Raw genomic sequence first — 276,145 nt, forward strand, 5'->3', positions numbered from 1 at the left:
AAGACAGTGGGCCAGATCCACAGCTGGAATTAATTAGAGAGGCATTTGTCAGTAATTTGGCCAGATCTGTCTCAGATGAACTCTCCAGCTGAGAATGTTCCTCCACCTATAGCAATCTACCTATGATTCACCAAAATTATCTAGTAAAATAATCACTGTCTCCTAAGTTTCTTTCAGCTTTTGCAAATTGTAAGTGTCTCTTTTACCTTACATCTTTTTAATGGTATATTTAGGCTTAGATGTAGACCCTTGTGCAAACACAAATACTTTTTATGTTCCAACAGAAAACTCATTATGTTAAGTCCTCTGCGAAGGGGAGGTGCTGCAGTTACTACTGGAAAATTAAAATATTGGTCTGGTTGGGTTTTACTTGGTTTCCTGCCTGTGGAGTTCCTTAAATATTTCGTGTATAAAGCTCCTCTGAAAGTCATGTAGGGCTGTTGTCATGTCTAATGCAAATTTTATCTTTAGTGACAACACAGAAGAGCCTTACAAGTTATATAAGGGATATTTTAATAGCCATTTATATTTCCAGTGTGTTTATGTAAGTTTAAATGACAATAAGGCAGTGTTCCTTCATAAACAAACTGCTTTAACATGTTCTCCATAGTGAACTGCACACTTGCACAATATTAAAATATTACAAGACATAATATAAGCTTAAGCATTTGTCAGATAGCAACTAGTCCCTAATCAGGCCCCTCACTTCACCTTGGATCTCTTTTATTATTCTCTTAATTTTGTTCCCTTAATTGTAGAGAACAAAATAAGTAACACCAGAGTTGAAATCTGGTAGTTTAGATAAAAGCTAAATTATGTTAGAATAATATAAAACATGTACTAATGATGTGCCACTCCCCCAAATGAATATACTCTAATATTATGAACTAAGGCTCATAGCATGCTGTAGAGTTGTAAATTTCTAGCTTTCTAAAGCACCACATCATAGAGGACTATCACGATTGCTTAGGTAAATGACTTTCTGATTTCAAAAACATTTTAAAGGCCTTTATTCAAGGCTATGAATATGTACCATTGGAACTCAGCAACTTGTTTCCACATCCTATTATATTAAATTCAGGTGTTCTTATTGAACATTTCTATATTTATAAAACAATGCAAAATGCTTTACAGAAATTTTTAAAAGCTGTGTTCCTTTCACAGAACTTTAATGGTGTCAAGTGGATGGAATGTCATAAGAAATAAAAGAAGGGTAGGAAAATATGTTCTGAGAATTAATTAGTGTGTCTACATGAACTTCTGCTTGAATGTTATTTATTCACATGTTTATCTGTTGTGTATTTTTTTTTAATGAATGAGGAGTTGCTAGCACAGCAGCAAAGGACAACTATGACATATGGTGACACTTCATTAGATTTTCCTGAAATTTAAGGCTACTTGGGAATACATGAGGGGATATCTTTTAACATTCTTATTTTCCATTAAAAATGTCATTAATACTCCTCTCAGATGGAAAGAAACGGGTCAGAACTGTGGCCTTTGGAAAACAAGGATTATACTTTCCCTTGAGATATGCTTAAACTAAACTCTCTAACTGTATTTGAACTTGAGTAGGTGTACTCCACAGCCCTGATTCCCCATTTGGTAGGAGCCTAAGTGTGGTGTAGACTGAGATGTGCACTTTTGGTTTTCATCCTGACATGCAGTCAAGTTACAATTAAGCTGTCAATACAGACTCAAGACTGGCAAATTGTCCTTAGTCCCTTGCTGAAATGTAGCATAAATCTCTAGGGGCGATTCCAGTACTTCCCAATCACCACTGGAGCACTTAAGCACCAGAACCAAAGGTAAAGGTGTACACTGTGCTCTTCTGAAATTTATGTCAAATGTAGTATTTATAGTTCACTTAGGTGATTATGCCTCCTGTTCCTTTTCCTGAAATTCTTGTCTAAGTCCAAGTTTAACTGTATTCCAGACAGATCTATGGAGCAGATTTTCTCACATAATGAATGTTACCTTATTTGGGACATGTGGATTGGATGATGTTACTTACACTTCCAGTATTTATCATAAATGGCTAATCCTAACTCCAGCTTCTGTGTCCATGATCAAAATGAAAGTTTTTTAATTCCAAATATGACACTTATTCTTTCTGCAGACAAACAACTGTAATGAGTATTAGTGTACAGGAGTGTTGGTTTGGCATATCTCCATATGCCATGAATATCCATAACTTTTATCCTAACAGCCATGTTCTGTGTTTTAACATCTTTCAGGTGCTAGGCTATGTTTCCAAGAATAACATCCATATTAAGTGTAAGAAATTTATTGTGAACACTTAAATTGGATGCTAAAAATTAAAGATTTTTTCCCCAGCTTGATAGGATCAAAAGATGTTTGAAATGGTTTATAGTTCTGAATTGTACATTGTACAATTGTGTTCAAAATATATATTTTTTAACTTTTAGATGGTATATTTAAGTTAATAATAGACATGCATGATTTATGCTGTGTCTATATAGACACATTCTAATCTTTAGAATTCCATCAGACATCCTTGTTTCCTCTTCAAATGAAATTAATATAAACAGTTTCTGGGGAAAACACAGAAAATGCTCATGTAATAGATAGCACCTAGTGTTCGCATATGTATTGGAAATGTGTGTATATGTTTTTTTTAAGTATGTATATGTATGCATTATCTAACCCAGCTACTTACAGAGAAGGGAAGCTTTTGAAGACAGTTAAGTTTCATGCCCTCTTGAATAAACTGCAAAACTGACTTCTGTTTAAATAAGTATTTCATAGGCTGTTCATGATTTATACACACAGATTGTGATAATGAATGGGTGGAATTAAACTTGCAGCATCTTTTTTCTTTCCAAAGGAGGTCACTTTATGTGTATAGTCGCTTTGTTTATAAGATAATGAAACTATATGAATATTTTCTGTGGTTTTATTATATAGTATTAAAACAAAAAGTCTGTCCTTTGGTTTTAAAGGGTTCCACTTCTAAGTGCACATTAAAGGACTCTGCTTTGTCAATTGCCATATACCATATATTTGTGTGAATAAGACATAAAATATGCCACATATGGAGAAATCCCACCAGATTTAAGAATAGCAAGCATTAAAAAATTTCTCCAGACCCTGCAGAGCCTCTCCAAGTTTTCTGCACAGTTGAAACTGTTTTTAATTGTTTAATAGAACTTTAAAACAACTAGGAGTAAGTTCTCTCTAAGATAAATTGTATCATATTTAATCCTTCTTGACTGATTGTCGTTTGCCTTAATGCTATGAATTTTTGCAGTACTGTTTTTAGTATTCTGATTCAGTCCAAAACTTCAATTTACTCTTGAAAAGCCTTTTGAAACTTCTCCAAACCAGGAATCCTGTGATTTAGATAGCTCTAGTTGGAGATCTGTCCTTAATATCAGACTTTAATCATCTCCTTTGTTGCAAATTTTGTAAATTATTGCTCACACTGTCCTTGGTGAACATAGACAACAGTTGATCATTTTCCTCTATAGAAAGGGCATTATACGTATTTGAAGACTGTGATCATGTTCCAGTTCAGTCTTTACTCTTCTAGACTAAACAAGCTCCATTATTTCAACCTTTCCACATAGGTCATTTTCTGCACATCTTATCATTTTTATTACACTTCTCTGGACTCTATCCAGTTTGTTTACATCTTTCTTAATGACTCAAGCCTGGTCTGTGTCCGCTAACAGAACCACATTCTTCTTAATGTAGTTAAGACCTGGTTTTAAAACAAACAATTAAGACTAAAGGGTTTGATCACAAAGTGACTCAGGTGTAAAACATGTTTGTGTGAGAGTGATCTCTTCCTTACTAAGCCTAAAACAATGCTTGTGCAATTTTGATAGCCAAGACAAAAAAAAAAAAAAAAAAAAAAAAAAAAAAAAAAAAAAGCATGGTTTGTAACATATGGGAGTAATTAAACTAATTTGGGAAAGATTGTGAGGTTTATTCTGTCATTTCTGACTACTTCTGTTAAACACGAGATGTCTACACAATTTTACTTTTTTTTTTGTGAAAAATGATTGATATGGTACTCCCGACCTACTGCAATGCTTAGGATCTGCTGCTTAAATGCAGACAGAAACAGTCATTGTCCAAATGTTAGAGCAATCACTTTCTCTATAGTTCTAGAAAGTTATGCTTTGCCTTTAAAAAAAAAAAAAACAAAAAACAAAACCAAACCTAAACATTTTATTATAAGCATTTAAAAACAATTATTGGTCAGGAATTTAGAGCAAAATCATAGACTTCACAGTCATGCGAAGCTAAATGTTGCCTTTGACCTGATATAAATGATAAGCAAACGAAGTACAACTTGATCTGGCATTTGATATCTCTTCAGAAGAGTGAAATAATGAATTAAGGCAACTTGTGTCTAGAGCACAAGTCTTATGAGAAGCAGCTGAGGGAACTGGGGTTGTTTAGCCTGGAGAAAAGGAGGCTGAGGGGAGACTGTATCGCTCTCTACAACTACGTGAAAGGACGTTGTAGCGAGGTGGGGGTCAGTCTCTTTTCCCAAGTAGCAAGTGATAGGATGAGAGGAAATGACCTCAAGTTGCAGCAGGGGAGGTTTAGATTGGATATTAGGAAAAAATTCTTCACTGAAAGGGTTATCAAGCATTGAAACAGGCTGCCCAGGGAAGTGATTGAGTCCCATCCCTGAAGGTATTTAAAAGACGTGTAGATGTGGTGCTTAGGGACATGGTTTAGTGGTGGACTTGGCAGTGCTACGTTAACGGTTGGACTTGATGATCTTAAAGATCTTTTCCAACCTAAATGATTCTATGATTCTATGAATATTATACTGTTGGTGCTCAAGAATATACAAGATTTTTTTTCTCTGAAATTGGGTGGTGTCCTTCAACTTTAAGTGTTGTGTTGTTTACATTAATTTTGTTTCCCTTGGATGAAATTCAGTTCTAGATGGAGGGATGTTTTTCCCCTTGGTGTTATCCATCTAGTTTACAGTTTCATACAGAAACCATACAATACTTTAGAATTTTATTGGATCATACTTGCTTAATGGTTGGAATTTAAAGCATGTCTATATTAAGCATGTCTCTACTAGTAAACTAATTGTGCAGAATTCCAAACAATTCCCAGACTTTGGTTTACCAGAAGTGAGCATACCCTGTGCAAGTATGCAGTAGATAGCACCTGGGTACTGCAAAGTATAACTGCCTGTGAACAAGAAGCTATTTTGGTTTTGATGTGCTGCTGTAACCTTGTGCGCAGTTTCATCATGGTGCTTGGAGCAGCTAACTGTTAGAAATGCATTCGCCTGCTTTTCTTTTTTGGTGACTGCTTAGTAAGAGCTGCTTGTAACAGCTGATAACAGATAGTGAATTTTTATCCAGAACACACACTTTAGATTGAGAAATAGTCATCAGTCATCTCTCTTTCCCTCCCCACATTCCCTACATCCTAACTCCTCCTCTTCTCTGTATCCATATCCCCCTGGTACTTTCCTAAACAGCTCAGCTGCAGACTGGATACTGCTCAACTACCAATATCCTCTCTCCTAAACACTTGCTATCTCTCAGGCCTTTTCAAGCCTCTTTCTTCCTCAGAAGACTTTTGTGCACACATAGATTCAGAGTACACCTCTCTACCCACAATCCTGAACACTGATCTGATGGTTTGTGTTCAGCAGGTTGCTCAGAATTACAGCCTGGCTCTCTCCTAGGCACTGAGTCAGTCTGTTCTGGCTAGTGGGCAGCTGAGGGGCTACACACCCCTGACTTACCTGCCTCAGGGAGGTGGGGCACCCCTTTCAAATTTATTGGGAAATCTATTTCTGAAATGGCAACACAGGTTCAGATCCTCATAGGGCACAGAAGACGTAGCAGACCACTAGGAGTAGCAACAAAATGATTTAATGTTCTTTAGACATTACAGCTAGCAGACTGGTCTGATCATGTCCAATGGTCAGTGCAAACTGCAGCCAGGAGTTGGGGAGAGGGACAGAAGGGATGAATGGTCAACAGAACCAATAAAAGTCATAGAAAAGGAAGGAAGGGAAGAAAAGAAATCTGGAGGTTGAACCGTATTGTGTTATTTTGTGTTATTTTTTTAATAATTACTGATCACTTAATGTTTAATATTTCTAGTCTTTATGATTTTACTGATTCCTAGTCATTATCATTGCTTTTTATATAGTTGCATGTATTTAACTTTCAGCTGCCTGCTAGTAATAAATATGTATAAGTTATGGAACGTGATTTTTTTTTTTTTTTTGCTTCTTTTCCTTAAGCAAACACTTGAGAACTAGAAAGCACAGATAAGGCAGAGACACAAAGGGATTTTATAACATTCTAGTTTTGCAAATATTTGAAAAAAGCTAGTTTTCCCTCTCGTCTCCAAAGCTCAGCTTTTGACCCTGTGAGGCTAGTAGATTCCACTGAATGCTATATTTAGTGTTTTACGTCATCATTCCTAGCTCTCCTTATGTTCATACTTGTTTGTGCCAGGCTTAATGTGCAATGTGGGTCAAATTCAACTGAGTACAATTACGTTGGTAGCATGTCCTTGAAAAGAAAGCTCTTTCTTTTCTTTCCTTACCCACCCACCCCCAACCCCTTTCAATAATCATACCTAAGTCTGATACTGGACTTTATTAATCTGGTGATTTTTTGGTCATCTTTAATCTATGTGTCTGCAAAACTGGTACGGCACTGACAGTTACTTAAGTTACACATCTTTTTCTCTGTGTCCAGTATAGCATGGGATTCAGCTTGAGACTGATAGCTGAATTTAGCTTTCTAAAGCATGACAGCTGTCTGGGCTTCCAGTACTGTGGAGATGTAGTCACTATCAAGAAGGTCTTAATCTTGGGCTGAATCCTACCCCTAATCTTATCCTAGTTTTGAAGCATTTGCTCTGTACTTGCTGAGACTTTAACTTGAAAGCCATTCCTAAGTTGATGAATCTTTTCTCTAGGAAAAAAAATATTAAACTGATGGAGAAGAGAAAGGTTTGGAATTTCCCTTCGTTTAGACTAGGGATCCAGAGGTTATATACCCAGCCAAAACTTCCACCTCTCTCAAACCCATAAAATTAGACTAGGAAACTCCTGCCAAGTTCTCAGAGCATTTTGGCATTCCCCTGCTTAGTCAAAAATGTAAAGGTAAGTTCAACTGTGGAGGAAAAGTCTAAAGACAGTATCTCAGTCATCCACCCTCATGAATGGTAGTATGTTTCATAATTTCAGTGGTATGTATTTGTTCATGATACCTATTTTTTACAGTATCATCTAACTAATGATAGGGATTGCTTTTGTTGTTCTTTTGTAAAGCACAGCCTCCTTTCTCTTTCCTTGTCCGCATTCACACTTCACAATATCTTGCTGTTTGGAACAGTGTATGGCATATTCTTACATCTCAAGAGCTAATGGGTGGCCTGAAACAGAGGGAATAGATCTGGAGACCTTGTGTGCAAAATGGAAAAGCAACAAAGGGATCTGAGAGCAGAGAAACATTTTGTCTAAAACTATTGGCCTCAGTTCCTGTGGAAAAAAAACTATGCAGATTTCATACTGTTCAACTTTTCTGCTGGCTCATAAGTCAGTGCTGTCTTGTTATTAAAAATAAAGCACTAGGTTTTCCTTGAATGTGTCAGTTAGGAAAGATTCAAATGAACTGTATATGGGGATGTATTCAAATGTAGTCAGACAGCTTAATGATCAGACAGAGTTTTTTCCATTACTGTTAATCAGGAGGTAGTGATGAGGGCCAGTGATACAACCAGGCAAGCTCACGTGTCTTGTAAGCAAGCTTTTTAGTCATGCTCTAAACCTTAAAATAATCCTGAATACTCTCCATTTTTAGCAATGAGGGGGAAAAAAAAACCCCAAACAAACCTCAAGCTCTTAAATATTGCCTGTCCTTTCACATTCTTCATTCCTCGGAGGTTTGGAAAGAGAGACCTACCACCTGCCTGCCAGGCAACATGTCAAGGGACCCTTATCTTTTTTCCCAACTGCTTGCCAGAAACTGGGTTAAGAAAAAAAGTAGGCTGAAGATGGGAATGAGCCAGTCTTGGAAGCCTGCGACTTGCCAGTAAGGTACTGAGCGACCAAAGGCACTTTCTCGTATCCTGAGTCCTGCACATTGCCATCACAGGGCTTAGTGCCTGTACATTAAATAGGCTTTGCCTATATATCTCCTTTCTCACAAGCTTATCCTCTGCAATGCTTTTTATCCATAAATAGATGACAACTGTGTATATGACCCAGTCAGCTTTAAATGAAACAGGCACTCCATGTACTAGTTTACTCAATGTGAGTAATATTTAGGTTAAGAACAGTGAGTCCTTTCGTAGTACTACCAGCAGTCCACAAGATGTCATGCTATGACAAAAATGGCAATTTCTGTGTACCTGGAAAGTACTGCAGTACTAACCTTCCAGAAACAGCAAAGTCTGTTCAGGCAGCTTCAGCTTAAGGTGTTCAGACAAGCAGAAGACCACCCTTGAGCAAGAATGTTCTGAGATCTATTGTAATCTCTTGCTGAGCACTGAGTTGCCAACTTGATTTCATCTCTGAAGTATTAAAAGAACATGTGAACAAATGCACCCTTAAGCTCTGACTCATAGCTCTACACAGGTTGCAGACTCAGTGGAAGGGACAGGAATTGCAGCAGGTTGCCCAAATAGAAACTCCGTTCTGTTGTCTGTTTTTAATATACTCTATGGTTATCAAGAGTGGATCATAAATGTACGAAAACCAAGGAAGTTTATTGCAACGCTCAACCCTCTCACTTTATGCAATGAGTACTTCTTTGAATACTTCTAGAAGTTGCTCTTCTTTTAAATAAAGAATACTTACTTTGCTGTGGCAAAGGTTACTCCTCAGAGTAAAATTAGCTTACTTCATCTTTACAAAGGTCATAACATTTTTCCTTTATTTTCGTTTCTGCTCTGTGAATTTTTGTGCTCTTCATACATTTATAGACTTTAAACTAATCTCTAAGAGTTTTATTTCTTGATTGCAAAAAAACATCTTTACACCCAGAATATAAATACTGGGTGGAATCATTCTTTCGCTAGTGTTTGTGAAGAGGGAAAAAATTTCAAAGTGGAGTTGCCAGACACTCAGGTCATAGTAGTGCAAAATGATGCATTTTGTGCTACTTAAATAGCAGGTCTAAATGGACTTGTGAAAAGCATCAAAAACTCCTGTGACAGTCAGCAGAATGGCTATGAGCATCTGCCCATGCAAACATTCAAAGTCTGACTGCATTTCAGAAAAGCCAATGTTCCAACCAGCAAGAACTACCATGCACTAACACCAGAGGCTTTAGGTGAGATTTATGCCAGTTGCACATAGTAGGTTGCGAGTGAGATGGTAAAGACAGGAAGGGAAATGAATGCAGAACCAGTGGCATGAGATTAGGACAAGATGACTGCCAGTATCTTGGGTTCTATATGTACCCACTTTGGTGAAAATTTGAGTAAATGGTAAGTATAAGTTAGTGTCAAATGAAGGAAAAATAACTACTGATGGACATTTAGATGCTTGGCTACACAAGAAATGACCATTCTAGCAAACTTTACAAGTTTTGCTATGCTCTATTGTTTCTTGGGGTTTCATTCAGTAATTTCTTAAGGTTTAGAGTATAGAACATGGTAATTAAATGTGAAAGGAGAGAAGCTGAGCAAAATCTGGGTTGTGTGTTGGGATAAGATACTTAAAAGGCTTATTAAGAAAAATATATATTTTTTTCTTTACAAAGAAATATTAAATGTAGTTGAGTTTGAATAAAACCAGATACCAAAGAAGAAAAGTAAATATGAATTAACATAACTACCTCCTTCCTATTTCTATTGGGAAAAACTTTCACTGAAACATTCCTTCTTTAGCTGAAACTATCAACTACATCACCATTGTCAAGAGTGCGAGAACTGCCAATCAGCTTGGCAATAGGCTGGAGCAGAGCTGTGAAAACATGCAGCTGAGTTCTTGCATTCTGTAGAAAAAAATCAGGCATAGCTGAACTGCTGTTAGGGTAATTTTAGATCCATTGCAGTAACCATTGTGACGTTTGTTTAAAAAGCCCACAATATTTGCAACATCAATATATATTATTAAAATGATATTTATTTTCCACCAACTCCAGACTGAAGGATTCCTTACCTCCTCACCATCCTTCAGTATTTGTTATGAAGTTATGGATGATTTTCAAGGCATTATCACCTTTTTTTCCAAATTGTGAGCTGGGGCACTTCTATTAGAGGATGTTAGTACTCAGTGTGGCAAGGGTTTTAACCAGTCTTTGTTCAGAAAACTTAGCCATGAACTCTAATGGGTTTACCATGGATCCCAGCTTCATTGAAAATTTTAGCTATAGGTTTTTTGTGGCCATTGATGGTGTGAGAAAAAGGTAGTTGGGTTCTATTTTGTGTCATGTTGTATAAAGCTACCCAACCGGACAGTTTGTGGCATCTCTAAAGAAAGCCATTGAAATTTGATTGGCAAAGCTTACGTATTCCCTGTTTATTCTGAGTTTCTACAGACTGAATACTAATGTAACAACTGACTACTAATGTACTGACTGCTAATGCTTGTTGACAAGTACTTTTGAAAAATAAAATAAATGTAGAAACATTAGAATGCATAATTCTTGACTTTTTTTTTAAATATCCTTCCTTTTTACTATCATGGAATATGATAGGGAGCAGTACGGCTTGGAATGGGCTGTTTGCCATTTAAAATGCTGGAAGTACAAATAAGAAGGACCACATGGTAACTAATATTCAGATTTATTTTTGCTGATGTTTAAGAAATACTATCTTTATTGTACTACCTAACAATTCATTTTAGAGGTAGTGATGTACTTATTAACTTCACATCTCTTTCATGTATTTTGAGATGTAGAAATATCTCTGTCAGGACTTATTTTCAAGTGTTAAAATGTGTTAAATGTTACAAAACATTAGAATTAGAAATGTGCTCCTGAAATCTGAGTACCAGATAGTGAAGGAAAACAGGAAAACAAACATGGTTAAGTCCTGTTTAGAACAACACTGTTTCAGTATGCGTGTGACTATAAGTGAAAATAACATGTTTTCTCCTACAGACTGTCTCTCCTTAAAAACAAAAAAAATGCCAACCCATACAGTACTAATTTGCTTCTTCCTTCAGTCCTTAACCTACCCAGTAGTCAAAGGAACGTAGCAATTAATTATGAAGGAACAAAACGGTTTACCCAGTGTAAACCAAGGTAAGTCTTTCTGTCTGTCCTGACCTCTCTTTCTTTCCCCCCTCATTCTTTGACCAAAAGTAGCCTATCTTTAAAAGACTTATGCTATTCAAATGCTGTTGATAACTTTATTTCACAATAGAGAAAATGGGAGGAGATAGCAATTTGCTAATTATGTAGTGGTCTGTGCAGTACAGGGCAGATTGAACCTGGTTGGAAGGGGATAATGAATAAACAAACTCTGTTGAAATATTTACATTACAGCTTTTGTATATGTCTAACTAAATACTCATTAAAAGGAATTAAGCAGAGAAGTAACTGATACTTTGAAGGATAGTTCCATCTTTCTAATGAAAAGAATTAAGTTGAAAATTGAGGACCAAATTATTTGGTTTATCTTTACCTTTGTATGTCAAGGAGGGCATTTATTGTTTATTAAATAAATGTTGACAATTTTACATACACCAAATGATAGTAATGGAAGGAGGCAGTAGATCTGCCAGTCTGAGTTGCAGTAAGGGAGGTACAATTTGCAGGGAGAAGTGGACCATATGTAATGTTCTACTGGACAAACTGTTGCATTTAATGTATTTTGAGACACACAAAGGCTGTCCTTGACCAATGAGAAAAGAGGTTTGTTTGGTCTCTTCCTGAGTGTTGCAATGCTTGTGTGTTTCCCTTTATGCCCATGCTCAGTTCAGTAGACTGAGTAAGAAATATTAAGCCTCCCTAAAACCTTGTCTCATTACTTTTTTAAGCTGTTATGGCCAAAACTTCAGTCTGTTATGAGGAATGATGAGTTAGGACAGAGAATATTAGATTCTTGAGAGTAACATGGTTTAGGAGCCAGCTAATGAGAAGGGGAAAGCTGGCAGTACTGAAGGATGAGCATTGATTGCAAGAAAAGGGATTATTAAACAGAATCCTCAGGGAGCTTAACTCTGCTATTTTCATATGCTGAGTGTGCCAGTGAAATTTGCTGAGGATGGAGGGCTAGGAGGTATGATCAATATAAAGGACATCTGAGATCTCAAAGATAACTAATATCTAGATGATCTTGAAGCCTCAGGGAGCAGAATTGGAATAAAAGTGATTAGTATAAAATGTAATGTTTAAACTGAAAAGTTACTAAGAACAGATGTAAAGTAGGCGCTTTTTGGCTTTCAACAGCTGGAGAGAAGGACATGAACCAGTGATTCAGTTATCTTGTGAGCATGAGTCATGTCATAGTGCCATGAGAATAGTAAATTCAATTTCTATTTACCTCAGCAGAGGTAGGCACATGTAGCATCATTGTAGAAAGGACAGATATGAGTTCCTCTGAAATACCGTGCACGATTATGGCCACTGATACTCAAGAAAGATGAACTCAGCTTGGAGTAAATGTGGGGAAGGGCTATTAGGATGAAGCAGGGAAGAGATCTGAATGTTCTTGTTTGACCAGATCCTTATCAAGTTTCATTTTTCTAAACACTGTCTAGAAATACATCAGTGGAAGGAGAGGTATATCAGATAAGGTGCAACAGGCACACCAAGAAGTGTGTGCAAACTCAGAATCATAGAATGTCCTGAGTTGGAAGGGACCCACAAGGATCATCTAGTCCAGCTCCCGTCCCTGCATAGGACAACCCCAAAATTCACCATATGTCTGAGGGCGTTGTCCAAATGCTTCTTAAATGTTGTCAGGCTTGGTGCTGTCACTACCTCCCTGGGGAGCCTGTTCCACTGCTACACTACCCTTTGGGTGAAGAACCTTTTCCTAATGTCTAACCTAAACCTCCCCTGGCATATCTTCCTGCCGTTCCCTTGCATTCTGTCATTGGTTGCCAGGGAGAAGAGATCAGTGCCTGCCCCTCCTCTTCCCCTTGTGAGGAAGCTGTAGACCGTGATGAGGTCTCCCCTCAGTCTCCTCTTCTCCAGGCGGAACAGACCAAGTGTCTTCAGCCGTTCCTCATACGGCTTCCCCTCTAAACCCTTCACCATCTTCATGGCTCTTCTCTGGACGCTCTCTAGTAGCTTCATATCCTTTTTGTACTGTGGCGCCCAAAACTGCACACAGTACTCAAGATGAGGCCGCACCAGTGCAGAGTAGAGTGGTACAATCACCTTCCTTGACCAGCTAGCAATACCGTGCTTAATTATTAGAAATTACTTTAGCCTGAAAACTAAACAACACTATACAGTCATCACAGCAGTGAGGTTCCAAAACGATCTTCTAATAAGAATAATAAGGACAGAGATATACTGTTTTGTAAGAATAGGACTTAGTGAGCAATATGGTTATTGGCAGTAACCAGGAAGTCAGTTTGATAATCTCGAAGGGACCTTGCTCATCCAGCCCAGTGGTTTTAACAAAGGTAGAAGTATTGTTCAACATTCTTTTGGGTTATGCAGACATGCTCAAGCTTCTCCAAATTAATGTTCTTAAGAACTTAGTTTACATTTTTCAGTATTTCAAACTCCTTGAGAAGTGCCCTGTGCATAACACTGAACAAAACATTAATTGCAACATGCTTTCTTTCTATCCAGATAGCCAAAGCAGATATTGGGAAGGGACTGACTTAAAGGGACAAATAGCATTCTTCCAAGTCACAAGGAAATAGAGTATGTGACTCATAATTTGTAGTTTACTATACAACGACCAGGATTATGAGAACAATTAGTACAGTACATTTCACTGGCATATGTAAATTCCTAAGGTTTTATTTTTCTGCCTTTCAGACTTCCAGGTTCCATATATATCCAAGTACTTGTCAGCCAACAAGAAGGAAATTCTTTGACATCCTGTGCACTTAGTCAGACAAAACACCTCTAAAATAGTAGAGATGTTAATTGGGTGACCTGGTCACTTTAAAAATATTTTAAAATTTACTGGCAAAGGTCTGAAACTCAAGTTTTCTACCTGCTTGGCTGAAAGTAACTTTAGCTTGCTTGATTTTTTTTCTTATGACTAGTAACATCCTTGTGTGGGGGTAGAAGGTCGTGATTCAGATCCCTGGCCCAAATGATGAAAGGGCTTAGTTTAAACTTGGGTTTCTTATCTCTACGGTGAGAATCCAAAATTTGAAGATCATTAAATCTGAAGATCATTTAAGATCCACCATTAATTCCTTTGGTTAGGGCTATTCCACAGTGTACTACATCTCAGGAGTTTTATACAGAGGTTTTGGTAAAAATTTAGTCAATGAAACATGGAACAAAGTCAGTAGCAGCATCTGAAAGCACTCAGCTGTTCTGTCTGATGAACAGGGCTTTCCCCTGGATTGGTTTGCCATCATCTAACAGAAGCTGAACTCTGAGCTCCTGTGTTCTGTGGGAATCTTTACCAGAAAGCTACAGGCTGAGGTGGAAAGGCAGTCATACTCCCTAGCCTAAACCATGAACATTTTGTCCTTTGTTTTTTGTCAAGAAAATGCCAACATTTTGGACTGGAGGAAAAAAAAAAACAAAACAAAACACAAAGATAAGAACTTTCTAGGGCTTTAAATTAAGATGAATGTGTTTATTACATTAATTATTTTGACTCTGAAAATCTTGTCATAGTTTCTATCCCAAATATGCTTAGAATCTATTAAAGAGGCTTCTGAGCAAGCAGTGAATTTGTTTTAACTGAAATGGCTTCCTCGGCCCTGTGCATACTCCAAATACAACTAGATAATTTAACAGGTTTTTTCCGCATTTGTATTCAGCACTGTTTTATCACTCCCATATAAGTGAAATTTCAAAGAGCGTTGATGTAATTAATTCAATATTTAAACACATAAAAGAAAGAGATTCTATTTCTTTTGTCCTGTGTCAAATCACATTATGAATCGTTGTTTTGTAACCATGTCTTATTTAGTGTTAAACAACCAAACAAACAACTTTTTTACTTCAAGTACTGTACAGAAAAATGATTTGATGGTCTTTGACACTGAATCAATAAGACAATGTATTTTCCATTAGTTACCTTATTTTTTGCAAATATATTGCATATTAAGTCTACCTTTTACACTCTTTAACAATGCAGAAACTTTTAAAACTGTAATTTATATGCCACACTTCCTATCATTTTTGTGATGGAAAATGTCAAGGCCAGGTTTCTTTTACATCATGAAAATAGGAACGAATCTTTAAATATTGTTTATTTTGCTAAATTTCACGTTTGTGCTTTAAACTCTTGCTTAGAACAATTGAGAACCAAATAATAAATGATTCTTCATTAGTGAAAGCAGTGTTGTTAGCAAGCAAAGTATTATTTTATGGTTTTAGAAACTTCATGACTTGACAGCTGTGGTGCCCTGGCTGGTGGCAAGACTGCCTTGAGAGCTTGTCCCCTGATCTAGTCAATAGCTATTTATTTCATTGCCAAAGTACAATGTAATTACTATTTTCAATGGGTCAGGAGACAGATAGAAACAATTACTTAAGCCTGACCACAGGTGAAAAAAGCTCTGAAATATTTCATTCCAGTCTGTCATTCCTTCTGTATAATCATTTTTATTGTTTACTACCTGCCAGTCTCTGAATGATGGTGAATTGGAAGAATTAGCCTCTCCTAATTTTTTTTTTTAAAGAAAGCAAATGAGTCTGAATGCCAGTATTGCTAGGAAAGTCCTAATGCACAGGGCTGTTGGAAGAAAGATTTCTGAGGAAAACTTTCCATCTTTAGAAATGTGATGCTGAATGTAAGAAAACCACAGAGAGTTTAAAGGAGCCTCCCATTTTAAAAAGAGAAGAGATTTCATATTTCTCATGATTCTTATAAAGAACTGGCAATAATAGGGAGATGGGCTGAAAAGCTGCTGAATTTCTTATGAGGACCAGAAATCTGAATAAAATTCAGATTAAAGTTTTGGAGTAGAGAATCTTCTTCCAAACTGCTGGGGAAGGTCTCGTTAAATAAATGTTATGTAAGTGGGTGTAATGGTGTATTTTGTGTTATAAAAAGTGTTCTCTTTATAAGAATTCCCAGAATAAATTCCTGTTTTCTATAATATTTACTCTTTTATATTACTGGATATTGCATCATGGAGACATTGACTGAGAAGATCAGTCTAGTTTGTATGTTTAAATAAAGGTTGCAGTGACTTTCTTTGGGTCTAAAATTAGACCATATGGTACTAAAAACAGTAGGTGAACTTGACAACATCTGTAAGTGATTCTTTCTTGCAAGTATTCAAATCACAACGGGATGAAATGTTAGAAACATCAACACACATTACTTTCACTGTGAGGAACCTCTTTTAACAAGTGTAGCTATCAGCCACTCACTTGCATTTGGGTACCTGCATGAAACTTTCACCTCTCTAGTGTGCTCACTGGTGTGAAGCTCTGCTGTAATGAATAACTGAAAACTTCTTGCTGGAACATGAGTGGGTCAGAAAAGTGTGTGCGGAAGTTGCTTTTGTCAGTAACTCTTGCCAGGCATGCATCAGGTTTTTCTCTAATGCAATAACTCTTACATCACGTATACCAGATAATGTTGACCACCTGCCGAACAATTTCAAAGAGCCAGTTAGTTCCCTTTCCATGTCTTTCCCCCGCTCCTCAATACTACTCCATAGACCCTTTGACTTTTGTAATAATCTTCTAAACTGTTTAAAATGTTCTGCTGCTGTTTAGTCCATCTGTTCCTTGCTGACAGTTGTCTGACCCCCTCTGTTCACCGTATTGGCAATGGTTAAACTAATGCCCAAAATGGCAAAAACATGTTACCTTGTTCTCCTGCATAGCTGTTTATCTTCCCCTTGCTTATCATTCTTTAAATTAGAAAGCGAAATCCTTGCTCCAGATGCAGCCAAATCCATCACTGATCCTACTAATAATGGAAAAAAAGTAATAAGGGTGATATTTCAGTAAACATGGATTGTGGTAGTGCTTTCCAAACCTATTTTGGAGTCTGTTCAGCAAAAGGGTTTAATTTTCCCAAGGGCTGATATCACAGTAGCCCAGAAGTATAATACACAAATAACATAAATAAAACATGAAATTTCAAAGGCATATAAATGCTACTAGCTTTTGCTTTTGTGGAATAAGATTACAGAAGGCACCATCTAAATTCCCTGAAACAATAGTAACATGAACAAAGAATTGTTCTGACTAGTTTTAGGTTTTAATAGGAAGGAGATACAAATACAGCATTTTACTTTGGATCAGCTTTAGGTTAACATTTCTGTCAGTTTAAGGCTAAATCAGACAAGATCCTGGTTTGGCTTTGGCTGAGCCAAAAATCTCCTGAGCTCTTTTCAGGAGATTTTGGCTGTCTTGAATAGCCAAAATGAAAAAGAGATTATTATTTACCTTCCAAAATTCTTAAATGTCTGCATTCTTGGGGAATCAGATTTAAAAGAAAAAGCATTTTTGTGATTTTAAGATGGACTTCAACCTATATAAAGAGAGGAGTTCCACAATAATGATTTTTGTAAATGTAAAAATAAAAGAAAGAAAATACTGTTAAATAATAAATCATTCTTCTGCCAGGAAAGCTTTTCAGAATATTATGCTAAAATATGATGCTTGATGTTAAAAGTGGCTTACAAAGAATGAATGATGAGCTGACATACTCTTTTATTCTTAATGTAGTTTTTAAAAAGAGCAAAGTTAAAAGCATGAAAAATGTGCAAATGAGGAAGACGGTTTATGTGTTTTTTCTCAAAAGAGGTTCTAGACAGCTCTCGGGTTTCTGCCATTTAGAGCAGCAGAAATAAATGTTGGCTTTTTGGGCTTCAGTGGGACTTTGACACTGGCATGACTTTTTTGTTTGGTTTGGGTTTTTTGCATGTGACTTTACCAAGAATGACTGAATACAATTTTAAGTATGCAGGGTGAGATTGCTAGTTAGGAAACGAGTATGATTTTAATTCTAAATATCAAAGAATCCACAACTTCTCATCACTCTTTCTTGATTTGTTGGACAGCTTCCTGGAAATCTTGGTGCCGTTAACTTCTTAGTGACCTTAAGGAGAGTGAGTGGCTGTTTAATCATTCTTTCTTCATTAGGAATTGTAATTTTTTTTTTCCCTCTCCTGGTGAATTTCCACCAGTATCATTAAGAGTTTTTCCTTCACTCAATTGTTCCAATCCCAAATGCTTTCTTCCCATGACACTCAAGTTTCAACTGTTCCCTAATATCAACAATCAGATGCTGATTGCTATAGTTTTCACTGTCAGGGAGGGACTACTCCCCTTTTAACACCAGCTTTTGACCTACAAAATAATAGCAATAGGTATTTCTCAGGCATATAACAGAAGGAAAGGGATGAGAGATTTACCTGTCAAGGATCTTTTGCTCTAATCAGGCAGCCAACACATTGTCAGAAGCAGAGGTAAAAACACTAGTGGGTGTAAGAAAATAATAAATTAAATAATAATTACTTGATCTAATAATCACTTGACCTGATGAGATTCACTGCAGTTTCAAAAAGCAATGCTGGAAATACGAAGAATGCTCAACTTAATTCCTGTAAAAAACACGTTGGATAAAATTATTGTCAGGCACCTAGGAAATAAAACTATGGGCTTGTCAGGAACTAGCTAGGTTAAACTAATCTAGCTTTCCTCCAGAGCAAACTAATAGGCCTTTTGTACAGAGGAGAAACAATACAGTATTTTGACTGTGAGAAGCATTTTGACACAGTTGCTGAATACGCTGTTATAAGCAATAGATATTTGATAAAAATAAAACCTGGCATCTCTTATGCCAGTGTATAAATTGAGGGAGGGGCACTCACTTTTAAAATTACCCATTGACTTTGACTCTGAAAGGGTCTCTTCTGCCTCTAACATCAGTCAGTAATTTCCACTTTTGAATTGGAGTTGGAATTGGAAGTAATTATCAAATATGCAGTTATCATTGCATTAGGAATTCAAACTCCCTTTAAGACTAAAGTAACATTCAGATGACCTTTCCTGTAGTGAACAGTATTTTTTTTTTTGTCCAGCTGCAAGTCTAATTAGTCAAATTATTGAATCACCTTGGTAACAATAATCAGTGATGTGTATAAAGGTTGCTGGCTGCATTTGGAGACATGCGGTTTAAGAAAGGTGTTGATCACTAAGAGAATGTTGAGTTGAGGAGCAATGAGAACAATCAGGGGTCTGGAAGTGGCCATGCATGAGGACCATTTGCAGGAATTAGGATGGTTTACACTGGAGAAGACTGAGGGGGGATCTGATGATGACCTTAAAAACTTTAAAAGTTGCTAAAGAGAGAGAGAGAAATATCAAATCTTCTCCACAGACTCTGTGGAAAGGATGAAGAGGGGTCTTGAGCTTAAATGACTCCGAGGAATGATTAGGTTAGCAGGAAGGAAACACCTTTCCAGTGTAGAGGAATATTAAACAGTGAAATAGGCTCCTGTGATCTCCAAAACCGTATTCTATCCAGAAACTCCAGTCGTTGTCACTGGGCTTCTTAGGAACAGCTCAACAGATACTTCCCGGGAGTGCAATAAATGAATCTGGTCTTGCTAGCAGAGGGTGGAAGAGCTCTTCAAAGTCCCTCCACTTTTGTCTCTATCATTCTCCCAAATGTTTGACATAATCTAGCCTACACATATGTTTGTAGCATTTTTATTTTTCATTGGGGTCATCTTTGTCTGGAGTTGAAGGGGTTTGGTTTTTTGCCCCCACATCCCTCATCCGGCCAGTCGTACCACTGAGTAGCACATAGCTTGATAGTGTTAATAAATATGGTCGGCTCTCCCTCTAGTGGCATCACTCGGTTGGGATTTATTTAGTGGAAAGAGGTTTTCTCCTTTGGCCGGTGAAGCCTGATACCCACAGGCACGGGAAATCCAGGGACATGTGAGGTTTAGCATTTCCCATCAAAATTCTTGTCATCCCTTATACTGCTGCTGTGATCACACTTAGAGACTCATCTGCAACTCCTGGTTGAAGCAGGCAGTGTAAAGGGGGCTGCTTTATGGTGAAGGTTTTCTAAGTTCAAGTTCACCTTAGCCCTGATAGCAACAGATAGTATCTCACATTTTTCTGCCCTAGTCTTTTTAATTTTAAATAAGCAATGTATCTAAATCTTCAACAGATTTCTAAGGAGTAGGCACAGTTTTTAAAGGGGAGGCAGATTTTTTTTTTAAAAGTCAAGCCACAAAAAAGGCAATGTTGGTCAGAAACAGCGGAAATTGCAGATGGTCTCCAGACTCTGAAAATTAGTTTGCAGGTTGATATTAGGGACTAAAATGGTTTGACAAGCTACTCAAGTCAGCTTTCCAGGCACACTTGCAGTGGCAAGCCCAGGTGCTTTGCCAGCTGCTTGTTCCTCCTGGCACCCGCCTTCGGTGGGAGGCAGTGGACCTTGATACTCAGGGCAAGGGGACTGATGCCACGTGTGCTGATGGAGTTAGGCTGATGGTACACACATACACACCTTTCTACTTCTCAGTTTGCTCTTGTTGGGAGAGAGGAGATATCTAATTATCTCTTGGGCAGTTTTTATATACTGTTTTTCATCTTTTGCACTACTCTGTTCCCTGGGTTGTAAGGGCAGGAAGTTTCAAGGCTCTTTATTTTCTCAGTAAAAGTGTGGCATGGTACTTTTAAACTTGAACAGTATTGTACACTAAAGGAATTGTACCCGTACAGGGGCTTTGATCTGGATGAATATGTTAGACAAGGCACTTGTCTATGTTTGACTGGTGGTACTGATTCAACATTTGTCTTGCTGTGGTTTACTTTGTACTTTTATTCAGACAATTTCATACAGATTTGGAAGGGGGAAAAAACCAAACAACAAAAAAAAAAAGGTTCAAGAACCTAATCATGTTTATGCATTCTTTTTTTTTTTATAACACTTTGTGGTGAAATTAATCTATGGAAACATTGCACCCTCATGGAGAAATGTGCAGTTTAGAAACTGTTCTGCTACCAAGTTAATGTTTTATGTGGAAACGTAGATTGTTCCTGAAAATGTATTTGTTGTATTGCTCCACAATTGTCTTTTCTGTCTGACCAGCAAAACCTGCTCTATTTTCAAACAAATTTTTGTTTGCTTCTTTCTCTCTTTGTTTGGCAACAGAAAATAAACTTAACCTTGGAGTGAAAAGAAGCTCTAGATGAAAAAGGTAGGTTTTATAAATTGGATGATTGTATAGCTCAGACACTACCAAATTTTTACTGAGCTTCTTAAGAAAGTTGAGGATTTGATATTTTTAACTTTTCTACTGTGCAAAGTTTTCAAGAAGAATATGTTATTCTTCTTTAGTAAGGTTTTGTGCTTTTACTGTTCGTTATTATACATATAATTTATAAGGGAAAAAGATTATAGTTTCATGCATAGAGTCAAAGCCTTGAAATATGTATATATCTGAGTCATGTTAAAAGCAAGGAACTCGTAGCATAATACAAGCCTTTTAGACAGGGAACTGCAATAAAACTTAATGTAAATGTTTGAAGTATTTGTATTCTATTACTGAAGTTCAGCCTTTTGATTGAATTATTTTCTTCAATTTCACCCTGAGGAATTTCTAATAGTGAGTCATTCTAGGAGCTAAAATTGACCATCCCTACACCATAAACCAGAGTTCTCAGGCCAGTTACTGGCTCCTAAATCCTTATGAACTTAGAAACTGAACTCTGTTAAGGCCATGACAATAACAACAGTAGTGTTTTCTCACTGCTGAACCGAGTAGTATCTGTTCTGCATTTGTACAAGTACAAATTTTTCTTTCAGAGTTCATCTCTTGGGCTGGGCTTCAACAGAATTGGAGTAATATGTATTACAATTTGTTCACATTATATTTCCAAAGTGACATGAAATGAAACTGTTATGGCCCACATGTTGTTTGATAGCCCATTTATATCATAAATAATGATTAAAAATCCTAACTTAGTAAATAATGATCAGAAGATGATACAAAAAGATGTGTTTTGTACACTCAGAGATTTTCTTTTCTATAGGAAGGTTATTTCTGATTAAATTAGTTGATAATTATACATAATATTGGAAATGAATGCTGAATGAGAGAAGATATAAAGTGTTACTTTCTTGTGACCGATTATATTAGTCATGCAGACTACAAATTACTGACGATTAATGTGCGCCTGTTCTGAATGAAATGGAACAGCATTTTATCAACATTGGCTATAATCTTTTATTAGAAATGTGAAAACATCCTTCTTCATTCTCCAAATGTACTTTTAGCACACTTTAAATATTTCAATTTTAAAGCATTCCTAACTGCTCCATGATGATACATCTTTCAGTAATTACAGTGAAATATGCATAATAAATGAGGATGAAATAACACTGTCTGTATTGTGTCAACACAATAAATCTTTATCTCAGCAAGTGGCGGTTTTGTATGTGTTCCCATGTATTTTGTTTGCATTATAAATTGATCAGGGTGTTGCACATGCAAGGCAAACCAGACTTATTGCAAAAGGGTGAAATGTCAGGAATGTATGTAGGCTTTCAATTAGTGACTTTAGCAATGGAAAATGCCTTAATTCATAAGTGGGGGAAAAAGATGTGGTAGAATGTTCTGTCTATGTTTTGTTGTTTATAATGTTTATAATCTATGATTTAATGCCTTCCAATTTTGCATCTGTTGTTTAAAAATGCATTTTCAGCAATAGCAGGAAGGTCTCAGATATCAATTTCTAGACTTCATGATTGCAGAATTAAGCCTTAAAACATGATCTAAAGGTTCAAAAGATGAACAACAGAAACACTGAAACTTTTTTTCCTTAGTTCCTTAACTATGGCTTTTAGGAGATGGGAATTCTGCTAACCTCATTTGTCTGAAAGTTGTGTGTCTAGGCTATATACCATGTACTTATGGTCTGCAGTAGTAGGGAAAGCGTTTATCTCCAGAGAATTACAATTTATATTACGATTGAATAAATCAAGCATAAATCTAATTCAAATTTATATTGCTAGCGAATTCCAGTAGCTGAATTTAAGTACACCAGGACACAGCTTAGAGTCCCTGGGACACTCTTCTTGTGACCCTCAGGTCATTCTGATGAATGTGAGGGAGCTTTCCATGCCACTAAGAGCCACTGGAAGACACTGTAGCCTGCTTTGACCCTTGTGGTGCCCACCCATCACCTGGCCTTTGCCTGGCTCTTGCAGGCAGCACTGTTAGATGCAGTGGAGACCACACCAGTTAGAGCACTTGCGCCACAGGCCTGGCTGATAGATTCACTGCAGCCTTGGATGAAGGACACACTTTGTTTTCTAACTTTAAAAATGGTACTTTGTCCAAGTCAGGTTAAAGTCTAAATACATATACAAGCACTTATTTGCAACAACTAAAAGAGACAACAGAGTTACAAATGTCTGTAACTTTGCAAGGTGATGCAGGTAGATGATAAATAATAGAAAATCTGTCTTTAATTTGCTTGTACCAAGTAGTCTCTTTTTTTTTGCCTTCATCCATCTCTTTCCCTCTTGGTCCAGTAATGCTCAGGGTCTCAGCCTCTGTACTCCTCCTTTCTGTTGGAGGATATCTTAGCGTTTATATCCAGTGTCCCCTTTCAAGCCTTCTAGGCAGTGTTGCTGCTTCTTCCTGCTGCTTACATAGGAGGTATACGGTTTTTGGTATAGTAAGAATCATCTTATGATGTAACCATGTTTTTGCTTCTTTTTCATTAGGTGACTATTTGATATTCCTCACTGAAGAAAGCATCTTTCACTGGATCTTATACAATAAATCAGTGTGTACTGTAAAAATATACATGGCAAAACAAGCCAGCTTATAGCTTGATGTTCCCTGCCCTGGTTAGATATACCATAACATAAAACTAGGAAGAAATTGTTATTTGCAGTTTGATCAAATCATATTCTTTATCAGTGTGTTTTATGGTGGTTTACAACCTTGCTTTTCTTTTTTTTTTTCATTTTTAACATGTAAAATAGTAATAGCTAACAAAAGAGCTTTCACTAAAGACTTTCCATGTGTTTTTCATGTACACTTTGTCATGTATAAACATATAAGGAAGTTGTAGGAAAATATAATATCTGCCTACTCTATCCATCAAGAGAATGACTCTCAAGAAAAATGGACTGACATGAGAATAAAACAAAATTAATGTTTTCCATTAATAAGAATAGAGATCTCATGTTTAATATTAGTACTTCATCCTCATTAAGTTTACAGATACTATGAAAAAAGTCCATGGTAGACAGTTGCAAGATTTTTGATGACTATTGTTTGTGGCTCTTAAATGGCAGCTGGATAAGCAAGACCAGTGAAACAGTGAGCTCTCAGGTTTTGCATATAAGCAAAAGTCAAAATATTTTCATGAAAAGGAACTCTGTGTGCTCAGAGTGAAATGACCTGTGGAAGTAAGAAAAAGGGGCTTATAAACTAGACATTAAATCTTCCTATTACACTTTCTACAAGGTATGAATTCAACTGTAAAACACTGTTAATCCTTGATTTATGACTCTTAGGGCTAAGAGTGTAACTGTTAAAGAGTGCATCTGAGACAGCTTTCAGATAAACCGAATTTAGAAGAAAATTATAACTATGTGCTATTGCAAGGCAAACCAACAAATTGGACAAGTGCAAAAGGAGTTCCCTGAAAAAAAAAAAATCTTAAGCTGATGTGAAAACTATGATATGAGTCCTTCCTGTGTGTCTCCTCATGAGAATCCTGATGGGGAACTTTGTCGCTGAGGTGTATTTTGAGCGATCCTAAGAAGCAAATCATCTATATAATGGAAACATTGTTTTCTTTTATACATTCACAGCAGAAGAAAACCATAAGATGAATTTTTAGCATCAGCTCTAGCATTGTACTAAACTCTAGTACTTCCTTCATAGTACAACTTACCAGTCCACACCAGGTGTAATGTTGAAAATCAAAGATAAAAACACTAACAAAGGAACATTTTATAATTATTTTATGGTTTTGTTTCATTTTCATTTAAAAAAATAAGGAAGTGAAAAGTTGCTTTCTCATACATCCCATTGCTTTAATATTAGTTATAAATAGTGCTTAAGTACAAAAAAAATTCCAAAGAATTCATAACAAAAATTACATAATTACTATAATCCAATTTAAAAAACTTCATCTGTGTGTTTGAAACTACAAATGAATATTGGATTTTCTCCTTAGAAATAATTAAAACAATTCAGTTCTTGTGACTTCCTTCCACCCAAACCATTTCTGACATCAGTGAAAATACTTCTACATTGATTTGAAAGGGATGAGCCCAAAAAGCAGTCTGCTTAGAACAATTTTGATCTAGCAAGGTTATATGTACTCTCCTCACTTAGATACTTTGTATGAAGATATTTCATGTGTTGCGATGCATAGTCTCCAACAATATTACATTGCACTAGTTTCCTAGCCAGGGAAATATTAATTAGTAGAGTCTGTAGAAGGCCTGCTGGCGGTTAATGGAAATGTTGATGACTGTTTTATTCAGACAAGGCTGCTTATGTTTAACGTCTTAGGTTCTCCTTTCTTATTATTACTAATAGTCTCTGTATGAAGAATGTTTTCATTGTGCTTTCTGTGGTGCTTGTATTCCCTGCAATATTTTGATTTATTACTCTGAAAGCAGTTAGGTCACACAAATACAATTATGATTTCAAAAAGGAATAATTGGCCTCACTAAGAAAATTAAAATCCAACCATCCAACTAACCAACCAACGAACAACAAAAAACATTTCCAGATGGAATGTCTAATATTTGGGCTAAACTGAAATACTGAAATGAATTAAATCACTTCAGGCTACAGTGGCTAATATTTTGGTATATGTCCTGGTTTAACCCCAGCCAGCAGTTAAGCACCACACAGCTTCTCACTGATTCCCCCCACCCCAGTAGGATGGGGGAGAGAATTGGAAGGGTGAAAGTCAGAAAACTCATGAATTGAAATAAGAACAGTTTAATAATTGAAGGAAAATGAAATAGAGTAGTAGTAGTAGTAGTAGTAATAATAATAATAATAATATAATAACACAATAACAATATACAAAGCAAGTGATACACTATACAATTGCTCACCACCTGCTGACCGATGCCCAGCCCGTCCCCAAGCAGCGATCGCTGCCCCCTGGCCAACTCCCCCCAGTTTATATACTGAGCATGATGGCATATGGTATGGCATAGCCCTTTGGCCAGTCTGGGTCAGCTGTCCTGGCTGTGCTCCCTCCCAGCTTCTTGTGCACCTGGCAGAGCATGGGAAGCTGAAAAGTCCTTGACTGGTGTAAGCAAGCACTACTTAGCAACATCAGCGCGTTATCAACATTATTCTCATCCTAAATCCAAAGCACAGCACTATACCAGCTACTAGGAAGAAAAATCAACTCTATCCCAGCTGAAACCAGGACAGTTTACCTCAAAAGTAAGAAATTATCAAAATTAAAGAGGTTGCAAAACATACCTTTTTTAATTGTCATTTTAAATCCTGTGCTGACTGATTTAACTTTTGACCCAGAGTTATTTCTCACCATGTTCAATTTCATACATTTATTCTCTGGTTCCAGAGCTTTTGACAGGTAAGTGCTGTAGAAACACACTGATGCTTAAAAGAGGAAACCAAGACAACCAAGACAGAATTAATGGACTGTTTATAAATTATTCAATATTCAACAGCTTTTGGTGTTTGAGTTCATTACCTTTACTGTTTAAAGGATTGGACCACAAGTCAGGAGATTAAAAAGTAGTGTATTTTGATCTGTCTTCCGTATGTCCTTTGCTTACTGTAAATAAATACATATGTGCAATTGGAAGAACTTCCAACATCTGCAGATCTTTCTGAACTGAGATTTGGTCTTACTGTGGTGTTCTCTCCTTAGAGAACCCATTGTACAAAGCCATAAGGAGGGAGTACCTATCTTGAAAGGCCAAGGAAGTGACAAATATGGTGACAGGTCTGTATTGTGTCTGCTGGAAGTGAGAGGGACAGTAATGTTACGGAAGGCCCAGCAGACATCCATAAAACAGACTGCTTGGAAGAGATTTTGTCACCAACTGAAACACTTGAAAACTGTTATACTTTTTAGTATTGTCCTAAAACTCAGGTCGTTCATCCTCCCTCCTCCCATGTGTGCTGACATGACAGCTTTGAAAATGAAAGAGGGGTTTATTAAAACAAAGCCAAAATTTCATGGAACTCCTGTGCCTGGGTTGAAATGAAGAGTCAATCTGTATATTCTGATGATATTCTTACAGGGACAATGCATGCTAATGATGTATATACAGCAAAAAGGCAATAGCTGGCTAAAAGCAGATCTGTATTTATTTTTCTATATCATGTTTTGCAAAATAAATCTAGCTATTATGCACATATAAGATTTTTTCATCCTGACATTTTGTTACAGTATTAGGACCACATTCTTCAGATACTGCAGATAGCTTCTTTCTTCTCTGGTGTATAAGTAAATGCTGGGAAAAAGCAGGCAGTTATCCTCTGAATGAGCTACCCCATTAAAGTGTATAATGTAGGCATTATCAGGCAATTATAGAGTACTGAAACAGACATGAAACACTGGGAATGAAAAACCTGCAGAGCTGTTACATTTAGTTATAATCCACTCTTATTTTTGATCACCTGAAAGGACAGATACTCTTCCATAGGCATCTATGCTGTGACCAGGAGAATTCCTGTGTTACAAAATATTCTAGGATGCTGTGCTGTCAATTCATGTGCTGAGGCTACTCATTTTAAGATGATTTAACAAGATTAATGTCACTTACCCTGAGAAGTATTTAATTGTTAAGAATGAGCATGATTCTTTAGTTTCATGGCTCGGATGTTCCCATGGAGGAGACACGTAGGGTTCAGACCTTTTGCATATGTGTTATTATCTTGTCATTGAAACAGAGTCCAGTCATCAATGTATCCACTTCGAAGATGGTGTTGCAAATCTTCTCAGCGTGAACAGGCAATTGAACCTTGGTCTTACCAAGAGCTAAACGTGCTGTTAAACCCTTTTTAAGTCGTTCAGGATAAAAGCAGAGTAGGAAAGTGCTACTGCTTTATGTAGTTGTTTTACAGATCAGGATTACATTTTGATATTCCATGGTCCTTCCATTGCTGCAAGAGAAACCATCACCTTCCCACCTGTATGCTTACTTCAAGTACTTACTTTAAGTACTTCACCTTTTCATGAGGCCCATGAGAAAGAATGATAGCATTTTGGGAGATGTTAGAGTGAAAAAATAACCTCCACTCAGAAACTATTACTTTAATTCTCTTCTACTTCTCATCTGAGATGTTTTCTGTAGTCATTCCAGTTTTTTCCTTTGTACACTTATCTTTATACTGCCTGTGAGGTCTGGTCTGTTCATATAGTCAAACATAAATAACTTCCTTATATTTAAGCCGTGGATTTAATTTCTCTTACTGTGGAAGCCATTAAGGAGTATCTTGCGTTCAGTAAGCCTAAGTGATTAATAATAATAATGTTTTATGGAGATTAACTTGTATAAGAACCGTGAGTAACCTTCACTCTTGTATAACTCCAAAGTGATTTTCATTCCAGTAAAAATAGCTTTAATTTCCTTTGAAAAAACCTCTCTGTTTTGTCCAAAACAAATATCTAAAGAAAATTTGGGTAGGGGAAGTTCTCTCTTTAAAAGAGGGTTTGTTTTTTGTTTTTTTTTTTAATTTGAGAATTTGTCTTAAGAGAATCCTAACCACAATGTGGAAGGTTGTTCAGTCTCTTCTTTCTGCACCACCAGCTTGGAAACTTAGCAGCATCTGTGTACGGAAGAGGTTGTTGGAGCTACTAATGGTAGTTCTGCAATTAACCTGCAATTGCAAACAATTGCCAGGCATCTGCAGAATGCAAATATCTAATGAATAGCCTGATATGCTGAAATAACTTGTATCCTGTGTATTACTGATAGTGGCACAAGAACGTAGTTAGGTGAGAAGAATAATATTTTTAATGAAGCTTTTTTGTTCAAGCTGTATACACCAGATCTTGAACACATATGATCCAAAACATTATTCCAGACCACAGTTCCCTTTGCAACCTCAACCTACATGCCAACACTACCAGTGTTTGACTCGAACTAGAAAGACTGATGCTGGGAGCGAACTGCCTTGCTGTTTCTCGTAGCTGCCCCAAAGAGCTTACGCTGACCCACTAGCGCTGCAGAATTTTGTCAGAGGCCCTTTAGCAATAACATTCTGAGAAAATGAACTTACAACACCCTATATAATGGCATTCTCTGGTGACTATCTAGTGACTCCAGTGTCTAAATATACTAAATATATTAAATATAACTAAATATACTCTGAACATTCAAAAAGGAATGACCAAACATAAGTGAAAGTATCCCCGCCTTGCTAGAGAGGTCAAGAGTTTGACTCAATTTCAGAAGTGCTAACTTGGTAGGTTATAACAACAGGTTATAAATATTCATTCATGTAATTAATTAATTTATCAATCTTGTTGCATATTTTCACACTAGGCATTGGTCCTCATTAAAAATAAATGTCGAATTTCTTCAGTATGACTTAGTTCCATTAAGTTTCAGTCTTAAGCATTCTACTGTTTAAATGTATGCACCCTTGTCGTGGTTTAACCCCAGCCAGCAACTAAGCACCACGCAGCCACTCGCTCACTCCCCACCAGTGGGATGGGGGAGAGAATCAGAAGGGCAAAAGGGAGAAAACTCATGGGTTGAGATAAGAACAGTTTAATAATTGAAGTAAAATAAATTAGAACAGTTAAATAGGCAAAGCAAAAACCGTGCACGCAAACAAAACAAAACAAGGAATTCATTCACTACTTCCCATCGTCAGGCAGGTGTTCAGCCATCCCCAGGAAAGCAGGGCTCCATCAAGAGTAATGGTTACTTGGGAAGACAAACGCCATCATGCCCAATGTGTCGTGTCGTGTGTGTCCGTCCGTCCCCCCCCCCTTCTTCTTCCCCCGGCTTATATACTGAGCATGACGTCACATGGTATGGAATAGCCCTTGGGCCAGTCTGGGTCAGCCCCCCTGGCTGTGCCCCCTCCCAGCTTCTTGTGCACCCGGCAGGGCAGGGGAAGCTGAAAAGTCCTTGGCCGGTGTAAGCGCCACTTAGCAACTACTTAGCAAGAACAAAACGTCAGTGTATCCTCGACATTGTTCTCATCCTAAACCCAAAACACAGCCCCATACCAGCTACCAAGAAGAAAATTAACTCTATCCCAGCTGAAACCAGGGCAACCCTGCATCGTTGTGGTAACACCTGTATAATCTAATGTCACTCTTTATTGTGTGTATCTGAGTACTAGAGTGGCAGAAACAAATAGGAAGAAATATTACTGTTGTGGTTTTGGCTGGGATAGTTACTTTTCTTCATAGTAGCTAATATGGTCTTACGAGGAGACTTAATCAAGCCTTACAAGAAGCGGCTGAGGGAGCTGGGGTTGTTTAGTCTGGAGAAGAGGAGGCTGAGGGGAGACCTTATCACTCTCTACAACTACCTGAAAGGAGGTTGTAGCGAGGTGGGGGTCAGTCTCTTTTCCCAAGTAACAAGCAATAAGATGAGAGGAAACAGCCTCAAGCTGCACCAGGGGAAGTTTAGGTTGGATATTAGGAAAAACTTCTTCACCAAAAGGGCAGTCAGGCACTGGACCAGGCTGCCCAGGGAAGTGGTTGAGTCCCCATCCCTGGAGGTATTTAAAAGACGGGTAGACAAGGTGCTTGAGGACATGGTTTAGTGGTGGACTTGGCAGTGCTAGGTTAATGGTTGGACTCGATGATCTTAAGGGTCTTTTCCAACCTTAATGATTCTTTGATTCCATGGGGATATGTTTTGGATTTGTGTTGAAAACAGTGTTGATAATACAGAGATGTTTTCGTTACTGCTGAGCACTGCTTACACAGAGTCAGGATCTTCTCTGCTTCTCACACCGCCCCACCAGCAAGTAGGCTGGGGGTGCACAAGAAGCTGGAAGGGGTCACAGCTGGGACAGCTGACCTCAATTGACCAAAGGGATATTCCATACCATATGATATCATGCTCAGCATATAAAGCTGGGGGAAGAAGAAGGAAGGGGGAGGATGTTCAGAGTTACGATGTTTGTCTTCTCAAGAAGAGGAGGCTGAGGGGAGACCTTATTGCTCTCTACAACTACCTGAAAGGAGGCTGTAACGAGGTGGGGATTCGTCTCTTCTCCCAGGTAGCAAACAACAGGATGAGAGGAAATGGCCTCAAGTTGTGCCAGGGGAGGTTTAGATTGGATATTAGGAAAAATTTCTTCATGGAGAGAGTGGTTAGGCATTGGAACAGACTGCCTGCGGAAGTGGTGCAATCACAGTCCCTGGAAGTGTTCAAAAAATGTGTGGATGTAGTGCTTAGGGACATGGTTTAGAGGTGGACCTGGAATTTAGGTTAACGGTTGGACTCAGTGATCTCAGAGGTCCTTTCCAACCTTAATGATTCTATGATAAGTAACCCATGATGGAGCCCTGCTTTCCTGGAGATGGCTGAATACCTGCCTGCTGATGGGAAGTAGTGAATGAATTCCTTGTTTTGCTTTGCTTGTGCACACAGCTTTTGCTTTACCTGTTAAACTGTCTTTATCTCAACCCATGAGTTTTCTCACTTTTACTCTTCCAATTCTCTTCCCCATCCCACCAGGGTGAGTAAATAGCTGTGTGGTGCTTAGTTGCTGGCTGGGGTTAAACCATGACAATTACAGAAAATGAATTTTCAATGGAGGAAGAAATGAGCTGGAACTGTGCCAGGCGCACTTTGTCAGCAATAGCAGTTATCTTGAAAAATTCAGAAACCCCAAATCCCACCCTACAAAGCAGAAAATGAGTGAAATGGATTTAATACTATTTATAATGTAAAGATTTTGGGGAACAAAAGGCAGATCTTCAGTAACACTATTGAGGAAAGCAAATAGATGCCCCACAGAGCAGTCCATTTGAGAACTAGAAGAAGTTTAAACATACAACAGAAATGTTGGCAAATGACATGATTAGACCCATATAAACTGTTGCTACAAGATTTTGTTTGCTATTAAGAGAGGTTTGTGGTGTCCTTAAGAGGGATATAAAAAGTCAGTATTCAGTATTTAAAGGTTTATGATCCTGATTTCTTTGCTGACAGTAGGAAATGTACAATTCTTTGATTCCAAACGTAAACACCTATTAGAGTACTATGAGTTGTTATGCGTATTTGTCAAGGAGACCTTAGCTTCATTCTGCTTTAAAATCAAGAACATACAAGACCATTTCTCTTTAGTGGCATCTAATGTTTCCAGTGTTTCCAAATTACATCTTTTCCTGATTAATTTTCTAACTAATAATTTTATATTTTCTGTGTTTCTTTTGGATTACTGATGAATATCCAGGATTTAGTTTCTATCTGACTTTAGTAAAAAAAGGAACTCTATTCACTTAGAGTCTATTCTCTTTTACTACTTAGGTTTTTTTTTCATTTTCTAACCATACTGTACATTAAGCATCTTAAGAAATCTTTCAGGAAAACTTTTTGATCTTGTTATAATATATAATGGCACATCAGATTAACCTTAAGCTGTATGCAATCTTGATATATGTGTGCAGTAATTTTAAGAGCAGATAGAATTCATGCTAGCTCTATATTTGACTCTTCTGTTTTACTCCAAGCTTCTTCTAATCATGGTGATTCTTGAACTGAAATGAATAATTGCATATAGGTGTAGAAGAAATTAAAATTTCATTCTCAAAACCACAGTATGAGAGACTTGCCCAAGTTTGTCTCTATCTCAACCCCAAATCAGGAACCTCAGAGCACTTGGTTATTAAATTAAACTAAGGAATTCTGTGTGATATTTCACTAATGGAAACAATTCAGAATTACTGGCCAGAGAAGAATTTATGTCTTAGAGAGGAAAATCTGCATCACTACAGTGCCTTCCATAAGCAACTCCGATAAATGTGCTGTAAATTAGCAAAAGAACAGCCCAGTGGGCTAAGAGTTCCACTGACTCACCAGGCAAGCAAAAAATTGTTCAGCACAAAAGTGGCATAAAAGTGTGTGTTCTTTACTGTATTAAATCTGTTTTGTATTGAAAAGTTACCTTCTTTCATGGTGCAAAGGGGCAAAGTGATAGGAGGGGTATCTGTTCTTTTGTTGTTTGATAATACTTGAAACTGTAGCTCTAACTAAAAGTAAGCTTGTGTAGCAGTGAGGGGGAAGGGATGGCCAACCATATATTTAATGTCCTCATTTTTCTGTCTACTTCATGGTCTCTCAGGGGCACAGTCAGAGATATTGGCGTTTTGTACCCCTCTTTGGCTGCAGAGCTGAGATAATAGCCTCTCTATTTTAAGCTTGTGATGGAACCACCAGCCTTTGAGGAGGGAGAGTGAGGTCATATTTGAGAGGATTAACTCAAAGTGCATACTTAGAAAAGAAGGAGGTGTACAGATACTTCTCCCATCTACAAGTTTGAGTAAGTAAGTTTGGCAACAGAAGTTTGCTGCAGTGCTCTTGCCAGATATGTAAGCAAAAGGATGAATCCCTCCTTCATCCTTCAAGCACGAATTAGAGAGAGAGAAGGGGGTTGAGTGTTAATTTTAGCCACAAGAAATAGAATATTTTATCTCCTCTAGTAAATTTTATTTTAATTTAATAGTTTTTAATAGACTAAATTGAATTTTTAATGTCTAATTAATTTATCTAATTAGTATTTTGGAGGGCTAGGTAAATGAAATTGAAGATTCAGAAAATCTTGTCATTTATTTGACCTTTCGCTTACTCCATTGCCATGGAGTATTGCCAGTTCCCCCAAAAAGGTAATAATGTGCCTGTAAGAAAGGGAAGAACTTCTATGTGGTTAATGCTACAAAGATGTTCTGTGGTGCTTCAGTTAGAAAATATAATAACACATATTTTATTCCTGCTGTAATTCTGGTTGTGTAATTCTGGGCTGCCATTTTGAAATCGATGAAGATAAAACCATGACTCTGTGTTCAAGTCCATTCAATTATCAGCAGTTCTATTTTCTGCGGTGTATGGGGTAATTTCCCTGCAGCAAGAAAGGGGATTTATACCAATGTATTTCTACTACTTTCTTCTCTCTTCAAGGTAATGACCTGACAGTTCCTGGTTCTGATCTCTGACATCTTGATTCCTGGGCAAATTCTGAAAGACTTTCAACAGCAATGGAGGATTTTGTACTTCTTGTTCTATGATCCTAGGGTGCCTTTTGTAAGTTGGTGTAGCTTGCTACAACTTTTTTTTTTTTAGAGACTGGAAAGAATGATCATATTTCATTCCTCACTTATGAAAAATTACTCCTTTTGGGATTTTTTGGAAGCAGTTCTGTAGTAGCTGTAACAAGCTGGAGAATCTGTTCCACAGTTTTGAGGTTTTGTTTTGCACAGCTTAGCACAGGTAGCGAGGATAAGAATACAGTCTGCTGCTAACAAAGAGCCACTTCCTCCCAGAACAGCATTTCACTTCCTTCTCTCTCCAACTCCCACAAAAGCTTAGATATTTCAGAAGCTGTCAGCTGCTTTCACAGAGATGATCTAGTCCACCACAAAAAAAAAATGACAGGGAAACATTGGAAGAAATAAAGCAGGCAGGCCTGTTTGTTTATCTCATAGTTTTAAAATAAAAACAAATTTATAAAAACAAATTTAGGAGTGATTTTAATGAAATTTGTATATATGTGTTTTATGTTGATCAGTGAATCCACTTTTGAATTCAAAGCTTAATCTTTGCAGCTTGTATTCATCTTCATATGTGCATGCACCTGAGTTGTGCAGTATTATTAGTAATCATTTATTGTACCTTACCTTAAAAAAAACATCAGTATGAGTACAGGCTGCCTACTTTACAAAAGAAGTTCTGTTTAGTTCCATTTCAAGATGTGTGTACTGTTTATAAACAAACACCTGGGGTTTAAATGTTAATCATCTCCATTGTACTGGTAGTTCTTGCTTTCCCCCATGTCCTTTTTAAAAGCAAAATCCACAATTGATTTGCATTTATTCTTGTTTCCTCATTTTTATCTTTCACTACTGCATGAGCATGTTTTTACTTGGCTACAATACTTGCTCCTCCTCTTGTTTTTCATTCTTCCATTTTTTTCACTTATGATTGCTCGGAGTTTTCTGTTCATCTTTTTCTGCAGCTGCTATCACTGTTATCTTTAAGTGTCCTTGAGGAACTTCTATTTAATACAGATTTTCATTTAAAGTCCCACCCTCTCTTTTTCAGTGACTTCTAACACTTTAATTGTGTGGTTATTACTATATTGTGCTCGTTATGCAGTGAGGCCTGTTACTCTTGTTCCTATTTATGAGCTAAGGACAGTCACTATTGCACGTGACATACGGCAATCACATGCAATATATGATATATGCCAACACGAATAACCACAGTATAAATGTGCAGAGAGCTGGGAATTTTGGTTGGTGAAAGTTAGAAGAGATATTATCAGACTAGTTCCCTTCTGCCAATAATGTGTTTATGTCTTATTTTGTCAGTCATTCCCAGTAGTGTTACTCAGAAGGCTGAGTTTTCCCCCCCACAATTATTTCCATTGAATGTCATGTCAGTGGTCATTTGGTCATAGCCAGCACTACACCAGGACTTTAATCATGCTGCACAACATGATTTTTGAACAAGCATTGTGGAAGCAAACACTGAGTACATAATCACTATCAATGCAAAACTCGTCATGCAAATGTTCTAGAAAGCAGATGGATGCTTTGGCTGTTACATGAAGGAGTATTTCCTAATTCCTGATTGCCATTGATTTTAGTGTATTTCAAGTCTATTTTCCAAACTTCCCAAGTGCATGGCTCTCAGTAAATTCGTTATATGCTGGCCTGCTCTGGTCCTGGTGTCCAGACTTCCAAAATGTTCCTCTCATTACCTTATAGGTTCATCTTCCATTTAAAGAGCCTCAGGGCTGAAGACTGGGAAGTTTGTTTGACCAGTTTTCTCCTCCCAGTTGCCTTTGAGAGTGTGCATTTGACAGAACAGATATGTGCGGCACAACTGTTCCTCAGACTAGTTTGACCCCCACATTTTTAACTAGCCCCCTGTTACTGTAGACATTAAATCCCTTTTCATACTTTACTGTCTGAGAGGAAATTAGAAGACTATAGATGAAAAGCCTTTTTTAGCTTTTGATATTTCTCAGTAGCTGAAACATTTGTTACATTTTTCTGTTAATTAATAGAGTGATTGTGATACGATGGCACACATTTCTGCTAAGTTGTGCTTGTGGAATAGTCTGGTTTTCTCGAGAACACTGTGAAGCCCCTAACCTGACCCTTAATTTGTGACATCTTTATTTGTGTTTTAGAGAAGCAAACACATAGATGTTTGCCTGAGATAAGCACCAGACTCCAAGTTGCTGGCAGCCTAGGGCTTTTACCAAAACAGGGGGAGCTATGATAATTTTTTTTCATGTGTATGGTTTACTTCACATTTCATTAAAAAATATGCTCAAAAGACCTGATGGAGGGGGTATGTTTGGTCCCGTAGGTTCATCTAAATATTTCATTTTAGACATTAAAGATTACTTCCCATATTTCATCTCTAAGGAAAGACTATAAATGAATGCCTTAGAGGGTGGGGGACAAGCAAGGGTGCAAAACCTTTTAAATTTACTATCTTTGTTTGAGATTCATTCCAACATTCCCCTCATTAAAAAACAAGTAACTATGTTAGTTAGTGTTGCTTTCTTTATTTGTAAAATATATTCAGAGTCTGTGTCCAATATGACTAATAAGACACTAAATATAATCAGAGTGCTGGAGCGAGGAGGAAGTAATACAGAATTTCAGATATTACTCTTCAAATTCTGGTTCTTCATGTATGTCACTTTCAAGAAAACAAATGTTATCATTTTAGTTTTCCTATGACAATTTGCATTATTTGTATATCAGAGTGCCTAAGATACATGAAGTCAAAGTGCTGAAACTTGTCCCTGTGTACTTTTCAACATAGAAGTGGAGTTTTCTGGAAAGAGAAATTCTTCACATGGAGACCATTCCAGCATTGTCAACAGAGAAATTCCTACTTATGTAGATTTTATATCAAACTATAACAGATAAGTCACTTCTAAATCATTCTGAGCATTTGTAGATATTGTAGAAATTTTTTTGGACTGAATTGTTAAATGTAATGCTGTGTTAGACTATGACTAGTTTTAGCCATGTCTTAACAAGAAAATCTGATGGAGGCAATTCTAGTTAGTCATATATGAATAAGGATGTATGAATGTATATATTTTTCCCCTCTAGTTATGTTACTGCATACTCATACGATGTGCTGTGCTGATGTTTAAGTTCTGGTGTAGACCAGTTTGGACAGAAGAAGAGTTCCCCAAACCAGAATACATTGTTACAATGTATGTGTAAGGTAGGAATTTTGTGCTAATTGCTATAGAAAGACATGGACACTGAAACCAGCCAGGTGAAGTCAAACCACAGTTCTATGATTTAAAAAAATGCACTCAACATATGCATAATAGCATTTGAAATTCACAGTTCATTAACCTCTTTCAGCCCCATATTTGTCTGAAGAGTATAAAATAATCAAGATGGGCTTGACAAGAAAAAGATAGCAGGAGGAAGTTCTGGAGAACATAAAAACAAGAGGATTTTTTGAGGGAAAATTTGTATCTCGCATAAATCAACTATAAAATCAAATATTAACTGAACTATTAAAATGATAATTTCTAAAACATATTTAATATTGAATCTAAGATAAAATCACTGAGACATTTACATTTGACTTTCATATTTCAAAGTCCACTTTTAAGGCAGTTTACAAGGATATTATCCCTAAAAGATGTCATGGATTTTATCTTCTGTTTTGCCTGGAATACTTTAATAAAATCATAGAATCATTTAGGTTGGAAAAGACCTTTAAGATCATCAAGTCCAATGAAAAATCAATTTTTAATTAAGTAATAAAAGTTTAGTGGTGTTGCTTCTACTTTCCTAAGATGTAATCCCCAAAAGGCTACAGTTATTTGGGAGAAAATTCTTACCTAAGTAGTGTACTGCATTCGTGTATATAAGTATTTGCAGGGCTGGAGGACTAGAAGTAAATAATGAAGATCACAAAGAGGAAGTAAATGCAAAGTAACCTGCATGCAGTAAGTAAATCTGTGTACATTGGAGTGGAAGTTTTGAATATGAGTACATGAGAAAAGGAGAAGCTGCTGCTGAGGATAAAGTTGGTCACATGAGTTCAAAGTTTGTGGAAACTTTTGTGTGTGTGTCTGTGTCTGTGTAAGGGTCAGGTTTTAAGATCAGAGTTCTTCAAAAGTTTGTCACTATAAACTTCCCTTCCGCATAATATCACCGTGCCCTTGGAGCTGTTTTTCTAACTTCTAACAAGTAAGACTTTTTTTTCTTTTTAAAGGAAAAGACATTTAGTGTGAAATGGTGTTATTATGGGTGTTTAAAAGAAGAAGGTGGGAGCCAGGGGAAAATGCTAAAGAAAGAAGGGGAAAAGTTAATGTGAAACATAGCAACCTGGTGATTAATTACATGACAGAAACTTTAACACTGTCTCTGATTTTTGTAGGCAATTGTAACTAAAAGGTGTTACATAGATTCAGATAGGAAATTTTGTATATTCAGTATGAATGGGATCTGTTTTTTCTCAGGTAATAAAACATGAACATATGACCTATGGTGCTGGAGTGGTAACTTCCCCCTTGGATATCCGTGTAGGAAAGCTGTACTTATTTTAATTTTGAAGTTTGATGGGTGACAGCAGAATTCTCTTGGAATTAAGGCAGTGGTTCAGAAGGTGTGTGCAGCCTGTTGTTACAGAATTGAAATACAAAAGTAGGATTTTCAAAAGTAAAATGAATTGTCCTCCTTTTGTGAAGTTGCTTTTGTCATTATGCTGCAGTCCCACATAAAAAGCTGTCAATTTGTGAGCAGAGTGAGTTGTCCTCCAGTCTGTTTGAGAAATTAAAAAGACTTTTTCTCACACCTGAGGTGCAAGTTTTATTTGTGGATATCTTAAGAAAAATGTCCAGAACATCTCTCAGAGAAAACTATCCCATTGTCAAATCCTTCATGATAAAGAGTATTTGCAGATTGTGCTCCCCTAGAACTTTAATCAGCTTTCAGCGGAATTATCAGCAATTTTTTTTTTTTTTTTTAATATATGATAAAAGATGAATGATTGGAGTTGTTGAGGAGGTTCATTCATCCTATCATATGTACACACCAGGAAGATGGTGAATTTTCTTAGGAATAACTAGACAGTTGTCTTAAAAATAATTCTTTTACATTTTTCTTGTACAACAATGTATACAAAATGTAATTTCATGACTGGTTGGAGATGCCACTCCTGGAAATTCTTGGATCAAGTGACTATGAGGATGATGAAGAAGCAGGCATGGTTTATATTCAGTTTTTTCCAATTTTGTGCAGAGGACAGTTTAGTTGTGCAGGAGACTCCACAACTTTAAGTCCAAATAAAATGAGATCAGAGATATCTGGTTGGGGTTTTGCATGGCAGCAACATTTTGCAAAACAAAATAGCCCACTTTTTTTTTTTTTTTTTTTTTTTTTTTTTTTTAATCAGTTCTGAGTTATTGACTCTCCTATCTGCACTATAACCAGAGATGACACAATGTTCACTACTTTGGCAAGGGCAGCTTTATGGAAAAAAATCCCAGCTGCAGCATTATTAAATATGTGTTCAGTATGTTTCCTTCTCTGTTGTTCAAGCTGCTTTTACAGAAATAGACTAAGTGCAAGTCTTTCAATCTATGTTAGAAATGCCCAGAGAGGTAGTACTGGGGCTGAATAAAATAAGGGACTAAGGAGAAACTACCAATCCTATGAAGACGGAAACATTACTGTGCTCTGTCACCTGCACCTTTTAATTTTTGCGTTGGAAAATCTTCCTCATCATACTGTGCAGAATCTCAAAAATGTTAATTTTATTTGCAGATTAATAATTCTTTAGGACCCTTGAAGTGGAGCATGGATACTGCTTTATGATTTGTAAAATAATGATAATAATGATTCTAATGTGAAGCATGTCTTTCTCTCCCCTCCAGCTAGATCCATGACATACTCTTTTTATCACTTTACCTTTGGTAGAGAATAAAATGGGAAAGTGGCTGAAAGAAAAGCACCTTCCCTATCTGATCTGATTGTGTTTGAGAAGTGGGGGAGTTGCAATCTTTGTAATTATACCCTTAGACAAAATTTTCAGTTCTGTTATGATCTCTCTCATGACATGATCCCACTCACACCCCAATCATTTATGCAAAATCTTCTCTCTGCTTCACATTTTATTATTGCTTGTGCTCTCTTAATGACCATACCAAAAAAAATGTTAATGGGCAGAATTTATGCTAAATACTAGCAGACTTACTAATATCAGAGTTCAAAATCAACACCCTTAGGAAGTTTAGCTTTTCTAAATAATCCCATGACATCAAAATTAGCAGAAATAGTACATGTACAATTTCATTCTATTTGCAGAGCTATTAATAAGGACTTTCTTGTAGATGGTCTCTTTCTGAACTCCCACTCTGCTCAGAGTACTGTCCTCTCCTGCCTGTTAAGGTGGAGATGAGTCAGCCGGAATCAGTGTCTTCCTACAAGATTTCACCACCGTGTTCTGGGATATAGGGTTTTGAGACAGCAGCCTGACATGTTATGAGTGAATCCACCTCTTCCATCTAAGGCTGATTCCCAAAAGAGCTTAATTAAACTCACTCATCTTTTGTTAGGGAGCAATCAGTATCTGTCCTGCATCTATGTGAAATTGCAGGTTTCAACAGCTTCCATCTGTTGGTGTGGGCAGCTAAGTGGTGATGTTAAGTGCCATTTTTCTTAGTGGGTGTTTGAAGGGAGCAGTCAGGAAATTCCGTTTCCTCTGACATCAAACAGCAGCAGGATGAAGTATTAAAATTTGCCAGCCAGGTCAGAAATGTGAATGATTCAATTTTGTATTCCAGGAAAGTAGCAGCTGCCTCAGCTCAAGGTCACCACAATGAATAATACTTCAGCACCACCTGCCTTCTAAGCCTGGGCTTTGTTTTTCTACTCACACGTGTATTTGTATCCATAATGTCCACTGTTGCAGTATTTAATTACTGAGATTGTCTCTTTCCTTTCTGATTTGCCACCTCTCTTCACTGTAAGAACAAGCATTTCAAACACCTCCCAGTCCTAACATCAGCTTTTCTTAATTAAATTCTCCCCCCAGAGTTTAGTTCGTCTAAATTACCCTATTCCTGTAAAATTCAATTTTTTTTTAGATATCTTACTGTGACTGTTGCAACTCTTTTGGCTTCTGCATATTTTTTTATATTGCCTGACTTTTACCTTGTGCTACTGTCTTTTAGGCCTGGTTGCTAAGTATTCAAAAGAAAACACATAACTGCTTTTTAACCTCACTTCACAGGGTTTGTTATATGGTATTTTATCTCTTCATGCATTGGCAGTTGTTGTGGTAGGCCTCGGTCCTGCCTAAAAAACAAAACAAAAAATCTCTGTGCCTTTGACAACTTTCCTTCTTGAGAACCCAAATGAAGTTGATTGATTGAGATTCCAGGTAGAAGCAAGCTCCTTCAGTGTATCATTATTGTGCCTCTTATATCAAAACTCCTGTCGGTCTGCTCAGAATTGACCTTTCAGAGGTAATCTTGATTGTGTTGAGGAGTTCCTTTGCACAAGGAGTCACGTGCTGAGATGGGGAAATAAATGTCAATGTTCATACTTTGCACAGACTTTAATGCACGCTACAGTATCAAATATGTATTTATTTATTTCTAAATGTGTTGAACTGTATTCAAAATAATTCATTGCTACTACCTCCATCAGTTTATTAGGTCAGTAAACCCTGACACAGCAAAGAATCGCTGTTTTACTTCGGTATTTGTATAGTAAATGTCCCTTGGTACCTTTGTCAGGTCCTAACTATTGGCACCCCTTGTACAATACCTACTCATATGCATGGCTTTGGTGGCATGAACTGCACCACTGTGTGGGTTTCCATTCTTATATCCCAGGTGTTATGTAGAAGAAAAGGCGATGAACAAAAAGTTCTGCAGAGGTCAGAGGACATAAAAGTTGAGTTCTGCCTCAGTGTTCAATATTTTATTGTTCTTTATCCCTCAAAGGCAACAAGATAACAAGATTAATGACAGGATGGGTAATGGACCAATTTTGTTTTGACAAATGATTCGTGTACTTCCTGTAAAGTAACTTTCATGGTTAATTTTCCATCTTGCCATTGCTTATAGCTCTGCAACTTCCTCTTCACAGACAGATGATAGTCAGTACTTTATTTAGGATCAATATGTTGCAAATAATTACTTTTATCTCATTCCTGGGAGAAACATTCGCCTTTATATGGCATCTGAATAAAGCTGAGGAACAGTTAATCTATTTAACTGCTGAGATAATAAAGGTGATATAACTGACAAGGCAAACACAACAGATTATTTTTCATGGTGTGTAGAGGAATTCTGAATAGATCCTGTCATCTAACAAAGAGGCTCTGAAGCCATGGGAGAGCAAGACAACCACAGCTCACTGTTATAGAGAGAAGCAGGAACAGTGTTGGGCCACCTCTATTGCTGGTTTTATTCTGTGCCTTTGACATGCACGATGTCTGCACAAAAGGCAAAAGTAATCAAGGTCCATCCTTGCTGTCTTATTGAGCCAAGAGACCCTATGCATTGCTCTAGAGAGCGGTCGTGAATATATTGGTTCATCTTCTCTAGGGACAAAAGCTTCTGTAGCTTCTGTTGGTGATGAATGATGTTATTTTTATTATTTTTATTTCACTGTTTTTTACTCCTAGGTATCCTGTTTAATCTGGGTTTTGATCTGTGTGCATTTAAAGAGCTGGATAGATTTTTGGCATAAACTCATTGGGGAACTAGCAGAGTCCATTTGTAAACACTTCTGCCCTAAAAGCAGACTGCTCAGAAGCGTGATGGCTGTAAATCCTGACTCTGGCAGGTATCTAACATGGTTTGACAAGGTGAGAGAGACACTGTGAAGCCACTAGCTGCCTCAGTGGCTTCTCCCTAGACTGTTGGATGCCGAAGTTGGAGACATGGCATCATGTGTTTGCCTGCTGCAAGTAGAGACATCCCTCCCTGTTTACAGCTAGGTTTTGTTGCATTTGGAAAATGTGAATACAGGATTGCTTATGTCCTCTGTCCAGGGCAGATTTCAGAGGTGCTATCTTGGTAAGTTATTGTTCGGTCTTCTGGGCCATCTTTCTGGTCAATGTAGTGGGCACTCCTTGCTGTCTGGTCCCGTGGGAAGGGCATACCTCATCTGTTCCCTCTTGCAGCATCACAGCTGAAGAGAAAAACTAGACATTTGTAATCTGTGTCTTTGCTGAATCTCTTCATGCCTTGTTTGAGTGACTGCGGTGTTTTTGTCAGAGTGTGTTTCAGTTGCTCTAGCAGATGCTTGGAAGGGGAAGGGACCATTTCTTCATGAGAGGCAAACAGACAGGAGATGCAGACTCCACTTAGCTACAGGTGTGCTAATGGAGGTAAGCATGGCAGACACTCCACATCTCTCACCACTGAGATAACCTGGCTATAAATACCTTAGAGCTGTCTGTCCGAGCCAGGTTTTCCTCTGTTCCAATGTACCTTTCAGTAAGCAGGTTGGGCCACTCTTATCCTCTCTCTTAAAAGACTTTTTATTTATTGTCTCAGTTAAGGTAGGCTGGAATGAAAAAACTTTTGGTTAACATCTCGTAGGGAAAATCACTTTCTCATAAATACTTTCTTCTGTGGAAAAAAAAAAAAAATTGTCCTCTATAGCTAAATTTTTCTGGAGACTCCCAGTGTGAAAGAAGTTACAGGGATCATTTGTTTTGGAGAAGTACTTTTAAGGTTTCTTCTTTTTGCAAGATGGCACAATAGTGGAGATTCTGTTTTTCATATCAGACAGACATGTACTTTGCTATTCACAGACATTGATGTCACCACTACCCCCTGATTTGGAGCCATGTTTCCAGTTATTGCTTTCACTATACAGTTTCTTGGAGATCACTTGTATAAGACTGTGGCTGAGAATTTGGCTAAGACCTCTGAAATTCATGTGTTTAGTTCTGGCTTTGTAAATTATTTTAAAAGTACTGATCTTTGAGAAATTATGGCAAATATAACTTGTCAAGACCAAATTCTTCTTGCTTAATGGATACCTTTTGTTCACAGCATAACTTTAATTAATGCTTAACTTTAAATCATATCATGAATTGTAATATGTGTAGTGCTCCATAAATCTTCAGTGGTACAAAATGAATACTACTGAAGTTGTAGTGTAGTAAGGTGCAAATCTGATACATAAGCCTTTAAGCAACAGAAGTGTCATAAACCAGAGATATTCCTGCCCCCTTGTATTTTGAGTTAGTTTTATTTCCTTGAAATACACTTCAGACAGTGCAGGGAAAAAACCCCCACACATCAACGTATATTTGTTGATAGGAATTATTCTATGCAAAGTCATATTATTACCATATACCTCGAACCATTAGATTACTCAGATATCATTTAGGTAAATGCTCTATCATATTTGTTAAAGCAGTACTTGATCTTGTACAGAAAGAACACATTTTTTCTAATTGCTACTGTGAACTGTGGTTGTGAAATATAATTAATAAAATTTATACTCTTCAGGGATTATCTTTTTTATTAATATTTGGTATCAGTAATTTTTTTAATGGTGGAAAATAGCTGGATGCCACAAAACTTTTTTAAAAAAAATCTTTTGACTTTTTAAAGTGAATGGTGGTGTATTTGCATTTTACAGCATGGTGGTTTTCTGGTTTTCTCAGTACTGGATCTTAGAGCATTACAGTGACAAAAGCCAAGGTAGCCTTTTCATGAAGACAGCTGAATTTTATGTTGCATCCACAACAACTGAGGGCAAAAAGCACACTGAATGTCTGGTTTTTATTCTTTATCTTCTTCTGGGATATGATACTGCTAAACAGAGTCTGGAAATTTTTTATTTTATACTGGGAAATTTTATTTTCACAAACAACCCTCCAAACTTGGTCATGAATATTTTATATGAGTATTGTTTTTAAAAAAAGATGAAGTTCTGTACGAATAGAGAGATTACATTGAAAAATGTTTTGCAGTGAATTTTCTTCCAGATTTCTTAGGAATCTTGCAGGAAGCAATAGTATGAAAACCAACATAATGAAGAAAATCCATCTCTTTAGTTAGAAACAAATGGCATAAGCTGATCACATTGGCTATCTCTATTGTAAAATCAGGGATGAAACGAAAACACTTCTCAAATTATAATGCATTCCAAAGTGCCAGATATGACATTCCCAGGGAATATAATATTGTTAGATGCTGGAAAGCAAATGTAGTGAGGTATTTGTAATCTCCTAGCTGTTAAGATACAATCCTAAACAAATGTCCTTGCAAAACTCAGGGATGTCTAAAATGTGAACAAGTAAACTAGGGTGTCTGGGTTAAAATGGTTGTTCTGCATTAACTAGGTTGGGTGCTCTCTGCAGCCTCTGGAAGGGAGCATTCAACTGTGCTCTTAAAAGAGAATAGTTTGCCACTTTCCTTGCTGTTCTCTTCCTGATCCTTCTAAATGATCCATTTTCCTCTGCCGGTTCTCTGAGTAGCATTAGCAAAGGCAAAGAAATAGTAAAGGGTTTTCTGAAATTAAGAAGAAAAAAACACCCAATAAAAAAAGATTTTGTATTTCCATTCCAAGACAACTGTGCTTGTTCTTCTTCCTTCATGACAACTAAGAGAGATGATCATAAGGACAGGAAGGAGTAAAGCAGAATCACATGAAATGTAAATCTCTGTAGCTTGTTTTGGCAAAGCATAAATATCTATACAGTCTTCCAAATATAACCAAATTTTTTGTACTCTGTATGCCATCAACTGAAATTTGGCAAAGTTCGTTTTTTTCTGGGTCCTTTCAGGATCTGCATTTTGTTCTCTAGAGACATTTGTTGTTCACTTAGTTGTAAATGTTGTCTGAGAACATGCAAGGTTTTAGTTTCTTTTCAGTGTTTTACTATGAGCAGCAGTTATTACAGTCTTAATGCATTTTCCAGCCAATATCTAGTATCACTACTCTTAGGCATGCAATTAGCCTTATCGTTACTTATTGCTCAGTAAATTTAGTGAGATTTAAACAAAAACATTTTTTAATATTTCCTTAATACTTGCTTTTAATGTATACCATGTATGTTTATATATAATACATCATTCTAACATGAACCATCTGTAATAATAATTTTGAGATAGCTAGCTAAAGAACAGTGAATTTCTGAAAGCTTGTGTATGTGAAGTGAGGTACATATACATATTCATATGTGCTTTTGGTACTAGACTGAACCAAAGCCTGTCATCACAAAAGTCAGTTGTTCAAGATGATTGTGACATGAACCATAAACTATGGCATAAAAATCAACATTCTTTGAGGACTGAGCATTATTTTTAAAGGAAATCTCCTACCTCATGCACTGATAATCCATGGTTTTGGATTATTGGCCATGGGCCAAAAATCATTTGTACACACACAGAAGGTCTAACATGTGACACAATGAAGTCAATACTGACAGGTCTGATGTACCTGCTGCCTTCAACAAACCTGCTTTGGTGTATAAGAGAGTATAAGATTTGCGATCTCAGCTGACAGAAAAAAAACCCACTCATATTTTGCTTTAAGCAATAGGACTTGACCTGAAAAATAGTGACTAAAATGTTGTCATATAGAAATGCATATAAGGTTTTGCCAAAGGCCCAGTCTCTTTACTCTTTAAGTAAGTGACAGGAGTAGTTCTGTTTGTGTGAGTAATATGTAATTTTCACAGAAAAATTAAAAAGTTCACAAATACAGGAAAAAATAAGAAAACTGTCCACTAGTACCTGAGGACTTAGTGTTGTGCGGTCACTTGTGTATGTATATGTCTCTGTGTATAAATATGCCAGAGAAAAAATCCTACTTATTTATGAAAGCACTGAACATGATTGTGTATTAAACCAACACACTCCAGTGTGTTTTCTATATTTCTTAATGTATTCTCACTGGCAGAAGTGCCTTTATTTCCTGCTCATATTAATGTAAAAGGTCTTTGTAGTGTCTCAACTTCAGAGTTCATCATAAGAAGAGAAATGAATACTACTGTCATGAAGCCCAGAAATCATTGCCAGCTCCTTTGAGGGTGAAATTTAAAGTGGCCACATTTGGTACCAGGTGTTGTATTAAAGGATGTCATTTGTCTTGAGTTGTAATTGGGGTCATGATTAAAAAGATGCTAATTCCCTGCCTCAGCTATTATTCTTAGGTTCATCCCTAAACCCTTTCATCAAAGTCTGACTCTATTACTCTCACTGCCAGTAGTTTGTTTACTGGGAGTTATTAGTAAGACTCTAGTCACTGTCACAGCCTGTTAGCTCAAAATGACACTGACTCAGAGCTTCTGCATTAGCACGGCTTGCAACAGATACATGTGGTGGATCCACCAGTCAATTTTGAAATTGTGAGAATAGATTTATTAATATCTATTAATAGATGGGCTCACTCTGCTCAGTAATAAAGGGATAAGACCTCTCTTCCAGCTCTGCCCCCAAAGGACACTCGTATCCTGCACTCCTATTTTACCACTGACAGGGTAAGCCTGAATTCTTTCACTTCTCTGCTGCAGAGGCGGGGAGGGGTATGAATTCAGCTGAGTCTTTGGAGTACTTCTTCAGACTTAAAAGTACTGCTAGTCATCACACGGGAGGGAGGAGTATCCACAGCGTTTATGGGAGTCTGCACCACCCTACAGCCTTCTTCTATCTTAAGTGGATTTTCTATATATGGAGTATGTGTTCATTTTAGATTTTAAATGTGTACACAAATGCATTGGCCCTAAATATCTGAGAGCTGATTTCTAAAGCATTTGTTGTATCTGATGGCTTTTATTAGTAGACAATTATTTCATCTAGAAATAACTTCTTTATTTCTTTCCTCCCCACGCTGTTGTTCTGTCACTGGGTTTTGCTTTTGCTCTTGATACCTGTTTTCTTTGTTCAAACCTTTTGGGGACTATGAGGGCAAAGTGTTGAGAATTTTGCTGGGTGTCCTGAAGATGGAAAACTTCTGCTGAGTGAGTGTTGAGAACTGACAGTCTTCTCTTAAGAAGTTAAAACAGAGAGAGGTATCTGCGGTCAGGGTCAGGTTTTATGTTTGATCTTTGCAAAGAATGCAACTGTTGCTATCTTTAGGTCACCAGACAAGACTCTGCCTCAGAGAACCAAGACAGAAGGTTGCCAAGGAGCCTGAAATTTCTAGGCAAGGCTGCTCAAGGTTTCTGTGTCCTGACCACAGAAATAGAGAAGAAATGCTGCAGCATTTACTTTTCTAGTCTTTTGACTCAGCCTGGCATCATCCATCCCACAGTGCCAAGTCCTTTAACATTGTTATCTTTTAACTAGATCAGTTTAGATATGCACATGGAGCAGTTGAATCACATGTGAATCATTTAATATACAGAGCTTGTCCAGCAATTCTGCTCAGGTTCTTCTCTTCATATGGGAAATTATCATAGGAAAATTATCAATTCATGTGGTTTAAATCGAATCAGGAATGAAACATTTTCTGATTAATTAATGACATATCGTTAACTGGAAATCAAGGAACTGATTCAGGATCAATGCCAGCAATACAGCAGCTATGCCTCACTCAATACTTACAAAATGTTAATGAATGCTTACAAGGTTCTAAATAGCCTTTTTAAAAGTAATGCCAAAAATCTTGCATACATGTTTCTTCCCCCCCCTATATACACACCTTATACAAATGATTACTCGTATGCCCACTCTCACTGGAAGTGTGGGTTTCCCTGTTTGCTTACCCTGCTGGAGATGGGTTTGCTCCTGCTTTGTGCAGCTCCCTACAATCTGCTAATCTGTGTGCTGGTGAGATGACACTCCATGGGTTCCTGCATGCACCCTGAGCTGTGGGCCCTTCTGCCACAGCACCCCATACTGTCAGCCTGCCAGCTGGAGCGCAGCCTGCTTTCTGCATGGGATAGGGAAGATGTTGTGTCAGGCCTAGACTAGGGTCACGGTGGCAACAAGGTGACTCCTGCTAGTGTCAGACACAGTTTGACTTCTGCTCTGAGTGCTTTTCTGCTCCCAGATCTCTCCCTGCAATCACAAATTTTCATGCCTCTTGTACCTCTTGTCAAGGTGACTCCTTTTCTTAAGAGCCCAGATGATCTCCTGGTTACTGTTTCATCCATCAAATAGTTGGCCTATGAAGCTTGATCATTGTTCATTGACTCCTTAAAGTTACCAGGGTTTGGGCAAACACCCTCTAAGGGAGCTCTCTTTGGATATTCCCTTTGGGTATTCCATTCGCACATGCCTCTCACACTCACATCCCTACGTATCACCTGGTGTTACACAGGCTATATTATCAAGGAAGAGCTGTGTGAATTCCCCCCAAAGGAAGAAATTGTGTTTCAGTATAATGCTGATTCACGTAATAAATGCTGGTTTTTTTACTTTTTTTTTATAAATATGATGGCTACGCTACAACATATGGGTAGGTAAGAGTGCCTAAGAAGCTATATGGGGTTTTGACATGTCAGTGAAGATGTGCATTCCTCCAGTTATTAGATTTATCAAACTTTTGAGTGAAGTTTTACTCAGAAAATTTGTTATCTTTAGATAGTTACTCACTTAATACTATCTTTCAAAATAACATTTCAGGAACTCTTTCTAAATAGATTTGGTCAAAAAGCTGTAAGGTCTGTCCTGCACAAAATTTCATTGTGGATGCCAGCACAGCCTGGGAATCTACTATTAGTTGCCATACTGTATTTTCTGGGGTACCACTGCATTGCTGTGCATTTATATATTGAGAGAAAAGAAGATATATTCATGGACACATGGAATCCTACTGCAGATGTGTTATGATTTTGACTGCTGCATTTTTCTTAAGCGTGAGAGTGATTGTTGTGGGTTGAACTTGACTGGCTGCTAGATGCCCACCCAGCTGCTTTCTGACTCCCCCCTCCTCAACAGGACTGGGGGTGAGGGGGAAATAAGATGAAAAAGCTTTTGGGTTGAGATAAAGACAGGGAGATCCCTTACCAATTACTGTCATGGGCAAAATGGGAATGACTTGGAAAAAAATAATTTAATTTATTTATTTCATCAGTCTAGGGTGAAAGTGAGTGTTATAAATGTTTTGTTCTGCTTTGTGTTCTGCTTTGTGTTTTCTCAGACCCAGATTTTGAAGAGACACTTTTTGAAGAGGTCCTGGGAAACTTTCTTCAAGCTCGATGGAAAAGAAAGGAAACAAATGGCAGCTACTGCAGAAGCCTGGAATCCTGGGTCCAAAATACAGGTACAGTTGGGCACCAGCTGGCTTTATAGAAGCTGTGATAAGCCTGTTAGCACAACTTTCAAACCTGAAGTAGTTAAAATCAAATATTTTCAGCATTCAATATGCTTCTATTTATCTAATCCATTTCTTGTGTTCAGCTAAGAACATATTGGGTAGCTTCTTGGCAATAACTTGATATTCAGTTCCACTTATGCTGATGGTGCAGTAAGGAAACCTTATGGGTCATCAGCTCTTAACTGTAGCTTGAAGGATACCTACCTTTGTGTCTCTCCAGATGGTGGGGAAAGGCCCAGAGATTTTGCTAGATGAGAAGTAAACCTGACACAGGTTGGAAGGAAGGTGGAAAGGAATATGAAATGGCTCTTTCTGGTGAAATGGACCACTGATCTACTTAAGGGTGATCCATGGGTCTGGAAAAAGATTATGGAAAACAAGACAAGCCCACTGTGGAAAATACAGTCAAAGGAAAGAAATTTGGCTTCTTCATAAGCAAATAAATGGTATTTCTAGGGTCAGTGGGGGATTGATGTTATACATAGGGGATGTTGTCTCTTTTATGAGACTTCTCTTTCCAGAAAAATGCTGCGTTTTTATCTATTCACAGTTCCTTACTGCTTTCTGTAACATCTTGGGGAGGCTGTGTCTAAGATTTGCAGTAAGTGTGAATGCTGCTTTGTAGTAAACTCGGAAAAAAATAAAATGAAGGGAGCAGTCACTAGGGATTACAGGTATAATTTGTCTGTAATATCTAGTTACAGGTCTTAAAACCACATCTAAATTAATGGCTTTTCTCAGATTATAATGTTCTAAAGTTTTAAAAAATGGCATTTTTTTGCTTTTCAGAGGCAGAGTACATTTATGAAACTCAAAGTCAAGTTTGGGTTGCAAAGACCTGGGGTTTTTGGTCATAATCCATCTATCATCTCTCTATTTTTTAGCATAATACTCATTTTGGATTCTTTATAATTGTCATTGAATTATATACCTTTGTAGTGTTTCTACTGTAGTATTTACACTACACTAAACGCTACTAGTAGTCTCTACTGTAGTGTTTAGAAAACAAAACTTTCATAAACATCATCTTATTGTTTGCATCACAGGGCACTACATTATTTGTCAGGTTCTCTGAATGCAACAACATCATAAGTGCGTGCTTGCAAAAGCAGTGTAGAGCTTGTCTGAAATAATTTTTCTCATCACATCAGTATTTCAAGTTCATAAAGAAAAAATCTTCATTACAAATTCAGATCTTGAAAACTTAAATTAAGCATAGCAGTTTTCTCTGTACTGTGCTACCATCACTGACTTCAATTTCAAAATGAAGTATTTCAAGTGGTTTCAAAACCAACCATTCCTGTTAAAAAAATTGGTCCTGATGGAGCTGCATTGCTTGTCTTCTTTCTCCTCTTCCCCTTAATGTGTTTCTGTCAAGACAAAACATATCTTTTCATTCAGCCCTCTAGGCAACTTAGTTTCAGCTTTCAATAGTTATTGGCCTCTTTGAAATGCATTGCAGTAATACAACAAATCCTGATGTGGAGATATCTCAAAAATCTGCAAGGATTTCTTTCAAGATGCTAATTTATTTCACTGTTGACAAATGCTTTTGCAAGGCAGAGCAACTCATTATGTTAAGGACCTTTAAGAACAAGTTGAATAACACCAGAGTTTATGTCCCTTTTAAAAGAAACATGGTTCTATTTCATTTGACCTATAAAATGAAGGGGAGTTTCTGTATTGAAATAATATACAAGACAAACTGCTCTTGTTATGTGTTCAAACACAAAATTGTTGAACATTGCCCAGTGTTAGCTCTGTACTGATTTTTATAGAGAGAATCATTCTCTTGAAGAACAGGGGAATATAAAATAATTTTAAGATTATTAAGCTCAAGGTGATGACTGTAGGGAAAGGGCTGCCTTAGTTTCTGAATAACTCACATTAGCAATGCTTGTTTTGCTTTCTACCTTTTCTGCTTTCTTTCTTGCATTCTTCTTTCTTTCCTGTCTTGTTCCTTAATCAGTTTAGATTGTTAGAAATTACACACATGAGTTTCAGCAGCTGCCAGAACAAGTATGTTCTGTAGTTCACTCTTGTCAAGTACCAGCGCTGAATTAATTGTTTAAATTCATGTGTTGCTGTCAACACAGCTGTCCAATACCCCAGTGTTTCCTTACCTCAGTTTATATCACTACCAATACTAGTTTGCAAATGCTTCAAGATATGTAGTGCATCTTTTAACCTGTTTTGTGAAGTATTTAACAAAACTGAGATATAATGCAGTGCTGGAGAACAAATAATGCTAAAATTCCCTTGACTGGCAGCTCAGAGCAGCCTAACTACAAAAGTGGTAGAGAAATGAATTGCAAGGCATTGCCTTGAGGCAAACCAGCTTTAGAGATATCCACATGCTGAATGGTTCTGTATTGTTGAAGACCGTGAGTTGTTCCATTAGCAGAAGTTTATGTACAAATGACTAATTATGAAATTTGACACTTACATTAACAACATCACACATCTAGCTGAGCTTTTTTTCTCTTACAGTTATAGAAGCATTCTTTCTTATCATGGCAGTTTTATATACTTTCCCTTATGGCTAAAATAAAATACTGGTCCCATAATTAGTCTAGTTTATACAATAGCAAGATCAGTTTAATGGGACCTAACTCATCTTTTCCACATCTAAATTCCTAGGACAAACTCTTCTTCTCAGAGAAAAGCTTAGAAGTTCAGCTTTTGTATTATTTCCCTGGAATGTTACTTAGAATTTTCTTGCATATTTCCTTCTTTGTACCTCAGTGAAAGTCTAATGTTCCTGAATTTTAATTCTGTTTCCTATAATTTGCTAGTGTGGAGTAGAAACTCCTCTATGACAGCCTCTTCAGTTCCAGAGCTGGTACTGTGCTCATGAGAGAGCAAATGGGCTAGACAGCTTTCCTGGTAAATGTCATTTTCAGGATGTTAGGGCTTTTGCTTCATTTTTAATGAAGAAATTATGTGCCTGTGTCTCCCTCTTGTGGCATGAAAATATTTTGACCATAAGTTGTTAATCGTAACAGTTGTTAATCATAACCACTGGAAAAGAGCACAGCCTTTCCTGGTTTCAAATTTGCCCATTGCTATTCATTTTTTAATGCCCAGTTTGTGTAATGTTTTAGTTGAACTATTAAGGATTCTCACACAGGTGCAGTGAAAGCTTCAAGTTAAAATTTTGGCCAGAATTAAACTCCCTGGGTTTGTACTATACTGTTCCTCAAAAACAAATTTGGTGTTAACAAGGATAACTTTGAACATTTTGTTTTCTTGTAATGTACTCAGTCCCAGCTTTTAAAGTTCAGTTAATATGAAGGTCTTCATTTTCTCACGGAAAGAAGAGTTTATGGCCTCTGTGTCATACTTGAGAAACCCTCCTGTCCTGTTTCTGGAACAAGGTGGTTTGTATACATCTTACTGAAATGTCCCTGCAACATTCCTCCCAGGACTTCTCTTTTCAAGATTGCTTGTCAAATACCGTCAGGTGTCTCTGTTCTACACCTGCAGCAGAGATGTGTTTAATCTTCAAAAAACAAGCCATCTCAGAAATCTAAGAAAAACCCTTCAAAAACTGTTTCTGTTTTCTTCTTAAACATTTTGTTTTGTTTTGCTTTAATTTTAGTTTCCAGTTTTGAAATCCTGGGAACTCAATGGTCTATTAACCCACCAAGACCCATCAGTTTTTGCTTGATTCTTTATCAGTTTTTACACACTGAGTAGTCCAAAATGCTTACCTATGTAAGTGGAGGAGTATAATTTTTCTCAGGAATGGCAGGCATCAATCTCAGAGCTTAAGGAGCCTTCAGGGAAACTGAGGACCCTATCTCAGGGTATAGTGGTATATAGTGGCAACTCTTAGTGAAGATCCAGGAGTGTAAAAAGCTATCTAAGGAAGTAATACGTAGTTGTTCCTGTTATTAAAGTCCATGTTATACCGAATGCTGAATGTCTTCACTCCTGTACACATTAATTGTCTTGCAAAAGTGACTGATAAGGGACACATCCTACCAGTAGTTTGGTAGACCACATTCTTGAACAGGGTTACCTAAATGGACTTGTTCCCCAGGCAAACAGGACTGAGAGTTACCAAGTGTGTATCACATCTCCTAAGAGGCTGGAGATGAACACAAAGCACAGCTAAGACAAAAAGCAATATAGATGTCTCTGTTCAAAGCGGGCTTCTTTAAGCATAACCTGCCTTTGAAAAAACAAACCAAGCCTTAAGAAATCACTGCTATGTAGCTGAATATAAAGAGTGCCCAAAGGTAATAAAATGTTTGCAAGTGCCAAGTCTATTACAGCTGTTGTGCAACCAGGAAGTATAGCTCAGAAGGAAGTGAAGGCACAGACCTGTCCTTCAAACATGAGGCTGATCAGCATGCAGAATTCAGCAGCAGCAAACTCTTAGACTTCTATATGACATCTATCCTTATAGGTCAGTGATTAGGACAGAATAACCACACATCCAAAGTGGCCAGTGCAGTCACAGAGTTTCAGTCTCCTGTTTCAAAATAGCAAAGAAAGTCTTTGAGGTGCTGTTTTGTTCCAGACTTTAGAAACAACACAGTAAACAAAGGAAAATGTCCTTTGACTTTGGGGCAAAGAGTTTTCTATCTCTGTTTCTCTAGCTGCAGTCCTAAGGACTCACGTGTTCTCTTATAGCCCGAGAAAAGATATGTCCTCATATTCTGTAACCTGACCCAGAAGAGATGCTCCTGGGAATCTTTTCTGGCTTTGTGGTGTTGTGGTTTTTTAACCACATGAGATAAGAGGCATCCCCTGAAAGAATGGGAGATGGGCTTCAAAACACTCTGTCTTATTACAACAGACTGTACAACAGTCTGAATTTTCTGTGTCCCAGGTGAATGCCTTAACCATACAGCTATAAAGCAGACAAATGCCACCTTGTCTGGTGAGTAATTATCATAAGTAGAATACCTTTTAACAGAAGAGGCTGCTAATGAACAAGTACAGGATTCCTAGTTTGGTAGTTAAGGGCATTACAGAAATCTAAGCATCACTTACTCCAAGTCAGATAAAGTGCAGATCTGAAAACAAGAGTAATGCCTACAAGGAAAATGACCTTATTTGCAGTCAGACATAAAGGATTTGCACACTTGTCAAACAAAGAGGTGGAAAATCCCAAGTTACCAGAAGCATTCTATAAAATCTCACATACCTGGTCTGAGAATTGGGATTTCCAGCATTGGGCACTGCAGGTAAGAGAGACAGGATAATATCTAAACTAGCATGAGACCATGAACAAGGTATGAGTTATGCTGTTAGCAGTTTAGGTGTTTTAGGATCAGAACTCTCCTTTTTTGAGGGTATTATAGTTATGTCAGTGCTTTTGTAAGCCTGAATACTCAGCAGCTGTTATAAGCATTCTTAAGATAACTTATTTCTCTTTTTTTCCATCTATAAAATATGTGAGAAAAAACATTTTGATTATGAGAAGACAAAATCTAAATTGAAGTAAGTAGTTTTATTATGTTTTGTGTGAAAAACTTTTCAATATTATCAGTTTGTCCCCATTCACAACTTTGAAAGAGACTAATTCCTTTTATTTTTTCCTGGTAAGTTCCACTTTCTGGTTCTTGTACACAAGAAGGGTGTTCAAAATACTATTTGAAATGCAGTAAAAGATGCATAAAAAGAAAACCAGTCAGGAAGTGGGCTTATGCTAGTTCTTGGAGCAGGGCAGTATGCCAGAAGGGAGTTACCAGAGAGAAAAATGGTGTTGCACCTATATAAGTCAGTCTAGATTTTGAACTGTGCCTAATTTTTGTTTAATTGTCAATACATGGGGGATTAACATTTCTTTCTCATCTGTCCTGGCAGTACTTCAACTCTGATCTAGATGTTTTATAGGAATGTCCTATCTGTATATTTCCATAAGGCAGTGCATTTTTTGCTAGTAAAATTACATTGCAAGTGATCCCACCTGTGTAAAAGCCATATATTTGGTCATAAATAGCAATAAGACTGCCAAATAAAATGTAGAAGAAAAGTTATATTATGGCTGAAACCATAATATAACAGGTATATTGACATTATTTGTTTAGGAAGTTTATTCAGCAATCAGTCTAATTTTGTGCTATAGAAACTATTACTGCAGATATGCAAGACAAAATTTCAGTCTGACTCTAAGATCCTAGGTTACCATTTAGAACAGCCATGTTTGAATAAATGGTGTGCAAGAACCAATAACACCATTAAGATGTTCCTTTTTCTCCTATTACTTGGAAAGCTAGAGAGCCTACTCTCCTACTGTGACTGTAAAGCTAAATCGGTACAAAATTGGTACCTGCCTCCACTGGGTGGCAGCCCAAGCTCTTCTCAAACCCAAAAGAGATTACTTTCTCTTTAGCTGAAAAAATCAGCATCACCCTTACATCTCAGCACTCTTTAAAACTCATGAGACTTCTCTGTACATCTAGTGAGTCAGGTGTTGGCTCCTTCACCCTCAGGGACTCTCTGATTACCCATAGCAAGATGGTCTCTCTTCTGCTAATGGCACTTGAAAATGCAGTTCCCACGTGTTTTAATTAGATTACGATTAGTTCAGGCAAACTGTGTTTCAAAATGAGGATTTCTGAAATGAACACCTTCATCATGAACACTCACTACCCACAGAATTCATTGGAGACATCTAATGAGTTTAAGTAGCCTACCTGGAAATTAAGGGGAAAATCATGTACTGTGTGTCTTACCCTTATACTTCAAAGCATGCTGACGCACCAATGAAGAAAGTGGATCTTTACAGTGGTGGGAGGTATCACTTTTGATCCTCTTTTCTAGGAGGCTGATGCCTGTGGCTGCAGTCATTACTGTTGTCTGTTCAGCTGTAGTCTTTCTAAGTCTCATAAGCAGGGTCAATGCTTGGATGGCAAGTATGCCCCATCCAAGCAGGAGAGGGACTGATGTGCCTAGACTGCTAGTATTCCTTCCTTCCAGCCAGTGAGAAACAAAGGTCACAACTGCTTCAGGTGTCAAGGATCCCATGGCCTTTTCAGGATGACAAAGAGAAATTGCAGTGTCCTGGCCATGCTGCATAAAAAGTAGATTTCATTTAGGTACCTGAAGTTTTTTAGTACTTTCTGCTAGACACAATTTTTCCTTCTTCTCTTTCTGGTAAGTACAATAGCTTTTCAAAGAGTTGCTTGGTCTTGCTGCACATATCACATTTTAGTCACTGTTTCACCACAGATTAATGGCATAATACAGGACAGAAAATTTTAAGGGACTGATGTACAAGCAATATTCCTTTCAATAGAAGTCTGTTAGTTTAAGATATATAACCTTGGGTTATTTCAGGCCTTTTCATAGATTCCTTTAGGAAAGATTACACTGCTTGGCTCCAGAGAATAAATAAGGTAACATCCTTTTTTCTATGGACAGGCCTAGTAAACTATGTATCACTGAAATAAGATGCTAGCTTTGAAGTTTGCCCTGGTTTGCTCTCAAAACTGTGAGTCAGTGTGCTAGCAGCTTCAGAGCTGTGTCATGCAGAAAGAGGCATTGCACACCACTTTTCAAAGTCTTTTCCATCTCATATACTCAAACTCAGCACCTGAAAGATTTACAAAATCAAACCCAGGCAACAATAACCTGCTCGGGAAAAGGATAATCTCCAAAGAACCTATCTGCACCTTAATCTAGAGCATTTATACTAAGATCAGTGACTCAGTTTGCACACCTAAGAGTCCTTGAAATGTTTTCAGTAGAGTTTATTTGGAGATTTCCACTGAAACAGATGTTTCATATCAAAAACATATAAATGAAAATGGAAGCTACCTTTAGTTTCACAGTATGAAATTTCAGTTCTGAAATAGAGGTGTTTCTTATACAGCTGTCCTCAGGAGTTTTTTGTTGTTGCAGCAAAGGTACAATGAAAACATCCTCTTGCACTAGTTTATTTGTTTCTCTTAACAGATGGGAAGTATCAAAGGCTTCTGCATCACTTTAGTGATGTAGACTGCCTCAGAGCCCAATGGCTCTGATAGGGCAAGCTGATGTAGCTGACTGTAGCCAACCAGGAAAGGTAGATCTCTTCACACTTCCTCCTTAATTGCACAGGAGATTTCTCATACTGAAAAGAGGGATACGTCATTCCTAATTTCTAGGAGTGGTGCCATGAGCTGTGAAAAACTCCAGCCAGAGCAAACTACAGACCATCTCTCTAGCAACAGAGGTCACCATGGACATACCACCAGTGGTGGCTGCACTGGCTCCCTACTGCGAATGCAGAACCTCATTTGGTGGCTTTTACTCAGCTTTGCATATGTTATCTGGGGGTTTGTGACCACATCTGTGATGATGATCGCTGACAGCATTTTGAGGGAACAGGCTCTCAAATAGGAAGACTGTCGAGGAGTTTTCCTAAGAGTGAGACCTAGACTGTAATATTTGTGTCTAAGAGAAAGGAGACTGAACATGCGCCTCAGCTTTATCTCCAGGTATTTCAACCGCACATGACATGTCTACCACCCAGACAAGTCACTCGATACCTGCAATGAAATAACGCAGCACACCAAGGGGAAGAATAACCTTTCTGTGCCTGTTGCTTTGTAACATGATGTGCTGTGAAAAAATTTTCTGGTCTTCCATGGAAAGAAGATGATGTACACCAGAGTACAGCCTGGTCTCTGCCTGTGTGAAAGTGGGTATCTGTCCCTCACCTGCCTTATGAAAGAGGGCTGTCAGAGTTAATTTTTGTGAAGTGCTTCACAATTACTACCTGACAGATGCCTAAATATGGAGCATGGTTAGTATAATAGAGTAAGTAAAAGGACCTTAACAGAACTGGTTTTGCTTTAAAAATTTCTCTCTCTCAGCACTCTCTGTTTTAATGTTCCCATCTTCTTTCCATTTAATGCTCGTCTCATACCTTTTGTTTCTTTTCATTGGCCCTTCTGGACAACTGTTTTTAGGAAAGCCTTTTTATGTATCTCTTTTTCCCTCGCGCTCTAATAGACACCATCATCTTTTAAACAGCAGCCACTCCCTCCCTCAGCTAAGTACTATCTTGGCAGGCAACTGGGGAGGAGGAGTCTTCTTTAAAAGGCTTTGAAATTGTGTTGTTAAAAAATATATAAATAAAGCAACAAACCTTTTAATAGGGCTTTGAACAATCATCCCTTTCATTCCCTTATGGCCTATTGCGCTTCTGGCTTTTTTAATATTTAGTGTGCATCGAAAAAAAATCCAAATGTTTTATGTTAAGTCATTAAGAGTTTATTTGGGTTAAAAATAAATAAATAAATGTGGTGCTAGCAGTTGGGACTATGAGCGCATGCACAGTTGCCTGGCAGAGGCAACCTATAGGAGGCATATCAGAAGGCCAGAATAAGCTTCAGTGAAAGACCAGAACAAAAGCATCAGCAGCATTTGTTTCTGGTTAAGTACTTTTGCATGAGCCTGACTACTGGAGTGATTTACCCAGCTTTTATCTGTTTCAAATTCACCTCAGTCCCCCCACCCCTCTCTGCAGCATCAGCCCCAACTGTAACTAATGGTAATTACATGGAAAAGGGGGAAGCATGGGATTTTTAAAATCTTCTTTTGTTTTATTTTTTTAAACCACCTGATGGGAGCATGTGATGGCTTGGTATCCAACATCATTGCTCCTGGAGTTATTAGACACCTAACTAAATGCTTTTTTTGCATGGCCTGCCTGGGTTTTTTTCTGTCTGGGATTTTTTGTGCATTTAGATTTGTTTTTAAGTGCTGGATATATTTTGTGAATAGCCAGAAAAAGCATTTTGTTTCTTTCTTTCTTTCTACCCTCTTCCACTTTTGTTTGCCAACTCTGCCTGTCATCCACAGAGAATTCTGCAGCAGGCTGGCGATTGCAGCTAGGGCTCCTCTGTGTGCATAATTAGTATCAATCTTGCTTGGTCTCATTTCCCTGGTGGTGCTGTTGGGGAGAGAGAGAAGTCTTTGCCATTAAACGCATTATTAGGTTCACATATTAGCTCCCACGTGGCCTACATTTGGTGAATCAACATAAAAACTTAAACTTTCTAACCCTCTTTCTCCATGACACTGAAGTATATGGTAGTTTTTGAAAAGCACACATACAGACTGCTGTTGGTATTGTTAAAGAATTAATAGATTGCAAGAGGTAGATAGGAGGAACTTCTGAGAATCTGAGTGTGACTTTGTTGTCTCAGTTTGGAGACTCATAAATAAAACAGTCTGATACTCCTTGTTAAGTTGAATGGAGCCACTGACAGTCCAGACCTCAGAAAATCAAGGGAGAGTTGTCCATCTCCAATCAGGCTCCAAAAGAAGGACAGTGCCTAATGGATGCCCTTCAATGAGTGCCATTTTATGTGTGGGACATGGAATGTCAGGTTGCAAATGACAAAAAGAGCTTCTAGCACACATAATCTCAGGCACATCAAAGCTACCGGAACAGAAATGCACCCACAGCACAAAAAAAGAGAACATGAAACTGTCTCCATAACACAGTGGCATTTTAACTTTTTGCTCTTTTTGCAATGGTATTGCTGATTTTAACCAAAAAAATAGGCTTGTCTCTTTCTCTTCTAATAATATGGAAAAGGAATATGATCTGAACACAAATCTAAAATGGTAGACTCCTTTAAGTCACATAGTTTGGTAGATTTCCCTATAAAAGCAAGGTGTACCTTTCAAAATCTAGTTACAGGATCAGTAATAGAGAAGAGAAAATCAGTCAGATATTTGGACTTAGGAGGCTTAATGTTCTGTGGGCCTTGCTCTTGAGTACAGCCTTCTGCATACTGGTTCTGATCTATTCAAAAGTAGGTGTTAGAGCTCAGAAAAGGCTTAAGAGGAAGACCTAACTGAGGTCTTGCCAGTCCGTAAAACAGGGGTTATAAACTTTCTGACCCCATGGTGATACTATGAAAATAACTAACCTACTGTATACTGCAGTATTTTAGTAGGCCGGGTATGTGTTCCTGAGATACAGATAACTAAGTGGAACAGCGAGGCTATCGGGAAAGAGGACGAATATACGTATACTGTTCTATAATATAGTACTAATTTTAATGAGATGAGAAGAGCTATAATTTAAACTTGGAATAAAAATAAAACAAATATACAAAGGTCAGTGGACAACTTCCTATTGGCTCCAGTGCTTTTTAAAGTCTACATTAAAAACAAGAGCAACTGTTGTAGTATCTTCAGCTATTATGGAGAAGTGAAGGTTCACTTGACCTCTGTAAGTGACTACTTTTGGAGAATGGTACTGCTTGACAAGGCACAACTGCAGACTCTGACCAAAGACGGGGTGTTTGTTGGGTACTGAGAAACAATCACATTTGTTTTAAAAATCCTGATGGATACTTAGACAATTCTACTTGCAAGTTCATTCACCATTCATATTTTAAAGGCATTACTTTCAAGTATTGATAAAAGAAATATGTCTAGGTAGTTTAAGGTTTTGTGTATTTCTAGAAAACTTTTACATTTTTAAAAGCTATATTTTTGTCATCCAATTATTGGTCATGAATCATTCAGTTGTTAAAGTATATCAGCAGTTGAATGTCCTTTATGTCATACCTGGAATGATCCTTATTCCTGGAATAAAGATTTAGAAGAACCTATGCCACAAACCTATAAAAGCTTATAAAGGTATTTTACTTGGGATGAGATCAGAGTATACATTTATGCTGCAGAACCAGACCTCACAAAAGGAAAAGCAGACTAGTGTTTATTTTACAACATAATGTCACGAGATCTCAGGTTGTCCTCTCACAAACATACACAACAGGTGTTTTATAACACCTGTCTTTTAGGCCTTTGAAAGCATAAGAAAAAACATTTACTAGGAAGTTGTAAAAAAAATGCGAGCATGGCAAGGGCTTCCAGGTAGATAAGAAGGATGATTCGGTTTGGGTGACAGAAGGAGGATTCCAATGCTGGTCTGACAGTTAAAGAATGAAATTACAAGGATATCAATGAAACAAATTTTTCATCTTTCCACATCTGGTAAGACTTGTTGTCTGTGATTTATTGTAAGTATAAAGAAAAGGACTGGAGTGGCTTGGTGTGAGCGAAAGCCACTGGTCAGTACTGGAAGTGCTGGATCTATATGGTACTTCTCTTCCTATAGAGAGTTGAAGAAATTTCTGCTTCTCTGCCAAAACGTGGCTTTGTGACTAATGGGGTAAGAGTTTTCAAAGAATAGATGGGTTTAAAATAACGAAAGTGGGTGGAGAGGGTTTAGGATTTTAGGAACACTTGAAATTACCAAACTGAAACGCAAAATCCAGAGTTCCTCTGATTTTTAGAGCAATCCCAAATTGCTTTAAGAATTCAGTTGTCTAATGAGGCAAAGACATAGAGTTGGGTCAGAATCCCCACTTTGAGTTTTGGGAATGCGGAACCCTTGAAACTTGGGTATGGCTTTTATAACTGAGGCCTATTTCTTTAACAAATCAAAGCAAAAGGCTTGCCACAGGTGTTTTGAATTTTGCTGGGTGGGAAATAGGGTAAGCCATTGAGTTTCTTTGTCTGTTTCTGTGATGGGTCTGGAAGACTCTGAATTATTTTCTGCTGCTTAACTTGGCTCCAGGGTTCCAAATCTAGATCTTGCACTAATTCCAAATGTTCCTTTCAGATTCCTTTCTGGAAGAAAACAAACGTTATAGTGAGGAAAATATCATGCAAGTACTAGAGCAAATGCACCCAGTAGACTAAGCAAGACTGAAGTTCTGAGATGATAAAGCAACTATAGCTTAATGTTAAGACAGAGAAAAAGTAACACCCGCCCTCTCCTCCTCCTCCTCTGCACACACACACAACTTGTTTACAAAAGTGCCTTGTAGTGACTGCTGGTGGTGTCACTCCGTCCCATGCCCCAGAGCTATCACCGGGCCTCATGGGAGATGTGACTACAGCATCGGACATGGGACTGTTTGTTCACTCACTTTCTGTGAAGAGAGTTTTGAACTGTGTTTTGAATAGACAGCATTTTCTTTGTGTGGTTGGTAAATAACACAGAGCAAAGTTAGTCAGCAAGTTGCATAGCTTCTGCATTCTGATTCTTTGGAGCCCTTTTGTACCAAGCTTGACAGGATGTTTTTAACAGAATGTGACCTCACTGGGATACCAGAGGTAAGGAAAAAAGTTATTGGGGCTGTTGTGGAATATTTTGCACAGAGCTGACCAAAAGTACTGCTTTAAAATGCCTCTTGGAAAGAAGATGGTTTCACGGTGATCCAGTCAACACCTTGTTCAGTGAAAATCAGTGTCTTTCACTCCTTCGTAAGCTATAGGAAGTCCTAATAAGATTTTCTATTTCCCACTTACGGAAAAAAGACGCTGATTTGCAAATCTCAGAACGATGATATACTTGCTCTAACGTGCTGAGCAAAGGTCCAGTTCTAGTGACAGAACATCAAAATATTTTCTTTCTAACACAGAACAGAATAAGCAGATCAGATCCAGTTGTTCATCCAAGTCCTAGAAGCAGCAGTGCGAGAATCGGAGCGGTGGCAAACCCAGCAAACCCAAGCAACAGCGACCTTCTGGACACCCGTACTCAGTCACTAGGTAAAGGTAAGAAGGAAAAAAAGGCCAAACCAGTATCAGTGCGTTTTCTGGGTAAGACCATGTGTGGGTTTTCATCACAGGCATTAAAACTGGGGCCGCCGCTTGTAGTTTTGCTTGGGTGTAGAGCAAAGGGGGCTGTGGTACCCTGGGGGATGCGGGGCTGTGCGGGCCCCCCCTCTCCTCCCTCTGCTGGCCAGCGCCGGGGAAACGCGGCCGCTGCGGCTGGGAGACCCGGCACCTTTCTGTCGCCGTGGGGGAAAGCCCTGCTTGCTAGCGGCTCTTCAGGGTTTCTTTAGTGTGTTGCTCGTGGTTCTAAGCACTGACAATGTCAGGATGTAGTGATGAGAGGTTCAGTGGCGGTGAAAGAAGAGAGAGAAATCTGAGTGTTCAAAAAGTCCAGGGGGAGATGATTTAAAAAAAAAAAAAAAAAAACACAAAAAAACCACAGGTGTAGTTCAGATATTTATTTATACAGTACAAAAATATTATAGATTCATGCTGAATGATGAGTCATTTGATTATATTCACAATCTACAGAGGTTTTTATGAAAAATGAAAGAGAAATGCATTATTGCACAAAATAGCTTCATGAATAATAGGCATCTTGCTGTTCTGAAATTGAATTAAAAAATATGTGATCTGCTTTACTATGTATACCAACAGAACAACAAAGCTTCATTGTTTTCGTGGTCAACAATTGTGTTATTTTCCAGACAGTACAGGTGACTTACCAAAAAAAAAAAAAAAAATTGTTTGGAGTCTGACAGAGCAGTGAGAGGAAATGAAGTTCTCACGATATGTAAAACTGTTATTCATACTTAAAGACTTGCACAACACAGAACTCTAAAAATAGGCCTTTAAAATTGGAAAGTTTTGAGTGCTGCTGACAATGAAAGTATTCTTTGGTAAATGAGGATGGAAAAGTTTGCTCATTTACTTATGACTAACTAGAGTTGCTCTTTACTGTAAGGCACATAAAGAACTAGAGATTTGTTTTTTCTTGTGACCAGTTAGAAAGTGGATGGGTTGAACTTCACTTAGTAGTAGAAAAGATGCGATGAGCGCATCACTGCTCCCAGTAAGACAGGGTAATGTCTTTAGTTTGGCAAAGCTTTTACAGTGATACTTTTATAATGTCAAACTTGCTACTGTACTTTGATCCACCGGCGTATGGTAGATAAGCTGCCAGCTCTGTCCTAATTAGAGCAAATATTTCTTCTGAAGAAGCTTCTAGAGACAAGCGTGTTCTCTGAAGCAGAAGTCTGTCAAACGGGGATTATTGAAGATGATGAATTTATATTCGCAACTTTGGTATTTGTGTTGCAGTAATACTTCTGGTCCTCATCATGGGTCAGGTGCTGGGTATCGTACAATACAAAACCAGATTTTATATACCAAACAGCTAATGATACAGACATGAGGCAGCAGTTGAATAAAACAAATGTCATAAATTATTCAGTCATAAAAAATACACCCAAAGTGTTAAAATGGAGTTTTCTGAATTTAATATCTTTCTACAGCTGTATATGTACTGTTAGGGGTTTTTTAACTGATGACTTTTCATAGTGTCTCACCCACTACAGGTAAAGTGCCACCAATAGTTGGAAACTTGATTGCTTTTTGACCTTCAGTCAGGAAGAAGTTGGCAGGGTGGAACACAGTTTACTTTATCCCTGAATTTGAACAAGAGAGGGCAAAAGTTCAATAAAAGTAAGCTGTTTAACATTTATGAAAGCTACAACGGATAAACCAGTAGAGGTCAGTACAGAGTGCTGAAATGGAAGTGGAGGGCTAAAGCTTTGTGTATTTATGCTCTACTTTCGATCTTTAACTTTTCCTTTAAAATGTGGTAATGTGGCTTACAGTGAATATTCCTGTCCTCTTCGAAAGATAGGTTAAAAATACTAGGGATAATATAATGACAAACTGCTTAGGCAGAGTAATTTAAGCAACAACCTGCATTGTGTAGCATGTTATAGCTTTCAGAGAGATGCTGGAAATCTTATTTTGTGGAATCATTAATGAAAGCAATGTGTAATACTTATTACATATATTGCAGTGACAAATGCATGTAGCTGATGGTTATGTTGCAAAATATTAGGAGAAAGAGGATAACTTTTAGGAACCAAGTTTTCACACACTTAAAGGTAAAGTAACAAAATAATTTTTCTCATTTTAGGTAACAAGTTTGGATAATTATCATTAAGTGTTGTTTTAAAGGTCTTTTCTTTGTGTATATACACATATAAACAGAGAGAGAGAGAGGGAGAGGTAGACAGACTGTGTATAAAGTTGAATTATCTTTTGTTTCACTTTTTAAAGCCATTGTTTGCTCGTGGTTTCCTTTTGTGATTTAAAGCAAGAAAAAGAATCACCGCGTATAGTCTGTGCATGAAAAGATCCTTCAACATATATTAGCTGCAAAAGCTCATCTCTGAAAAGCTTCTGTTCAAGCTGTTTTCTGTGGATCTAGAAAGAGCAACCTGCCTGTTCCCATTATGTTTCCTTGCACTTTAACTAGGTACTTTGAAAACTACCTTACTATTAAGTTGTAGTTGTCAAATATTAAAGAATTAGCAAAAAAATTTATCACCAGGTAAAGATGGTATGTTCTATTTTGATTTCAATACTGACTTACATCTGCTGCCTGTGAGCTTAAGGAGAAATTTCACAGTATATTCAGAGAGAACATAACTATACACATGCGGAAATTTTTTGAAAATCCTCTTCACTTGTTCTGCTTATCTTTCATGCTCATCTTTAAATTGATTATGGAGGCATTGGAAACTGTACTTTCTTTTTGTATGCTTTATCGTGCACTTACTTAAGTGACAAGTACTAGACAGAGACTCCAGAAGTCTTTCTCACAGGCACTTGTGTTATGTGCCATTAGAGTCACATGGCATAAGCGTGAATGCGGTTCAGAGGGCTGTAGGAGAGGATTACTACAGGGGAGGGATTCTCTGAGAGCTGTAACAGCTATCAACAGTATAAACTGAGGTAGGAAGGAGACAGAGATGTCATAAACTGCTATTGCATATCTGACTCATGATGTGTTTTTTCTACACTTTTGTCACTGTAACATCATCACAGATCTTGCAAAAGATTTCCATTTACAGATGTAGTGTAAAATCCTGGATCCTCTCATTTTCTGTTGGGTAAAAAGGGTGTGAGAAGTTGTATTTTTCTGAGCCACAGCAGAAATGCTCATTTACAGTAACTGATATTCTTCATTAGTTGTTGTTGGGAGGGAGCCCTCCTCCTCAAATGCTTTTCCTGAAAAGTAGTGCAAAGGCTGAAGTTAAGGTGGTTCTTATAATACTAAATGTTCTGGGTTTAGCCAGTCAATGTTGAAGTCCAAAAGTCCAAGTATTTCTATTGCTTCAATTAAGTTTGTTTACATGTTAAATTTAATGAACATCTGGTCTGCTTTTTTTCTGTAACATATGGGATATAACCCCCCAAAATTCAGGGACCAAAATAATGTTGCTGGAAATGTGTAGTTCAGTCAAGTATAATATTATGCTAGAAGTTTGCTATTCTTATCTGTATCCAGACCAAAGATAGAAGATTACAGCAGAGCTGTTCATGATTAAGGAACAGAAGGTCTATCTTATCACTGAAGTTCTCAGTGTCTTGGTAGATTAACATTTGATATTTCCTTGATTGTGGTATTACGTTCATACAATCTTAGAGGTATAGTAATATTATAGTCTCATTTTGTCCCTCTTTTCTGATGTCTTTGATTTATTTGTTTGCTGGTTTTTAAAAATTCTTCCCTGCAAAGTAGCTATGCACAGTTAAATTATCCTACTACTATATAACTAGGTTTTATTTTTGTTTAAGTCAGGGATAAATTTCTTCATTCTTAGTGTATGAGTGTACAGGGGTGACTTCCAATATTTTTGCATTACCTGATATGGAGGTATCTGTCATTTAAGTATAAAGCTGTGTGTTCTGTTTAAGCACATGTCAAAAAATTGTGGGCTTGTGTCCAGGTCAGTGGTGATCAGTAATCGAGATAGTGGCACTAGTGAAAATCTCGTCATATAAACAAGGAAACTGTGGCATTTGCACCAGCAATTGAATAAATTAAGGTTCCTTACTTGTAATTATGTTATCAATCTGCAGATTGCAAAACAACCTAAAATAAATAAGATCCAATAAATTAGGATGATAAATGCAGGCAAATAAATTGTAATTTCAAACACTGAACATCAAAAAGATCTTCTATAGTCTATGTTTGTGATTACTCAATATACTGCAACAGAATATTAAGAATAGGCTTCACAGAATAGAAAATATTTAACAAGTACATAGTCTTACTTTTTCCTTTTTCACTTTAAGGGCAAATCTCAATTTCAATTGTATGCACTAGGTTTTTCCAACACTGTAAAAATACAGGAATAGCAATGTTATTTGGCTACATTATTTGACTATTCTTTGGGGATTTTACATTGGTCCAGAAAAATAAATGTGCCTTTCTGAAAACTTTTTATCTATGTTTATATATATTGTATTTTTATCAATACACTCATATATATATATGTGCATAGGAATATATAAAGAACATTGTGACATTTCTGCAGGAAAATAGTACTTGGGAGCTCATTAATATTTTTTTTATGATCTCAACAAGTTCATATTGACATTAATTTTGTTCCAGGAATTAAGATGTTAAACTTAAGAAAATGTTTAATTAAAATTAGATGGAATATAGATAAAAGTCTTAAAAAATATTAACTGCAGCTTTAAACAGCACTAAGCAGAAACACATGTCATTTCCCATGAACCTGACTCACAGAAATATTTTATCTATTTTTCTCAGTAATAATTTTATTAGTAGTGCTCCTATAGAAGTGTTAATCATGTGATTGCATGTGTCAAAAATATTCCATTTTGCTAGCAGATTTATACTACTTCAGAGAAAATGTATGAGTAAAGATTTTGTGGTAGCTTAATGTTGGTGGTAAAGATGACCATAGAGAATGTGAATGCTTATACCTGGTATGCTTATAGTAAGTTCTTTTGCAAAAAAAGTGATTTGGAGTAGCACAGATTTTAATTCTTGACAAACCCAATTGCATTCTGTGATGAGATGACTGGATTGACTGGAATCATGGCTAAGGGGAGCAGGGAATGTCATCTGCTTTGACTTTAGCAAGGTTTTCAGCACAATCTCCCACAAGAACCTCATATTCAAGCAGGGTTGTTATGGAACAGATGGATGGACTACTAGATGAGTAGAAAACTGGATGGATCGTCGGACTCAAAGGGTAATGGCTAATGGTTCATAGTCTGCCTCGATGCCTGAGTTCCTCAGGGGACTGTCCAGAAACCCATCCTGTTTAATAACTTCATAAGTGTCTTGGTGGACAGTGGCTTAAGCATTGTATGCTGACAGTGATGAAGGCTAACAAAGCACTTGACTGTATCAACAGTAGAACAGCTAGTAGATCAAAGGAAGTTGTTATTTCCCTTTACTTGGTACTAATTAGGCCACATCTAGAACATTGCATCCAGTTCTGGGTACTCCCATACAAGATAGATGTTAGTCAACTGGAGCAAGTTCAGTGGAGAGCTACCAAGATGGTTGGAGGCAGGAGCATATGCCCTGTGAAGAGACTCCGAGAAAGCAGGGCTTGTTTAAGCTGGAGAAGAGATGCCTGCAGGAAAAAATTCATGTTTAGGCAGAGCAATCCTGAGAAAATAATAGTGTTACAACTTTTGAAATAGCATTTTCTTTGAATAGTGCCTCCTGTCTCCTAAGGAAGCTCACCCATTCCCATGCATCAGGTGAGCCTGGGTTGTTAAGGAGGTCTAATGAATCTCTAAATATTGCAAGAGATTCCCTTGTAGTTAGGCAGCAGATGTAATGCCACACTACTTTGTAAGGGCAGAGTATTATTTTCCCATGGGTAATAATAGAAAATATAAAAAATTGGCATTCCAGATGTAATCTGATGATTTTTCCAGGTCTCTGAACCGTCTGTGCCTGCTGGGAGGATTATTCCTGCAGAGCAGTCCTTGCCATCGCTCCTGGGATGTTGGAAATTTACTGAGTACAGGTGTTTGGCCAGGATGGTGAACACTGTTGGTAGGGAACTGACGGCCTATGGATTCTGAACTGTGCCTTGGTTTGATTTGATGGTGCTTATGCCCTGTTTTTTTCTTTTCCCCTGAAATTTGATGTGATTATTTTTGCTTAGGAAGAAAGAATTGCATCAAGGAAGTCATAAGAAATATGACACATTTTTGTTTGGAAGAGAAAATAGTAGAACAAAGGGAGTGATTAACAGATATTTGTAAGCCTATCTTTTCCTTATGTCAAATCAACATCATTAATAGTGATGACAGGGGGCTAAAAGGAAAAGTGTGAGCTCTCTTGGATCATTGGTAGAAAATACTCTACTTGGGAATGTGGAATGCATTGTAATCAATCTTGTACTGTATGGATTTATACTCCGGAAGATGTTAGGAAGTGGCTGGGAAGACACCAATGTGATCAGCCCTGGAATGAACACTAACAGAGTAGTACCAGAATGTTCAATCTGTCCCATCCAGATGTTCTCCTGTTAGGCCAGGGAAAGCACCTCTCCCCCACTTGCTTCCTCCTGATTGCAGAAGCAAGTTTGATATATGCATTGTATGTTTACAAGTCTGGTTTGTTGTCCTGACTCAGACTGTGCTGATCAAATGCAGGACTACCCAGCAGGCAGCACTGCTTACAGGACTTGCATAACTTTTAACCACTTTTTATATTTCTTACCTTTTCCCTTTTCGACTTTTTGATGTTCCTTTTCACCTCTCTGGTAAACTCTTTCCTGCTTCAGTCTCCTCCCAGAAAAGAGCCTGCCACAATTTCTTTCTCCCCAGCTTTGCTATACCTCTTTGCCAGTTCAGTATTTCTGATATCATTGGTGATGTACCCATGGTCTTGCATGGAATTTCTGCTACAGTTGCCTGGGCACTGTGGGTCTTGCATGACTGTACTCCCCAGAAGGGCCCCAGTGCTCCCCTTCAACTGTCTGTGAACTTTGGCCACTGATCACATAACTGTCTCTCAACTGCCTGTGAAATCCAGCCGTTCTTCACTACACTATCTATAAAGTTTATTAGCTTCACAATTTGTTTTTTCCCAATAGTTTCTCATTTTCTGTTCATGTTTGTATGGGTAGTGTTAGCATGTCCTGTTCAGTTAGCTTTAACTCCAGGCAGGGCCCAGGCAGCAGCCTCATTGTTTCCCTGAGCCCTAACACCAATAGCATCATCCTCAGTTGATGTTATTGGTGTACAGTAGCAGAAAAGGTAGGCAGAAAACTAATGAATTTAATACTAATTGGTGTAAGTATGTAGCATCTTCACTTTCAGAAATATAGTAACACATTTATATGACTTTTCTGTTTTAAACATTGAATTTAAAAACTATCAGTGCAGTGGGACAGCCATATTTCAGGACACCACATATGTGATTTCCGTGACTATGTGATCACCAGCCAGCATCACATCTAGGACAGGATGCAACCTGGAAGTGAATAGAAGTGAGTGCACATTCCCTCTAATGTGTTCAGTCATTCCCGACCCTCCCTGCTTCAGATCACAAGGCAGCAGTGACACCATGTTGCAGATCTGCAGAGGGAATGAGGACAAAATGCAACAGCTTTGGAGGAGCTCAGAGTAGTCAGGACCACATGTGTTGCCACTATCGTGGTGAAAGGAATAGGAAATAAGGGCATGGGTGATGGATGATGGATGGTTGAAACCTCTTTAGGTTCTTTCCATACATCCTTGCACAGGAACCTGTCTGTCAGGGCTACTCAGGAGTTACAGTGCGTGAATGCAAACAGGAGAAAGCTCTGCCTAAGTTCCAAGCTAATAGGAAATGAGTAATCTAACGTTGTGTGAGCAGGTGTCACCACAGTGACGGTGATAAGTAAGCCTTGCCGCAAGGCTGGGTATGGTGTCACATTTATTTATTCCTGTGGTGGTTGTATGAGAGTTGGGTGGCTTGATATATGGCAGAGAAAGGTCTCATTTGCTCACAGTTGCACAAGCAGACATAGTCAACGAGAGAGGAAGCTTTCTTCTTGTTGTTCCTGGTCACTGAGGACAGCGGGAAGCAGAGAAAGTAGGAACAGCTGAAGTCACAGCTCTTGATGCATCATCAGGGTGGGAATAAACACTTGGAAACTGGATGCTGGAAAAGTCCCTAGTTCTAATCCATGGCTAACCTAGATGACTTCAGGTAGTCATCTGTTAATCAAATGGGAATGTGCTCTGGTTATGAGAGACTAGACCCCACCACAGCTGGAAGGCAAAAATCACAACTGGAATCTTATAATCCTCTGGTATTAGGTAGAGATACAGATCTTTCTTTGAAATCACTGTTTACACTTGTTGATCTTAAAAAAAGCCCAAAAACACTTTCCTAAATGATTTTAATTTGAGACTTTAGGAAAATGAGATTGATGCTGCCCATTGTTATCTCTTGTAGAGATCATACTCAAACTCTTGCTTAGTGGGTATGTACCTCTTAAAAATTAAAAACTAGAATTTGGGGTTTTTGAATTATTCTTTCATATTTGGAAATAGCGTTCAGTGGCTTCATTTCTGTATTATTAAATCTTTACAGTACTTGGCTGCAAGTACAACAAAGAAATAGCGTGCATAATCATTTCTGTGATTATAGCGTCTGCTGCCCAGTTACAAAAAATCTGTCCAGAAGAAAGAGAAAAATACAGCACATCCTATTCACCTGTTTATATAATCTTATGGCTAGTGCTATCACAAAAGCATCAGGTTTATTCTGTGATTTCTGGAGGTCAGATTTCATGAGCTAAGTGAATGGGGAACAATGGACAATGCTGACTAAAGGTGAAAAGATAATACTTGTTCTTGTAGTGAAAAAAAGTTCTAGAGATTTTTGTACAAATAAGACTACTTCTGTTTCTGAAACAACACTAGGGTTTCCAAGAATTTCAATGGAATTATACAGTTGGAATATGATGATATTCTTGGATGGCTTTTATTTCTTTGTTAAACCAGGGATCTAACACTATCTAACACTCCATCAAAGATGTATTGCATTTGATTATAGTTTTAAAACTCTTTTGTAAGCGCTGCTAAAGAATTGGCATCCCTCATTTAATCAGCTGACAATCTGAAAAGTGTTTCTACAAGTTCTACACCTGCATCAAAGAATGGCTGAAAAAGGACAAACCTGAAATTCTGATTTCCACAGGTTTGAGATACAGTTGATGTGGTAACTAAAGATAAAATCTTGGAGTGCCAGTGTTTTATCTGGGGACTCATTTCATTTGGATGAACTATTCTTAGAGTCCTTTTTTGGTGGTCTGCTCCAATTTAGCCCTGGATATTTACTAGCCTGTGGTGATTGTGAAAGAAGAAAACTATGGCAGATTAAACCCTTCTATAAGGTGTTTTCTGTGGTGTGTAGCCATCATTATGTACATAATCTACAGAGATATAGTGAACGTATTAAATATACTTCAGTATAAGAAATCAGTGTCGTGTACAAGTGTTATGTAAAATGACTAAAGAGCAGAAATCTGCTTCTTTTTGGAACTTAACAGGATGCAACTTTCATTTCTGTTTACCTGAACTATGAGAGAGAGAAGCACACCCTCTTCCTTTATGAAGTGTTTTAGTATGGGAACATTCCTCAAACAAGATATAGAATCATAGAATGCTTTGGGATGGAAGGGACCTTTAAAGGTCATCTAGTCCATCCCCCCTGCAATTGGCAGGGACATCTACAACTAGATCAGGTTGCTCAGAGCCCCATCCAGCCTGTCCTTGAATGTTTCCAAGGACGGGGCGTCTACCACCTCTCTGGGCAACACATTCCAGTGTTTCACCACCCTCGTTGTAAAAAATTTCTTCCTTATATCTAGTCTGAACCTATCCTCTTTTAGTTTAAAACCATTACCCCTTGTCCTGTTACAGCAGGCCTTGCTAAAAAGTCTCTCCCCATTTTTCTTATAAGCCCCCTTTAAGTATTGAAAGGCCGCAATAAGGTGTCCCCACAGCCTTCTCTTCTCCAGGCTGAAATATATATATATATAAAATATATATTTATATATATATATATATATATATATTATATATATATATACCTGGAGTCTAACAGATTCCATCTCCAAAGGGAAAACACATCCTATTCTCAACACACTAGAATGAAGGACTGACTCTTACTTTAAATTATTTGCTTTTTTGCCCAAATATCAAGTAGATGTATTTAACTGAATAAAAAATGGTCCTGAATGCTGAAAATACTTTTGTGAAATAAAATGTATGTTACACATGTACAACGAGGGAGGGAAAGGAAGAGTCAGAGACTGCCAAGGACATTCTGACATTCTGAGAGCATTTATTGATTGGAAACAGATCACTGGATTTTTGTTTTGTTTTGTTTTGTTTTGCTGGTTTTTTTTTTTTTCTTCTCCATATTACATGAAGTGGTCTCTGTCTGGGTGTAATTTTTACTTTTTAGTGCCATCTGCACCTGTGGCCTTTGGACTTAATGTTTATGACAGATGGACTGGACTGTGTTTGCACTATTTAGTGTATAATCCTTCTGTATGTATCTATGCCATGCTAGGCAGTGGCACTGGCCCAATGGGCATATTTATTAGTGCAGACTTCCTGTCTGCTTCCATTGTTCTGTTGCAGTGTCCTTTGAGCCTAATGGACCTTGCTTTGTGCTGGGCCCACCTACAAAATATTGTTCTTGATTCATGCCAGATTATCTGTTGTAGACTCTAATCTTTTTTTTTTTTTTCTTTTTTCTCTAACACGTTTGCCAACTAGAACGTTTAAAATGGATCTATTCCATATTGTAAATGTTCTTCCTCTCCTCTCTGCCTGCGAGCTTCATTTTGGAACAAGCTTGCTAGCTTTGTTTGCTAGTATCAAGATGCTTGATAAAAAGGAGAACCATTTCCTCTGAAAAAATGTCCCATCTCATGCTACCTGAGCTCCTGTTCTACTGGAAGTGGAAGTTGTTCCCAGAAAACCGATGCCTCCTGTAAAACAGGGTGTAATAAACGCAGCCCCGGCTGCAGGAGCCTGCTGGCCCATGGCTGGCAGCCTGGAGCTGTGAGGCACATCCCATTCCTGCTAACTTCATTGGCACTGTGCGGCGGGTGTGGGAAAAAGGACGGGTTACTATTGCACAAGAAATGTTGCCTTCTGTACCAGTAGAACAGCAAAACAAATACCAAGAAAATGGAAAAGTATGCAACACTTAGGCACTTGCACTTTTAAGTTTTCTGAAGGTCTGTGAACCTAACAATCGACAGAGGTGATATCATGATAACAAAGAACAATTTAGTATTGTTCATTTATCTCATGAAATCATGAGGTTGCCTCTCTTAAATTTTTGTGCCTATTACAGAAATGCATGAAACGAACCTCGCAGTTTAGCTGTATTCACATCAAATTAGTGGCAAATTTCAAACAGACTTTTGAGAATCAAAAGCACTCTTTTCTAACTGTCAACATATATAATCCTAACATTTAGAAAGGATTTTGAAATATTTCTATAGAAAGTAATAATGCCCTTGTAAGCCACTATAGAAAGATAGATCACCTATATAACTTCTCACACTACCTAGCAAGACTATATATTCTGTGCTCATATTAATATGATCATGAGGAAAGGTAGCATATTCTGTATCATACAGCTGGATTCTAACAGGGATAGTTTCTGGGGTGGGTATACCTGCCAATCAGTTTTCTGCAGGATGAGAATGAAGATGCGGGAGGGAGAATTTATCATTTCTTAAATAAAAAAAAGCAATTATCAACAACATTTTCATCTCTAGAAAAGGCTTCTTTATAATATTGAAATAAAGCTGTATAGTAAAAAGAAAAGAGATTATGATGGCATATTCATGACTGGGAAGCAGAAAAGGCAAAAATTCTATTTTTCCTGTCAGCCATTTTAAATTTGTCATTTCTGGTTTGCAGTAAAAACTTCAACTATAAAATATCCATCCAGAATGTGTAACTGAGTGAGCTTGGGCTTGAGAAGAAAATATGTTGAAGTCCATACATAAATACTCATGTATGGCTTGAATATCTTCCTTTTTCATTCATCTTTAATGCTGTTGAATACTTAGCACTTTTGAAGATCAGGTAACTAAACTGCAATGATGAAACCCCATATAAGCATTTTTGTGAAGGAATGTGTGTATTTTCATCCCTGAATTTAATACTAAAACATATGATGGAAATTTAAAAATCTCATGGCAGTATGTTTGGCAATCATCTTTCACACCCCATGCAATTTTTTTTTTCTTTCCTTTTGTGATATCTGAAAGAGTTTCATCAATTTAGCCTTGTAGTTGCACATCTTGAAAGAATATTTTTAAGAATGCAGTGTAGAAAATGTGCAAGCTAGTTGTGGGCAAATCCTGTTTAATACCCTTCAATTTGAATTAGCTGTGTGACAGTTCTGAATTTTTTTTCCCTGCATTTGCTGTGGCAGTATCACAATTTGTTCCTGATAAATTATTGCTCACCTACTCCATGAAAAAGCAGTTTTCTAAGTTGCTTTTCGCTGCTGCCAGTCAGTGTGATGATGAAGTATCTTCTCGAAACTACCATAAGAGCTTCAGTATCTCTTTTTTATAAAAGACATTTTATAAATTTTAAGGTGAGAGCAGAGGTTAGTATAGAGGTATATCACAGAGGAGACAGGATATTATTGAGTGCTTATTATTTATTTGCTTTTCTTTGTTTTGTTTTATAGAGTTCATAGCCACAGTTCAGTAAAACAATAAAGACATTATCCAAGTTTGCCAGGAGAGAGAAGTAATCTTCTGCCACAGAAGTCTGTTTGCTACAAAAGATTAGCTTTAAGGGTGTTGTAATGTTTGAGTTTCTGATTGGAGCCCTCTGCAAATAATGACCTGAGGGGTTGTGTCATTGTGTAGACAAGCTACATGACCATTCAGCTGTGATTATCGTAACTTCAGTGCCACAGTGCCCCAGAACTGTGGAGCTAGGTATCATGTCCTGCAAATGGAATTACTCAGTTAATCACGGAAGAGCCCGGGGACTGAGCTGATGAAAGCACATAATAGCAAGGTTATGCCTATCAAGGATACGCAGCCTAAATCTCCCAACTGTGAGGCACAGTAGGGTCAAGTGTTATATGATGGCCTTCCCTTGTGGATTATCATCATATCCCTTCCCTAGATGTTACCTGATTACTAGCCAAGTACATACACCATACTTCCACCATCTACCCTTGCATCTGCAGGGCTGCATCTGAAGTGCAGACAACCAAGGAGATTTTTCATTACCCTGAATTGCATGTATCTGTGAACACTGGAGAGTCAGCCTTATCTGGTCTTGACTGAATTCACATTTCTGTTAGAGGAACTGTAAGTCTAAAGAGCTTTGTGGAACATCCAAACTGGCCAATAACTAACTCCATGTCCTTGGGGAGATGAGACAGGAGACTGTGGTCATCTGCAAACACTAGCTCAGTAACTGTTGCTTTCTGTACATAAGCCTCCTGTCTCTGCATGCACTTACTGAAGATTCAAGACCCCTCTATTCAGATATTATGTGTAGATGCATAGCCTAGCTAGAATCCTAATCACTTTCTGTCACTGAAACCATTCTCACCTGCTAGACCTCTGGTATGGTGGAACTTCTTGTGCCAGGCCTTCCACCTACTACTTTTTCCTATTACTATAATTTCTTCATAGCTGGAGCCTTTTTCCTGATTCATCTGATCTACAGGAACGATCCATCAGTTTTCTGGTGGAAGAGAAATCCACATTTGTGGTCCCACAGAAGGCTCTTCTAAAGACTTGTTCAATGCCAGTGTCCACTGAACTCTGGATCAGTTTTCCATCTAGCTTTATGATCATCTGCATTTGCAAAAACATAGGACAGTGCCCTTGGAATTTTCATCAGTTCTGTTCTAGACAGAATTTCCATACTGGAAGCAGGTAAACTGTCTTTCCCTATCCATGAATTTCCAGGGTCTGACCAATGGATTTAGCCACTAACTTCCTTAAGTTTCTAGGCATGTTTGATCTTTGGAAAGATGCAATCACAGCACCCCTTACCTTCTGGGGGATTCCACTGATGTCATTCTTTGTAAGATCCATTAGGCAAACCAGCTGCTCCTTTTATGTGCTGAAACACCATTTGTTGCTGCTAAATCACCTTCGCCTTCTGAAGGCCTCAGAGGCAAAAGACGCTGCAGGTTACTGTGAGCCACACCTGGAAAGTCCTAGAGTGGTTCTGAGCAGTGACTGATGGAAGATCTGCAACTTTCTGCTTCTCCACTAATTTTTTTCCTAATATGTTTGCACATATTATTTAATGTCATTGCATTGTTCTGACTTTGCAGGTTATTTTTATTGTTAATGCATTTCTGATGCTTTATACCTAGATGTTAGGAGCAACTTGGTCTCAGTTGTGTTGCATACACATACAATCCTATGTTCACTTTACTCTTTCACTAATGGGGGGAGTTAAAGCTACTGCCCAGATAAAATGGTAAAAGCATCATTGAATTTACAGGAAAAAGAGAATTAGACGTTATTAACTGCTAATTTTGACTTCTTTTAACAGGACTGAAGTCCTAAATTAAAATACAACATGTGTTACTTAATTTTAATGACCACACTGGATATTGCACATGAAGATGGTCCTGTGCTATTGAGGTGTTCTCTGGGTACTGAGCAAGAAAAACACTTTGAGGAAATTTGTGGTTACAGTAATCAATAATGTGGAAGGGGAGACTGTGAACTAGTTGGAATCAGTTGTTCTTCTGTGTAAGAACTGGTATAGACAGAGCTTGATTACTCTCTTTAGCCAAACCCAGTAAGCAGTCCGATAACTAATTTTAAAATCTGTTCTTGTGGTAGTCTTCAGTGGTAGGAAAATAGTTTTTCATTTGGTTGACGGCCTTACATGTGAACCTCACAGCACAACTTCTGCATGTGACTAAGATCAATTTGGCCAGCAATGGCCTCTGGGATTATTTCATTTGTCCCCCTCACTGCTCTGAATCCTTTTCTTCTGTCTGTTAGTTGTATTTCCATTCCACCAGTTAATACTGCGATCAGTAAGGATGAGAGAGTAATCCATCCTTTGTACAGGTATTATGCCTTTCTTCCATCTACCTACATGTTTTCCCTAAATACTGTGATTGCTCAGTAACTGGCAACAGAGACAGATGGAGGATGTCACACCTACATACAAATGATGAAGAAATGATGGCTGTTGGCTATTGACTTGCAGTGACAGAAGCATCTTTAACTTGTACATCAAAGGAACCCTTTTTAAGGATAGTGTCACTATCACCAGTTGCTGAAAATGGAAAAACAGATCCTCAGCTGTCATGTACTCTGTCATTGATTCACTGCTACAACAGCAAACCAGTTACACAGCAAAACTATCATGTAAAGCAAGCTAAGCCAAAAAAAATGTGAGAGACCAGGGAGGTGTAGAGTATATATTGAAAGTGTCTTGCAAAATGTAATATTAATATAGAAATCTAAAATGAAATATATCTTTCAGATGAGATAAATTTTAAGGCCGTCATTGCTGTATGTATCTATTACCAGAAATCTGACTTTGAGAATAAGTGGCTACTTAATGTTTCCATAACTGAAGCTGATATCAAAGTTAGATTCATCTAGATAATTCAGTGAAGTTGTCTCCAAAAAATCATAGGCTAAACTTGTAGATAAAGACTTAGCCATGTTTGTGTAACATACGAAAAGATAGCTGATCAGGTTGCTGTGGGAAAGAGCAGCTCGAAGCATGACTATAAAAGCTGCAGTGTTGACAGACAGTGGCTCATAGATATGCTTAGTATCTTCCCAGATGAATAGTTTCTTCCATTTAAAATAGTAGCTGCACTATGATTTCCCATTCATTAGTGGGAACAAAAGGTGGTTTTGGAGGGAAAAACAGGGAAGGGAAGGTCTAAGACTTAGAATTTTCTTTAATTAATCAACTTCATTATAGAAAAATAACGGGTGAAATAGTGTGAAAAATAAGATTTGTGTGTGTGTGTGAAACAAATGCAAATATCCTAAAAGACTGATTAATATTAGGTTCCCAGTGGTTAAAATAACCCTCTCTTTTCGGTATTCTGATATTTGAATTTATAGAATATATATACTCCTCCTTCTGACTACTCTGTAGTAATTTCTGTTAATTATAATCTGAAAGACTATATAGTCCACTTCTTACTGATATAAAAATGCAGTAACGCTCAGAAATTGTCCCACTGATGCCTATGAACCTATTTGCAAGAGAAACTGCTGGCCAGAGTAAGCGAGGGCTCCATTAAAGGGTTCAAATGGAAGATAAATTTATGTTTACTTGATATATTCCTATTCGCTAACATTCCTCTTGTTTAAATCCTTATTTCTTCTTCTACTTATATTTCTAACTCCTTCTAACCCTCTCTCTGTTTCTTCCTCTTTTTTTTATTTTTCTCTTTCCTCCTCCTAATATTCCATTTTAACAAGATTTTGTGAGTCACACTGATTCCAGGTAAACAAGCTGCTGTACTGTAAAATAAATAGCCTTGAAATACTACAAAGTAAATCACTTGCCTTCAAGATTAAGCTAAAATGTTTGCTTCAGCTTCACGTCTGAACATCCTTCCACTTAACCAGATGATAGCAGACTTTTTGCCAACAAAACATATCTTTACTAAACCAGGGCCATCTTTCAATAAGAACAGAGCAGTATGATGCCCTCTGCCATCAAAACATGCCTCTAGCCCTATTTATTTATGAGGAGCTTTGTACTGGATACAAACTGATCATGAATGTTATCCAGCTTTATATAAGACATCACATGGTATTGGTAATCTGATACAGGGTTTTAAATGGATAGCTACACTGCCAGTTTTAAGTGCCAGCTTTTTTTTTTTTCCTTTTCCTATCAAGTGGTGTAGCATGCACTGCTAAGAAATACTGTAGCCTTCATAGAATTTATGCTTCCCGCAGAAGAATTGCTATGTCTTTATTTTGCCTTTTATTTTTATTCTTCTGAACAAAACAAAACTATTTAGTATTCTCTGATACAGCACCCTGGAAATAGATAGCTGTTGGAAGAATAATCTACATTTTACTTCTTGCTCCCAAATATATTTTTTTCACAAGCTTGTGTTTCAGCATCATTTTGCTGTATGTTTATTAAAATAGTTATGCTTTACTGTTACAGGTCTGAAGAGTCTTAAGAAACAGATACAGTTTCAGACAAGAAATATTATCTTTTCTTGGTGTTTATTCTTACAGCATTCTATTTGGTCACCTATACTTGTGTTTGTAAACCTAGAGAATCAGCTTTATTTGTGGATTGGGTATATAATTGACATTTGCTTCATGCAGGCATGGAAAAATCTAACCTGGAGTGAGAAACCTGAAGTGTGACTAACATCCTGAATTTTTGCTTTGCAACATAATCTAGAGGATGGATGAGCATTAACATGGAAAATCTAGCCTCTTTTCCCCAGAGGGCACCTTTGCATTATTGTAGCTGAAATGTTTCATGTACTGTATCACTTTGATCTGAAAGCAAAAACCTGATGAAGGCTTGTTTGAGTATTTTAGAGGTAAAGACAGTAGCTTTGATCAATCCCTTGAATCCCTAGTTTCTTAAATCATTTTAGGACAAGTTAAACTGACATTCTGGAGCTGGTCTGTGCATGCTTAAGGGAAAGACAATTGACTAATTTATGCTTGACTTACTAGAAAGCAGGTATGGGAAAAAACATGGCAGAAGGAACATTGAAAAAAGTGAAGAGAACCTATCTGAAAATTCTGTAAGCAATTAGATGGTAGTAGAGGTAGAGGCATCTCAAACTGGCATTTCAGTATCTAATTATTTATCATTCATTTGCAATTGAAATTACTTAAGCAGAGATGTGACTTGGAGGGGGGGTGGAACTGGTAAGGAGAACTGTACCCTGAACATTTGTTTTTATGTTTCTTCTACCATGAGAGAGAGATCTGTAGTTTTGTATGCTTCCTTAACTTCACGCATTAAAGAAATTGAATAGCATGACTGAGTTGAAAAGGGGTGACATTAATGTGAAGTCTAAGGATTCTTTATGTGCATAAAACCATGATGGTTCATTCCGTGAACAGCTGCTAGCCAATAAGCCTTTTAAAAAGCCTTTTGGAGATGACACTGAAAATCCAGAGCTCACACTCTCACTGCAGGATTTGTACACTGAATTTTGAAAAATAGGGCACCTCCAAATACATGTTAAAGGGTAATCTAAATGTTTCTTAGGGACCCAATATTATACTACGTGTATATCCAACATACCATTGAACTTACTAGAACTTTACTTAGCACTTAATAGAGAAGTTGTACAATATTAAGACAATTAAAATATTTAAACATAATTAAGTGTCATTTGAACAAAACCAATTTGAAAATGGTTTCATTTGGTAACTTGATTGTCTAAACGTACATCTGAGGGAATCTGGCTATTGGGTATTTTTACTCTAGACTTTGTGCAGGCTGCAAACTATCAGTTTGTGTGAGCACAGAATGATGCATGTGATAACCGAAACCCTCTAGTAAAGCTGTGTTAAAGCTTCTACCAACTACCTTCCACTGAGCTATTTATATTGAGGTTATGTTGTAAGTTTTTTGGGGATACTCTTAATTTATACTCCACCTGCACAGTGGTTCTGATTACTGATTAGTGCTATGTTATAAGAAAGAAATAAGAAGATCAATGGATTTGCTTATCCTTTGGTCAATTGCTGAAGATTCCATGGTAGCACTTCTCATTTTCTGGTAGATGGTAAAATGGTTACCTCTGCAATTAGAAGAACACGTGTCTTCTTTTCTGCACTGAGAGAATCAACAATTAAAAATGTGGCCATGATAAGCCAGAGGAAAATAGAAACAGCTTGTTTATAATGTATGTACCTGAAGAAATATGCTCAGAATGAAAGTAAAATGTTAAAGAGCTTCCTTCTCTCTTTCTCTGATGTAAACTTTTCTAGGAGCTTAAGGACAGCAGTGACAGTTCCAAACCACCATAGGTGTTGAACAGTGGTAGAACTGGCCATAGAAAGGAACACCACATTTGAGGGTTTCTATCTTTGTACATTCAGCACTAAGGGCTAAGGAACCAGAGCTTAATTATGGAGAGATGAGTGTGAGTTGGTAAAGGTACTACAGTCGCCTGACCATCATAAAATATAAACACAGTCAACATTTATTTATATCTAAGCAAGATATTTTAAAACACATTTTATTTTTAATTAAGTTTAAGTCATTTAAATTTTAAGAGTTTCTGGGACTGGTGTCCTGCGTGTCCTGACCAATGCATGGGAATGAAAATTATATTCCACTTTAATGAAATTACAAAACATTTCCTCGAGATTTGATCCTGTTGCTTAATAGCATTGTCTCATCTTATGGACAACTTAGCTAATGCTGGTGTAATCAGAGATGGCTGTTGTAGCACAAGTTGGAAATACATCAGTTAAGAATGTAACAGCTGCACCTTCCACTTAAATTTTGTCATTATATCTTGAAGTATAAACATTCAAAATATGGTTTAAAAGAAAATAGAAACTTCAGCTAAGTGACTTACACCACTGAAATGGAATTAACGATAAAAATAATGATGGATATATAACTTCCATGGAATTGACAGATTCAGTTATAATAACTTTATGCTGCTCATTAGAAATTTGTCCCATTGTGTCTGATGACTATAGTTATCAGGGCAGGATAATCAGGGCAGCTTTAATCACAGTCTTAAAATATATTTTGTGGTTCCTTTTGCATACTTGATTTGGCTCTTGTATGCAAATATTATATTTACTCCATATTTGAAAAGTGTCTCCTATTAATCTGCATTGATTTTATTTTATTTTGCAGATTGACTAACTTGATTTGTGTAAGTTATGCTGTAAGGACAGCTTTAATGATTGAATTAGATGGACTGTTCACTTTTTACAGTACATTTTATTAGTCTAAATGTATGGTAGACAGGCTTAAAACCAATACCTACAGGTACCTTTTCAGCACAGTGCTCAGGAAATTAACCATGGAGCTCTCATTAGCATTAATGGGTGCTTAGTGACTAATTTACTGTGCACCATACTTAAAACATAGTCCCCAGGGTGCTCACCAGGCTGTGTGGGAGATTCCTCCATGCTGATGGTATTGTAATTGTATTTTATTAGATCAAGCTACAAATGAAAGATTTTGATTTCTGTGACATCTATGCCTAACTCTGATTCAAAGACAAAACACACACACCTGTGTTCACTATCAATTAGCTGTGACAGCAAGATAATCCCATCAAGGAGTTCCAGCAGAAAGATGCAGGAGAAAAAAAGATGTACTGTCAATGCTTCTAATTTCTCATAAACTTAGAAGATTACATAGAATATCTCATTTTTATGCTAAATATTAAACATTAAAAGCATAAACTTTCAAAATAGCTATTCATAAATTTGGAACTGCTGTTGCAATTTTAGCTTAGCCTTATTACGCGTGTGTTTTCAATTACAAAGAGAAAACTTTAAGAAATTAAGATAAATCAACTGGAATCAAGAGCTCAGGAACTTACATCTGCAAGAAGCTAAAGTTTTCGCAGTCAAAGGTGCAAAAATTCCCTGGAATTCACAGTCAAGTCAAAGAAGAAAAGCTGCTGGGAATGCTTCCAAATTCTGTTCTGAATAATGAATTTAAAAAGAACACTAACTTTAAGCAGAAAACCTGTAAGGAAAGGGAGAAAGACAAAACAACAAAGAATCCTGTGCTTTGTTGAATAGAAAACACTGGGATAAGGCAAGACTTAACATCAATCTGAGTTTTGCTTTAGAAAGAAGGTTTTTCATTCCTTAAGAGAGGACAAAGAAGGAAGAGGGTTGCCATGTGCTTAAAATTATCTATCTTCTACCTAGAACAGATTCAAAATTGATATATGTTTCAGTTTTTAATGAGACCAATGCTGAGCACAACAGTAAAGGCAGGCTTGCCAAAACAAAGCTCACTGAGCTTAATGTATGCGTGTACAGGAGACAGGGAAAGAGGAAGATGACATCATTCCCAAAATACTGGAATATAAAATCACAATCAGACAGAATGTGATAACAAATCTGAGTGGCACCATAAAATTGCAAAGTAATATAAATAGTAAAGTGTAATATAAATAGTAAATTGTAATATAAATATAAAGTGTATGTATACAAATGCACACAGTCTGGGAAACAAACAGGAGGAACTGGAGCTCCGTGCCCAGTCAGAAGGTTATGATATCATAGGAGTAACTGAGACATGGTGGGACAACTCACATGACTGGGGAATCGTGATGGATGGTTACAGGCTGTTTCGCAAAGACAGGCAAGGAAAAAGAGGTGGAGGAGTCGCACTTTATATTAAGGAAAACCCTGAATATATTGAAGTAAACTATGGTGATTGTGAGTGCTCTATTGAATGCCTCTCGGTTAAAATCAGAGGGGTCATCTCCAAGCAGGACCTTACAGCGGGCATCTGCTACTGACCCCCAAACCACAACGATAAAGCTGATGAAGCAATATTTTGGACACTAAGGCAAGCTTCTGGTCAACAGAACCTGGTTCTCATGGCTGACTTCAACTACTCAGACATTTGCTGGAAGAACAATACAGCAGCTCGCATGTCATCCATCAAGTTCCTGGAATGCATAGAGGACTTTCCTCTTACAAATGTTAAATGTGCCAACCAGGAAGGAGGCACTACTGGACCTGCTATTCACAAACCAAGAAAACGTGCTTTGTAATATCTCGGTCAGTAACAACCTTGGCTGCAGTGATCACAATATTGTGGAGTTTGAGATCCAGCTGAGCATGCTGAAGGTTAGCACGAAGACAAAGGTTCTAGATTTTAGAAGAGCAAACTTCAGCTCACTCAGAGCTCAGCTGGGAGGGATTCCGTGGGAAGCTTCCATGGAGGATAAAGGAGCCAGTGAGTGCTGGGAGTTCTTCAAGAATGCTCTCTTGGAAGCACAAAACCAGTTTATCCCCTATAAAAGAAAAGGAAGTAAGCGGAGCAAGAGGCCCCCTTGGCTCAACCATGAGCTCCTGGGTCTGCTTAAAACCAAAAGAGATGCGTACCAGAGATGGAAAAGTGGAACATTGTCCACTGAGAACTACAACGGTATTGCCAGAGTGTGCAGAGATGCAGTTAGAAAGGCAAAAGCTCAACTTGAATTGGAACTGGCCAAAGACGTCAAAAATAACAAGAAAGGGTTCTTCTGGTATGTAAGTTGCAAGCAGAAACAGAACGAAAACATAGGCCCACTGTTAAACAGTAGAAGTGAATCAGTCACCAACAATGCTGAAAAGGCAGAGGTTCTCAACACCTTCTTCACCTCTGTCTTTACCAACACTGTTGGATCGCAGACATTGGGAACAAAAATCCATGAGGATCCAAACATAGACCCACCATCAGTGATGAAGGAGTTAGTATGTGAATTATTACAGGAGCTTGACCCTTACAAATTTATGGGCTCTGATGCCATCCACCTGAGGGTGTTGAGAGAGCTGACTGATGTCATTGCGGGGCCACTCTCTATACTCTTTGAGAAGTCGGGGAGATCGGGGGATGTCCCAGAGGACTGGAGGAAGGCAAATGTTACCCCTATCTACAAGAAGGGCTCAAGGGAGGATCCAGGTAATTATAGGCCCATCAGTCTTGCTTTAATCCCCGGGAAAGTCATGGAACAGATCCTCCTGGGGACCATCACGAGTCAAATGAAACACGTGATTGGGAAAAGCCAACACGGCTTCACAAAAGGCAGATCGTGCCTGACAAATCTGGTGGCTTTCTATGATAAAGTGACCTGCTCAGTTGACATGGGGTGAGCGGTTGACGTTGTCTACTTGGACTTCTCCAAGGCCTTCGATACGGTTCCCCACGGCTTCCTCCTGGAGAAACTGATGCGTTATGACCTGGACAAGTGGTCTGTGTAGTGGGTGAGGAATTGGTTGATGGGCCGCACCCAAAGGGTGGTGGTAAATGGCTCTTTTTCAAACTGGCAACCCGTCACAAGTGGGGTCCCCCAGGGTTTGATACTGGGCCCAATGCTATTCAATATCTTCATAAGTGATCTGGATAATGGGATCAAGTGTAGCCTGATGAAGTTTGCAGATGACACCAAATTGAGTGGGGAAGTAGACACTCTGGAAGGGAGAGCCACCCTGCAGGAAGATATGGATAGGCTGAAAGAGTGGGCTAACAAGAACCTTATGAAGTTTAACAAAGACAAGTGTAAGGTCTTGCACCTGGGAAAACATAATCCTGGAGTGCAGCTCAGGCTGGGATCCAGCTGGCTAGAGAGCAGCTCCATGGAAAGGGACCTGGGGGTCCTGATGGATAGGAAGCTCAACATGAGTGAACAGTGTGCTGCTGTGGCCAAGAAGGCCAATAGGATGCTGGGTTGTGTCAAAAAGGGCATCACCAGCAGAGATAAAGAAGTCATTATCCCACGCTACTCAGCGCTTGTCAGGCCACACCTGGAATACTGTGTACAGTTCTGGTCCCCGTTATACAAAAAAGATGTGGACAGGCTGGAGGCGGTCCAGAGAAGGGCCACCAAGATGATCAAGGGTCTAGGAAACCTGCTGTATGAGGATAGGCTGAGAGAGCTGGGCTTGTTTAGCCTTGAGAAAAGGAGGTTTAGAGGTGATCTCGTCACCATGTACCAGTACTTAAAGCAGAGCTACAAAGAAGATGGAGACTCCCTTTTTACAAGGAGTCACATGGTGATGATAAGGGGTGATGGGTACAAGTTACTCCCAGGGAGATTCCGTTTGGACACGAAAGGTAAATTTTTCACAATAAGAACAGTCAATCATTGGAATAATCTCCCCAGGGAAGTGGTTGACTCCGCTACGCTGAACATGTTTAAGACTCAGCTGGACATGGTGCTGGGCCATCTTGTCTAGATTGTGCTAGAAAGGTTGGACCAGATGATCCTCAAGGTCCCTTCCAACCTGGTATTCTATGATTCTATGATTCTGTGATTCTAGTAACTACCTTTAAGACAAGAAAGAAAATACATAACTTAGGCTAATATGGACTCACCAGTGTGACTCAATCAGGCAAAAACTTAGAAAATATTGAAGATATAGTAGAGATGGAAATAAACAATATAAAAGAAAGGGCTGATAGATCATGTCAGATCAAACTATTATCTATCTCAGGTAAGATAACTAATTTTTTGGATAAGAGAAATGCAAGTCAGTCTAATTTGCCTGGACTTCAGAGAAGGATGGGAAATTATTGGTGATTGGATTAATAAGGAATTGTAGAGTGAGTAAGGAACTGGCTAGAAGACAGATGAGTAGATTTTACGTAACAGGGGATAGTCATCATCAAGGGCCTCTGTTAGTAATACATTGCTTGTGCATTGCTGCTTGTCTGATAGTATAGATCCCAAAATATTATTTATCACACAACTTCTTGGCCACTGTTTTTTTTAAACAGCTTTTTCTCCACTATTGTCTATAATGCTGTACTAAAGAGCACCTGCTACAGAGTCTGTCACTTAAACTCATGTCATAAGTGTCACAGATTCTCAGAATTCACAATAGTAGTATCATTCTTGTACATTACACTCTTTAGCATCACTAGTCTTTGATACTTGACTGTTGTTATTTTTTTACACTAACCTTCTTCCCCCTTACTGCACAGATACATGCTGAAATGTCTGCTACTGTGAAGTGACCTGCTTATAGTCTGGGTCAGCATCACATCAGAAAGGTACATCAAAAATGCTTAGGACAGTGCTTTGCATCCTAATACCTTCTAGAAAAGGTATGAATAAAGCTGAGCTTGGGTAGTCTTGTTTATGACAGAGAATGTGATTGCCTCCAGAAAAAGGTCTTTTATTTGTTCCAGATATGTTTACAGAATATCTTTGTAGAATCTGGCAGCATATTTACAATGGATATCTGCCCAAGGATAACTAATAGATATATTACAATCTCCAATCGTGGATGAACTGTAACAGATGTAATCAAGTGAGTGGTGCAGGAAAAGCACAGGATAAAATATGATATATCACAGTTGGAAGGCTAGTGTCTTTCTTTGTACGGATATACAGATTGACTATATGTAGTAGTTCACAGCAAGAAAGGAAAGGCAGGCATGGTTTCACTTGGAGAAAGTGACTCCAAAACAGCTTTGCTGGGCTGGGAATAAAGCAGCTCTAGTGATAAGGACAGAGGAAAACTGCAGGTCTTGCCTACCCTTCCTTCCCCTAGTGTAACATTTGTTGCTGTGGTCTGGGTGATCACAGTCATCCATTTCAAAATTTTTCAAAAGAAAAGAGTGACTCAGTGTAGTTGTAGGTGTCCACAATATTTTATTGGTTTGCTGTAAAAATGCTGAGAAAGAAACTTCCACTATTCATTTTCAGAAATGTCTGTTATTTAAACACTGTCAACCTATCAATCAATATTCCCTTGCAAAACAGAACCAACTTTTTGCACTGGGAGAAATTATGACAAAATATATTAACTGTTTTAGAAGGTTTGTGCCAGTGCTCCTCAGTCAAGAGGAGTAATTTCCAGCCCTGTATTCTTCAGTATTAGCAGTTTCGTTAATGTATTTCTTCTTAGCTTAAGGGAAGACTGAAAATGCTTGTTGAGTGGGTGAGGCATTGAGCAAATAGCGCTTGCAGGAAAGGGTAGCAGGCAACAGCCTGTTCTTAAAGAACACAAGAGGAAATAAAAAGTACAACATCCATCACTATTATGAAGAAACCTAGAAAGAACAGCCTATCAAGAGAGGCTCCTAAAACTGCAAAATAGTTTCTTTACATCTGAAATGATATATGTATGGCAAGATGACTAAAACTGTTTTCCAGAAGGGTGATGATTCTGGAGTAGGCTGTGTATGAAGGGGCATCTATAGCTCCTGGAATATGCCCACCCTCGTTCCCACTAGATGAACATGTCCTGCCCTCTACCAGATGTAAAAATCAAGTTCCACCAATGCCCACAGGAAGGCTTCGATGCTTCTGGAAAAAGTAGTAATTCCAAAAGTTCAAAGGGAAAAATCCTGACCCCACTGAAGGAAATGGAAACCTAGCCGCTGGTTGTTGTAGAGTCTGACTTTTCTCTCTCATTAGCAAAAAGTGAACTGAAAATATAGGTAAGACCTGATGTACTTCTTAAGAAAGATCAGGTCCACCTTCAGCTTTTAAAGAAAGTGAGGACTGAATACACTATTTGCAATAAACATCAATCTTTAACTATATAAGGAGGTGGAAACGAGATGACACAAGTAATGATACACAGGAAGACGTAGCATGAATCAGTGTAGTTTGTACATTTACTTTGACACTGAAGAACCCTCAGGATCAAAAAACATTTAATGAACATAGCATTGTTATACGTACTAATTGCAAATACAACTTTCTGTTGTGTACTTTCATATTTTACCAATATAAAATAGGTTTGATGAGTTGATCTGTTAGAAAAAAAAGTTCAAAAGTTTTTCCATCAGAAGCTGCTCATGTAATGAAATTAAAGCATATTGGGGGATGGACAGATACATGCCAGCTAAATTTAACTAAATCAAGACATTGATCTGCACCTACACAGTGTTTTCTTCCAAATTATGAGATACCACTTCACAAAAATAAAGCCAAAATAGTTCCACTGTAATGAAAAAGAATACTTTAATATCATTTCCCAGACTGCTATTTGTTTTGACTTTGCCTCTTCTTTCTCTTTTATTTTCTCATAAATGGATTTCTATTTCTCCTTGCAGTGTGGACTTAAAAGAAAATGCAAGTTTTCTGAGAAATCAGACTCTGAGTTTTAAGAGTGGTCAGTCTCACTTAGAAGACTTTATTGAACCTACTTTCAGTGGATGCAGGCATCCATCTTTGTTTTTTTTCATGGACCTTCAAGTAGAACATGAGATTGGGTAACCTAACTGTTTTGTTGACACAGGGTGTGCACCCGTTCTACTGAAACTGCTATTTTACCAATTGCCTAACAATTGGACTTTTTATCTTCAGCGATAACATAAAAAAAAATCTTCTCTGGTCTCATCAGTGCCTGGTTGTTTGGAAAAATGCATGTTAATAGGCTGACTTCTGTACTAGAAACACCGAAAAATGTTTAGTGGGTCTTTTAATTCTTTTTCAAACTATATCTACATGACATGCTGCTATCCTGCATGGAGCTGCCAAAACTTTCTAGTACTGGAATCTGAACTGAATATGAGCTGCCCTATATTAGTGTGGTTGATGTACTGGCTGATAGTACGTTCACGTTGTTTCATGTACCTGCTGGTCACATCCTCATTTACAATTTCCATATCTAGCTCAGGCACATCAGTGCACTGTGTGATATGCATATGTCTGTAGATTGTGGCACACAGCAGGTTCTTGTACAAGTTGCTAGCACACAGGTGCCTACATCTTAAGTGCTGTACCTTGCACCTTGGCTCAGGTGATACTTTTTAGATGTTCCAAAAAAGTCTTTGTAACTTAGAGACTATTGCAGTGAAGAAACATAAACCTATATAAAATTTTCCTGTTCTTTTCTTCTTGCTTCCCTTTAGCCCTCTCCTCACTCCAAAATGAATAGTAAGTACTATCTTGTAGCACTAAATAAAAGTGCCAGGCAATCCCATATTATGTCTATAAAACATATGTATACTATATTGGGCTATAGACTCTTAACAATTTTCTGCTCTCGTTCTGCATAAACCTGTGTATCTTTCACACATAACCACAGATTTGTAGTGTTCTTTCCAATGAGCAAGTGAATAGTGTTTTTTCTACTTATATAAACTAAGTGATGCCGTAGCTGCATGGTATGACACAAACATATCTCTTGTATATTTACAGGGAGCAGAATACAGTCTAGCTTAATTATGCAAAAATATTTATCTCTCCCCTATTACCGTATCTGAAAAGTATATTTCCCACTCCCACAGTTAAATGTATCCTCATATCAATTTCTCATATGTAGTGTGCGGCACAGTGCTTTACATTTTCAAAGTGCTTTAGAAACATTAACTAATTAACTAATGCATGTCATTATGGGCCTGTGAATCTTGGATGTCAAAAGGCAAAAGACAAGGCAACCACAGTGAATTAAATAAAACACAGATTAAATTGCCAGCATAGCACCCCGAACATAGCAAATTTCTCTGCCCCATGCAAAACTACTCTCGGACCTGCACTACTGTTTCTTCCTTCTTTCTTCTGGTGTGAGACAATGCCACTTAGTGATAATCTTTCCCTTCAATTTAGGTCCCGTAATTCATGGGGTCAGTCCCAACCACATGGGACATGTCTGTTGCTGCTATAATACGTATGAGCATAAGATTGTAATGCCCTTGAGATGTGGTTAAAATAGTGTTTATTCCAAGACGTACTCATTGCACAATCTTAAAATAAGAATGAATATAAACACAGTAATCTTGACTTCTGATTCATAAAAAATCCTATTTGTCATTTTAGATCAGAGTCATAGTCTGAAAGTTAAAAGCTAAGTATGAAATTCAATGATAGGAGATATTTATGTCCTTTAATACAGTTCTGATTTCTAAAGGATTAGAAAGGTGTCTGATCCGTTTCCTGGGAGAATGTCCCTCATATACTGGATGCAGGCCACTAGAAAAAAAAAAGTCATTTGACTCACAGCTTATTCATTATTATTCTCTTTCCTTGGATCTCTTCAGATAGGGGCAGAGAGCAAATTGCTGTCTGATGAATTTTTATGGCTGTTTGCTCCTGGCCTCCTTTTTCCAAAGTTCTTCATGCCTACTTCTACACATGAATATAAGGTATGTTCCTCATGTGACCCAGCTACATGCTTTTCATTCAAAGAAGGGTTCTTGATATGTAATGGTGCTGTTGTGTCCTGTCATGGCTGGAGCCGTGTTCTTTCATATGCAACTGAATGCAACCTGCCACTTGACCAAAATACAGGCCCTTTTTACAGTGTGACTGGACATGTTCTCTTCCAGTAACACTGAATACCAGCATTTTGTGCACAGGACTGATGAATTCATATTCGTGTGACAGGTGAGAAATCTGAGCATCCAGTGCCTTCATAAGAGAAAGTGAAGCCATTCTGCTTCAGGAGACAGGTGGATTGTTCAGCGCAATTCCACAACTTTGTGTTCTTCCTCTGCAAGAATCAAAAAGCATTAGGTCTTGCATGGAAGTTTACTGATTCATTGAGAAAATCAAGTTGTATATTGCTCATTAGATTCCACTTACCAGAATAAAAGACCCTAACAAATTCACTAAAGAAGAAAGCTGCAAAGGGAGAAGGGAGAATAGCAGAACAGGGAGATTTCTAGGTATGTCCATTAGGACAGTCACAGCAGGCCACGCTGCCTTTTGTAATGACTAGACAGGCAGGCTTTTTTGCTGAACTGATGTGAGTTTGTAATAAAAAAGGGTTGAAAATGCCTTGCTGAAGTTTTTCTGAAATTTTCCAAAAAATTAGAATTTACTTCAGTGATTTTATTATCTTCCATTCTATATCCACAAGCCAAACTCTTCAGTATTCTTAGGGGGCATATTAAAGTTATAGGTAAAAGGCATCTTAATAACTGCTGGATAATAACAAAAGTTCTGACAATGTAAATTGATTTTGTACCTCAGTATTAATAACTGCACAGCTATTATACAGCTATTAATGATGATACAGCTATTATAATTACAGCTATTGTAATAAATGAGGAAATTATTTCACTGGCTTAAGCAGAAACATTATAGTATCATCTATATGAAATGGCAGTTTTCCCCCTCCTGCAGATACTTCATTAGCACAATCATACTTGTCTAGTAGTAGTACCTAAGAGTCCCTTATTGGTAGGAAAGCATTCCTGACAGCAGTGCCAAGTCGCCTTGCAGTTAATGTGAAGAGGCCTGAACTATAAATATTTTCATGACCTTTATGAATGCAACCAGATTGCTAATTTTAAATGATAAGTATTTAAACAGGTTGGAAATGCTAGACTGTACCGCTGAAAATTTGCTATTAACATTTTTTTTCCCAGAAATGTATGTTCAAGTGATTAATTACTTTATGTTACACTTGTCATAAATCTCCCTAGTGCACAGTGCTCCCCCATCTGTCTGTCTCATCACCGCATTATCTCTTGCTCTAGGTGTAAGTATGGTTACTTCATCTCCAGATATGTGGCTAGACAGGCACCCAGAAGGACTTTTAGAAAACGGGTGCAGAGCCCCATCACAGTTGTTGGGTTGTTACGCAACAAGCTTTTAGAGACAGGGATTGTCTTTTAATGGTATGCACAGTGCCTCATTAAATGGGTTTCTCCCAGACTCCACCACCCACAGCTGAGGTCTCTAGCCTCTACTACTATGCAAAAATTACTATTCAGTTCAGACATGTTCCTGGTTTTAATTTATCTTTAACAAAAGTTGATAGATCAAATCTGCCCTTTACATTATGACTAATAAATAGTGCCCTAGTGCACAGGTTCTAAATAAGTTATTTTGGCTGCTAAGATAGAGATACTTTTTCCAGAGCTAATGAAACTTTTATAAAGCTGGATTGGTCCCTCTTTATCAGATCTTGGGGGAAAATTTTATAATCAAGGCTTAACGATATAAATGTCTATGGTTGGTACATTCAAGGACATCTTTCTCAGCTTTGTGAATAAAAGATATTATCACCTCATATAAAGTAGGAAGGAGAGATGAGGTGCATGAACCTGAACTGTGCATCTGGGGCTAGTTTAAGATGCAGTGCTTTGTAAAATCTGATAGTAAAACTAGACTTCCCTGAAGCTTTATTTGGCAGTTTAAAAAAAGCCTGTTTTACTTCTTCATGTAATATATCCACGTCTAGTATGTATCCCTAGGCCAGTGCTAGATGGAGGGGTTTAGTTCATTGAAAACACTTGATTCTTACAATAACTTTTATCTTAGAAGCACATGGGTAGATGTACAATTAGCCACATACTTATTCAAAAATGACAACAAATCTTTTACTCTTACTGTATATAACTTGTGCCTTCTCATTGCCTTAACCTTTTAAATTAATAATTAAGCAGTGATTTTGCCTTTTTGGTCTTGTACAGATCAGCAAAACTGGATGTCCTATTTAAACTAGTACATGCTTGTGTATACAAACACTTCCTTAGCGTACTGTTTGAGAATCAAGGATGTTTCTTGTGGTTCATATTTTGGGTATAATTTTGGGTATAATCCTTTGGTGACCACCATTTTGCTCTTTCTCTTCACTAAAAAAGAAAAAAAAAAAGCAGAAAAAAAAATCCGTGGTACAGTCTAAAGAGGGAAGTCATTTACAATCTTGACAACACACCCACAGAGACCTGTGTTTCCCCCATCATATTTCTACTTTATTCAGTTGAAGTGAGCATGCAAACATATGTTTTTTTTCCATTTTCTCCCTAGAAATGTTCATTCTTATTTAACTATACAGTATGTATTGAAACGAGGTACATGTAAATAAGTTTTAACGACAACTCTGTTCATAAAAAGGTTAAAATGGGATACCAAATGTTTAGTCAGTTGTTAGGCTCTTTGATTAGATTCAACAGATCAATAGCTTGTTATTTTCATGAATTACTATAATTCTGGCAGTTTCTTGTTTGCTTATAGCACATGTTGTTTTCATTTATATTGTAATTTTCCTTGCAATTTGTGATATAATCTTAAGGAAACATTGAATGTTTCCTTGATGTATAGGGTGACCTACAGTTAGGTTTTCAGCAGTCAAGCTCAAATAAACCATTTGGATTTAAGCAGAAGAAAGGAAATGAATAATAAGATATTAATTGGAACTTTTTCAAGGAGTTTCAGAACTTTGAGAAGAAACTGTTTGAAATTTGTCTGTGTTGAATACACCCACAGCTCAATATGACATCCCTAATAATTATGCTCTCGAAGGCTGACTATGTAGTATTTAAAACAGAAGGAATTCTGTCATTGGCTACATTGGGGCAATAATGACAACTGACTACACTGGGTCTTCGTGTGAGTCACAGCCTCTCACCACGAAGTTCATTCAGCATGAGCAGGACCATACCTAGAGACCATCAGGACTTCTCAAGAACACATTAATTGGAAAACACAGATGTGTTGTAACCAAAGTTTCTGCTGGGAGCAAAATTCAGACAATACTTTTGCCAGGAGTGAACTTTCTGATGAAAGTGGAGATGCAGCAGAACCTCAACCTCAAATACCTAACATCCCCAAAATTAGGGAGTTCCTCATGGTGTGTAGTACCAGGTTTAGGCCCCTCTTCTGCCTGATTTTGACTGGGGACTGGAACCTGGGCAGTTCTGTGTTTCAAGCATGTCATTAACAGGGAATTACCATATATCTATGTGAAAAGGTATAAATACATGGGAATTCCTCTGCCTGTTTGCTAATGTATGAGGGAAGATATATTCATTCTAGATCTATAGAGTGTTACGGTAACAGTGAAACTCTTAAGCCAGAAATTTGTCTGCATACATTAATGTAGAAATACCCTGTCTGCCTTTTTCAGAAACGTCTACTGTGCCCACCTCCCGTCCACCATGACCAAACTAGAATTATAAACATGGTATGAAGAGTTAAATATTCAGTCACTTAAAGAGAAGCTGTCTAGGAAGTGTGTTTAGTGCCTGGCTTGTAAAAGACATAGTTTCGAATTGTTGGCCTGAATCAGATACCAGCTTCAGCAGTTTCCTGAAGTATTTTCCTGTTCTCTCTGTCTCTGTCTTCTCAAAATCTTTTTTTTTTTTCTTTCATTCTTTGTCTGTTTGAAAATAATCCCATAACGTCATTTGATATCAAAGATAATTTTGATTTTCTGGGTAGCCGATACCAAAGATAGTCTTCATATTACATCACATGAGGCATCTGAAGTGCTCCAAGTCACCTTCTGGAGACTGACTACTCTCCAGTAGTTGCCTGGGGAAGGGTAACTCTGCTTTGAAGTTCAGAGCTTAATTTAACTAATCTAGCTTAAATGAGAACGCCTTCCTACCACAAAGCATAAAAGATGAATGGTGAGGTGATGTAGGATAACAGGATGGCCTGCAATATATACTGAGCTAAAGGAGGAACACAACACCACAAGAAAGGAAGATAGCACTATAGTTGGGGCACAGTGTTTTATAGAGGCTTGAATAAAACCCAGGTAGCATCCAAGCACATTGCAGGAACTGCAAGAGGAAAAATCAGTAGCTGGAAATCTTAGGATATTTCCATATACATTTACTGTTTGAGGAGTTTTTACTTTTAGAATTCTAAAAATTATCAAATGCCTTAGCTTTACTTTATGATTTCCATTGTAGGAGCATGCGTTGGATATCTGCCTACTTGTAGCTCTTTCCAGACAGTCAGTTCCCTCCTATTTACCGTTTTTTTATCACTTTAATTACATGATAAATAGTACAGATTACAGATTTTTCCTGATTAATGTTACTACTGAGGCATTCACTCTTGGAATACAGTTACAAGAAAATATGTATTTACTCCATCTTTAGGATTGCTTAAATAATAAAAAAAACCTTGTCACTTTGTAAATCTCTTAGAAAAACATTTTTGTTTTGCCAGATCTTATGTTTCATACAGACGGCATGCACCATGCTAACAGTCAAAATACAGTATCCCTGTAATATCAATATTTTATACACAACGATTTCATAAGCTATAACCTTGCAACTTAAAACAATGATTCTCTGTCATAATAAAGATAATTAGGGATGAGCATCCCCATTCTGTTCTTTTTTGATCTCCTTCTAATCTGTGTAAGTAAGAATATTAAACTCCAGTAATCCATAAATAATATGTTGGGAGTGACTTGCCACAGTTGTGTACTGTGATCAAATTAGTTACCTCTGAGACATTTCTTTTCCTACAAATGAGAAAAAAAATCCAGAAGAGGAAAATAAAATAGCTGGTTTGCTCCCCCCTCCCCCCCCCCGCCCCAGTCTATCTGAAAAACAGCTATTTGTAACAGCAAATCTAAGTGTAGTTCAGAACATTATTTGGGGATTTAATTAATTCTATCGCAAAGGAGAAATTAATAGATTATAGAATTTTGACAAGTCAAAAGCAAAATCAAAAACTATTTGGGCACTTTTATTCTAATCTATTGAGCATGGAACTGGGACTTTTGTGGGGGACTTCACACATATAAAATATATAGAGAAGAGTTTTGAAGATGTCACATGTATCCTTGTACCTGTGAACCTACACACCAATGACCTGTACTGAAGTTCTGAGGGTACTGACTCACATAAAGCCTGTAAAATACCAAATAACCTGCATTCTCTGAAATTTCTCACTTGTCCCGATTAAGCAAACTCAGTTGCTTCAATCTTTATTTCTAAATCATGTTTTCTAAACCTAATTCATTGCTGTTGCTTTCCTCTGGAGTCTTTCCAGTTGATCCACATCTCTCTGCCAAAAACTCCATGTGATACAGCCAGAATCAAGTAGAGTGGAAGGATGACTTCATGAATCTAACATGACACTCCTATTTGTACACTGACTCTCCATCATTGTATTTATATATAACAGTATGATGTTTGCTTTTTTCTTCACACTGCTGAGGTGCTTTTGAAAAATGTTCATCTGTTATCCTCCAAACACTTACTTACATACTTAAATTGACTTGAGTTTAAGGGGACAGTTCACGTGTAAAACAATGCACATAGTTAAGCATTTCAAGGGTCAAGGCCAAATATTTCTGTCAAGGAGTTACAAACCAAACTGAAGAGCCAACTTGAATCAAACACACAGTAAGCCAATAGCAGAGTTCTCTAATGTAATTAAATCTTTTCTGATCTGCACTTCAGATGTGAGATCCGAATGTACCATTATACGAAGAACTAAAAAATGTGATATTAATATTCTGCATCACTAATCTGCTGTTACCTCATGGAGAGAGGGGGGAAATTATTTTATTCTTAATCCTTTTTTTTTTTTTTACTTTTTCAATAACTGAAATATATTTTGATTCATTGACTTGCAATGCTTTATTAAGATACACAGCAACATTTCCATAGTCAAAGCAGACTACCAATTAAAATTTTTACAGAAATGCTTCTCATATTCTGGTACTAGATTAAGCAACAATGGATTTCTCAAATAAAATGTATTTCTTTCAAATATGCTTCAGGAAAAAAAAAAATCAAAATAATATCTGGTGTTCAGTTTCCTTTGATTTTGTCACAATGCAATTCAGTGCTTAATAGTAACTTTAATACTAATTGTTCATTTCTTGGTTCAAGCTATCTCAGGTGTGTAAATTTGGTCGGGTTTTTTTCTTCTTTGTAAATATCTTGTTACCATTTTTATAGACACTGTCAAGAAGCTTTTCTTTTCATCACTGATTTTCTGAATAATTAATTCAAAATGTCTTTTAAAATTGTATTGCTTTTTTTTTATTTAGACATTTTTACCTATGTGATTATGTAAATAAACATTTGGTTAAAGGTACCATTATTGAACTGCTTTTAAGGATGTTCAGTACACAACAGCTGACCCATCATGATGTGATTACTCATGTTGCCTTCATTTTCATTTCAACCAGAATGCAGGGTTTTCTTGGTCCTATTGTAAGAGCAGAAAAACAATTATTTTATGCATGACTGATGATAGTGATGGAGACTCTATATGGGACACAGCAGGAAGCTGAGAACTGCTTGATGCTTCAAAATACCGTGTACTTACAGCACATTCAAATGTTGTAAACCTTAAGTATGCAGCTTAATTTTATTTGTAACTTTAGAATTTTTAATCTGCTGTATATATTTTTTTAATTCTAACGGCACACTGAAAAAAATAATACTTTTCAAAAAATGTATGATGCATCAGTTTTAAAGCACAAATGAATTTTGACTAAGTGGATGCTTTACTGGTGTTAGAAGTTAATTGGGTTTGACTAGCAAGTCCAGTTATTGGCACAATTTATAAGCTTTTGCAGAATTGTGACCATTCTGCTATCATACAGTAATATGCACAATGTGAGGCCTGACAGTAAGTGCTTGCTATCTGACAGTAAGTAATGAATCCTAGTAAAAAATATCCTTATAAAACAGACCCCTTTTTGAAATGAAATGTAGTACAAGACTATTTTTCAGGACGCCTGAACATTTATTACATCAGCATATAATTAACTTTTCATTGTCTTTGCGTGCTGTGCCAAATCTGTTACAGGAATGGTCAGTTGTTGCTTCTTTGTGGAGAAAAAAGCTTCCTAGTGGAGAAAAGATTTGTTAGAAAATATTATTATAATTATAATAATTATTCTGTAATTTGGGAGACTTCCTTGTTCTTTCTGATACACAATGCTATAACTTTAAATCTTAAAGTAGCATTTCATAAATCCTACTGGTCTTTTGAATTATAACATTTTTTTCTTCATGTGCTTGAAGTAATTTCTGCAAATGTTTAGACACGTAACTGATTTAATCACTTCAGTAGTTCCTTTAGCATCTAGCATAGATTTGAAATCACTGAAGAAAATAATGTGTCTGTGAAGTGCTGTGTGATGTATTTTGATTTTATTTAGTATTGAGTTAATCTGAAGAAGCATTTAACCACCATAGATGTAACCATTGCTGTGAAGTGCATAAAGTTTTGCAACTAGATGCAGTTTCTTCTAGGAGAAAAAGTACTTAATTTGCCACTACCTGGGGTGAAACATTGTGAGAACAATGTTTCGAATTCTATGTGGGCATTGTGAGCATTAGAGGTTGGTAATACATCTATCCCCCACTATTTTTTCTTTAATTATCTGAAGCTTGGAAAAACCTACCTCCCTTGAGAGCTTAACTATTGTTAAAATCCTTGTTTTCCTGCAGGATAACCAACTCCTGGCAATTGCCCTGGAGCCCAGAGTTTGCCTTTGCAGGCTCATGCGTGCACATCACACCACCCGTCTCTTCCCCTGACTGCCAATTCCATCCCAATGAGCTGGCAGGGTGCTCAAATTCACATCAATTCTGTTCCATGATATTTTCATCAAATTGCCAAGCCTTAATTGCATAAGTGGGCTACATGGTTTTTTTTGTGCTTGCACACCATTTGAAATAGGACTAGCTACATGATGCTGTCTGTAGGATATTTTACATTTCAATGTTCTCATTTTTTTCTGGGGGATCACTTTCTGTTCATCCCTTCATAGGTTGCTTTTTTAGGTTTCTTCCTCATATTTCCATCAGAGAGTTTAGTTTGTCTGTGACTTTACATCTCAGAGGAAGCTGATTTTGTCACTTTATTAGTGAATTCAGATGATTCTCAGAAAATCTGCAGAAGGCCAAGTCCTTTATTGTCTGGTTTCACTGGCACTTGGTGGATCACGTGAGTCGACCAAATGCTCTTATAGAGAGGGACTGATTCGCCATCTGCAGCTGTACCTGGAATCGTGGTTCGACTTCTCCTCCGCTATGCGTGCTCAAGCCTGAAATCAGCTGCCAAGGAGATGCCAACAGCAGTTTTGGTACCACTTCAATGCAGAGGGCTTGGGAGGGGAAAGGGAGGGGTGTGCTAACTGCTGAATAGGAGAGACTTGAGAAATATGTTTAGGAGAAATGCAATAGATCTTACGTACTGTGCTTCTTTTTCTGGTTGGCCGCTTAGTTTCAACACTGATGTTGCAAAGTGTGTTAGTGTGATTTTTCTCTGGCACAACATTTCTAAAGCAGTAATGGGAGTAACCATATTGCAGTTACAGTTAGGTCAGGAAAAAAGTAGACCTGAAGATTCTGATATTGACATTGAAGATGAAATCAAAGACAATGTTTGCAATTTGCTTTCAATGCACATAATAAGCATTTAGTAGATCCTCAGTGTAAAATTCTGAAGTAGAATTATTTCCAGCCATCTTTAGAAAAGTACAGTCATTGGTCATTCTTTCAATGCGACACAAAACTGTAATAAAATGGGAGGTGGGGGGTTTGTTTGGATGCTGATCTAATAGCAAAACTTACATAAAGCTTAAACACAAGGCTTGTTTATTCAAAAGTTTTCTGATTCTATTACCCTGAAAATATATCACTAAAATATGAAGGATCTATGTCCTGGCATAATTAGTCCAATTCTTGCTGAAAAATTATAAGTATTCCTAAGGAAACTGTCTATTTTGCATCAGAAACAATGAGCTGTATTTTGAATCTGGACTTCTGAATAGCCAAAGGTCTAGATATTCTCCACTGTCTGCAGCTGGCTTTGGGTGAAGAAGTTACTGCTGCCCTGTTACCTCTGGTTGCCTATCACTAGCTTTGTAAGTGAATATAATTACACCACCTCAAATTAAATCTTTACTTACTTTTAACAGGGAGTTGAATGGAATGAAATGTTGAGCTGAAACACATGCTCTTATGCTGAGTATTGATTTCTAACTGCAAGAAATTGTTAATTAGTCTGTTTCCATGGCAATATGGAATAGCAACCTATAACTTTTCAGTGTTTAGTAACTGTTTTTCTTTGTATTTCTACATTTCCCTAAAGATTTAACTGCTGACTGCAGTTCAGTGTTTCCAGATCAGTCAACACTGGGTAGTTTAGTAGTCCAAAGAAAGACCCCATCAACTGGCTGATGTAGATGATGGCATTAGACACCTCATGAGAAGACCATCTCTCCCAAGATACTCCAGAACTGTAAAGAAGCACTCAGTGACTTCAACAAGCAATTCAATATTATAAAGTAAAACATTCATCTCATTTTCTTCTTTCATTCACTGCTTAAGGAATACTTTATGGACGATATTCCAAGGCAGTACTGTCCTTAAAAAAAAAAAAAAAAATCCCACTTGCTAATCTCATAACCATATATCCAGATTATTTTCTTCTTGTAAGTCCCATCTGTGCTCTTGGAGACATATCTTGAAATTTTGCTACATGAAAATTTTTAGCATTTTATTCTGAGTCCTGCATGGAGAACTCAGTGCCTCTGGACACCTGAACGTGTTTGGAAAAATGAGTATGTTAAAAGGCAGAGACAAAGAAATTAGACTGAAGAACCTGACTAGACAGGGAGATTCTTTGTTCCTTTGCAGTCGCTGAGCAAACAAGGTGTTATGCAAACCAGGAAGTGCTCTCACTTTAAAACAGTCATGTTTTAAAATAATTATTGACTTTTCTCCTTGCTGCTGTTTATGTGGAGACACATGGCACTGTATTTCTATGGTGCATAAGTTGTTTTCATGAAAAATCACTGTTAACTTCTTCAGTGCTGTGAGGACAGAAGCACAACCTAGCAGCAGCAACAGCTTTGAATAAATTGTTCATTCATTTGGATGGAATACCAAAATGTACAGTAACCTATACGTCTACCTGCATCAAAGGAATACATTTCACATGCCCATTGGGTACATCACACAGCACTGAAGTGATCAGAGTGACAACCACTGACTATATCATTTGTCCTACTGTCACATAAACATACTCAGATTATTCAGTAATTTGGCTGGGGAGTTCAGGTAACATATAACGGTATATACTCATGCTATAGAACATGTGTACTAGAAGGTATTATTATGCCCCTTTGAGGCAGTATTCTTGTTAGTGTAATGAAGTATAGCTCTGAGTCAAGTAAAGATACATACCTTAACACCAGCTCACAGTTTAAACCTGTAAGTAAACTCTATGTCCTTTCTCTCAACAGTTTATCATGAATATCACAGGTGCTAGCAGTACCTAAGGTTTTAATGGTTCCTGTATAACCAGTCAGAGAGCGGCATTTGGGGTTTTTGCAGGAGTGAAGTCCTGGCTCACTGCCCAGCCTCCCTTCTCTTTTCCTGGGGGTTGGAACTGTCAGGGGATTCCCCAATAACAATCAATGACCTGCTGGCTCTTCTGGCAGCGTGCCACCAAGTTGTGAAACTGCTGAGAATTACATGTCCTGATTCACCCTCACATATGCCAGGGAGCTTCCAGCCAGGAGAATATTCTAACCTGTTAAACAAAGATAATGCATATATTCTACCCCCAGTCAACCATTTTTCCCCCCCTTTTTAACACAGGACAAGATAGGTGCTTTGCATGTTGGACTCTTATGGAAGCACATGCTGAGGTCTTTTTTCATGTTACTCTTTACTGATTCAGTAGGGATTTTGTGTAATATCTTTCACACCATTTTTTTGTTTCATTTTCATGTGAATACCAACAAAATCTTAATTCAGGATCCAGCTTTTTGTGTTGTGTTAATGCTAAACAGTTCTTTGCAGATTTTAATCAAAGGTGATGATAATGATAGCATCTATTTTACCTCAGCCTTCATTTCTCATTTTAACTATTGCTTTCAACTGTCTTCAGGCTACAAATGTCAACTTTGCTCCACTCTGTATACAGCTCTTGTTTGCACTTAATTTTTTATGCTACTTTTTTTGCAGTGGAATCTTGGGTGAAATAATTACTATCTTGTACTTATCTAGCCCTTTCCTGCAGAAATTTAATTTACATAAACATTTCAGGGTTAGCCTTTATGTAACTGAGAGTTTAACAAAATATTTTGCTGGAACCAGGACCAAGATTCCTATAAAACCTTGTCTGAAACCCTTGTATGGCATACACTCTGTGAAAGCGTTCTAGCAGGAGACTGAGCTATAGGAGTTCACGGAGATTTAATAAGACTTTCTGCTGTGAAAGCTAATATAGTGGCTTGGAGTTAATCGTGTTTCATCCTTCAGGGCCTAGTTAGGTATTTTATCAAGATTTTCCTTGATTAAATATTTTACAGTTTCAAAAAAAAAAAAAAAAATAGAAATCTTTGGGCCCTTTTAAGTGTAGTAGCTATAGGTCATAGATAAAGCAGGATATCATATATAGGTGGATCAATACTGTAGTCTCATACAGTAAGTCACACATATCTAGGGCTATATTCAAATTTTTTGAACAAATGATGCTGCACGCAATTGTATTTAGCCCTGCTAAATAATTCCTTGTAAAATGCCTTAGAATGCAAATTGTCCAAAGATTTCTAACACATATTTTATTATGGGTTCATTTCTGGTACAATTTTGAATTTTAATGCACAGGTTAACATTTTTATTGTTTTTTTTTTTAATTCATGGCAACTGCAAAAAAACTTTTTGAGAGACTCTTCAGTAACTGTAATCCTGCAGATTCATGCATTATCTAACCCTTTTTAACATGTCAAACAAACATTTCTGTGTTTGCTGTAAATGGAACATCATGATAACTCTCCATTTTTAGTCTCACCATAGATACAAGAGACATAGTAACTGATTTAACAACATATGTGAAGCAATAAACCCTCATTATGTAACTTATAGACGTGGTCTTTAAGCTTATGTGGCCATAACAGTATTTTTTTGATTAAATCTCCTTCATGCCAGTCGGAGTTCTGAACATCGAATCAGTTACTGAACACGATTCAGTGAATGGTGGTAAAGGATAAGATTATTCCCAGTGTGTTCATTAAATGGTTGTTTTACATCTCCCAGCTATTGCCAAATATTTGCTTCTGAAATTGCGTCTAAAGCAGTTCCTGTCTGCTTAAAAATCATTTTACCACATTTTACAACAAATATTTTAAAACTAACATAATAGCAAGCAGCAGGTGATCTTACACGTTTGGTGTATGATGGTTCACTGAAGTTGGTTTGTGCCTCTGATGAAGCAGCTACTTACAGGTGGATGAACAAGACATGTATGTATAATCACATCTTTTCTCCTTCTGAACCAGCAGAATGACTAATTTCCCCTTTAAAAAGGGGCAATAACTTGGATGAAACCTTATTGAAAAGACTGAGTAGCATAAAACTAATCCATTAAGTTTAGTTGAAACCATGTTCTCAGATTAAAGGAAGTATTTGTCCGAAATTGTTCAAAAGGTTTCAAACAATTTACGTGATTTCACTAAGCTTTCATTTTTTTTGCAAACATGCCTGTCTGTGTATTTTACCTTTTTCATAAATGAGTGAAGCAAACACTGTATTTCATACTTTTTAAGAAACTAAGGTGGAAATAATCAAAGTAACCACTCCACCACTTTTATTATTCTACTTTATTCACACATCCTGATTAAAAATCTATGAAACACACAAATGAAAATATAAAAAACCCACAAGCTGTGTTTCTAAGTGGTGATAAAAATGTGGATGTGGACTCTGCAAGGAGTTTCCTTCAAACCTTTCCAGTCTCATTGTGCTAGATTATGGCTAGCCATCTGGTGAAAAGGTAGGTTTGTAAAACCCAAAGCTCTTAAAACATCCTGATTCATATTGCAGATGCCAGACTGTGTCCTGAACGTAGGAGGAAGAGCAAATAGTGTACTCTGTACCATAAGTTTTCCCACAGGCCTCACACCTTCTTCCACCCAGAGGTGTTTACCTGTGACTGCATAGGTCTGTGACTTCATTCTCCTCCATATGGTAGAGTTGAGCAGAAGTATATGGCAACAGGCCTTTACAAGTAGCCAGCCTTTTTTCTCCCTATACTTCCATGGCTGGACAGGGAATTGTGACTCCTTTGAGTTCTATTTACTTCCTGGTACTGTTTCTCACACCCAAATTTGCCTTAGATGATCTCACATTGGAAGATGCACTGGAGAAAAGTTCTTAAAGGTACCTATGAGTTAATTCAGTAAAGCAAGTGGTATCTACCTTTTTTTTTCACTTATTCTGGCAAACACTCACACATGCAAATGATGTTCACATTTAAATTGAGATTTCATCTATCTGCTTTGAGACAAAAGCAAAGGATTAAAAGATCACCTTGCAAAATACTGAAAAGAGCAACCTTAATGAAAATCCTGAACTACTCTAACGTACTGTGACACACACTACATTGTGATAATTGGGTGTGTGAACAAACTGAATGCAACTGTATTGCTGTTTTGCTGTCACTAACAGAGATGGCATTAAATACCTCAGCAGCTTTACACATTGTATCTCTGTTACTAATACTAATGATATCTACACGGTAACCCAGAAGCATAATTACTTTGCCATCACCACTCCCATTATACTATATGAAAGAAAAATGAGACCCTAGCTTTTCTATATTCCAAGCATCACAATACCATGAACATGAAGCATAACTGTGGAACTGAGAAAACATATTGAATAGAATACAAATCAAGAGCTCAATGACAAGCACAGCTCCTTCATGTGCTGACAGAGGATGTCCTCTGCAATGACTTGCACATGATCTGAGCAAAATGCACTTTTATTTTCAAACACACTTTGCCCAGCAACATAAATGTGAATGAGCCTGACTGGTGATTATCTGAAGGTATGTGGTATTTAGTGGTGTATCATGGATATTGCCCTTCTAGCTTGGACAAATTTTTAACACTTTTAAAACATCTACCCTAGTATCATATCCTAACTGCATGTCAGGTTATTCTGAAAATATGCTATTACCTATTCCAAAAGCACATGCATGCCTAGTAACTAACATCCCAAGTCACACAGCAAGGCTGTCTTGCAGTTATAATGCTAGGGCATGCACTTCGTTGTTTATGATCAGGCGTGTAATTTCTCTTGGCCTCACTGGGAATTCTGTATGCATGACACGATGTAAATTTTCCTACAATGGTAAAAGATCATATTTTCTGCTGAGTAAGGCTACCTTTGCACTGCGTGTTTGTGTATGTGAGTGTGACGCGTATTCTGCCTCAAAAATTCAACTCATAGTTTCCTTGTCTGCACATGAGATAGTATAGGTGCAATATAACATTATACAGCATACAGCATAACATGCAATTCATAGTAGAATTTACCATCAGCCATGTTAGAAGTCAATGCTAATTAAGTAAATTGATCATATCTGTAGTTAACTACTGTAAAGGCTCAAAAAACCCCACCAAGAAACCATTTTATTCATCTCCCTCTTTTTTTTGTGTGTGTGAAGGAAAGAATAAATGATATTTTTGGCACAGCTAATACAGTGACAAAGACTGTCGAGCTGCATTTCTTCAGTTATCATGAGCCCAGGTGTTAAACATGGCACATGACACCGGTGTGCACCATGCAGTGAGGCAGGGGCACTGTATGCTGACAGAGAATCAATAATGAAGTGGAAAAGACAATGACACTCTATGGCATTGTCTCTCTTCCTGACAGATCTGTTCAGCCCTAGAAGTATTAATTCAATTGCTTCAGTAGCACCAGACTCTTTGATTTCATTCAGAAATCAGTACTCATGGAGAGATTGAGAGTAGTATCTATAATGCATAAATATGTTTCATGGTCCTTTCTTTGTGAATACTTAGTTATCTGAATTACTCTTACAACTGATGAAGTCATATTCAGTTCCAATCTTTTCTTCTCAAAGATAACCATTTCTGCAGTAGAAATCTGATTTTAAGCTAGAGATCCCCCTTGGCTTGACTCCATACTTGAGCATTTTAGGGAGAATCTAGTGACAAATTTAGTTAAAATTAATGAATTCAGTTTAGACAAATAAGAGAAAGGGTGGTGTACAACAAAAAAATGGAACTATGTTACTAGTAACTGTATAGTAACAAAGAAAGTTCATTTACTCATTTTTCTATTTCTCTCTCCATAATGACCACCATAAATGTACAGTGCTTTCTACTCTTTGTTCACCACTGCAAATACAGCTACACTCAATATTAATTTATTTTCATGTCCCTGCTTCCCCTAAAATGACAGCATCCATGTACTGAGAAGTATCAATCATCAAATCCAAACCAGGAAAGACCTGAGTAATATGCTGGTAAAACACATGAAGCTCATAGGCTGGAAGAGCTTAGGCAGCTTCTGGAATCAGTGTTTACTTGTTCTACAGATAAATAGAGAACTTGAGTGAATTCTTTTATAGCTCTCACAATTTTCAGAAGTGAAAGTTAATTTCTTAAGTTTTAGATCAAAATATCTGAACTGCATTTAATTTTCATTAATTGAATTTTTATTAGTTGTAATGAGCATTGCACGCTTTCAACAATTTTTTTTAAATTAAGCTATTTACACAGGTTACTACATCTTTATCTGTGTGTCTGGCATTTAATGATGAATACGTAGGCCTCTATTTTTATGTGGGTATGGAAAGAGAAATGAGAATGGTGAATGTAGGCTGCTTCCATATCATCAGACCCAGCAGTGATTGTGAACTGCCAGGTCCAGAGTGAAATCACAGTGGGCTTCAGCTCTCCCATCCATCCTCATGGTCCAGTTTCTAAGGAAGAAAACTTGGACACATGGGCCAGGTTACTTTTATACCATACCAGAGTCAGATAGTGTTGTTCCAATATTAGACAGCAAAAAAATACCAGTACTGGAATTGTATCTTAGGAGGTGTACTCACAGAGAAACTTTTAGAAATAATCTGGGACGTAAATGTAATTTGTAACAATGAATCATACAGGACATTCATATTCATCACTTGAAGTATTGTTTTACATTTATTTAAATTCTGAAGGCCAAAGATGAGTAAAATTTGTATGAAAACATTGTACAGCTATCAGTACAAAATAAATCTGAAACATGCGCTTGAATGAACTTCTGCTGAAAAATCTAGGGAGGGAATGTGAGTTTCAGCCAATCACAGAAACTTAAATAAAGTTATAAATAAAGCTAAAAGAACACACTGAGGCAAGTTAAGATCCTGTCTCATTGCTGTTTTAATTTTAGTTGAGTATACTTTTTTTCTGTATTGAAAATATATTCTAGTGTGGAAAAAGAATGTCCACAGAGGGACCAGGTTAGAAATAGTATTTCTATTAAAGCCATTGTTGGATGTTTCTCTGAGCAAAACTACCTTAATGAAGCCTTGTTGTGTAAGAATTCAGAGCTCTTAAAACCTGCGTTTCTTTTTCTCATGCTAAATCAAGAACCATGCAAGACATGCCAAAATAAGATCCCATTTTGAAACGTGGGTATAAGAAGTGGATGTTCGCACAACTTTGTGAATGTAACTCTATTTAATGGAGGAAAACAAGATCACTTTTCACATCAGTAACTCCTTTTTGTTTAAAAATCATTCTGCCTTTATTTACTTTTAAAGGAGTCTCAAAAAATCCCTGCAGCATGACCCAGTGAGAGCAAGGATTAAGATCATATTGGAGACAGGGAAAGAGATAGAAGGGCAACAGGGAAGAAGTGTGACCTGCTATCATTTTCCTCTTGAACAGATAGTTCATCTTTTCAATCTGTATTCATATCTTTAATGCATAAACTATTGAAAATTTGAAGCCACCGTATGAGCAAACCTGTACAATCTTAATTCTTGTACTAGAGACACAAATATTGCTTACAGCATCCGAAGGCTGGGCTATGTATAGCCTCATGTTACTCTGACAAGGGTTTCATGTCAAACTGGGGAAATTACATTGTCCCAAATTTTCTCCAACAAGACATCACAGTGGATTATCTGGCTGCCACCACTCATCAGGCTGCAGCTGCTACCCTGCTCTGTTTGTCTGAACCAGCTCCCTATATCTCTGCTGAACTCAGAAAGGATGCAGACCATGCTGGGAAGCAGGTTGGATTAGCAATAATAAGGAGGCAGATTGAGCAGCCAGTAAAGAGTCAAACATGACTGGTGGTGCAAATCCAGGCTCACCCAGGCTTTTGTTTGCTGCTTTGGTACAAGGGCTACTGGGGTTTATCCATCACAGCATTAAAAAAAAAGAGTACATTGATGGTTTTGACCTCAACAGTATCCCTTTGGTTTAACTTTGACCTCCTAATTTCACACCAAAGGGATGTGGTCCTGCTTAAGCATGCCAAGAATTGAAAATGTAGGGAGTGATAACAAGAATTTTGTGGCAATGTGTGGAAGCAGTGTATTTCTGGTAAAATGCTATAGACGCTCTACTTCAAAAGGTTTCATAATTCTGCAGCTGTGTACAAATGATCCATTTTGTTAATCTGAATTCGTAGGGTCATTAAAATTTTTTTCTCTCCTCTCCAAAGTAGTTTATTACTTTGAGAGAAAAAAAATCAGTTTAAAGCCAGGTAAGGGAGGAAAGCTGACAAAAACATAAATTAGAGGAAGAACTTAATTTAAAAAGTGTCAAAAAGGATAGATAGTCTTAGTTCAATAATAAAGCCTGGTTCAAGAGCCTTCTATCTTTAAATAAAGCATTTGAGCACTCTATTACCTGTATACAACCAATCTTTGATTTCCAATCTAAGCCTATTTTTGCTTCTTATGTGATTAGCATACAAATGCAACAAAAAAAATGTGGCTACCCTGGTGACACCTAGGACATGTTTTTGACTTTCATGTCAGTGTCAGTGAGAGATTCTGTATGATTTTGAAGGTGAGTCTTGCATAAAAACCTCCTGTTTTGCTTGAATCCAAATATCATCACCAATGAGTCAGGTTATATCTACACTTCCTAGAATGTTTCGTGCTGTGCCTTGTGCTGCTTTACAGAGACAACACAGAATTTTTAAGGATTTGACCTTTTCTGGGCTACCACACCGTGGGCTGAGCATGAATATCTACTGAAGCCACACATGTGCAAACAAGGCATCCGTACTTGGAGAGTAGAAAGATTATCCACAATTGCATAAGCAACTCTTTGTTTTCCATAGATGTAATGCTTCCCAGACTTCTCTCTGACCGACTGTGCCTCAGCGTAGTACCTGTAAGTTACAGTCCATCATGGGACTGTAGTATAGTATATTAGATATAGTATATTTAAGTGTAATATGAGTAACCCACTATGAATTTGAGGAGAGAGTTGTATTTTGCATTACTTTCTGATAAACATTTTGCTGTTTCTGATAGTAAAGACTAAGCATAAATTTGCCTCCCAAGCGAAAGATCAGCAGCAGCCGGTAGAGCCAGTGATCACAACTACTATGCCATGGCAAATCTGGGGTAACTCTATTGGAGTCAGTTGATTTCTTTTGAATATATATTGATTTGTAGCGAGAGCAGAATGTGACTCAGTACATTCATCAAAATCAAAATAAGAAAAATATTCCTTTTTGTAATTCCACAACTTGGTGTAGAGGGATGATGGCAGCTTGAGAGTCAGATGTGTTGTCCACTACTAACAAACAAACAAAACAAGTCAGTACAGATAGTGAGAACTGTGAATTCCTTCTTCCTGATCTATGCCATCAGCTTGCTTTTCACATAGTGGGACCAATTGTAAGGAGGAGAGGTGCATAATTACATCTCTGTGGTTTCTTTTGGCTTTCTGCTGAGACTGAAAACAAAAATGCCTGTTATGATGGTGAGATTTGTGGGGTCTGTCATGCTTTGTTTTGAACTGGACCAAGACAGCAAATATATTTCACACAGATCATGCATTGAAGTTGTTCCTTTTTCAGTACTGAGAGCAGTGGGGTCTGAGGAGTTTGCAAAAAACTCTAATCTTCAAATCTCATAAAAAATGCTCCAAATTAAAGTTGTTGGCTATTTGGTTATTTAATTATCTTTATAGCAACAGCTGCATCATTTGCAAACACTCAAATCTGATTAAAATTAAAGATACTGAATTTACTAGCCAAATATTTCAGACTAATGATCACTGAAATGGCGGTTAGCCAAAATATTTAACAATTTAATTTCTGGTAGTGTATACTGTTTGAGTTCTCTAAGTTCCACTGCCTCATTAATATTTCATTTGTGATGAGTTTCTGAAGTTCTTTGTAGCTAAGTTACAACATCATCAAGCTGGTTACTCTGCATTTTTTCTCATGAAGGAAATGGTCTCTTGAGGGATGATAATTTACTACTTGGGTTAGTCTCTGAGGATGTTCAAGGTCTTCCATGCTCTTTATAAGCCACCATTTGTGTCTCTTTGTCATTTTTGTTGCCCTAAGACAAGCTGAGTGTCCAAATGGACTTGTGCTCTTATGTTGCTCAGCTGCAGTGAGGTGACAGCTCTCTTGAGGGAATGTTGAAACCCACTCTTCAGAAATATGTCCTGTGGTATGGGGGTACTTGCTCACTTTATCTCTAGTCCATCTCATTAAGCAATGTAACTAAGAAAGTGATTGCCTTCTAAAAATACCTAGGTCATAACAGCCTGCATGTGTTCTACCTAAGTTTTATTTAGGTGGCTGTATTATCGTTGCTGTGTTTACTGTGCTGTGTCACTTTCTTTGCCACAGTTTTGTTCTTTCTTTTGCTTTGATTATCTCTTAGTTCCTTAGATCACGGAATTTGTGTGTGTTTGTGTGTGTGTACACAGACTTGCTGGCATAATAAGATGCTCTCAGAAGAAGACAAATAGGTGCTATTAATATAGAGTTCTAAATAATGAATAATAGCCCATCTAACTTCTCCCTTTAATCCTTTTCTTTTTCCTTGTTTCATACACCATTTCACTTCTCACATAGTTCTGTTTTCAGAGAATGTAATTTTTAATGTTGTTACTTTCTTTCATTGATCCTGTAGTGCACTGTGATAATTTTGGTTGAAGGAACTGATGCTGACTGATGCACAGTCATAAGAAGATGTTCCGTGTTAGCATTGGCAGTCTAGCAAACATGTATGTGGTTTTCAATAGACTGATATATGTTTGTACCTTGAAAGCGCTTTATTGCATGCACTGAAAACAAGATGTTGCAGTATCATCAGATTCTGATGTGATATTTATTGTCTGCTTGCAGAGTGCTTACCCAGACTTTTCTCTGTATATGCCCAATTCTGTTTTTCTTGTCCTTGTACTTTAATAGTCTTTGTAATCTCTCTGTGTGAGTAGGAAGGAAGAGAAATGGAGAAAGAAGAAGAAAGAGCACATATAATGCCAGGAGGAGGAATCTGGTCATAGCTTCTTCAATGTGTTCTTTCCTGTCCATTGTTTCTTTGTTGTTTTTTTTTTCCCAAAATTTTGGTTATGGTGGCAGAGTAAAATGCTACCACCTACCTGGTAACTTGTACGAAAAGGGTGAAAAATAGTTCATCTGTGGTGTACTTGGAGACAATACTTTTGCTCTGCTCTGTTCTTACCCAATTTACAGTGGGCTTTGTGCTTACTCTTTGCCATTGCACTACTTGTTTGAGGCTGAGAAGAAATGTGTTCCTCAGCGCTGAAATGGCACATGTAGATGAGTTTCCTCTTTTCTGCGGGGCTTAGATCTGTGAATGGTACAGTTAGGTTCAGATTAGCAGGTGACAATGTCTAGCAGAGCTGCTTGTTTCTTTGTCTAGTATGCCATAAAAAAAAAAAGCTGGGAAAAAACACTGAGGGCCTGTGATGTTCATACTGTCAAGAGACAATAATAAGCAAACTTGCTGCCGTGGGATTTAGATGACTTTGCTCTTGTCCTTCCCTGTAGCACCAGCTCATGAGGCATTACCTGATATAGCAGCTAGCTAGCTGTGTAATTCATGCCTCCCACCTAGTCATACCAACCTGTATCTAACTTGGAAATTTCCCTCTTACCAATATCTTATTAACCAAGCCTGTAAGTCAAATGGACTCTGAGATGATTGGTTAAGGAAACGATGTCTTGGAGGAAATGGATGACATCCAGGTAGCCTTCCCAGATGCATTACTAAATTTATGGCTTCAGTAAGTCACATTCTTGGCATCTAAAGGTCTTGCATGGTCAGGTTTCCAGTTACTAGTATCTTGTATGATCCTGCATTGTTTGTGGAGACACCACCACTTTTTACTGCACAATAGCAAGAGCTGCATCTCTCTATTAATCCAAAAATAAAAATAAATGTGTCCACATTCTTGATAGTGGAACATTTTAAGCAGAATAAGAGCCTACTTTCAGTCTGAATAGCTAAGTTTTCTACTGAATGCATAGTTAATAATAGTAATTTCTACATTTACAGTAAATAAGGCAAGTTTATAAATATAATAACCCACTGCATGAATACAATACCACCATGAATAGAATGTAGAACAGAAAAGAGGGTTAATAAGTCAGACATTATAATAAGTATAGTTTTATGTATAAATCAAAAGATCTAAAACGTAAAAAATTACCATGCACAAGAATTGGTAGTAGAAACAACAGAGCTTTAATCTAAAGTACACTAATGCAGCTCAAGTATAATCAGGGTTGAATAAATATTCATCACCTGTACTTTATTATACTGTACTCTGAAGAGGAAGGTACAGAAAAAAGTACAGGGCTATATTAAAATTCAGTTTTTGGCTTTGCGAGCTAGATCAAGTCATTAATTTATATGCAGCTTTATAGCTAAGGGCTGACCAGTATTGCTACTCAGAGAATGTGCAGTTCTGTCAAAGTCAAAATGCTTCGCTAAAGTGGCCAGTTTTGCATGAATTCTATTTGAAAGGGAAAGGTGTGGGGAGAAATTCCATTTCTGTCAGAACAAAAAAGGTTAAAACATTAACTTCAAGCTGATTTTTCTTGTTGACATTTGGTATTGTGCCTTAACACAAAATAACACAATAATGAAGGCATGCTGCATCTTCCAAAGACTGGTGTTTGCTCGTAGGTAAGGACATTGGGAACTTGGCATTTTCGATAAACTGAGATTCTTGAAGGAAGGGATTTATTTCCTGCTGCTTCATCACCTCGTTTCCTGCACTAGATAAGTGAGCTGAAAGACTGCATAAAACACCATCTGAGGATGGTTTTCACAGTTTTATGTTTTTGCTTCCAACCACTTTGGTTTCATGTGTTTCAGGCTGATTATTTTTGTAAAGTGTCAAGTAACATCAACAATCACTAAAGTTATTCACATTTAGTCATTGATTTCACTCGTTGGTGAAAGCTCCCCTCACAGGGACGCTTGAGGAGCTGAAATGAGATACCTTGTAAGAATATTGTTTCTTTCAAGCATTCTATTCTTCTGAGCCTCAGACAATTATACCTGTGTTAGTACAGTCGCCCTAACTCAAAGGTAGTTAAGGGTACTCAGTTATTCACTGGACTGTGAATAAAGCTCAGAGCTTTTCCTAAGGTGAAAGTAATTAGTTCAGAAACAAGTAATTTCCAGGTAGGGAGGTGAAAACCCTGTGAAAATAATTGATGATAGGACTACAAGTAGAAACCAGGTCACCTGGTTCTTGGTCCTCTACCTAAAATATGGGATTATTCTTCCTTCTGTGCTTTGAAATGTCATCCCATTCATCAAATTAAATATACAGTAGATTAATGATACGAGTGTGTTCTAGCCAAATTATTTCCCTTTTGAGATTCTGTCATTGTAAATGACAATATTATTTCAGTAAGCTTTCTAATTCTTTGTAACAATAACAAAAATTTTGGACAATATTACAGATATTCATCAGATCCTTTTAATGTAGATCTAATTTACAAATTGTTTCCTTTCTTCTGTAGATAGATGAATGTATTATTGGTGAATAAGTGTTTCCATTATTCAATTAGTTGTATAGATAGTCAAATAATGTTTAATTATGTGACCTATTCATATTTTTCCATCAATTGATACTAAAATACTCATGAGTAATTATTTTCATTATTCAAGCAGCTCCTTAAATGATCAAATAATATTATTAAGTTAAATTCAGTTATTATCAGCAAATGAAGCAATGAGTATTAGAGTACTGTTTTTCATTATTTGCTTCAATACATTTACCTATGCCATGAACCTGCTTTGAGATGTTTTCTGTAAAAGTAAAATCTTTTGTACATTCACACCATGTTTCATGTTCAGTTTAACACCAAGATAAACTCAGACTGAGGAATAAATGTAATGGGCTGGGCAAGAAGAGAAGTACTGCCGTCCTCACTTCTCCGCTGTTGGTATGGAGGTTGACCATTTTCTCTAAACCATGGTTCTGCCAGTGGTTTAGTATATGCTCTTTTTTCTCCAACATTAAGAACTGTAGACAACCATTTCAAAAAAATAGACTCTCAATATTTGTATTTTAGTGATGTCAATGCTATTAGTTGGAATTCATTGTTCAGCGTAAAGGCAGATTCATTTGCAAGTTACAGCCTTTTTTTTTTTCAAGCCAGTTTCCTGGATTTTTCTGCCTCTATTTTTATTTGGTATATTTTGTTTTCAGTCTGACATGGTGTTCAAAAACCACTGCTATAAATGTGAAAGAATATTAGTATAGGCACAAGAACGCTGCAGAGCACTTGACAGATGGAAAAGGTTTACTGTGAATCTATCATTGCCCTATGGTGGAGAACAACACTGCTCATAGATTAATGTTCACTTTATTACAGCCATATCTTACCCTCAATCTGTGTGTAGAACTCTCTCTGAAGTCATTTTGATATGTGTGCATCAATCAAGGGTAGTATACGGCACTTAGGGCCACATTTTCAAATGTCGGCACTTGGCATCTGGAAATCCCGTATCTTGAATGCCCAAAATATTTATTTATATATGCAAATATGGGTAGTTACAGGATGTTTTAGTAAGTGAGATAGTTAAGCTAGTGGGTTTGAAAAATTCACTGATTAACTATTCAAGTTAAGTTAAGGCACAGGCTTAAACCAGTTGAGCCTGATTTAAACCAGTTCCACAATCTTTCCATTCACAACTGCATTGATAGCCATTTCTACTTGGCTGTATCACTTTACTAGGATAGGACAATCCTCTAGCTGTGTAGTTCAGGATAATATCTATTGTACAGCAGTTATATATGTACTTGTGGTTATGTATAAACCCTGTTAACAATACTACAGTTCTGAACAAAGTCTTTGGGCCCTATGAAGACTTATGTTGACAATTTTTTCTTAAGAGTTTTGCAAAATTTGAGAATCTGACAATTTGTATTGTTTAGATGCAAATAACTGCTGTTTATCACCATTGCTGATAACTCAGACCGAAGATAATATTGGTAGAAAAGGTGTCCCTGAAACAAGTCTATGATAATCTCATACTTTATAGCCAAGTGGAATAATAGTTTGGTCCACACTTGCTCAGTATGACCTCTACGCTTTGTGAAATCAGCAATGACATAGGACTGTATTCTTCTAAATTGATATTATTAGAAAAGTCCTCTAACTGTGGAGATTTGAGAGAAATAATTTACTGTCAATATAATTTCCTGTATCTTCCTTTGTGATGCTGTAATGAAGAAGTTATTACAGTTTGGCCCTTCAGCCTATGACAGATTGAATTTTCCATGACTTGATGATGTGACAAAGTCATTGCTCAAAGGCAAATATACTTTGTAACTGATAAACTAATGCAAATTAATTTATACTTCAAGTGAACTTTAGAAAAAGGCATCTTGCTTTATTTTTTAACTCAAATTAAAAGCCAGGCAATATCATAATTTAGTGGTCTCAAGAAAGCAATAAATCCAATCTGTGATGTGAAAAGAAGTATTACTGCAGGATTAGGGAAGTTTCAGAACTTTAATCTTTTCTTTTCTATACTGTTGGGCTATGGTGGTGACCAATGTCCTTTTAAGAAACTTGAGCTGTATCATAGGCCTATTTAGGACAGAAGGAAGAGCTGGATGCAAAAGTAATTTTCTCTTGTCATGTTCATACAAAGAATGTGTGAATTATTACTCTCAACAACAAAAGCTTCACCCAGATCGTCAATTCACTTATTTCATTGCCTTTAGGTCAGAACTCTGGACAAGGGTTTGGTGCTGTCACATATCCTTTTCCATCTCATTTAAGTGATCTGGCCTCTGTTTTGGGAATGCATTTTTATTGTGCTGTTAAGCCCTGTGTCCCCTACATGAATATTTCATATATCTACTAAGTGCTTTCACTGAATATATTAGCCCCTGGTTTTCTCTTTTTTTTTTTTTTTTTTTTTTGTGTCATGCCTGTTGCCACAAATAAAATGGTAATCGTGGCCTAAGTATACATGGATAATCCTTTATGGGATGGGAATTTTCAGATGCCAATAATAGCTACTTTGTCAGGTTTTGGCTAGGCTATTGAAAATGTTTAAACAAAATCTGTCCATCATATTACGTAAGCATTTTTCTATTTATATCTTCCTTTACCAGTCCACAACAAATATAATGAGCAATAAATGAAGCAGTGGCCAAAAGACACGTTTATGACTCATGCAGATGCCAAGGGACCATCCTAATATGGGCACTGCTTGGCATTTCTGCTAGCAACAGACCCGAGTGTAACTCTTATTTGACAGCATTTTACAAGTTTACAGTTAAAGCCCATAGACTTTACTCATCTTAATGTAAAGTAATGTTCAAGCTTCAACTGACTTATTCCACTTAATATGACAGATATCAAGGGGCAGGCAACCCTGGCAGTTCAAACTAATATTTTACATCCAAAGCTCAGTATAAACAAGAACAGACTCTGCCCTGTACTGTGGTAAAAGGAAAGCATGTATGTGTGCCCACTTGCTACTATTCAGACTTCATCCTTTCCACTGGACCTAAACTAAATTAACATTGGACTTGAGCCACACTTATTTTCTAAGAAATAAGCTTGGCTATGGTAATGGCAAAGATTCATAACATCATTTCACCCATTCTTGTGATGGCTAGAATATTTCCCAACAGTGAATCTGCTGATGGTTTATGCAGATTTCATCTATTGAGCTGAAAATATATGTGCACCTCGCAAAAGAGATTTTGAGACAAGGATGGAAATGACGCAAAGAATGAGTTCCTAAAAGGGCAACAAGGATGCCTTATATCATGTTAGACAGGAGATGGTCTATGTTTTTCTGCCTATGTAGAAACCTCCTTCCCAGGTATGCTAACCAAGGGTTTAAAAAGAATGTGCTAGGGGACTTTCAACTCTTCTTTTTCTCCCATTCACACATTGGAATAATAAGCCAAATGTGCAGGTGCTCCAGGGGATGTTCTTGGACTATCTGGATGTGGAGTGCTTGACAGATGAGCAGATTTACATAAGCTTTCTATCCTGTTAAATATTTCTTATTTCCTAAGCATAGTTACATGTCCTTTTACTTTTGGAAACAGTGCCAGTCTCCCTCTTCAGAAAGTGTTGCAGGAACTACTTCACCGTTATTTAAAATCATGGTAGTATTCTCTGTAAAATGAAAGCTGTATGTGCAAGGCTTGGAAGTAATACAATGATCTTACTAATGTGCAGCTCTGAAATAACCTATTTCTTGGTTACAGAGAAGAAAGCTATGCTAACCTTCTGAGTCCTCCTCCATCAGTACAGAACAACTTCAGATGAAGTCAGTAATGTGATAATGCTTATGTCTGACAGATAAAAAGTGTTTTGTGTAAAGTCCACTTACTTATGTTGATACAAACTGCTTAGTTGTTTCCTTGTACTTCCAATGAGACCAGGCTCCTTTATCCCATATGCAGAACCCTTTCAGCAAGAAGTTTACGTGAAGCTGTATGTTAGGATATGATCTTTTGTTAGACAGGGTGTCAGCTAAGTAGGGTTGTTTGCCAGAGAAGAAGAGCCCATATATTTTCCACCATGAATGTTTGGAATTTATTGACGTCTCTACTGCAGACTGGAGTTTTGCAGCCAGTTTATACTAAAAGCTTGAAGCATGCTGAGTTCAATGGAAGCTTTTTTCATTAAAACCTGAGTGCTGTGTCTCAAGCCCTAGGTGTTTATTTGTTCACTTTTCAGAAATAAACACGATAAAAACTGGTTTTAAGGATGAGGAGAGGCTCCAAATCACCAAATGACATTTTTATCTATATGTTTTATTTTGTATTTATTTTTCAATCATCTGCATATTAACATTTGATTAACAACTGCTTGTTTAAGAGAGCATATCAGGTTATCTGGCTGGAGATAACAAAGCATGTTTTCCATAGAGGCTTCCAGACTAGAGGCTACACAGATGTGCCTGAGTTAAAAGGATCTCACTGTCTACTTTGAGAAGTGTAGATGGCTTCTGTATTTAGAGAAAACTCATCTGAAGCATCATAAAATAAAATGTACGGAAAATATAATATTCCATAATTAAGATTTCTAATGAATTGCCTTGTTAATCCATACAGTGTATGCATGTTGCAAAATTTTCCTGGCTTAATTAGTGCAGTTGCTGATTATGTTTATTTCCTGATGTACACACTGATTAAGCATTGTCCATACACTGAGGCTTGAAGCGGGATCAGTCTACAACATAGTACCTAGTCGTTTAACTGGGGACTCAGAATGCAAATAGATCAACTTATGTAAAATTAAATTAGTTCTAATAGAACCCATTTTGACTGAGCAGCTGGTGACACATTATAAACAGAATTCTCTTGTTATGTGAAATAAAGGGCTTCTGCTAACAGATGCTTATATACTTTTAAGCCACAAAAAATATCATATTATGTTTAAGGTCTAAAGTTAATGAAAGAAAATAAATTCTGAGCTTGTTAGGTAACACTTCTGCACTGGGTCTCAGCATTTGTATTTGAATAGTGTGCAAGGTCAGCTAGCCCTTTGCAATGCTCCATGTGGGAACTTAAAAGTGAATAACTACTAAATTGTTAGTCTCACAGCTAGCACATTAAACCTGTTCTCTTTAACAAGCAGTGGCTATCAGCTGATTTTTGAAAAAAAATATTAAGATGTTGGTACTGTCCCCTAAACCCTTAATTATTTTGTTCTTTTAATAGAAAGTGACTACTTTGTCTTTATTATTCTTTGGGAACATCATTTCAGACCGGTTATAACACTCAAACTAGCCATTAAGAGTTAGTGTGTGCTGTTCCTGGTCAATACTTGACAATAAACTGCACTTTTTTCCTGGGAATGCTGTCAGTCACACTGAAATGTGTTAAAGTCCCAGTGACAGACCTTTTCTTAGTGACAGAAGGTCTAGTGGACTGTATGAATGAGGTAGGTGTGTTTTAAACTCCTGGATGTACAGTTTATTTGTGGAAAGTTTAAGTCTCCAAGACAAAGAACAGAATAATTTCAACAGGACTAAATAATTAAATGAGTGAGTAAGACATTAAAGGCCTAGATGTGCATTTTCTGGCTTTAATGGATTTAACTCTGATCATGGATTTATTTGAAGATGACTTTTTGTGAAGACAACATTATACTGGAACTTACGGGCTCTTTGGTCCTTGTTTTGTGTTTGACAGTGCTTACCCCACCAGAATTTCTGTCCTTAACTGACTATTTAAATATAGGAGCATGCAAATTAATGCATATGGATGCTTAAAACATTATAAAATTAGTTATACCATTAGTAAGTTGATTAGGAAAACAGTTAATCAAATGCTCCATTTTTATTCCATTCCTGGTGTGTTTGTGATTTTATTTTGGTTTTCTGTCAATGGCACCTACTAAGCAGAATTAAAAATATCAGTTGATCCATTCACAGTCTGGCAGTTTTTTCTGGCCTTACTCAATTTTAATTTAATACCAGTGGACTCTATGGAGTTAGAGGTCTACAGAGCTTAAATCATAATATTTTAGGCAACTCTTGCAGAACCTAGACGAGTATACATAGATGCAAATCATAGTGATTTAAATCTCTAATTCTTACTATCATTTGAATAAATGAGCAATAAATCCTGATTCAAAGAATTACATTTGTACTTATTTTCTTAATGCAAGGTTGAACTACAAAGATGTGGATTTCCAACTAGCATGAAAGTGATACCAAATTTGCTACTTCTTTTTGCCAACCTGGAAGATACACTGGCTTCACATTTAAATAATGTCATCTGAACGTACATTTCTTCAATTGCCTATCTATCTTGTGCATTTTGTTTGAAAAAGGAAAATGACATTTATTTTTTTATTTAAGGGACTTAAATTTTTACCCTCATAATTTGGGTCGCGCTATTTTTGTATGGAATTGAGAATTTAATGTGGAACATATATAACCAGACATTGTTTTTACATTTACTACATAAAATTATGTTTTTGATACATTATAAAAAATGTTGAAACATTCTGCATATAGAACTGATTTATAAAAAAAAAGGCATAATATGGTCCATGTGTGTATTAATGTATTATGACTAGTAAATGGTCTTTCACATGTTTATTCACACATAGAGTTGAAGAGAAAAACAAGTTTTACTGCTTCTTCAAGACCTGATAGATTATTTTTTGATTCCAGTTTTTCTTCGCTAGTAATGTAAGAGCACCCTTTTCAAGTGTGAAATGCCACACTCTTGTTTTCTGAACAATATATTTGAACAATATTACTGTTTTCAGTAATATTTGGAAACGATAAGCTTAGCATGAAAGACAATACTCATGAATACATGTGCTATATGTTTAGGTAGTAGCAAAGAGACACTATTGAATCAGGTGTCAAAATGCAGTGTGGATTCTCTTTCAGACCTTTTAGATGCTAAAATATTTTTACAGTAAGTTTTGTCTTCAGATACAGTTCTTTATTCCATCATTTCAATTAATATGTGTGTGTGACAGAATTAAATTTTTAAACTAATTTCCTCCATAGTCACTTAAGATTTAAATACTGCAGAAATGAATTAAAATGCCTGAGTCTTTTAGCAATATTCATTGGTATATTATAGTTCTGCTCCAAAGAGTCTTCAGACTATGAGAAAAAAGACTCTCTATTGTACAACTGAAGTTTTTTGCCTAGTGTCCCTAAAAAGGTGAGAGCCTTTATACTCAGTATGTGTGCTTACAAGTATGGTAGGCTCTTAAATTTAATGTCTCTATGCAAGGCTCTTAAATTTGGAAAGATGGTCTGACCTATTAGTAAAATGAAAGCATTTAAAAGTGTTAGATTCACTAATCATAGACATAACACAAATGCTAGCTTGATGGTTTTTTGCAGATATTAATAGCAATGGAATAATAGATAAGAATGGAGCTGAATCTACATCAAAGTTTTGGAGACGAGGGCATATGTCTGGATTTATATGCACTTAAATCTTTGCTTCATGGATGTTCATTTTATCAAATTTCATCTCTTTTACACTCTCTTGAAGACACTGGAAAAAAAAAAATTGGACTTTTAAATATTTAAAAACAATCTAATTTTATGCTTACATAATCTCATTCTTTTACATAATCTTATTCTTTTATTTGCTGTTGGTCGTTTTTCGGCAGCCTTTAATGGTGGTGAAGCATCCAGCCAACTAAAAAACATTTAATGCTAGTTAAACCTTTGTGCAATAGAAACTGAGGCTCATAATCTCATACCTGAGCACTGGTTATTATGATCACAGTTTACATTCCTGACACTGTGTGGTCTCCCCCATTTTATGCCCAGAAAAAGGAAAAACAGCCAGCATGCATTCCAGACTGAAATTTAAACAGCCAAAAATCATTCTACCATTAAGCAAGAAGACAACACAAAGCAAGCAAACTAAATCCAAATATGTTTAAATTGCTGCTTTAGCCTGCATGGCCTTTTCATATCATTCATGCAAAAAGAAAAAGAAAAAACAAACTAAATTAGGATCACAGCTCTGACAAAGTGTAAAGCTTCATATTTTTTTCCTCATTTCTAAAATGCATCAACTGCAAAATGTCAGTGTGCTAGATCAAAATTAAAACCACATGAAGTGAAATATCAAACTTCATACTCAAAAGAACTAAGAAAGTTCCCGAGACACAACCTTAATTTAAAGAAGCAAAATTACAAGAAGTCATGCAGAGCAGTATTCTCCTCCTCTCCTTGGAAATGCGCAGCTCTTTATTATGGAAAGTCAGTAGCCCCTCTATAGTTAGGGTTGCAATCAACTTCCATTATAAAGCCCTATTTTAGATCCCTGTAACTTTGGCTTGAAGAATTGGAATACAAATTGCCATATTTTCTCCAAAAGAAAAGAAGAATAGATGAGGATTTTTTTTTTTGTTTATTTGGTGAGGTGGGAGAATTAAGTTTTATTTTAATTTTTTGTGTGAAATTGAGGAAAAATTGCTTAACAGTTACAAAGTTTAAGTCACTAAGAAACAAATAACCTGATCCAAATTTTTGGCTTTTTTGTTGCTACCATATCTGCCCTCATTACTTGAAATTATTTGCAAATCATTTAGCAAAACAGTCCCAATGCCTTTTCCCTATTAGGAGGTATGGGCCTAATTTTTCTTCTGGTGATGACAGTAAGAATATTTTGCTGGTGGCTTCTACGGATGTAGGTTTAGGGAATCTGATCATCATTTTCAAAAGCAATTCATGCCTGGTAGTGTGGTATACACCTCAAAGTGAAGTATAAAACACATGTTGATCTACCTGGAGTTTTTCAGCAAGTCTTTAGTTTCTGGAGCTCTCTACATATTCTTTGTTGAAATTTCCAGCACAGAGGGAATGACTGAGTATTAAACTAAAAGACTGATTTTAGAAAGGCCAGAAGAAAACATACTTAGTTACTGAGGGTTACTGAATGCAGTCTAGAGATTGCCTAATGACACTGTGGTGAACACTAGCCACTCCCAGCATTCAGCCTTATTTATCATGCTTGGCTCATTTCCTAGGATTAGGTCCAGAATAGCCTCTGGCCATGTAGGCTGTTCAACAAACTGTGTGAGAAAGGAAAGCAAGCATAGTCCATGGAAACATACTTTCCTCTTTTTTCATAGTTGTTATCCCATTCTGGATCTAAGCATTTTAAATTCTTTATGATTAAAGCCCTGGCATTCTTGCAGATCTCTGACCACTGAGAAAAAAAAAAATTCTTATGGCTTTCCCTTACTTTTGTGGAAACTGTTTAGAAAAGGTTTATAGTACTTTTTCCATTCTATTCAAATGATCTCTGCAGTGTTAGAAAGAACAAGGTTTTTCTTCCCTGCTGCATATAGTTGTTTATGCATATGTATAAAACACGTTTATACAGTGAGATTATTTTGCATATACTTATTTATAGGGGTTTGGACAGCCCAAAGTTTGTTGTATACTATGTTATAATATTAAGTATTATAATTATTTAGTGTACAAGTATGGTACTTTAAATGTTGACAAGATGCATCAGAATGTAAATTTAGATCCAATTGTGATTATATACACACAATATTGTATACACAGTTGAATCTGACTTGGGGTTCTCTTCATGCAATGCTTAAGATGTCCATGTGAGATCACTGTGTCTTATGGTATAACTTGACTTTTTGAACATGCTATAGTAAAGTTATTCAAAGTTTAGCAAGACTATTGCAATATTATTAAAAAGAAATTACAGTACAAATTTACAGTTTTTAACAAACAATGAAATCTGACAAGGTTTTAAAAATATAATAAAAAATCTATACCAGGAAGATGGTTCTCCTGAACAAATCAGACTAGTTTTAGTAGGATATAGCTATAAAATAAATCCTAAAAATTTAGAAGCAGCAGGAAAGTTATTAATCCTGTGTCAAAATACTTAAGAGTGAAAAGAAAAAGATGTCAATATTTTCTCTCTTTATAACCACACAAGATATTTTAAAAAAATCTTTTTTTTAACTGGCTGTTTTCATTATGATAATTAATGTTCAGACCCATTTGAATTTTGCTTTGCCATTCAGACATCTTAAAAGCCAGGAACACTAAGATCACTGTTTCTACAACGTCGTTAGCCTTTTCTTTGGATAATAAGTATGTACTGTGCATAAGCAGAGAGAACAGAAAATGATGTGCAGGATTTCCCTGAAGGAAGCAGCTGTCAGGGATCAGGTAAGACATTGCTGGCAATAGCTGTTGGAGTTTTGTGTGTGTTGCTGAGAGAGCAGCAGCAGAGGTTGCCTAGGCCCTTTCCCAAGACACAGCTATCAGAATAAAAGAAGTCTGAAGAATCACAGCTGGAAGCCTAGGGAGATATGAGGACAAGAACTTAGGCTGAAAGGCAGGTGTTCAGCAGATGAGTGTTTACCTGTTGACTTCTCTAATCTGGAAAATGGTGTTATGTGAACAACAGAAACAAAGGCAGGACCTTGCCTGCAGACAAATGCAAATCAGAGAAGGGATGTTTCCTGAAGAGAACCTGGAATGCTCCTACTCAGAGGGTCACGGGTGGGTTTCAATGAAAAGGCTGTAAGGAAAGATATGAATGGAACTGAGGGAAAGACACAGTTGTCACAGCTCAGGATATTTATGCAACTGTTTTGAGTTTTGTACTTCTCAGGACTACATGGACAGCGAGATAAGTGAGCTTTGTGTTAAGATTTCCAGGCTCATTTGCCTGGAAAGAAAGAATGATTTTCCCAAACAAAATTTAGTCTGATGCTACTAACACTCATGATGAAGTTTTCAGAGGCTAACACAGGAGGTATTAGAGGTGTCACCCCTACTTCTAACAACATTTGTGATGGTGTGTGAAAGGTAGAAACGACACATACAGACACAAATGCATAAAACAGGCAGCAATCAGACCAATAATTTAGAAGTCAAAAGTTCTCTAAAGTAAGCTTGACCTAAACAGAGTCATTTTGCTTTTTGAGTCAAGACATATAATAACTTTTAACTATTAAAAGTTAAACTTTTAAACTATTAAATTATGACATTATCTGACATTGTGACTCAAAAGAATTTTTCTGGCCTATCAGCTATCTAAATTGCAAATGAAAATCGGGTAGTATCCATGATAGAAAGTTTCTTACCACAAATACAATATGATTACTGGCTTTTTTATTTATGCATTTTAATAATACAATGATTAGGAGAAAGATGTGTTTGAGGGCCTTTTTTAATTAACAGCAAGAGCTGAGAAAATTTGTTACTCTTAATATTTAGCCTTACTATGGGAGGTTTTGAAAGGCTTAATCCATATTTGACATCACCTACACCTAATTTTCAGTCCTTATTAAATAACTGCTTTCAGTTACTTATTAAGGCTATATATTAAAGTAAATAAGACTAAAAAGAGAAAAATATTTTCATTTCCCAGTTCTAGATCAGACTGAATTTCATAAAACTGTAACTCAAAACAGCAATAGTCTAATCTCCCTTTCAGTGAGGTACAATCCCAACAACCAAACCCATTAAGGATGACTTTTTTACATCCTTTAAATGCAGACTTGTCTGCAGTTCCTTGAGTATTTTCATAAAAAGCGGAAGAGAATTAGATGCATGCCTGCACAGAGAGGCTTTGAGAAAACTCACCTGAAATGTCTGTTTCCAGTCTTCTGTGGTAGAATCTATTGGCATGAAATTTGCTCCAAAATTTGCTGGCTTTCTCTAGGGTACTGTTAAGTAAACATGTAGGAAAGAAGGTGACTAGAGAGAAGATGAAATCTTTCTGTTACTTCAGTGAACAGAGTATTTCATAGAGAACATGCTGAAAACCTTAACGCTCCCATGAGCCAATATATGATTTTATTTGGATAATCATTCCCTTGTTAAGATTAGGTCGGATATCTTTTCTTCTTCATCCTTTTGATTTCTCTAAATTGACACTTTTGAAGTAATATGTTGTATAAACATGGTTAGTACTTTTCGAAATGTTGTTTTGAACTTGAATACTTAATGAGTTGTAGTTTTTCTGCTATGTATATATCTGGCAGTTTTCCTCAGCATAAGCCTGCTAACATAACTCACTCCAGGCTGATTTATTATTTTTATTCAACCAGGTGCTACATGGGTTTGGCAACTTTGGCAATGCTATTGTCTATAATGACTCTGCACTTGGTGCTTGATGATGCCAATGCGTGCAATGAATTTACTGGCACCAGCAGAGAATATTTCATTCCCTTATCTCTTCGTGAAGAATTAAGCTTCATCTCCCATATTGCTTGTTATCCAGTACGTCTCATGTAATCTTTTTGATTTCTTTGATACCTTTCCATTTTCAGAATGTTCAGTTATGATTCTGCTGAGCTAATAGCTATTCTTAGAAGTAGAAAAATAAATACCTGTTGATGTTTCTTTCTAACTATTTTCACTGTTTATTTTTCCTCTCATGAGGTCCCCTTAGGCATCTCTATTTTGTTCAGGAGGCGGTATCATAAACAAGTTTTGTCTTTTTAAAATAGATCTGGAATATCCTTTGGCAAGATATAGGAATACAGAGAGTACATTTATTTCTGCAGAGAAATGAAAACTTTCTTTTTTCATTGTAGCACTCTCTTCTTCCTAACTGTGAAGATAAACTAAATTCAGGTAAAAACATTGAAAATTTTCGTACTATTTAGTACAATATTCATAGTACTAATTTAAAGAAGTTCTGTGCCGGTTTTGAAGTTTCCCCTGAACTTGAATAGTAGCCAAATACCTGCAGTACAGTCTACGAGGAAGCTTTCTCTGTCAGTCTTTGCTGTGGGCTGTCTGGTGTGTTACAACCATTAATTTACAATTTTATTTATGCTCTTTGAAGAGTATTTTATTTATCAGTAGAAGACTATAAAGTCTTGTGCCTGAGCATTCATATTAGACCTGCACAATTTCTTACCACTACAAGTCTGAATGGTAGCTACTGCATACTGCAATACATATTTATTTCATTTGTATTTCTGCAACAAGTCATCACTCTCCTATTAGATTTCATTTTTTCCTAAGTGAGTAGTTTGAGGTATAATTTAACCCTTTCTTTATCCTTTTTTTGTTATTCTTGTAAACTTTGAACCTCCTATTGCTTAGAGGGTCAAAATAGGATGACACGTGCAACTTGAAGTTTTGCTACATTTAAGCAAAGGGAGCAAAGTACCTACTTTGTACATATTTTGTTTTTTAAATGAATTCTCAACACAAACAATCCAATATTTGCCAGTTTGTCATTATTTCCTGGAATGTAAACCATGCAAAAAGCAAAGTTTGTTAAACCTGAACTTACTTAGGTTTGATTTAATGACAAAGATTTGTTTTTCTTACTTATGTGTCTCAGCGGTATGTAAGAAATACCTTCCAAACCCTTTTTTCAGCAAGTAGTTTTTAATATGTATAGCACTACAACCATATGGATAAGAATCAGACAGGAAAAGATAATCTGTATCTACAAATTTTACTCATCCCCTCATCCCATTTTCTTCCCATGATGTGAGAGGATCTGAATAGCTTTGTTAAACAAGCTGTACCTTTAAGATAAATGAGACAGTTCACAGCCCAGGACTATACTTAACACTGGAAAATATAAAGACAGTGACCTAAATGCCAGTCTCAATCCATGATCAATTAGGGCCATGCACAGCAGATCACAAAAAAAAAAAAAAAAAACCCTAGGAAAAAAGCTCCATCTGGTTCTGAAGACAGTGGCCAGTCCCATAAATAACACAAGCTGTCAGGAGAACATCATTCCTATAGTACTCTGTGTATTGGCTTTCTGTCCAACTACAGATCCGCTACAAGGAGCTTCAGAGTTTTTCATAGGCTTGGATCACACTTATCTCTTCAACTCGCCATAACAGCTACATTCATGAGTTACTCCCAGATTAGCAGGGTGGAGAATGAAATGTACAGAAGTAAAGAACATGGACATATACAATTCTAGAATCTTATTGCACATGCACACACACACACAGACACACACAACAAAAAAAAAAAAAAAAAAAAGTCCAGGTTTTCATTTCGGCTGAGCTTTTCTGAAACAGGAATATAAAACTCATCAGTAACATTATATTTGGAAAATGTAATTACACACTCTGAGCCACAGTATGAGGTAAAGATGAACAATAAGCTTTACTTTACACTTGTTTGTATTTTAAACACTTCTGTTGGTAGCTAATACGTAGTTGGCAATACTAGAGACAGAAAAAAAACACTTCTGGTTTTTACTTGGTTAAAACAGCCATACATTATTTTCATATTCAGAAGATTTTTTTCATAGTGGAAAAGGAAAGATCATTCAGTACTGAACACTTGTATTCTGGTAGCATCTGTTACTAGGTCAGAAGGTGAAAGTACTGGGCGCTGTACAGGCTTATGATAAATAAATAATAGTTCTGGAAGTTTACAATATTGGTGCACAACAGAAATGTGCCTGCAATTTTTTTTAGATGGAAGCTTTACCTTTGTAAAAATTGACCACGGGAAATGCTAATATAGAACACGAGCAACACCAAAGTGGTGTTGAGCCCTGCCAAAACAGGAGGAGGATCCGCAGGCCCAGGACTGCCTTTGGAGTTTCCTATCACTTGCTTCAAGTGTTGTTTCAGAATCCCAATTTTCCTCCAGGGGGGTGTAATGCCACTTGATGTTTCCTCTCTGGCTTCAAATTTACACACCACTTGTGCTGAAAGTGTGTGGGCTCCAAGGAGACAAGTGAAAATTACTTTCAACAATCTCATCAATTTTGAGGAATGTGAGGGGTAGCAAGCTTCCTTGGTCCAGTTCTGCACTAAATCTCTAGCACACGATGGAGCCACCACTTCTCAGAGTGTTTTGTCAGTTTTACTTAAACATCCTCCCCTTTACTGCAGAGGGAGACAAAGGATTCTCCATTTTTCTAAGGTCTCCCCCGGGGAAAAGAACAAAAGACACATACAGTTTCTGCACCTACAGTTTCTTAGTTAAACATACAGTTCATAGCTGAACTTTATTTCTGAGGAATCAAATGGTTACTCACATGCTCAAAATATGAAAGGACATGAGAGCTGTGGCATGAACAGGGTGAAGAGAGGCTGTGGATATTTTGTTTGCTCAGAGGTAAAATGGTGATCCCCACTCCTTCCTGTTAATCTTTTGAAGATAAATAGCAAATTGCTGCATTTATTTCTTCTCCCTGGTTTGCATTTAGAAGACGACACACAGAAAATTCACTTTGAAACATTTTCTTAAAGGCACATGATAAATCCCTAGGGAGGAATTCACAGCCTGAAGACAGCCTTGTGCTTGGGTTTGATAGTGACAGCAATGAAAATACAGTACTTGGTGCTCCGAACTAAGAGACCATTACGCGTGCAACTCATAGTGAGACCACGGCAGAATAAAGCTTCCCCCAGCCCCACCCAGAAGTGTGGCTGCCTTTGTAATTTTAATTGGTCTGTGTTTGTGGAGTGGGGCCTCTATTTACTTATGGCTTGGGGCTTGTGTTTACCAAGCCTGGTGGAGGCCAAGTGTCATATCACTGAAGCTTAGTTCCTGCAAGCTCTCCTGCTATATCTTGAGGCACTTTTCTTTTCAGTATCCGTGCCTGTCTAATTCGCGAGCTTCTGTGAAACAAGCACAGGAGGGTACAAGGCCTACAGGGAGGAATTACACCTAATTACTCAAATAATTGCTAGGCTGTTGCCTTCTTAGTCACTGAAAATAATTTCCAGGTCCCTGGCTTTTATAGATAGTCTTCTCGAGGCAGGAGGACACAGCCCCCTTTTTAACTCAGCCCATTCACTCACAAAATCAGAACACTCGAGCCTGCAAAATTAATAAGCACCACTTCCATTACATATATTTTAGGTTGTTGTTGCCGTGGCGATAAAGTCAGGGACATTGAATCTCCTCTGTTGAGCCATTGTTATCATCCCTGGCCATCTGCTGCAGAGGAGTGATATTCCATCTCATTTGCATGATGACTGATATATGGGAGGTTTGGAAGGACATATGCCACAGCAATCATGTGATGAAAATTAAAGTGAAAGTTTTGGGCCCAGAGCCGAAAAAAATCTGTGTATGCGCATGAGGCTGTTGATGTGCAAATGTGAATCATATTGAGAAGGTTTGAATAGGGAGGTGTGACGTAAAGAGGGGACACAAACGCAGGTGCTTATCTCTAGGCAGTCAAAGGCACTGGATGTCATATCATGGGAACTACCTTTCAAAGACACAGCTTTAGTGCACAGTTCAGCACACAAGGGAGGAGAAACATATAAGTTTTGGAAACAAAAATAAAGTAAGTTTAACAACTTTTTCACACTATTCTGAACCCGTTGATGTTTAAGCAACTTGTACTATTACTAACTTTCTGTCTTTTCTATTGCTTGTGCTCTTATTTTGCAAAAAGCAAAAAATCCTGTCCATATATCAATGTTGAAAGCTTGAGAGATTTGTATTAAGAAGTTCGAGGGGTTTTAATCCATGTTTAAAATGCTCTCTGCAAACTTTTCTTTTTGTTTAAATGACACTAATGCTGTTTCTTCCACAATGTATGCTTGGTCATTATCTTAAATGCTATTTTGGGCCTCAATTAAAAAATAGCTACTTGTAACTGATTTGAGAAAGCTTTCTGAATAAAATGTCATGGTGTAATTGCATTTATACTGCCTCAGTAAAGCCTTTGTTCATATACATTTTAGAATTGTGCAAATTTGCGGCTCTAGCTATTTGATTTGAGGAAATGATCACAAGGACACTTTTCCTCTCATTTTGAAAAGTTACCGAACTTAAATACTACCATTGAAAAAAAGAGAGGGGAAAAAATGAGACAGGAGAGGGAGAGAGTGGGACCAGTGTATTTGTAGAAACTGTTCGATAGATGCAGGTTCACTTGCAGTTATGTATTAGACACCAAAGAGCTTTCTCATGATGTTTTAGAATGCTTTAAAATCATGCGTAATGTTTTTAAAATGAAGATTGTTGATCAATATATTTAATAGCATTACTCTAAGTGAAAAAGGGTCTTTCAAAGCGTGACATTTCAGTCCTTTAAATTATTTGGGATTCAGAGAATGAATTGAGAGCTTCTGATTAAAAAAGCGAATACTGTACTTTAGAATGAATGTCTGTGTCAGGAAAATCTTTAGAAAGTTAAATGACAGTAATATCAGGCAAGGTTGAAGAATGAAATGGACCTTCTGGGACAACATTTTGCAGGAGGATGATTTTTATGAAATAGCATTTGATGCTAGAGAAAGTCTGTTTAACACTCTGATCAGCAATAGCTCTCTCTCTCTCTCTCTGACTTTCTTTTGTCTTTAACAAAGCACTTAGTTCAGATGTTTGTCTTCCTTCATATGTAAATAGCAAGCCAATCTCCTGCAAGGTGCTGTGAATTTTTCATTTAATAGGTTATAAAAGCACAAATCCCAGATTTTATTCTTAAACTGTATGGGGTGAACTTTTTCAGTTAAGGATGTTTTTAGGATTCAGAATTACCATTTATTATCTCTTTTGTCAATTAAATTAGTTAAGTTAATTGCGTAGATGTGTCTTCTTTGGTTTGGCTGTGCAATGGTTTTGTAATTCTTGGGGAAAATTACAGCATTTGTGATGAAAGCTTTCTCTGAGACAATAATATATTTCTGCTATAAGGTGGCTAACAGACAATCCAGATTCAGAATGAGGAATTTCTAAATATAGGCTTTGCCTCCTAACTTCCCAGTTTGGAGCATTTTATTTTTACTTGTAAATATCATCTGCGTATTATAGTACTTTCATGCCTGCAGGCTAAGATTACCAGTCTTCCTTTTTTTCCTCCTCCTTCTAAATATTCAATTACTCAATGGTAATTATTATTATGTGGCCTTCTTGGCTTACTGCATTATTAGATTAATATAGATTTCTTGTGCCAAATTAGCGGAAACCACTGTTATACACAACAACGAATCACTTTTTTTTTAGTTTTATTTACTTTGTTGAATAACAGGAAGACTTTGACATCATAAGGTTTTATTCTTGAGACTTTTAATATAATATGTCTTTGAAAGCTGAGCGGGAGAGGGCGTATTTTTGTTTTGCTTTTTCTTTTGTCAGTTTCTAATAAGTAGAAGCTTTGGTTAAATTATAATTTAGTTCGTTCAAAGATTTATAAATAGGGACCTTTGTGAATGAAATTACAGTTAAAGTCTCTGCTTATTGTTTCAGAGGTGTGTAGCAGAGGTAAGAAAACTGAAAATGAAAGAGAAGGAGCTGTCCAGGGTACTGCAGCTGATTAATATTTCCTGTTACTGTACAGAAAAAAATTGTTTACTGAAGTGTTCACAAAACTGCCAACATTCGCTACTGTTTTTTCCCTCAAAACTAGATTAACCTTATATTGAAGTTAACTATAAAAAAAAAGTATGAAAAACTATGAATACCAAATACACCCTCAAATCACAATAACTTTCACAAATTGCCTATTAAAACTATATTTTTATGTGGAGGTTTTTGTGAAAGTTACAGACAATAAAACTTTTCCAGTCTAAATTAATCTCTGAGTATAACACAAATGGTTTCTATGGCAGTGCCGCAATGTAAACAAAACAAACAAACAAAAAAAAACCCCAGATCCCAATCTTGCATTACTTGATTGCTTTTGAAATGAATTCTTGTCCTTATGTGACCTGAAATGTGTGGTTACAAAGCTATAGAAATCCAAACGATCATATTTGTTTGATATGAAATGAAAAAAAATAGTTAAATTGAAAGTTTAACATCATGAAATTCAAAATCCCAAGCGGTATATAAACATTAAAAGAAACTTTGGACTGCTAATCCTAGGAAATGAGTTTTATGGATTGAATTCAACAAGGCTTCAGAAATGGTTCCATCTGCTGCCTAGCAGCTGGTGAAAGGATAAATTTAATTCATTAATTCATTTGGAAAAAAGGATCCAAGTAGTAAAGACTTCATTGCTCATAATGCACATAGGTGGAAATCAAAACCGAAATTAGGTCCAGTTGATCATCTTTGATAATGAGGAACATTTTCTTTGTTATTGTTATAATGATCTTGACCAGGCAGTTGAGAATATATTGACTATACGCTGTTAACCGATATTTTTATGTCTCAAAAACTTGAGAACAGTTCTGAAAGCATAACTCCTCTTCTGAGAGGAATATCCCTACTTTGAGAGTTACAGATTGTGTAGGTTTAAAAAGCTGGAATGTTTCACTGTAACAATATTGCTGTCTTTCTATGAATATTTGCAACTTCTTTCCCATTAAATCAATTTAAGAATACAAAATAAGGTACTATTAAAATTAGAAAATAAACTTATTCACAGTTAAGTCACCATAATAATCCAAAACCAGAATGTCAAATGTAAAGAGTTTATTACTTTCCTTTACTTTTTTATTAGAGTCACAAGCTTCATCTTTTCTTTCTTGTCTCCACTCATTTTATTTTCACAGTAAGTGCTAAAAACTTCTACAAGAGTAAGAGGGAAAAAAATAAGTTAAAGACTGAGAAAGGGAAATATTAAAATATCCAGAGTTTTAAAGGCAAAATTAGTTGGACAAATGCTTGCACAATAACTTGACATTTAAGTTCTAGATATAAAGTTATCCAAATTATCACAACCTCCAGATATAGAATTTTTTAAAAAGTGGTTGCCTCTACTTCTTTTAATCTAAATCACAAACAGTGACTGCGAAGTTATCTAAGGCTTTCAAACCATGAGATGGTCAAGTGGCAAGGGCTTTTGTTCACCTTATACCAGGCACACAGGTAAATGTGTGCCTCATTACTTGCTGACGGATGCACAGGACTGATGAACCTGTTATCCTGAAACCACTTAAATATCTGCCAATGACTATTTTCAGTGTTTCTGCTTGAGATGGTGATTTCATGAATGATATTTGGCTTTTCCTGTTTCTTCTGTAGCCCATAGCTCACTGTGGTGGGTTTGTTGGATTTACTATAAAGGTTCTGTTCGCACCCTGTGGGTTGGGTTAAGAATTAGGATTTATGCATTTACTTCTACTGTTGCATTGTTTATACAGCTTTGGTTTAGTTTTGATCCCTTTTTTTTTGCCTTTGAGGCTCTTCCACAGTGTCAGCTGCTGACTGATAGTAGGAGAACGGCCTCGTGGTGTGAATGAAAGGGACCTAGCGGTTGGTAAACAGAGATAAGGAATAAATAGAGCACAGGCAAAAGGAGATAGTTCTGTGGGAGCCCAGATTGCCGCCAGTCTGTTCAAGTGAGATGCAGTGCCTGTCCTTTTCCCAGATTAAATTAGTGTGCGAAATCTCCAGTGACCTCCTCCCCTTCTCCCCATACTCTTTAGCCAAGCTGAACAGCCTCTGCTGTAAAGTATTCATTTTATCCAGGGACAAGTTGGACAATAGAACTCTCCCTGTTACTTATGGACAGCTGTCGTGATTCATAGGGCTTTTCAGCATTTCATTTTTCATAAGAGTTAAAAGGGTTTTACCTTGTAACTGACGAGAGGTTAGAAATGCAAAGACGCCAGCTCTGAGGTTGCCTGTAGTAAGGAAGTTAATAAGTAAATATCCCCCCCCACACACACACACATATTCCCTCCCCAATGTGCGAAAGGCTGTGTATTTTGTTAGTGCTGCTCTTCTTATTTAAAGGGGTTTAATTGTGATAACATGATTACACTGAAGCATGAACTGCATGGAGAAATTAACAAGCAGAGACACAGCGATATGCAGGGCCCCCAAGGTTCCCTAAATTAAAGGTGACCAGTGCAAACCCAGTGAGTGCCCTTTTCCCTTCTTTGCCCTTGCTTTTGCCTACATCTCCTGTCACTTTATTACCTGCAAATAACTCCCAGGAAAGAGTAAACCCTCATGAGATACCTCTGTGGTCCCGTATTTTTTTTAGTGATTTACTGCAAATATATTCAGCATTTTGACTGATTAAATAGACCTTCGGCAACCTTGAGGGTCACTGTGTAGAGTATGTACATAGAAAATGCATCAGCCCATTGTACCCTGGCAGCTAATGAGATTGGTCGTTAAGTAAATGACACAAAGCCTACAAAAAAAGCTTAGCAGCTCACTAGAGTATCACAGAGTGTCCCTGCACACCACACAACGACACAAACAGTGGACTAACCTAGCCCACCCCTGCTTTATTCTACATCACTGCTTCCCTGATGTCAGCGTGAGAGGCAGAACAAAGGCTAAAAGGCACACGGTAAGTCAGTCTGACAATTATGCCCTAGGGAGAAAGTAGAGCAAATCTTAGCCTAACCATGGGGTTGAAAGTCCGTTTCTAGACAAGTAGGTCATAATGAAGGGATTTTTTTTCCCCCCTGTCACTTCACGAAGGGGAGAAAAATGTCTCTGGAATCAAGGTTGGGTTTGTTTCTTGTTTGTTTGTTTCCTTTTCTCTCTCTGTCTGATGTGCCAGCTTACAAAAGTTTCTGGAATTCCGAAAGTAAGGTGAAACAGTGTGTTTTGTGAACTGGATATTATAATTATAGTGTAATGAAAGAAATAGTCTTTGTAAGAACTGCCACACAGTAAGCACTGCCTCAGATGTACATTAACGTCTGATGAACTTTACAGACAGAAAGTTTCTTTTCACTTCTCTGTAAAAATCTACTGAAAAGATGTTATATGTATGAATACACATTTCAATCCACCAGCCAGCTACTTACACCCCTAAATACCTGGTACAGTTTTTACTGCTATGAAGACATAAATGAAGTTGTTATTATAATTTTGGGGTGTTTTTTAAAACAGATTTTTACATGATGTCTCTCTCAGTGTTGTCTTTTACGTGAGCTGAAATTAAAGAGTTGAAGATTGCTGTTAAACAGTTACACAGTCATTACTTATTTTCTTTGCACAGCAGCAAAATATTCAGCTGATATCTCAGAATAGCAGGTGCCTGCCTGTGTATCAAATGATAAAATCTTTTCTAGCAGTGTTTCAGTTTAGTACCTCAGGACCCTTTATTTTGCTGAAAAATGGCAACAGGAAGTTGCCAGAAAGTCTTGTTTGCATTGCTAAAATGTTTCTGTCTGCTTTGCACTTTGGAGGCTCAGGGGACATTAGGTTCAAAACAACATGATATTATTGCAAGATGCCTGTGAGAATTAAGTAATGCTTCTCCCCACCACACCCAAAACCACTGAAAACCATATGTTTTAAGAGTGCTTTCTCAAATACAAACAGTTAAAGAAGTAGGGTTTAGATATCAGCCTGCATTAAAGGTTTTTTCTGTTGTTTTGTTTTGTCTTGTTTTGGAAGAGTTATTTAATTTGGGAAAACACTTGTCAATATATGTGTATTTAGACGTGTCAGGGTAACCTGTTCACTTAAAACTCTTCATAGGTCACAGAAGTCAGTTCACTACGGTATGTCGCTTACCCAGGGACATTTTTTTTTACTGCATGGACAAAAGATGTATCATCACAGCTTATAGAAACTAAGACAAAATGTGATATTTTAACATATGCATTTGGTGGTTCCTTGCAAAGGTGTGTGTGTGCATGCACATATGCAAATCCGCATATGCATATTTATATAAAAAGTGTACATATGCAAAAAACTATGTTCACCTGTATAGTATCCCAGTTTATTGAAACTATAAGTAACCGTTATGTCTGCTTTTGTGTTTCCCAATATTTCCATCTTAGGAAACTTAACGAGGAAGTAAACAAACTCGAATAAAATATTGTATTTAATTTTATTGTCCATATTTTTAAGGTGTGTGTATCTCAGCAACATGTTTTCCTTGTGTTACCCCATAAAAAATGAGATATGCAGGAATCAGAAAACATGCTTGCTTTCTCAACGAAGTCCTATAATTTACACCTAATTTCTAGATCAACACAGATTTAGTAAGCTACAGCATTACGACTCAGTTTTACTTTGAACTTTGCTAATTGATATTAAGTTTTCAGTTCATTTTAACAGGTAGGATTTGAGGATATTTTATGTTCAGGTGCATCACCACAGCTTTTGAAAATGAGCAGATCCCTATCACGCAGTCATCACGATTTTTACATTCCTATGTGAATGAGAGTAAAGGGTATTTGATATTTCAGCATTCACCACGTTAATGAATAAGTTCAGCTGTCCTTTATCCTATTAAAACTAGAGAGTGATTTCATAGGGGTAATGCACATGCAGCAGTGTTACAAAAATCATACTGCTACTATAATCCGACAGGTTGAGCTACAGTAAGTTTCAGTATTTTTTCATAGCTTCATTATTTTTTCTCTTGTCTGTCATTTCTTTGGTACACCTAAGAGAAAAGACAAAGAAAACTTGATTTCTGATAATTAATGTTGTTCACCTGATCTCCCTGATAAACTGTGTAATGCACCAGATTTTTAGAAACCACTTTTCAATAGACTTTTTGGACCTTACTATCTAATATGAGGCCTTTGCACATATTCTTGTGCCCAGTTCCAGGGCACACCAGTATCAGTTGTGCTTGTGGATCTGAAAAACTTTATGGCATTAGACAGTTGATTTGAACAATTCTAAGTCAGTTTTTTTTGCATGCTTATGGATTTTCAATCCCGTAATCCCAAAATATCTGATATTTCTGGTAAGCAAGTATCTCCAAAGTCAGTCACAGACAATCCTCCTGAAGGCCTGGCTCTGTCACTCCAAAATAAAACATAACGAATAACGTGCAGACTAAACTTTATATTCTACTACATCCCTATCTATTTGGAGCATCTAGACCAAAATCTATATGTTACTTAACTCATTAATTTTGGAAGTATACATATATAATTGGGACTGGGTCACTTGTAGTTTATGTGCGCATAGTTGTGGGTTATTAAAAACTGCATAAGCAGAATCAGAGCTTCTGAATTTTAATTATCTTGAATCACTTCAGACTAAAGATACTGTTTAATTAGTGACAAAAAAGATTGTCTCCCTCTTAACTTTTTTTAGTACTTGCATAAAATCTCTTTGGAGGAGAATTGCTCTCATTTATGTTCATGGAAGACTTCTAATAGTAGCAACTTTTGTCTTTCTAAATGACAGATTTCTGGTTCAAAAAGGGTGATAACCTAACAGTAAAAGTTACTTCATAATGAAAATGGGGCTTACCTTCTTGGGTAAGTGAACACTTACAAAAGCATTTGTACACATGAGTAATTCCACTGAGGTGAAGTTGATGGCTCACTTCAATACAGTAAAGCAGGTGTGTAAAGGTTTTGAAGATGAGGGGTTTATTGATTTGCTTAATAGATTTAGGTAACATTTCCTAGCTCATTTTTCAGGTTTGGCTTCATATGTGAACTTTTCTCTCCATTAAGGAACTTTGGTTAAAAGGAGCTTGCTTTTCATTTAAGGACATGTATTTAAACTCTGCTCCACAAGGCATTAGATTAAAAAAAAAAACGCTTTAGAACTTTTCCAAAATACCAATTCATGGGAGCATCGGAGATCTCAATTTCTTCTTAACAGTGTGTCTTCAGGTGATAGGAAGAGTAATTAGGTCAGTTCCCTAAATCTCAGGAGAAAATTTGACACCTTCAGTGCCCCCCCCCCCCCCGGCCAACTTAGAGCACATGTACAGCAGCTGGATTGGCAAAACAAAGTAGTAATGGCTCCAAAGGCACCGTTATGGACTATCAGGTCGACAAACTTTACGCTAAGAAGGATTTACATGATACAGAGTAATGGCTCTGTCATTTCTGAAGTAAAAATCCACTTTTTAATGAGCATCGAAATAGTGTTTTGCACTCTTCACATCAGAGATGTTATGATAGTTAAAATAACCAATACACATACCTTCTTCAAATAAAAGTTCACATTTAAATGTTTGAATAAAATAGATGTTAAAATACTGTAGGTAGGCAGCTACAGTATCCCAAATGGAGACTTTTTAAAAAATGTACTTATTACTGTTCTCAAATATATTCTTCCCTGCTATATCAGAAGAGTATAGGATATTTCCATCATGTCTTCAAATAGCATTTTTCTGATGCAGTCCAGAAATAGATTAGGCTTAGGGGGCCTTTTGTTTGTTTTGTTTAATTTCTCTACTGTGTGATTTTATCCTACTTCAGGCAGAAGTTTGACACAATCTAATATACACAGTCTAGATCTTGTTATAAAAGGAAGTTTGAAAGTAATGACAGTGGTCATAGAAATCCATGGCTGTGATTTTCGTATTAATTTATTTTTTTATATATAATTCAATTTCCTGTGATAAAAAAAAAAAAAAACCAAACATAAAACATTTAATAAATTCCCCACATTTTGGGAAAAAATATTTTCTTCACTAACAATGTGGTTTACTCAGCCTCCGTACAAGATACGGAAAGTCACCAAATCCTAAACAGAAAGAACTACCACAGCGATACAAATGAAGAGACTGAGTACACATGACATTTTAATTGTATTTCTAACATTTTATAAAATTAAACACCATTTTGAAGTATGAGTCTGACGGAAATCATCCTATATATAAGCATTAGACATTTAGTGAACAAAGTGCAACTGAACACTTACATCACTCTAAATTACATTGACGCTTGGTCAAAAGAAGCGTATATTTAAGGCTCAAGTGTATGGTCAAGCTACTTTATGGAAAGCCTTCACATCATTATTTTTGTGAGAAACAGTACTGTCTACAAAAAGGGTTAAAGAAAATGCATTCTGTTGCATCTGCTTACTAAATCCCTTACTTTAGTAGAAATTCAAATTTTGTAAAGATTATTCGTTTTATTGATGCATATAATTATAATCACAAGCCATCTGCTGATTTGGCAGGCATGGTTAAAATTCTCTAACTCTCATAACCTTTCAAGTACAGTGCCCTTGGGACTCTATTTCACTTTTATATTTTGGAAAACATGTAGGGACAAACAAGAGAGGTCATCTGCCGAAAGTCAGACCTGTAAAACGTTAAAAGAATAAAGATCGTGATGACTACTCTTGTTTTACTAGCAAATAAAGTATTTTTTATTTTATTTCTGACTTCAGGAAGGATTATGCTGGTTTCCATCACGCACTTTGGGAATTTAAATTTTTTCTAGGGATTAAAGCTCTCTCCTAGCACTCCTGGGATCTGGGTTCCAAGTCTAAACTAAAAGAACAAATATTGTTCAGTTTGGTTGTCACAGGTGAATTAAACATATTTGACCTTGGCCTTAATTTTTCCTTTTATGCAATTCCCATTACGTTTCTATGTGAAATGTTTTAACTAACACTCTTCTCACACTTTTTTTTTTTTTTTTTTTGGAACTTGGTCATACTGAGTTTCACAGAGAGACACCTATCACATATTTAGCTTTTTCCCATGAAGCTCAAAAGAGCATTTTAATTTTGAGGGCTACATACAATAAGGCATAAAGTGACTGGCTAACATTCTTTGCCCTAGTTCTTTACAAATGCATGCGTGTATTTGTATTAGCCTATCATCGACTGGTGGTTAGCCACAGTTACAAATGTTTGGTCTTTTTGCCTATGAGAAGTCTTGTTCTCCATTTTCTTGTGTCCTTCTCCATGTTTAGCCAAGCTATTTTATACTTGACAATTCTTGTTGTTGTTGTTGTTGTGTGGTGTTACTCTGCTTCTTCTAGTAGAAAACATCCACAAGGGAAAAAAAATCTAGGAGGTGCTCTCTCTGTCATAATATAAAACTGATTGTATTTCACCAAGTTGTAGGATATTGTCAATGCTCTGATTTAGGAAAAAAGGATGTTTTGAGAAAAAATACATGAAGGTGGAAAAACTTCGTGCAGAATGGGATAGTCCAGTGACTTCCTGATATTAGCAGAAGGCAAAGACAATCATCTCTCTACAGAACTGTCTTGCTTAATGCTGTATTGACGTGTATGTTGCAGGAACAAAAGATGCAACTCTCACTTCTGTTTAATTAGTGTATTTGAAGGCCTGTATACAGCATGCATGCTGCTTTACTTCTTTTGGAGGTTTGATTCTCACCCCACACCCTCATTATGACAAGCAGGAGGGAAATGCACATGTTTGAAAGTGTCTTCACAGCTGAAACTAGGGAAACAGGCCGAGAGTAGCTCTGGTTTATTTCACAACCAATTAAGTATGACATCTGTTGAAACTCAGGAAATAAGTCTCCCTTCCCCCTGTTCATATACTTACTTAAGCTGCCAGTCTTTTGTTTGGATATGGTGAATTTTACCCACAAGACTTTTTTTTCTTTGGGGTAAATACATAAAATAAAGAAAACAAGACATAAAATTTATTTTTTTTAACTAAGTTTCACTGAGTGCATGTGAAAAAGCCCTGCTTGGAACTCACAAACCAAGCAAATTATTGTGTCAATAATTCTTTGCCTAAACACTCACCTTACGTGCTGAAAAAAGGGCATGTTTGTGGCAGGCAATGTAGGCACAATAACATTTTCATTTTTTAAAATCTGGCTCTTGTTGTTGGCTCCCAAAGGCCAGGAAAGTTGCTAGATGGAATTTGGATTTTAATGTCTTTAATTTTATGGTTTAAAATTTGGCACTGAACAGAAGACACCAAATAGAACAGGGCATGTGGCATTATGTATGGTTAAAATAAACCAAAAAAAGAAATGCAGAGCCACTGTCATTGATGACATCAAGTTTCTCATGTATACAATAGTTCATAACAAACCAAGGAAGAAACACAGATAAGCTTAAATAGCAAACTTAGACTTAAGAAAACAACTGTATTCAATATCAGATAATAATAGTTCAAGCCGAGAGACACTTCCCATTTATCCAGTGTCAAACCATGTGGTGCATTTACTTATCAGGAAAACTTTTATTCCTTCATAAAATATTATCCAATCTAAATATTAAAAAGATGGTATTTCGGTCCATAGCAACTGTTAGAGTTCAGTTTCCCTCTGTTGTTCTTAGAACATGATGGTCTTCATTCTTCTAAATCTAGATAAAGAAATATTTGCCATCTCATGCTGACCTTTTTTTTTCTCTGCCTCTTGACACGGGATTCTCCTTTCACTGAAGCCACACTGCTCATATCAAAGCCATGGTTAACTCTCCTTTTCTTTAACTTATACCATCCACTAGTGTTCCCTTTTATTTGTTCATCAGCTTCATTTTGTTTGCCAGTTCTTTCCTACAAGGACTGGCACTGCCTTCGTTCCTGGAGGTTGGTTCCCTACTTTATTTCTCTTGCTTTTTCATTCCTATTTTAAAATACAGCTCAGAGCCACATAGCGTACATGTTATTTAAGCTGTAAGATGCTTCTCAGTGATTGTCATAGGTTCCTTGGTTAGGAATCCTCCGGTGAAATGTCCATGTGCACAGTGGAAGTGTCTAGACCAGAGCCAGTCATCCAGATTCCCTTTAGAGTTAACAGAAAGAAATAGACATTTCTTGGATGCAATTAATCTCACCCTGAAGTAGATGTATGAAATAAGTAAGATGTGTCACACATCTACACAGCAGCAGAAATACCTGCAGGTTGCCTACAGGCTACCCAGAGACTATGGGAAACCAGCAGTTACTACCTCAGAAATATATATCTGCATTTCAGGCACGTAAGGTTAGGGAGGTGAATCCTGTGTTTCCTGTCCAGCCTACAAACTGCACTTGATTTCTTATGTCTTTTCTCCACATTATCTTACTATTTATCACAATTTCGTACAAGACAGTGATATGAATAATATGGTATACCTTAAACAAAAAGTTTCCTCTGGCATATACACAGCATTGATGAAATTTGGTGTGTGCTCAGATATTAATGGAGAGCAGAGTAGCAAAACTGAATATTGCTGTGCAGCTCAGAGGAACGAATTTTGCCCCTGAAATGTGATATTTACAAAAGGGAAGGGTGCAATTCCTTGCTTTGTTCTTATAAGTCATTATATTTCCTTTCAGAAAAGAGTTTCTTTTCTCAAAACTAATTCTTAAAAAATAAGAAGAAATGAGCTGTAAAGATTTAGCAATATCCATTCGTTTCAAAATACAGTAGAGATTTCTACCTTAAACCACTTGGATTTTTTAAACACTGTTGACAGAAGCATTTCCAGACTCAGCTCCACATTTTGTTTCTCCTATTGATCATTACTCAGACTCTGTAGGCACTTTTAGGGGTACCACTGTGATTCCTCTCTCTCCTTAGGCTTTCAAGACTGTTTCTCAAGCTTTGAGGTAATAGGATAGGTTAGATGATGGTTTTGCGTTTTTTCTATGGGTGATTATCATGACTCAATGTTTCTCATGCTATCATAAAAACTACAAGTAAGCTTTCAGTTCAAAATTTCAGTTACTGTGCATACTTTGCATGGCTTTCAAGTATTTTTTTCCATGTTTGAAGAGCTTTGATGACACAAATTTTGATTTTTAGAGGATTATTTATCATACCCATAGCTTTAGCACATAGGTGTGGCTTTTTTTTAAACAAATCTTGATCTTTTAAAGCTCTAGAGACAGGTTCTCAAAGTTCCTTCAGACCAAGGCAAAGTGCTTAAATTGTATTTCTAATTGGGCAATTCCTTCAGGGATCAGAGCTGGATGGAGCTCCACTAAGCTGTTCTAACCCTTACATAGTGGATGGTCCCTATGGAACAGCAAGTGGCTGTACACTACCATAATCTATACCATTGGAGGCAGAGGTTGGCCTTGGAAGCAGGGAGCCATCGCCAGGTCTCTGACAGTCCTTTGCCTTTTCATACTGTTTCCATGAGGGGAGGATAGCCACAGTAGTAAACTCTGCTGTAAGATTATGCTCAGCTTGACCTAATTTTGTAACAGTGAGTTTTACAGAGGGTTAGTAACTATATGCCTCCAGTAGCACTTCCACAGATGAGACTCAAAGTCAATGAAAATCATGCCCAAAATTGTGTGCAAGTTCATTATGGTATAAATTGACACCAGTTCAATAAACATAACCCTTTAGACTGATTTAACATTTATCCTGAAAAGCTTAACCTGCTCACATATAATATTCTCAGAGTTTTCTTCCCCACAATCAACATTTTAGTGGCTGTCATTAAAAAGTGTTTTCTTAAATATCCCTGACTCATTTTGAATAGCATGAGAGAATAAATAGCTTTAGCCCTGAATGCTTTGGGCCCAACTTTATTTATAGCAACAATGCTAGTAATACCACTTATTTTGGTTGTTATTAATGTGAATAATGTGCTACTATTTTGTGATCACAGGGAATAATACTGCGATATTGCAGAAGTGCAAGTTGCTTTCAATCAATGAGTGCCAGCCTTCAAAAAGCAAGTTCAGCGTTGTAGGTACCCTTCAGGTGATACAGCTTGCTTCCCTATTTATTTATGGGGGTTTGGTATTTATTTGTAGTTGTATGATGATCCCTATCTTTTAAATTTAAGAGATGCATGGCTATTTTGACGGTATTTTAAAAGCAAAGAAGTCAAGTTTTTAAGTGGGTACAGTGAGGAAGATATCATGATTTTTGGCCCTAAACTTTTCAGAGACACCATGTGGTATGTCTCCTCCCTCTTGAACCTCCAAGAGGAATCCCCATAGTAGGACTGTCATCAACTCAATAGCCAATAGAGAAGCTGTCTTCAAGCATCCCAGCTGCTTCAGTGTACAGCATGAAGTCTACTTATAATAGAGAGCTAGTAAGCCTTGTTACTGACAGAGTTCAAGTTAAGCAGACTAGTCAGTTCAAGGGTTAGGTTTTTCTATTCACTAAATGAAGAGGACATGTTACTGGTTTTCCTGCCTGTGGATGAAGAAAGCATCTTGAGAACTCAGGAGAGGACAAGCCAGTAACATGTGAAGAAATTTCAGCAGAAGGAGAATGTCTATGCTATCCCTGAGAATTTTTTTTAACATTAAGAGTGAGTGAGATTCAGTGTGTTGGAAGAAGGAATAATCTCTTGAGCAGAGGGAGAATCTGAGACAAAATGGGCATTACATAATAGTTTTCCCTGGCCTGATCTTAGTGATCAGAGGTTTCTGTGAATCATTAAGCCCAGTTAATGCACCTTCAGGAAATTCACTTTCACATGAAATTCCAAAACCAAGCAGGAGAATTGCTTCTAATAGAGCAATAAATAAATATCTGCCTTTTAAAAGACCATAACCACTCAACTCACATTTTCTCATTGCTCAGTGTGTGAAGTTGTCAATACAGCCTGCACAACTTAAGGTGCCTGAGAGAAATAGGTGGTTCATTACAGTAATATTCAAAGAAAGTGTTCATTTCCCAGATGATTATTCAAGTGATACCTTGAAATCCCATGGTGCTTTTGGCTTGATATTTTCAAAAGCAAATTTATCATATTTTGAGCTCCCAGTCCTGCAAGGTTAACCTGGACCTGGAAAGCTTAAGTTTCTTCCTCTGTCATCATATTCAGAAGACCATATCCATGCCTTAGATTTGTCAAGTACCATTATCTCATGTGACAGCTAGTAAGGAATTCAGCCTCAAATAATATCTTCATGAACAGACCTGTTGCAGCTAGAACTGCAAGTAATTGAACTTATTCTCACATAACATGTACTCTGTGGTGTGCCTTTGGTGTATGGTGAAAATTTACTTTCTTTGCTAACAGCTACAGATCTTACCCCAAGGAAACCCGCTCAGATCAGGGCAACCTCCGCATAGACAATTTTAGCATAGAATCATGTTTTGAAGACAGTGTCAGCTTAGACTCCTGCCATCCGTTATATGAAATGCAAACATTTTCTGATTGTTGACCCAAACAGGACTCGAGCTTTGAAAGCTCTGTCACAATGCCCATCTTTAGCCATAGTCTTCGTAGCCTCCCACGAGAAAGCTGGAATAACTGTAGGTGCTCGCTGCTGCTGTGGAGGAGCCTGTGCCCTTACTTTCTCAACAATAAAAAGAAGCTAGGTGTGAGTCCCCTCCCTGTTATTAAAGTTAGCCTTTCTAAATACCCCCACAAGTTTTATACAGTCCTTAAAAAGGACATATAAAAGTGATGCATGGGGATCACTCCTGATCTTACACAGCTATGAAGAATACATCCTGTTCACTCCAGCTAGAAAATGATGTGTTCTATTTACTTGCTATTGAATTACCTTCTAGAATTATGTAAAAACATTAGCAGGTTACTGAAAGCCTTAAATCATTGTCTCATTAGAGTTTGCCATAAAAAATAATACAAATTCTTTCCTTAAGTGCATTAATTTTGCACTATTATCTGTTCTACTGCTTAAAACAATATTTTATAAAGAAGTTTTCTAGTTCATAGACCAGCAAGCTATAAATAAACATTCTCACCCAACAATCAGCTAAGTCAAGCTAGATAGGTACACAAATCTAATCTTCCATATATAAACTATTATGTAATATTACAAAAAATGAATTATTAGTTTTCATGTCCTTAGATTTCTAGTCTTGTTGATTAATTCAGTAACCTTGAGTGCTGGTCTGAAAAATACAGTTGTTTCCATGAAAAGAGACATGGGAATGGAAGGAGTTTTACATATTTTTTTTTTCTTAAACTGCTTTGCAAATTCTTTGCACAACAAACCTCACCAATATGTAAACAGGGCTCTAGCTACTGTGTTTGTCCACAGCTAGAGCTACAGATGAACACAGTGTAGTTGTGTGATGACAGGAACAGCTGACTCATTAGTAGAGAGCAGTGAAAGGTAATTAACCCTGGGAAAAGTACAGCTGCCATGCGAGCTGTTCCTTTCTGTAGGATCTGATTAGAAATTAGTGTTAAACCACTGATTCTTTAAAAAAATGTCATTGATAATTCACTTTCTCTCTCAGGTGTGGCCCCTAAAAGGGGCCTAGGATAGAACTAGTGTACAAAAGGTCTTCTAACTAAAAAGGTCTTTTCTGATTGAAGTACACACCTGTTTGGCTGTTTCTGGATGTTTCTTAACCATGAATACTGTCCCAGTTTTGAATGTTGTGAGGACACCCTCCAAGTCTATGGGCAGTGGAGAGAATGCATTGTCAAAATGATTTAAGGTAGAACATTGTTGGTTGCCATAACGGCGCCTTTAGTGAGGCTGATTATTTAAAAGTCACAGCTACTACTTTTTGTATCAGGACATAGTTCTGAGGCAAAGTGATGCAGACCTCTTCAAAAGAAAACAAAAATCTATCTCCTGGGGTAGGTGAGCACAGCATATGAAAACAAATATTACACCCTGAGCATGAAAACGACCCCCCAGCCCACCCCTTTCCTGCACACATCTTGGCATTTGAGGTGCCAACAGAAGAGGCAGAACCCATGATTTAATGTGACATCCAAACAACAAGCCAGTCTATTATATATATATTCAGACATCTGATACAGGTCTGCTTATCAAGAATGACATAACTATCAACTAAAATAGCAAAATTTCATTAATGAGCTATTAAAATTTCTAAACTGCAGTTTATTATTTACAGCTGTTATATCCAAAATAGTTTTTAATCATCTTACTTTGTAAGATCTTCTGGTATACCTGTGTGATTAATACCAAGTGCATGTGACTGCTTCCACATCGAAATAACATGTATTACTGAGGTCCATGAGAGTGTTCTGGTTGTTTTCAACAGAGCCAGGCTTACACTGGAGAGCCTGAAGGGAAACTGTGTTTAAAGTGATAAAGTTTGCAAGACATCTCTCCATAGGAAGATTTTTTTTTTCATCTTGCTCAAGTCAAATTTGCTGTGATAGGATGAGTAATGGATTAGTATTATTTACCAATATGAAATAATATTACAAAGATATGTTTCTGTAGTGTTATTTTTAACTCAGTATTGTTTAGTGGTACAATGGGCCATTTTCTTACCACACATCTAATATGCTCACACTGAAAGAAACTTTTCTCTTTCAGTTTCTTTTAAATTAAATACAGTGCTTGCTGGGTACAATATTTTAACTTAATGTTACCACAAACATATATATATATATGCACATAAATTTATATAGATAGATAGATCTACACACCTTATTGATATTTTCAACATTGAGAGCAAAAACATTCAAAGCAAACACAGTTAAAGATATTTCCTAGGAGAATGTTTCTCTTTATAGGAAAACAAGTGAAACAGATTTTTAAGATAAAGACCTGATATGCCAAGAGTGCAGTTACCTCCAGATTGCCTAACACGTTAAGAGAGAATAGAGTTGTGTTTTAAATTATTTTGCCATTCATCGTGAATTAGTTAGTACCCATTCTTCTCAGAATTGTCCTTTTTTATTTGTTCATTTTTTTTTTATTAAAAAAATTTGAAGAGAAGGAGGAAACATTTTTTCTTGGAAATCCCAAGTAATAGCATACTTCTGAAGTATCAGGTTGAGTTTCAGAGGAAGTGAAAGCATGAGCAGGCTATTAAATTGATGAACACATGAGGATGAAAATAATATTCACTACCTTAAAGCATGGTTAGAAATGCACAAAAGCACTTCACACCACTCTACGCTGTTATCCTCATTTAGCTGAAAGGTGAAGAGATTTGCTGAAGGTCACAGAATAGATCAGTGGCAGAGGCAGGAAGAGAGTTCCAGAATCCCTTTTTTTCCAATAATTTGCTCAGTCACAGTCCCTTCTTTTTATGGCTATGACAGAAGACAGGTGCCATTTTAGGAAATAACCTTTGCCTGACTCTAGAATCATAAAAGGCTCTGAAAAGAGAATTTAAACTGCCATCCCTGGTGCCACTGACCTCTTAGCAAAAGTTTGAACAGACTGAACACCCTTTTCCTTACTCCACACACCTGATCCAAACATTTGCAAAGCGAAATCTTTTCAAATAGGAAGTCTGTCCCAGTGATCATTTTGCATGCACATTTTGGTGTCTGATAAATACTAGCCAATGTTTTTGTTACTTTGATTTTCAAGGTAGTATTTTTGTTCTTGGTTTCTTTTTTCCTTCGGCATGTTCTTGGTTTCTTTTTTCTCTTCAGCATGTTCCCAGGATCTTCAGGGCAATGCCGTAGTGCAAGCAAGCCCCATTATCTTTAGCAGTTAGGGTCATTACAAGTCTTTTAGATGGTGGCAGTCTGTACTTCACATGGCACTCTTGAAGTTAATGAACATATGTGATTTGCATGTTGAGGGAAGGCACACTTCCTCCCTTTGTGTGACTTTCCCTTTCTTGGGACATGTCTGTCATGCATAATGAAGAGAGCTTGTTGTTCAGAAAGGGGAGGATGAATGCATAGGATATCAGAATGGCAGTTATATTTCTTTTTATAAAAATAGTTTGTATTTTTAGGTTCATTGTTCCTTTTGACTCCATGTCAGAGAACGTTCAATGAGCTAATTAGCCATGGGTTTTGTCCAGCATAAGAATTGCTATGTCCTAATTCTGGCTATTAAATCAGTCCCAAAAAATTTGGCTGGAACAGTCAGAAATCACAGGGAAGGAATATAGTAACCTAGATTAATCCTGTAAGTATTTGAGAAGTGACCACTTTTACTGAATCTAATCAGCTCCAGCACTTCTGTAGAGGTTCAATGCAACCATAACAGCACCCCCATAAAATTATCCTTCAAACCCATTGAATCCTAACCAGCTTGCTGGAAACCATGTAACAGTACAAGGACTGTAACAGTGGTGGCTAAACACCAGGCATGTAGGAATACCAGAGCCGGACCAGAACCTTCCTAATGTTGAAGGGGGCTATAACAGAGTAATTAAAACACCACTATTTCACTGCTCTTAGTTATACTGATCTGTGTGCTCAGGTGTCTCCCACTGGCCTCGGTCCTGCAACTGCTAAGCACCCCTTTGATGAGCAGAGCATGGTCGTTTTTTGCTGAAATCAGTAGCAGTCCCCCCCGCCAGTACCTCACAACAGCGATGACTCCATGCAGGAAAAGTCATCCAGGCTGAAAAAGAGTAAAGTTTGTTTTAAAAGAAAACAAACCCTGTGTTCCAGAGTCAATGATGCATGCTCTTTGAACTTTCTTTTAAAATTGCTCTGAAATCGTAAGGTTGTTATGGTGTGGTTTTACTCAAAATAATGCATATCATTGTAACACAAGCCTTGAAGTTAAGTAGCTACTTTAATGAAACATAGTTACCATAGTTACCACAGGAGAACAGAGAATAACTTTTAGTTCTTTTGAAGCTATGAATTAGTTTAAAAAGAGGAAAAGGAATAAACAAGCATGCAGAAGTTTATTATTCAGTGTTTCATGCCTGATCAACTCTAAAAAAGAAAAACTCTCCCTAGACTAGGGCATTAACATTTTCCAGCTGAAATCTATAATTGCCCATCAACAAACACAAAATTACATTTCAACTCTTCACTATGTCTATTTCCATGCTTTTTTTCCTGAGTCAGAGAAGAAACAGATTTTTCCAAAGTTCTGCTTTCAACATTTTGTTAATAACTGACATTTTACAGCGTCTTGGTTGCTAAAAAAATAATGCCCTAAAGGCAATAACACATTGCTACACACAACTCATGAAATCTATGGTCTAGCTCTATTATTCATTATAAACACTATCTTAAGGCTGATGAGAGGGAAATGAGAATTTATCATAGTGAAGATGTCTTCTAGGACTAGCTTCATTGTTTTTCAGTTTAGCATTGAGATGTTCTCTATCCCTGAAGTGTTAATGGAGGTCACTGCTGTTGCTCTCCTTTACTGTGTCAAAGCGAAGGAGTTCCTACATAGTTGACTATTGAGAAACAAAATGATGTTCTTTCCAGTATATCACCTTCAGCTTATGAGCCTCTAGAGCAGCGGTGATTAACAGGACTTTTGCAAAGTTTCTGTGTAGTTACAAGGACAGCTTCAATCTTCTGTCATTTTTTTGCATTAGCTATGATTATGCTTTTACCACCAAAATGCATTTATTTTAAAGGTAACAATACAGACTCAGAGAATAGCTTATGTTTCATCTATATTTATCAGCACTCACTGTACATTTGTGTCTTCATTACCAGGAAATATTAAGGGACATTGTGCCATCTATTCCTGTTTACAGTTTATTATGCAGAGATAGGAAACACTTAGCATGTAAAATGAATGTAGAAATTATTCCTGGATAGAAACACGGACATTTCCCACTCGTTGGCTCTTTCTCCTCCATCACCGGATCAGAGTGTAATTGTCAGTAATCAGGCCTGCTTGCTGCTGATAAAACCACTCTGAATGCTAGCAGCCTTCTTTGTGTGATGACTCAATTATTCCAGAAGTGCCTCATCAAATCTGCCCCATCAGCTGGGCTAATAAATAAGGAGAAGAAACTGGCCCCCCAAAGCAAATTATAAATCCATTTGCATTAACCATTTCGCTGGTCCATGATCTAGGCAGAAATAAGCATGGCAGATTGTGTTAAGCTTATTTGAATATGTTTATAATGTTTACTGCATGCAACCTTTTTTTTTTTTTTCACAAGGTGTTGGAATTATTGGTCATGAATAGCATCTAAATGCAGTTATGTTAATTACAGCAAAGCCTCAGGCATCTTTGAGGGATAGTTTGTTGCTTAAATCAGGTGAAAGTTAAACCCTTCTGCTAGGCGAAATATGATCTTGCACATGGCATTGGAATTACTGCCATGTTTAAAAGAGAGGATGAGTGCAAGGGAGGTGTTTTTACAGGTACTGGAAGGACAACTGCCTGTGTTACCAGGATGTCTTGCACTGGTAACGTGACCTCCTGTTCATCTCAGGGTAGAACTAAGCAAGATAAAGTTCAGCCTTATAGCTGGGAAAGAAAATGCAATAGTTGAGGCAGCAATAATTCTGTTTCATGTGTGCTCTGCACTTAATAAAACAAGTGCAAAGAGGAGTACTCTGCCCCAAGGAAATTCCTTTCTGAAGCTGAAATTATATAAAAAATATGTTTCCAAGTAGACGCCTTCAGGTTTCCAAGACTGCCCATGTGTACTGCACTGAGGATGTTAAAGTGAAGCATCAGAAGGCCAAATGAAATTCGTTTGTTTACTCAGGTGTTGAACATTACACATGTGCTTAAGGGTCTCACTGAGGTGACCCATAAGTTTGTGCAGAACTTAGTATGTAAAGTTATACGCTTCAGCCTGTACAGGATGAAGGTCTGACTGCAGTCAAGATCTCAATGTATCTTCATTCATTTGTAATGGCATCTTTTGCTTTTGCATATTTTTTCTCAAATATTAGATATGTTGCATTATTTTATCTTGAGAAAGAGAAATGACTGTCACTGTAGAAACACAAAAAATGTTCAGAGATCATAATGGTGAGCACATTGGATTTTGTTTCTTTAGCTATCACTTCCATTCTGAGTTAACAAATCACAAACTGTTGTGAGTGTTCATTTTCATATTTGCAATATATCAACTAGTGATGTGGTAAATGAGAGAAAATCCAATTCAACTGTTGGAAATTATATCCATTATGCTCAAAAAAGTTGTTGGGGTCTTTTACAGATGTAGTACTGCTTTGTGTACTGCAATTTTGACAGAGAAAACAATCTCAGACTTCTGGTGAGAAAATTTTTGACTGTAGAATATACATTTTCTCATTATTATATCCTCAGGAACTTTCTAGTAATCTGATGTGAATGAGTGGACTTTTACCCATAGACAATGGGTCAACAAGAATGGTTGCTTGAAGGGATTTGTCACACACATCTGATGTTGAGTATCAGGTCCCAAACAGTGATTCACATCAGTATCCTGGTATGACTCATGGATCTCAGTAGGATGGCACTTCAGAGTCAGTACAAAATCATGTTGCACTGGAAATGGCTATAAACCAAAGAATGAATTGCAAAGGTTCCAGGTGACTTCACTGAACCATTACATTGACAAATCAAGCAACTAATTTTTTCCATCTTTATGGGTTTATAAAGTTTATTATTCTAGTTGAATTGAGGTACGGGTTGAAAATGGTGAAGGTTTTCTTTCAAACTGCATCTTCAGGATTAAAAAATTCTGTTCAGACATATAGGCAGTCGAAGTGTAGGCATAATTTGCCATCTGTAAATCCTTTTGAATTCTTTACTAAAACAGACAAATGAGTTAATGCAAGCTATGAATAGACTGCGACAAATGAAGATACATGTGGACTTAAGGGGAGCGATCCCACCAAAGAATCTTGGTTGGCAAATAAGTAAGTTAGTTCTACCTGATCTCCATCAAGAATGATCTTATCATCAAAGTCACCAATAACATAGATAGATGTTCTTTATGTGCTCTTGAGGCTGAGATCTTAATTTTGCTACTTGGCATTGCAGATTTTTATCTGCACTTTTTGCAATGCTTCAAAATTTGGCCCATGATTAATTTAATAATTCATAAAGTATACTAAAATAAAGTGTTTCTCAATAACTTACTGATAAGATCTTGATGCTGCTGTGAAATCAGCACTAACTCTTGTTTGCTACCTGAAATATCAGATCCCAGCACTTATATTTGAAATGTAAGTTGCTTCTTGGAGTGTGGACAGGGTTGATGCATAGTTTATATTCTATTAGGGGATGTCACATCCCATGACAGAGCATAATCCTACACACCGTGTTTATAACATGACATGTGCATGACATTGTATTAGACTTTTTATGAAACACCATATCTTCAAATGTGGGTACTCACCCACGAATCAGCTGTATGGCAGCCAGCACCCTGTTGTGTGAAAGAAAGAATAGAAAATAGCACATTTAAACTTACTAGCCAGTAACTTCTGTTGTCATTAAACAGAAGAGGGGTTCAGGTTTTGTGCTTTATATGAAGTCTTGCTTTTGTCCTACTATAGCACACTCTGCTTTACAAAGATAGCTGATGATGTCGCATGCAAGGCAGATGGGAGTAAAATAGCAAATGGCACTGTTGCATGTAGTTTTCTAGTGCAATTTTAAAACCTGCCCCCTAGCCCCAACCCAGCCCAGACTCCTTTTCTTAAAAGGAGGATTTTCAATGTATTAGCTTATTGTGTAAAGTTAAATGTGAAAAGTTTTGTATATTTTCCTGTCCTTTGTGCACTTTTCCAAGTGGATCTCAGCTGTGCTGTCTTAACTCTCGGTCCCTTAGGATGGGAGAGACAGCAGATGGGGTTAGGGCAGAGGGCTGATGCTTCTGACAGCAAACGGCCTGGTTGTTGAGTGGAAGCTGTGAGCGTCAGGAAGCTCCTTTTCCCCAGAGAACCAACTAACCACTGAAGAAAGTTGAAAATGAGCCCTTTGAGAAACGCTATTAAAAGTAGTAAAAAATTGCAATTGTGCAGATGATGTGCTGCTGTGTGGTTATTCGGATGCTAATGAGTTTGACATTAGGGAACTCAAAGGGTTTACAGCTACTCCCTTATGTGATTTAGTTCTTTATTGGCAATCTTTGAGAAAATAAATGAAAAATATATTGCTAATAAATACTTAACATGATAGGATTTTAGACAAAAAGCTGCTAAGTTTTAGGCTTAGAAAGTGCTTTGTTCACCATTGTAGCTATTCTCAGAGATCTTTTGTTTTAGGTTAGTGTGTTTTGAACAAAGAAGAAGAAGCAGGTAGAAAGCTTTAAAACTCCTTTTGTTTTTTTTCATGGATGTTGAAATAGAACAACGGGCAAAGAGGCCTTTGAGAATAAACATCTTTTTCCAGCAACATATTGGCTAGAAAACTGCTTAAAAAAATCTTTTCGGTATTGGGCTGTTTTGTTCTGGATTTTCTTCCTTCTTTATCATCTTGCATATGTTGTCTGTTTTGCTATTTGATAAAAGCTTATTTATTTTAGTTAAAAGTTATTGATGGGATGCAACTAATATTCTGTCTATTGGGACTCAAGCAGAAATTAGTCACTCAATAAACTCAGGCTTCCCTGAGAATTTGTTTAGAATGAGCCTTTCCAATTACAGAAATGTAGCATTATAAATTTTACTGACAAAACTTCATCAGGTATCGTTAAATGAATAGTTAAAGTTTCACCTTCAAGGTCCAAAAGTTTATCTGCAAACTTTGTCATAATTGGAATACTTTGAATGAATAGATCTATTTTACTAAATACACTGGATGCTATTTGAAAAGGACCTCTGAAGTTGCAAGTGACAGTAAAATTTTTATATTTTGGTCACTAGTGGCAGGAGTGATGCTAAAATAAAGCCTGCCCATACTAACTGCTCAGGGCTAGTTTTTCCCAGGTTGCAAGTGCCTACAACTTTAAGTGGTTGACAGGTTTGGGTATTCATTATTTCTGAATACAAGGCCCTCAGTATTGTACACTCAGATATAAACTTCTGCAGCTCTTCTTCCCTTGCTGATACTGTTGATTTAGCAGGAGTTTCCTCACAGTAAGGAATAAAAATTGAGCAAGGAGAACTGTCAAGGATTTCCTTCAGTTTGCTTATGGTGAGAATGCTATCAGTCTGCCAAACTTTAAACACTGATATTCAAAATCAGAAAAAAATAAAACTGAGGGGTTTTCTGCTACTATTAAAATATTTTAGCATGCTTCTCATTTATTTCACATCATGTACTGAACCATCCTACTCAGTCAAAGGGGTTCTGATGCAGTAAAAACATTTGACTAAGGATTTCTACATATAGAAACTGTGGATTTTTATCTGTGCAAGGAGAAAAACTTTTCTTAGGGCAGGTCTATTTCATAAGCTATCAGAAAGGGCATTAATAATATAAAGAAAATGCCATAACAAAAGAAAAATTGCTATTCTTTCTGCCTTTAAGAAGCATCATTGATGCTTCTATACCACATCTTTGAAAAACCGCACAAGAAAACAATGCACCTGGATTATTTGCTCATTTGATTTAAAGAATGTCCTGTTTCATCTACATTTTATTTAGTATAGCTGGTTTTTGGTTTTCTTTTGTTGTTTTTTGGTTTTGTTTTTGTTTTTTTCAGAGAATGAATTTCAGGATTATCTGTTAAATCAGGCAAGGCATCTTGGACTGAGTGAAGAATTTGGTCCTTTGGAATCTGCACATATTTTCAGCCAGAAACACGCAAAGGTGGGACAATTTATTTACAAAAATGAATTTGAGTCAAAATAGATCTCTATATTAGTACTAGAATACTATGTGGTGTCATATGTAGTGTCTCGTGCACTATGACTATTTTTCTTGCATAGCATCTGCTGTCTTCAGCACACAGGTATAACAATATTGAACAATTGAAAAATATATAAATCTTTCTAAATACCTAGAAATTCTAGTTTTTAAGTTTCAGAACTACGCTTTGTTAGCATTACATACTGACAGGAACACAACTGTCTTTGAATCTATATGACTCCAGGAGTGAGAATGTATTCCCTAATGCACTGCTTAAATTTAATCTGTGAGGGATAGCCTATTTGTGAAATTTTTTTTTATAATGCTTATTGAGCTTTTTAACGATGTGTCAGTTGGGTGGGATAAAAACTTTGGTGTATTTGTAAAAGATCTCAAGGTGTCAAAACATTTGTTTCTTTTTGAATATTGACACTTTCTTTCTCCTAAAAAATTATATTTTGCACATAGCAGCCTAGGAAACAGTGACAAGACATTGAACTACGTCAAAAATAAAAATCCAGGGAAAAAAGCCTCCAGAAAGTAGGATCACGCATCAGCTTGTGTTGAGCTGCATTTCAGCATGGTAGACTATATAATTTTTCTCTAAATTTAAAAAGCTAGCAGTTGCCCCTTAATTTCATAAAGCTGTGACTCTGCCCTCTAAAGCCTTGGTAAAGCAGACTAATAGAAATACTTGGCACACGTTGGTTACCTAAGGGAATAATAGAACTATTTGCTGTAGTCGTTTGGCAAAAGGACATAAACATATGGCTTTGGTTTATATTCAGCACTGCCAGTTGTGCAAAGTTGCATGGATGAAGTATACAACAGCAGTGGCAACTCAGAAATCAGAAGTGAGAATCAAAATAAATCATCCTCATTACAAAGCTATTCAAGCTTGCCTCTGATTTAAGGTTTATTTTGTCGCTTCATATTTTCAAATAGTGACTTTAATACAAAAAAAATCTACTCCTCAAAAATATGTATACCATTCAACCACACTATAAAATGCCAAATTTTTGATGATTTTATATCTGTTATAAACACACTTTAAAGTTTGCATTCAGTAGATGTACTTACTTATTTTAATTCCTGAGAAATGAATACATCTGAACTAATTATTTCCACATTATTCAACTTTCTCCTAGAGAAATCAGGAATAGCATTGTGTAAACTAAAGCAAAAGTTTCAAAAATAAACATGAGATGACTCCTTGGTTAAGAATAATGAAAATCACAAAACAAGGCATTTTTTCAGTAACAGTCTTTAAGAACTTTGTAAATATTTTTTTTCTGGCCATAAACATGTTATTAAAAAAAAGAAGAACAAGAAACTTTAACCACAGTACAAGCAATGTTCCTAAAAATTTCTCTTTGGATTTTGGATTTCTTTACTGGCAGTAATCAGCATATATAAGCTTTGTCTAGAAGTTGCTGTATGTGTACTTTGCATTTCCTTCTTGCACCGTACTTCTCACTGTCAGTCTGTCATTAATACTTCATATTAAAAAAGGCTATCATAGAGTGACAGAAGGATGCAGTCAGCACACATATATACACAGAGAGCTAAACAGTGTTCCGTACTTCTGGGCAGGCTATGGGAAATCTTGCTTTCAGATATATTTTTTAAAATATTTTTCTTTATGACATTATTCTCTTTTTATGAGTTAGATTCTTAAATGAGTTATTGAAAAGAAACATTAAAATATGAGTGCTAAAAACACTGAAAAACTTCCTCTGAGGGTATTCTTTATTGTAGGGAGACACACACACAGCGTCTTGTCACCTTGCGGCACGGTACAGCACAAACATCTTTGTAGTTCTTAGCAGTGTCTGACTTCAACTTTGAAGTTTGTGTCTTGTGTTTGAGACTTGAGGATGGATCTGTGTGCCTTAAAAATCACAGAGGTTTGGTGTTTTTTTCTGGCTAAGTTCATTAGTCTAGAGACAGATGTAGCTGTTGCCTCTATACGAACTTAAGTAGTTTACAAATTAAAAATAGTAGAGAAAAACTCTTCTTTTTTCAGACCGCTCAAAATCAGTTAAGGTTTGTCCTAGAGAAGTTGTTTATCAGATTTCATTTTGAAAATCAGACAAAACTTTTAGATTTGAAAATCACAACAAAATGTCAACTTTTATACTCCTTACCTCTAGATAAACTGGTGATTTTTCCTCTAGCTAGTTACGCAAAAGGAAACAGACTGCCACTCCAGGAGTGTGAAACCTACTCAGGGAAAGTCATGCTTGTACAAAGATTACAACAGAAATTAGAAAGTGCACAGCTCTTACATTAGCTCTTTCCAGGAGGTGCATTTCACTTTTACCTATGCCAGCAGCACTGGCCTCCTCAAGTCATAGTTTATTTCACAGTAATGTGCTGTGGAACTATCTTACCAAGATAGCAGTATCAATTTAGTTTCTGAAATTCAGAATTAAAATGCACAAGTAAACTGAAATAGTTATTATTATTGTCATTGTTATTATTATAATTTATTGCACATGTCCTATTTTCGGCTGTTAGTCATATTCTTGGATCCCATTATAATATCAGTACATGCACATGTGCACAGATAGACTCCAGGCACACAAAAAAACAAATTCAGAGCCAAATCTTGATTCTCTCACTCAGGGAAGTATTTCCAGGTGCTGCTCTCGAGTCCGCTGACTGCAGTGGGATGGTACAAACAGAAGAACTAACATTTGATTTCTGCAGCCAGGAACTCTGAAATGATTTTCTCAGAAAGTATGATTGCTGCTATTCCACCAGTAAATTCATCTGAAGAAACACGAATACCCTGTAGCAGTCACATAGCAAGTTATTCCAGTTTCAGCCAAGCAGAATTTGTAGTATCGTTGGTGACTCCAGTCCGTTTTCTGGGATCTAGTTATTGACTTACCCTTAAGTCTCAACCAATACTGAAGGAAAGGTGGAGAGAGAATTAATTCCACTGTTCACTTGTTGTTATTTTTGTGAAGCTTGCCCTTAAAAAATATGGGACTGCAACTCCCAATAAAATTTTCCTGGTAAGCACTTAGATATCCTGATGGTCCTGATGGCTAAAAAAATTAGTAGTGAGACATCGGACATGAAGATTTTGTGCAGACATTCTATTTATTATGGCTTCTTGTCTCAAGACAACATACGTACTGGGAGGGGGGACTGACCATCCCTGCCTTTGAGAGCATGAAGCACCTTCCAGATTCCATCTGATCTTTACAGTACACAGCAGTAATAAGATATGTCTCTCAAATTAACAACTTGATAACAATTATCTCTAAAAACTTTGGATGAAATTTCTCACTTAAAGTTTAATTCTTTTGTTGTTCCATGGGTGATTTAAAAGTTTGAATACTGCTTGCTGACCATCTGTGGCTGTAATTTCATGTAAAACCATCACTATGTAAATAAAAATCGGAAGTGAGAAACTTTGTTCACTTTTTTCAGTATCAGGCAGTCTCTGCAAAAGCTATCAAAACCCAAAGATATTATATCTAAATTTTGAGCAAAAGAGGTCTTTTTGCTGACACACTTAAAAGATTTCACAGTTTTATTCAGTTACTGTTATATAATTTTCAGGTTAATGCATGGGACTTTTTGTAAGTTAAGGTGTTTTTTATACAACACAGACATGATGATTATTTTAATATGTGGTATGCATCAGGCTAAATAGTCCTATAAATTTTAGGTTTGAGTTAATTAAACATCTCTCATAGTTTCAAATTATTACAAGGAAAGAAAATCAATAGAAAAATCACCTGCATTGATTTTATTGTTGGTTTTCATTCATTGTGCAGTTTTTAAATATTCATCACAATGCAACGTGCTATTTAGGCCAAAGTAACTGCTGTTCAATAGAAGCAGTGGACACTTTTTGTTTCATAATTAAAAGAGCAGCACTATGATTGGTGTGGTATTTATTATGAAATGATGACAAAGGAGTACCAGTGGTTTTAATAGTTTTAGCTTACAGGAGCTGTTGTTAATTTTGTCTGTAGAGTTGCAGGTGAAATAATGCACAGTGGATAAATAGTCTATATTGGTTTAACTGAACATAATATATAGTGTGTTCTGGAGTTGTTTGTCTCAATAGACTATAGTAATCAAAAGTAATGAACCTATTATGTGCAGGACCTTGGAGAGCATAGAATGGCAGTAAAAGTGTGGCACATAAAAGGTTTATTAAAGGAAATTAAAGTCCATCATTGCCACACCTGCTCCCCTATTATAAGTCTATGGCAGGTCAGTGCCTTCAATCACAACTCAGCATCAGAGAACAGAGCCATGTTTCCCATTACCATTGCAGTCACATTGCAAAAACTCGTTCTCCAGGTTTTAAGGATAGTAACAAGTAAAGGCTGCCATCAGCCCCACTACGTAAACACAAGCCACTTATGTTCCCTCCCTGCTAATAATCAACATCAGATGTAAATTTAAACAGAGAAAAGATATCATTGTCTGGCTTTGAGATGCATTTCAATCAATTTATACTTTCATTTCAGATATTGCTAACCTGTGTTCTAGAATTAGACTTCTTCAAGTACACAAACACCCTTTCAAGTGCTTGTGTTCTCTCCTGGAAATAGGTATTTTGATTCCAGTATCTGTATATAAAGTGTAACCATATATAACAACAAACAGAAAAAACCCAGGAAATTAGAAAAATGCTTCTTCTTCCCTAGAAAGGCTGACTTTACTCTTTTTTTCTTTCTCAGGTCAATCTTGTCATATTCTGCAATGTTCTTTCAGATAAGACCTTCAAAACATCTCAGTTATCTGAGTCATATAAAGCTAAAAATATAGCATCCTCAGATCTTCAAACTCTATAAATGGAAAAAGGCACAAACAGAACTTCATGCATCTTCCCTCTATGGGGTAAATCAGTGCTGCTGATCCTTAGAAAGGAAGTGTGAAATAATAGACAGGATCTTCTGTTGACATTGTTTTTTATCTTGCAACCTTTTGCAGGGAAAGATGTCAGGTATAGGTAACTTCTGGTATCCCCAGAATGCATCTACCTATTGCCCAACACATAAATCAGATGCTGGTGTTGGCATTTGTTCCCGCATATCGATTTGCAGAAGCACATGGGAGTTGCTTCATCTACAGTGTGTTTAATCATCAGCATTTTACAAGAGAATCCAAGATTCAAAGCAAAGAAAGATAATAAGATACTGCCATAGACTGAAGAAGAATTCCAGAGTTCCTGATATTTCACCTAGATAAAAATTCCTTGTGATAGAATCTTCCTTACATAAAAATTAAGAGTTACTTTTAGAAAGAAAAGGAGTTTTCCTCCCTGGACATGGTCAAAATTACACTGTTGTACAATCTGCTATATGTCACTGCATCTCTCCACATCAGAACATGAAATCTTAATCCTTTTGAATTTCAGGGGTTTGTAATAAAATCCATGGATTGAAAACCTGCCCCTACAATTATGGGTCTGGGCCAGATCCAAGACCAGAAGGTGCATATTTCCAGTGCTGGTTTAGATGTAGCCAAAAGTGTCACAAGAACAGCTGATCTTGCAAGGTGTCTCTTATTTCAGTTAGAAATCTTACAGCAACAGCTGACTTTTGAGGGGTTGGATTTTTAGGTAGTTGTTTTTTTATTTATGTGAAATACAAACTTAAACACTACATTCTCACAAAAACTCATACAAATCTGTAACTGTCTCTTTGACCAAAACTTCTGTAAGAAGTAATTGTAAGTGAGGAAGTATTTCAAAGCTTTATGTGTGCAATTATACACATTCAAGCAAGAGGGTTTCACGTTTTAAGAGTGAAGTTGTAGGAAATGCAGGTTCCAACACAGCTATTAAGATATGCTTCAGTTACAACAATAACGCAGAGTGCCTGTAGGCACTGTGGGTTTCTGGGACCTTTTCTTCCGGGAGGTGGATGCTGAAAGCAGCACTCATACAGCACTGCTGTTTCTAAACTTATGCCTTCAGCTAACACCTGTAGACCTTGTCATTAAACCTTACAGAGTCATTCATAACCATCACTTTATTAAACAAATCTGTATCATTAAAGGTATCTCCTAGGTATTTACTAGATATTCACAGATGGCTTTTTATCTCTTTGACAAGATTAGTAAGGCATGATTATTCTTCTTTCTATTACTGTCTAGCCTTTGGAAATGTGAAAAAAAAAAAAGCATTGGAGACTTTTTTTTTCCTCAATGGCAAAAGGAATGAATTAAAGACTTTGTGTTAATATTGCAGATGGATGCAGACGGGGAAAATAAAAAGCTGCGCACACGCTCAAAAGGAACCAAGGGTGAGTTAGCAAGCACGTTCCACGACCCTGTGCCCAACACACCATGAAATATGATAGTTCCTGTGCACAGTCCCTAATGTGCAGTAAGAGAGTGTGTAGCTTCCTTAGGGCTGCTTTTTTAATCAAGGCAGGACACAGACTACTGGCATTAAGAGGCATGATGTTATTAGCTATGATTTAAAGAAAAGCAGAAAAAAAATCTACTGTATGCTATTTTCTTTGAGCTATTTCTCAAAGAAGATAAAGGTTATGCTTTTTATTATGCAAACGAAGATTTTCCATAGGGAGTAGAGCTAGATGATATTGAATGGATGCTTTCAAAATAATGTACAAAACTTTGTCTCAGCCAACTGAATGTTTTTCTGTCTATTGCCATTAATTATCTGTAAATTAGCTGCATAAATGGTCCAGGGGTAAATTTGCTTTAATCAAAAGGTGCAAGTGTATGCAGCAGAGAAGAAGCTTGTGCTTTTTTTTAAGTACTGGTGCTTGTGTTTCATTTTGCAAAGTTATCACACAGTTGTATTTCCCAGCTATTCCTCTCTTTTTGTAAGGAACAGATGGAAATGCAGTACTGAGAGATAAACAGGCCCTTAATGATCTCAACATCTGGAAAACATGATTGACTAGCAATACAGCCCTTCCAGGAAAATAACTTTTTATTTTAATTCATAACACTTTTTGTGACTCTTGATAATGAGTGAAAAATGGAGATACTTAAAAATAAATGTCAAAGTTTTGCCTGTCCTGTGAGCATTTTTGCTTATGACTGTTCTCAGAGGTGCAAAGTACCCATCCCTCACTCTGAATTTAATGTGAATTGTGCACTCTCAGGATTGTACAAAACAGACTGGTTTGATTCATTGTCACAACTCAGTGGTTCTGGATTGTTAATATCATGCCTTCAGCTTCAAGTTGTGGTCAGAATGAAAAATTAAAGTGTGGTTTGGCTTAGTTCTCTAGTTTCAAATGGCCAAAGAGGTGAAAAGCGCTAGACTTCACTTAGGAAAAGACAGAGGAAGTCAGTGGGAGTGCCACAAACTGCCCATAGACAAAAGGATAAATACAGACAAGCCTTTCTAAAAAACATAAGTGTTGTCATGTCAAATCTTTGACACATCCCTCAGTACTGTTCTCTGAAATTAATGTAAAATTCATATATACTTCAAAAGTACCAGAACAGAGGACTTGAACAAAGTTATTCAATAGGGATGTTATTGACACCTCAGCACTAGAGCATGCTTCTCTGTTGGTCAGGGCTGTGAGTTAAAACAGTCTGGCTGGCTTAGCAAACTTTAATTGTATTTAATAGGGGATTCATACCCTTCTCACCCAAAAAGCTGATAACACATTTTTAAAACTTATGGATTTTCTTTCTCTATATTTTTTGTACACATGCATGCACATCTATAGGAATTAATAGATCAGGAACATTTTCCCAGAAGTAAAACAACAAAAGTTGCCTATGAAATATGAGTACTCCTTTGAACCACCTGTTGGCTTTGTCAATATGCTGTATATCCTTGTGTGGGCAGGTATTTGTAAACATCAGCCTTCGTCATTCCCAAATTGAATAAAATTTCAGAAAAAGCAGAGATTTATCATTCTATTTTCAATAAAATCAAGTGCCTTCTCTTTTATTTTTATTTTTTCTTATTATTTTTCTTAGTGTTCCGCTGAACATCATACTCCAGGTTTTATGCATCCCAAAATAACTGTGAGAATTATATGCTCAGTTAATGTTTGCCACTAGTAGCTACAATCTTGTGGTTAGCCTGAAATTATCACCTGTGTTTTGATAGCCACTCCTCTGTCATCACAGATAGGCAGGTGCAAGGTTGCAGAAAGCATAAGTCTGGAAGTGTAAACTAATTCATTTTTTCTTGCTTTTATTAACAGTTCAAGTGGACTCTATAGCTCAAGAGCTCAGGTAAGAACTCACGTTGTTTATTTTTTCAGTTTTATTTTCTGATTATATTGATAAATTCATATCAATGGTATTGCTATAAAATAGAGAATCCAGCAAATGATGCATTATCTAGAGATTTAGCATAGATCTGACAAAGGGTTCTTGATGCAGATTCACTTTGTAAATATACCAAAAATAAAAGCAAAATGTTAGCATTAGTGATGCAAGCATAATCAAAAGCAATGCAAAGTGGGCAGGATTCTGGTATGATACAGGCTTTATCTTCAGCCTGTGTCAGGGCACACAACAATAGAGCATAGTTTCTGATCAGTCTTCAGTCTTATTTTTCCTGTCATAAGTATTACAGTATTTTAACATGTGAACATTCTAAGAGATATTAGCCTTTATAAAGTTTTGTTAGATGGCCTTTATAAAACTGATAGTCTCTGTATACTACTGTGAATTTTAAATGCACTAATGGTTCCTTCTTCCTCAAGTACTTGATGAAGTTCCATATTTTACTGAAGCAACAGAGAGTAATTTTCAAATCTGTATAAAGCACGGCAGTACAGTCAAAACCATAAATTCTGCAAGGATATTTCAGATCACTAATAATCTAGTAAAATTTTAACATTACTATCTTAATCTTACTAATGTGTGCATCAGCTCCTAATAACCGGTTCAAGAGCTTTGACCAAACCCTGGAAAGACTGGTATATTATTCAGTACCAAATCTTCAAACAAGAACACGTACCATCAAATTTAAGTTTTCCCTGGGACAAGTTCACTCTTCATGTTCCCCAAGGAAAATACTTACAGGTAGCTGCAAATACCTAGAGTTACTAATGAAAATTACAATGGACTACAGCTGCAATAAAAATACTGAAAACATTTTTGCAAATACTCTTAAGAGTTTTTCTTAAATTAATTTATTTTGCCTATGCTCACTTTTCATCACATGCCGCTAAGCTGGTTTCTTAACCACAGCTGGCATCTGAAGTATGTGTTTGTGGGTTCATCCATCTAGGGAACAGAAACATCATCATGTGATTTATTTGATCAATCAAAATGCCACTCTCTCTTAGGATAAGACATGAAGTATTTACAGGAAGTTATTTGCAGTGAAGACATCCAATATTTTAAGGTTTTGTTTTATAATAAAACTGAGGAAATTATAAGCTTCTTATAGATATTCCATGAACAGAAGCAGAGGCTAACTTTTTGGATAAATTATTCATAGTGAGTCACTCATTCAGCTCTACTGTGAACCTCATTTTTCTGTATGGCTTCAGTTTCCTGAGATTTAGTGCTTCTCCCTTTTCCTCTGTGCATCCCTAATTTATGCACCAGAAGGATGCATTAATCCGAAGAGGCAGTCATCCAAAAATGAGGACGGTCCATGTGTTCCTAAGAAAAAAATGTTTGAAAAATAGAAGATGTGCAAGTTTCTGCAACATCAGGGAAGCTGTAATTTATGCATTAACAATTACTGTAGCTTTTCCCAAGCAATTTCACTTTTCCCTGTGAAATGCATGCTATGATGTTAGGAACTACTGTGTAACAGATTACTCTCTCTGTCAGAGATGTGAACTACCTCCATAAAGAAACATACTTTGGTTTAAAACAGTGAGCTAAACAGCCAACAAAGCCATTGCCCAGTCCTTAACCTAGTATTTATAATTTCTACAGTACCAAATTCCATATTGGGTATCTCCACAGTCAAGTGTCTTTACTGGCATACGAGTCAGGTCATCAACTTTTATGAATTTATTTGTTTATAAAAAACTAGAGGAAGAGAGGCAGGGACTGCCTTTTGGAAATGTAGCCTATGAACTGCATTCTTATTACTCATATCCATACTATTGTGGAAAAACTATTGAACATTCCTCAAGAATTACAGACTGAACTAGTCTGTTGTGTTCCCTGGATACAGATATTGGAACCACTGTCTTTTCTGACCAAGGTTCTAAATGCTGTGTTGGCTGAGAAATTTAAATCCATGCTTAATTAATTTCCCTTTTTCCCCTGGCTTATCCTATCTGACAAAGCACTTTTGCACTCCTTATTGAGTTTCTGTTACAAAGTGCCTTGGGATACTTCTACATGAAAGGCACTACATAAGCTTACATGCTCATATTGTATTGTTATTAGTTTCATAACATTGATTGGTTCTAGAGCATTTGTTAGCCTTTTCTTATTCTGAAAGTTGTGCTTCACAAAAGTAGAGAATGAAATAAATGAAAAGCAAAACAAAGAGTTGCAATCACCAATTAGATTCAATAATGCATGAAAATTTCTCTCTTCTAAATTTCAGGGGTTACATTCTTACTTAATGCCAAAAAAATCTGTTGATTTCAAGAAAGCCAAGATTTCACCCAGAAATCTGGCTAATGCGTTTGTTATCATCCATCTTTTCCTGAGAAACAGGACCACCTTTCTGCAAAAAAAAGTATATTTTCAGAAAAACATCACCCTAAGGGCCAAGTTGGGTTTTAATTTTTTCTCTTTAGTGAAATATCTACAAATTTTCTTGCAATGCACTGAGTTTTTGGAGGACTGTACTTTTCTTCCAGATACTGACCACCTATACACAACTCCTATTTAAGTGTCAAACTTGCACCGATTTCATGTAATTATATGCCTTAAGGAATCCCAAATCTCAATATCATACAAACAATTTTCTTTATATGTAAATATTATTAATACTGCTGTGTTATTTGTTCAGATTTATAAGACTTTTTTTTTTTTTTTTTACTATATCTACTGTATATGCTTCAGTGTTGAAGCATAATGTGCTAAACTTATTAAGTCCTTCAAAACAGAACTGTTCCTCCTTCCAGTCTTAATTATTTACTTATGAACAACATGGTTTAATTTTTCACTTAGGAATGTAGTGCTGTGGTGATTTCATTGGTAGCTAAACTACCCACAGGAAGGGGTGAATCTTTTATCACAACCTAAACACAGCAAAACACAATCTGTGGTAGAAGTGAATGCTGAAGACAGGAGACCTCTCTCCCATACATTCAAGATTGAATCTGACACTTTTCGGGCATAATATCTCTGTTGTATCCATCTTCTGCAAGCAACAGAAAGAAGTCTTCTCTTAGATGATTTAGTCATGGACCACTGAACAGACCAGGACCTTCAGCTGTGTTCAGGTTTAGAATGAAAACCAAAGGGAAGTGAGGAATATCGGTGTGATGTATTCTCATTACTGTGTTCTATTTAACAGATGGGATACAGTACGATGAACCATCTGTAGGTTATGGAGTGGCATCTGGGTCAGATCAAGGAAGAGCAAATTGGATCGATCCAAGCATGGGATTACAAAAGCATAGATCAGTTTGGCTAAGTCCATATCTGAATAGAAAGGGTACCTTTTCTGGCTTACATACAGGTGCAACCAAGTCCTTCTGGCTTCTGTCACTAATAACTAATGAAGACTCCACAAGCCACTGGTGTTTCAAGTCATGGAGAACAGTCCTGTTCTTTGGTGGGAATAGTTACACTTCCCCTTCCTCTCTGTAGTGTTAAATCATTTCTTCAAAAGGACCATTTCTTCAAAAGTAAGGAAAGTTACTTTTTAACTGGAACTCTTGTTTCAGATGTTGTGAGACATTTTAGATATTCAGATAAGTTGAACTGTTCAGTGTGAATTTATAGAGATATAAGTATCTTGAATATTTTAGCAGAGAGAGAAGTAATAGAGCAGACATGTCAGGATGTCTCTTGATAGGAGTAACTGGACACGTCACCCTTTGCTGCTGTCTCTTGATTAGGAGGGTGAGAAACTAGCAAAGCAACCCTGCAATCTGAAGTATTTCAGAAGGTTTATGTTGCTAAAATGTATTCCTTAACTTTATCCAAACTCTTTAAGATATATGTCAATATAAATAACAGTATTGACAGCATAATAAAAAGCATTTTGCTAACTGAAGTAGTTATTCTGCAGTCCTGAATATTTTACTGGTTTCCTCTAAGTACTGGTAGATGATATGTATCCAATTATATCTGAACTCTAGTTTCAGACATTTTGCTAGACAGAAGATGATTTGGCCACTCAGGAAAAGTTCATAGCATGAAAGAAAAGGACTGTGCATGCATAGCTGCATTTAAAAAGGAATGATTCATTGGTAACTCTTTCTGTGAGCTTCACAAAATAAACAGGTTTTCAAAAAGTATTTGTGTGAAAAGAAAGCAGTAGTCTGGCAGATGACCTGAGAAAGAGGTGAAAGCAGTACTTAGATGGTGGAAGAGGTGGGCATATGTAATAAAATCACACAAAAAGGCTCAAAGATGTTCCTCAGTAAGAATTGAGATTATGATCAATTTGTGTAGCTATCACCTTCACAGTACTCTTATCCCATAGCACTGCTTAAAAGTGAGACAGAGACTGAGAAAGCTGTTTATTCCTAGCCTGCCTCTGGAAAAACTGTCAGGTTTGTCCTTTGGGCTTGGTTTCTGTTTCCATGGGAGTTGGTCATAGACTAAAGATTTCCTGGAAACTGCTGGGAAAAAGCACATTTGTCATAATCCTGAATAAGCACATTTGGAACAGAACTGAGGTGAACTCTTGAGTTTCCTGGTGATTCATCTGTCTCCCACTGGCAGAGAGTGTGGGACCCTCACAGTCCTTAATGTGCTCTGCTGAAGCAAAGAGTGTCCCTGAGTCCAAATAGACTTAGTAGTAAATGCTAAATGAAGACGGTCAATAGTTATACCTACTGCCAGGATATTTATCCTAATTTTGTGCAGACATGTCTGAGCTTGACAAAAAGTCTTTTTTTACAATTGAAGACTGGGTGTTGACAGCATACATTCCCAGCTCTCCTCCCCAGTGTTCCCTGTGATGGTAAGTGGCTGGGACAGAGTTGTGCCAACTTCTCATTCAAATATTTCTCTATGATACATCTAGATTAGGCATTTCACCTAAGACAAAGATCTGTGTCACACTGTTTCTGTTGATAATTGATCTTCAGTTAAACAATGGGCATTAATCTCAAGAGTACCTATTCCCAAGGACTGGTAACAGAATAATGAGTTAAGAGTACCTATTGCTTGCTCTCTAGCTTGGAAAAGGAACTTCCTCCCTGCCCTAGCCATTGTGGAAATTGAAATGGCTATGGGGCTTTGAAAATATTAACCTCTGCCTCTTACTCCATGATTTCTGGTATAATCAAGTCTGTCATGTTGTCATCAATCATACTTTCTTAAATTCCCAATAAATCTTGTTCATTTTTTAGTCTTTTCTGGCAACACTGTTAGGTTCTTAAGGAATTTAGGCTGGCGTGATAGTCAGTACTCCTTTCAAAGAATCTGTGGAGATCTAAGTTTTATGTTAAGGAAAAATGATTTCGTAAATTATGTTTGATAGAAAACATTGAACAGTCAAGCATAAACAAACACTGAACAATCAGTATGTGGTGCAGTTTACTGTGAGGCAAAGGTAAGTATGTGCTGGTCACAGAACTAATAAAATAATAGTGCTGGAACTCACCTATCCTTACTATTATATTCTGTATGTCAACCATTCTCATCATAACTAATAAAACAAGCATTAACGTAAATTGTAATGGCAATGAAATTTGTAGGTCTGTCCTGTCTAAGTTTCTCCCTTGTTTCCTCCTTCATCTTCCAGTCCTCCTCTAATTAGCCATCAAATTGTGAAATCTACAGTGCTGTCATTCCTGCTCTCCCTTCGCTCTGCCTCTCCCTCCTCTCCTCTTCTCCCCTCCCTTTCCTAGAGCTCTGATGAGTTGATACACTTCGGGCTTTTTGCCTTTTTTGTAGTCCCATATGCTTTCATACTTCAGAAACAGGTTGTTCTTTCAGTACTGTTAAACCAGTAAACAAGGAACAGTAAACAAGAAACAAATAAACACAGAAAGAGATTCAAAATTTCCCACCTCAAGTTGTCTACATTCATGTGAGTGGATTAAGGCTTGCATAAAATGTTTGGAACTGGTGTATAAAGAACATCAAATAAAAGATTTATTTTCCATTAAAATGTCATTCTTTGAATGAGATTATAAAAGGTAATAAGAACTTCCACTCTTAAAAACATTGTCATTGTTTCTGTGAAGAGAAATAATAAGTTATTTGACTTAACTCTTTAGTGGACTGTTCTGAATAACCATTAAGATGGTTGAAATAGGAACTGTATCTCATATTCCTGTGGTTGGAGCTGTTAATTAGGATGAATCATTTGCCTAATTACTGTAGATATTAAAACCTTTTGATCTATGCACTGTGACCTCTACCTTTTCCTCTTGGATTGATTTAGAACATTTAAAAGTTGTATTTCATGTTCAGATTTCCATTTTATTTGCTTTAGTTGATACTTTATGTGCATTTGCTTTATAGGTGACTTTTATAGCTTTCTTCAATAACAAATGCATCAGATGAGTTTCTAGCATATTCTAGGCCTCTTTGAACATCTATGTTAATTTCTAGCCAACACCTTCAGTCTCAGTGTCTTTTCTTATTGTTATTTTATTTGATTGTGGTTTTACAACTTTTCTACTTAAAACCTCCGTTTAATATGCATATAAAAAAAGCAATGATTAATTAGTTTCAATGTATGCTTTTCTGTAATAGTTTTATAATATATGTCCAATCCACATCACTTTAATTGTGGCTGCTAGACTGGGAGATAGTTATTTGCAGTTTTTTTCTACCAGAGAGCTTGTTGCATCTTAGAATATCCCTTGCTTTGAACTAAAACTAGGACATTATTTAATATATTACAGGAGTCATCATTTTCCCCATCACAACTTCTGCGTTCATCAGCACACAGTAAATGTTATCCTCCCAACCCTACATAGGAATTTAGAGTTGCATATTGCCTTAATGCCTTCTACTGGGTGACAGAATGAATCAGAACATTATAGCCCCAAATGGTTGTTTCCTCTTATGGCAGATCTTTTCTCTGTAGATGACCGTAAGCCATAGAAATATTGAAATGCCAACCGGTGATTTCTGCCTCATATATATCAATCATGAGTTAAATATTATGGCTGGCTGAATTACTCTGTCTGACTGATGTCAAGGATGGGTTCAGCCAAGCAAAAGCAAGCTGAAATGAACTGTGGACAGCCTGGAGATAGCAAGGAAAGGAAAAGAATGCAGCCATGGGACCTCCTGCTACATTAAAGGGAGGTACTGGCTTCTGACAATAAATTGCTTACAGTCCCATTGTCTGTTGTCAAAAAAAAAAAAAAAGGTTTATCTTCTTTATGTCTTCTCTAACCAGACTGTAGTTACCAGTATGCTTTTTATTTATGCATTTACTGGCATTAGCAGGCTGACTACTCACGTGCAAGGCTTTCTGGATGCAAAGGTTGCGTAGATGATCTGTAGATTTGCCTAGGAACTTAATCCATTCTAAGCCAAATTCTTGGCTGGGGTCCCACTGGAATTTCTTGACCTACTCAACCTGGACAGATTGAGTGAGTAAATGAAAAAGAGGTTAGGGAGGCTGGATTTGGCCCAGATCTTGGGCATTCATTCATATCACTGAGTTTAAGAACTTCTTGATCTTCATGCAATAAAAATTAAGTTTCCTCCAAACTGGCTTTTACTAAATATAACTTACTTGTTAGAAAAGATCCAAATATACAACTCTAGTCATATAGAGTTCTTGATCTATGAGCTATAGAATGACACTGTGAGGAAGTCATCTACTTCATTAACATAGTATTTCAATTAGAGGGTTTATGTGCATTATTTTTTATATGATCTGAATATTGTTATGATTGTACAAGCTTGTAAACTGAAAACAAGAAAATCAGAGAAAATAATTTAAATCTGTGCTTTCCTCTGAGTTGCCTTTCCTGTGGGGAGAATTTTGCTAAAATAGTTACCTAGAGTTTAAAAAAAAAAACAAAAAAAAACCAAAAGAGGTTTAAAAAAAAGCCATTTCATGAGCCTATTGCAGCCTGAAATCATATTGTCCTTTAGCCTCAGGCATCACAGTGAGCTTGAGGCATGGGTAGATTTCACCATAACTGCATGCCTTTTCCTGTGTTATTGCTGACTTACCATTGCTCCACTCTTTTTACATGCTTCTTTTTATTTGCTCAATCATTTCACAGTCCAGTTGTTCTTTTTGGTCAGGTGGCCTATAACATTTAGTTTACTGTCTGAAACATCTCCAAGCTCGGTACATAATGACTCAACACCATTACCCATTTCTCCCCAGCCTCTTCTTATGGGGGCTAATAAATCCTCTTTCACCAACAAGGCTATGGCAGCTCCTTTGCTTTTCTTATATGTCTTTTTTTAAATAAAATATATCTTTTAATATCATACTCCAGTCAGCTTTCAGTTATGATACCATATTTTCTCCACATTATTATCTGTCCAGTTCTGTTCCTTTTTTCCTAGCTAAACCTTTCATTTGTGTATATAGACAGACACTTTAATAGCCCCAAGTTACTGAGCTTATTTTGCTCTATATTAGTGATCATAAATATGAATTTCCCTTTTATCTTTCTTCTCATCTATACCCCATGTGCATTCCTTTCATCTTGGTTCAGCTCTGGACTGAACTTCTCACAACTCTGGCATTTTAGAAAAAGAGCAATGCCTGTGTATGGCAGTAAACTTTTCTATTTGTAGAAGGCCCTTTAAACCTGGAACGATTGCTACAATGCACAGGAAAAGCCCCTGTCTGTTTCACAGACACAGCTTGTAAGCCAAGAGTACGGGTTTGTTAGAAAGGGTGAAATGCATTTTTTGTGTTGTCTGTGATATTAAAAAATGAGAAACAGTCAGATTTTCTTTAATTATCATTGGAGTAAGTCATGCTAGTTCTGAGCTTCTATTACAGCCAATTCACCTGGTCTAAATGACGAGCAATTTTTTTCGACACATTTTATTGATTTAAGTTCTTCCAATTTTAATGCTTAAAATTGTTGATGGAAGGAAATTACTTTTACTTGATGAATTTTCTCTGAAATAATTTTTCAGAAATTCCCAGCTGGAGCTATTTCCAGATTATTTTTCATCACCTACGCTGAATCTGTGAAATACAACATACTCTTGTCATGGAGTCCAAATTTTGTAGATTGTCTAAAAGTTACTATGGCTCGGCTTACTTTACAAAATACAAGAAAATGTTAATGTCAATAACTCTGACTCCAGATTAGAAATCAGGGCAAATACATGTTTAGTTTCTTGTCAGTGATGAGAACTCAGTGGTCCTTTCCAGGATTAGCCTGCAAAATTTCATCTGTAAAAACTCACGTCAGAGTTCTGTTAACAAATGGCCTGTTTTAATATTTTCACATAAAGTCATAAGTTTTCATTGGTATAATGTCTGAATATATTTTAATACTTATAAGAATTATTTGAAGGAATTAGAAAGAAAACTCTTTTTTTTTTTTTCTGGTTCAACTCAGTCTTCGACTGTCAGTGAACTGTAGCTCAACCCTTAATTACAATTCTCCCAGTTGCACAGTCTTACTCTTTGAAGTTCTTCAGCTATTCAGTGTGTTGCCACCTATAGCTTGTAAAGCAAACAGTTGCTTCTGGACGTGTGTAATTTCCCCACACCTGACAATTCATAAATCTTCCTCACTTTTACTTTTTTAGATGGGCAGAATGGTCATTTCATTTTATTTAACTCATGCTCCAGCACGTTCCACTATTCAGGGAGAAATTCATGGACACACAAAACATCTGTAAGCATACTTTCATATACCACTGAGTAGAAAAATGTTTGGAAATGGGAAGTGTATTTCAGGATGGAGCATCAGAATACATTGTTGTAGAAATCCTGAGAATGTATGTAGTCCATATAGCAGACAAGATAGAAGGTATTGCAAAACTTACAGATCTTTCTAAGAATGAGAGCTGAAGGGTACAGAGGTCGGGTAAAGTCATTAGAGCCTTCTCTTGAACTGCCATTCTCACTGATGAAAAGCATCTCATCAAATATCTTCCTTAAAAAAAGTAAAAAAAGAGATTGACCAAGAAGTACTTATTTAATACACAAGCCATTTTCTTTATTATTCCAGTATCCATGGTCCGAAGTGATGCAATTTACTTTCTTCGTTTTAGAAAACATTCTTCTGTCTCTTTGTATAAAATCTATGACTAATCCATGTCTTTTAAAAGTAGCTTCTATCTAGTTTTCTGAATCTAGGATTTGTCTTTGTATATAGTTAGAATATGTGTAAATGGAATTGCTGTTTAGTTGTCATTTTTCCAAGGGCATAAACCTTGTAGATTTTGCATTCCGTTCTGAAATCCATCTAGTTATAAAATGTACATGCACTCTTTGCAAACAACGAGGGTTAGTTAAGGAAAAGCAACATAAATCTGACTGTCTTAAACTGAAGACAAAGCAAATAATTGAGTCATAGTCACTCTCCACCTTCCTCCCCAATCACTGTTGTCCATCTGAAGTTGCTGTAATTAACTGCACTCATTTAGGTTTTCAATTGCAGTGATGAGACTACCAACACTCTCTTTCTTTGGACTCTGACATTCCAGCTCCTTTCATGAACTGCTGGCATTCATAGTTGATGTAAACAATAACATCAATGTCATTTCAACTGACATGCCATCCATCCTAGGAGCAGATCATCCCCTTTCTGTACCCATTACTAGTAATTTCCCCTGTCCATCATCAGCTTATGAGAAGCTCAGGATTTTTGTGTGATTTTGGGGGATCAGATACTTTCAGCTATAGCCTAAACCTTTGAAAGCCATTGTGCTAGAGAGTTAGACAGAATCTGTTTCATCTGTTTCTTAGAGAACAAACTGACATACAGGAGGACTAAGGTGGGGAGACATTAAGAATTTCTGTTCCTTTTAGGTACCTCTCATTCAGTACAGTCCTAAAATTCTTAGAAGAATGCCCAACCATGACAGACATTTGTAAGCTACTGTTTCATCTGTGAGTGGCAAGTGTCCCTGAATCTTCAAATACCAACTTTTCACTACTGTAAGGAAAATGTAGTATTTGACTTCCACAGCGTCCTAGGGCATTTGCAAGTTTGTGAACAAAACCTGATCAAGGCCTAAAGCATCTGGCAACATCTTTAATCACAATATGATTAAGGAGTAGTTAGGCTAACCTTCTCCTTGTAACTACTAGTGTGAAGTTAAATGGTTCTGCAGATCAGAAGACGATGTCTCCTTTAATTGTAATTCAATAGTCTAATGCTTACTTTTGTAGTATAGTTAAGCAGTCAAAAGGCAATTCAGGTTAAGAATTTAAAATTATTTTCTCCACAAACTAAAATGTTCCATTAATTATTCTTGCACAAACTCACATGAGGAGTGGCCTCCTTAAATAGCGTTAGACAATAAATGTGCCTTGATATTCGAAGACATTTATTTTCTCTCTTGAAGCTAAGGAGTGTTCATGAGAGGCAGTGTGTTCTGTTCTTATTATTTTACATGGCATCCATTACAGGCAGTACAACACCAGTTGTCAGGCTGAATGTACCCCTGTTTTACCCTCTATGGCAATTCTTCGCTCTGTTATCATCCTTTACCAACCTGCAGGCTGTGTGAATAAGAAAAAAGTCCCCAGAGATCTGGAAGTCCTGCCAATAGATTAACAACAAAAAATCCTTGCTGGCTACAAAGTGGTTAAAGGTCAGGTTAAAGGCTTGACAAACACATCACTTAGATGAATCAATTTAAAAAAAAAAATGAGCGTGACAATTTTTAGCAGTGGGAAAAGCTGTATGTGGTTAGGACTGCTTAAAACCTCTCTCTTTCTTCTGAGGCATCGCTTTGTGGTAGGGAGCCAATGCACTGTTCTACCTGTATACTACCAGTGTCTGCCCACACCATCCAAGATATATTCTGAGCAGAAATAAAGGAAAGAGAAGGACCCAGTAAATTCCCCAAAAAAGTATTTAGGTATGAAATACATATGAAAGATTTATCATAGGGTTTTTTGCAACACATGCAACCAGGTCTTACATGTCTTAGATTTTAACCTCTTGGCTCACACTATGACAAATGACACAAGATGGTTTTGGTAACCGAGTCTTTGACTAAAAAAATAATAATAAAAAATCTGCTCATTATAGATAGTACTAAAATGATTTATTACTCGTAAAATTTAAGTGCAGTTAAATTGGGAAAAAAAAACATGTATTGGCCTTGGACTCATAACAAAAAGAACTTCTCCTGTTTTATGAGCCTCAGATTATCAAATAACCTTGACAGCTGAATCAGTGTTCCATGACAACAAGCAGTCCATTGATAAATAGCAACAAAACTATTAGACGTTGAATTTATGAGATGAGTAATAGAGAAGCTAAATTATAGGTTTACCATTTGACAAACTACAGCTTGACAAATCTGTGCTAACGTACATATGTGTATGTGTGCATGTACATAAGCAAAAGAGAGAAATAGAAACTTTTTAAGACAAAGGTGAATTTGACATGCCATGAATGATACAAAGGCATAAATATATTCTTTTCATAGTAGTTAAATGTCCAGTGTCCATTATCAAATACTTAACAAATCATGTGTAAGTACTTGAAAAATCTATCACTTGTGAAGTTGTTTTTCTGGTTTTATTTTCATTTTTACTTTTAAACACAGAAAGGTAGAAAAGAAGGGGAATTGCTGGTTAATGGTAGATCTTTAAACTGGCTCTTGCAAACTAATAGGTTCCAGTTAAAACTCAAAATCAGCAGTTTAAAAAGTCACCAGCAAAAGCAAGAGTGTTCCCAGCCTATGGAGAGCAATTTGCACTTCCTAGGAAAGAAGCAACAACTGTGTTTTGTCATCTTCCTGCAATCAGAGTGGAAGGCATCAGGAATGATTTTACCTAAAGTTGAATCTCATGTATTCACTTATTTTAAAATGATGGGAACTATATCTGTGTGAGTGGCTGCTTGTGTACAGAAAGAGATGTGATAAGGACAAGCTAATGCATCAGTCTTTCATAGAGGAGAAACTTTTGAACATGAGCAATCCTCCTGTTCTGACATTGATGTAGCAGCTTTTGATTTACTGCTGTAAACTGTGGTAGTTACGGTCAAGTGGGATTCTTGTGCTCTCATTTCCCAGAGCAGATCTGCAGGTGGCAGGTGGCAGCAGTACCGTCGCACTGGTCCTGACTGTGGTCTGCTAACATCTGAGTTGGGCTATCTTTAACAGTTATGGTGAAAAAACACTGTGTTTAAAAGCTGTTGTGCCAGCCCCCAGTGGTGGGCTTATAACATCATGTTACTAAAAGAACGTTGTACTTAGTGAGCAAGAATACAGCAATCAACTTACCATTTTACCATGTTTTCCCTTAACTTGACTGGAAGATACACAATAGTCAGACAAATTACAGGATTAAAGCTGAAGAGCTAGATGAAGTTCTGTGACCTGTGTTGCACAGGAGGGCATACTAGATAATCTAATTGCATCTTCTGTTCTAAAAATCTATTAATTATTCTTGTGTAAGAAGCAGCTGTATCTTCGTCAAAGGGGAATTAAACACTGGAAATTCATCTTGTCCTAAACACTCTCACAGTAGCTACTAGAGGTAAACTTGAAGCTTGACAAATAAATGAGAAAGATCAAAAACAAACCTAGTGAAGGCTTTGGTTGATAAAAACAATTGTGTGTGAAGGGTTTTCAAACATTTGTCCTTTATTCAATTTTCCTGAAACAACATGAATGGTATGAACTGCCGTTCACAAATATGAATTAAGAAACTCTTGATTGTTTTTTCTTAGAAGTAAATTATGCATATTTGTCTGCAGTACATCCATCCCTGATGTCTGTTATATGGGCATCATTTCCAATGGGATGCTTATACCATTGTGATTCTGGCCTTTAATATGATATTCATGTTATCCTCTATTCATAAACAGAGAAATAACACAGAAGCCATAATATAGTCAACTACAGCAGGTGCTTAGTGTCCAGTATTCCTGATGCCCATAGCATTTTAGCTTTCAGAAGATCAAGAATATCTGCTGGGTTTAAGATGCGTATGGTAGAATTTTAACATTCTCCCTAAAATGCAGATCTTTGTATTTCTACGATGTCCTTCATGTTTGCCATGACGGACTGCCAAAAAGGTGTTTAGCCAAAAATGGGTATTTTTTTTAACTAAAAGCTTAAGTTAGTCATATGCTTTCATCCAAAACAATCAGAACCTGAGCCAATTTAGTGCACATAAGATACCTTGGAAGGATTAATTTATGCTGTTGAGCTTGTAATATGTGTAACCAATAGGAGTTCTCTGCATACATGGATTTTTTGCAAATCTTGCAGCTAAGTCAGTGAGCCAAATGCAAAATCCAACACCTAAGGGCATTGTGTAGATTTGTAATGCACCCTGGGGGTGCCTAAGGTCACGAAACCATTGAGTGGATTACACAGAATTGTATATGTAGTTTTTTCATCTCTGACAGATATAATATGAACACTATTATTCGTACTACATAAATTTCTTAGAATACTGTGTGTGAGACAACAATGAAATCATGCCAAATCACTTACACAAAAAGTTATTAAGAAAAGAGGTTTGAAGGTTCAGGCCTCCTTAGTGCAGTGTCATACAATGTAACATCTATATGCCATACAGATCAGCTGCATGGCAGCAAAGGCTTTGCTAAATATCCGCAGAAGCAAATTAATAAGCAGATCAACATGTGGATCTTATAGGAGCTGAAAGAAGTATATCAAATCTGCCGAAAAGCTTCCTCTTTAAAATACCACCCTCTCTTATGTCAGTCTTCTGAAAGTTAGGCATCCAGACTGGGCAAGGCCTTTCCCAGGCCCACCCTGTTTATCAGATAGATCTAGTTTTAAATTGGGTGAATTGCCCTCTGGAGGAGCCTTTTTCCAGAGTCTATATAGAGACCTGAGAAGAGCTTAAACTAGGCATTTATGGCTGGAGTTAATGAAATGAAACCAGCACTTGGGACTGATATTGAAAGAGGGACCCATATTGCAAAATTTTCTGAAGATACACACAGGTCTTATGCTGTTGAACTCAAGGTGTGCGAGTGGATGTCCATACTGATGTAAAGGTAATGGAGCCAAAGGCTCAGGATGTTGTAGTATAACCGGTGGTATATTTTTCCCCTTAGCTGTTTCTCTGGATTATCAACCCAGACTACAATTTTCTTCATCCTTTTCTGGGTGTATTTTACTGCAGAGCAGGGCTTAGATTAGCATATGCTTTCTTAGGATTAAGGATGTTGAGTTAGTTATGGGTTTTTTGGTTTTGTCTTCCTCCTCATTCCCCTTCCCCTAGACAGATTTTGGCAGCAGTGAAAAGAAATGGGACTTGCCTGTGCCCTGAACTTTGAATGCATGAGCTAAAATTAAATATCCACTAAACACAACTTGCTGAAACTGAAAGTGAATTAATATTTTGCCAGTTGTCACTTTTTATACTTAGAATTAAACTAGAGGATGGTGCTATCTTTTAAACAATTTACCCCTCACTTCTCCCTCTTTTTTCTCTATCATTGCTTATTGATCATCGCAGTGCCTACAAATGCTCCATGGCTAAGAAGAGAAAAGCCGAAGAACAGATATCAGGTGGTGCTGTCAACAAAAGGAAGTCCCTGTTAATGAAACCCCGCCACTACAGCCCCAGTGTGGAATGCAAAGAAGAAAATGAGGACAGGATGGATTTACAAGAAGAGATCAGTGTCCTTGAAAGCAGCTCAACTCCAGGTAGTCGTGCAGCGTGGCTCCGCTTGAACCTGAATTCCACAGGAAGGGAGATATGAAACAGTATTTCAAAAAGGATGCAGAATGTGTTTGACTTCTAACAGAGTTGGAATGGTGCATTTCTGTCTAGGTTTAACCATCATACTTCCAATTATTTTGTACAATAACTCCTCCTGGGGTCTAGCAAATGCTTTGTAGGTCACACAGAGAGACAACTAGTGGAGCAGGTCAGATATGGAGCAGCATCTGCTTCTCCACTAGCTCTGTTAAAGAACAAGGTTAAGCTCACCACTGAGAAAAACACATTTATGAAGAGCAGATTTTCACTGGAATATATAGAGCTCTTAGGAAGAAAAAAAAAAAAAACGCTTAGCAAAACATTGTTGACTTTAACATTTAGCAAAGCAATTTCATGCGACTGCTACGTGTGTTCTGTTTAACAGGATTATTAGACTCAGCACTTTCATACTTGTTATTCCAACTCTGCTAAGCCAGACATGTCCAACAATTTATAGAAACTTCTACAATGTATATGCTGGAAAAATATGGAAGTGGATGGGGAGACAGAAAGATATAGCTACAGTATGTCTTTATTGCTCTTTCTAATATATGTTTGTATATATTCAAGATGAACAAAAAATATCCAAATAAATTGTCTGTCACATATTTGTTTAAGAAGTTCTGCACAAATTGTTAGTCAGGCAAGCGAGAAGATATCTGTTTTAAAGGGAGGAGTCATCAGTAGATAGTAAATGTCAAAATAAAAGCAATGTGATCTGGCACTGGGAAGTTAGTAATCATAGATGACAAGAAAACAGAATGAACTTGTATTCTGCTCAGTTGCTGGTTGCTATGGGAGTTTAAAGGTAATTTATTTTCCATTCAGTTTCTTCTTGCCAAATATTTTGGAAGGACAGGGTTCTAGATAATCTCATCTAGGTTCCCTTTCCCACAAAAGGTTGGACCAGATGATCTTTTGAGGTCCCTTCCAACCTGGGATGTTCTACGATTCTATGATGAACTGAGATTCAGAATTTATATCTTTATCCACTCTAAATAGAATTTCCTTAAAAACAAAAGAAAACCCCCAAATTTTATACATATGACTACTATAAAACACAGAAGAAGAAAACGGCTGTCTTTCAGGTAAAAAAGTCAAATCCTGGTTCTACTAAAATTGGTGGAGGTCTTTGTGTCATTACTATATGGCAAAGATTTCAGCCAGTTGTGACTTGTAAGTCTTCTAGGAGCATTCTCTTACAGGGGTCTGCATCCTATTGGTGTGAAAACCTAGAAGGGAGCTCCCTCTTCAAACAGAACATTAATGAACAAGGTGATACCCAATGTCTCTGTCTTTTGGGTGACATTAGTAAGCTAACTTAATCAAGAAAAAAAGCTCCATGGTTCTCAGTGTTTCTCCAGCAAGGAGTATTTCTATCTCCTAACACCGGAAGGGAAGCTGTTTGAGTAAGAGTTCCTGTATGGGTTTTTTGGTTTGTTTGTTTTCTTTTTTTCTTTGAGATATAGAGATTTTAGCTATTTTTTCTTGTATAGATTCAGCCTGGTTCCTGGCCATCCAGAGCTGCCCTCAGTTATGTGTTTTTCTTTTGCTTGTGTCTGTCCTCTGCACAGCTTGAAAAACTCGCTAAAAGGAAAGTACTATGATGGGTGTAAAGGTAGAACTTGTGCCATATACAGATGAACCTAAGTTATTTAACTGGTTCTTTTTTTTAAAAAGGGCAGGTGTTGTGCCAGGTCCATTGATACAAATGTAGGGGAACCCTATTTGCACCCAGCCCTTCAGTCAAAAGGAAAAAAACACTTAATTTCAAAAAGACTTATTTGATACCAGTGAGATTTCTCCCAACCTGCTTGTGTCAGTGATAATACAACCTATCACTTTTGCATCAATTTTGCCAGCTACAAAATAATTTTCAGCTAAAGCATACAGCTGGTCTGGGTATGCAGCTTTATTTGTAATTTCTTAGTGTAATATTGCTCATTTTATTATGAACTCATGATTCTTGTCCATTGATTAGTTAATGCTTCTGTTCATGGATTGATGCAACTGTAAACTAAGCTGAGTTTTGATTATTTTTAAAGTAAATTTACAGCCTGTAGAAATGTAAAGCAAAGCTGGGACAGCTGAACTATTAAGACTGGTTCAACAACAAATTTTTAAACATTGCATTTAAAAATTGCTGATTATTTAAGGAGCAAAAATCTGTTATCATGCATTTATATTACTTTTCATCTTTCACACAGAAAAATAACTGGAAAGACCTGTTACTATTATCAAGTTTTGTTTGTTTTATTTTGAAGAGTGGGAGATTTCTTTTAAAACTAGAACTTCTTACTTTTTGAAATGACCCACTGATGGGATTCTGTTATTTTCCAAATGGCAGAAGAGCAAATAATAAAAACTCATTTAACTAAAGTTGGTTATAGAGCCAAATCATCATTCTTACTTGCTGAGTTGTGAAAAGACAGCAGACTTCTTTATTCAGAATACTGCAATGTGTGTGGTACTAGACCAGCTGCTAAAAAGTTACACTAAGGTTTACAGATATTTTTTTTTAAACACAACTTTATGCACACAGTGCACAAGGCCACCTCTCCCTGCATGAGTCCAATTTTCTGAAGAAGAATAAGAATTAATCAATATTTTCTTTTAACATATAACAAACAGTTGAACCAAACAATTATGTAAACTGGAAGTGACCCAAAATGCTAACAGTTTGGCAGCAGTAAAGTGAAATTCATTGTGGTGCACATGTGCATTTTTGTCCCCCTTTTCCCCTCCACAATAATCTGCACTTAATAGGAATATTTTAAACTATGTAGCTAAGCAACAGAGGTAATTGTTGCTTTCTAGAGCTTTTGTTAGGCACTCTAACACAGCCCAAATATGCATAATTAGGTATAATGTCTATAAATCATTATTGTACACATGTGGGTAGTTAAGTGGATTGAGAGAATAGTTCAATGAATTGGACATATTCACTGAAAATGCTTTTTATTTGTTTTCTGTAGTTCATAATACTTTAAAATTATCATAACCCTTTACACTTTCTCTTAATAGCTCGCTGTGTTATTGAGAGAAACTTCATTTGCATTTTAGACTATGCTTAATTTATTATTTAAACCTGGGGTTCTTCTGATTCAGGAGAGGACAGACGCATCTTATGAAATAGTCTGTGCTTGTTTATTCATCCTCCTTTCTAGGAAGTAAAATGTTAAATTTTTCAGTTTATGTTGAATAGATCCCAACAAAAGTATGTACCCTATAATCAGCATTATTGAAGGGGCTAGTGTTGTGACTAAATTCTTCCCTTCATCCAAAAATGCTTTTAGTTACTATGGCAATATTTACTTGATCCTGGCAAACCAGTGTTGATTTGAGAGAGATAATTACCAGAAAGGAAGATGATGGAGATGTATTTTTGAGTGTCCTTGTCAGAGGAAATGTTTATAAAAAATTAAATGAGATACAAAAGGCATATTGTCTTCCACACTGACAACCTCTCCTACATGCAGCCTCTATTACCTGCTGGCTGCTGCTTTTCTTCTGAAGAAAGATGTTTATAAAGACAGGATGCACTTCAGTGGTGTCTTTAACAAGTCCTTTATGAGTCTGTACATAACAATCATTTCTGTTTTCCTGTGCATGACCTGATCTATCACTTAATGTGGCAATTGCAATGGTGACCAGGAGCTTGCCCTTTGTGAAGTATTGAGTTTTTTTCCATCAAGGTCTTTCATGGGATCTGGGGTGACTGGGAAAGTAATTAGGGTCTATTTTGAGAAAATATTTGGGAATCTTAGATGAAAGAAAAGTGAAAATAGATCAGAGGAATTTTAAAAAGTGTGTGTCTGTGCTTGTATATATATATATGCATATATAGATTGTGTATATGTAGTATCTATTTATGGCACATTATATTTATATGAATGTATATGAATGTGCATGTGTTCTAAGATAATATGTGTCTTCACCATCAGTGAAAAAAGGCAACATATTTATTTCTCATATAGCTTTGGAGCTATAATATAAAATAGATATAATCTTAGAAGGGCTTTTCCTGATGCTACAAGCAGTCATTTCAAACACAGCCTTGGTGTGAATTCAATCATTTCAGAGTACCTTTGAATAAAGATATGACAATTGGTAAGTAAATATCTTCATATCAATTCTACAAGATACAAAAGCAGTTATTCTTACATGTTATTCTCTTGCTTTTTTCTCATGCAGAGGAAAATACTCCAAAATCATCTGAGGAAACCCTTCATTCAGGTGGACAAGAAAATTCCAGTCAAAGAAAAGATAACTACTCCAGCTATCAGGATGCTGTGGCCAAATCTTTGATGAACGTGGGAAAATTAGCAAAAGATACACCCAGTCAAACAGTGGCAGAAAATCTAAATGATAGCGGCATTCAATCCTTAAAAACAGAAAGTGATGACACTGATGAATGTTACATGATTAATTCAGCTGAAGGAAAGGAAAAGACTGTTATTTCTGACTCAAAGTACTGTTCATCTGAGGAAAATGAAAGTAACTCTGAAATTATGGACAATGAGTGGGACAGCTCCTCAAATTTCTCGGAAGAAACTGGTGTAAAGCCCCATGTAACTCAGAAGTATATTGTAGAGCATAATCAACCTAGCATCCTGGAAGTCCCAGAAATTAAGAAGGAAGAGGTAGAATTTGGCCCTTGTGAAACACTTTGTGACTCAGAAACAGAGCTAAGAGCACCCCAGGAGTCTCACCCAGATCCTTTTGAGAAAAGAATTCAGAATCCCTTCCCTGAAAGTGAAGAAGATGACAACGAGTGCCTGTCAGAAACCACAGAAGTGTCGGTTGAGCTGGACAAAACAAAAGGGAACTTGAGTTTGCTAGAACAAGCAATTGCTCTGCAGGCAGAGCAAGGGCATGTGTTTCACAGCACCTACAAGGAACTGGATAGGTTTCTTCTGGAGCATCTAGCAGGGGAAAGGAGGCAAACCAAAGTTATTGACATTGGTGGGAGACAGATATTTAGCAACAAACGTAAGGAAGTATTTTTGGCTGTTCTTACTGGCTTAAGCATTTATCCTGTGACTGATAGAGGATTGTGAGCTGGGTTTTATAGCAACAGTAAAGAATCTGGAATTTAGCTGGTAATTTTGCTAATTATGTACCTTCACACTAGTGCCTTACATCTAACCAGGTTAAACGCTAGGTACTTGGCTTCCTGCCAAACCGCTATGTGAAATGATCAGTAATGGGTACTAAAAGGGCTGTGTAGCTGGCACTGACACTCCTTCTCCTCCTTTGCCTCCTCCTCCGCCTCCTCCTCCACAGGGCGTTAATACATACCTCCTAAATTTCAGCAGCCAAAAGAGAAGGCATTAAAACGGTGCTTAAGGAAAGGTTAGGGTGAAAAACTGGCCTCTTCCAAACATACCACCTAATTCCCAAGCCATGCGTTTTCTGAGTTCAGTCTACTTCACGTATCAACATTACATTTTGCTACAGCCAGCACTTCTGAGCCAGGAAAGCACAAGCCGTGCTCTTCTGCCTCATTCACCATCAGCAGAATTACCAGTAAGTTCCAAAATCTTTATTGTTTCTGATGGTTTGTGGCCTCCTACAAAGCTGTAGGAACATTGTTCCATTTTTGGTACTTAATCAGCCTTCCAGAAGTGGAGATTTAAAAGATTTGAGTTTGATTTGTAAACTGGGCTGTCTCATATGAAACTCCTCAATTCAGGATAATTACAGAACATCAAGAGATGTTATTTTATAAGCACACTCCCTGCTGTAGTAAGTAACAATACATAAATCTGTCCTTTGACTTTTCCTTTTGGGCTTCCATGTATGCGGAGGTCACCCCAGCATTGCTGCAATTTCTGCTTTTGATAAACAATTTACTTTGGTATTTCTAGTGTTACTTTAGAGTAGTCCCTGTGGACATTGCAAATATTATAGTGGTTTAGTTATCTAAAGCATTTAGTGTATAAGGTAACTGACAAGTTCTTTTAGGAGTTTTAACTATAAAATATTTCCTGTAGTATTTGGGAAGAATATGCATGCATCTCATTTTTCTGTCTCAAGCAGTCTTTTCATTACCATGTCTTAAGCTGTGCATGCATGGTATTAGTCTGTCTCCATGCTAAACTACATGAACCTTTATTTGCTCAGATGACTATGGTACATGCAGGAATTTTACAGACACCTTTTCTTATCCTGAGACCATCTGTGTTCACAAGGTTCACGTTGGTACCGATGTGACTTTCTCACAGCACATATAGGAAGGAGCAGTGATGGTAAGCATGGCAGAATCTGGCCCTTCCTGGTTTGCCCCATATTATTATTAGCTGTAGTTTGCAGGTGAGTTCAGAGGTAACACTCATGGAGGAACAAACTAGGCTTTGTTCAGGTTGTATAAATGCCGTATGATTTTAGTCAAGGTAGTATCAGGCACGTAATTTTTTCACTTCACCTAATTAACTGGGTTTTATTTCTAAAAAATCCACCATCAAATCCATCAGCTCTTAATTTTCTTTCATGGATGCTACATCAGAAAAACATGGTTTAAAATTATATTTTTCTGTCTTTTTAACGATAAACCTTTCCAATTTGTGGGGGAAAAATTAAAACATATTTCAGTGTCCCTCTTTATTTTCTGTCCACTATTGCAGCACATTCCATTTGCAGTGATTCTAAAAAGCATGTGGTCTCTTCTTGATGCTCAGTCTATTTTCTTTCCTCCCTATTTCGTTTTTTTGGTTTGTTTTTTTTTTACCTAAAGTCTTGCCAGGAAGTTTAACCCTCAGCTGTCTCTGGTGATCCTGTCCCTAAGCACATCCTACCTCACGGTCCAACAAAACGAGCTTGAAGGAGGCTGCTCCCTGTGCTGGCTGCAGCTGTTTTCTCCCCCAGCGCCGAATGCTGTTGGCAGCCAATCACAGATGGAGCTAAAACCATCCTCAGCAATTTATGCGGCCACTTCCTCCAGATTTCTCACAAGAGAATTTCTGGACCAGAATTCATCCTTTTCTCGCCCAGACTTTTGATCCTGCATTGGAAATCAAATAAAGGCTTTCTGACCAGTGCTTCTTGCACAATTCTAGGTGCTTGAAACAAAAATTGGGAATGCACTGTGGCCATTACAGAGTGGTAGCTGTGGGGCTGGGCTGAGACCTTGCCTTTGAAAGGGTATCGGCTGCTCCATGTTTTCACTGTCTTTGTGGGCTGCTCCACAAAGCAGCATTGCCATGTGTACCAGAGGGAGCTGCTTGCCTTGCCTCTCAAATGTAAAGTGGCATGTATTCAGTTTCCTAACAAAGAACCTACAGCCTAGAGATCTGCGATATTTAAGGAATGGCTTCTGGTTGAAATGCTTTTTGTTTGTTTATTTGTTTGTTTGTTTATTTGTTTCACACCTCATCTTTTATTTGGTCGTCCCAGCTTCCTGGAGTCTGACATTAACAGAGTAAAAGATTGTTTCTGCTTTTTTATTTATTCCTTTATAGATCTTGCTGTTGGCTGATGCTGCCAGTTTTCTGGCTTATTGGATTGTGGCTTCTGTCCTGTTTGAGGCTCTGAATGGAATAAATGACACTGCAATCCTAAAGCTATATAGTTTAGCACAAAAATGGCATATTGGGAGGGGGGAGCCATTGTTTAAAGGACACAGTGTGAAAACCTAAAGTGATGCTTAAATCACATACATCTCTGTTAAAACTTTGTGTAGGAATTACATCTGAAGTACAAAATAGAGAGTATCACGCTGCTAGGATCACTCAGTTGAGTGCAGACACGGGCTAAAAGCAAACAAAATCCTTATCTGATTTCTCTACAGATTCACCCAGGCCTGAAAAGAGAGAAACCAAATGTCCCATCCCAGGATGTGATGGCACAGGGCACGTGACTGGGCTGTACCCTCACCACCGCAGTCTCTCAGGCTGTCCACATAAAGTTAGAGTGCCACTAGAAAGTGAGTATCATCACCCTGCAGTCCAGAATAACAACAGGATCTGGCCTGGTATTGTGGGTAGTGTGTGCTCATCCTGGAAAAGAAACCCACTTTTTCTGGGTGAGATTGCAGAATGAGGTTGAGAGAGGAGCCATCACAGCTTCTTTGCCCTCCAGCTCTTAGTGACAGTCCTACTTCCCACACTTGTAAAGCCCAAGTAACAGTAGCATTACAAACAGCAATAGGCTCCTCAGGTGGCCTGGGAAGAATAAGATTAAAGCCAAACTATCCCCACCCTGCCAGCAGACCTGCATGCTGTAGTCTTATGAATCTTCAAGTTTTTGCTTGCCCATGCCTTTGCTAAGGCACACAGCACAGAAATCACCTGCTTGTTTTAGAGCTGTGACCTGATTTGCAGTAATCACACGCCGAGGCTGCTGGTTTTCATTGCCAATAACTGAGAGGCCTGGGCATGCTTATTCAGAGATGTTTCCTGTGTCCCCCTTACCACTGAGTTCAAAAAAGTTACTTCCATCAGTACATCCCAGCGTTGGTCCACAGCACGTCCCTGTCGTATGACTGTGTTGTGCTAACTCTTTTGTGCCCAGTCTAGCCTGAATTTCCCCACTTATTTCTAACTGTGCTGATCTGATTACATTGGCTGGGGGGGGTGTGTGTAGTCTTGCAATGTGATACAATGAAATGCTGCATAATAAGCCCAAACCTAATGTGAAACTATTCATTTAAACAACTTAGTTAGTCAAATTGTTTTTTGTGGTGGTATGCATAACAACAAATTAAAAGGATACCTGCACTTTACCAATGTCCTGTTCCTAACTGTATCTCTCCCTTTTTCTTAAATCTGGTACTAAACTGTATTTATGGAAACATCTGCTGAGTTAAGCAGGCTGCTGCATTTGGAAGGCCTTAGCAACATTAACTTTCTAAAAAGTTAAAATTTACAAGTCCTTGTTAATTATCACACTTCCAATCAGCTGTGTTTTGTCTTGCTGGGAAAAAAAAAAAAAAAAAGACAAATTATAATTTGGTTCCTGACAGAACAAACCAGTTGACTGAACAGTCAGCTTTTTTGAAGCACTGTGCACCCAAAGGGGTAATGCAGTACTGAAGTCATGAAGGCAGACATACAAAAATTTTTTGTTTTACACAGACATACGTCTCAGTCCTAATAAAAATGATCCATGTCAAAAGGCATAAGAAATGTACATGTTCTGTGTTAGCAGTATATGAACCAGAGGGCAAAGGGCTTCATGATGTAACATCCTTGCTAACTTCTGCCTTTGTTCTTTTGAAGTCCATAGAAACAATGATATGCATGTGGGAAGCCATACTACAGCAATGTAGGAATAAACTGGTATATGCTGGAGGCACCAGCCTTGCTGTGTTGTAGACCTTTTGCTTTGACTTTTCTTTTGTGGGCACATTGTGACAGAATTGAGAATCTGAGTCTGAAGAAGAAATGTTCATATTTTTTAATATATGTATTTTTAATTGATGTATGTTATTATCACCTTTTTTTTTTTTTTTCTTATTCTTGTTTAGTTCTTGCCATGCATGAAAATGTTTTAAAGTGCCCCACCCCAGGATGCACTGGAAGAGGACATGTCAACAGCAATCGCAACACACACAGAAGGTAGTTCAGAAAAGTTCCTGTCTACTTAAAAATTTAACATGTACTCCAGAATAAATTGATGGGCAAGTCTTGGAATTAGATGTTATGTACTACACTGCAGAATGCCTATGAACTGCAAGGGTAGCCTGTATTATTTATAACCAAATAATTGTCTTTAATTTCATTATATCAAAAATGGCTGCAGCACTGAGGATGGCAAATTCCACTAGTATTTTTCAGAGGTGAGATTTCAAACTACAATTTCATTACAGTCTTCATAGTGAAACATCATCATGTAAAAGGAGTAGGAATGAACACACACATTATTGTTGCTACAACTGGAAAACCCAGCAGAAACCAAAGACTCTTTGTTTTGCACCACAGACATAGTAGTACTTGGCAGGAAGTTCCCATCAAGGCACATTCCCTTTTAGAAAAACAGGAAATTTTAAGTGGAATACTTTAGAATCCCTGTAGAAACTAACTCCATTTATTACCCTCAGGAATGTCATCTTCCCGCTTGGAACACTCTTGTCTGTTTAACTTGCTGCCTGCAGGGATAAAGTAAAATTGAGAAAAGCCTTCCAGACAGGCAGCTGGGGAATCACAGCTGGGCTGCAGGTGAGGCAGAGAGCTGACGCGCTCTGTCTCCAGCAGGCCACTGCTGTCAGCACGGCTCTTGTCAGTACTGCTTTCTGCTGGAAGTCAGCAAGCCAAAAAATTCCATCAGTGTGCTTCTGGAAAAATATAATATAAATCTTTCTTACAATCAAACTTGGAACCGAAAATTTTCAAAACCAGCTTTCTTTGTTGAACTGAATTTTTGTGGGATTTTCTTTTTTGTTCGTGATTGATTGATTGATTGATTGGCTATTGTATGAGGGCACCAAAATCAAGGATTATCATATTGTGTTACTATCTGTAGTCTTTACTAGAGAGATCACAAGCTCATCTACAAGAATATATAAAGAACCAGTAAATATTTTTTCATTGTTTCCTGTTTTAGATCCCCAGTCATCTTTGCAGCATGTTAGCTGTATCATAAGCGACCCATGAATAGGATAAGAAAACATGTTCTAATGTAATAAAGCAAATAGAAAAAAAAAGCAAGCACAACTTGAAATGACAAAATGTGTTCTTTGGTAACAGTCGTTCACATACCCCTGTTTTTCCCCAAATTCACTTTCCTTTTAATCAGTAGGAGGTTTATATGCATGGTTCAGCTGATAAAGTAAATGGCATTTGTCAAAAAATTTACTAGTGACTTACCAGCCACAAGACATCAAAGCAGCACTGTGGAAAACTCCTGCATGATTCGGTTTCCAGATATATCACTTCAAATGCACAGATTTCACAGTTTTGCCTTAAGGGTTGAAAACCAGATGAATCTGGGCTATAATAGCAGCAGCTCCCATAGATACACAGGGCACCACAGAAGTTTGGAGTCATTGAGTTCCACAGCACACATTTCCTTTACTTAAGATTTCATTTTAATGGGCTTTTTCTTATTATTATTTCTTTTCTTCACTTTGATTTTAAACAGCCTTTCTGGTTGTCCAATTGCTGCAGCTGAAAAGTTGGCAATGTCCCAGGAAAAGAACCAACTTGAGTCTCCAAAAGCTGGGCAGTGCCATGATCAGACTCACAGGTAGGATACTTCACAACCAAGTCTTTCCAAAGTATTCCTGCACAAACTCTGCTGATCAGTCCTCAGCTCTTTCCCTCATTTCAGATTTTAGCTACAGAGGTAACTCTTTTTCCAAGATGAACCTCTGCAAAGCTAAATAATTTGACTGTATCTCAAAATTAACAAGCAGCTTTCTGCTGGTTCTTGTGCATGTGGCTGATATTAAAGACAACAGATGTATCTTTTGAAAAGCAATCAACTATATTCTACTAAATCTTACCTCAGCACAAATAGCCTAATCAATGGTTCTCAAATGTCTTTCTCCTGTAAACCAAATCTTCTATCTTGCTGAAATGTTTCAAACAATTTTCAAGAACTGTTCCTTTGTTATAATATTTTGGCCACTGAAACTTGGTTAAAGATCTCTTTGACCTTATTGCACTTTTAGCAGCTCATTTATTTTGTGATTCTTTTCAGAGGAATCTTCCAGTGATCCAGTAAGTAGCTTGTTATCTGAAAGGGTTGAGAACTCTGTTCATTCTGTTTCCCCACCATTAGATAATTCATATTTTGAGTTTCTTTATTCTAAGTTTATTGGTTTAATTTGTTTTTATACAATGGCACCAAAAAGGGGAAACATTTTTTATTGCAATTGTATTTTGTTTGAGAGTTATATGGACCCTACAGACATGCATAATTTGCACATCATTGGCACCACGACCATTACAACCTATTATATTCAGGTCTATTTGGGGACACTTTAATTTGTGGATTATTGACATGATCAGCTCTAATGGTTCCTTCAGAGCCATTACAGAATATTATGTCCATGTGTCTGCCAACTGCATGGGCCTTAACTCTACATATGAAAAGTCCTTAGGAAATTACTAAAGACAAGTAGTTACTGAACAGTAACTAAATGGAATAACACACCATAAATCATTTGTTCCTCCCAAATAACAGAAGCAATTATTTTGGGTCATCTTATATTATATTTATAACGTACTTATTCACAGTAAAGTGAGAATAATAGTGATCCATAAAAATACAAGTCTTTTGACTAGCAAAAATCCAGACAATTTTTAGAAATAAAGGAAGCACGATGCTACAGTAGTAATCTAGAAGTTAGTCAATATCTTTCTTGTAAATAGCCCACACCGGTACTAGAAAACACTAGATTTTTTTAACGTCCTCAGCTTTGAACTTGTATGAAGTCAAAGTACTCTCTAACTACTAGGTCAGCCATGATATTTATGTTATTTATTTCTTATATACACCTACCAGTAGGTTTCACATGTGATAACAGCACACTTTCTGATACTGAGATACAACTGTATCCTATTTTTCAAGAAAAAGTTAAAGATATTCTTGTCTTTCTCATTCATTCTTTTCCTCCTCTCTGCAGGACAAATTTAGCAAAGCAGCCTGAGGTGTCTCAGTACAATTATAGAACTTCACAGCCAGTCACCTCCTCCAGAGCCACCCTGGCGAAAGAACAGGAAAAGTTTGGGAAAGTACCATTTGATTATGCCAGCTTTGATGCACAAGTCTTTGGCAAACACACAACAGCACCTGTGGCACAAGGACGAAAAACACCCCAGTTTCTTGAATGTAAGCTTGAAATTCCATTATTCCTTGGAAGATGGGCAAAATGTCAATGGCTTTTTTTTTTTCTTATTGCTTGTTCTGCTTTCAAACTTCTAGAATTAAAAAAAATCTCTGTAGGAAGCATCTTTAACCACTTGTAGCCAGAATGCTAAATATAATCATTAGTTTGCTAAATATAGAATGCTAAAATGCTAAATATCATCACTATAAGGTTTACTTTTTTGATGTTTCTTTTAAAAGCAATTATCAGGGGAAAAGAGAAGTAAAAAGGAATGGTTTATGTCTTATCTGTTACCTTCTTCCTTGGCTAAATTGTAATATCTTTAGGTGAGAGGATGATGCCATGAGAAGTCCCATAGAATGTGTCTGCATAAGATGTAATCAACTGTAGTACAGAGAAATCCAAGTCAGGTTTTAAAAGGCATCTCAGATAGATACCTTTTAGATGCATCTGTACAGGTATTATTCCTCCTAGATGTCCATGTGCCCCAGCTGTATTACTTCCAGGCCTGGATTGAATTTGTTTTGATATCTCATACTTCTGTACTACATCATATTTGTAGTGCAGACATATCTAATGCATTAAATTGTTACCAAGATTATTCTGCTTGCATCACTTACAGATTTGCTGAGGTACTCCTCTGTACAAATGAGATACCACAGTGCGAACACTGATTATTTATTGCAGATGCTCTTCACAATCTGCTTGGGAAACTTCAGCAAGATTCTTCCATTGTATTGACCATTATAAAATTCTCTTTAATTCAGAGAAACAAATTATTCTGTTGCCATGAGGGAAATGGAAAAAAAAGGTTTTCATTGCACCATATTTGGGTTCAGAAGATAATAGATCCAAAACAATGTGACAAAAGATTCTCTAGTTGTTTTTTTGTCTGTTCATGACAAAAAGTTTAGTAAAAGAAAATAAAAAATGAAAACAAATTGCATCCCACTTATCCCAACAAAGGAGAACATTCATAGTAAGGTGAACAGAAAAGCAGAAAATTATATATATATATATATATGCATATATAATATAATATACTTCCCATACTATATAATATTATATATGTTTTATATATTTATAAAATTTGTATATTTGTATATTTATATATTTATTTGTGTATGTGTCTGAGTATGCACACACACAAACATATACATACGTTTGCAGGTATCTATGTGTTTGTGTATATATATAAATACCCTATTTAAAATTGCAAATGAAAAGTAGATATTTATCTGGCCTGAAAAATAGGCTTGTTCAAATGAAAGCAAATATGTGCATTGCCAGCTTCTTGGGTGGCAGATTTTCCAATTTTGTTTGTAAAATTGAATATTCCCTATTAGCTGTCTCTTTGCACAGATGTATGTCTATTTCACAGGTTCATTTCAAGGAAAAAATGATTGAACTGTTTTTCTACAAATGTAAATCCATACATATGCAATTTATGTATAATGTATATCAGGGCTGAAGTTTACAGCCTGTTGTTCTTGCAAAGATTGCAGTGTGCAGCTATTATTTTAATGGAAAGGTGAAAGTAAAAGAGCAGGTGAGTGCTTTAACTATACAGACATACAAAAGTTAGCAATAAGAAGCTGACAAAGTAGTGATTGGTTCAGCATGCTATGTAAATATGTAGCTAGCCAAAAGCCCATAGTTAGCCCTCTGTGGATTCTGCACTTATAAACTTGATTTGTTAACAAAACATGCACCTTTCATAGCCTGCTTTTTTTTTAATCTTTAGGGTCAGTAATGGGAAATGCACTTTTTTGCTCTTTAAATATAATTTGAAGTTAGCTGTAGTAACTGCTAAAAATGTAGACCCTCTTGCTTGTGCTACAGTTTTACAGCAGCGTAGATAAATCCTTTTTAATTTGCACTGGAGAAAGGGAGAACTGAATCATGAGGCTTTTATGTATTGCTCTACTGAGATGCCTCCAGTACTTAGAAAAACTGAATATGGCATTCAGCTACAGTCAGTGCACAAAACCAAGCATTTCTCTTAGAGCATCCCAAGTTTGAGGAAAGATGATTTCTTCAAGGTCTTGTGTAGGTCTTAGCATTAAAATGCACTCAGCCAAAGCTCTACATCCAAAGGGATCCAGTGCCTTGGGGCTCAGATCTTTATGGAGCGAGCAGATGGCCATACACAGAAATGTTCTTGGTGTATCTGGGTGTAGGCTGAGAAATTGGATTTTGCTTAGTTTATCTTTGTAGGACACTGTGGGAGCTACAGACAAAAGAAGCGATTATTGCTTACTAAGAGCTGAGATCATGGTGCTGTGTTTTCCCTGCAACAGGCAACAGTTAATGACATCTCAAGCTCCAAAATCCAGAACAGGGAGCAGAGTTCTTTCTACCTGTTTTAGAGTAAGTGCTGCTGATGGAGCAGAAAACAAAGAACCACACAAACCACTTTTGTCTGTGAAAGTGCTTTTCTGTTCACCTGTTAGTTTTTCATTCTCAACTGACCTCTTTGTGCCTAGTAAATCTGTGTATTATTGCAAATGCTAGCCAACATAAGACGGTGAGCTAAGATTAGTTTTATTTTGAAGGTTCATTGCTATTATTTTTTTTAATTGATTAAAGGGTAGACTTAAATTTCTAAAAATTTCCACAAAATCAGGACTGAATATTCCTAACAGGTAATATTCTTATCTGATTTCTCTGGTTCATTCAAGAGCCTGGTCTTGTTCTCCTTACTCACATAAGCAAAGCTATTTAAATAACAGACTTATTCATTTAAGTAGGGTAAGCAGTGTTGTTTTAGCTAAGACTGAACAAGTCACTGTTGTTTTTGTACACAATAGAGCTCCAAGAGGAAGCCTTTATAAGGATACATTTACAATTGCATTTGCGCACCAATGTTGTCAGGTCATGACGGATAACACACTAATGCTTGTTCAGTCTTTCCTTGGACATCGTTGCTTTTAATGCTTGAGTAAAGAATGAGTAAAATCTGAGTAAAAGTCTCAGATGCTTTGTTGAAAGATGTGTATTTCGTGGGTAAAAATTAAATTATCGTGTTTCTGAAGCCATTTTTACAGCAAACCCCTACTGTCAAGAGGAAATGGATTGTTTTAAATATATTCTTTGAATATTTTAATATATGAAATTGTAGTCTGAGAAACAAAACTATTTAATGGGAAAAATCTTATATGTGCAATTGCTAATCAAATCTCTCTTCAACAGCAAAGCATTTTTCAAATCCAGTGAAATTTTCTAATCGACTGCCTAGTGCTAGCGCCCACACACAGAGCCCTTGCCATGCCAACTCTTATAGCTACGGTCAATGTAGTGAAGACACCCACATAGCAGCAGCTGCTGCTATCCTGAACCTTTCCACCCGCTGCAGGGAAGCAGCAGAGATCCTCTCCAACAAACCACAGAGTCTGTCTGCCAAGGTAGGGTAGTCCAAGAACCTGGAGGGTGTGCTAGCTACTGAACTGTGCGAATAAACTGTCTTTCATGTTAGTGACTGCATTAAATCCCCAAAAAGGAGGCTTCTGTTTGCATGCTCTTTTGAAGAGAGACAGAGAAAAAATCAGTAATGTAGTGACCAGTTCTGATAAAAATAAATAAATAGCAGGTATTTTGTTGTTACTCTTTTCATAATTGAGCCCTAAATACAAGGGGGGAGATTTGTGGGAGGAAAAAAGAAGGATATTTGAAATCCAGCAACAATCTGTGGTGGATAACGAATTAGATCTGTTTAAAGAGGGAATTTTCCTCCCTCTGAAACTTGCCATAAGCGAAGCGACCATTTTGGAGGCTGATTAAAAAAAAAAAATCATGTGATTAATCAAGGTGATATTTACTAGCAATGGAGCAGAACTACACCTATTAAGTCTGTTGTCTTTGGAGCTCATGACAGTTTGACAAGGTGTAGGGAGGGAAATAACAACTGATTTTGGTAAAACTCTCCTTTCTGCTGGCAAGAGAGGAGAATCAGGCCCACAGCGCTTGGAGATAGATAATTTGGGCAAGTCTGTCATAATGGAAAGCTGCCTAATATCGTAGATGTTTGTGTGGCTTTCAGTTTTGGTTTCTGCTCTGCGTTTCCTCACAGATCTTTATGATTTACAAATGGTACTGTGTGAGCTATGAGCCTTATTTTCTGTGCCATTACATAGTATTATACTGCTGATGAAAATAGACAAGATTTTCTTCTGATGACGATGGTTGTGGGAGCACTGTTGTTTATTATTTGTATTAAAGTCAGACATACTCCACTGCAATGAAACTTTTGAAAGCTCTGTGTAGATGAGAGGGTGCCATTACAAGAACTTGAGAAGAAATCATTGGGGAGTGAAAAGAGGTATATTTATCAAAAAACAAAATAGCAGGTGTGTTTCTGCTATGGGACTCTGAGTCATGATATGTTCTCCAAAAGATAGATGAGTTATTTCTCTGCAAGTCAGTGTTGCTCTAGCTTGTCTATTGTAGCACCAGGCTCAGTCTGGCCAGAGGTGGTTTCCAGAGCTGCTGGTTTACAGTTTGGTTGGGCCTTCATTCACCATTACTAAGAGGTTAGCTGTTATTCTTTGATAGGAACCACTTATTTTACCACCAGTGTAACACCTTGTTAGATATTCCAAGCCTTGCTCCTTTGCAGACTTTTATTTCCTGCTACTTTGCTGCCTTTTATTTCCACTTGTGAAGTCTTGGATCTTGAAACCGATGCTGTGAGATGCCCCAGAGCAGACTTTTTAGAGTGTGTCCACATGCATCCCCCATACCACAGACATTATCTGTCCCAAAGATTGCTCATGGAACCTTTTCCAAATGACAGATCCATCTCTGATATATGCTGCAGAAAGCTCCTTCCACAGGTCTTCAATAGAGACTTCTTCTAGCAGGGAAATGGAAACTGATGCCAATGGCTGGATTAAATTGCTGCCGCAGCCTTTGGCTGACCTCAGCAATAGACCTTCTTGCCAGAGAAGAGCAGTAAAGGGACCAGGCATAACCCAAAGATTTTCTCCTCCGTACCTGCTTCACAGTTGCCAAAGCATGGGGAAGGTTTGAGTGGAAGTGAACATAATAGTAACGATATGGAGGGACACTTGGGGCACATAGCTTACTCCTTTTTCACAGCCAGGAATCCAGCCTAAAAGAATATCACCTGCATACCTTGCTATCTGCCTGCCTCCCCTTTTGCCAGACTTTCTGGAGGGCATACTGCTACAAAACATCTGACACAAGAATCAGAATTAGCTTCTGGCCAGAACACAGGCAAGTAAGTCCCAAACAGATTTGGTCGCCAAAACCACACAAAACCCATTTTTATTTGATTTTGGCTATTTATTACTTTTATCATACAGGACTCAAACCAAAAATTGTGGAAATAAATCTCTAGACTCTCTTCAATGAAGGTGCTTTCTTATTTTAAAATATGAAGCAAAAAATAAAGCTAGTTTTAAAAGAGACTACTATCTATTTATCAATGTTTCTGAATTTTTTTGTAGCTGGTATTGGGCTCAAAGGTAAATGTGTAACTGCTAGAATATCTTACATATTTTTAGATCATAAAAAACATCTCTTGAGACTTTATCAGTGTTTGGACTCAAATAATGCAGCATCAACAGATGACTACAGAGTTAATGATTTACTTTTTCTACTCTTGATAGCATACACATTCACCAGGTCTGAAAACACCTGTGTGGGGTGGCTGTGTTCAGAGCCCCGTCATATCAGACCTCTAAGCCCTACCTCTTGCCACATTCCTTTGTTTCTTTGCCTAAGAAAACCTGATTAACATCATCCATACTTTAGCAGATCAAAGCTCCTGACTTGTAAAGGTGTTTGCTCTTATATGAGCATCAGGCAGCCTCCCAGCAATCCAAGTCATGACACTTTGCAGATGGGAGGCAGTGTGATGGGAGAGCAAGGACCAGTGGGGCTGCAGAGGATTTCTGGGACTTGCAGGAAATCCTTTGCAAGTTACACAATTGTCAGAGCTGTAAAAATATTGTGCTTCTAAGTTTTAAAAGCAGAACTTGAACTTCAAACATTTCAAGCAAGTGTCATTTTCATGTATTCACTCAAGGCATGCATATGTTGCCTTGCTTAAACAGGTGGGGAAAATACCAAAACATTGTTTAGCACAAGCGTATTCCTAAAGTAATTTTTTTTTCTGTCTCTGAAATTTTATTTCTTGACCTCTAGAGTGTTGTCCATTTTTTAGTAAGAGCTGGATGTTTTACCTTGAATGTTCACCACTTTTCTGTAAATATAAATAACACTTAAATGAAAAAGTATTTTTGACATCACAGTTCCAAATTTCATGTATTTAATGGATTTTCAGATATATATTTCATGTTGTCTACATCTTAGTTCAAAAGGGAGTTCAAAAGCCAAAAAAAGGGAGAGAAGAATAGCAAGAGTAATCAGATTACACATTAGCAGTACCGTTGGTAAGTAAAACTTCACAAAGCAACCTAATATACAAAGGTGATCTACTGAATACTTCTAGATTAAAATTCTGAATTTATAAATTAAGCAATCTAATGAATAAATTTATTCTGAAATGGGCAGTAAAATGGATCCTAAGCTTTCTACGTGAATTATCTATCTGCTGCATACAAAATACTAAGATCATCAGATACCTTGGTGGTATTTTTTTAAAAAATAATTAATGCCATATTAATGTTACATTGTCTGAGCCATTCAACCCTACAGGTGCAGACGCCTGGGACTGTAGTAAACTGTTCCCCTGAATATGATCCTGATCAGCCCATTCTCATGTGATCTGTACCCCAAACCAGTCTCCTGGTCTGCATTTGATTTGCAGCTTATTTAGCTTCATTCAACTCCCATTGAAGTAAACAGGATCATAGAATCATAGAATATTCTGAGTTGGAAGGGACTCACAAGGATCATTGAGTCCAACTCCTGTCCCTGCATAGGACAACCCCAAAATTCACACCATATGTCTGAGGGCATTGTCCAAATGCTTCTTAAATATTGTCAGGCTTGGCGCTGTGACTGCCTCCCCGGGGGAGCCTGTTCCAGTGCTCCACCACCCTCTGGGTGAAGAACCTTTTCCTAATGCCCAACTTAAACCTCCCCCGGCATATCTTCCTGCTCTTCCCTTGGGTTCTATCATTGGTCGCCAGGAAGAAGAGATCAGCACCTGTCCCTCCTCTTCCCCTTGTGAGGAAGCTGTAGACAGTGATGAGGTCTCCCCTCAGTCTCCTCTTCTCCAGGCTGAACAGACCAAGTGTCTTCAGCCGTTCCTCATACGGCTTCCCCTCTAAACCCTTCACCATCTTCATGGCTCTCCTCTGGACACTCTCTAGTAGCTTTGTACCCTTTTTGTACTGTGGCGCCCAAAACTGCACACAGTACTCAAGATGAGGCCGCACCAGTGCAGAGTAGAGCAGGACAATCACCTCCCTCGACCCGCTAGCAATACAGTGCTTGATGCACCCCAGGACATGGTTGGCCCTCTTGGATGCCAGGGCACACTGTTGGCTCATGTTCAACTTGCTGTCAACCAGAACTCCCAGATCCCTCTCTGTGAGGCAGAGGACTCCGCTAGAAGGCTTATCCTGCAGTTTCTAGCACAGTGCAAGGTCTACATCATCATAACATCCAGAGATCTTCCCTGTTTACAGCTCTCACCACATTCACGTCTCACAGAGGTAGCTGCAAGCAATACAGTTTATCTCTATGCTCATCACTACTGCTTGCCAAACATTTTGTTGACTGTTTTGGTGTTTTTCCCACCTGTTTAGACAAAATGGCATATGCACACTATGCCTTGAAAGAAAACAAAAAATGACACTTGCTAAAAATGTTTGAAGTTCAAATTCTGTTTTTGAACAAAATTATGTCATCTCTCCATTCTTGGATATTGATGATGGTGATAATTACATCAATTATTACAACAATGTAGTTAGTACTCAGCACATTTGTCAGGCAGTCCTTTACTCCAAATACCTTAAAGCCTAAATACAGGATGAAAAATCAGCCAAGAATATCGCTAGGTACCATCCTGTTATACTGCTGTGCATGTTGCTCCTTGAGTACATTCTTGGCTGGCTTTTTTGAATTTGAGAATTGCTCTGGGCTGAAATTGTGACTTCATTTGTGTCTCAGTTGTTGCTGGGCAGTTACAAGTTTTCTTATTTTGACCCAAATTAGTATGTTAGTTTGCTGCAGAAGAACTCAATTGCTTAAATTTAAGTCTGAAGAATTGAGGACCATGTGTATGTATTTTTATTGACTGGGAATAGAAAATATTGTACTCTTTGGATGGAGTTGCATTAAGAATAGTATTCATACATGTGGCAAGATACTAGTTCCGGAGTAACTCCCAATACCAGAGCTGAAGAGTCCTTTTGAGCTTTCCAAACCAGACTGAACTGCTAGTGGGAATGCAAAATCATTGATAATGTTGTTTCTTTGGACTTACTTAGTATTAAGTTGTATGGCTGATGCCAACCACAGAATACATAAAACCCCTTTATATGTAATGATACAATCTCCCTAAGGTCTGAAATAAGATTCATGCAGACACAATAATTCACTCTTTCTGATCCAGCTATGAGATAAAGCTTAACTTGTAATCGTTACTGGAGACACACTGCAGAGTATTAAATGTTGTGAGTGATCAGATGGACCAAAAGCATATGAAAAAATGCAGAAGTAATTTATCACAAAAAACAACATCCTTTATTGTCCTAGCTGATGTAGTTCAGTTCTAAGGACAAGACTTAATAATGTACTAGAAAATATTCTGTAATATTTATGTCATAAAATAAAGGAGGCTGAAAAAGCTTGACTTTAAAGTACAAAGCACTTGAAGAGGACAGAGATCATTTTTTGTTTACGTATTTATATTAGTCTTCATTTTAGATAGATATTCATAGTAGAGTACTACTTGTACCTTATCTTCTCACTGAATAGACCCTGGAATAAAGAAAATATGCTTCAGTCATTTTTCTCTCATTTTTTATTCGGGAATCCTTTTTCCAGCTGCTTGTAAAACCTGTGGGGGTGATTACACTGCCACTGATGCGGGACTAGATAAGGAGTAACCTGAATTTAATTACCATGTGTATCCTCTCGCCCTCATTGATTTTTCTTCATTGCTTCAGTGGATTTTCTCCTGGTTTACACCAGTGTAAATGTAAATGTAAATGTAAATGTAAATGTAAATGTAAATGTAAATGTAAATGTAAATGTAAATAAGATCGAAATCAGGCTCCAAAGATTTACACAGCTGCAAACTAATATAAGTTGGGAAATAATAAGATACATTTGCATCTTTATTTTGCTTACATTTTTAAGGAAGAATCAGAACAGGTACATTGTTTTGGTAGCTATATTTTAAATATGTCATGGTAAATGGATAAATATAGGCCTGTTCACACATGGACTAGAGTCGACAGTAATAAGATCTTGCCTTCACTGAGGAGAACACAGTCTTTACAAGTCTGAGCTAAGCATAGTAAGTGCCATTTTCTGTCAGCATGTCATAGCACCGCTCTAGCATTTTTTGCCATTTGCCATTTTTGTATTTTTAGTTCCATTTTAAAATTAATGTAAAAATAAATGTGGTAAAACAAGGAAAGGAGACATATTGAGAGGAGGGTGGGATGAGAGTAGGAATGAAAACTGGAGCAGTATCTCTGACTGTCCTCTCTTTTTGCTCTGCCATTTGGAGTTTGCTATGAAGGCAGCAAAGTGATAGCTCTTTTATACCATTCTGAATAAAAAGCCATGCTGTAAACGTGTAATCCATCCTGCGATGGGCAATAGGGGATATTTTTTTTCCATGACTATATTTAATTGTTGTGTACATCTGTGAGCTCACTTAAACCCCATCTGTACGCTACTTTGCAAATATACAACCCAGCCTTCCCTGAGCAGTATTAGGTGCACATTGGACAACCCAACTTCTACGTGAATTTCAGGAAAGTGCTGAGGAAGCTTTGAATATTGATGTTAGTAAATGCTCTGCTTATCAGCCAGGGCTCCTTGCTGTGGCTAATGGTATCTGTTTCTCAGAGACAATACATTTCCTGATATTCTTCTATGTACAGTTTCATCAAGGAGGGGACCTTGATTGATTTTGGTCCTTTTTGTTGTTGCTGTTGCCTTCTGAGTAGTTGATATTTTGTCAGTGACAGAGAATCTGCACTATTTATGGGTTTTGCACTATAAAACTACTGCAGCCCAGTCACATGGCCTCCTTTCCTAAGCCATCTGTCACAGAGGTCTGGAATTTTATGTGAATGTTGGTTGTGCAGACTTAACCCAAGTTTTTTTATTATGAAAAATGTCAGCAACTACAATATTTAGCATTTTACTTTACATTGGTCATTAAACTTGATTACTGTAGCTCTGTTTCATTGCTATAGTTACATACCAACTACGAAGCCAAAAAACACTGGGGCTATCATGGCAGAGTTATACTGTCAGATCCTGGAGTGTGCGTTTGGCACTGATATAGTTAATATCTTGGATTTTTGTAACTAAGGTTTATTAATGCTGGTATAAAAATGTATTTGATATTATACAGATGGCATAAGATGTTGTGGTTACTAAGTTATTATCCAGGATAAGCTGCACTGTAAAATTCAGGGCTTAAAACTATCACAGGAGATTAAACTATTTACTAAAAATGGGCAGAAAGATATAACCAAAGCATCTTAGTATGAACATATTAGAAGTGTATTTACTTCCCATAAATATAATAAAACATCTCTCTCTTTAAGCTGTATGATTGAAAATGTGAACTTTGCTATGCAAGAGAATCAAACCTAAGAGGTGCCTGAGTTTCTGAACTGGAGGCAAGCAGATGGCTTGGTAGTGTGTCAGTCTAGGTGGGCATCTGTCTTAGGCCCATGGATCCAAAATGAAGTCAGGATGCCTGCATGAGAAGAGATCACTGGGCCCTAAATTCTCAACTTCTACCAAGATTTTCCTTCTGATTAGAAAGATTTCATCAGATGCATTTTACCTTTAAATGAGTCACCATTGCCAGTGGTAGAAGACAAGGCTGCATGAAGGAAGCTTGTGCCTTCAGTCCAAGTGGGGTGGCCATGTCACACTTTCATCAAAAGGGAAGAATTGCCTATTTCACCACACCTGTTTTAAGATCCTCAAGCAAGGATGAATTTCACTGCCCTATCTTTAACCATTAAATGGGTGACTAATCATCAAGCTCCAGCAATAGTTAATGGGAAGAAAGAGAAAGGGACAGTTTGTCAGTGTCTCATCTCTTCCTAAGGAAGAGGTCTAAGAAAAATGGAAAAACTTGCCCCTTGGACATACCTGTCTCTTTTCCATTTACAACAGAGCATCTAGGTGATTCACTTGAGGTAGGAAGTTTCAATCTGGGTTTATACGACTGTCTCCTATAATTATACAGCACTTAACATATCTAGCCCCAAATTCCTACGTGGTATCTGAGCTTTGTGGTGACGCAATAAAAAATAGTAGTGACGACCATAACAGGAAGACAGAGAGCAGTGTTAATTACAACATTTTACATGTGTAGATTTATGACACTGTTATTTATCTCTCTAGTCTTTGAATGTTTTCCACCTTATTCAGGGCAACACACAGAACTAGACTACCAACTGCTCCTCTAGAAGCCACCTCTTTCACCTCTTCCCCTACTTGACTTTAGTAATTGTTGGCAATAGCAAGGACTGGTCTTATACTCATCCCTATATACACAATATGTCAATATGCAGTGTTGCATATTGAGCATGAGGGGAATGTTTTTGTTGCTTTGATTAGTAAGTTGCACTTTCAGGAGCTTTTCATCATTCCAAGAAGAGGAGTTTGTACTCTTTCTGTGGTCAGACAGGGTAAGGCAGAACAGAGAGCTTTCCTTCTCTTGTTCTTCTTGTACAGCTAAGCAGCACTTGCCCCTTCTTGTGAGCAGGACCTGCTCTGAGAGCTTCTCCCAGCCTGGAAAGAGAAGTTGGGTCTCTCCCCAAACTGCACACACTCCTGCAATCAGAGGCTGCTCTTTGCTATACTTGCCAGATAGCAAAGGCTTTGTTAACTCATGTTGAGGGTCTGCATCAGGGAGAACCTCTTAAAGATCCTCCTGTGGCTCCCAGTCTAGGGGTCTCAGTGCAAGCCTTAGTGGCCTAGTCAAACTATGATTAAGGCAATATGTTATTTTGAGTGATGTACAAAATCCTAGTGAAAATTTCTCCTACTGTGCTACTTTTAGGCATATTTCTTCCCCCCTCCTTCTCTCCCCCATGATGCAGATGTTGTAATATTTCCGGGGCGTGGGGGGAAGGGAGGGTATGTAATAGTAATGCTGTTGATGACCTAAACAATGCATTAATGCTTTTAACTGTGAATTGGGGTCATAGTTCTCTGTAAGAGTGAAAAGATCAAGAAGATTTAAAGCTAAACTTTTTTTAAATAAAACTAGATTTAGGGTGTATAGGTTATGGTTTAGAGGCATCTTATTTAAATTCTACTTACTATGTTTAAGCTGAGATGCAGGGATACCATTACTGAAGCTACTCTTAAGTCTGCCTAAGAGTTGGACATTAACTGATATAAATCGAAAAGCTGGTTTTAGATTCAGATAAATTTAAATAAAAGCGTGTATTTATATTTATCCTTTAAAAGCACCACATGGTTATGTTGAAGCCTTACCATGTCCATAGCTAAACATGTCTGTTTCCTGTTACATGGCAGGGAGCTGAGATAGAAGTGGATGAAAATGGCACTCTGGATTTGAGCATGAAAAAGAACCGAAGCCAAGACAAAGTTATGCCTCTCACTTCTTCCAGCACAGCACTTCCCACTCCTTCCTCTTCTCCTTTCAAAACAAGCAACATCCTGGTAAATGCAGCCTTCTACCAGGCTCTTTGTGAACAGGAAGGCTGGGATACACCAATCAACTACAGCAAGACCCATGGCAGGAAAGAAGAAGAAAAAGAGGTACTTTTTCAGTTTCCGAGTGACTTTTTCCATTGGATGAGTGGCCATATGATGGTCTTTGGGATGACCAGTCTACTGCAGTTTAAAGGGAATCAATTTGCACAGGTAGAAGTTTGTGAACATTGAGATGTGACATAAAAAATCACTACTTACATAGAAAAATCTTGCTCTCAGACCCTACTTTCAAGAGGTTGAAAAAAACTATTGTTTTCAGTATGGGTTGTGAATGCCTATAAGTCTCTAAGATAAAGAATTCAAAGCTATCCACAATTAGAGACCTTTTTTTTAAATTTTCTTCCTAATGGCTCAGTCCTGTAGCACATATGCCCAAATGACCTAGGGATCACTCAAAAAACAAAGAAAAAAAAACAGAAAAAAAAAAAAAAAAAAAAAGAAAAAAGATAGTTTTTCATGCTGAAACTTAAAGTAATTTTTCCACACCAACTCTTTATAATTCTAGACAACTCATTATCTAAGTATTTAAACATATACTTAGACCCTTGCCTGCAATATTCTTTCAGTGGAAAACTTTTTATTTTACATTTAACAAACTTGAAGAAATCTCTGCCAGTCAGTCTTAGATCTCACAAGTGAGTCTAGTGATCCCTAAGTCAGTCTGAGAGTACAAATTCAGAAATAAAAAATTGTTAGGAATTCCTGAAGGTTTTGGTTACAATAGCACAAGAGGTTATGCACGTAATTTCCACCGATTGTGATATTTTTTTATCCCATAATGAAACAGCATAGAAAAACTAGATGAGTCTATACAAGTATCTTTCCTTTTCAAGCTGTCCTAGGACATGTAAAAGCCCAAACTTGAAAATGCAGTTGCAGGAACAAAGATGAGCAACTAAAATTTCAGCAAATGTTTTGGTTTAGTAACTTTCCAACTTTTATGGCTAAACTTCTAGACTGCCACTTCCAAGTTGATAATTGTCTTCATTTTGGTTTTGTTTCTGTTTTGCTCTTTCATGTCTTTTTGTCTTATCTTGGCAACATGGCAGCATAGTCTCCTTCCTTTGTCTTTCTTTCCTATTCTTCTATTTTGCTGGCAAGTTTGGTTTTCGTTTTTTCTCTTGAGCCTGGCTGTCAGAATATGGACTGCTTGCATTTTTCTTAAATCAGGAAGGGACCATCAGCACCTTTAAAGGCTAATTAGATAAAATCTTGGTAATTAACCTAGACAAGCCTGAATGATAGCTTTCTGAAGCAGAAAAAAAGATGTCTCAATTTTGAGTTTTTATTCACCTTCAAATACATTTCCTCCCCATTTGGTTTTATATAGCAAATAATAGCATTTGAACATTGTATTTATTGTAAAATTATCTTTTGTTCAGTTATCAAAACTGGCACTTCAAGAAGACATAGACAGAGGTAAATCTATTTAGGGCTGAGGCTAGGGGATCCAGGCCTCCAATTCCAAAAATACCTGGAAATAAAATATAGTTCAGTTGTGTGAAGAAAAAAATCTGTCAGCACTGGGTAGAAACCTGTCATAATGATACCTCTGAGACAGTTTGCACCAAGGTAGATCATTTCTTGGAGGATGGGTTGTCTTGAAGAGCACTTTACAGTCACCTCTGTGGGGCCGCTGATGCACCTTACCTCAGCAATGAGCACATGATCCCTGTATGAGGGTTTTGGAGTAGGTTTGACGTGAGGCAGTAGGCTGAGGGTTCAGGCTCTTCCCCATTCATGCTGCATAATGTGCAAGCACATCTAGCTTTGAGAGAACCGCCTTGCTGCAGGGGATCAATCGGTGTCGCAGACTTGGCAAGGAGCCTGTCCTGCTGCTCCTCCTCCCTGCTGCCACCGCAGCTCAGCGAAACAGCCATGGCAGGAGCACCTCTGCGTCCCCCCCCACAATGCCTGCTCGACTTTTGGAAGGCCTCAGTGGGTGGCTGGCTGCTTCCCTCTCCCTTACAGGGAGCTGGAGGCATCAGTGGACTACCCGGCAGGACATAAAGATCCGTGTTCAGGCACTCTTGCCCCTTGCACTCGGTGCTTTGACACTGCACAGTTTCTCCGTAAGCAAGGATCTGGCCTCAGACCTCTGCTGTGAGCTTTTGCCATCCCAGGGAGCATTGACATGTCCAGTGATCTCAGGGCCAGAGGCTCTGTTTTGCACATTGAAGACTGGCAGTTATCCTCATGCAAAGAAAATGACTGATTATATCTATTTCTAATTCATTGTTATCTGGTTCATATGCACAACAGTTGCTTAATTTTGGTGGTAATTTCCAGAAAATATTGTCTCTCTCTCTCTCAGCGAAATAGCCTGTCCAGATGCCCCCTTAAAAAAAAAATCTGAATTTGGAAAAAGCTCAAAATCTCTCCAAAAGGAAAGCGCTGAGAAATAACTAGAGCTGTCAGTTAGTTCAACTGTCAGTTCTCCAAAGATTTCAGGGCTTAAAAATGTTAAAAGTGCCAGATGCTATTATCTGTTATTCATGTTACCATTATGTTCTGGTCTTTGCTGAAATCAATATAAACTTCCATCTGTACATTAATGGAGTTTCATTGCTTGCTTTCTTTCTGTAGTGTGCATGCGTGAATACACACATGCTCTTTGCAGAAAATAGTAGTGTTTGGACTGATTGAGCTGGTCCTGATTTTCCTTTTAGTCTGGAATTCTTCAGAATTTTAATAGCATTTAGTTATAAATCCATTCAAATGGGAAAGGAAAAATTATACATATGATTGGACTTGACTAGCTGTGATGATCATCACCTAGCAGACCAAAAAGTGGGAAGTGCTAAAGGTTTTTTCCCAAAAGACTATCTCTCCTTCTAAAGCTAAATCGCTGGAGAAGCACACAAGCCAAGGCATAATGCTTTGTGTTCAGTCCTAAGTGTAGAGGACCAAAAATATATTTGGGCTTTAGGTCTGACCTACTCGTTTCAGACAGATGCAGACCCTTTTGGGCCACATGTACTGATGTAAGGTCCTAGAAAAGCAGAGTTTCAGTATTCTTCTTCCTGCATTCCCTTTGCACTGTCTTACTTTTGCAGCTTCTACACATCTGAAAGTTTCATGTTGCTTGAATAATACCAAGTGTTCCACACAGTGCTAAGACAATGCTGGAGAAATCACCTGTTTAAATATCTATATGTCTCCCTCATTCCTGGGAAATATACTAATGGATTCTAACTAGGAAACAAGCTGTATTCCCACTTTGGTCCTTATTAGATTTTTTCTTTTTCAAAAGAGCAATAACTATGAAATTGTAGGTGTTTGTGTATGTATGTCTGTGCATAGCTACTAGCTTAAAAAAAATTACAAATCTTAATAAGACAATTCAGGAAATTCACAATTAAGATTTGAAAAAAAAAAAAGAATTATTTCAAAGATAGAAAATGAAAATACTGCAATTCTAAACCTTCTGGTATCAATTATGCTGGTAGCTGTAGATGTACTCATGTCAACCTTCATCTTGCAATCTTATTTTTGTTAAATGATTCAGTGAAACATCATTAAATGAAGCTGTGAACTGCAATGATGTAGTATTTTGTCGAGCCTTGATATACATAATTCTCGATCAGTCCTCTCTGTGCAGCAGGTATCAGACAGTGACATGATGAATAACCCTCACACACAAGTTTCTGGTCCATCACCAGCAAGATCAAGAGATACCTTTCATTTGAGATAAAACCCATAAGCCATATATATGAAAATATTAATAAATCCTGCAGCACAAACAGTTACAGCTACTCTTGTTTGCTGCAAATGCATCCTGAGGTACATCACACAGCTCAGGATTCCAGTGGAGTGCCAGAGTGGTCTTTCCACCACCCTCTACTCCAGGTTCCTCTCAGTTGGACCTTTGACAAGAAGTGGAGGAGGCTGATGTGTGCCTGGTCTTGATACAGTTAGGATCCAGCCAAGGTATGCACTAAATTTTTAGAAACACAGCATTGGTCCTCAGTTCAGTGATACAGATGTAGCCTATCAGAGTTAGCTGATAGAGAGAAAATTGATAGCCAGTCTTCTTCAACCTCCATAACATTAAATGAAAACCGCCTTACCTGTGTTTTTTGAAGTTATTTTGACATCTGACCCTTTGCAGCTGGCAACAGAGGGTCCACCATTTTGTTGCTTCCTTTGGAAGCTTTTGATTTTACAGTGACTTACACTGTTGATGATCTCTGTAGGAGCTTGCATTTACACATATATAAGAAAAGCAGGTAAGAACTTATGGACAGAGACAGTCAGGAACTAGAATCCCCATTCTGCAGATTGCAGTGGCAAAAACATCCCCATATGCCACTACAAACAGGATTTAACTCAATGCTGGAAAATGGTCTTTGAGGTTTCTTGAATCTTTAACAAATCTGGCATTCATTTTTCCACTTTTGGTTTTTATCATTTTTATTTCTGTGTTTGGAGGACTTTCAACTATTTATTATTTCTGCATTAACATTTTAATAATACCTATCATTGGTTTTATTTTTCTCTATTACTCCTTATCTGAAGTTTTCTTTAGAAATAAAATTCTAAAAGACTGAAATATATGCTTTTTTTTATTTAAAATAATTACTCAATAATTACTATGAAAGAGTGTTTAGAAAAGCTGAATATATGTATTTTTGCTTTCTATATTTGTAAAGATGAGATTATTCTGAGAAAAACTAACCCCACAAATGTGGTTGCAAAAATCAGTAGTAATTGATATAGCAATAATATGGCATGGTTTCTATATGTATGTGTAGTGTGAGTTTCAGTAGGCAGTAGGTAGCCAGTACCAGAAAGCAGAAGGAAGTCATATTGAGGATCCAGTCTCCAAATAGATAAAGATGAGCTGCCAGAATTGAGGACCATATGGAAGCTTTATCAGAAGAAACACCCCCGCAGAGCTTACAAGTCCCATTAGGCAGAATCTCCATTTTCAGTCCAGATTCTCCTCAGCCCTCCGCTCTGTGTTAACAGCTCTGCAGACATCCCTGCCCCTCTGTCCTGGCACGTTTGTCAGCTGCACAAGCCCAGAGCATCTATGGCACCAGCCCCGTGCGTTTAGCAGGAGCTGGGAGCTTCTCCCCTCAACCACAGGTAGCAGTTTCTGCTCCTACAGACAGTAATCTCTGGGCAATACCTACCTGAGTATTGAAACGAAGTCACAAAACCAACATGAAGTCCCAGAAGGGACTAATACAGATTTGATAATTGATGCTATGGGCTTTGGAGAGTTCTTGAATGACATAATATCCACAGAGCGTCCCTCCAGAAAGGAAATACTTATTCTTCATAAAAATAATAATAATTGAAGGTATTAATTCTCAAAACAGTATAAACCAAGCTATTTTGAAGTGATCAAAGAAGAATTTTCAGAAAACAAAAATGTAATTTCCTTTCAGGACTCCAGATTTCTAAAATGCCTTCCCAAGGGAGTGAATACTCATGGTCCATACCATCCATCAAACAGCACTGCAGCAATGATGATTTTAATCTACAAATAGTAGAAATCAAGAACTACTCTTAGCAGCCTGCTACTAAGAGAATTTCAAAGCGGTTTTGTTCTTATGATTTTTATTTTAACAAGAATCCGCTCTTTGAATAAGATAACAAGTCATTCAATTCAAGAAAGCTTTGTATTTACATATGTTTATGTACAATAGTTTTTTTTTTAAATTTATGATTGTAATTTTGTAATTCACAGTACAATGGTACTCGCTTCAACTGTATACAAAATTCACTAATGTACTTGCACAGAAAAAACAAGAACATACTTGCTGAAGTCTTGTTTGGCTCTATATAGTCAACAATTGCTTTCACTTTCTCTGTGTATTTTTCTTTGGTCTTTATCACCATTTTTTAAATCTAAACCAAATTTTCCCTATGTACAGCTTAAAATAGCATCCCCCTTCAGAAATACTTTCACATTTATACAGTTCAACATTTTTAAATGTCTGCCTATGAGATCCTGAAATTATGATGTACTAAACTTACTTTATCTCTCTCCATCATTTCTTAAGACTTTTTTTTAATGTTTTCCAAGAGATTATCTTCTTGCCAAAGCAAGTTATTTGTTGTATATGTGGGAGGTCTTGAAGAGAGAAACCTTCTTTTCGTCAAATTCTCATCTAATATTTCAGAAAGATCCAGTGACCTCTCCAGAAAACATAGAGGAAAAGAAGTATCCAGGAGATGTTTCCCTACCAAGTCCAAAACCCAAGCTCCATTCAAGAGATCTCAAAAAGGAACTCATCACGTGAGTCACAAAAAAATGCCATGTTTTCCTCTGCCGTGCTAAAGACTGACTACAACGTTGTTCTGAGTGGTGGTTTGGAGTAGATTTGCAGGAGCTGAGCAGGGAGACTTGCATGACAGTTCACTGCAGGTAGTTAGTTCCCTATTGTATCAATGCAACTGAGTAGAAGTGAGGTTTGGAGCTGAGACAAGCCAGGGTAGGCTTGGAGGTCTGGACAGATTCATGACTAATGCTATACTGGGTATCACTCCTTATTCCTCAGATAGACAGGTAACAAGGGGGCAACAGCTCCTTCTACAAAACACACAGTTTTGTAGTGTGCTACAGATTGGCTGTGCTGATGCTTACATAATTAAATAAACCTTATCTGGACAATCATCATTATAGATCCACTGTTCAGAGTTTATGGAGAAGTGCCGGGGAAAGAGGAAACATGCGAAGTTCATAAAACACAAGACAGGAGCTGCCCCACGGTTTTCCAACCTGTACAAAATCTGTGTTTAAGTTCTTCATCTGCTTTATTCAAAGCAGAGTTAGTTATTCTAGCCTGCTGAAAATCCAGTGGATGCACAAATTCACACTCTGGGAGAATAGGCTAATACTCTCTTTTCCCCGGTACAGAGACTCACATGCTCTTTTTTAAGCTCCAAAACTTTACTATTAGAACTGCAAAGAAAACAGGATAATTCCATTAAATCTTTCTGCACGCAACAGCTTGTTTCAGTTTAGAATCCTTTCAGTAAAATTGTCCCAACCAGCTCATAACACCAGTCACTTTTCAAAATCTCATCTAGGCTCTTCACAAAACCCCTTTGGATTCACATCAACACCACTATATCAAGAGTGTTTTCACTATAATAGTCTACTAGGACTTAGCAATCATTTATACCACTTTTCTTTCTGTCCCAAACCAGACTAGGTCTCTCTAGACAAGTGTATTCTGTATCACTTAGTGATGATAGCCCCTAACATATCACTGCAGGCTCACCCGTAAATAAATTAGTCGCATCCCGTCACCTTGTGTCCTGCTCCCCAGACTCAGTGGCACTGAATCAGTTAGATCCGCCTCTGTCTCTAGAAATTACATTTCCCTGGGGCAAGCTGCTGTGAAGAGTGATTCTTTCGCCTCATGCCGTGCAGTCTGCATGTTGTCTACTCTCCACATTATATCTGCAGTTGTAGTTCATGACCTAAATTGCTACAGGTCAGGTTTGTTTTGCCTCTTCTAAAACAAATGCATACAAAAATCACTGAGAGTTTATTTCCTGAAGACTAATGGATTTTCTTTTGTAATATTTATTCCTTTGTGATATTGACCTGTTTTGAGATGTCTGTAAAATACTTTTCTACTCTCCTAAATAATAATTCCCAGAGTATTTACAAGGGCAATGATCAGCTTACAGTGGTTTTACTGTATTATTTTCAAACAGTGGGCAGAAACAGGTATCTAAAATTTAGCTGTCCAGAAAATTAAATAAGAAATAGTTTTAATTTATCAGAAGAATCTATAGGTAGTATAGGGAACAGACTGCATTTTTATGATCCCATTGAGCTCAGAACTGGTACAGAACAATTCAATACAGGTGGCTCCATCATGAGGAAGTTTTTAAAATGACATAAGCACTTGCAGAAAAAAAATTCTGCCATGGTTAGCTCAGTTGCAGTGAACTAATTTATAAATACCACTTCCTAGCATTTGCTTTCTATTTTTCCATGTTAATTCTTTTGCCCATAACTGCATTGCTCAGGTTGAACTGGGCTGTGAAAATGAGGCTGATGTCTTCCTAAGGCTTCTTTACAGATTTGAAAAAGTTCCTAGCACTCTGCTAGCTCAGAGAAAATAGCCAGGTGAGGATCTAAGGTACCCCTTACTCGTTACTATGGAGCACCAGCTAAAAGTTTTTATACAGTTTCTGCTTGCTCTACTTATCCATGGGCCCAGTGAAAGAAGACACAGCCCTTTATAGGGTGACTCCGAAGGTTTGGTGTTAGTGTTGTAAAATACTGTAGAAAGGTATACTTAATTCACCCCCCACCTCTCCCCCGCCATGCACAAATTGCATTTTTTTATATCTTTGTCCTCTTGCAGAGGACTGTATCCCAATTTGATAAATGAGCTCAATGCTATGACTGAAGAAGGGCTGAGGAAAAACAGAAGCTATACCATCTTCTCCAGGTCAAACACACCTCCATCTCTTGGCATAAAGGGACATATTTGTTGTGCTAACTGTACACCACCTTTGTATCACTTCTCAGTTCAGCTGAGAATCATCTTCGGAAACTTTTGTGCTCATTCTGAACTTCAGCTATGTGAGCTTGACGTGCTTTCTGTTCTGCAAGCAACTGTAACACCTAATTTTTCACTTATGTCAGCAAATAAAGATTGGATGTGTTTCTAAAAAAGGTGGCTCATTTTAGTCAGAAGTCAAGGGAATTATTTTGAATATTACTGTTCTCTGGCCTGTGTTATACAGGACATCAGATCAGAAACTTCATCCCTAACATTTGTGAATTCCTGTCAAAATTTGATACCAGTAATGAAACTGTCCATTTAATAAACCAAGTCGTAACCAAAACATCTACACAAAACATGGTGGTTTCACATTATATAGATTAAAAAAATAAGGTTTTGACTCCTTTGCATGGTGGAAACAGAAAAACTTTTTTCCATCTATGCTTCAAGTAATAATTGAAAACTAGAAGTGCCATGCAAGTTTTGCTAGTTTTCTCTAGTGTAATGATAGTGTTGAGATGTATAATGATGAATGTGATTGCCCTAAGGATCATTACGTAATTCACTGCAGGGGAGGGTGATCTATGTGGTGTAGTATACATACTCTAATTTCTCATTGCATCTTCTTTGCATAGCTGTCCAACTCCAGGATGTGATGGTAGCGGTCATGTAACAGGAAACTATGCTTCACACCGCAGGTAAGAAAAAACAGGAAGCCTAAAGCAGGAAATAGAGCTAGTTTTAGCTATTGTCATCTTTGAATATTTTTATACTAACCATGGATAAAGTAATTTGCAGAAAATAATCCGTACAGAAATGTGGCTGGTTTTCCTGATTTTGTTACCTTTTGTGAAGGTCTGGGTTCAATATATTGATGGAGTTAAGCAGCATATGCTTATTACTGTAGTTGCATGTCTTAGCTGAGACCTGCAGATAAGTTGTTTAGTAAAGTTTTAATTTCCCTAAGTGTACAAGCACTTTCTATGAATGGCTTTGAAATTTATAGAACTGCTAACATAATCTGAGGATGCTGAATATTTTTCTTATAATAGCCTACTGTCAACCTAGGGGTTGAAATAATAATTTCCTACCTTTCCTTTTGGGAGCAGGACGGAAGCAGTTTCTGCCTTTTGCTAGCCACGTGGACCAGATGCTCTACCTGCCCTTCATGTAGGCAACATAAAGGAAAGACTGTGTACCACTGCTTCCCCATGCAAAGCTTTACAGGGGCTTAGAAACCTTTGGCCCTGACTGTATATCTTTCCAGTAATTTAAGAACTACAGCCTGATATTGGCTGCTCCTCCTTTGCCAAGAGCAAATATTTGAGGATCTCTTTATTCCCATTCTAAGTCATAGATTGTCTGGAGGTTGCTGTTTTAAGAAAAAAAATGTTCTGTTTTAATAAAACATTTCACATTATTCTTTTTTCAGTGTTTCTGGGTGCCCATTAGCTGACAAGACATTAAAATCCCTTATGGCTGCTAACTCTCAGGAGCTTAAGTGAGTATTGATAATAGTACCAATGTTATTGTTATTTATCTTCGATCAAGATGTTCCCTACATTAATGCAGTTTTTCATTTGAATTGCTCTAAATTACATCAAACCTTTGTCCAAAATTTGAAGTGAATTGGTTTGAAAGCTTTTGAGTGAAATAGTTTAATTTTCGCCATTTGCCTTTCTTCATTTTTGTACCCCTTCATTTTCATGAATTAATCAGGACCTGGGGGAAAAAAATGTAAACACTAGGAGAGATGCTGCTTTCACAGTATTTCTGAATCAGAGAGAAATAGAAAATATGTAACATGTAGGACAGATCTGGCAAATAACTCAATCTGATCCAGTCAGAATAAATTAGAATTATTTAGTTAGAAATAAATCTAGTTAGAATAAATCTAAAAACGAGACCAGAACTCCTGCAAATCATTTTTTATCATTCACTACCATATACTATGAGTTTAATGTCACTGAAGCAGACATCAAGTCATATGATTTTGTGCTGGCATAATTCTCACCACGAAATGTCACTTACAAAAGGACTGTGCAGGCTCTGCTATATAGACAGATGTATAGGGACATATGAATATTTCAAAAATCTGTAGTCAAGAGAGGCACTGGCAACCAGTCATCTAGTTATTGAATTGGCTTTGTCAATAAGGATGTGGGGAAGAGGAAAGGATAATTAGAGTTCTTTCATAGCTTTCCCTCTGCAACTTGTAAATTGGATCCCATAATAGATGGCTTGGAAAAACTCATGAATGCGTGTAAAAAGGGGAGAATCCTGTGACTGTCCTTTCTGTCCTTTAGGTTCATCCCCAGTCCAGATAGAAGAAAATAAAGTCTGATCATGGCACTATTATGCTGTTCTAATACTATTAATAAGAGTGACTACATTTAGGCTTGACTCAGTGTTTAGTCACAAATTAGCTTATTCAGATCAAATGTTAGTGGTCTCATCTTCTAGTCCAACAACTTGACTTATAAACAAAATGCTGAACTGATGGTAGCTATGGAGTTGAACCTGCTGGAGATGCAGCAAAATGGCAAAGAAAGGCTATTTATATGGGCAACTGTTCAAAGAAGATTCCAAAGCCAGCAGGTAAACTGACACACTGGCACAAGGCTTCAATTTTTCCATCTCAGAGTCTCAAAGGTATAAAATTTAGGTTTAGTTTGTTTTAAAAAGAGCAGCACAAGAAGCAAGGAACTGACTTCCAAAAATGCTGACAAATTTGAAATCATTTGCTGAGTCATATATATTTGTCCCTGCTTTCGTTGGCTTTCTGCCATACATAGACACTCACACAAATATTTTGAATAGTTGCTCCTCATGCAGAACCCCCCCCCCCCCATATTCATGTGTGAATAAGGAAATTTGCATACCAATATGGTTATTTTTCCACTAAAGCTTCTAGAGTTTTGGTCATGCCATAAGGAAAGAAGAGCAACAGCATATGACTTAAATGACAAACCGCACACTGTACGCCATGTATAATAAGTGAGTTGTGAAAGACAAAGTCAAAGTTCATGAACATTTCACAGACAGAAATATGTTGCATAACACACTTAGCATTTAATTTCAATTAACTAGAAAAAGAGCAAAAATCAAAATCTGTTCACAGACAATTTGCAAAAGGAAAATGGGCTAAATAAAATTATTTTCCACAAATGTACCACCTTATTTTAGCTTCCTGCAAACATTGTTCAGGTGAAATTTAAAAGATAAAAACCTCTGCTTTTGATAAGTATTGGCTAAATGAAGTCATATGCCAAAACTGCAATCATACCTGCACTGCTATAGTACAGTGATATCAATAGTTAATTTTACTGTTGCTGTGTGAGCAGAGGGCATAAATGCTCATAGAATCAGGCCACGAAAGTACCCTCATGTAGTTAGGCATGAATATGAAAAAGCTGTGTATTTTTTCCAACTGTTATTCACGTTTAATTTGCCAGAATCAAGATATGATTTTGGCTTTAATTATGAAACTCTAAGCCAGCAAAGATACAAGGCTTCCATGTGATCTACAGTTTGGAAATAAGGAAGATATGTTCAGAAAGTGAGCCTTTGAGTCAGATTCAAGAATTTTTTATCTGAGGGTTCTTGCTTACACAGAGCAATCTAAGGTGGTCAAATTAAAACATACTAAAGTTGATGATGACTCATAGATTTTAAAGCTATAAGGGAGAATTATGACTGATTATCCTACTTCACCAAAGAGCTGCTTATCAAGCCTTAAAGAATTTTAAAAGTGTACTTTAGAAAGTTCAGAAACTTTAAGGAATAGGTAGCCAGTCCTATCCTTAGACAAGTTGTTTCAGTGGTTTTATGTCAATTTTAGGAGAAAGTCTAGCAATTCTTCTAGATAGGTTTCACACAACACATTGATACTGATCCATATTCCCTAGACAGTATGACATATTTTAGTCAATAGTTTTCTCAGCTGACCTCTGTGGGTTTGCCTTAACTAAAGTTCATATCCAACCATCTCCATGAGTTTTCCAGGGAGTAAAAGTACCAGAAATGCTCCTAGATCTGCAGCTTAATGTATCAATTTTACGTGCAGTTGTAGTTCATTTACCTAAAGATAAAGCAACCCTGTTGGAGAAGGGAACAAAATAGAAAGTACTCAATGCACAGTTATCAGAATTTCTGTGTGAAATCAGTGAGAGATTTGTTCTTCGAAAACAAACGATGAATTGTAAAAGAATCTGTAACCTACACCCACTTGAGAGTTGATATCTTTTAGCTTGAGCTCCTGAGGCCTCTGGCCCTCCAATGTAAATCTGATTTTCTTGGCTCTGCACAGGAATCCAAACCAGAGGATGACTCCCTAAGCTGGGGCACCAGTCCAAACTCATCAGCCAGTTAAAAGCTGATGAAGATCCACAGTATTACTGACTGTAAGGCAATACATTGTTGGTGTATCTTGTATTGTGGAATTTCACAATCCATACAAAGATATAACCAATATTTGGAAAACCCAACCCAGTGGTCAAGCTTAGGAGTCTTGTTAGTGAAGCTTCTTACTAATTTGTCAGTAGTCCACCTGAAATACCATCTTATAATTTCATCAGTATTGATAATACCTCAGCCTCAAATCTTTAATGACCTCAAGAATACCTTGGACTCTAACCTGATTGTGAAATCTAACTGCTGCCAGAAGTGGTAAATGCAGATGGAGAGATTTAAATTTAGTTCAGTGTCTTTTTTAAGTCCATAACTCTCAACTCATGATCTGAATGTCTCCCACAAAGAGCTCTTACTGAATTAAAATCCACCTCCAGTCTATGCAGACAGCTCTTCCATCTGTGATCATCTGATAAAACAAGTAGCCAAAATTAATACCCATAGTATTTGGCAGGTGTTCTGGATTTACTTGTGAGCATTCACACTCTCCAGACATCTGCCCTTGCTGCCCGCTCCACATGACATTGTGCCCAGTCCTTGTCCCACACTCAGGTCAACATTTAGCTCTACACAGTTGAACATATCTGGCACTCTGCAACCCACACCTTTACCTTCGCTGTCAGTGTGAGGCATGTCATTCTGCCAAAATATTTTGTTCAGAAAATGTCATCATGAAATGTTTTGACATCTTTAAAAAAAAAAGTCTCCCCTTTCTTCAGTTGAAATTATTTGCTGAATTCTACTTGAATAAGTGAATAAATTTGGTCATGTCCAAAAGAAATCACATTTTTGACAAATTAATTGTTCGCAGAAAAATAGTTTTAAATATTCTGTGAAGAGATACACCTGCACACTCAGATGTGATATTACAATTATATTTGTAGGTATTTTCCATGTCAGCCTACCAATGACTAGATTAAATCACCCATCTCCTCACCTCAGGAAAGATTCAGTAACAACTGAGACCCTTAAGAGTATTGAACAATGCAAGTTTCCTTAATGGTTCATTACAAGATTACTTGGCACAACACTTTCTGTAAATCTGATTCTCTGTAAAAATCATAACATTCAAAAGGCCCTTAGGGATGCTTAGCATAAGAACTTTGTGCTGTATAATACAGAAACACAGAAATGGCTGGCATAACTTCTAAAGGTAAATACTTCTTTTCTGCTGCTTTGCATGCTGCGGTGCGTTCTCTTCTCTTAACAACAAAACAAACCCACACACACAAGAAATAAAATAGCCTTAAATGAAAAAAAAAAAAAAAAATCTGAACTTCTGAGATGGTAGGTGCTACCAGTAAGGTCCTGGTCCAAACCCCACAGAAGTCAGTGGAAAGGTCTACTGGATCCAGTAGGCTTTTGGAGCACTTTCTTCATGTATGACCAGCAAGCAAGAAGCCCACCCTCTCAGACCACTGGCAAAAACACAGTAACAGGCAGGTTTGTTTCTTTTCATTGTATGGATGTTTTAGTATTAAACATTCATACTTGAAAAGACTTGTTTGTTGCACACACACACAGAAACCCCTTAACTATGAGACATAAGCATAATCCAATTGCCAAGCTGAATACCCAGTTGAATCTAGTGCTGGAAAGATATGGTCCTGTTGTATGCTTACAGTGCTAGAATATACAAATTATTAAATTCAAATTCTGGCTGTCATCTACTGATGCCCAAAAGTAAAACTGCTTCTCTGCTTCTGTTTGCCCCTTCTGTAAATACTGGCAAAATGTTTATTTATATCTGTACCTGAAAACATCAGAAGAATAACAAACAAACAAACACATAACAGTAAATTTACAAATAGATCTATATCAAGCTGCTTTTTTTTTTTTTTAATGTTCATCCTATACAAGGAAAAATGTTTGGTGTAAAGTGTTATGAACTAATTAAATCTACACATCATATGCAATATATTTCACATTCCTTACTAAAACTCTGTTATAAAAAAAAAAAAAAAAAAAATGAAAGGAGTCTGCTCATTAAAAAAAAAAAAAAAAATCAGCAAGAACTCGTTTTAATTATTCAAAACAAGCTCCACTGTTCTTTCTTCCACCCCAGACAAAATGTAGATTTACTACATTATTTACTGTGTACCTTTGAAGCCATATTTTGTAAGCTCCCTGTATTATTCCATAGGTGCCCAACACCTGGCTGTGACGGCTCTGGCCATGTGACAGGGAACTATGCATCCCACAGAAGGTAAAAACTGTCCCCCATTGCACAGGATTGCAGCACTCGGGGTTCTCAGCAAGCAGCAGCAGAAAGAGGTGGCTTTTATTCTGTGTGCTTCTTTCAGTTTATCTGGTTGTCCTCGTGCCAGGAAAGGAGGTATCAAAGTGACTCCTACCAAGGAAGAAAAAGAAGACCCTGAACTTAAGTGAGTACAAAAGCAGAGGTCTACCACCAGTGAAGGGGGAAAAAAGCCCGTAAGAGCTCAGGACTTGAGGCATCATAGGAGACGCCCCACTTAATCTGAGCCACATGAGAATATGGCCTAGAGCTGGAGCCAAACCAAGTGTTTCTGCTTGTAGTGAAGCTGGTGGAGTCCATCACCTTGGAGCTTAAACAGTGAGGAAAGATTGCTACATCTGCTTGCATTGGTCCAATTATTTTAAACAGTGCTATGAAAGTGCCACTTGGTTGGAAAATTTGGCAAAATGAAGGAAAACAAATTATTTCTGCCTGTAGTGAAATCTTAACATGTCAGCTAATTAAATCAGAGTGACACCTTAAAAATACGTCCCAGAGATATTAAATATATCTCATGTCTTTCTTCTATAAATAAATTAAAATTTCACTTAAAGTGAAAAATGGAAACTCAGTAGAGATTCACTACATTCCTGACTTCACTGCACGTTCCATTAAAATCAGTAAATTATAACTGCCAGAATATAGGTATGAAGATTTAGTTGCACACAATGTTGTTCTTAATACTTGCTAATGATCTATGAGAGGCTGCATAACCCTGACAGAACAGTGCAAAAAAATCCCAAACCTTTCTTTGCAAGTATTTGCATGAAATTATGCAAGTTTTCCAGGTACAGGAACCCACCCTCTGCTTCATGCCAGAAACCTAGACAGAGGGGACAGAATGTCGACTTTCCATGCACTTGTAGAAGTGTGATTTATTGCCTGTAATAGAATTTCAATTTTCTTTTCTGGTAAAATGCTATCTAAATGAATGTTTTAGCTTCTTAGGCAGTATGACTGTAGTTTAAATTGCCTAATCTTAAGATCAGCTGAACCCCCATAACTCAGCTTGACATGAATTGGATGCTCAGGTACAGTGTGCCTCCAGGGACCGAGTCTTAATCCATTAATGCAAAGTGGCACAGGCAGCTGGAATTATTTTCTCAGACTTTCTTGAGACTGTCTTCGCTTGCTCTCTCCAGTGAAAACGGGGGTTCTTTTGCTGTGTTTCTGTAGATGTCCAGTGATAGGCTGTGATGGCCAAGGTCACATATCAGGTAAATACACTTCTCATCGCACTGCTTCTGGTTGTCCTTTGGCTGCCAAGAGACAGAAGGAGAGTCCCGTCAATGGGTCTTCACTATCCTGGAAACTGAACAAACAAGAGCTGCCACACTGTCCTTTGCCAGGCTGCAACGGGCTGGGTCATGTTAATAATGTTTTTGTCACCCACAGAAGGTATAACTTTGTGTTTTCTCTTTTTATTTTTCCTTAACATTGCACTGTTGAATTGGCAACATGTGAGGTTACAGTCTGAATAAACTGTGCTGAAGTCTTTTAAGTAACAACATAGTTTACATTGCAGCTGAAGTAATATGATTCAGAATAACTTTCAGAGAGTTGGGATCAACTTTTTACTCTTTTTCTATGTTCCCATTGTAGTATGACTTTCCAAGATCTTTTCCAGATTAGCACAGTTTCTGTATGGTTTAAAATTTAATAGAGTTCTTTCCTAGGCAAATATGGAGTTGTATCTGTACATCTTTTACAGAAAATGCAAATATCATTGAAATGTCAGCAGAAAAGATTTAGCAAGAGCAATGGCTGCATTCATTTAATCTTTCTACCAGTGGAAAAGCTGTTTTCATAAACTATATTTAAATAGCTAGAATCACACAAAAAAGTAAACATGTAGAACTCATATAGATTACACAAGTTTGAAGTTCTAACAATCTTACAGAGAAAACTATCCTTAGAAAGCAGGAATCACACATATAAGCAGTAACAACAAACAGTACAATTTTATATATCGCTGTGAAAACATTAGTATAATTTGACCATGTTCAATCAATACTACTCAAAGAATCTGGCTATGGCATCTGAATTAATACCTGGCAAAGTTTGGTCTTCTGTCTGTAATAGGAATTAAGTCTATATTCTGTACCTTCTTTGCTTTCTTTCTGAACCAACTTCTCCAATACAAGAATGTCCAAGGTGACTTGAACAAACTCAGTCAGTGTTATCCTGACTTTACGATCTACATCCCACATTAAAGTCTTTACATTAGGACACTCCTGTAAACTGGGGCTAATTAAGCAAATAACATAAATAGCATGTTAGCTGGTTGCAACTCATACTACAGATGATTTCTGTCCTACATAAGGCTGGATCACACTCAAGATCATGTTAGTTAAAATGAGGTAGTAAATATAGCTGTGAGATATGATAACCTTTCCTAGGACATTTGAAACCTAACAAGTAATCCATGGCTTTGAGACATGCTTCCAGTTAGTTATCTGTTCTGGGCAGAGATACTAAGCAGCATTTTAGAATTGGAGAACTAGCATCTTTCCCTGCATAGCTTTTAGCTAAGCCAGTGTGAAGCTAACTTTAACCTGCAAAAGCTTTTTTTTTTTTTTTTTCATGTGGAAACACCATATCTGTTAGAATTTTTGTTTTTAATTTCTACACACACACAAAAATCAACCATTTTCCTGTGGAACAAAATTTTCCTTCACCTTTACTTGGCTACATCTGAATACAAATCCTTCTGCCAGTTCTTCAGCATATGGGTATTTCTCCTTTGTTATTTATAAAGATAGTATTAAGACAGTGCAATTCATCTTAGCCCTTTAGTGGGCTATAAAAATTGCCTCAGATAATTACCAGCTGATGAAATTGTAAGCTTTGAAATAGCAAAACGTAATTTAATGTGAACAGTGGTTAAAAAGCAAACTGACTATATAATAGAACCATTCAAAAAAGCTGTTAGAGTCTATAGGGTATATCCAGAGTTATTATTGTATTGATCATTATTATGTATCAACAAAATGATACAATAGTTGTGCACCGTGGAAATCATCCCATTAACTAATTGTTTTTTAGGATAGTAAACTTGCAATTTTAAAGGACCATACTGCCCGTCTCCTCTGGAGCACAAGCCCTCAATAAAAACAACAGAGACTTTTTATTTATAAGTGTTGGAACTTCAAGAATTCTGTAAATGCATCTTCACATAACTTAGCAGTAGCTGCCACTGCTATTTTGATTATTCTGATATATGCTTAAGAGTTGTTTACTTATAGGTTGAGATTTCTGTGCCAATTTTCAAGCTGGAATATACAGTTAAATGGCTCTTTATGAGTTATGTCATTCCCCGAAGCTGTGCTATAATGGAGATACTGATGTGACCTTAGGTACAGAGGTCTGTCCAAGTGCATGATAATATTGCCTGAAAGGATTGTTGCCATTTTCAAGTGGGTGCTAATGTTTTTTTTTCCTATCCGTTTCAGCCTGTCTGGTTGTCCTCTGAATGCACAAGCCATAAAAAAGGGCAAAATTTCGGAAGAATTAATGACTATCAAGCTTAAAGCAAGTGGTGGTAAGGAGATATGTAAAAGATGATGACATCTATTTAGCTAGAAGGGCCCTGACTCCCATTTATACTTATGCTCCTTTATGCCATTCTGGCATTAATTCTCACTCCTTTCTGTTGTCTCTAGCAATGACAAATCTTGAATAACAAAAATCTTTGCATAAGAGATTATAAATTATTCTCATTTACATCATGATAACATTGAGGCTATGCTCTCATCTTGTCTCAGAGCATTATTTTTTTATTTGGAGATATTTTCAATATTGTTATTACTAATAAATTATTAGTTACAGATCAGGAGGACTTAGCTATCTGATGACTAAGGTAAGAAGGGATAAATATTGTGTGCAGAAATTGACTCCTCTCCCTAACTTGAATACTACATGGTTTAGTATCTGTACAGTACTTGGACAATTTTGCTAACCCAGGTGTAAAGGAACAATTACCAAATAGTTATAGGGGGAAATATGTAGGAGCATCCTTTCTTATACAGTCTGCTTTAGAAAGTTGGGCATTGAGCCAGGATTCAGGGAACTTAGTCTTTATGCCTTCAACTGCTGAGCAAAACAGTTGTGTTATATTGGGCAAATGAGTTTGCTTCCATGTGTCCATGTTTTCACTGGGGCAGGAACTGCTGCTTATAGATTTCCCAAGCTGGCTCCCCAGTAGACTCAGCTCAGGGCTCTAGGTTTTAAGCAGTAACAACAGTGGCACTGTTTGCAGACAGTGGACAGGGCAGAGTTTGTCTCAGAGTGATACTAAGCAGAAAGAGGGGACATGTATTGCCAGCAGCTGTAGCTGCTCAATGCTTTTCAGGACAAGGCTTTCATTAAAGAAAGATTGTTCTTTGCTATCTAACTTGTGGGGATGTAAAAGTCTTCCTTCCTTTTTTTTTTCCTGTAATGCTTGTTAGCTTCCTGACAATTTCCCTTTTGCTGTTATTTAAATTTCCCTACTTATCACATGTAACTAAGGCTGTGCTTCTTGAAGTTATTCTGCACAGATATTTGCCTCCACAGAACGTCTTGCAAGATCAGAAGCAGGTACAGATGAGTTTACTAAAATCAGCAGTTATACTAGTGGAGATGTTACCCTGGGGTGTTCCCTGCAAAACAAGGGGTTGCTGTTACATTTCTTTTAAAACAAAAAAAAACCATTGTAAATACCCTCTCATCTTTTATGATAAACTTACCTCTTTCTGGGCAATTTTTCCTTTCTGTATGCTCCAGCTTGCAGTTGCATGTTGCACTGGAAAAAAAGAATTATGAAACACAAAGACTCAGAAAGCCCCTTCTATGTTTCAGCTCATATAGATGTTTTACAGCTAGGGAAAATTTTGACAGTAAAAGAAAAGTAAGAGGCAATTTAAGGATCAATCATTTGATCAAAAGCTTGTTATTTTCCTCTTGTTCAGTAATAGGTAACGCAGATTGTTGCTCATACATCCATTTACATGTGGACACTTTAAATCTGATATTGGTATTTTCAACTATTTGCAGGTATTGAGAGTGATGAAGAAATCAGACACTTGGATGAGGAAATAAAAGAACTGAATGAATCCAATCTTAAAATTGAAGCTGACATGATGAAACTTCAAACCCAGGTATGACATTGACATGAAAGTTTTACCTTTTCTTATGCTATGTTTAAGCACAATAAATAAATTAAGTGCTACGTAAATGCTACATTTAAACACAGTTAGTCTCCTGTGCACTTGTTTTCCCATCACTCTGTGGCACTTAAAAGTAACAAAATCCTACGTACTTTTTTGTCAAATTTTTGTTTGTTTGTTTTCTGTAAATAAGCAGCAGATTCCTGGGTATTGTCTTAAAGATCTGGTGAATGACAAATTCAGGGCAGTTTGGAGCCAATCTTGGCAAGCAGAAAACCCATATTTACCAAGCAAAACATTCATTTTCCTTTGTTGACCAAAACTCTGTTGACCAAACCATGCAGATCCCATGACTGCGGTCTTTAGGGAGGATATTACCTCTTATCAGCACACTGTAACTCTTAATGAGAGTTGACTTTGTTCTTATGTGTACCTAAGAAAATCTCCCTAGTTCAGTTCACCCACTGTCAGTTATTCAAATAGTTTGAATTTTGCCTCCAGGCAACACCTGGTAAAGAATGGATGCCTTTTGTTAATTTGTGTAGCAGATCAGTTTGACAGAGCTATGGAAAAGAGTCATTCTCTTTCATTCTTTTGTATATCGGAGAGATTAAATTGGCTTTAAGATGCTGATAGTAGTTCTATGGAGTGACCTGAATACGTTCATCCCTACAGAGACTCCTGTATGCACCTGGGAGTTCACCTGGCCAGACTAGGTAAAAGCAAGAGCAGAAGCTTGCTCAATATTTTAGGAATAAGAGTTTAAGAAAAAAGTTCCTAAATGAGATCTGGGAACTGAATATAGAGTCTAAAGTGATCTAAACCAAACTGAGTGTAACCATACGCCTCTGTGTTTGTACCACACTGGAATGTATAGTGTTGATTCATGCTGTTTTTGTAATAATCACGACATGTATGGTCTAAATGAGGGTGAGGTTTATGCCACCTATGCTGGATCTAAATGATCTGGCTTCACACTGCAAAGGTTGCGGGGATATCCATCCCAAATTGCACCGCAGTGAGGGCGGGGGGGTGGGTGTTCATGTCTCAGGACTCCTGTTTCAGTTCTCTCTGGTGATCACTGTGCTGTTTGCACAGAGATCGCCCAGTTTATGCAGTCAGATTTCTTTTCCATGGACTTGCTCCCTGGTGAAGGCAGTCTGAGCAGCAAAGCCTGAACTGAACTACAGCTGAAGCAACAGGTCCCCTACATGGTTTGCTCTATCTCCTTTTAATCTAGCCTGGCCAGGTGTTAGGCTGCAGCGAGCATCCTCCAGAGGAGAGGTTGCAGTGGATCGCAGGCAGGCAAAAAGGGATTCCTCCCCCTGGTGACAGTTTTGATGTGTGAGGGCATGTGAGGAAGGGAAGTAAAGCGGTCACAGCAAGAGACATTCAAGTAGTGCAGAGATGTGCGTCCTAACGAGGAGAGGGTGTGCATAGCATCCATGGACGTGACTCCATTGCTTCGTGCCTTGCAGAGCCGTGGCCAGGCACAAGGGTGGCAGCCCTTGGTTCTGCCCTGCCCTGCTGCCCTGCTGCCCATCATGGGGCAAGGACCTGGGCAGCGGGGAACCAGGCCCTGCCGTTGCTGGCTTCGGTTTTTCAGCACTGCTTTTGACATATAAGCCTTCAGAGCTGAGTATATTCCTAGTGCTCTCACGCTAAAAAGATACCATTTTGGTACCTCGGATGCTTTTTCTTCCTCTTTCCAAAACCCTCATTTCCATTCTGTTGGTTTGAGATCATCTTTCCGATGATTGTTGTGCACTCAACCTCTCAGTTTTCTTTCCACTCTATTTTTCTCTTATTGTTTCCAGCGTGAACTCTGTTGCTAATCCCAGCCAGCCCACAGCTCTACCCTCCACCCAGGAGGGGCAGGAAAGTAGCACAACAGCTAATACCCATGCCCTTGCTATTGTGGTCGATCAGCAGGGATGCTGTAAGAGCAGGAGAGCAATGTAAACATCAGCCTCCTTTCTCCTTCCCTCTGCCAGCCCTGCGGCCACACTCTCCATCGCAGCTCCACACTGACCTTCCCCCCTGGTCTCGTTCCCTCCTCCCACCATGGGGCACCCTCCAATGCCTCACTGCCACAAGGTTTCTCTGTGAACCAGCAGCAAAGTCTATCGGTTCCGAGTGAATAGAACCTCTTTCTTGCTCTGAATATTCTGTGGAGAAGTTATGTCTATCCTAATAAAAACATACCTGAGTTTCAGATCCATTGTGGCCCCTCTTATAATCACGTGACTGTCATTTTTGGTTCAAACTGCAGTTACAATGCTGCCAAAGGTCGGTCTGTGTGTTTGTGCCTGCCTGTGTCTTTTAGATCACATCTATGGAGAGCAATCTGAAAACAATAGAAGAAGAGAACAAACTCATAGAGCAGAACAACGAGAGCCTGTTGAAGGAGTTAGCTGGCTTAAGCCAAGCCCTCATCTCCAGCCTCGCTGACATTCAGCTTCCACAGATGGTAAGACCACAGCCAGCAGCTTCGCACCTTCTTTGAGACTGTTTTGCCAGCACTTGAAGCAGATGAGCAAGCTCAGGGACCAGCAGGAGCACTGGAGCTGCATTAGCAGAGAGCTCTTTTAGCCTAATTTACTTCGCAGAGATGCTGGATCATGAAATCTGTGTGATAGCAGGCGCAGTTGCTTCCAGGGCTGAGGCAGCCCTCGTATTTCTGCCCTGTACTGCACTGTGCAGGAAAGGCTTTTGCCTCATCCCTTCGTATCTCAATGTCCACCCTGCACAAAGAGTGGAAACTTCACACCGAGAATCCTTATTTACCCTGCTCCTAGATCAAAACTTTAACCTGTTTTATACAGGTGATTTTTCTGGAGCCAACAAAGCCCTACCTTCTCAAAAACTCCACGTTCTTGATGTCTTACTTGCAAACGCAGGCCATATCCACAAAGGTACCTGGGTCTCCAGAGTTACAGTCCCCTTTCCCAATCTCAAGAGTGTCGCTGGGAGATCAGGTGAGGACATTTATGGGGATGTCAGCCACAATCCCAGAGCCAAACAGGCCACACTAAAAAAGCAAGTTACACTGACAATAATATCTGCAGCTTCTTTTCTTGCTTGGAGAGTGTGTGGTTCCCCCGGCACATGCAACTCCCTTCATTTCTACAACCCCTCCATTAATTTGGATGGCTGCCCTGTTTATGACTTCTCCCTAGTTACCATATCGCTGCTTTTCCATGCTTTGGGGTTGGGTGTTTGGGGGTTTTTTGGCCTTAATTTTCTCTCCTACAATTATAATCTGTTTTGTCTTCATTTAGGGGCCAATCAGTGAGCAGAATTTCGAAGCATATGTAAATACACTCACAGACATGTACAGCAATCTGGAACGGGACTATTCCCCCGAATGCAAAGCTCTGCTGGAAAGTATCAAACAGGCAGTGAAGGGCATCCATGTGTAGGATGTGAAAGCTGCTGGGCAACAGAAATTACTTAACAGCAGTAAACTCCAGATGGATCTGTTAGGAGTTCATGTACTGCTAAGGGTTGTAGGTTGCCATGCTGCATTTACAATTGCAACATTGCACTAATTTTTTCCCAGCTGACATAAAAAAAAGAATAAACCACAACAGACTATTTGTATTAACAGCAATGCACTCTGTTAGTATATTGTATTTATTTCAGTACAATTTCTTTTTTTTTCTTCTTTTGCACTCAGTTTTTGTAAAGTGAATGTAAAAAGTGTGTGCGACTATTTTTTATATTTTTTATTTATTTCTAATCAAAGAGTTGTTTTTTTTATCTTTTAACAGCATTTTTGCGGCCTGCCATATTTTTACAAATGTGTTTATTAATTTATTTTCCAACGGGATTTTAAATAGACTGAAAAGTTATACTGTAAATTAAATAACTTGCTGGGTTTGTACAGGAAGAAAAAAAAAAAACCTATGAAAGTAACAAATGACTGAACCGTGGTTCTAGTTTTATTTTCCTCACATCCTGCTTTTTTATAATGGCTTTGTATCAGAAATGGGTTTGCGGTAACATGAGATGTGAAGATGCATGGAATGAGAAGATAAATGGTGCCCACTAGTGGGGAACTTGGGCTCTTAAAAGCACAGTATGCTGGAAAACAGTGTGTTAAAGAATACGTTAGCAATAATGAAATATAGCAATCAGCAAAGCACTTGACTTGGCTGTGTGATTTAACCTATGCGAATGATTATTTAAAATGTTTCAAGAGAACTTCAAATTTATTTTACCACTGCAGTTTTTTTCAGAGTTAGCTCATGGAGGGAAATGGCAATTACCTCTAAACAAGAAGGGTAATTTGATAGGACTGGTACTTTTTTAGTACAAGATGCTGAGGTTTAAACCAAGTGACCAGTATTGCTATGGATTTGGATTTGAAAACGCAAACACATCCCAAGCTGAAGGCTTTGTACATAATGAATTGAACACATCTCCCCTGAAATGGCATTTAATACTGGTTTGAACTTAACAGCAGCTGAGAAGGCAGCGGTCTGGAGAAGAATAATACGACTCCAGTGCAACGGTGGTTGCTTTTCTCTTTGAACGAACAGTAGCAACACCGTGACTGGTTTCTCCCATCCTTATTCATTAAGACTAGGCTGATACTGAATTTGTTACCAGTCTTTCAGTAGGGTACCAAGTGCTACAGAGCTTACAGACAGACGGAGTTGGGGACAGACGAGCACTTGCATGGAGGTGCCGGCATGCGCCTCGGTATCTGGTTAGCCTGGGTGTGGAATTCTGAATCCGTCAGAAAGCAGCGGTTGCTATAACAGAGGCAATGTCTATTTCAGGGATTGTAAGTAATTAAGCATTGTTTCAAAAGTTTTTTTTATATTTATTTTTTTTAAGAAAAAGGTATAAACAACCAGCTAAACTGCCTTTTTTGTATGCACACACACCTCATGTGCATATGTGCCTCAGTGTAAATGTATACATGGATCTAGCGTGTGTTTAATTTTTCCGTGCTATAATGAAAGTGTTTATTTTTATTAGCCTCATTTATATTTAGATTGAATATGATGGCATTCACAGGCTTGACATATACAATTATATTATTACTGTTCCTGCACAAAAGTACTATTCAAAAGTGATTCAACTCTCATGCACTGTGGTCACTGTTCTGCATTAGGTGGGGCTTGCTTTTTGTTTGAGGGTTGATTCAACTCTCCGATCTTAGTTTAGACAGGGGGAAATGTATGTTCTTAGGAGCTGTGTTTATTTTTAAATCGATTTTTCAAAAGCTACCATACGTGCTGTCTAATATAAATAGGAGGACACCAAACAAAAATTTGCTATTAAAGTTATTGTTCTTGCTAAAAAAAACAAAAAGCGAACATTTGTTATACTTGTCAAATGCATACAAAATGAGTTCATTCATTACAAAGACTAAAATTTAATTTACTAAATATTTTAACAAATTTGTTATATATTTTATTTAAGTAAAAACAAATCTCTTACTGACCTATGTATTTATTATTATGATTTACTATGGCTTCAGGTTAATTTATCTGTGTTTGGTTGTTTGCTCAGGATGTTCTGTGAAGTATGTTTGTATTTATTTGCCTCCCTTGTACTTGATGTGTTTTGTAATGTGCACTGATTTTTTTTCTTTTTGTTTTTCTTTTTTTGTGTTTAAATGCATTGATGAGCTATACTGTAAATTAGACCTTTTGTAAAGAGCAATGATGTATGCATTTTTTAATTTGGAGTAGTTTGTATACTGTTTCTTCATACAATTAATATTTCTTACATCAAAACAACAAAATTGTGTTCTGTGCTGTACATTTGGTGTATGGTAGGAAATAAAATTGGTAATGAAACATTGCAGCAAGTGTGTCGGGTTTTTTAGCCTCTAGATGCCAACTTGTATTACACTTTCTTAACTGCACCTGGCACTATACAATGTGTCAGATGATTTACTTGCTTTGTGTACAAAATGTGTCATCCCTGTAAGTAAATTTCTGGTATAAATAATTTAATTAGTGTTTTGCTTTGTCAATTTGAAATAAGGAGGAGAAAAATGGAACTGCTGAAGAGGTCCTTTTCACTTCTGAAGGGAAAAAAAATCAAGACAATAATCACTGCATTATTTAATGCATTCTTTTCTTGGCAGTTGTAGACTTCATTTATACTGATAAAGTACAGGATTTGTGCTGACCTTTAACAGCTGCTAAATGATGTTTAAACATAAAAGCCATTGTAAAGTTTCCAGCAGTTCGGAACCGCCCACTGTCCCAGTGCAATTTTCTGCTGAGATTTGCAGTGCTTAGACATTGCACAAATAAAAATCTGCTGGTTTTAGAAAGACAATATTTCCAGTATCTAATGGACTTTCTTTTTTCACTGCTCATTGTAGCGAAAACAGGCCAGTTTTATTTAGGACGCATGCTAATGGCTTCAGTAGTATTTCTTGTCTCAGATTCCAGCTTCCCATGGATAGACCAAGAATAAATTTCATTTAGAAAATCAGGTAAATTTAAAGCCCATAAAGTAGCTGGTAATTATTTATTTTAATAGACATAATTAGATAACCAGAATGGACTCTGCCACTAGAAAAACTGACATGTCCTGCATTTAAATAGAGCAGAGGTTCAAAATTCGGATCATGACATGAATCCTGGATACTCACAAATCTTGCTGAGTTTGGACCTATAGAGTCAACAAAGAACTGGAATGGAGACAGATCTGTCCTGGTGAGCCCTGCTCCACTGGGGTTCAGAGTTTTCTTTGCTCTAGGACACTTATCGAAGGACAGCATGAATTGGTTCTTAAGCAATTTATAGTTACTTAAGTAATATTTCTTAATGGATATAAAATAATATTTTTTCAGGGTCCTTTAAAATTCCTGTTTAACTTTAGCTGCAGACCTTCAGGTCAGCAGGCACTAATGGGATAGTGTCTTCTCACACATCACAGATGAAGCAGTAACAGGTCTCCCTTAGCAATGTGCCTTAATGCTAAACAGATAAAGACTGAGGCCAACAGTTTGATTTTGTCTGAGCACCTAAATTCAAATTACAAATTTAGAAGGCCTTATTGTCAGACAGGCAGCTCCCCCTAGCTTGTTTTTTAAAGATCTATACTAATTCTGACTATCTGCTGTTTGTAAGATCGGGGGAGGGCTGTGGTATGAGGATGATAGGCTTTATGTAACCTAAGAAAACAATGCTGTATTCTCAAACGTTTCCAGCAATCTGAGACAGGGACTGTGAGTAAAGAAACACTTTTCCTAGTGGTTTTGGATAGGAAATATGATATCCACAGTTAATTGATTAAATTATTATTACCTAAAGAGGGTTCCTGCATTCATCTTTAAACAACTTACTCTGATAATGTTTATTTCAGTGTTGAAATGGTCTTTCTCCATTAACAAGAATAATGTAAACAGTTAAGCCATATTCATTACTAAACTAACACAAGCCGGGAGGGGACACAACCAAAACAACAAAAAACGTTGTGCTTGAAATAACCTTTCAAATCATTTCCATCTTCTGAAGTTTCCATTTTTAATAATTGTTCTGTACCTATGCCTAGAGAAGGGGGAAAAGTGTTTAATACAGTAAAAATATATAAATTCTGTTGATTGAATTAACTTGAATGGAATTGAAGCTTTAAGTATCAAAGAGAAGGAAGGGGAGCAAGAACAGTCAACATTTGCTGTCTTATCGGCTCAGGAAGTCTATCCCGTCTCTTAACTAATCATGACGAAGGTTTTTGAGTCTACGGTATAGAAAACAGAATCTGTTTTCTACTGAAGTCTTATTTCTATTCACTAATTAAGCACCTCTTCTTTCCTGCTGGCTTAGTATATCTATCTAATTATGTCGTGGCTTTTCCACTTGTAGCCCCTTCATCCTACTCATATTGTACTGTTTTTTCTTTTTTTTTTTTTTTTTTTTTTTGTAAGTCACAGGATTTCTTGATGGGAATTAGTTGTCATGCAATGATGGAGAGTTATGACAGAAGTCATCCCCTTCATTTCCTCCCATGTTCCTTCAGTGCTATATATTCTACCTGTCTTGGCATTTCTGCTATGCTTAAAGTTTCTTTATGATTTATGCAGCTGTATAACTTGGACACTGCTAGGAGATTTGCACCAGGCAAAGTCCTTTGTGCATCTCGCTCAGGATACTGTGGTATGATAGAGCTCCATTTAGCTTTTGTGTAATGTAGGACAGTGACCTAGTTTCGGTACCTTTCAATATCTCATTCTGGCTTGGTTTTCTTCTGTCTCTTTTGCTCTAGTAAGTCTTAGACAGCCAAGCTTACACATAATTTCATCAAGGATTAGTCTGATTTGCTGTCTGACTTCATGGTACAAATTGCTTCAACTGCATTTCATTCTTAATGAATGTTCCCAGGGACATTGTCCAAGTAAATCTCAGGACTTTTCAGTTATGTGATAACAATTACTATTTAGGTTGCTGCTATCTGCTCCTAAAACTCTTACTGTACAAGATTTTTCCAAACCAGCTTTTGATGCCCAGCACCAGATTTTGGTGCCCAGCTTCACATCCCTTGAAGGGGCCTCATTTTTAGAAGCTAATTGCACAGCTATTTTTGCCAAGCAGGGCCTTTTCAAAATTCCCTTGTCTGGCCAATCCAAATGACTACCTACTAAGTTTTCATATTATTGTTTCATAGAATTGTTATATATATCTTGTTAACACCTATTTGCATGTACAGTGCACCATAAAATTCCAGGTGGGTGCTTGTACCCATCCCAGGTATTGAAGAATAAAACATCATTGATGTTACCCCAAGGCTAATTCTAACTCTTTTACTGTCTGTGCACACCTTTTTTATGTTTCTGATGGAAAATAAAACAAGAGTAAAAAACAATTCTTTATTTAACTGCAGATATCATCTGTCCAAACAGTTCCCTGTCATTGCTGCTGAATCTGGAGCTGGGGCTTAAAGTATCTGGCTTGCAATCTTCTTTAAGTACAGTCATATGTACCATCTCATGTGCACCCCCTGCTTACTTGTGACTCAATAAGCAAAATCTGGATTAGGAGCCAGGTTCAATGCTGATTGCAAATTTATTGGGATGAAATTCATTTGATCCTTCAGAAGCAGGATGAGCTTAGTTCCCTTGGGAGGGAATTGCCTAGAACTGGGAGACAGAGTCAGTTTCTTTAATCCTGATGTCTGGTCAAAAAAATTTTAGGGAAGGAATGAAGGTTTTAAAAATCTCATAAAAACCTACCAGGAAAAGGTGTATAAATTGAATTCCTTCTGAGAAAAATGCAGCGCCATCTCCATAGACTGAAAAGCTGAGCTCTTTGGACAGACATGTGTGGCAGAGGCACCACATGCAGAGCAACGGCGCTGAAGGCTGTGAGCAGACGTCTTGTGTTTCCTAGCTGGCAGGAGACAAAATGGCACCTCAGGAAACCCAGCTCTAGGCCCTACTCAGCCTTTTGAATAACTCTGGGCAAGACACTTGATTCTAGCTGTTTTTACATCCATGAAACAAGAAGACTCTGAAGTGCATTAGGAATGAGCAACACCAGTCTTACACAGGAGGATGCAGTACATGCGTTCATATACAGTGAGGGAGAAATAGCCAGAGCACACATGTAAGAGCATGTAGTAGCTATTATTATATGACCGACAGTATACTATCAATTACACAATAGTAATTGCTGTTTGATGAGGGATATCTGCAATACCGCACTATATATTAAATGCCTTGATGGCAGTCATTATAACTCTGATGAAATCACTTCATCCCGTGTTTTAGAGGTGTTGCATAGTACCAGTTAAGGCATTCGGATCTGCTGCCTTTGGTTTAGTTCCTCTGCCTGCCAGAACCAGCTCTGCTCTGTACATCACAGGTTCACTAGAAATCCCCACATTTGCTATATCAAACACTATCAGTTCTTACGCACAGCCCATCATCTCAGTTGAGCTCTTTTTTTAACCCTCTGAAGGCATTATTACAGTCCTCATTTTATTCCTATGCTTCTTACATTGTTTGCCTTGAAGATACTTTTCTGTTAGTGCTGCTGGTCCATCTGAAACTAAATTTTCAAAATGCAGAGGCTAAATTTCAAAACAACAGAAGCAAAGGATACAAAAGCAGAAACATTTTTATTGAGATATTGGAGCTCCTACAGATTTTGTGAAAAATCAGCTGATTGCTATGAGAGCAAAATTATGATTCACCATAAGAGGGAAGAGGAGGGAGGCTCAGCTGTTACAGATTCTGTTTGGCAAGGGCTAGCTCCTGATCAGCACGATGTACAACCCAGAGTAGCAGCAAGAGTTAGTGCAAGGCTGGCCAGAGAACTGCACTCTTGTGCTTGGTGCGCTGTCAAAGGATGTAAACAATACAAATCTTATGTGTGAGTATAAATATTTGAGCAAGAAAGCAGGTAAGAAAGCCGTGACCATAGCTCCCATGTTTATAGTGATGGCGATGGTGTCAGGGGCAGAGGGCAGAAGTCCACAGGAGTCCATTGGGTGCCAGGCTACATCAGCTCCACCTGGTACAGAACTGGTCAGTTTTCCAAATGTGGGTCTTTTCCCATTTCACCAAACAAAATACCCTCTCTAGCTTGCTATGGTATCATCACAAGTAGTGTTACTAACCCTCCTTCCTGGGTAAACACACGCTACCTCTGAGCTCTGACTCACCCTGAGATGGGTTTATGTCTGGAAGAATGAAGGTGAATATTTCTCACAGCACCTGCTGGGCAGGCAAAGCCTTGCTGCGGAAACTCCCCAGCAGTGCAAAACTCCAACCGCCAGCGCGTCTGCTTTCGCAGGCTGAGATTTCGTGGGGGTGGCTGGTGGCGGGGCAGGAACCAAGGTGCTTGCTGCATGTTTTTCCCTTGGCCTCTTAGCACCTCCCTGGGTGCTGCAGTCCCCAGCCAGGTAAGCGGCCACCCAGCTGCGCTTTCCCGCTTTTTCCGCCTCCCTATCTAGGCCAGGCTGGAGGCAACCCCTTTTTTTATGCAAGACGCTTAAATCTCCTTTCACCATCTTGGGAGCATAGCGTGACTGCAGCCATCACTGGCTCGGCCTGGCTGCCACCGTTCATGATGCCCTTTTTATTACCAGATTAGAGGACATTGTCGCGATGTGTATGAGGCCTTTCAGATAAGGCGCTGTACAAGTTCCAGCAGGTTCCAAATAAAACAGCGTGGCTTTCTCATCCAGCCTACGGGATCAGAGTTTATTTCCCCAATGCAGACAGCTTTGCACTGCCTTCCTGTTAATTAAAGTATTGATTACAATACCGCACTGTTTACATGCAAGATTTTGCACGGTCTTGGCCATTCACATGCAAATGAACTTGTAAGCCTTTCTGTGCCCTAAAATCTGCTGATGTCAGTCTTCCAATTCTAACTCCATGTTGTAGGACATGTGGCTTTCTATAGCTTAGCTTTGATGCCCCCAAGTCATATTATCTCAATTCTGAGGTTCATTATGATAAATCTTTCACTGGTTTTAAATCAAAAACTTTAATTGTACCGTACTTATTCAGCTTAGGTTTTGGCTCCTGAAGGCAGCAGTTTTAATTGCATCATTTGTATAGTGGTCCAATATGTTTTGGTGTGAAAAGTGCATTATCACGTTTAATTTTGCATTATTTTTCCCATATGTTTTAGTTACACTAAAACTTCAAATGGGAAGTGATGAGGCTTTCCCACTGCTCTCTCATTCTCTCTTCAGGGTTTTTTAATGAGCTAAGACCACACTATTTTCTTTTGTTCTCATCAGTTGAGGTTTTAGGGAGCTGTTTATTTGTAGGGTAATTCTTGTATTTATGTAGAGCAAGGCATTAGACATTTTTATCCTCTACTTATTAACAAGCCAGATGGTACCGGCTGCTACCCACACAATTCCAATTATCAGATGGCAAACTGAAATATATGTGGGGCAAATGAGAAGATGTATATTAAAGAAGCATCACGGAGAATTGGCTTCTTGGAGATGTTGATTCACAAAGGGGTACTAGCAATTAGGGTGTGACAGCCTGCTGCTGAACATACAGCTTTGGCCTGGGGGCACAAGCATTCAGCCTCCAAAATTTTAATACTATCTCTCTCTTTCCCCTATGGAATGAATATTTATCTTTGAAATTTGATTCAGGTCTTTCATCCTTTAGATTTCTTGTCCACTTCAGAGTAAGATGCAATATCGAAGCTAGTCAGCAAGTTAAGGTATCCCAGAAAGATGCAGAAGAGCTGAAAATGAAGTTTGTGCATTGCCTCTCCTAATACAACCTCATTCACATCTGTGCAGTAACACAGGAACAGCTCTGACACTGAAATATAGGATCCAACAAAGTATTGCTATTCCAGGTTTCAAACCGACCTAGAAATTACAACTTACACATGGATTTTTGCTTAAGGGCAGCTTTCAACTTCAGATTTAAATATAAGGAGGTCTGGTCACGCTTATTATGGCTGGCTTCATGGTCTTTTAAAAACAACTTTTGTAAATTCAGAACCTAGACCCAGTCCTTACTCAGGGTGAATCCCTACATCAACGACACATGCTAATAGTAAAGAATGAGTGTGTTAATGGAAGGTTTTATAATGCTTTTGGTTTTTTCTGCCCAGAAGATACAACCTCTGTAGGAAACGTTTTTGGGTGAAAACTGTGCCTTCATGCTTCCTTTATTTTGACATAGAAATTGTATACACAAGTTGGCTGGGAAGATGGTGAATTGTGTGGGAAACTGTGTGTGTGACATTTCTATTCCTTTTCCCTCTGGCTTAAGCTGAAAGCACTAACCCAAATCAAACTGTGGAGAAATTGATGTCCTCAGGTCAGATCAGCTAAAGTAAAAAGTTATTTAAGCTAGAGTAATGGCTTTCTAAAGTCCTTCAGTTGTTCATATGGGATATTAGAAGGTTAATCATCTATGTGAGTGGATTTTGCAAAAGTTGGAATGTGAACGATTTCAGATTGTCTCTAGTTTCTGTTTATAGTATCCAATCAAGAGAACACCTTCTCTTTCAACAGCTGCTCTCACAATGCCAGCAAAAAGGTACTCTCCTTGCAGCTGTTCCTGGCTCTAACAGTTATAGCCTACAGATCTTGGGGAAGTCTCTTAACAGGATGAGTCTGAAAAACAAATCTGCATGGTTTAAACACCATTTACACTTCAAACAGTTTACTGTGTGCAAATGGTGCACGTGCAAATTCTCACTTCTATTTATGGAGAAGTGAAAGATTTGTGCGGGCATTTGTCTGCCATTTGTTTACACAAGTACATGAATCTGCAACTGTGAAGAAGCTGGTGTTTCTTCTGTCTCACGTTCCATCTGTGAAATAGGCGGACTAATAATGTGTCTTTCATCTTGCTGTTATCAGTAGACTTGAGGAAGATCTGCAGTGGTCTCTAAGATGCTCTCAATGAGATCCTAAGTGTAAATCAGTGATACAGCCAATCACAAAGTCTTGGGAATTTCAGACAGAGCTTTTGTACCTGGCTTACTGGCTACAAAAAAAAAAACAAAACCCAAAAAAAACCCCAACACAATAACAAACCAACATTGTCCAGTGTTTGTTCAATAAATGCTCATTCCAGTGAAAGTGGCCCATTGCTTACTTTGAGTTACTGATGTTCTTCAAAAAGGTTAGGCAAAGTAGAGAGATTCAAAATAAGCATCTCCTTGAAGCTCCAAGGTGCAACTGCCAGTCTTTCCCAGTCTACACAATTGCTGTGGAGGTTCACTTTTTTGCTTCAGTCCTTTAAAATCTGCAAGGCCAAAGTTTGATTTGATTTCTCAAGATAAGAAAGCCAACACTGGATCAGATGCTTGAAGATCACTGACATACAAATTATTGTCAGGCCGGGATTGCAAAGAAGTGATTCAATAGCTGAACATCTGTGTACTCGCTCACATAGAGTTGCTGTTTCACCCACAAGCAGCTGTGGAGTAGACAGGCAAAATTCTCTACATGGTGATAATTACAGTGTGCATTACAAAGGAGGGATAGTCATAATAGAATGCAATCAGTTTTGTTTTTTTTTTTTTTTTAACTTTGGAACAAGGCAACCCTGCTAGATCCAAGGCTAATATACATAAAATAGGTTTCTCAGACAAAATAGAGGAACATTTAGTTAGATCTGAACAAGATTAGGAAATTAACTTACTGAGCAGGAAACTTTTCTAAGGTCAATTTTTCCAGTCTCAGTTTTGCTTCTATAGAAGCAATGGTTAAGAACTACCCGAGGCACACAAACTCTTCCAGAGACTGAAATATGATTGATTCTCTATGGATTTGCAATTTGCTTTAATACGCTTTTATTACTCATTACACGTGCCTGCCTGCTCTATCTGAGGCAGTGGCATTAGCCATTATATTGTCATTACTTACCACCAGGTTAGTGGTGACAGCTGAGTATCCTTATCTGAGCCCATGATCTTTCCACCTCATCTTATGCTCTTTCAGCCTTATGGTCACAACTTTATATGAACACTATTGCAGCCAGGGGAAAAAAAATAAATAAAAAAGAAAAAAAGGAAAAAAGAAAGACAAAAAAAAAAAAAGAAGAAAAGAAAAAAGTAAAAAAAAAAAGCTTTCAATGAAATCTTTCTCTCACCCAAGGCAAGCAGCTACGCACTGTAGAAAGCCTATGAAGTAGAGCTTCAATGAGATAAAATGGGATTTAATTAATGCATAAGCATTGTGTGCTTGTACAGGACTGTCTTTTCCCTACATTCTGGATCTATGAGCTCAACTTTCTTCTTCATTACTAGAAGCTGAAAGTCATTCAGGTATGAAACAGTGCCTTCCTTGTGTTAATTCTGACACTTTGTTGTTTCAAGGTTGACATGTGAATATGAGTGTGCTAGTGCGACATTTTGGGGATCACTGTCCATGCAGCCAGAGAGCACAGTCTCACCCCAGGTAAACAGAGCAGCCTGGACTATGGCAGGAGTTCATATGTCATAAAACATAAGAATTATGCCAAAGTACAAGAAGATTAAACTATGTCGGGAGTTCAAATCCTGTATCTTTTTGTAAAATGGCTGTATTTTATTATCACAGGGGTTTCTGGTATAGTAATGACTACACAGCAAATTCCTTTTCTAAGCAGTAGTTTAGCTCATGTGTTTACATGACATTTGTGGTGAGGAGAATAGAAATCCAGTTACTAGTGGTTTTTTACCAAAAGCAAGTCTTGGTTTTGCACCTGAAATATTCAGTAACTGTATTTTATTCATTTTCTAAACAGGTTCCAAAATTTCACAAATTTTTCTCTGAGGGAAGATACTAGGCACAGCAAGATTTGTGAGGAAAAAAACCTGATAGGTCACTCTATAAAAGCAAACCAGCTGTCAAGGTTTTGCTTGTTCCCTTAATAGGTAGCTGTGGAAAAGCATTGTTTGGATAGAATGATTGCAAATCTGGGATTGTGGCATTATACGGTGTGCACAGGAGGAAAATAAGGAAATGGAAGGTTTAATTTAAAGGAAAAAAAATTAATTTGAAGGAAAACCCATTAGAGAGGGCGAGAGAGTGAGCTGAAGAGTGGTAATGGGAGCCCCACTCCTGCCTGCAGTCAGGGCCAGGTAGAAGATTCAGGCTGGGCACAAACTACAACGAATTGGTGTTTGCTGAGCCTAAATATAATTTTCTGACATACCTGGCACAAAGGTGCATGAGCAGCAGGCACCTACCGATGATGCTGGGTGTTTAAAGCACAGGATGTCAGGCATCGACGGTGTTGTGGGCACCTCCACTGGGAAAAGCCTATGGGGTGGGTGCAGGCAGCCTCTCGCTCCTGAGAGACGCAGGCTGGGTTTGCTGGCACGGGGACAGATCTGCAGTGCCCAGGTTTGGCCTGAATGGCAACCCCCTCGCTTATAGCCTGCAGAGAAGCTTTGTTCCATTGTTGTTCATGCACACGGATGTGTCCTTGAGCGGCACTCAAGACTCTTATGGCAGCAGTCCCCAGGGCTCCAGGGGGCTTGTAGCAATCTATGCTAGCTGGGATTCATCCCCTTGTATTTTAAATCCTGCAACAGAAAACAAAAATTCGGCAAGATGCTTAAACACGTTAGTGTGAGTTGAACACAGTTGTTCTGCTGACCTTAATGGTGCTATTCACATGCTTGCAGCAAGGCGTGAGCTGAAGTACGTTGCTGAATCAGCTCTTATGCGTATACTAAAATATAACAGCGATTTCTGCAATCAAAGCCAGTGCCAAGCTCTGGTACATCCCTGCCTAGAGTCAAGATATTAGACCATTGCTGCTGTGTGTAGCAGCTCCTCTCCTCTTCCCAGGCCTGCTGAGGATGAGCAGGAAGCATCCACACAAATTGGCTCATACTGCTCCTTTAATAATTCATGTATTTTTGCTCTCTTCTATAGTTAATGAACCTCCCCCACTCTCACCCTCATTCTCTCTCCCTCTCCCATTCAGTCAGTTTGTTGTGGTTTCACGTATCTAATCCATCTGTCACTCGATTATAGCTATCGAGCACCTGTTATGGATTTCTAGAGTTTCATTCAAGCTGTTGACAAGTTATTCACAAATTGGCCCTTGTCACACTGTCATCGTGTGGAGTGCACTTTAGTGAATTCTTTTGGGTACACAAAATAATGAACAGAAGACAGCAAGGCTTGTGAATTAAGCAGTTTCATGTCCCCGATATTTAAAAACCGTTAACAGATTGGAAGTTTCTTGTTGGTGATATATTTTTCAAGCCCTTTTCTTAAAATATTTTGTCTTCTCCATCCAGACCCTTTTGCATGAATAACCACAACACAACTTGCTTGAGCTGTCAGGGCAAGCTATGTTGACAATGACGTCTTATTTTATACAGCTTATGTTGCAGCTGTGACAAGTTGATCGTTGCTTCCTCTGCACAATCCTCCTTGCCTATGCTGCTTTGGTACTAGCAGGGAAAGCAGAGGGCTGGCTGGCTGACTGTCCCTCATTAGATGCGAAACTCTTCTCCTCAGGTGGTTATTTGTTTTATTCTGCCCTGGAGGACACCAGGCAGAAATTGAGTACCAGAAGCAACAAAGGTAACTATCCAAGAGTGAAGCATCTCATGAACAAAGCCTTAAGAAAAGTTAAGGTTAAAAGCAGGTTCAGTTATGTCTTGAAAAATTCTCACTTTCCTAACAAAATTTGAAAAATCTCAGTACCAGAAGGTCTACAAATATTTTTTCACCCAGTTTTTACTTCTTCTTCCATACAGTTGTTGCTTACTCTTTACTCCTCAGACTTTTGTCCTGCACTGCTCATGTACCTCTTAGCTTCTGTCTGTGCTCTGCTGTCATTCCCCAAATGCTCTTGACACTATAAACAGTTTTTGAGTGTGTAGTAAGGACCCTGAAAGTAATGTGGTACCAAGATAACATAAGCTAAAAGAGAATTCTAAAATATTCTCATAGTGCAGCATGTTGGTGGTGTAGAAGAATGCACTTGCAAATAAAGACAGAATGATTGATCTGTTTGCAGCTATGAAATGAGTTATTTATGTGCAACTTGGCTCGAAACAAGTAAATGTAGTGCATGCATATCTGTATATTTAAATCTATTTTGCATCAATAAACATATGTACACTTTTCTAGGGAAGTCTACAAATCCTTTGAATAAGATTCCAGGGCTTAAGTGTTTCAATCTTTGAAGAGGGTTGGAGTTTTTTTTCCAAATTCAAAAGGACAGAAACTAAAGTTTAGTAATTGCCTTGTCCAGATGGAGTGCTAATATAGCAACTAGAAAATTATCTGGCAATTGCAAAGGGGCTAAATTACTTCTGATCACTTATTAATTTTTTACTGCTTAAGGGTTTGATGTTGTGAGATACATTTTCCTTTGTGGTTTCATGGGGAGAAATCCAGCTGATCTGATCATTGCTCTGATAAACCAATAGGTGGCAGGACTTCAAAGCATACTGTGAAATAATAAAGCCATGTTCCATTATAACGAAGCTTAAAATAGAAAGTGCAGCTGTCTCAATAGTTAATAGCTTAACAGTTAACTCAGAAGTTGTTCTTTTTAGACTTTTTTTGATATGTTTATAATTATTCAATGTTCTGTCTGTGAACTGCAGTTCAGATACTCACAAAAACTTCCTTCCAATTAAACAAAACAGTTTTAAGGGAGTTATGGCCTAAGTTTGTACGGACATTTAGGTATTAGAGGATGATGATAGGCACTCATGATTTTTTAAAGCATGTAAGATTCAGATTCACAGAAATACTTAGATACCTAAATATTTAGTTATGCTGACATGATACTGATCACCTTTAGGGATCTCAGCATAAATAGGTTATGACAATAAATCCCATTTTCAAAAAGAATTCATTTCCTTCGAGTCAGATCATAAGATCAAGTCAAGCACCTGAAGAGGCTTCACTGAGAGTTTTAAAACCACATCACAGCCAAACCATCAGTGCAAATCAGTAATAATACCTTCCCACCTGCTGCTATCCGATGCATTCGAATCAGCCTAATCACAACTTCAGCCCCACAGTAATGAGCTGCTCTGAGCCCTGCCTCAAACAGAGGTGCTGCAAACCCTGATGCCGGGGTTTTAGCCTGGGTACCAAAACAGTCCTTTCATCAGTGTCTTACCTATCCAGCAGTATCCTCAGCATGCTTCAGGCATGCTCTCTCCCAGGACCACAGGCAGAAAAATAAATACAGACCACCTCTACATGGAAGGAAAGCCCAACTCCAGCCTACGTGACGGCTGAGAGATAATTAGAATAAGCTCAGCAGAAATGGCCTTCAAGACAGGCAGAGGTTTTGACAACGAGGGCACAGGCTGCTTAAGTAGTTGACTTGGCTGCGGTGCCCACATCCGGCAGAGAGCTTGCAGCCAAGGATCCTGGGCTAGGGGAGCCACCTCTAAACTGGCATCACATCAGTTGCTTAGACACATAAGCCCCATTCTTCAGCCTTGCACTATTGGCTAATTTAGGCAGCTCCCTGCTCAGCTGTTTGCCTTAAAAAGCTGAAAATCCCTTTCTTACAAGCTTAACAATTCCCGTGTAGGGATCCCAAGCTGCAAACAGGCACTCAAGTTGGTACTGAAATTCCAAGCTGCAAGCGGCCGAGGAGCTGTGTTGTGCTCCTCTGCCAAACAACGCTGAAAACCATCTAAATAAATCCCTTCAAATCCTAAATCTTGCTGGCTGTGATGAAACTAGGCTAGGGGGGGCTTAAATCACTTTTGAAAATGATGTAAGATCCTATGTGCCTTTGAAAAATTTACCCTTAAAAGGGGGATGCTGGAAAGTGATTTCCTTCCCAAGTACCACTGTTAGCTTTGTCAAATTATTCCTGAAGTGTGCATGAATAAAAATTATTCATAGAAGTAAGAGTATCACCATCTGTCTACATAAAAAGGAAGCATAAACCAGGCCCAAAACCATATTGGTGTTTGGGCTTTTCCAATGAATCACTTTAAAATTAATAGGTTTTCATTGGCTTTAGAAATAAACATAGTGTGTTCGTTCTGATTTTTTTTAACATATACATCCAATATATTTTCTAAGTATCTCTGATGGGTGGTCTGGGCATTTGATTAAAGGATTCTGGTAATGAGGATATCTTGGCCCTTTAAATTGTTTTCTTGGGTGATGCCAAGAATAAGTCTCAGGTGTTTTATACCTGCTGAAGTACTTTACTGTAAGAACACTCCCAACACCCCGAATCTTTTGTCTATATGAAAAAATAAGGGTTTATAAAGATGATATGTTTTACCTCCATTTCGAATGGAGTCTTTTGTCTTCAGTGATGTGCTCCATCCTACTCCAAAATTATTCTAGGAGTGAATAGTTTTCAGGAAAAGAAGCGAGTATCATCCTCAGTAGTAGCTGTTGAAGATCATCAACAGAACTGGATAAATTTGGATCAAATTCAGGCGTTAGTTGCAACCACTGAAAAACTAGCACAACTCTCATTTTTGTACATGCTTCTGATGTTACTGCATTTCCATAAGATGCACCTGCAGTGGGATATGATGCTGAGCAGAACACCTTGTCTTAGTATTGCTTAGTTGCCTGCTCTTTTGAGCAAAAGCAGCCTTTGCTTATCTACTCATTTCCTTCAAATGCCTTTCTTAGCAGCTCTCAAACATTTTAAAACTGGGCTTTTTTCTCCAATAATTTGGGCCCCTTTTATGATCATATATGTGAATACCCTACAAGTATTGTCATTTCTAGTATGCCCCAAACTCTACATCCCAACCTCCACCTCACATCCCACTTTTATGATGTCTATTCCCCTTAAAAAGATAATTTTTGACACTTTAGGAAAGCAACCACTGCTGAAGAAATATGCTCTGTTCTCTACTGCAGCACACGTGGCAACCCAAACCAGAGGTACCTCAGAAAAGGGGAATCTGTGAGAAGTTTTGTAGTACAGAGCAGGGGGCCAAAGTAAGTCAAGATAAAAAAAAAAACAAAGAAAATTTTTCTTAGATCTCCTCCTGCTCTGAAAATTTATTCAGTCTTTCCTGTATATCACCACTTTAAGCACTATTGCTCTAAGTTGTTGTCTCTTCGAGCCATACAGGCAGTTGTGGGGCTGAGGTGGCTTTGTGGCAGGCAGTTGTGCTATTTCCTCCACTTGACAAGTATAATCTTCTGCCATGTCTTGTTCCATTTGCTTCTCTTGTTACTGAAGAGATGCTTGGTCTCATAAAACCTGACATGCCCTGAGAAATTCTGTGTACTCTTTCTTTTACGAAGCCCATGCATGTAGATCTCTGAAGGCATACAGTAGACATTTGCCTTTGTGTAGAACAAAGGCTCCCAAATTCATTGTTAGGGAATACCTGGGGGGGGGGGGGGGGGGGGGGAACCCAGCAAAACCCATCCTACTTGCCTTTTGACATATACTACAAAGGACTGAGTTAGTGAAAAATAGCTTGTGTGTACAAAATAAAAATGTGCTGTATCAGGTTTTTTCTCTGGGGATTAGCAAAGAGAAAATTGATTTATTTTTGGTGGCATTTCCTCCCCTGGGCCCAGAGAAAACCAAAACTCCAGATTATGCCCAGGTAAGGGTTTTTGAAAATGTGTAAATGTGTAAATATATTTTTCCTATTTAATATTGCTAAATATAAAGCTTTCATTAACTAATTGCTAAGTCTTACATGTGGACTACTTGCTCATAAGTGTCTATAAAAATATTAAAAAACTTATTAGCATTTAAATAAACATTGAAATAAATGTTTGCTATGGTGCTTATTTTACCCCCTTTCATTCAGCTAACAACCACAGACTTAGATGGAGAGGTTCATAGTAATGCAAAAATGTAGCAGCTGAGTTCTAGAACTATTTCTATGCAGATGGCAGGATGGATCGCTGCTTGCAAATATATGTAGGTATATGTATATATATATATATGTATTAGCTGAGCAACTATCATATATATATTTGTTACGGTAGTTTCATAGCTTTATATATAAATATAAATAAATATATATCATTATAGATATAAATAAAAGTTGCTTTTGATTACCACTCTACTTTAGACAGGTGTCAAGAGTTGCACAAATAGGACCAGATCAGAATGGTAAATTCTTGCCCGTTCTGCACAAGGGTGTATAAACAACATCAAAACCCACAGGAGACTGATGAATCAGGCTTGTCTGAGGAATTTTTACTCATTAGTGGGCCATGTATACAGGAGCATGAGTGCATTTTTCTAATAAAAATTTGGTGTCATTTAAATCCACTATGTGAAGCATTTATTCTAACTCAGTTGCGTAAGAACACAACATTAAAATCAGTCAGGTAATGGTAAGATTCTCTTTCAGTGACTTCTCATCTCAAAAAGCTGCATTTCTGAATAAATCCCTTTGCAAAAAGCTTTCACTGTATGTACGCATTGACCTCTCAGCAAACATAGGGTGAGTTGCCATTAAAGGTTTTTTAGGACATTATTGGTGAGTGCAATTTTTTTACTTAAATTTTCATGCTACTTTGCTTTTGACTATGCACCAGGGATATTTTTAGATTATTGATGACTGCACCATCTGGCTGTATTCTATTAATACCAATATAACTGAGTTTTGCAAACTCTTTCTCCTTCAGTTCAAAGCCTTAGGCAACATATCCTTCCACAGTTACATCAGGTATTCTAGAGTGAACGACCTTGGTTGCATTAAGCACAGAAAGTATTTGCTCATGTTTTCAGCAGTATTACTACCTATACTTTCTGACAACTGGGAATACGGGACTTCAAAGTAAGAGGACGGAAACAGATTTCAAGGTTAATTATCTCTTATCCTCGACTCATGAATCCATCTGGATTTTGCTGAACACAGAAGCTTGATGGTTGGGGGTTTGATGGTGGTGTCACGGTCCAAAGACATGCTGAAGGACCTTGTCCAGTATGAGGAGCTGCAAGAGGACCCACACCAAGGGAGTGGAAGTTCAGGGTCAGATTTGTCAGTCCAGTGGTGGAGCTGGACATGGAGAAATTCCCAATTTTTCTAAGCATGGAAGAATTTCTGCTTGGCCTTTGATAGGTTGGTCAGAAAGCAGTGAAGAGAGTCTGGTTTGGGTTTTTTTAAAACTCTCTTCCTCATTATTTCCAACCACCACCTTAAGAGAAGGATCCAAATATTTCAGTGCTCACTGCTTTTCTTTCAACACCAGCTTCAACTGATGCGCCTACTTATTTTAAATTCTGGCTATGTTACATGCTATTTCCAGTGCTACCACTGTTTTAAAAAAAGCCATAATAATTCACAGAATTCACACGAAACACGGATGAAACTCTTGGCAACCTAGTTACACTGAATGCTATACTTTGTTTTCACTGGTAATAACGTAACCATTTAACCATAATTTTATAATCCTTAGAACTGTGATGTTTTCCTGACTTTTTCTGAGAAATAATCCTTGAAAGCAAAAATTTGTTGACACAAGGTGTTTTGATACTACAGTGCTGAGTATCCATGAACCTAAACCCAAAAGCTAGTTATAGAGTTAAAGAAAGTGAATTGCAAATAGTGAATGTCCTGCTTCTGCTGCAAAGCATATGCTAAGGAACATTAAAAAGAAATGAATAAGCAAAAAAAAAAAAAAAACCCAAAAAAAACCAGCAAAATTGTTTGGGAGAAATTTATTAAGAGAGAAAAGGATGAATTAAAACCTTTTAAAAGTGCCATGAATGATTTGTCAAGCTCAACTCAGAACAAAAAAAAAAAAACCATCGTAGTGGTATTATATCACCTGTATATATGCATGTGTGTCAAGATATCTAGATAGACAGACAACAACCTTTGTTAGGGAGGTGACAACAGGACTTGAAACAAACGTATTTCTGCTGTGTGAGCTGCAGAACAAAGTCCATTATCTGAGAACAGGAGCAGGGCTTTACCAACTTTTATTCAGCCACAGCAGGGAAACAGTTGGCTAAAAAAATAGTATACTATCTTTGTGTTGGTTATAAGCCCCTAACTATAATTCTTATGGAAATTATTTTTATCTCCTCCAAAGGGAAAATGTTTTGGAAACTCCCTGTGGGTTTCTCAGACTGTTGGTTCATTACACGGATTACTCCTGCAGTGTTTTGGGCTCCCACACTCTGGACTGAGTTGTGATTCTATATCTATCTGCATTTCTTTCTTTCACTGCCTTTTTCTTTCTCCAACCCACATTTTTCCCCACTGGGAAGTAAATTGTTTCATATTTTTCATTTGAAACTAAGGGTGCTTAAATGACTTCCATTGAATTTTTCCAAATCAGGTTCCATTAGCAGAACAAAAATAAAAACAATTCCTGCTGTGGTGAGCCTTAAGAAATGGGTTGTGTAATGAACCAAGACAATGGGTGATTGACAGTGAAGAATTTAGTTGGCTTTAGCCCATTTAACGAAGCCAGGATACATATGAAAAAACCTCACTAACGAATAGACTCCCATGTCTTTCCTAATGTCAGCAAACAGTAAACCTTATATACCAAGGTAAATAAATACTCAGGTTTAAGGACTTTGATAGTATATGTCCCTGACAATGAAAAACATGGTTAATATTCTTTCTTGGGGTTAAAGAAAAAAACTTAACTTCAGAGCTACTGTTGCCAGTGCTGTGATTTTGGACTAGGGCACAAGCAACAATGGGATGGGGAAAGAGCTAATACGGATGTTGCCAAAACACAAGAGGTCACAGACTACTAGAACAGTATTGTAATAGCAGAACAGCAGAATACCAGGAAGAGTATAGATGCCCAAAAATTTCTGAAAAAAAGTGGCATGGTGCCAGCTGGGGTCTTTCGTGCTGGCTCACTACCAGTGCCTCGTGACACCAGTGGGGTCCTGCAGAGCCATTTTTGCACATGGCTCCCGTAGCAGCCAACACTTTTTCTTCAGGGGTAGACTGACAGGCACTGTTGAAGCACATTACTTGCACAAGGAGCAAGTTCAAATCACGCACTGCCCTGAAGGGAATAATCCTGCCAGAACATGTGTCATGATGGACTGTAGTGCTAAGGCAAACCAAAGGCTCTTCAGGAACTGGGCTTGATCCAGTGGGAATTAGGTAGTTTGATGAACCTCATCCTACTAGCTCTAGAATATCACCAGTGACAGCAGACGCAGGCTGGCTCTACGGACAGCTGCTTTGATGTGTCTCCACAGGGCTCCCTACAGCAGTATCAAAGAACCCACCTCATTCTGCATGTCTTCCTTGGAAGTTCACACTCCCAGATCTGCAACGCTGTAAAGCACAAGGAGAAATAATAATTCTATGAGTTAGCAGCATGGGTCTACTGCAGCCAGAGAGTAAACCTTGCTGGACCATGTGCCTAAATGATGCCACATGAAACAGTGAGTAAACCTTGTCACTGTGCTGCTTATTGTAGGAATGTTTCTGGAATCTCACTGCAAATGTTCTGGGGTACCTAAAGTAACCCATTTTAAACAGATCTGATTTCTTAGATAAAAGGTTGCCATTTTCTGAAAGTCTGTCTTTGACGTGTCTCAAATAGTCACTTAAGACCTGGGGTGGCAATGACTACTAGATGACACTGAAAAGTGTGGTCTGGACTTTATGAAATGCCACGCACTTTTAATTTAACAGATGATCTATTAATGATGATCATACAGAATATGGTGTATGGGAATTTTCAAAGCCATTTTAAAGTATTTGATAATATTTTAATCAAATGAGAATATAGTATTGCAAGTGGAGATTAGCATTTGAATAGGAAAGCAATGATATTTGGAAAGGGTATTCAGAGTTTTCGGTCCAGAAGGATCACAGTCAGTACCAAATCAATTATACTATCCCACAAAATGTTCCCATGGGATCTCAGAGTATGATACCGTAGGTCTGCTTAGCTTTTCTAGGCAGTGAACACTTGCAACCGCCATAGATTTAGAGGGAGCAGAAAGCCTGCAGCATTTCATGTAATAGGCCCTTTCATTTGCATTTTTTCCACCCTAAAGTGTAAGCCATTATCTGCCATGTTTTGGGTGCTGGTTACTGGATTCCTCAAGGTTCCACCTCAAAATCTGGAGGGATTCAGATCTTAGCATTCAAAGTCAGCCCTTAATTACCTCACAGACAAGGAGGAGAGAAGTCTGATCTGCACTGAAAATTACCTGTTTTCTGCTTTTCTGACATTTTTTATTTTATAGTAAGGAGTGACTTTTTCAAGCCTCATCTTGCATGTTTTTTGACAAAGGCAAGGTGAAAACATTCTGACTTGGGGAAAGACCAATGAAGCTGTTATGCCGTGAGCTGGTGAGGAGGGAAACTGTGCTTTCTGGTTAGTCCTGTGTCATGTTTTGTGTTGATAGCACTTTTGGATAGCTCTAGTTTGGATAGTTGGCCCACAATGTCGCTATCTTGGAAGAAAAACCTGTTCTCCTCCCTCTCCATTCTCATTCAAAGTACTACTAGGATGGGTTGATGAAAAATTAGATAATCTTTAATAAAATAGAAGTATTGCCACAGAAGCCTGTGTTATGGATAGCAGCATGTGTTCTTCCCAGTCTTAAAGAAAGCTGCAGCACTTACTTCTCAGTCACCTATGCTAGTTTGATAGAAACCGGGACCAGCAATCAAAAGTAGGATTGCAAAAGGAAAAGATTTGGGGACCACCAACTAGGTTATTGAAACACTTCTTTTTTCCCTAATAAAATATTTTTACATAAATTTTAAACTCAGCCTCAGAATTTTCTCATTTGGTAACTGCCTACGGTAAGAGAGAAGATTAATGAGTGTTCATATTTATAAAGTTTTAGATTAATGATTTGGGGGGAGCCATAAACCAAGCATGTTTCCACTTCCCACTTGTGATATGTCTTCGGGCATGCAGGAGGGCATTATTTTTTTTCTAGTGCTAATAATTTCCACTCATCTCATTGATGAGTTGACTAATGCTGCAAGATATGCTCATGCAGCCCTTGTTCACCACAACTGTATTTTACTCAGATCACTGGAATACTACAGCTTTTCACAGGGAGCTACTCCACAATCCAATAGCACCATTGGAAAACGTTTGATAAGCAGCCCTTCTCTTCCCTTGCTCCATTTCATTTCACCAGGCTTCATATGTAATTTTTTTGTCTATAATTGCCCTTTAAAAGTTTACAACCATATTGATTTTTGGAAGAAGCTCGGCAACTGTAACAGGTAGAGAGTGTCCAGCATAAATCATGGGAGGATTAGGCTGTAATTGAAAGGAAAGCCTAACCAAGAGGGAGGAAATTTTTGTTCTTATTAGCCCAATGTATCTCGACCACCTCAGCCACTCTAATCTACAGCTGCCACCTGCAGCAGGACTGGAGGAAAAAGGTTTTATCCTGAGCATGTAATGCCAGGGGAGAGGATGGTTCCCTGTAAAGGAGGTGTGTGGCTGTTACCTACAGAGATGCTCTGACCTCTAAGCTTTGGCACAGCTTTCACCACTTCCTCCCATTTGCTACATAAAGTGATCACAGTTATTTTTTTGGGGACATCCTGCATGCAAGACTTTCTGAAAAATTCAGTCAGGCTGGCAGACTCAGGGTGCAGTGAAGTCAAACTTAATTTTTGGATCCTAACAATTTTCTGGGCAGGATCCACGCTGAATTGCACAATTAAAAGCATTTCTGGCAACTAGAAGCAGAGCTCTCGTTGCCTTGAAAACTTCCACGTCAAACAGGGTTGCAGCTATCAAACATAAATATCTCCAGGATTAGGGAGAACTATTTTAGGTCTCAATTTGGGATTTGGGAATCCTTCATGCCAGCCAAGTCCTTCTGGAGGATTTCCTAAACTCTATAGCAGGTATTTATTTCAACTAATTACAGACAATCTGTTCTGGAGTAAATGAGTATTAGTATAGGACTGAAATGTAATAGAAGACACATCTGAGTGTCTGTGAAACATTCCCACTTCCAAAAAACATCAGAAATTTTTGGTCATTATTTTAAAAGGAACCTGAAGTAATCTGATAATACAAGTAGCTCTTCCCCAAACCTTCAAAAGCCACAAACAACCGGCTTCTGGCTCTCAGTATCTTGTCTTTTTGGGGAATTTTCTATGATTCTTTTTCTGCTGATAAAGATCAGCTCACAAAATGAAATCAAGGCAACCATGAGAGCGCCCCTGTTTCAAGTGGCTGGAGCAATCATGTGCATCCTGCAAATTTCAGGTTGCAGTGTAGGATCTATAAAAAGCCCATCCAACGGATATGAAGAGTTAGCCTAATCTGGGAGTACTACCCCCATCACAACTGCTGCTTCTGTACAGGTGTGTCTGGATACAAACTGCTAAATTTTTAAAGTCTTCTCTCCATGAAATTAGAAAGAAATGATTGTGATGAAAATAGAAAGGCTAAAATAACACTTGTTCTTGAAAAAATCTATTGGAAATTAATTTTATACCACTAAAGTAATTTATACTAAGGAAAACACAAACTAAGGAAAGAGATCTAAGACCAAATTCCAGACTAGTGTTTTATTAGTCTTGTAGTGTGCATATTACATGAAATGTCAAAAAATTATTAAAGATAACAGTTGACTAAAGCAGCCTAATAAAACTTCAGGACTAAATTTTAAGTAATATTCACAAATATCATCAGATTGTATATCATAATGCATTACATAGAATCTTCTTCAGCTTAGGTCATTTACAAGCACAAATAACTACTTCGAAGGAAGTGAAGCAATGAATTTTAAAGCACCAGCTCTAGGAACACTATTGTTTTCTCAGGCAGGCTGGTACTAAAGGTTTCTAATCATCCTTAGGATCACAGTGTACCACAGACTGCAACAAGCAGTGTTAAAATATGCACTCTTGTGTTGATGATGAGGTATAATGTAGTACTTAGGGAAAAAAAAGTTAACATACAAGTGTGGGATGAGAAATATGATTAAATGGGGACAGACATTGATTTATTACTCACAAACAGAAATTAGTAAAATTAAAGCTATGAAGTATGCTCCTTAATTACCTTCTATGTTCTTTGTAATGTTCTCCACAGCCAGGAATGAACTTTTTAAGTACCATATCAAGATTACCCATCTGACATAAAACACTGAAATGTAAACAACTATCTTCATTTTCCTGTCCAACTTTCATCCTGAATTTATTCTCTTTAGTAAACTAAATAGACATGGAGTTGTTCTGCTATAAGAGGATCAAAAGTTTTTGTTTATAAATAGAAATTGTGACACATCTATATGCTGTTAATGCTAGGCCATGGTGTATTTAGTTTACTTTGTTCAATGAAAGGTGTATCCACATCAGAAGTACAATGTCAAAAACTAAGAACATTCATATTAGAGCAGCCAAAGACGGATAAAGACACATTTTAACACCAGACCGGAGAATTTCCTCAGCGTTCCTTGGCTGATATGCAAATTCCTTCATCCAAAGTTGCATAAAAGTTGTCATCTTACCTTTAATACAAATCCTCAGTCATTTAGTCAATTTTCTCCTCTCTCTCTCTCTCTTTTAAAAATATCCTGAAAATAACCTTCAGCTTCTTTAAAACATAAAGCTTTGGCATTTTGGAGAAACTGTAATGAGCCAATAAACCCAATTTGGAGGCTGGTTAGTATCACATAAATTAATTTCCCTGTTAAATGATCAGAGTCACATCCACCTTTTTCACTACCATCTGCCTCACAACAAAGTTGGCACTGTACTCCTTTGAGAGGTGGACTGTAAAAGTGTCGTTTAGAAAAGGCTTATTAACAAAATCCTTTCTAAGTTCCAATTTTCATGTTCCAGGGTAATGATCACAGGCAGCACATATATACTGTTAGCAGGAAGCACTCAAATGTCCATATGGCATGCCCTTAAAAAAAAAAAAAAGTAAAGTAAATGGAACGTGTGTATGGATCTATACAAATATTCACCTTCATTTTCAGGGATTTTCCTAGGTATTTGATCACAACAATTCTGCTAGCTGTTAGTTCTGCCTATGAAGTAACGGTCCCTGACATCTGGGGTATTTCCCCTTCTTTTCTCTGGACCATATAATCAAGCATTTTGCCACACCTATAAAATGGTACTGGAACAAAGCACTTTTCCTGAGCTTGCTCCTAATTTCCCCTCTCTCAGCTCTTCTGATGTGTGACAGACATTTGAAGTCACTCACTTGGCCACCTCATTTCATTCCTCGACACAGCCAGGTACTTGGCAAGTACTTTGAGATAGTCAAGGGATATGCAGAGAAACAAACATATGCTTCACCTCCATGCAGAAAGTCTTCCTTGTTTCTGAAATTCTCATTTCTAAGTTCTCAATGTCAAAGATCATTCTTAATCATAACAATGCAAAGCTCCGAATGGGCCTTCCCCAACGGACTGGCCTTGCCCAGAGTTCACCAAGGGGAGATGTGTCATGTTCATCCTCCAGCCCAGAGAAGGTGATGTACCTGCGCAGGTGAGGATTGCAGTCCCTCAGCAGCTTCTGGTGGAAAAAGTCAGGGGACAGACTCAACACTACTACTCTGCAGCATCGGAGCAGTGCTGCTGGGTACTCTGGTTTTGGCTGGAGCTGCTCCTCACCTCTAAAGCACCACCCGCAGGTAGCAGGGACAGGGCAGGCTGTGCCAGCTCTCTGAGGAAGAATCAGTTTAGATCATGCACGCAGGAAGAGGGCTCCCTGAAATCTATTTGGCTTTCTAGTGTCCCTATTTCTTTTGTTTGGGTTTGTCTGCTATTTCCTGCCTATTTTCTTCCCCTTGCCACATAAATGGTTTTGCTTCCTCTCTATGTAATGTGGAGAACCGAGTTGTCTTTGTAGTTTGCAAAAGCTGCACAAGCTCTTCAAGCTTAGCTTAGCCCTTATGTTTACCAACTGTTGTAAAGCAGGAAACCATATGAACATGGTTCCTAAACTCAGATTAAAAACATCTTTCTGGAATTTTTTAATTATTGTGGGTAAACGTACATGGAGGCTAAGATTTTCTTTATATGGAGAAGCCTGCAGTGAAGGCAAGGAAGTTTTAAATTTAGACATGGACTTTGATTTGCTTTTTCCAGCAATGAAAAAAATGTGGTGACAAAATTGATTCATGGGTCATGGTACAGTGGAGTGATACATTTTTTCACTTGAAAGAAGTGAGAAAGAAATCGAATACTCAAGTTAAAATATATACATACGTGTTTCCCTTTTAGGTAGCAGAGTCAGAATTTAACAGTCCCATCAAATGGAATTTTACCAGTGTCATTTATTTTGCAATGAATGGCACTGTCCCTTCCTGGGCCGAGGTACCGCTGGACCATGAACTTTCAGACAAGGGGGCAGTACCAATACGACATACAAGCATCATGTTAGGTTGTTCTCTTTCACCAAATGTCCTGCCCCATGCTATTGTTCTACCATATACAATGCAGACAGTAGCTTTGGTTTATTTTCATGATTAAGACCTATTTTTTTCTCCAAATTCTTAAAATCTCTATTTTTTTTCCCCTTAACACTAGACATAAATCCTAATGTAGTAACAGGAATTACCTGGGTTACAATGATCTCCCCTCTCTAAATAACTGGAAAAGACACCATTAAGATGGTTTCCATAACTTTCTACCTTATTAAGTGTAATCAGATTCTTTAGTTTTATTTTTCTCTCTTAATATTTATTTCCTCTGTGGTTTTGTTTTGTTTTGTTTTGTTTTTTTTAATAGGTATTCTAGGAAAGACTGGGTTTTAAGAAATTATTTTCAATAAATCTAGTTAGGAAACTCTTCAGACAGTTCAAGCAACAAAACAAGTAGCAGTAACCGCATGAGTCAAATTTCAGTTCAAAGAAGTTTTTGAAACCACACTGTGTATTTCTGATCTGTTTTCTGTTCTCAAAATGGAATCCAAATGACTTGAATGTAAATTAAAAATATCAAACTGTATGACTGTAAAGGACAAAATCTAGACCACAGAATTACTAACAGTGTTTCTTCCAGATCTATTGTCTTCCCAAATTTAGAAAGAGTTGAAAACTTCCTTCTTCTCCATCAAAATTAGCACTACCAGTAGAATGTCTAGAAAACTTAATATCTTTCATTCACCTTTCTCAAGGTCTTTATCATCTGAAAATGGATTTCTTTTCAGGAAAAAGAACCATACTGTATAAAATATAATTTCTCTGACTTTCCATTTCTGTATGCAACAGAAAGAGATTTAATATTGACCACACTGCTGAGTTTTCCTCCTTTTAAAAATATATATTAAATAGTAGTCTAGGACGTTTTGGAGCCTGGATGCTGAATGTCGTCTTAAAATACTGGAAACTCCAAAGTACGTGCATGTTGCGGTATGGCAATAGCAATATTAGGTAATAACAAAACCAAGCTATCTATCTCCCTGTCTCAGATACAGTAAACTGAAGAGGCAGAAGCTTCTGTTTGCTCAGCCAGCAGCTCAGGAGGTTCTTCTCTAATTCTTCATCCTAGAGGTCAGTGCAGATTTTCCTGTTCATTACAGGAAAATATTCCTGTTCTTACCCAGTCATGACTGCAACCTGTCTCTCAGATCCTGAAAACATAGAGATGCCTATTTTGAGCTAGGAGAGGTTTCTCAAAAATCATCATTGGCACTATTAGCTAAAGCCTGTGGTCTAGGACTGGGGTGAGCTTCTTGAGGTGTCTTCAGTTTGGTTAGGTCCGAAAACTGGTAAATGAACTGTTCTGCATTTCCCAGGAATTCCAAATAATTTCCACATGAATAAGGTTTAACTGAAATCTCTGAACTCCTCACAGCTAGTTTCTGTTTCTCCATCTGAATTATGGAGACTTCCAAGTTCAGAAAAATGGGAATTTGTCCTGGGGAAGAAAAATTCTGGGTAGATTTCTGCCTCAACATATGAAAAATGTGAAAAGTGCTTTCAAGTAACAAAAGGTAGCTTCCTTACTGCAGCAAGCGTAGCCAGTCTATACCTGCATCGCAGCCTCTTTGTTGACTGCTGGGTGGTTTAGAGAGCTGCCTGCTAGCTGGCAGTAGCCTAATTGCCACAGCACAAAGCTGCTGAGCTAGATTTCTTCCCCTAAGTGCATGCTGCACTACTTAAGAAAGTTCAAAAATACATTTTCCTGGGTATTGTGGTTGATTTTGGGTACAGGAAACATTCTAGCAATGCTCTATAAGTACTGCTTGCCTTTCCCTTATTCCTATCCTCAACATCCTAGAAACAGCCTATATTCCATTCCTGTTTTACAGGTTCAAAGACATTTCACTGCCAGCTAAAAACACAGGCATTGTTTACGCTGGTCATTAAAACACCTGTTAGTGTACCTGAGATCTCAGCTTGTCAAGTGAACATTAATCTGGTCAATTTTCCACCATGTATGTGGTCACAAAAAGCAGAACCCTGCTAGTCCTTTGTGCAAATAAGATTATGTACATAAGACACATTGTTAGTATTATCACTGGAAGCATACTGTGCATTCACATAAGGCTATTTTAATGTGTTTCTGGTGTATCATACTTTTTTATAGACATGGTTGCTGATTTTAAAATAAAGCTGTTTTTCTTAGCTTGCTTAAAACCAAACCTAAAGCTTGGAAATATAGCTACCACTTCTGTGTACATGTTTTTGGCACAAATACAATTTTTTTTAGGGTACATTACTTGGTATTCTTCAGATGAAAATCAGCCTGGTCACTTCATGTTTTCAGTTGACTGGATACAAATCTTTGAAGATGCAGAAGCTACATAACAATATTTAAGATGACATTGTGCTTCAGGTGGCAAGACCTGCACAAGCACAGCAACATACTATTTCGAAAGCTTGCAAGGTTTGTTAACCTGACCACAGCACCATGTAAAATGTGGCTCTGCCATTTCTGATTTTGCTTTGAGCATATCCAGACATGAGACACCCTGGATAGCTATGTTTGGAAATACAATTGTGAACACGAAATACTCAGCTGGGAGGAAGGCATAAACAACTAAACTACAACTCAAGTTGTTGTCTGCTCAATTTGTACAGTCAACTGACTTCAGCAAACAAGGAGCAGAATGGAGCCGCAGAGCCTGAACCTGCTCTCTCCTCCTGCAGCACAGTCAAATGCCACAGCTACCACCACCAAGCAGGACTGAAGATTTATTTTGGAACTGTTTAGATGCTCACCCTGAATAAACAACAACATTGAGGCAGGTCTGCATAAATCTCTTCCTTGGAAGTAATCACTCCCAGAAGATAAAAAGGGATATTTTAGATTTATAAGCCATTTTTTTTCAGAACAGAAACTAGAAGAACATACTTGGAAATCTGAGAAAACCCAAAATGGAAGCAGAAGACAGAAGAGAACTTGAGGATCTTCCCAGTCCTGAGTGTCGTAGCAGAGTCGGCCTCCACATCCAATCTAGGTTTCAAACTAACAACTTGGTTACTTTCTCAAACCTTATGAAAGTGTGTTTTTTTTCCTTACCTTCTGTTTGGCTGTGGTTTTGATGCTGCTCTCCTCAGGAGTCACCTATCCATGCTTGTGCTGTTTCCTTGCTGGCTCTGGCTATTCAGTTTTTCTTTCCATCTGCCCTGTCCTTCACATGGGAATCCTCCCTCCTCTGACCACGTCCAGGTGTTCCTGAGGAAGGTGGCATCTCCAGGAGGAAGAGGAGGACTCGGTGTGCTGCAGCTAGGACAAGGCAAGAAGACTTCCTTTCTGCTGACCTGCCATAAACTTTTGAAAGAAATTAACAGACAAACTTCACACTTCCCATATCCCCTAAAAATCCCCCAGATCTTATCAAAATGGGCCTTTAAAACCAGAAATAAAAAAAATTAAGACTGCCATCTGAGATATAGAAATACATGAAAGCTTAATATAGCTGAGCAAATGTGCCATTACAGTACACACTGGTACATTTAAGAGTTTCCTTCTCAGCTGGAGCACAGAACAAATGGAGTGAATAGGCAGACAGTAAAAGCAAAAGACAACTCCTTTCCAAGCAGTGTTACATTCCTCCTTTCCCCCCATACATATGCACTCTAAAGCAATGTTTCCTGGGCTGTGCTCACGTCAGGCCCTGCAGGTCTTTAAGCTTGCATGTCTGTGGATCCCAAGCAAGATACCAAGCCCCTGACGCAGAGGGCACTGAGCTATGTGCTACATTCAGCAGTTCAGTGGTGCCTGGTCAGCATTTTCACACATCAGTACCCCACTGAGTGCTCTGTTCATACAGTCTGTGAGCAAGTCCTGGGTCATACCACTGGGACCAGTCACCTACACCGAGTGCTACAGCTCTGAGCCTCAGCCCAAGGCAAACAAACAAATATAACCTTCAAACCTATTGGAAACCATCTCAGCTTTACCAAGTGTAAGGACACAGTCTTAAGAGCTAATAACTATCTTCCATGAACAGAAGAGAGCTCAACGGTTTAACAGATATGTTTGGGAAAAATCTTCTTAGTAAACTGTGCAATGGGGGACCGTGTCCAAGAAGAGACTGAGGTCCTGCTTCACACATCCAGGTGCATTTTCTTCACCCATATTCTGACCAAAGCAAAGCTATCCAGGACTGAAAATCATATCCCTGCGTCAGTGCAGAAGTGCACTAAATACTGCAAGCACAACACTGAGCAGGCATCCACACACAGAGATCTGCCTGGCTTCAGGTCCAGCTCTGCCACTGGCCCAGGGCACCGACCGAGCAAAACCACCATTGCCTGCTCCATCTCAGTCACACCCAAAGAGAATTTGACTTGTTTAATCTAGAATAACAAAGGCCAAGAGAACATTTGTCTTCTAAATATATGAACTATGTCAACATTGGGGACAAACATCTGTTTAAGTTTAAAATTAACTTTTGATTGGAGACTGGCATACACTGGGCTCACATAAACTTGGGTATGGACATGTGAACTGAGAAGGTCTGAACCAGCCTTTTGGTGGGAATTGCAGGCAGCTGCAGAGGGGAAGGCAGAAGAGGGCAAGAGAAGGACAAGGCTGTATTAAAGCTGTTTGTTTATGGACTGTAGTTAAGGGTCAATCAAGAGCTGTGAAGGAAAAAAAGCAACCCAAACCAACCAAAAAACCAAGAAGAAAGTAAAAAGATGGTAATGGTTAAGGCCACAGAACACCAGCCTGTAAACTGTTTACAGTCTGTCTGCTGTAATCGATAGATAGATTTTGTTGGGATTGGAAGGCTAAAGTCAGAGAGACACAAAACCGGTGAATGCATAAACAATGTCAGTCTGTTGGAGAGTGTGAACTGCCAATGGCTGCTCGGGGAACAAGTTGCTCAGATACTGCTTCCACTCAGAAAAAAAATAAAGCTCATTTGGCTAAGAGGTAAAGATGGTGTTTTCTGTGTACACATGCTGGTACCAACTATTTCACTATCCTGAAATTCTGATTTCCTTAGGGTATTCAGCATTTCACTGTCTTGAAAAGTTTCAGCGGTTAGTTTGTAAATACCTGATTTGTGGTTTTGGTTTGGGTTGGGTTTTTTTTTTGAGGTGAAAGCTTGTATTTTGTTGTGTAAGGGAAAGAAATCAGAGCAAGGGCAAGAGTGCAGCTACCCTGTTAGCTCTGACGACCTGGTTCTCCTGTACAGTTTTGTGGAGCACTTAGGAAAATTACTGTCTCTCTCCCAAGACACATGAAGTTCACAGGGAAAGAAATTCAGTGGGGACAAAAGTGGGGAAGGGATTGCTGTTGCTGTTGTGTTAGGGTTTTACTTGTTTTGGACTTATTTTTGCTGGTGGTGATGAGTTCTGGGGCTTACTGCTTAGGGTTTTCTTCTTTTGTTTGGCTTCTTGACGTAGCTCCAGCTGGGGAGTGGCAGCCTTCCCCATTGCTCACTGGCAGCCAGCTCCTTTTTCCAGTGCTGTGTCTAGAAGTGAAATCAAAAGTACAGATTGAGAATAACTGACTGACACTGCAATCTATCATTGTGCTGATGCTTTTCAGAGGAAATACTGTCTTAACTGACAAGACAACTAGACCATCCTCTTAGTTTTGGAGAGCCTGTGGAAGCTTTGAAGTGGGTGGGGGTATTGAGTATGGGCACATGGATCTTTTTATGTCAGATATTGTACTTTTTGAAGTAGCCTTAAGATAAGTAATGACATCACTGGACCAGCACAGCTACAAACCTGTCAGGAATTTGGGAAAAATATTGGACATGCTTCCCATTCTGGACTGAGAAAAGTGATCCGTGAGAGTGCAGGCGGGATCTGTCCGAAACAACAAAGAGTAAGAGCTGGAAAGATGGCACAAACATGCCAATAGACTTGAAGACATTTTTTTGTCTTTGGCCAGATGGTTTGGCGGTTTGTAGTATGTCTGTGAACGATGAAGTGCTTGGAAAAGTGTTGCTCACCTCTTACTAGTCCCTCCAAAAAGGAACGAAGGAGTTATCTTTATAGGTGCTAAAGGCCTCCAGTGCATTGCAATAATCTACCGTCAGCAAGGATAGAGATCCTCAGTGAAATAAACTGTATTTGGCCTTTCCGCACTGGGAAGAGGAACACTCTGTCCGGCTGACTTCTGCAGTTAATCCAGTGCTTACCAGATGATAGTGGGTTTTTTGCTGAACATATATTGCCATTAGGTATGTCTGTACTAAGAAATATTACTGTTGACTGGTTAAGTGCTCCTCTCTGATTCTTTATATAGATCTATCCTGAAACTGAACTGCCAGGTACTGAAGGTGTGGTGCTTAGATATTACAGTGGCAGGGAACTTAAATATCTAGAAAGATCCCTGATAAATGATACACTCTGCAGATAAACCTCTGCCAAATTCTATTCAAATGGCAAAGAGATAATGTGAATATGAGTCTAATGAAGGAAGGCTAGAGTTGCCATAATGCGTGCAGGTGCAATTGCTCCAAATCTCTCTTAAAATCCATTTTCCTGCCAGTGCTCATTCTTCCTTTAAACAGAAGTTAATACTCTGCTGACATTACTGAACTCCATCATGCTCATTATCTCAGGCTAGCATTTAGATCAGGTTTTTGGAGGTGAAAGACCAATTCATTAACTCTATTGTGTCACTCAATGACTTCCTGTGGAGAGATCATAAGTCAGATGGTGGGTGTCACTGCTGGAAGATAAAAGACAGCTATAAAGTAGGAAGTCAACTGGTATAATTCGCAAAAATGAGAAAAAAAATTACTCTATAGCCTTTAATTTCTATTCATAGTTCAGGTTTTAAGTATGTTATTTAGATAACAGTGCGTTTGACGGATTTTTTTTTATGAGTTTCAGATACAGAATAGAATTTGTTGGTTATTTCTTTTTGACTTAAAGAGAAGAAATAATATAGGTAACAAATAACACAGCAATTCCTGTAAAAATGAATTAAAAAGGGGTGTTTTAAAGCCAGATGTGTTGAAATGCCCATATACACTAACATGTCTTGGCCTAAAAGGAAAAAAAAAGTGTTTGGAAAATTAATACTTTATCAAAATGATAATGTTATGAAACTGTTTGAATTTTTGTTAAAGAAAAAAACAGCTTCCAGGAATCAAAATCCATTTATTTGATAAAAACAAGAACAAAATTCCTACACTGTTTCCTCAGAGTAAAGAAAGTGTTTATTTTTAGAATACTCTCTGGGATGAAAGAATTTTCTAAGACTTTTTTATGGAAAGTAGGTTCCTACTGCTACAGGTTATCGACTATACATGAAGCTTCTCAGTTTGCACACAGGAAATAAACAAGCAAAAATACTTTTCATGCTTGTAATTGAGTTTTTCTGAGAAAATTTTCAAATACGAGCCTTTTCAAGTGTAATTAACAACTACTTAACGTGAAGAAGCAGTGTCAAATAAGGAAAGCCTTTGCCAGAGAGCTTTGCAGCTTTGGTTCATCTTCCCTCTACCTGTTGCTCAATAAAACCGTGGGAGGTAGTTTGTGCGAGTTTTTCCCACCTAAGCTGTAAAAAGCATTGCGGGGGGTGTGTGTGTGTGTTTATAATACCAAATATTTTTAGGGCTTCTCTATGCTTCAAAGCACAAAGAACAAAAGTCCATTTTGTTAACAGCGGTTACACGAGAGCCCCGGCTCCCGCGGAGGGACGGGGAGCGCCGGCGCCTGCAGCAGCCCCCGCTCGCCAGCAGAGGGCGCGCTGCGCTGGCCACAGCGGCGGCTCCCACTGGTGGTTACTGGGCGGTACTGGTTGAGCCTCTTCGTTACTGAAGAACAAGACAAGAATCCTTGTAGAACAATGCCAATCTTAAAACAACTAAACATATTATAATATCTTTTAGTGCTTTAGTACCTTTCAGTAAACTCACTTCTTCAGTTGATGGCACTGGGATTTCTAGCAGGTAACGCTGTCCAAGAGCTGTGAGCAGATGTGAAAACAGCAGTTGTTTATCAGTCACAGCACGAAAAGCAGCTCTTCTTACTTTCAAGGTCTCGAGCTGTCCAAACAAAGCACGACTTGGGAAGCTTAAGATCTTGTTCAGTTTCAGATCTATTCAAATCCTCTTATCCCAATAAACTCTCTTTTTTCCTGTTGATTCCTTCATATTCATTAACAATAAAAAGAAGTTCAGTTCCAAAGCTACAGATGAAAGAAGAAATAAGTTTTCCTTTCTCTTAGCTGGCTAGGAAACAGCTACGGTCCCTTCCTCAGCCTGCCCCCACTTCTGCTAACTCTCTTTAATGCTAAGCTATACTTACCTTAAGTGAGAATCCCTTTCTCAGCTCCTTTAAAGGTGAGAGCAACAATTAAAAGGGGACCCAGAAGAAAGAAATGCTACAAAGGTATCAATCTCTCTATTATTCAGTTATTTATTGGCAAATTTAGTTTATCTTACTGTGTTATCTGGCAGCATCCTTTGCTCTATTTTTTGTCTGGATTGAGGCACTCTTCACAAAAGCCTTCATTACTTTTCATCCGTTTTATTTCTTCTGTCCCCCCTTCCTGCACCCTGCAATTGTAGGCTGTTCTCACTTGCAATATTGTCTGCTATTACAGACTGGTTGAAGTTTTTTGCATCAAGTAGCAGCTCCATAATTGGAGACTTAAGAGTCACTTAATATTAAGATCACTGAGGATCACAAACCATTTTCTTCTTGACCTTTTCTACCAAAACATTAGCTTCTAAGTCAGCCTACAGAAGCACTACATATTGTCTTGTTGATTTCTGACTTCAAGTAATTCTTTTCTTCTGTTTCCTCTATTTTTAGCATCTGAAGGCTGAAATTTTACAATATGCTATTGCTCTTTTTTTTTTTTTTTTTGGAACAAATGTCAGCACATCAAAAGCTCACTGCTTTTAGCGTGTGTCACTTGAGATCACTGGAAAAAAAATACTTTGTAAGTCTCCTTATTGAATCATAAACCGTGGGCGCTACTAAGAATACTTTTCACAAAAGTTCTGGGAGCAGTCATTTGAGCATCACTTTGCTGATAAGCAAAATCCATAAAAACTCTCAATACTGAAGAGGGGGACTAAAAATGAACATTATCTGAAAGGTGAAGGGGTATGCAATCAAAACATTGCTCTTGTATGTAGCTTTTGTGTGTGTTTTGTTATATAGGTTATGCTTTTTTCCCCCACAATTGTATAGTATTTGTAATGAAAATAACTGCTCCCCTGCTGTCTTTGTTGCACTGCTACATAAATTCACCTTCAGTGTATGCAGATAGCTACCTCATCATCATATAGCTATGGCTGTGGACAGGGTCAGTCTCCTCACAGCATACACAGCTACAACTCATATATAGCATGCATCACCAAGTATACACTAAAGGGTTAGGAGGACTCTTATTCTTCCACGATAATCAAGAATTCACTGTCCTGTCACCCGGCCAGAGGTGTTCACTGAGGCATTCAGAGGCACTCACTGAATTTAATGAACATCAGGGAGGGGTGCAGAAAGCATAAAGACTTCAATATATTTGGCAGGAACAGCCAGTACAGATTTTCCAGAACTTTGTTCAGTTTGCCATTCATCAAGTTTGTGTCTAATGCAATAAAGAAATCGAATACATTAAACATTCAAAACAGGGCTGCTAAATTGCCACCTAGTGGTCTTGTAACGAAGTTAATGTCTCTGGCACGCTGATCTGAGTCAAAAAATACCAGTGTGCTTTTTGCATTTCTGTCAGGGCCTCGGTATCAGTGTTCACTGGCCCCTCACCCATACTGTGGCCAGAGTGGAGGGGCAGCAGAGCACAATTTCTGAGCCAATGCAAGACGGGGCTGTTGGGGTGCCAGGGGCAGCTTGTGCAGGACTTAGACACCAAAAGAGAATTTCTAGGCCAATCAGCCAGCCTGTGCACATGGTGAAAAATGCTGCCAGGTAGGAGCCTTAGTCTATTATCTCTAATACTTGTTTATTTTTCCTTTTCAACAAAAAAAAAAGGTAAATACTTCGATATTAAAGGAAATAAAAGGTTTTCTGACTGTGGGTAAATGAGTAAAAAGTTAGGATTTTTGTCCTTCCAAGGCTCAACCAGCTCCAGTGTAGGAAGCACTTTGCTCTGCTGGGGTATTCTCCCACCTTCCAGTCTCACCCCTCCTGAGCCATATGTTCATCAGCATGTGCTGTTTACACAGAGCCAAGCAGATGGGAAACAACAAAAGCGCACAAGTGGAACAATAAGTTTTGCAGTTCTGCTTTTGTGATTAGTCACGTAGGTCTGCCCAGAAGCTACTACGAGAGACTAAAAATAATTTTCAATATGATGAGCTGCATAAGCAAAGTCTTTAGGGATTAATGCATCCTCAATCATCTTACCAATAATCAGCTTGGGGTGCACCGGACTGCGTGTTGACAAAGATGATGCTCATGGGAGGTGGAGGCAGTAGAGGCCTCGTGTTAGGAAGCAGTCCTGGAGCGGGGGCTGCAGGCTACATCTCTGGGAGGACGCATCAGTTGTTTCAGAGATAAGTCAGAGATAAGTCAGACCACAGCAGCAGAATCCACATGATTCATCTTCCTCCTCCGTCCTGTCACCTGCTGGGGCCTAGTGCAGTTAGCAGCTGAAGATGAAACACCAGCCCTGGGAGACAGGCTGAGAACCCATCTCGCACCTTCATTGAGGTCCTGGGTAGTTTAAGGTGTCACACGAGTATGGCTTTGGTCTAAGGATGCTGCATAACCCAAAAGCTTAACCCTAGCCAAAAAACATCCCCTTGCAGATCACTGGGTCCTTGATTAAGGTATTGGCACTTCTGCTGTCTCCTCTCCTCTTGTGATGAACTGGAAGCCCTGTAAGCAAGGGCCATCACTTCCCACAGAATATGAAATGAGACAGGTAAGGAAAACTGGATGAGGAAGAGAAAAACAGGGCTGGGGCAAGGGATAGGACTTGGGTAGCAATAAAAATATTAAATTGGTGACAGGAATATTGTCTTCCTACACTTCAGGTTTTGTGACTAAAGTACAACTCACCATATATAGTACCATACATGGTTCTGCTTTTTCCTTTCATATAACTTTTGGCCTCGTTGACCTTAATCTGTTTTACGATACAGTCTAATTTTTATTTGTGGCTATTTTCCCCCTCTCCTTTTGTTTTGCATGTCACCTATAATTCTCTTAATTTGTTTCACATTGTACTTTGTTCTTGCTCGGGGTTGATTCAGTTAAATTTGCACCTTGTTTCTCTTTGTTTCACATACTTGATTTGCACACTGTTTTGTTCTAAATAAATATTTATTGTTTCACTAGTGTCTGACCTCACCCCATTAGCGTAATCATATTTTATTTCAATGATGTTCTCGGTAGAGTGAATAGCTATCTCTAAACTGATTTACTTTTTTTTTTGCAAGACCACAGCTTTCCTTTTTTTAGATATTATGGAAGTACAGTAATAGAGGAAGCTGTAAGCACACTCCGCCAACTGATGTCCCACTAATCCAAAGTACTTAGTATAATAAAAAGGCATGCAATTGAAAGTCAGTTTACTCCTTAATGTACTCTAGGTGATTTGATCTTTAAGGAGTATACAATAAAAGGTGAAAGGTAATCAATACAATACTGTCTGAGAAACTGCAGGTTTAACCACATACCTGTTGTCAATAAAATTATCCAGGGACAGAATGCCCTATAAATGCAACCAACTTTTTCAAAAAATAAATGACCTGTTCCAAACCCCAGAAGTTGGTAAGCCACAAAACAGAATCTAGATGGCAATTACTCATTTGAACTGTAATGTGTGCCATGAGTTTCCATTTCCCCTAGCCTTTCCTGAGCTGGTCTCTTCAGGGTTTATTAGGATTGCCTTTCACTAAGGGATTTACCATAGAGTCAGTCTGTCACTGTTCTGCTGTCCCAGTGGCCTCCCAATTTTTCCACTCCTGTTCAGATTGCCATGCCAAATGGCATCCACATAACTCTGGAAGACATGCCTTCAATTTCTGGGGCCTCATGCCTGCTACAGGTAATATTGAACGCCTTCAACTACATCTCTTGACAACTTCTGCTGCTGTTTCCAGGTAGGAAGTTGTAGATCCTCCTGTCTTCATCCCCACAAATAGCCAGAGTTAATGACTTGAGAATGTGTTAGATGGATCATTCATTACATTTTTTACTTGATGTTTATACATACATTTACAAAAAACACACCAAATGCTTCCAGTAGGAAGAAAGCATAGTCCAGTGTTACTGTGCTAGCTTCAAACAAGAGAAATAACTATCCAATTGCCACATGTAGAGAATATGTGGCAGCTTGAGGGTGGTAAGAACTTACTTGCATTGGCTCTGAAATGGTATACGGTCTCAGTCTTGTCTTCATCTTACATTGCTATGCAGTTTTTACTCAGTTCAGAGCAGTCAGAATTAACTTGTGCCCCCCCAAAAAACAAACTGGTTGTCATACCTGAAGATGTGTTGTGTGGGGCAAGCTATCCACACTAACTATTCTGGCAGAGAGCTGCCTTAAGACTTTCAAAAATTGAAGTGCAGTCAGAGACTTAAAAACGGACCATAGCTTTCTCAGCACATCTCAGGTTAACTGCCAAAGCAGGGCTTTCACAGGAATTTCTTTGAGAGATCTTAAAGACACAAGTAGGGTAGTCACAGTAACAGGACAGTCATGATCTAAACTAAGATTGTTTCTTGTATGTATAGAATGGTTTTCAGTCAAAGGGATGTCAAAGTTGAAGTAACTGGAATATTGTGGGTTTGGGTTTTTTAAATAATTTTCAATAAAAATTGTGTGTGGGTGAAACAAGTTTGACGCTTTATAAGCAAGAGTTACCTTTATTTATTCATTTTTTTATTTTCACTTTGTGTATGTGTGTCTGTCACCTCCAGAAATAAAAACAGCTGGGGATACTGAAGTCAATTCCCTTCTGCCTTTCTTTATATGGAGCTGGTATATATAATGAGCCTCCAGTCAGCTCTGTCATGTTAAAATGAACTTTCTGAATTGTTGTTCGCCTGATTTCACAATCAGCCCTTTGCAACCCATAACACTGTCACTAACAATCTAACCAAAGGCAAAAATTTCTTTAATGTCTAGATCGGTTTATGTTGGGTAACCTCAACACTTTTCAGCAGCAGTAGTATTTAAATACAGCTGGAGTGGAACAAAACAGAACATCTGAATTTTCAAAAAGCCTCATGTATCCGCTCTTCTTTCTCTCCTGATGGAATCCTGTAAGTTATAAATGTTGTGGGGTTTTTGCCTTTTCTTTCTGTGTCTTGCTAATACTTTGTGTCTTGTCTTGGGTGTAAAAGTTAGCAAGTTTTAAGATTGATGATCTTTGATATAGGAAAGTGACTTCTCTGTTATAAAGACAGTAGATTTATAAAGCTATATATAAATACTACATTTAAAAACTTGGGTCAATAAAAATTATCAATTTATCTATCAGGTATATCTCTGTTGTCATTTTGATGTGGATAGAGTGTACAAACTATTGTCTTTTGGAACATCACAGGAATAAAATGGCCAGAGACGGTACCTTTACTTGCAGCTTGAAGTCCATTTCCAGTTACCACTTCATATAGATTTTTCTTTACTTTTCCATGACCATCTCTACTTACTGTTTTTCAAAGAAAGACAGCATCAAGTAGATGAGATTGGAGGTGGGGAGGAGAGGTTGCCTATGCCCATTCTCCATTCATCATCTTTTCAATCATGTTTTCATCTCCTCTCCTACAAAAACAAAAACCTTCACAAAACAGTAGCTAGATAACTTCCCTTTTTTTAGATATCATGGAAGTACAGTAATAGAGGGAAGCTGTAAACACACTCTGCAAACTGACATGTCACTAATCCAAAGTACCTAGTATAATAAAAAGGCATGCAATTTAAAGTCAGTTTACTCCTTAATGTACTCTAGGTGATTTGATCTTGAAAGTATTTGAACTTCCTATATTTATATCTGCTGGGGTAAAATAAAATATTTTCACTGTCTGGTTCTGATAACTATGCTAAAAAAAGATTCACAGCGGTTCTTTTTAAGAAAATGTGTTAGGTATATAAAGCATTAACAAGGTTTAAAAAATAATAATAAAAAAATTCTTATCTCTGGCAGCAACAGAGCTGTTCAGCTGCTAGGGTCCAGGTTGAGAAGAGTTTTGAAAAAATGCTAGAGGTAGGCCACTGATGCATATTACCAGGATAAATCCTTCTTTGTTATCTAGTCCTCTTTATGCAATAATGATACACAGGCCTAAATTCTGAATAAGACATGTGATTTCTTTCTAGTCCTATGATAGTGCAATTCAGACTACAATCTGACTTTACTTCTGCTTCAGCACTGGCAAAAGTTTTACCTGTTCCAAGGGCAGTACAGCTCGCCCATGGAAGGTCTGCAAGAGCTTTGTACCTCTCTGAAGCAGCTCTGAATAAAATCTCACTGCTAACCTCAGCCACTTGCCAAAAGAGTTATCCAAACTGTACATAGTTAGAATAGCTCTTTCACTGAGCTATAAATCAGAGAGAAAGAAAGGATGCACTCCCAACTGTTAATTCCCACTTTTTCCAGTACTTTAACTTGACATAAAACACGTGGACCAGCAGAGGGCATTACATGCCTCAATAAAATGCAGATTGATAAACAATTTGAAAGGAAGGGGACATTCTTCTAGCTTTCTTAGGATATCGGACATTTTCTGTAACTAATCAAAAGCTTAATACAAACCGAAATATCCCAAGTACAGGGTCTATCAGATATTTCTCAACTGCTCATTCATTCCAGTAGCTCCTTTACTGGGAAAAACAGTAAATTAATTGGTTCTCACTCATAAACAAAGGGTGAAACGAAACTATTAGAACTGAAAATATATTTTTCCTTCTAAATAGATGAAACTGAGGAAAACCTAAGAAGAATACTTTTATTTTTAACCTATTCATTGCGTAGTTTTTGTTTTCATTTCTCCTACTGCTTAGCTAACACACTGCAGCCTTTTTCTACTTAGCCATGTGTTTATGTGGATTTTGCTTTACTAGCATCAAGCAATACTGAATTCCATCAGCTGAGGAGTCAGCCTTTTGGATACCATTAGTTATAGAAACATGGCACAGTACATTTGTCATTTAAAAATTATATAAGAAAAATAAACATTTCTTGCTTTCATTTTACAAGTCCACAATCTTGTATAAGGATCCTGATTTTTTTTTTTTCATCTCAAAGAGCTTAACATGTAGACAGCCTCTAAATTTATATCTATAAATTGTAATTTTCTATAAATCAAGCAAAATGCACACAGTCACTAGAACTGAAAGGTAATGACTGGGGAGAACACAAAGAAAACAGCATTTGTCATAGTTCTGTGCAGCTTTTCATTGCAATTGGCTTAATATTTACATTTAATTTTTTTCAAAGTCTGAGGGTTTTAGCAGCACTTGTAATGATCGCTTGATTTCACACACAAAAACAACTTTACCATGAAAAAACAAATTGTCCATCTTGAGATTTGAAAAGAAGATATCTCACAAACATCTTTCTACGAAGTACTATCTTGCTACTTTGTAAGATTGTTGTATTTCTGTTCTTCAAGTAGAAGTAGAGTCTTCAGGGAAAGCAATACAACAGGAAAGTTCACATACTAATGTATCAATGCATAATTGTGTATTACCAGATAATCTAATACACACTTCTCCAGTGTAGTACACTAGTAATTTTCTAGAACGTTCTATTTTTTAAAAAAAAAAAAAAAGGAATGAGGGTAAAGAACCTTTTTCAATTCAACCTAGCAGACAAAATTTGGAAACAGCTGTATTTCTGAAACACATTAAAAACAACGCTTACTGAATAAACTACATAAAATAATACATTTATTTCCAGAAAAAAAAACCTGAATTATCATTGAAGTTGTTGATGAAACTTTGTTATGTAAGAAAAGAAAAAAAACCTAAAATGTATGTAAGTCATCGAAAAATAAGAATGAAAAGTAATTTCTTCACTGGAACACTTTTTTTTTTACACAAGGATGTAAAGAATATAGCAGACAATGGTCTTTTTATTATACAAAGCATTCCAGCTCTTCAAGTTTGTAGATGAGTACGTAACTTTAGATCTTAGAACATAAACATAACATAATAATAATCTGTTTGTTTACAAGGAAGGGATGTGCAGTGACTTAAATCTATTGCTTGGATAGCACAAGTCCATTGGGTAATTTTCAAGGTGATTTACAGCATATCATTACTGGATAGGATGCACTCACTTGCCTGTTCATCCAGTGTGGTTTTGCTACCTTACTTGAATACTGGCATAGAAAATTAATAGCTTATAATAATGTGTATATCATAAATATAACATCTGGAAGTACAATGTTTGCATTTAAGTCCAGTCCTAAAATTAAAATACTATTTCCTTCTGCTTCAGTGTACTAGAGGAAAAATGTCTTTCCAATAAAAGGATAAATGCCCAGAGACATGTATACAAAGGACACACTGACACTTTGTGTATGTTTTCCTTCTGCTTGTTTCAGAATTTAGCAAAACACTTTGTTGGTCGTAGATGAGAAAAGTCCTTGTCCAGCTAAGCCTAAAATGATCTCAACTTTCAGCATCATCTAGGCTGCTCTACAAACAGGAGGGACTGTGCTAGGAAGCAAAGGCTAATTGGTCTTAAAAGCAGCTGTCCTGACAAGTAGAATATATATTAATGAGAAACTATGGAGCAATATTAATTCAAACTCTAAGGTTAAAAAGGACAGTATTCAAAATGTAAAACTCTCTAAGGCAAACAAAAAAGTGCTTTGAGTTCAAGTGTACTGATGTTTAGTGACTTCTGTTGACAAAGCCTGTAAGTCAGTGAACTAGAACTCAGCTCAAAGACCATTTCTGGATATGGGCCCTGCAGTCCCATGCTATGCTGCTGTAAAAGCTTATGCAGGTGCTCTGAAATTTGAGCTATCAATCAAAGTCAAGGAGACTGCTCTCAGGATAAAAAAAAAAAAAGTCTTGTGCTTCATGTTGGAAGGAAGAGGTGGCAGAAAGCCTTAAAAACACCCTACATTTCCTACAGCTTTTTTTGACTTTTTTTTTTAAATGTCAACTGCATATAACAACCGCTGTGTGACCCAGCGGGCATGCAAAGAGGTTAATTTGCCTCATGTCAGCCAATGCTTCTTAAGTAAACGCTTCTGCAGAAATTATAAAGAAAGACTAAGTATGTATGTGGTAAATTTTCATCCATATCTTAACCAGTAATAAACTTACTGAAAAGTTATGCTCTCTAGCTAAAAGGTTGGCTTTCAACAAATGTTTTGAATAGTTATTGTTACTACATTATTACCAGATCTATGATTTATGAATGGGGGCGGGGGGAAGGCTTTTTCTTTGCTTTTAACGTCATTTTTTCTTTTTGATAGACAATAGATAGAAGGGAGTTGCTAAGAGTCATCCCAAATTAC

General features: G+C 37.5%; 1 protein-coding gene across 2 annotated transcripts; it reads left to right on the forward strand.

The window, feature by feature from the left end:
• Window positions 1-63,581: 63,581 nt before the first annotated feature.
• ST18 (ST18 C2H2C-type zinc finger transcription factor) lies at window positions 63,582-231,399 on the forward strand (the record flags this gene model as incomplete). 2 transcript variants are annotated; one of them, XM_082311165.1, is made up of 23 exons in its annotated part: window positions 63,582-63,620; window positions 63,929-64,064; window positions 157,964-158,070; window positions 164,336-164,390; window positions 166,290-166,320; window positions 181,778-181,968; window positions 186,218-187,015; window positions 189,813-189,947; window positions 191,490-191,580; window positions 193,103-193,207; window positions 194,592-194,797; window positions 197,988-198,199; window positions 207,480-207,725; window positions 213,815-213,930; window positions 216,799-216,861; window positions 217,596-217,664; window positions 222,717-222,779; window positions 222,877-222,957; window positions 224,007-224,228; window positions 226,283-226,371; window positions 227,865-227,968; window positions 230,304-230,447; window positions 231,259-231,399. In XM_082311165.1, the coding sequence occupies 23 exons, from the start codon at window positions 63,582-63,584 to the stop codon at window positions 231,397-231,399; spliced, it is 3,444 nt and encodes a 1,147-aa protein (XP_082167291.1). The 2 variants fall into 2 exon arrangements, with proteins under 2 accessions (XP_082167291.1, XP_082167292.1); XM_082311166.1 differs by lacking the exon at window positions 63,582-63,620 and adding an exon at window positions 63,729-63,770.
• Window positions 231,400-276,145: the final 44,746 nt, after the last annotated feature.

The sequence above is a fragment of the Platalea leucorodia genome, assembly GCF_965183815.1.
Source record: "Platalea leucorodia genome assembly, chromosome: 1".
NCBI lineage: Eukaryota > Metazoa > Chordata > Aves > Pelecaniformes > Threskiornithidae > Platalea > Platalea leucorodia.